General features: G+C 42.3%; 7 protein-coding genes and 1 long non-coding RNA gene across 17 annotated transcripts; 5 read left to right on the top strand and 3 right to left on the bottom strand.

Moving 5' to 3' along the window:
* Positions 1–42,721: 42,721 nt before the first annotated feature.
* Positions 42,722–57,434, bottom strand: LOC105016395 (sodium/potassium-transporting ATPase subunit alpha-1). 5 transcript variants are annotated; one of them, XM_020055042.2, is made up of 26 exons: positions 57,311–57,434; positions 57,094–57,217; positions 55,331–56,561; positions 54,817–54,986; positions 52,201–52,292; positions 51,858–52,026; positions 51,510–51,635; positions 49,331–49,390; positions 48,740–48,943; positions 48,514–48,627; positions 48,297–48,431; positions 48,090–48,207; positions 47,744–48,012; positions 47,200–47,643; positions 46,390–46,582; positions 46,110–46,285; positions 45,606–45,742; positions 45,284–45,434; positions 45,028–45,196; positions 44,783–44,937; positions 44,491–44,614; positions 44,186–44,331; positions 43,789–43,922; positions 43,510–43,611; positions 43,100–43,191; positions 42,722–42,922 (listed from the first exon to the last, which is right to left on the bottom strand). In XM_020055042.2, exons 6-26 carry the CDS (start codon positions 51,867–51,869, stop codon positions 42,894–42,896), a joined length of 3,090 nt encoding a protein of 1,029 aa, XP_019910601.1. In that variant the 5' UTR covers positions 51,870–52,026; positions 52,201–52,292; positions 54,817–54,986; positions 55,331–56,561; positions 57,094–57,217; positions 57,311–57,434; the 3' UTR covers positions 42,722–42,893. The 5 variants fall into 5 exon arrangements, with proteins under 5 accessions (XP_019910601.1, XP_019910602.1, XP_019910603.1 ...); XM_020055043.2 differs by having other exon boundaries at positions 55,331–55,490; XM_020055044.2 differs by having other exon boundaries at positions 55,331–55,411.
* Positions 57,435–91,932: 34,498 nt separating this feature from the next.
* On the top strand, positions 91,933–92,606 carry LOC105016394 (gamma-crystallin M3). The gene has a single exon (XM_010880200.3). The coding sequence runs from the start codon at positions 91,969–91,971 to the stop codon at positions 92,536–92,538; it is 570 nt and encodes a 189-aa protein (XP_010878502.1). The 5' UTR covers positions 91,933–91,968; the 3' UTR covers positions 92,539–92,606.
* A 46,037-nt stretch (positions 92,607–138,643) lies between these two features.
* On the top strand, positions 138,644–253,417 carry LOC105016393 (ephrin type-A receptor 6). 3 transcript variants are annotated; one of them, XM_020055093.2, is made up of 18 exons: positions 138,644–139,432; positions 148,682–148,746; positions 176,223–176,351; positions 178,907–179,125; positions 179,427–179,742; positions 207,473–207,628; positions 208,820–209,155; positions 235,358–235,645; positions 237,835–237,943; positions 242,287–242,357; positions 244,000–244,128; positions 245,257–245,442; positions 248,567–248,628; positions 248,718–248,927; positions 249,391–249,540; positions 250,403–250,596; positions 250,709–250,858; positions 250,994–253,417. In XM_020055093.2, the coding sequence occupies exons 1-18, from the start codon at positions 139,354–139,356 to the stop codon at positions 251,106–251,108; spliced, it is 2,964 nt and encodes a 987-aa protein (XP_019910652.2). In that variant the 5' UTR covers positions 138,644–139,353; the 3' UTR covers positions 251,109–253,417. The 3 variants fall into 3 exon arrangements, with proteins under 3 accessions (XP_019910652.2, XP_019910651.2, XP_034142786.1); XM_020055092.2 differs by having other exon boundaries at positions 235,343–235,645; XM_034286895.1 differs by lacking the exons at positions 248,567–248,628; positions 248,718–248,927; positions 249,391–249,540; ... (1 more) ...; positions 250,709–250,858; positions 250,994–253,417 and having other exon boundaries at positions 235,343–235,645; positions 245,257–246,484.
* Positions 253,418–253,733: 316 nt separating this feature from the next.
* On the top strand, positions 253,734–262,913 carry LOC105016391 (ADP-ribosylation factor-like protein 6). 2 transcript variants are annotated; one of them, XM_034297676.1, is made up of 9 exons: positions 253,734–254,201; positions 254,462–254,515; positions 261,016–261,077; positions 261,207–261,275; positions 261,429–261,523; positions 261,615–261,744; positions 261,867–261,922; positions 262,227–262,239; positions 262,445–262,913. In XM_034297676.1, the coding sequence occupies exons 1-9, from the start codon at positions 254,079–254,081 to the stop codon at positions 262,467–262,469; spliced, it is 627 nt and encodes a 208-aa protein (XP_034153567.1). In that variant the 5' UTR covers positions 253,734–254,078; the 3' UTR covers positions 262,470–262,913. The 2 variants fall into 2 exon arrangements, with proteins under 2 accessions (XP_034153567.1, XP_034153566.1); XM_034297675.1 differs by having other exon boundaries at positions 253,735–254,201; positions 262,538–262,913.
* A 277-nt stretch (positions 262,914–263,190) lies between these two features.
* LOC105016392 (F-box only protein 47) lies at positions 263,191–267,765 on the bottom strand. The gene is made up of 11 exons (XM_010880197.3): positions 267,577–267,765; positions 267,233–267,444; positions 266,892–267,068; positions 266,414–266,490; positions 266,162–266,239; positions 265,964–266,072; positions 265,716–265,889; positions 265,474–265,623; positions 265,257–265,399; positions 264,890–265,049; positions 263,191–263,723 (listed from the first exon to the last, which is right to left on the bottom strand). The coding sequence occupies exons 2-11, from the start codon at positions 267,399–267,401 to the stop codon at positions 263,620–263,622; spliced, it is 1,341 nt and encodes a 446-aa protein (XP_010878499.2). The 5' UTR covers positions 267,402–267,444; positions 267,577–267,765; the 3' UTR covers positions 263,191–263,619.
* Positions 267,766–268,311: 546 nt separating this feature from the next.
* LOC105016390 (claudin-14) lies at positions 268,312–273,383 on the top strand. Of its 2 annotated transcripts, none has more exons than XM_010880193.3 (4): positions 268,312–268,600; positions 270,541–271,235; positions 271,380–271,608; positions 271,927–273,383. In XM_010880193.3, exons 2-4 carry the CDS (start codon positions 271,002–271,004, stop codon positions 272,205–272,207), a joined length of 744 nt encoding a protein of 247 aa, XP_010878495.1. In that variant the 5' UTR covers positions 268,312–268,600; positions 270,541–271,001; the 3' UTR covers positions 272,208–273,383. The 2 variants fall into 2 exon arrangements, with proteins under 2 accessions (XP_010878495.1, XP_010878496.1); XM_010880194.3 differs by lacking the exon at positions 268,312–268,600 and adding an exon at positions 268,612–269,097.
* A 2,143-nt stretch (positions 273,384–275,526) lies between these two features.
* On the top strand, positions 275,527–288,045 carry LOC105016389 (high-affinity choline transporter 1). The gene is made up of 9 exons (XM_013137722.3): positions 275,527–275,784; positions 276,461–276,695; positions 277,836–277,949; positions 278,059–278,214; positions 278,316–278,464; positions 278,814–278,957; positions 279,501–279,654; positions 282,997–283,214; positions 285,060–288,045. The coding sequence occupies exons 2-9, from the start codon at positions 276,512–276,514 to the stop codon at positions 285,708–285,710; spliced, it is 1,770 nt and encodes a 589-aa protein (XP_012993176.1). The 5' UTR covers positions 275,527–275,784; positions 276,461–276,511; the 3' UTR covers positions 285,711–288,045.
* LOC105016388 lies at positions 279,563–282,675 on the bottom strand. Of its 2 annotated transcripts, XR_828461.5 has the most exons (4): positions 282,592–282,662; positions 282,076–282,137; positions 280,153–280,226; positions 279,563–279,646 (listed from the first exon to the last, which is right to left on the bottom strand). It is a non-coding gene; the product is annotated as an uncharacterized LOC105016388 (long non-coding RNA). The 2 variants fall into 2 exon arrangements; XR_828462.5 differs by lacking the exon at positions 282,076–282,137 and having other exon boundaries at positions 282,592–282,675.
* Positions 288,046–288,358: the final 313 nt, after the last annotated feature.

The raw sequence follows: 288,358 nt of genomic DNA, 5'->3' as shown, positions 1-288,358 counted from the left end.
ATTCCTGTAACTGACAGCATTTATAAGTCAAATTCTGTATGCTGTACAGAGGTCTTTCTGTGCAGAGGAATTTTCTCAAACACACCCAAGTGAAAGTGAGAAAGTGGTTAATTGTGACCGGAGCTTCCCCAGGAGTATAACTAACACCACTCTGTTCGTTTCAGGCCAATTTCATCCTGTAGTCTGGGTGTGATGAGGCTGATATATTCCCTGTAGATGATGTTGTGCAGCTATTACTGTAGTGGTGTATGCTAATCGGCAGGGTAACCCCGCCTCCCCTTAGATTATTCACTCAGCCCAGTCTGTACCTGCCAACATCATCATCCTTACGCAAAGCCAGGCAAAAACATTGCAGAAAGACCTGGGAGAGAGCAATACTGTGTGTGTGTGGGTTTGTGTGTTTGTGTGTGTGTGTGTGTGTGTGTGTGTGTGTGTGTGTGAGAGAGTGAGAGCGAGAGAGAGGGAGAGAGAATAGGGAAATAGAGAGAGAGTCTTTATTTGGTGAAAGGGATAGAGAAACTGTAGTAAGGTGTAAATGTTGTTCCTTAGAATGTTACTGAGTTGACAGGAAGGGGAATTAGTGTATATAACCTGTGTGATAATTTCATGTCTAATAATATGACTCCATATTGTTTGTAAATATATGTGGTCGCAAGTGACCATAAAATGCTGGTAGTAATAAGTAAAGTTAGCTACAACTTCGTCACAAGCCAAGCGTTAAAAGGTAATGTGTTTCTAAGCCTATATGAATCCACAATTCTTCTCTTCAGTCAAGTAGAGAAGTCAACTGATCATGTAGCAACCCGGAATCACAAACCATCCAGAAAATATTATGTTTTCGGCCTACGCAGAATGTTTAGAAACCCAGAAATCAGGGATGACATGTCTGGTTGCTTAGATTTCTTTATGTGTGAATAATTATCAGTAGCCCTACAAAAACAGTATGGTTACAGGTTCTTAATGACTCCACCAGAGTGACTGAAAATGAACAAGGAATGCCATCATAATATATATTTCAAAGTAATACAATTTGCTCCAATCAAGTAAGAAAGGTACAATACAAAACATAGTCACCTACCTGCAATATTCAGTGACCTCTTAAATCATATAAAAACCTACTAGGTATACCATAAAAATATAAAACACTACAGCACAAAGGTGTGCTAGGAGCATTTGTAGTTGATAGACTCCTAGAAATAAGTAAAGCTTCAGTATTCATCCCAACCAGACAGACTGAAACCCAACACCCACATTGTATTCATAAAAGGATCACCTCACCTTAGCTAAAATAAAGAAAACAAAGAAACCGGCATTCACACATTTCCATATATTCTATTAGCACCATCCAAAGCTAGACCTTTATTTTGCAGAATTCTTCATCCATTAAACATGTACGAGAGTTTGTAAAGTTTGTCTCTTTATGGGACACACATTAAAAGAACAAACATCAGTGCAGTTAATCCAGCGAATGTCATTTTTCTACTTTATTGATTTGTCCATCCACACACATGGTTGGTCTGAGCAGATGGGGCTACCTTGGCCCCAACCTTGTATCTCTGCTTCTTTCAGGAAGCAAATAGGCCCATTGGTGTCAGATTAGGATGTCCTACTGAGTTGAGACGCCAGACAACATGGCACCTTCAATAGAAATCTTCCAGAACACATCTTTCATTACATTACAAAACAAAAGAGAGGAGGAAAAAAGAAAGCTATCCTACCTCTGTCTCTCAGAGTTTGTCTTGGATGATGCCCTTCATTTCCTTTCCAAGGTCTCTCCCCTCTTCTCCCTCATCTCCTCCCCTCTCCCCTCACCCCCTTTCCTTTCCTCTACATCATAAATTGCTGAATATAAAGCCTTGTTTCCAGTCCGTTTCACGCGGCGGTGGGCGGTGGGCCTTCAGATCTCCTCGCACCTCAGGAGGCAGTTAGCTGGAAAAGTGTTCTTCTCTCTGCGTACCTCTGTACCTCCGCCTTGGATCTGTCTATGCATCATTCAGGCTGGAGTACAAGGTCAGCCGGTGGCATTACCATTTAGTGAGGGGGAACGCTTGGCCAGGAGACCACACATTAATAAATGGCTCCTTCCAAAGACAATATATATATTTCCTGACAATTTATCCTCTAATGATCCAATGTCCCGGAGGCCAAAGTACATCCTCCATGCACCAAGGGAAGTGGTTTGCGGACTCCAAAAATGTGCGCTGCATTGACAAAATATACCCTTGTATTTGCATTTATCTAGAGGGTTCTGTAGAGCATATCATTAGGTAAACTCTGCATTAAATAATTACATTGCTCAGACGGAAAAAAACAATTGTTTTAAAAAATTGGAAATTCAGACAGAAAACACCACATGTTAGTTTAACCATTAATTGGAGAACAACGCACAACAATATTTTTACTTGATCCCCGCAGAAAGAAAACACCGAACCAAACAGGTGAAGGAATAGATGGTGGATGTATCTGAACCTGTATGCCACTGTAGTTTAACCAGCGCACATCAGAACTGACTAAACAGATGATAAAACAGTCCGTTTGAAATCTGATATTGTGATAGGAGTGATCCCCGAAGCTGGAACTGTCATGACACCGATTTGAACTGGCCATGTTAATGTACACATCGTGTTCAGTATATTTACAGAAGTGTTTACAAAACATTTTAAAAAGTATCATGTTACAAGCTATTTGTCTTAAATGTTTCACATGCATATGAATATGTTTTCTGTACAGTAAATGGATAATTTGCCCAACAGCTAATTTTATTAGTTGCGTGAGTCACCCTCCCTGTTTAGTACAAAACAAATATAAACGGAAGCTCTGTTTTTGCCAAAGTCATAACAAATATTAAATATTACACATGGATATTTACAGTACATTTTCTCTAACGTCTCTCTTTCCTTCAACATCCAAAACATATAGCAATCAGATAATCAAAATTAGGGGCGTGGTCAGAAGCTATCTGCCCCCATGTCTTGGGGCGTCCCCATATTTCCCAACCTGCCCCACCAGAAAGGAGGCCATGGGGAGAAGGGCTGTGTGTCTTAGAGGGCCATCATATTGCAAGTTCAACACAGTTGGCTAACAGATTCAAATTCACAAGTTCATAATTGCATTTCTAGATGACTTTTAAGAGCTTTATAAAAACCAATTGCCTTCCAGTCCAAATTATTTCACCATGTAAGAAGCACAACCGGTTGAGCAAAGACCATAATAAACTTTATGATGAACTGCTGTTGACATTGCACCAAGTCCCTTTGTACTACCATGGCGGTACTTCCTTTAAGGTACAATAATAAAGCAATCAGATAACAAAAGTTGCAGGTGAGGTAATAAAGAGAGAAAGAGTGCCTTGGAGAAATGGGATTTGAATCTAAGAGAGCAAGTTCCACACAAGCATATTCATTCACAATCTAAGGTTCCGTATTATGTAAACATACATCCTACCTCATAACAATATTTTTTGAATGTATACATTAAGCAAAAAAATGTAAAAAAATTATGGGAACTTGGCCAGAACACATCAATTTGTTTTGGTTTTCCCATTGTTTGACAATGCATTCCCATGTAGTGGGCACGTGCAGTGGAACAGGGGGATGGACCCAAGAGAGAATGACACACTTTACAATAGAGTCTCTGTACTGCATGACCTCTGTGTCCGGGGAAGTTCTGTTCTGCTTGTTTCAGCACAGGCCACAGCAAATCTCTGATGAACAGTTTCTGCATCATTGCATCTGTGTACACAATAACAATCACCATCTCCATCAGACTGCAATGGCAAGACAAGCTGAGGTGGTACATATATAGTTTCAACTATATTGATATGAAACCACAAGACAATTCTAAAATACATATAGACATAATATATACATTTAAAGATGATTCACAGGTTAGAAGACTTACTTCCTAAGAGGTTTTCAGTTAGTTGATTGTTGGTTGACTGATTCAGTTCAATTAATGATTTATATTAATCACCGGAATATTGCTATGTAATTCAATAAATGCTTGCAATTGCAAACCAAATAATGTTACATTGTTTGTCCCCTCAACATTTTTAATACAATGATAAGGGCTTATAGGCTAGCTTACTAGTAGTTAGCATTGTTTGGTAAATTAAAGAGAGAGAGTATATTGTGTAAGGGAGAGTATATTTCCTCTTAAACACTTTATTATCTTTATATACAGTATGTTAGTGTGTGAGAGACAGTATATTGTGTAATTAGATATAATGTCTCTTACACAGTATTCATCAGAGTTTGGCTAGAGATTATTGTGTAATTAGAGTGGTGGGTAAGTGGCCCACCTCAGAGATATTGTTGTGCGTTGTTCTCCAATGTTTGTTTTATATTTAAACCGTTAAAAAACACATTTTTAAGAGTAAAACTCTCTATAGATAAACCTCACTAACGTAGCTAATGCATTTCTTTTATTTTGCTCGCAAACAAATCTTTAAATCAGGCGACCCAACATGCGTTAGTGAATCCCATTTTTGGAAATGCTTTTCAACGTAATTTCCAAATATTCTATAATGGTTTGGAAATAACTTGTAAAAAATTATGATAATAGAAAAGGTCATTTTATTCCTGGGGAGGTATATGAACAGAATTTTTTTACAGTTTAATGTTGATAAATATTGTCTGTATTATTTAAAACACTTCCTGTTTTTTACCTTTATTTTACCAGGCAAGTCAATCAAGAAGAAATTGTCATTCACAGCCTGGCAAATACACACTCACGGTTTTGGTATATACTTATAGTGGGTGTATGGTTAAGAGGCTGTTGGCATTGAAGAGCAATAGGAACACTGTCAGACAGTTAAAGTGGAAAAACCCGCTTCTGTAGAGTCACACGGTGCTATCTTTGACATGCAGAGTCAGTGTGATTGGACCACTTTGTCCTACTCTCTACTTATCCAAACAACAGAAAGAGAGTCAGAAAGTCAGAAAGATAGAAGGTAGCGAAGGAGAATATGGAGCATAAGTAATATTTTGCTTTTGGCTGGTTAGCTTCAATTGTTTTTAAGAGCCTTTCAAAGACATGTCTGATCTACTGGACACCTAATGAGAACAAACACACACACACACACACACACCCACACACACACACACCTGCAGATGGTCTATGTGTAATAAATGGAACTGTTTTAATTGGTCACCAAATGTGAGAATTGATCAAGATGGCAAGCTGTATTCATATCCAAGCCAAGCCATTCTGCTTTTTTCCCATAATGCCCTTCCATCTAAGAAATCATATTGGTCCATACGCATTTAGGCAAACTCACCAGACGACCTCAGCTACCGTCTCCCCCACTGCCCAAAGCTGGACAAAATGCATTGCCCATGGGGCTTCCTAGCCACTCGTCAGCTAGCAGCACAGTCAAGACCTGAACAAACAAAACCTTCAACTTAACCAGGCTGAATAAATGACTATCCCTAACCGTCAGCGTGCAGGAGCCACACTCAACTCCCATCCTTGTGCTGGGGTCATGTCGTAGGGTGGTGATGAACGTCCATGGGTGGCGTTTTCAGTTCTGGAGTGAAATTAAACGTCTGATCTCGATGTGAACTTGTGATACCTTGTTGATTTTAAGTCAATGCCATTAATCATTCCCAAGGACATTATCCTTTTGTATAGTCACCATAGCTGATGCTGTGTAGGTTAATACCCTGTTCAGAGCTTATTACAGTCATGTAGTTTACCCTTAATTGAATTACTGAACGGCAGTGAGTCTGTGTCACAGGATACAACAGAGGAACCTGCAACGATGAAACACCATGTTGAAGCTTCAGTTATGGCTCTTCGATTATACCTTATTACAGATAATGAGAACTACCTCACTTACAAGCGAGGATCAGCAGCATGCCACGACATTTCAGGCAAATAATTGCAGGCGCCGTCCCCGAGTCTGAAGCTCTGACTTTTTGTCTGTGGCTTTTTCTTCCCCACACTTCATTCTTTCCCTCTCTTCACTTCTTTTCCGGTTACTTCTCTTCCGCTCATTTCTGTGTGTAGACAGGTGTGTTATTTAATCTGGGAGAGCAGCTTTGATAACCCTGGATTTCCACCTCAGAGGAGCCTGGGTGGGGTGCTGACACTCAGATTAATAACACTCACTCTCAAGCGGATCTTCCTCCTCCCACCATCATTCCCTCCATCCCCTCCTCCATCCTCTACGCTCTCATTTTCCCTCAGTTGTCTTCTCCCTGCTTCTTGTGTGGCTCCCTGCTTCCCTCTGTCCTCTATACTCTCCTGTTCTATCCTCACTTACTCTCCCTCTCGGTTGGATGCGTCTGTACAGCTCCTGTCTGATTGGCCAACCGTATGAATAATAACTACATGGTGAGCTAATTCATTGTTTCTTTCGCCAGCATTTTTTTTTTTTCTGGAATTCATGCATATAGTCAAAGTGCTTTCATTCTGAGACGGGTCATTTCATAGCACCAGTGTGACCTGCGCTGGTTTCTGCCACTGTGCAGTTTGGCCCTGAAGTGATTGACTCTTGTGATTCCATAAGCCATGTGCACATTGGGAAACAACGAGGACTGTCCTCAGAAAAGTGGACGAACGTGTCTTTCGAAGTATTGCAGACGTCACAAACAGACACTGATATAATATGTTTTATGTCCATTGAACTGAGAGATGATTCCTGCCTCTGTCTTTAGCTCTCTCTGTAGTTGAAACATCTAGCAACAGGCTAACAGGAGAATTTTGACAATGGAGCATTTCCAACACACAAATTGCCACTAGTAATTTAAGCAAGTGTTTTAACTACAGCAATTTGCTACCACTGTGGGATAATTGCTTTGAGTTTTAAGACTGGACCTCGTATTATGCCCAGCACTTAGAGTGTGATAAACAACATTTTGCACTGGGACCATTCTCATAGAAGTACAGTGATGCTCGGATGAGATTTCATTTAACAGTCTCTGCACATTGTGAGGTAATGAGGGAGAGAGGACAGCAGAAGAGAGAATGGAGAGAGAAAAGAGAGGGCATTGAAGCTGTTAGATCTAATAGCTGTGTGTACGCTCTAAAACTAGGAGACAGTCGTAATGAAAATGGAGCCAGAGAGAAGAGGTCTCCGCTGTGAGCTCTGTATTTTTTGGAAACACAACGTAACTTGACTGGACCATGCGTACAGTACAAGCACTATGTCATCAAAGTTGGAAAACATGATCAGCAACACAGGTACATGGATATTTTTAACATGAAATAGAAAATAATGAGTTAAAATGAACAGAGGCAAAACAGATCCCGCTACTAATAGCAGGTTGAAAGCTATTTCGTTAACGTTTGAAGAGGTAGCTACCCAAGCTCAGAAGGAGCCCTGTGGTCTTCACTGTTCTTCTGCTCTCCTCTTGAAACAATCTGTTCTCCTTTGGAATGATCTCTACTGAGTGGCCATCGTCCAGTGGGTGGACTCTAACCACATAGGCCTCGAGAAGGGATCTCCAGAAAAATACCCAGGCATCAAGCGGACAAATATTACAAACCTGTTTCCAGAAAAGTTGAGACGCTGTGTAAAATGGGTAGAAAATAGAATGCAATGATATGCAAATCATTTAAACCCGAATGATACAAAGACAAGATGTCACAAGTTGAAACTGAGAAATTTAACTGTAACTGTTTTTGAAAAATAAATGCCAATTTTGAACACGTCTAAAAAAGGTTGGGACAGGGGCATGTTTATTATTGTGTTGCATCACCTTTTCTTTCAACAATACTCTGTAAGCATTTGGGAACAGAGGAGACCAATTGCTGTAGTTTTGAAAGTGAAATGTTTTCCCATTCTTGCTTGATATAGGATTTCAGCTGCTCAACAATTCAGGGTCTCCTTTGTTGTGTTTTTCGTTTCATAATGTGCCAAATGTTTTCAATAGGTGACAGGTCTGGAGTGCATTGTTCAGCATTAATGGGGACTTCACAGATGTGCAAGTCACCCATGCAATGTGCGCTAATGTACTTTACGAATGTTGGATTTTGAGCTGTGTGCTGATAACACCCCTTATGGTTCCTCTTCTTTTTAGCCCAGGGGACGTGGTGTCCATGAATACCAACATTTAAAATTTTGATTTGTCAGACCAGAGGACCAAATCAGCGCAGTCCATCCTTATTGAGCCATCCACCGTTTCTGGATGTTGTTTATTTACAGTATGGTTTCTTGTTTGCATGGCAGAGTTTTAACTTGCATTTGTGGATGCAGCGACGTACTGTGTTCACAGACAAGGGTTTTCGGAAGTGTTCCTGAGCCCATGCAATGATGTCCACTACAGAATCGTGTCTGTTTTAATGCAGTGCCGCCTGAGGGCCCGAAGATCACAGCCATCCAATATTGGTTTTCGGCCTTGTCCCTTGTGTACAGAGATTTCTCAGGATTCTCAGACGTTATATACAGTAGATGATGAGATTCCCAAACTCTGATTTTTTACGTTGTTGGCAATTAACCTAATTAGAAGTGAGATGTTCCACCAGGTACATTTTTGTATTACATAACTTTTCTAGTCTTAAGTTGACCATGTCCCGTTTTTTTTAAATTCAAAGTGGGCATATATTTTAAAATACAATAAAACATTTCTGTTTCAACATTTGATATGTTGTCTTTGTATTATTTTATATTGAATACACTGTAAGGTTTAAATAATTTGCACATCTTTACATTGTGTTTTTATTTTCATTTTACACTCTGTCCCAACCGTTTAGGAAACGGGGCTGTAAATGAATGGCCATGTCTTTCCAACACAACAAAACCTCCTTGGTAATAACATAATTTGGTATGTGAACATTTTTGCTTATGCATTATGTTGTACACTGCTAAGGTGGGCAGTTTTTGGTGTATTCTAACTTTTGGCGCAATCTAGTGAGCATTTTGGTTTTGTAAGTTTTCCACGTGGTTACATCTCAAATTCTGATTATAAAGTAAAGGGTAAGGAGGGATACTCATCTTTTTAATTACAACATTGTGTAATTTAAACATCACAGCTAATTAGCGAACTGCCTTGATGTCACACTGTAACAGCCTGCTTAATCAGAGCCATTGGTGGCAGGCTTTCCTGCCTGTCCATTGAGGGAACACCAGCTAAAGCTTCTATACTCTCTCAGTGTTGCATCATGTCCAATGGCAGCGTCTGAACTCAGTATTTCACTGTGGTTTCTCTGCCGACCGCTGAAATAATGAGAACCTTTTTTTTTGTTTTTTCTTCCTTTCATTGGTTTCTGGTGTAGCAGATAGAACGTCACATTGACATGATGCCGATGGCAACACGACGTTGAAGTGTCAGCTCACTAGGTTCCTCATCCCCGGCGCCCTCTAGATGAACTCTCTGTGTGTTTATCTCGGTAGCTGTAGCAATCCCCTCCCGGTGCTGCGGGCCTCCTGGTGACGGTTAACACTCACATTCTGACTACATTCAAAGGAACCATGAGGAGGCCATTTGCATAATCTGGAGTGCCGGGTGTGTTTTTAGGGAGAGGGGAGATTTATTCTCTCTTTTCCTAAATCTAATTATCCCTCTGGCCTGAGGACTGAGCTCACTCTACGATGGGGAGAATAGACACAGTCAAAGATGGAAATACAACACAAAAGCTGAGAGGATTCAGACAGACAGTGAGAGAGACAGACAAGACAGGCAGACAGAGCAAGATAGACAGGCAGAAATAGAGAAACAGACAGACAGAGAGGCAGACAAACAACGAGAGACTGGCAGACTGAGAGAGGCAGACAGGCAGAGAGGCAGCCACAGAGGCAGAGAGACAGACAGAGATGCGCAGAGTGTGAGAGGCAGAGAGAAAAATAAAAAAGTTTCACTTTTGTTTTCCTTTCGAAATGAGCTATGAGTTTCCTGACCCAGACTGGTACATAGTGATGTTTTGTGGCACTCTGTCAGAATAGAAGTTATTCTGAATGTAACATTGTTGTGTACTTTGTTCCTGACTCTTTCTGTGTGAATGACTTTGTGATTGAATTCCTGGGGGATATGGACTTTCAATAGTGCAGTCCAGTCTGTACTCCAACACATCCAATTTGAAATTACACTAAGAGGTCCAAACTCGTCTCTTTAAATTGATGGTATCTATGTCCATGAACCATTAACCATGTAGAAATTACAGCCCTTTTTATACACTACTCCTCAGACACAGATTTTAGGAGAATCAAAAGTATTTGGACAAATTAACATAATCTAAAACAAAGTCTTCCTATTTAGCACCTGGTTGCAAATACTCTGCATTTAAAGACTGCCAGAAGTCTGCGACCTAGAAACATAATGAGATGCTGGGTATTTTCCCTTGTTATGCTCTGCCAGGCCTGTACTGCATATTTGTTTCTGGCATTTATGCCTTCAGTCTTGTCTTCAGCAAGTGAAACACACTGAATTCAGGTTGACCATTTGACATGGCTGTTTAAGAATTAATCTGAAGTGTACAGCAATATCCGCTCTGATCTGACCAAATTCCTTAAAACACCTTGGACGGCATTTAACCTTGCATCAGAACAATGAGCACAGAGCCAAAAAGTCACATCATCAAATACAGGCCAGTGAGCCAGTTCAGTTGGCAGTTATATTTGCCCAAGCCATTAAATTACCTCCACTGTGTTTCAAAGATAAGGTGGTATTTATTGGGAATTAGTCAGTTTTCTTCTTTTTTCGCACATTCTTCTATCCTTCACTCTGATGATTTTGTTCCATAACTCCACAAATGTATGTACTTTTTATTAAACTGTAACATGGCCTTTATGAACATTTCAGAAAAAGAAGACCAAGATTCAGGCACACACACCTGTAGCTACCACTTTGTTTATTATAATAGGGGGGAGCTAACTAGCTCTGAATGTCTTTTTTGGGCCAGTCAGCCTAGTTTACAGAGGGCATTTGGATCAGGCCTCAAACATACAAGAGGCTGAGCTGAAGTCAATGCCACCAAAATGTCTTTAGATCGTTATGAGTCTTAGGTATGCAGCTCCTGTTGCCTCCCTCCACCCCCCCACTCCTCTCTCCTCTCTCCGTCCTCCCCTTTCCCCTCACCTCTCTCCGTCCTCCCCTTTCCCCTCTCCTCTCACCTCTCTCCGTCCTCCCCTTTCCCATCTCCTCTCTCCGTCCCCCCCTTTCCCCTCTACTCTCTCCTCTCTCCGTCCTCCCCTTTCCCCTCACCTCTCTCCGTCCTCCCCTTTCCCATCTCCTCTCTCCGTCCTCCCCTTTCCCCTCTCCTCTCTCCTCTCTCCGTCCTCCCCTTTCCCCTCACCTCTCTCCGTCCTCCCCTTTCCCCTCTCCTCTCTCCTCTCTCCATCCTCCCCTTTCCCCTCTCCTCTCTCCATGCCCCCCTTTCCCCTCTCCTCTCTCCTCTCTCCGTCCTCCTCTTTCCCCTCCCCTCTCATCGTACTCACCTTCTCTTCATTAAAACTCGTAATTGTCTCGTTCACACCTGCTTGTGTGCTGGTTCATTTGGGACGTCTTCCTCACCAGAGCAGCTTTTCTCATCAACGCCGATCTGGGTTCACATGAGAGGACTGTGTCCTTCACTCACCTACAGGAAAACCCACACCTGCCTCTGTGTGTGTTTGTGTAAATTTGTGTGTTCCTGTGTATGTGTGTGAGAGTGTGTGTATGTTTACGGAACTTCTCAATGACCTTGTCTGTAACCGTCACACGTGTGTCTTGAACAGGTTGTTTGAATAGAGCAGGGACACCTGTCTCTCCATTTGACCTGAGCTGGTTGCTGTGGAAGACTCGGATCTCATTGTCTTAGGATCCAACCTTGCTTGCATCAGGAGCCATCTACATCCTCATTCCTGTCCTCATCTCTGTTTTCAGTAGGACTGTTAAATTCCCCAACAAAAACACCTCCAGATGTACATGTTAATCTTGTTTTAAGCACGTTTGTTACTAAGCAGATGCTCTTTTCCAGAGTGACTTTTTTGCCAGGCGACCAAACAATTCTGCTGTAGTAAGTTCACTTTTCACTCAACAAAGCAGCTATCAGTGCTGGAAAACAAAATCCAAAAATACACTGGAGCAGTTGAGTGTCCACTCGTTAGCTGTTAGCCCCCTGCTGCCTCCTATGGTGGCCTGCAATAGATATAATTCACCGGAAAAAACATCGCAGCCTCCCCACCCTCACTTTCCCATTCATTTTCTCCCCTACTGTAGTGCCAGAGTGGGCCTACACTATATTTCTTTCTGTTTAGAGGCAGTCATAAGCGATGAGACATCTTAATGCTCTCTCATTTATTCTTGAAAACAAAATGATTTCATTTCTAGTTTATGTGCATATGTCAGTCTAGATCGTGAGTACGCAGAAGCAGAAATTATAGAGCAGTAACATTGATCGTGCCGTGATCTTTCGAGTCCTCTTTTACTAATTTGCAATTTGGCATTTTTCTATTAATTGGTCTTTAATAACCAGACTTTTCAGAGATGTTATGTATGGCGTTCAATAGTTTATTTGACAAACCCACGCCTGATTCAGTCTACAGAAGAAAAATGTGGTCTGAATGTAATAAAGAAAATCTGGATGCTTAGAAGCTCCTATTAATCATTGGCAGACAGGAGAATTATTGCAGAACATTAGTAAAGCCGATAAATTAGAGTAATTTGCCAATATGTATATTGATGGAGTGCTCTGTGAAAATAAGCCTTTAATGTTTTGCATTATTCAGCTAAATGTGCTCTACTTTGTTTTATTTATGTTTGCATATTGACTGCTCTGTGTTTGTGTGTGTGTGTGTGTGTGTGTGTGTGTGCGTGCGTGTGCGTTTGGGAGTGTGTACAATGTTTTCAACTTTCCCGACATAACATTTGCTGCTTTTGAAAAATCAAAGATTTCAACATTTTGGGTAAATATTAATAAAACCATACCAAGCCTCTGAAAGCAGCGCCGAGAGGACGATCAGATCTTCAGACGTGTGGATGGACACAAAGTGTGTGTTTGGATCCAAGGCCAGTCATTCGGTCCCTTCCTCTTACTGTGAGGTCTGTGAAGAAACCCTTTTCTTCTGATCTTCACTGTCATTTCCCTGTGTGACGCCTCTCTGCCCTCCCTGCGCTCTACACTTCACACCACTCTGAGATTAGTTCTCCCTGAGTGGCGTCCGCTATGGGGAAAGGCTCTCATTAACAAGGAGAGAAGCAGCGGAGAGGCCAATCTGCCTCTGTCTGCCATTAGACTGCACAAGCCCCTTAATCTGCCCAGTGCATGATGGACACTGGCGGGAGAATGGAAACCCTACACGCCAAAATAGGCTTTGTTATTATAACATAAAGAATGGTTATTAAAGTGTCTGTGGGACAGAGGTGTCTATCGTAATAAGCCGGAAGAACCCTGTCTCAGCCCCGCGGTTATGTGTGTGTGTGTGTGTGTGTGTGTTTGTGTGTGTATGTGCGTGTGTGTGTTTGTGTGTGTGTGTGTGTGTTTGTGTGTGTGTGGGTGTCTGCGTGTGTGGAGCCACATAAAGCCTATTTTACGACCTCTTCGCCCTTCCCTCCCGGAGTAAAAGACCCGATAAGCTATTTGGCATATTTGCTCCATTCTTCCTCATGTAGAGCCGGACACATTCATGTAATGAGCGTTGCGAATCAGAGTGTGAGAGGCTGTACCGATTGGAACTGTTCAAGGGGACACATTTATATTGCCGCTCCATTGTGAAGGAACGATATCAATGCCGGAATGGGACGGTCCATGTTTGAATAGGCATGCCTTTAAGTCCTCCGGACATCACACAATCACACACACGCGTCATGTGTAAGGCATCCCCGTATCCTTGGAAACAAGATGTCGTTACGCCGCGTGTCTCCAAGATCAATAGCATCGTTCATATTTCCTTCAGGATGGCTAGCTGCCGCACTTTATCTGCTAGTGGTTCATTTGATCCCATACGCACTATTGGGGTTTTCTATGGCTTAATTCATCAACACGTCTGGGCTTGTACACATTGCGTAATCACAAGATGATTGATGTCAGGATCACCCAGACTGTATAAGGAGCAGCATGTGTGACGAGGCAATATGAAAATATAGAGTTGGTTGAGGTTGTGTCGTCATAGGCGAGGGTGAGTGTTACACAAGCAGCGATTGTTTTTTGATCAGAATTTCATGGTGACTGATCAAAGATGAGTTATTGACCCTGTGGTATGGAACAGAGGCACGGGGAAACCATTGTAATTCATCACACAGCTTCTAGTCATGTATACGAATACCTTCATGACTTAAATGAACAAAGAGATTTTAACGTATTGTGGAAGAGGTTCGGGTGTGTGTACCAAATGTTTGTCAACATCGCTGTTTGTGCGTGATGTTAAATGCAGTACACTCAGAAAATATTAGGACACTGAAGCGTTGATTTCTTCTTTTGGTTCAATACTTCAAATGTTTACGTCTGAAATCGGAATATTTATGTACCTTGTGGTTTCACTATTTAGAAAAATTACCCCCTTTCGGGGGACTTCATTTATTGGGGAAATTGATTTGACAGGCATGCTTGGTTAGTCATTATTTATGTAGGTGTGAGAGTGCTGTCAATGTGTGGTGTTGATTCAAGCGAGGCTTTGCCTTTACCTTTGGAATCTGTGATGTGTCTGTCAACATGTGACCGTGAGGTGTCCGCGGGTCTCCACAAACCAAACATAACATTTTGGAACATTATTACAGGAAAGGAAAACTATGGAGAGCTCAACAATAGCAAACAGCCTGGTATCTCAAAGAACATCTCAAAAGTAGATGATCATAAAATGACCATGAAGTAAGAGAAAAAGGAAACATATCCTAAAAGAATCTGCCGAGCTCTGGAGGAAGGTATTGTTTTAAGACAGAACAAAGATTAACATGTACAAGAACAACAAATTACAGAGAAAAAAAGCAACAGCCCAATTCAAAAGCAAACCACCTAATCTGTGGAATAAGTGGGAGAGGTCTTATCGCTTTGGCATGTATGGCTGCCTCTGGAACTGGCTCACTTGTCTTCATTGATGATGTAATAGCTGATGGCTACAGAAACATGTTGTCTGCCCAAGTACAAGGTACAGTCTCTACCTCAGTGTACAGCACTTCACCATGCAGCGAGAAAAGGACTCTAAATACACTTCCACAGCATGAAGGGAGTTATTCAGTGCCAAAAAGCCTCATCAGTGTCCTAGTTGAAAGTCCAATTGAAAAAGCCTTTAAATTGCAGAAAGACACAACAAAATAAACCACAGCTGAAGATGGTGGATGTACAGACTTCGCAGAGCGTCATCAGGAAAGTAACTAATCATCCGCCAGGGTTATAATCATCAAGCAATTATTGCATGTAAAGGAAAGTACTAAAGATCAGTGTTTAAACTTGCTTTCAGTGTTTCATATGAATCTGTCCCAAAACCTGTGCGCTGAAAGACTGGGAATTATGTATGAAAAGGGTTGTCATTTCTAAATGATAAAACCAATATAATAATAATTTGATTCTTTTGGAGAATCTAGTTGGAGACGATGACCTTGAAAAGTTCTGAAGCCGATGCTGGTCCAAGATAAACTGGTCCAAGCTATTTCTGAAACTGGTCCAAGCTAGGTAATGAAAGCAACTACAGTACTATCCATCTGTGTTGATGTTTCTCTATCTTTAACTGGGTTATAATCTAAATTACTTTATCTCACTTTAGAGGTAAAGATTTGCATAACATTTCATGCACACACATACACCCCCCCCCCCCCCCCAGTCTTGGGTTACCCCCTCCCCCCCATACACACACACACACACACCCACAGAGCATCCTGCTGGAGTTTTTGCCATTGATTGACTGCGCCTGAGGTCAGATAAACACATTGTGCCGGGAGATTACATCCGTCAGCTCTCTCCAAAGGTGTGTGTGTGTGTGCATGCATGTTTCTGTGTGTGTGTGTGTGTGTGTGTATGTATGCATATGTCTGTGTGGTCGTGTGTTTGTGTGTTTGTGTGTTTGTGTGTGTGCCTGTGTTTCACAAGGTGAACCCACTCAATTAGGAAAACAAACAGCGGTGCGTATTGCTCGTTCTCAGAGAGGACAGGATCTGATCAATGCACCATCAACACACACACACACACACACTGCCTGTTGATCAATGTGTGTCTCTCTGTAGGCCGCACTATTAGCAGACAGCAAAGTGTAGTCTAATAACTGTTAACTGACCCTTTACTCAAATGTTTTATTTTCTGTCTTGGCCATGGAGCTCCGGCTCCACACCGCCAAGGAGAAAAGGTGTGCATTGTTTCAGCATTTTGGAAATAGAGATCGATCACTGTCTTCCACAGAGCGCTATCGTTTGTCAGGGCTGGACAGTAGGGGAAGCTGAGGTCCTTCAGAGGAGTGATTTATAGGCACAGTCAGCATACTTACACCACTGGGCAATTATTCATGGGAATTATTCCTCACCTCTATTCATTTTAGCGGTTCACCAAAAGACCGTCCTGTGAATCGCTGTGTACTCCGTCCTTGCGGCTCTGCGCCAACAGGTAAACCAACAGGTTGGAGCACGGTGAAACTCAGCTGAAGTACCGACGTTTCCACTGTGTCACGTCCAGTACTGGTGGGACGGAGGCGCGTCGCTTCATCATCCATGTTTATCAAACTGCCACTGGCCCCTCATCTCATCTACTCTACGGGGGTGCGCGGCGACAGCTGAGGACAGGAAGGCCCCCTTCTGCCTTGTCCCCTGCTGCGTCCACTCCTGTTACCACTCACCCACAGACAACATCCCGCTATCGTTTCCATCGCTCTGTCTTGCGGGGCTAAAGGGTTGACGTGGGAGCAGAAAAACACATTTATCTTGATGATAAATCGCCCAGCGTTCGGTGTCCTGGCAGCTGTTTGTGTACGTGACTTTGTGCGAGCGCGCGTGGGCGGGTGACCAGTGTGACCCGCGTCCGTCTGGATGTATACAGTACGTATCGCGGGCTGCAGCTGTTTCTCTAAGACAACACACTAGCAGGCCGCTCGCCTGTTTGTCTGGTTGGGAGAGTACAGGTTCCTGAGAAACAGCACTGTGTCCTAACGCTGCATGGCTCCATCTATTACGCATGACCTTGGCCTAGCTGAGAGGTGCCTCTTAAGTGCCGATTAATGAAGTGACCAGGATGGATTGAGTGAGGAAGAGATATGGAGCACGAGACACAGAAAGTGCGTGTGGGTGTGTGTATGGGTGTGTGTGTGTGTGGCTGCGTGTGGGTGTGTGTGGGTGTGTGCATGTGTGTGTGTGTGGGTGTGGGCGTGTGTGTGTGGGTGTGGGCGTTTGTGTGGGTGTGTGGGCGTGTGTGGGTGTGGGCGTGTGTGTGTGGGTGTGGGCGTGTGTGTGGGTGTGGGCGTGTGTGTGGGTGTGTGGGCGTGTGTGTGTTGGTGTGGGCGTGTGTGGGTGTGGGTGTGTGGGTGTGTGGGCGTGTGTGTGTGTGGGTGTGTGGGTGTGTGGGGTTGTGTGTCTGAGGACTACCCAGCTGAAGGCCAATGAACTGGGTATTAATGAGCAATGAGGTTTGGCAGGTCAGTCCCCAAACACGGACAGACTCCCAGTCCTTCACCACACTGACTGACAGGCTTTATAAACACACCTGGCCAAGCTACATGAATAGCATTATTCTCAGACCCATTCATGTGCTATCTGAACATACCTACTTCCCTGAATTAAACAAGCCCCCAGAATGCCTAGATCATTTTGTTCAACCGTTATGTATGAGCCTGTCCTGTAGATGGTACCGATGACTCTGTCTAGTCTGTCCCCAAAGGGCTCGTTGTCGTCCTCAAAAAGAGCACAACAAGCCTACCTGTGTCTAGTACAGAATAGTATCACCTGTAGAACACGTGGAGAGACATTGATCCAGAGGGGATAAACTAGATGTCCTTAATGTGCAGGTCTCGAAGGCCCAGGGTGATTTTAATCGCAGCTCATTAGGACTGGTTTAATGAAAGCCCTGCTGACTGCTTGGGATGTGAATCTGATGTTGACATTTCTTCTGTATCCCCAGAGCTCCCGCAGAGTCGCCCGCCATAATCTCACCATAATCTTTTCAGGACAGTCTGGAATACAGAACAGGCCCTTGAGAACCAACATGGAATCCGACCAAATTAGAAAGTCGCCCGGCCACAGGGGGGATCGCTAGGAGGTACAGACCTGCGGGGCTCGAAGCTTCCCTCTGACTGCGGCACGCTGCCATGCTGCTCTGCTGCCGTGTTCTGTTTGTCTTGGTAAATATGCTCATCATCAGAGCTTCCCTTGTACTCATGCTAACACATTATTGATTCTGGGAAGGTGACTAGAGTTCCACATGGGAAACCATATTGACTGGGGCTGCTCTTTGTGTTACTGCATTAAGGCAAACAGATGAGCGTGTCTAAGCTCTTTTGATGGATGACCGCTGGCTAGGCTTTAATTGTGTGTTGATGAGCACAATATCAGTGGACCGTGTGTGTGTGTGTGTGTGTGTGTCTGTGTGTACGGTACGTGGGTTTGTACGTGTGTGTGTGTGTCTGTGCGTGTGTGTGTGTGGTAACATGATAATCAATGAGGTAAATCAGGTTTTTTGTTACCTTTCTTTTTGGCTTGTCTGACTTGGTTTTATGAAACAGGCACTTCTTTGGGCTTTTTCCAGACTGAAGAAAAGATCAAAACGATTTAACTTCATACTGTAAATTTCTGAAAGTTCCAACTCACCATTTGACCTGTTAGAAGGGGAAGAGGTTTCTCGGTAAGAATGAACATTGAGTGTAGTTTTGCCTGATTGGACCTATTCTTCTGGGTGTGACAGAGGCTGCTTGGTGGTCTGTGCTTGGCTGGGGGATAAATGGAGTGTTAGATGAGCTGCTGAAAGGAGATATAGACATCCATATCACACTCAGTAATTACAAAGAATGATACATTACTAGTATCGAGCACACATAATGAGCTTATGATGGATATGAGGGTACTTTAAAAGCATGTGTGTGCGTGCGTGCTTGTGTGTGTGTGTGTGTGTGTGTACACGCGGGTGTCTATTTGCCAAGCCAATCAAAAATCAGTGAGCCAAGAGTTGATTTAGTTGATGGATGTTCCTAGATTCCAGCCGTCCATCATGTAAAACCTAATACATTTCTTTTTAATAAAATCATTTGGGTGAAATGAGTTCACTAGCAGGAGAAAGGGCTTTTCATAATACCTATTCTTCCATCAGCATGCCCTCCATCACACAAAGATTAACTTTTATCCCTTTAGTCCAAATCAGCATGAGGAGAATAGTACTAAAATACTTAAATTAATCCCACTTTCAGAACATAAATAACTGCTAGGTGAGATGTAATGTCCTTCTTTTGCATACAAACAAATGATTTTAAGGAAAATTGAGGATTCTTGTATATATATATCAAACATTTAAAATAATTAACTGCGATACATCTCATATTCTTCTGTAGTTAATCGTGAATCGCAATTTTTGAATGTGTTCAAATTACTACACAGTTTTCTGTTTAAAAAGCAGTGCATTATGTTTACGGTATGATGTGTTCAATTTTAAACTATGAATAGGGCTTGACCTTGGATTAAAGAAGTGCAGGAGTCTTTTCTGATTTTTCCATTAGACCAGGGCATCGTCCCCCCTCCAATGACCAAAATAACTGGCAGTGTCTTTTTGTAGCCCATGTAAATCTATATAGAAAGCGTGCTGGTCTCTGAACCCATATTTCTACCTGATCCAGGCACAAGGTATAATAAGTGCAATGTTAGGCTATTATAAGAAACACACTTTTGCCCCTCTGTCTGGAGTGTCGCTTGGTCATTTGATCTGACCCTGAATTACATCTAAGCTTTGGTCCTGTAAACAAAGTTTTAAGCTAAAATGCAAAACAATTGCTTTCTTGATGGATGGTAGGCCACGCTGAAAAACCGCTATCAGAATACGTTGTGTTGGAAACTTAACTGACGACAAAAATAATGTACAACATAGCCTAGCAAAAATATAAAGTAAGGATAACTTACATTCTACAAGCTAGATGTTAGAACTGATGTTGTTGCCTGTCATTCTATAATTGGCTGGGGTCCTACCTGACGCTAGCACGCTCTTTCTTTCTCCTAGTGTGTCCTGGCACCAAACATGTCAGTGGAGTCACACACACAGCGTCTGGGCACCGGTAGAAGAAGATGGTTGGAGGGGAGGTACCTCTGGGGAGACGGTGATGGGAGGGGTGGGTACTATCAATTTCTGTCTGACAAATTGGAACGGCACAGCCTGTGTTTTAATGTATGTGTGCTTACTCACTGTTAGGCAGGATTCACAGATATGTGTCGTGTTTTGACTCATATTGTTCCTTCCGAATAACAGTGTGAAGTCCTGAGAGGTCTGTTTATGCAGTTATTCTAGATTCAGTGTCTATATGTGGTGTTGACTGATTTTGATTTACATTTTCAAGACACAGGGGCTGGGAATATACTGCTGCAGTGCTGCTTCATAATCATTTCAACTCCAGTTGAACCTGTCATATGAATTCTTCTGAAATTTCCCAGCCTCGCCATGCAAGTTTAAATACACATACAATAGTCGCAGTCTTTCATGTGTATGACTGTATTCTATATCCATTGTCTGCATATGCACATTTCAAAAATAGACATACTTCATTTTTCTTCTTTTACATCCTTGTTTTCTTAAGTCATTTAAATATCACATTCCTTTCATATCTTATAAACACTCTCTTTCTCTTTCCATCTTGCTCTTTCTCTCGCAGTCTCACTCAGTCTCAGTTCCCCTCTCGTTCTCTCTGTCTATTGCAGTCTCAATCTCTCTCTTGTTGTCTGGGAGTCTCTCTCTTCTTTCTGTCTCTGCTTACATTAACACCTGGGCTTTGAGTTGATGAGGAGGCGTGGTAGCTCCTACGACAATATTGAGCTCCTGGTCTTTTCATCTCTCTTGCTTTAACTTAAATACTGACAGAAGAATGCTGCTAGCACATCCTATTCTGTTTGGTCTTTCACTCACACATTATAGTATCATCAAAAGTGAATCTTTAATGTCCACAAATGATAAGAGCATCGTCCTTACTTTCATGTGTGTGATTCCCTCTGGCTTGTAAGAAAAGCCCTGTCCTCTCTTTATATCGGCAGCTGTCTACTGGGTCGGTCAGTAAGTGATTGACTTGACTCACTCAGTGTATGTGTGTGCAAGTGTGTGTGTGTGTGTGTGTGTGTGTGGGCTGGTGAGTGATTGACCTGCCTGAAATCTCTGAGTCCATGTCCTCTGATTGATCATCTGGTAAATCGATCAACCCCCTCAGACAGCTGGACCCCAGACACAGGTCTCACCCCAGGCCTCTTCATACAGAAAACACTCTCTCCGTCCCTCTACCCCCCCTACACACTCTCTTTGTCCCTCTACCCGCCCCCCCCACACATTCTCTCGGTCCCTCTATCCCCCCCACACACTCTCTTTGTCCCTCTACCCGCCCCCCCCCACACATTCTCTCGGGGACTCTATCCCCCCCACACACTCTCTTTGTCGCTCTACCCGCCCCCCCACACATTCCTTCGGTCCCTCTATCCCCCCCCACACTTTCTGTGTCCCTCTATCCCCCCACACATTCTCTTTGTCCCTCTACCTGACCCCCCCCCACACATTCTCTCGGTCCCTCTATCCCCCCCCAGGCACTCTCTTTGTCCCTCTACCCGCCCCCCCCACACATTCTCTCGGTCCCTCTATCCCCCCCCACACACTCTCTTTGTCCCTCTACCACCCCCCCACACTTTCTGTGTCCATCTATCCCCCCACACATTGTCTTTGTCCCTCTACCCGCCCCCCCCACACTCTCTCTGTCCCTCTACCCCCACACACACTTTATCCGTCCCTCAGCGCCCCACCTTTCTTTTTTCTCTCTTGCTGTCGCTCTTTTTCTCACCCTCTCTCTCCTTTACTCCTCCATCCCTCGGGATGTGTCTCTCCTCTCTCACCCCTTCTCTCTTTCTCATTGTCTTTCTCTCTGTTGCTCTCGTTCTCACCCTCTCTCCCTCATGTTTCGCGTCTCCTTTTTGTGAGCTGCATATGACGTGATTTCATAAGAAATATCTCCCTGGATTATAGTGTGTGAGGTGAGTCTCAGTGGAGTCATTCATCACATTGAACGGTTGGCTAAGACACAAGCTACAGCCCACATGCACCTGCTATTCCCTCTCCTCAATCTCTTCATCTCACATTCCTCCTCAAACTGTAACGCCATCCTTCTCCCTCAGAGAGATAAAATTGGAGTATGCTGTTTGAATGTCAACCCCGATAGATGTTCATGGCTTCGTCACCAATCAACTGCATTACAGCAAAAGGAATGACTACCACCATTGATTTCTATATGCGAGCTAACAACTTAAACCTACCGAAGGCAGCATTTAGCTGTCACTTCTTAACCTGAAGAGGACTTCAAGGTGTTATGTATAAAAAAAACTGCAACATGTATTTAAATCAAACTTGAGTAACCGCGTTGAGGGCCTGTTACATCATGAAAGCTTGTGGCCACATCTGCATTCCATTTAATGGATTTTATCACATTCATGCTGCCTGGTTATGCAAAAATGTTCATGGTGAAACAGGTATCTAAGGATGCTATCTGTTCTGCCTCAAGCAATCAAATGTATTTTAATGTAATTCAAGTTGATTCAACAGAGCCCTCGGATTCATGTCAGACGTGTTGCTTGTACGTGCTGGTTTTACTTCCTGGTTTGCTCCCAGGTTCAACATGGTGAGGTTGTGCTGACAAGTCTTAACCCGGAAAAGGATGGTTTCAGACCCACGCTTCTTTCCCACTGCAGTGTGCTTGCGTCCAAGGAGAGTAAGTCTGTCTCTGTATCTAAAGCAGCAAAGCATTATGTCGGTGTTGCAGGGTTTTACAGAAATGTTGCCAGAGATTGACTGACGGATGTTAAACTAAATTCATTGTTATTCAGTGCCCCCTGTGCCCCCCCTCACCACAAACACACTTTTCAATGTGTGTATTTGCATTTCGTGTCCCGCTAACATGCTTCCAAAGAAAGTAACCGGTTCATACCAATGGTGTGTCTAGCTAAGATTAACAAGGCAGAATAGTTAATGGAAATTATTCTTGAGTTGTCTCTGTTACTTCCTGGTATGAGTTATTAAATGAAGTGTCTGCCAATCAGCTGCCCCCTGGGTCTTCCCCTCAGAGCTGCACTTGTTTTTAGAGTTGTGTGAGAAGACATTTTCTTTGAGGGCTCACTTCGAGGTATATTATATAAGTTCAGTGGAGTGGGGTGGGAGGGTATGATAGTCAAAATTAATAATAAAAATGTGCCTACAAATACTGCATATAGCAAGCAAAAAGTTCAAGTTTGATTAATAGGATCTTACATCAAAAGCCCAGCGGTAATCCGGCATTCATTTGAGCGTTATTGGTAACAGTCCTCTTCTCATACCACATGATATAGTGAGGTATTACCATTAGACACGTCTAAAAGTTGATTTGAATATTTAGGATTAATCAGTAACAGAGACAGAAATGACACAGTGGAGATATTTCAAGTTGTTATTAGACAAATTGCATTTTGCATTTTGGAATTAGAATTGACCATCATGGCTAGATGGTCACTTCTTAGTTGCAACCCTTCTTCGGGCAGAGATGTGTGTTTCATACATGAACAACTCCTCTGAGTTTCTAACCTGTGACAATATACAACCTTTACATTCTCCCATGACCTTTGACCTATTGATACACTCTTAGCATTTTTTCTTTTCTCTCATTTCTCCCATCTCCCTCCTTTCCCCTCCTTTCCCCTCCCCCCTCCCTGAGGTACAGTAGATGTAACAGATTGTCTGTATCCTCCAGCTCTTTTGATCCCGCTGAAGGCTGTGAACTCCTGGAGATCTCGGTCACCCCCCGCTCCCCTCCTGCTATCGATCCCTGCCTCCCTCAACCCCCCCCCCCCCACCCCTTCGCTCTATCTTCCCTTTCAGTTTGGCCATTTTTCTTCTCTCACCGTCTCAAACTATTGTTAGATTACTTGCTAGATGTCTGCCGTTTCCTTTCCTGATCCACTCTTTCCGTGAATTCCCTCCCACCTGCTTGTCTCATTCTCTCTCGTTAGCTGACTTAAGCTGTCCGATGTCTCCCTTGAGCGTGGCTTTAAACCTTTTCTTTAAGGCCTGTGTCAAGATAAAGGGTTTTCCTAAACAGGGGCGTCCAAGAATGTATTCCCGGAGTGAACTTTGTTTCAGGTTATAACCTCGGGCGGCGAGGTTACTGGTGTTCCAAACTCACTGAACACCCTCCAGGGATGTACTGAGAGACCTGCCTACTGTACTATAGAGGCTAGACAAACACAGGCATCAATCTACCGGGATCACAAAGAACCAAAACAAACAAAACCAACATATGGCAGACATTTGTCACACAACAGATGATGCTACAAAATAGATAAACAAAGTGCATGATCATCATCATCATTGTTATCCTCGTCCTATGACTAAGTGAGCCAATCATCAATAATAATTACCTCATGACTGGTCCATTTAGCCCAGGCAGTCAGAGCTTAATTTAATTGCTACATGTCTAATTAGTGCTATCCTTTTTAATTAGCATCAGACTCTAACCACAGAAATACTCGGCTCCTCTCTAGCCGGTACTCAGTCTCTCCATCAGTTTGGACTGGTTTCTCACTGACCATTCAAAATGGCTGAAATCGACAGGGTCTTCCTCTCGGAAACTGTGTTCCCTAGCTCCCTGGGCTTCTCGTGGATTCCTTTCACGTGGGACACGAGTACACGCATGCTCGCACTCACAACGGGGCTTGCAAAAGCTTTCCGCTCGTACACGCGCACACGTGCACGCGCACGTGCACACACACACACACACACACACTCCCAGAAGGAGCAGTCTTAGGGAGAACAAAGAGTTGTGGCCTGTCAGTAGAGAGGCTCTCGAGGTGCAGCTGTATTCCCCTCAGCCAATCAATTAGCCAGATCAGAGAACCTTCATCCTGCCCAGGGTACGAGGTGGAGGGGTGAGGAGAAGAGGAGAAGGTTGGATGTTGCAAGTACTGTTGGGGGTTGACAGAGTGAGAGAGCCAGGGCGCCCTGCTGACAAACACATTTTACCCAGTGGAAGAGAAGAAGGAGACTGATATAGGAAACGGAATGAGAATGAGAAAAGATTCCCAGGTCAACCGTCAGGAAGAATGTATGTGGCGTGCTGCTCAGCAGTCCTACATCCTGCGATTGAAACCGTCTGGGTTCAAAGCAGCGGTGGTGGTGCTTGCTCTTATGGTAGAACTGACACTCCAGATGTTGCTTCCCTCTTGGTGTTGTTGAGTGCCCTCAGATCGGATTGGAGCCTGCGCCGGTTGATTGCTGAATTCCCCGTCACCATGACCTCTAGGTGAACCCCTGTTCTTCATTTGCATATGATGCTGAACTGACAGCTCATCAGCTTCCAGGGTTCATATATTTGTACTCTTCTCTCTGTCTTCCTCATCCTCTCCTTTCAACAGCCTCTTTCTTCATCTACCTCTTTCTCCGTGACTCTCTCCCTGCTTTTCTCTCCCTTGTCCCTCTCCCTTCAACCCCATGGCCCCTCTCCTTGCTCTCGTGTCTGATGAGTTCCCATCTCTCCAGGGACTGCAGTGAGTGACAGCTGGGAATTAGCGATGTGTAAATACTCACGCATCCATTTGCATCCCATCAGCAGGCCGTCAGCCCTCACACGCTCCTCCTCTCCCTCTCTCTACACACCTTTTTTGCTGCTTCCTGCGCTTTTCTGTTTGTAGCATTTTCTGCTTTCAAAGAGAATGAGGGGGAGGAGGTGGAGCACTTCTAACTGGATGAGTTAAGGTCACCTTCAGAAAACTGTCATCAGCAACAGAAGGGGAGAGGAGGGGAGAGGAGGGGAGAGGAGGAGAGAGGAGGAGAGAGAAGGGGAGAGGAAACTATAAGAAATGGTAAATTGGATACGGAGGGAGAGTTTTGTAGTATCTGGTATGTTTTCATCGCTGCCCAGTGATGGTAGGTGACTTCAGTCAACAGCTTGTTATTGATCTGTAGAAGGAAAAAATCTGCAAAGTTCACACATATTGATTATCCTTCAGGAGACTCTCCGTATTATGCCTGGAATCTCCAAATCCATGTGGAGGTTTTGCCCTGGAAAGCACTCTCACCACAGGCAGAATATCTTACTACATAAGGCCTGCAGTTGAATGGTATTTCCTATCAAATATACTGTTCTCATAGTTTGAACATGACTGATGTGAGGGTTAACTATTTCAAAAGTGGAACAGTATCACTGTAAAATACAGTATAAATGTCCCTACAAACCTAATGAAAACATAACATTTGTCAGTGAAATTTCCAAATCTTAGAAATGTACTATATTTTTGTGTCTGTAATAATTTATTATTCAAGTTAAGCAAAATAATTGTATATGAAAATATTGAATTTATAACCGTCAAAACTAAGTCTCACAGTGACATATTATACGGTCCTCCCACTACGACACAGGAAAGTTTACAGTTTATGAGGCGACAAATTATATAAATGGTGATGAACTTTAAAGGGTCTTGATATTTCACCGCCTATGCTTCTTTCCAATTAATATTGACAGTCTTATTTTGGTGACATGATCAATGCTTTGCTGCCGTTTGACAAAACCTTTTGTCAAGATCATAACGAAGGCTATTCTACCCGCAGGGTAGCATTACTTGTTGGTTAGAATGCATGTGCCAAGAGTAGTTTCTATTTATATACTTTGTACGGTTATTGCTGCAGAATAGTGTTTCATTTAAAATGCAATGGAAACACATTGAACATCAGATGTTTTTTTCAGTTCCTAAAAAGGCATTATGTTTTTATATGCACTACATATCAGTGTGCTGGAAACACATTGCATGTGGGAAAATGAGGCTAATTTACGTAATGCTGATGTTGTATACAAATCTTTCACTAATAGCATGTAACCAAGCTATAATAAAAACAGTGAGTTTATTCTCAATGGCTAAATGCTGTAAACTTGAGAAGGCTAACAGGCTCGGCGACTTTTTCATGAAAAATCTAGTACAGAAGCAGTTATTGTGATTGGTTGATTTTATGTTGGCGGTGCTAATGTCCCCAAACTACACGTGAGGCGGAAATGTCTAAAAGTTAATAAGTTATGGTGAGAGTAAGGGTAGAGTTAAAGGCTTGGTTGCAGGGAAAGAACTGACCCTGGGGAAATTGTTTCTCAGAGCATGCAGCCCGTTTGATATGTATGCTCTGCCCTCAACACTGAGGCAACCGATCACATCATTTCTGCATTGGGGACAGATTTTTTTTCTTTTTTAAATCAACCAGTTTATAAGGCAAATCAACTCTTCAACGTGATTCGTTCCAACATGTAGGTCTTTATATCTCTGCAGACCTCAGCTCCCTGTGATCACACATCAAAGCGTCAACATCATGAATCACATCCATCCATTTTCAACCTGGGAGATTAAATCCCTAGCTTTAACTAACAGAGCAGTATAAAATATGCATGTCTAATTGTCCGGATGACTTCGGTTCTAATTTCTTTGTCCATTGTTCTTGTTTTGTTGTGTCTCTAAGAGCCACTTCATTGATGGGGCTGTAGCCATGCGTAAGAAGAGAACACACAGCGTTCTGCTTTATGGGGTCATTATCTTCTCTCTGGTAATAAGGAACAAACCATCGCTCTTCCCAGCCATGACATTATTGCCTAAACAAGCATTAATTAACAGACGCACATGCGCGCTCACACACTTCTAACATACCTCTCCTCTCTCTTCCTCCTCTCCCCAGCCTTTCTCCTTCTTTATGAGAAGATAAATATTTTCCATGAATTAATGGGGCCAGAATTAGAGGAGTCTTTGGGCCCTAAATATTTTGTCCGATTTTTTCCATCTCTTTCTAGCCACGTGTGAGGCAATAAAATGCACTGGAAATCATTGTTGTGTAAGTGACAGGAAATATGCGGCGATAGCCTGCTATTTTACTCAGCAGAAGATAACCATATTGCCTATATAAATTATAGCTTTAGCCTTTTAAAAATGCATTAAAATGGTCATTGAGCATTATTCATAAAACTGCATATTAATTAAAGCCTCGTTTCACACTGCAATGGAAGAACATTGTTTTATATTTTTTTATTTCCCTGATATCTCTGAAACACATTTAGCAATTATGACTGAATAGGGGCTGCGGCCACGCAGTCCTCTCCTGCTCTTTGTCAGGTTCTGAAATCCTTACTGTTGGCCATGAGCAGGAACACATGAAAGTCGGGTCCTGAAATCCATCATGAATCCAGCCACACCTCTGTCTATTTACCTGCAACATTGCACACATTCATACATACATAACCAAACACTGTGTCACATCAATGGCAGTGCGCACACACGCACTAACACACGCACACACGCACACACACACACACACACACACACAGGTCCACTGGAGCAGTTATCGGTCCAGGTAGTCTTGCCAGAGGTAACCAGCTCTGCATAGCATCTCTCTCACACAATTTGATCCTGTGATAAGATATTAGCACTACAGTGGCAGTCTCCGGGTAAACACTGCCACAACGCTACTGTCACACACTACCGACTCCACAGAGGTCAGCCCGTCACAGCTCAGCACTCATGTACACATGCTCAGACATCATCTGTCTCTGTAATTTGCAGAGATACGTCTCTCTCACTGACAGTCGATCAGACGGACCACAGCGAGACAGAACTCTCTGACAGCACTGTAGTCAAGTGGAGAGCTCTGCCCCGGTCTTGTGAGAGCGCGTGAAAAGTGGGAGGGCCCTTCCTAACTGAAGGAATTAACTGACTTTACTTTTAGCACATGGACTGCTGAGGGATGCTTCAGTGAATTGTGGGAGAAACAGACAGGAAATTGAACCCACGATGGACACTGTATAGGTTATTTATAATGGATGTCTGTCACCTCGTGTGCTGTAAAGGTTCATACTTCCAGGCAGAGGTTGTGGTCTTATACTAGTGGAGGCCCAGGGTGATGTTTCTCTCTGCTCAGATCAGTGCTCAACTCCATAGTTTCAGCTTGACATTTATCTCTTTGCTGTTCCTTCTAGCTCACTGCTTCCTGAAGGAAAACGCATGTGTTGCAATCTCTGTAATTGGCTTTTCACTATCTGCAAGATAACGACAAATCAATTGTGATGTAATTAGTACATCTATCAGACATTACCAAAACCACTGGTACATACTGTGCCTACTGTGTAGGGTGTGTGTGTGTTACTGGCTGTGTTTGTCAGTGTTTGGGTGACTGCGTGTGGGTGAGTGTGACTGCCTGTATAGAAATGGAATACATGCCAATATATATATGTAACTTATATGTCTTATATGAGCGTATATGTTGTAAACATGTATTTGGTTTGATCAACACATATGTACATATATACAATATTTGGTTGTTTTTACATGTGTCCGATTGAAATTTGTAATTAACATATATGATCATGTATTTTAAAATGCATGTTAAGTCTGAGTCTTTTAATGTATATGGCCACACATGGTCATATATTAGATTTCTGTATTGGTGGGAGTGTGTGTGTGTGACTGGGTGTGTTTGAATGTGTGTGTGTGTGTGTGTGTGCATGTGAAACTGGGTGTGATTGAGAGTGTGTGGGTGTGATCTTGGTTTTAAAATACATTGGTTAGGTTATGGTAAGATTTGGGCTTAGGATTGTGGTTGGGTTTAGGATAAGGCACTAGGGAAACTTTTCTGATTCCCCTAAAAGACCAAAAAATGCATGTGTTTGAATGTATACATGCAAAATAATTTCAGATGAGCATGTATATAAGATGTCAGTCCAGCTTAGGATAACATTTTAAGTATAAGCATAGATGGTAAAACTGACCACTGGGGGTTTGTTTTTAAACTACAGTAATTATACTGAATGTCCTGCTGTTTTTTACTTCAGCTTTACATTTTGTTTGACTTAAGTGTTTCCCTAACCTTAACCATCATTGTAACTATTTGATATTTATTACACTAACCTTTTTTAAAACCATTTTGAGGTTTTACTTCACCAATAGTGTAACTATACCTGAAAAAAAAAGTTGAATATTAACATAGGATGCTGTTCATATTGTGCATGCATGCATGCATTTTAATCTGTATTTTAGTCACATGACATATGCATATAAAGTGCATACTCTCTGGGCATATTGGTGTATTAATCAAGTTCTTACAACTGCATCCTGGAGAACTTTTATCTGTGTAAATGGGAGACAATGACTATACTTCCCTGTCATTTTAATGTTAATAGTGCTCCATTATAAACATGGTAAAGTGTGTAAAGCAGCTAGATTGGGGAAAGTGATTGCAGAGCAAAATCTTCTCATCTATTCTAAGCAATCTGAAGACCTCATCTCTTTCTCAACAGATGGCCCACAACAACTAGACCAAACACACACACCCACACCCACACACACAGAAATGGAATACCAATTTAGCATCTCCATCTGCTTTCTCTTCTCCTTCATACTTTCAATAACAGGCAAGCAAGCATGTGTGTTCATGTGTGTGCGTGCTTGTGTGTGCCCGCGCATGTGTGTGTGTCTGCAGGCCTTTGTGACAGCTTGTGGGAGAAAGTGCGAGTGTGGAGAATCTCCCATCTCCGAGCCGTTTCAATTTGCTTCTTTATTTCTCCAGTGAGCTGTGTTGCATTCACAGTGATTGCACAGCCTCCTGTGATTGCTTAACATTTGTTCTTTGTAATTCGGCATCCTGTTTATGTGTCTGTTGCGGTTGTTAGGTTAAGAGAGAGAGAGGTGTTTGAACAAGGTTGTTGGAGGACCTTCGCTTCCTCTCTGTGTTTGCAGATGCTACAGCCCTGATCTCTGTGTCTGTGTGTGTGCGTACACCTGTGTGTATTTATATGAGTTGGTGGGTGTGTGTGTGCCTCCCATGTACCTTTACAAAATGTTTTCTCCTTCATCCTAGCCTAGAAAAAAACACTCCCTCACCTTCTTATGGATGAGCTGGCCATGGACTACTCATCGTCTTTACCACATGACCTGTCTGTAACACTCGCTCGCTAACCTGCTAGGCATTCATTTATGCATTATGTAACATGTTATGTCTACATAATGGCTGAGGCCATATAGCAGAAAAACCTGGGCGGTAGTGTGTGCGTGTGTGTATGTGCAGTGGAGGCAGGGAGAGACGGGTTAGAGTGATGTTTTGTGTAACACACACAAACACACAGTTAGACGCATTCACACAGCTAAGCATAAAACAGCATGTTCTGAAGTGTATAGTATAGCAGGGTTATTGTGAAGCACTGCTGAATCCCACAACCACCCGGGTCAAGTGTCAAACTCAGACCTCATGAATTAGAGATCAGTCATTTGTCCTCCAGACAGGTCTATAAATACATAATAAATATATAAATCCTCCATGTGATGGAGCCTGTCAGTGACAGGGAGGCCACAGTTTCACCACATACTGTCTAGGACAGCTGTCTGCCATGGAGAATGTGACAATGTTGTCAGTCACTATAATGGAACAGAATGAATGCCTCTGCATAGTTTCAGGGAAATCAAACTTTTCAAGGGGGTAGGGAGGATATATGTTTTGAGGTAGGATGGATTCGACACTGTAGGGTTACAGAAAGGTCAGCCTCTCCATGATGGTGTCTTGTAGATTAATCAAATGAAATAAAATACAAATGTTCTAGGAAATGAGACACCAGAATCTTTGCAAATATTTCCATATTATTTAAACTCTACAGAAGGCCAGACATGTTAGGGTTATGATTTCCGGTTGCTTCAAAAAGCATCACAGTGTTAAATTCTTTGACTTGTGAAAGCCTTGTTTCTTATCCATCAATACATTGAACAGAGTATTAGTAATCTGTAGAATGCTGGGGAACTGGAGAAACAGTCTGACTAATGTTGCTATGCAGCATTCCAGTTCTGTGATAACATTACAACCAACAAGATAGATTGAGCTCCAAGAATCATCAATAAATTCCAAAAGTTCACATTTGAAATCAAATTTGTCTATGAGGTCATGGTAGAGATTATGATCAGTCATTATTAATGGTACTCGTGTACATATTGTTATCATTGTTTGGAATTTACACTGTTTATACAGAATCACCTTATGTCGAACATCTTGCAAATTCTGTGTGGCTAGGCTACCCTAAACTGCATGAAGACATTATCATGGATTAGCAAATGTATTGAGTGTGGGTCACAGAGGTGCTGATTTAATTCAGTTGTAATTTTTGAGGCTGTGCTTTAGGGGTACTGAGCAACAATTCTGTTAAATGTCCATCTATCCCTGTCGATCAGCTTCCTGTTGTGACCACTGTTCCTCTTTGTCGATGCAATTTGCCCATGTTCGACATATGCTGACTCTATTAACTGCCTCATGTTGCTTTGAAAACTAAAATAGTAAGGTGCTAATTGCTAGACCTCTTTTAATGGAATAATAATTGAAATTTGACCAAAAGACCCAGGGCTACCCCGGAAACCCTAAACAAAATCACTGCACACTGTTACACATTACAAAGGTGATTCCATCTGCGTGATTGCAACCCGATTCCTCTCCCCCAGATCAGTTCTATGCCCACTTCATGGAGGTCAACGTTGAGCCGATAAGGAAAGCGGCAACCAGTCCCTGTACCAGGCTTGCTCCTTGAATACCACCCTTGTGCTAGTGCCAAAGAAAGCACCATCGCCACCAGGGCCAGCTAGAGGCTAGTGTCTTCAGCCTTATTCTTCACTTCCTGTTCACCAGTGACTGCTTGGGTCTGCACGATACCAACTCTCAAGTTTGGCTCTGCAGAAAACCGAAAAGCAGACCATGTGTTGGGCAGGGGCACGCAAAGATTCTTTGTGCTCTCATCGAAAGAAGCCAAGTGTCAAACTTTACATCACATAAGATATAACAGGTATAGTAGCATTTCAAACTGCCAAATAAAGCAATGTTCTATAGAGATTTACTCAGCTATTTCACATTAAATCTTCTATAGTTATACATGTTGTTTTGACAGATGTAGAAAGTTACCCACTTAGCTGAAACATAATTTTACAAATTTTACAGTATTATGGTTAAGTGTAAATAGCGTGACTGTGTGCGTGGGTGCGTGTGCGTGTGTGTGTGTGTGTGTGTGTGTGTGGGTGTAATAGTATTGTCTGGAGACGATGACATGATTATATGTGTATTTAGCTTAACATTCATATAAGCATTATAATACCAACAAAACCCAAAAGCCTATGAAATCCACTCATCACATTATGCTTTATATACCAAATATACATATATACAGCAAAAATACCAGAAACAAACTACTGGTTATAAAGTGGCAGTGTTGTCCTTTAAAAAACAATAAGTCAGGCCAGGAATTAGTCTCCATCCCAGGCTACCCTGTTCACATAAACCACCAGACCGCTCATTTTGTAGTCTAACCCAATCTGCGAAAGAGTGAGAGTCGCGCCTGACTCTCCGTCAACTCATTCCTGCATGCTATGTTATCACTGCCGCTGGACAGGTTGACTGTCCACGGAAGGTCAAAACTACCCTCCGGCCACCGGGAAATGTCCCAATGGTCCCTACGGCCAGTCCACCAGAGATCACACGGCTGTATTGAGTCGGAGCCATGGCATCGTTTAGAGAACTGCAACATCATCATCCCCTGTTAATAGCCTTCAGCTGAGATAATCATCCCGTGTCAATAGCATGAAGCTCAAATCATCTCATGTCTAGAGCCTGGAGCAGATGTCTTCACAAAATGTTGTAATTGTTTAACAGACTAGGAGTGGATTAATTGACTATAATTTAAGTAGATTTTCCTATGTAATGGAAACGTTGTATTTTTTTTTTTTAATTGGCTGACACAAGGTTAGAGAGAAAGATAAATGTTTTTAGAGAGAAATTCTCTGTACACATTTCAAATTAAATTCATTTCTGTGAAAGAGATTGAGTGTAGAGCTAGTTTTAATGAGCAAAACTTGACACCTACCCTGAGCGCCATAAGTTGAAATCAGAGACACCAATTTTTTTAAGGAAATAGAAGAAACATTTCTGGACTTGCGCTTTGCTGTTTACAGTCTCTGATGTGTAATAGAGCAAATGAGTGCTAAACTGAAAATCCTTAGCTGAAGAAATCCTTTTTTGAGATTACATTTTGCCACAAAGTTTACATACCGATTTTGGCGGTCAGATGTGTCTTTTTGTGAAGCAGAGGTCTTGGATCAAAGCAGGTACAAAATATGACAAATCTTAAAGAAGCGGTACTCACTCAGCAAACGATGCGATATCCCTTAAACTGACAAAAAAGGGTTTAGGTTTTTTAAGGACCAGTATGTTAATTTAAGAGTCCTTTGGAGCAACATTTCAGTTAAAGAAATGTGTTTTTTTCTTGAATTACTGTCAGATGACGGTACGGGAATTGGAGTCTGGGTGCTCTGAGCCCTGGCATCATTTAGTGAACTGCAGTCTTCAGCATCTTCTACACAGGGTGAGGAGGTCATGGATGTGTACAAACTGGACTCCATGAGAGTTAACTGGAACTGAATAAAATGATTGGATTAGCTTTCATGTCAAAACATCTTTTCTGTCTGGAATTTAATAATGTTTGTATTAAGTAAAAGGTCATTTTCATGTCATAGTTCCATTCTAGCTAACTGTGCCACAAGCTAAAATTCTGCTGGCAAATGCCTAGAGCTCACTTGCTGTGTCAAGAGCTTGAAGCAACACCATCATCCCTTGTCAATAGACTGCAGCTGATAAGATCATTCTGTGTCAATAGCATGCAGCTCACATCATCTTGTGTCTAAAGCCTGGATTATATCAATTCAACTCGATATTATAGAACAGTACGAGCAATTTTTCTAATAAGCTGACATTTGAAGTTAGACTCTGTACACATTTTATATTCAATATTTTTTTTGATTGAGTGAAGAGCTAGTTTTCTTTAGTAAACCGGACACCCAACCTTAGCACCATCAGTCAAGATCAGAGACATACATTTTTTAAGGGAAAAAGGAGATGCTTCTGGGCCTTGCTGTATACAAACCCTGGAGAGTTATAGAGCAAGTGAGTACAGTATGTAACTAAAAAACATTGAGCTTTAGAGCAATTGGGGCCTTTCTTGAGATTTTGTTTTGCCACAAAGTGTACATACCTATTTTTTTGTGTCAGCTTTGTCTGAAATTTCATTTTTACTACCGAAAGTTACCACATATCTGGCAAGCATCTTGAATAATAAGAAAGGCAACACATTATAAATCCTTCTCAAAGAAGTCTGGATTTGTCAAACTGTCATGACCAATATGTGGTTTAAGGTCACTGAATACCAACCCCCTGCAGTGTGTTTTCGTTGTCCCCAATAACCAGTTGTACCCTGTTCACTTATAAGCTGAAATGGGAACATGTATAGAGAGAGACTTTGAGAAGGTTTCAAATTTGGATGTTAAGAAGGCAACACTCTGTCTTAACTCATCCTGTAATGTAATAAAGTTACGTCTTTGGAGGATAATGTGAAGCGGTTCCTGGCTCGTCAAACTGGTGCGATAATAAGCCTTAGATCACAAACACATTTGGACCATTTACTCACTCAGTGGAACAAACACGTACTGTGGGGGTGAAGACTGAGGAAGTGAAACAGGTGCGAAGAAGGATCCACCGTGCATGTTGCATGTGTAATGCAACATGTGTAGTGCGTAGTGCTTGGCATTTTTATGAGTTCTCCGATATGTTTTGCTAAACCTTATATCTCATGTATTGTTTTTTTTCTACAGGGAAATATCTGCCACAAAACTACTTCAAGAGAAACAAGACCGAATGTCTAGCTCCGCAGATGTGCTTATTGTTTTGAGGTATATGTGGGAGAGCCGGTCCTTTGTTTTATTGTCTTGATCAAGTTGATAAGCAGGCCATCACAATCGCCTCATGTCATGTACATTTGTTTAAAATTGCTGCTATTAGACTTTAGATCCCCTAAATTAATAGAGAAGTCATAAAACATTTAAGATTTCTTTGCACCTGGAAATTCAGGCTGCTCATTTGCCTGTGTGTCATAGCTACATAGTTCACATTAGATTAGACTACTGCATCTTTTGGTTTTGATTGATGAGTACTTTGTACGTAAAACCTGTTGATGAACTGTAGCTTTATTGCTTACCGCTAATCAATGGAATTACTTAGAAATTTAGAGATGGCATATTATGTATGGACATTCATTGATACAAATTATGGTGTCAGATTTATTCAGGTAGAATATTAGTTGTCAATAGTTTTACCCAATTACTGTTTGATCCCTGAGACTGAACATTTGTCACCACCATCAACAATTTTCCAGATTTACTGGATTGTTGAAACTTGTCAGATGGTTTTAGTTTTTCTTCTTGTCAAAACCGGTATTTCGTACACTTCATTCAGGCTTTTCGTACACTTCATTCAGGCTTTTCTTTAACACCTGCTACATTAAGCTACCTGACACCTGGTCTGATATAACACTCTCCAGGTACAGTAATTGATTTCTCTTTGAGTCTTTTGTCTTCAACTTTAAATTCAGACCAGTTTTGCTCCATCCTAAGTTGTGATGGAGAACAGAGGGCTTTGTTTGGGCTGCCGGTAGAAAAACAGAGGGTCATGAAGGGGTCAACCTCATGGAAGATCAAAGCCTGAGCTCTCTGTGTTTTCCGGCTTGCAGGAGAACTGAACCTTTCATCTCCAGGCTCTGGACAGGAGGGTGAAGTGCTGCTCACAGCCTCAATCTGTGTTTACTCTACTTCAAGGGCACCAAAGTTCTTTGAAACACAGAGAGGGGGAAAGACACAGAAGCTTGGTTTCCATTAACTTGTCTGATGATTAGTTGTCAATTTTAAGTTTGCATAGAGAGTAGATGCAACAATTGCCTGCCTTGGTGTGTTACCAATAAAATGTTTCAGTTAAATAAAAGCAGCTGGATCTAAGGATGTCACATTCAAAGACATAGAATGTGTGTATTAGGATTACTAACAGTTGACAATATTTAAAAATATGTCAAAAAGGAAAATTAAACCATTAATACGGAGCAGAGACCAAGCCGTTTGAACCATACATAACTAATTTATTCCCTTTTCTTCTGAAGTAATTTAGCAGACACTCTTCTGCAGAAAGATTTACAGTAGTGAGAGCATGCAGAAGTTTTTTTCCTAGCCACTGTGCTTCCATCTGTTGTTTTTGCTTTGTCTTTGTGGTTTTAGGTGGGTGACTCTATAAGCACATTAGGACGACTGCTGATGTAAATTTACATGTGATTGATTGCAATGCAATTCTTTTGATACAGTGCATTGCCACAGATGGACACAGCCAAATATCCCAAAGTATATATAATCTGAAGCATTGGCTTGTTGTTTCCAGTCCCACTGGAAGAGATAGCCCAGTGACCAGGGAGTGGAAGCCTATGAAGTGAGATGGAACTGGATCAGCATTCTGCTAATACTGAAAACATTGTCTTGGTTATTCCTACTATGCAATGACATTTTTGTCACCAGGAAAATATAATTTCATATTTAGTGTAAAATAGTGAAATGATATGTATTTTGAGAGCTTTTTTTCAGAGAACATAGGCAATGTCCCCAGGTGATATTAATCAACATCTATGAGAAATATAATAATAGTCTTTCTTCATTCTTCAAATCTCCCATAACAAAAGGTTTTTCCAATAAATACTGAATTTATTATTGTTACATTTTAACTTCTAAAATTACTTTCCACTCTGTTAGTTTAGTAATTCTCCTATAATAAAAAAAGCTCTTTCCACAATGACATTGCATTTGGGGAGTTATAATTTATGTAGGTGGGTAAACAACACTTCAAAGCCAAGTAGTTAATCTTTGTTCCAACAATTTTTCACTGGTTCATTATGTTACTCTGTTTCCCACACATACATTTCTACCCCGTCAGGCAAAATTATAGAGAAAATATATTAAGTTTCATAATAAAAAATAGAATTTTGAAAATATGACTGATCATGTGAAAAAACTGTCTTTTATTTAAAGATAGTGATTACATGAAGCCATTTATTATCATACAGTTGTTTGGCACCTTTTTAAATCATAATGATAACAGAAATCCCCCAAATAGCCCTGATCAAAAGTTTACATACCTTTGAATGTTTGGCCTTGTTACAGACACACAAGGTGAGATACACAAGGGAAAAGAGTAATGGTGAATTTCCCACACGTGGGGCTTTTTAAATTGCAATAAGTATCTGTGTATAAATAGTCAATGAGTTTGTTAGCTCTCACATGGATGCACTGAGCAGGATAGATACTGAGCCATGGGGAGCAGAAAAGAACTGTCAAAAGACCTGCGTAACAAGGTAATGGAACTTTATGAAGATGGAAAAGTATATATAAAGATATCAAAAGCCTTGCAAATCCCAGTCATTACTGTTCAATCTTATTAAAAAGTTAACAATTCAGGGATCAATCAATCAATCAAATGTATTTATAAAGCCCTTTTTACAACAGCAATTGTCACAAAGTGCTTTTACAGAGACACCCGGCCTTAAACCCCAAGGAGCAAAGTGTTGAATTTCAGTGGCTAGGAAAAACTCCCTAAGAAGGAAGAATTTTAGGAAGAAACCTAGAGAGGACCCAGGCTCAGAGGGGTGACCAGTCCTCTTCTGGCTGTGCCGGGTGAGATATTAAGAGTCCAATTGGAATAATTAATAAATGTGGGCTAAATCCAGTCTATTTAAATTTAGACTAGGTCAGAAGTATGACCAGATGAAGAGACCGGGAAAATTCATATCAACAACGATTTATAGTGGAGAAGGAGAACTTAGTGGGGAAGGAGAACTAACCCAATCCCCCAGCACAATAGAATAGCAGTGTAAGACCTTGGAACTGAGACGGGGGGGTCCAGCGACACTGTGGCCCTACCCGGGGGAGGCCCAGGACAGGGCCCAACAGGCAGGAAATCAATCCACCCACATTGCCAGGCATTAACCAAAGGGACACCCACCAACCACATCCACCCTGAATGAAGGCCGAGTATTGTCAGCAGAGTACAGCCCAATTGCATATGTGTGCAACAGAGAGACAACAACAAGCCAGTGACTCTTCCCCCGAAAGGCATTGGAGGGAGGGCATCCCAGTGGCGACGAGAGCCCACCTGGCAAGACAGCAAGGGTGGACAGTATCAAGCCTACTGGTCACCTTCATGCCCTCGGGCCAGGCTAAACCTAATTATAAAACGTGCTGTAGAGATTAGATTTTAGTAAACACATGAAAGTTTGCACTGAGTTTGCATTTCTAACCTTAATTGGCAGATCATTCCACAGTAGTGAAGCTCTATGAGAAAAGGCCCTGATTCCGGCTGTTTGTTTAGAAATTCTAGGTACAATTAAAAGGCCTGCATCTTGCGATCGTAAGTTACGTGGTATGGATCATTTCAGCAAGGTAAGTAAGAGCAAGTTCATGTATTGATTTATAGGTTAACAGTAAAACCTTAAAATCAGCCCTAACCCTAATAGGCAGCCAGTGTAAGGACGCTAGTACAGCAGTAATGTGTTCCAATTTTTTTGTTCTAGTAAGGATTCTAGCAGCCGTGTTCAGCACTAATTGAAGTTTATTTATTGATTTGTCAGGGTAACCGGAAAGAAGAGCATTGCAGTGATCTAGTCTAGACGTAACGAAAGCATGGATTCGTTTTTCTGCATCAGTTTTTGATAGAAAGTTTCGAAGATGAAAATAAGCAACTCTTGAGACATATTTTATATGTTCTTCAAAGGAGAGGTCAGAGTCAAGGGTAACGCAGAGGTTTCTTACAGTTTTTTTGGGATACGACCATGGAGCCATCACAGTGAGATCTGCTAACAACGCTCTTGGGTCCTAAAACAAGCATTTCTGTTTTTCTTGAGTTTAAGTGCAAGAAGTTCTCTGTCATCCACTTTCTAATATCTGAAACGCATGCTTCCAAAGTAGCTAATTTTGGGGCTTCTCCATGCTTCATTGAAATATATAACTATGTGTCATCAGCATATCAGTAAAAATGTTCATTGTGATTTCAGATTACAGCGCCCAGAGGCAGCATATATAGTGAGAACAATAATGGGCCCAGAACAGAGCCATGAGGAACACCAAAGCATACCTTTGACTTGTCAGAGGAAATGCCATCCACACTAACAAACTGATAACTTTCAGATAAATAAGATTTAAACCAGGCTAGAACGTCCACATAGCCCAATATGGGTTTCCAGTCTCTCTAAGAGAAGTGAGTGATCAGTAGTGTCAAAAGCAGCACTAAGATCAAGAAGCAACAGGACGGATGCGGAACCTTTGTCTGAGGACATTAGAAGGTCATTTGTTACCTTCACGAGTGCAGTCTCAGTACTATGATGGTATCTGAAACCGGACTGGAGCATTTCATAAATGTTATTTGTCTTCAGGGAGGCATTCAGTTGTTGGGAAACCCATTTTTTAAAGATTTTTGAGAGGAACAGGAGGTTCGATATTGGCCTATAATTGTTTAATAATATAATTGTTTAATATGTCAGGATCCAGATAAGAGGCTTAATTTCCGCTTTTTTTTGTGAGTTTGGTACACATCCGGAGGAAAGGGAGCAATTTATTATGTTCAACATTGGCTGACCTAGCACAGGAAATAGCTCCTTAAGTAATTTTGTTTGAATCGGGTTTAGCTGACAGTTTGTGGGTTTAAACAACACTACCTTGTTTAACTTTCCTCAGCCTGGAACGAGTCACAGTGGCAATAGGTAAAGCTGTACTAACTACTCTGGCTATGCTATCGATAGACTCCACTATGCTAGCAGGCTGGCTAACAGCCTGCGGCTTGACCTGCACCCTATCTCATGGTAAGGCTATAGGAGTGAGACTCCTGTCAATGTTCCTAGATAAAAGAAGAGCACCACTCCAGCTAGGATGGAGTCCATCACTCCTCAGCAGATCAGGCCTAGCTCTATTTCTGGGAGAGTCCCAAAAAGAGAGCCAGTTATCTACAAACTCAACCTCCTGCGACGGGCAGAACTCCGTTTTCAGCCAGCGATTGAGTTGTGCAAGTCTGCTGTAGAGCTCGTCACCATCCCTAGCTGGGAGGGGGCCAGAGACAATTATTTGATGCTGACACATCTTTCTAGCTAGTTTACACGCTGATGCTATGTTCTGCTTCGTAACCTCTGACTGTTTCATCCTAACATCGTTGGTGCCAACTTGAATAACAATATCTCTGTACTCTCTATACTTGCCAGTTTTAGACTTCGCTAGCACCAGCCCCAGATTTGCGGCTATGTCGGTGGCTCTGCCCCCCAGTAAACAGTGTACGATCGCCAGCTGATTCTTTAGTCTAATACTGCGGGTAATGGAATCGCCGATGACTAAAGTTTTGAGTTTTTCAAGGCAACCGGTAGAACATGCCTGCCGATCATTCCCCTCCTTGACTCCGACTCCAGTGGGGAAAACCTGTTGAAAGTCTCAGTTGGATTTAGCAACAATTCAGGTTTAACTTGTCGACGGCATTTCTTCCCAGTGACCAAGAGGAAGTTCTTGCCCGGCTGCAGGAGCTGTGCCGGGGGGCTAACAAGACTATTGTTTCTTCCTGGTGGCACTGACACAGTTTTTTCTATTTCTACAATAACATAATCCTTGCCTGACATTTGCGTCAGAAGCTGAGCCTCTCACTGTGCTATCTTTACCTGTAGACGATAGTTCTAGCTACAACAATTACAATGATAAGGCATTTTAATGATACTTAGTGTTGGGTGTTCAGGGGTGAGTAGTTCTGTTAATTATGTCCAAAAAGAGTCCCAGTGTAGTAAAGATGGGTAAGAGGTGGTAAAACTCTTAAAGTAGAATTTGACCAATTAGTTTATATAGAGTAAATTCGAAAACGTTTAGCAGATAGCCAGCTCTGATATGACCTACAGTTGAATGTGAATCCCATAAGAAATAAAAGACATATGTTTTGCCTGCTCACTCATGTTTTCTTTATAAATGGTACATATATTACCATTTCTCCAAGGGTATGCAAACATTTGTGACATTTTGAGGTCCACATGGTACTGCAGAGCAAATATAATCAATCCAATAACATTTTCTATTCCAAGAAATTGCGTTGTTAGGTGTGTATGGCAAATTATTGAGTTATATAAGTTTCCTAACAGAAACAGAATATACTAGAATACAGCAGTATTGCCTTTTAGGATGTCACAACTAATGCCTGGCTCTGATTCTGCACACCTCTTCTTCAAGGTTCTGCCCCCTAGGCTTCACTAGTCTTCGCTCTGAAAGAAATACACCTTTTTGCAATGTTGTCCTCTAATCTTTTAAGTTTTCTTTTTTTTTTGGAATCCTACAGGTCAATATGGATAACAGTAAACACCCAAGCCAAAAAAAAAGTATATAATTCCAAGACCCCAAAAGTTGCTAAATTAGAAAAAATGTGCTAATGAATATAATGCCAACTTCATTACAATTTTACTATCATGGTTTAAACTGTGACAAACTGACAATAAAAAAAGTGTTGTTTTCCAATTTACATACTTTCAAATCTAGTTGATATATTTAAATGCTAATAAAATTATTGAAACATTGATGGCAAATAAATTAAATGAATTACTCAAATTTATGTATTGATAATTGTAAGTATATTTACTTAAATGTACTGTACTTACATTAAGGGTACATACATTAAGCTACTAGAATCAAATGTGGTTAATCAAATAAGATGGAACGCAATCTTGACACGAAGCCCAACACATATTCTAAAAATTCTGATAACACAAAATGAATACAGGTTTTAAGCATCAGTGTAAAGAGATGTTTATTTCAAATAACATGAATTAAGACCTCCTTAATTAAGCTAATTTCATTATTTGTATAACTGTAACGGAAATGAAATGGCATGTAATGTTTTTGGTTGACAATGGGATGTAGCAGCAGAGTAACATTGAGTGATCCTGGGTTAGCATCTTCCTGTCAGTAGTAAGTCTCCTGGTCCACCCAACCTTAAATGGGAAAAAATTCATGTATATCATTTTTCATATTTTCCCATGTTGCAAATCTCCACGGTTATATAATGTGTCTCTCCCAATGCTAAATTTAATTGTCATGTCATTACACAATAATGCACTTTGTCTGTGTTAGCTTAACCAGTTTTTTTCCCGGAGTCTCTAAGCACTTACCTCCTGGGTACTTTCGGAGGATGTATTTTCTAACCTCATCATAGACGAAAATAAGCAGAGAGTATGGTAAGGCACAGAGCCACCAACAAGGCCTGAGGATGAGCAAAGGGAAAAGAACAGGAGAGACAAGTGGAAACAGGAAGATGAAATTGATTAAGTTTAAAGTAAAACAGGGAGCTAATGCACCCACAGGGGGCCTAAATGTCATTTTACGTTTTCTCTCTTGGTTGGGCAGTAAACCTCATTACACTTTGGTTAGCTATTGAACCCCAACTGATCCCATGAGACCAAGGTACTCTGTGCCCTTTGTAATATCAATGTTTTTTACCACTCATCTTTGAAAACAGGGGTGACCTTTGTTCCAAACTGATGTACAGAGGAGCTTAGGAGAATCTGAACTGTCTACTCACTTGAGGGGGTACATTCTGAGGGCAATATCCATTCCAGGACAATAGGACAGGAAGGCAGCTAGGGCAGTTTCTGCAAACAGTCCGAAGACAAGGACCCGATTCCTTAGGTGGGGGGACAAACAAAATCATACCTATGAATTCAAAACCAATTTGGTGGGTAATGAATTTGCTGCATGATATAAAGTCAAAGCCACAGCAATGAAGATCATGTCTAGGAAATAAAAAAACCTCTGGACCTGAACATATACCTAGACAACAAAGACGGATACGTATACTTACGACATCATTCCCTGCTGGGCAAGGGAGTTTTTCCTGGTCTTACAAATGATCAGATCTGCCCATTGTACAATGACAATACTGACGAAGAATGCTGTGTGGCAAGTGTACTCAACAATCTTTCTGCGCTCGTATGTCTGAAGGAATAATGACCGGAGAAAGACAAAGAGTGTATGTAGAGAGACATTTGGATAAAAAAACTGAATGATTAATACAATGTTTGATTTCAATCATTCAGACCATTGATATTTCCTTCATTTGCTATCAACCTACATTGGAAAAAGCTAAACAAAAAAAAGAGAGATTAAAAAATCTCTTATGAAGCAGTTATCCAAACAGTGCCAAGTAAGACTAATATGGTATAGCAATAAAACAAGCACACCGACTTTCTTGTACTAACCCACTGTTGGCCATAGCTGTCCTCCATGTCATTCAGATACTTGTTTTCCCAGTACATCCGGATGCCTAGCAGATCCAAAGGATAGAACCCATTCTCAGCCATGATTACCAAGTATGTAAAGAAACCAGCTGTGGCCTGCATCATACCTGGGAAGAGAACACAGGGACAATGTGTTTTGTCAGTGGATAGACAGAATGTGATCAGATTTTTTTAACAAGAATTGAAAAAGACTGGTCGACATGAAACTGAAAAATATTGGCGCTAAATGCAGGAAGAAAACAAGCAGGGCCAAATAAACACCTTACCAATTTGACCATAGGCCATGCTAATGAGTCTCTCGTTCACCAGTTTGTCTGTTTTGGCGTTTCGGGGCTGTCTTTTCATGATGTCATTCTCAGCTTCTTCGTAGGCCAGGGAGATTGCAGGGATCTTGAAAGAAGTTATGTGAAGATCACGCAAGTTAGAAACATATTGTTGATAACGGATGTCATGACTCTCTAAACGACCTTTGAAATAATCAGTGAAAGGAATCATCATAATGCGACAGAACACAGCATCACTTTATTCACAAAGGAGAAGTATTCGCATCAGCCCCACCATGTCAGTTCCCAGGTCAATACAGAGGATCGTGACGGTTCCCAGGGCCAGTGGAATGTTGGCAAGGATTAGGAGAAGGAAGGGAGACATCTCTGGAATTTTACTGGTTAGGGTGTAAGCAATGGACTTCTTCAAATTGTCAAAGATCAGACGGCCTGCGGGGGAATAGAGAATTATAAGAAAGGGTGATAAGAAAAGAGGGGACAATCCAACAGAATCAAGGAAGTTGATTAAGCTTCTCTCACCCTCTTCAACACCAGTAACGATAGAGGCGAAGTTGTCATCCAGAAGAATCATGTCGGCAGCCTGCTTGGAGACATCAGATCCAGCGATGCCCATAGCAACCCCAATGTCAGCTTTCTTCAGGGCAGGAGAATCATTCACACCGTCACCGGTCACAGCCACAATAGCACCCTATGGAGAAAAGAGGTGTTTACAGATCTTAGCAACAAAACATACAGTCGTCCTGGCTGATTAATGCATGAATTCAATAAAAACTACCTGACGCTGGCAACCCTCCACAATGATCAGCTTCTGCTGAGGGGACGTCCTGGCAAACACAATCTCAGTGTGATACTTCAGGATGTCATCCAACTGTTCAGCGGTCATGTCCTTAAGCAGCCCCCCATGGACAACACAAGCTTTGGCCTCTCTACAGTGAACGAAGACAAAACATACATTTATGAGCTGGTTATAACTGGCTTATCAGTCTGTTTTAATAATTCCACCCCCCCAAAAAACATAACAATTGGTTTCGGGCAGTCAGCTTTTATATTAAACAGTATGATAACACAGAAATGATCCTAAACAAGCTGCTACATACCTTGGGTTGACCTCAGAAACAGGGATTTTCAGACGAGATGCAATGTCCTCAACAGTCTCGTTACCCTCAGAGATGATACCCACACCCTTGGCAATGGCCTTTGCTGTGATTGGATGATCACCAGTCACCATAATAACCTAAGACAAGGAAGAGAGTTGTCTGATAACGGTAGTTGCCATGTGAAAAGTTATCTGTTGGCCTAGGGTTAGGCTAAATAAATAGTGTTCCTGACTCTGTTGCAGATTACAGAAATGTCCTACTGTATCTATCTACCCTTGAAAATTTGTTGGAAAAGAACCAGTTATCAAACACAGTCACAAGGCTGGCTGGTACTGGAGACACCATAGGTATATTCTAACTTGGGCAAAACTTGCATTTGAATATTATGCTCTACACACATGGAATGGAATTCAGAATTATCTTAATCAAGGCACTTAGCTCTAATAGAAATGTCTGTAAGTTGGTCTGGACAAGCATCTTGGGGTAAATAACATATTGCCGTACCTTGATACCAGCACACCTGCACTTGTTCACAGCATCTGGTACAGCAGCGCGGGGAGGGTCAATCAGGGATATCAGACCAACGAAGCAAAGACCTTCAGTAGGAAAGTTCACCTCTTCACAGTCAAACTCAAACCCTTCAGGAAAATGGTCATCTGGCAGCTGGAAATGGCAGAAACCTGCAAAGGACAGAGTCAGAGAAACACTGGAACGGATCTTAGAAATTCAAGACTGCACATTTGGACAAAAATCTGTTTCCTCATATTGGTGTGTTCTCTCTTACCCAGCACTCTCTCTCCAAGCCCCCCCAGTTCTTCGTAAGCATTCTGGAATGATTCCATCATCACTTCATCGAGAGGGTGTTCTTTTCCCTGGATCAGGATGGTGGAGCAGCGGTCCAGAATCCTCTCTGGGGCTCCTTTCATCACTAGCAAGTGCCTTGACTCTCCGGGCATGTTGTTTTTATGAATTGAGAGCTAGGGGGCGTGATTGATGGATTTTCAATATATAACGCCAGGAGCATTTCAACCATAGAAATGTTAGACGGTCAACATAATCATTAAAACATACAATCCATGTGATACCTGAGACAAGACCCTCAGCAGACCCCAGTATGTCCAGAACTCTGCTGCCAGGGTTCTAACCCACACAAAGCCCTGGCAGCATATTACTCCAATTTTCAAACAGCTCCTCTGGCTGCCAGTCAAGTCTTGCATCACCTATAAGATCCTCCTGCTCACCTAAAAATCTCTCCATGGACTCTCACCAAAATACCTTACAGAACTACTCCACCCCTACACACAGTCACGCTCCTTGCGGTCCTCTGACAAAGACCTACTGGACACCCCCCGTACCAGGTTGCGAACTTTTGGAGACAGGGCTTCCTCTGCCAATGCTCCAAAACTGTGGAACAGTCTACCACTCCACATCCACTCTGCCCCATCCTTGCCCATTTTCAAAAGCACCTTAAAACCTTTCTTTTTAATAAGTATTTTGATCCCTAACCCCCAAGTCCCCCCCCCCCCCTCATTTGTTAAGTGACCTTGGGTATTATGAAAGGTGCTATATAAGTATAAGTTATTATTATTATTACCTGGTATTTGTTGGTGGAGTTGAAGGGGATCTCAGCGATATTACTGTATTTTTCTCTCATGTCTTTGACAGAACCACAGCACAGCTCAATACACTTCAACAGGGCAGACTCAGAGGCATCCCCAGCAACAACTCTCTTGAGGATTGGTATGTTGTTCTGTTCCGCCAGGAAAACGGCTCTGTTGCACAGGCCAGCAATTTTAGCCAGGGCAGCCCAGGTTGCGGAGCTTTTATCGAAGGAAGTACCAGTCTGGTTCTCTGTGGTATCAGCATCATGGATATGGTTGTCAAACCACATGTGAGACACGGTCATTCTGTTTTGAGTCAAGGTTCCAGTCTTGTCAGAGCATATGGTAGATGTGGAGCCAAGGGTCTCTACAGCTTCAAGGTTTTTCACCAGACAGTTCTTTTTGGCCATTCTCTTGGCAGTCAGAGTCAGACACACCTAATTTGGAAAACCACAGAAGATGATGTCAAAAGCATGTTGTTGATTTTGTTAAAACTGCTAATGTTTTCATAAACTGTTACTTTTCATCAGCGCTCACAGTCACAGTAGCCAGGAGACCCTCGGGCACGTTAGCGACAATGATTCCAATGAGGAAGATGACGGATTCCAGCCAACCATATCCAAGAATGACAGAGAGGATCAGGAAAGTCACGCCCAGGAAGATGGCCACACCGGTAATGATGTGGATGAAGTGCTCGATTTCAATGGCAATAGGTGTCTTCCCGCCCTCCAGACTCATGGCCAGCGTAGCGATACGACCCATGATAGTGCGATCACCAGTGTTGATGACCACACCTCTGGCAGTACCTAAAAGGACCATGGTGAATTTGTTACAAAACAACTACGTCATACATTTCAATTTATTCGGACCATTTTGTATTTACCTTCAACACAGTTGGTAGAGAAGAAGGCAATATTCCTGGTTTCTAGGGGGTTCTCATGGGTGAAATCTGGACTGCGATGTTGGGGCTCAGATTCACCAGTGAGGGAGGAGTTGTCCACCTGAACAGGAAAAGAAGATTGCCTTAACACAACAATGAATTACATGTACTTGTGCCACGCCTGACGTAATGTATTCTTTCAATACCCACCTTGCAGTGGTTGGCGGAGATGATACGCAGATCCGCTGGGACCCTGTCTCCTCCTTTCACCTCCACTAGATCTCCAACCACCACGTCTTCAGTGTTGATGTTCATTTTCTCACCGTCACGGATAACCAGGGCTTGCTACAAGGCAAATGGCACGATTGTAATCTCTACACATACCAAAAGAATCAAGTTCTTCTCAGAGGTATTTGAGAAGTCTAACCTGTGGGACCAGGTTCTTGAACGAGTCCATGATATTGGAGGCTTTGGCTTCTTGGTAGTAGGAGAAAACACCAGTGATGATGACGACAACCGCAAGCACAATGCCCAGCCACAACTGACAAAAAGAAAATACAGAAAAAAACATATTAAGTAAGAAAAGTGCACTTTAGAGAGGCTTTATAGGTTTTCTTAAGTCTAAAATTGTCTCTGAATTCTATGACTCTCACATTATCACCCGCTGGCTCCTGCTCGGAGGAGACCTGGATTATGTAGGCAATGAAGCAGAGGAACGCTCCAATCCACAGCAGCATGCAGAACCCACCAAAGAGCTGCCTGCAGAACTTCACCCACTCAGGGGTAGTGGGGGGAGGGGTCAGGGCGTTGGGGCCATCACGAAGACGGATCTCCCTGGCCCGAGTCGAAGACAGACCCTGTATGATGGAGGCATAAGAGAGGGAGAGATAGAAAATGTTGAGTGAAGGCAGAAGGAGGAGGAAGGGATGGAAAGAGGAAAGAGGAAGAGGAAGTACTTTTGACCAATCCCAAGTTCATATGGTTCTCCATCTATCACACAGGCAGAACAATAAAGCACTCAGGTAAGGTTAATGGAATTCCATTTTGCAGGACTACTTTGACCAGGCATTCTGGATTTTTTTTTTGAGAGGCCTCCAGGGAGAACATCAATGACTTCACAGAATCTGTATTGAAGATGTTGCACACATTCTCGCACACAAACACACAGGTGCACACACACACACACAGACACAAACAGGTGGACACATAGGCAAATACACAAACACATACATTTATCCACTCACCCTCGTTAACTCTGTGCCATATTTCCTGTGAATTTCTTCCATGGTCAACTTATGGTCATCCTAAATCCAAGAGAGAGAGGTAGAGAGAAATGTATTGAAAAATAGAACAATTCTAGAACTTGTGAGTTCTTGGGTTTTTCCAAAAGCATATTTATACTCAGCAATCATGAAATACAGTCCTCAATAATTTGAAATAATTCTAGGCATCATAAGATCATGCTGCATAGATGTGATAGTGAATCATAATTATATGACGATGCATGATGTACTTAAGGAATCTGTTTCATGAGGTTCCTGACTGATTCACGGCTGACTTACTGAATGTCTACCCCCTTCCCTGGAAAACAGGGCACACATCTATTTTTATTCTGCTATGACAAAAAAGCAATTTCCAACCATCTCCGACGTTCAAGTTTAAGCTATTCTGCTGTTTGTTTTGTACGCTGCCCCCAAGACTCAGCACAGTAATGGCAAGTAAATTAAAATGCAAATGGATTCCCAAAGCGAATCTAGGAACAAAAGAGCTTGATTCACGCTGAATGTTGGGTGCTGCACGTTCTCTGGTCCACAGTGTATGTATTGTGAAGGGTTGGCCACGCATTTGTAAGTAACTTAAAAGCAGGAGGTACTGTATTTCTTATTGCAGTGTGGTTAAACATACCAATCACAGATGCACATACTGTATGATTAAATGATTTTCAGAATATCTCTGCATTTGTACCTGGATTGTATGTCAATTGTCATTAACAAACACAAAACACAAAATGTTTCATTGGCAAATCAATGAGATTCTTTCATTGGAAGGGAAGGCTCACGTGTGGTCACAGTTTCAATGATCAGTAAATACTGCTGCAAAAAAATTTAAACAACATCAGTGGTAACATCAGTAGTCAGGGACAATATAATGAAAATATAATGTGTTTTTATGCAACAGTCTGCAAATAAGAACGTTTGTTTGCTTTGCTTTTACAGTAATGTAACTTTGGGTTACTCCTGAGTCATCATCTATTGTTTTGTAACCTTCCATTACTGAGCTTTGCTTTGGTATAAGTTGAGGCCTATACATTCATATCAGTTGAGCTTCTCCACTGTTTTTAACGTATTTCTATTGCAGATGATGTACTTTCTTGCCAATGGATAGTCTACAGCCCTATGAGCTTGACGAGACTTTGTGTTAAATTTGGGAAAATGGACTGTGATGACGAAAATGAATACATTCTTTTTTTCTATTTGTTTTGTTGTGTATGAAATCATTAGGTGAAATATGCATACACAATTCAGCACCTTTTGATAGTAAGTAAAATTTGTATCATCATAACATACTGGCAGCAAATAAAATGACTGACAAACTTTTAAGACAGACTCACTTTCTTTTATCTGTTTAGACCCAAGAGATATGTGTGTTTGTGTTACTGTATCCGCATACAGTGGTGTTTATTTGATTCATGAGTCTGATGGTATAATATTGTTATGATGATTTATGTTTATGAAGACAATTTTGAAATGCATGTCATTGTTAGCATTCTGTGATTTAATGCAACATTTACATTAGAACATCAATGTTTTAAGAAATGTTTGTACGTTCCTGAGAAAAACTGTATTTCATAACAATTATTAGCAGAAACTCTGATGAAATACAATAGAATTGTATAGAATTAACTTGTGAAATAATGTAAATGCAGCTGTATCAAATACCGAACAAATACTGTCAAATACAATTTGGTCGAGTTATTGTTTTGTTTTTACAGATAACAATTTAAACAATCAAATAAAAAACATTTTTTTGGGCTGTGCATTTTAAATGTCTCAAATAATAATAACAAATTATAAAATAAGTTCAATAACAGATATCAATATATGTTTATATATAAGACAGTTTGAATATATATAATAGATGATGATATACATACATATATATATATATATATATATATATATATATATATATATCATCATGTAAATTACACTTTTCTTTTAAAGTGCACTGCACCTCTTTTCTTTTTTTTATCTAAGAACCTAGACAAGATTCAAACTGTCATTGAACGTCCCTAAATAATCTGTGGGACTAAGGAAGACAATTATCATCACAACAAGCTCCAATGTTTTGCATATCGATTACTATGCATTGTTCATGTGAACCAAATTAGACGACTATTCTAAATAAATATGTTTTCCTCACCAGCTCAACTTCTTTTTTCAGTTGCTCCAAATCCATCTTATCCTTGGCTTTCTTTGCCTGCTTTTTGCTTTTCTTCTTTCCATTGTCATCTGAGGTAGCTGCCAGCTTATAATCTTCTTTTCCTTTCTGTGCATCAAAAAGTATGTTAATGATCAGAAAGTATCCCCTTTGAGTTGGATTTTTAAGAAGTTCAATATAGAACACTCAAAAAATCCCTTTAAGAAACTCTAAAAGAAAACATTATTTCTTTACAACTATGAACTGCGAAACACATAATTGTTTTTAAACTGAAAGAACACAACATAGGTTAAACTAATCTTGATAATCAAAAGAGCAGTCTAGGCTTACCCCAAACCCCATCCTTGCACAACTGTCTCAGTCCAAGATAATATATTTCCTCCTTATCCTAAGATTCTCCACCTATTAGACGCCTACACCTGCCTCTATCCACGATTCCAGGCAGCTCAGAGCTCCCTGAATGGCTAATTCTGGTCCTAATATTTATATGGTTGACCTGCTGAAGGGGAGGTACACAGTAAGGATGAGGGAGGCAGGTGAGTCATTTGGTCAGGTCATTTTGATGACAAACCCCCATAAAGAAAGATTTCTTAACGGAAGTTTACAGTAATAACAGCGTGAAGTGATATGGAGAAGGACGAGGACAATAAACACACAACTGAAATAAACTTACCTATAGAATATTAGTAAATGAAGATATCTTGGTTGCATGTCTTCAAAGCCCAGAAAAACATTTGGTGAATGGACTGTTAGCAGACATTACAGCTGTGAAGAGTCCACCAAAACAAAGTAAAACTTCTTTAGGCAGGGCAACGTATCTATTGTTTCTGTCCAAATTTGTTTGGAAATGATTGATGTATCAGAATATTAAAATACAATTTCTGATTTTCAAGCTGATTTACATCAGAACTGTGACTCCCAAACACCTCTTGAAAAGTCTTTGACATGCATCATGTATACCCATACTGGGATTCTTGTTCCAGAATACACCACCAGGGGTTCACGCTTGGATGTTCTTTATGTAGGCCAAAAAATTATTGCTGTGTCTTTGCCATGTTCTTGCCATATTACTCACTAAGCATTTGCTGCTTGCAACCTCCCCACACACACACACACACACACACACCCCAGTCCCTTGACACTATCCTCTAACATTACAGAGAGTTGTTTTCAAATCATTTCTTTTTTTCCTGCTCCAGTGCATATGTAGATGTGCCAGATTAAAAGTTGTGAAATAATTTTAGCAATCAATGTTTGTTTTTTTTTATTCTGAAAATATTCCTTCCACTTTCTAAAATCACAGTAGATTGTGTAGATCAGTGTCAACATTTTTTATTTTGTTTTGCAAAGATGCAACATTTTCTTTGTCTTTGTAATACCTTATATAGTATATAGAGGTCAATATAGAGTGACATCATTAAAAGATTTTATGTTGGAAATGTGCAGTCCAACAAATTAATGACATGTACACATTTACTGTTGAAGTAGATACCCTTGAGACACGGCAAGAGAGGCTGTCCTTTGAAAGGTGGGGCCCTGTGGGAGTCTGTTTAGTAAACGTCTTGGCTGTTTGTCGTTGTCTATGTTCCCTCTGCCCTATGTTCCCTCAGCCCTAGGTTCCCTCAGCCCTAGGTTCCCTCAGCCCTAGGTTCCCTCAACCCTTCCACCCTATGTTACCTCAACACTATGCTTCATCTTTTAATCTTTTAAAAAGTTTTCAAGCAAAACGAGAGAAAGAAACATTTTTTAAAAAGGGGGTGTAGAAAAAGAATCAGTGAAAGGATGGATGGACTTAAAGGTTCAGATAATTTGTGAGTGGATGTATTGGTGTTATGTGACCTTTTCGTGTTTAGAGAAAACATGACCCGTGTATCGTACTCAAAGGAGATGATTCCCTGTATGTTGTATGATGAAGAAAATTGGACAAACATGGTCATTCACTGGCGTTACCTGTATGTCAGGGTCACTCCACTAGTGTTGGGGCTTTAGCTATTAGATTGATTGATTTCTCCATGGGATCCACATTAAATGGCGTTTGTTTTTACATCGAAAGGCTAAGTGAGTAATATAGACTGAAATTTTCTTTTGATTTGAAAGGATCTTCGACATGTTTAGTCATGCCTCCCTCCATCCTCGACTTTTCATAAATAAATCAATTTAACACAGATATTTTTTGAAATTTGATTTGAAATACCTACTTTTTACATTTTAAAGCTCTTAAAGCTCTGAAAAGTGTAATTTTTAAATCCCCTCTCCAAGAATGATCACTGTTTCACTGAAGAAACAGTTGCCTACAGTAATATCAAGTAATAAAAAATACTATTTAAAATATAAACTATATGTTTTTTTGTTTGTTTTTTGATACCCAAGACCTTCAAACAGATTATTTTTCCAGTTGCATATTTTTTAATACATTTATTTTAGGTTTGAAATTCTTAGTCAAATGTAGTCCTAATTGGCAGGAATGGGGGTCTATGAAAGCCTGAACCAAAAGGAATAAATGTCCAAGAACAACACTTGACATGCTTGAATCCAATTCATTATTTTCCCTTGTTGCTACTGTCAGCAAAAATAATTTTGAATGTCACGGAAGATACCTGATCTTCCAGAATAAAATCATACAAAACTGCCAGATCCTGTTTTGCTTTCTCCAGAAAGATTTAACAGTTTACAGGCGACCTGCAAACGATATTACAGCCTAAAGTTGGACTTCAAACACTTTGTGAGACTTGATAAAATCTTGTTTCTTTACACTGTCCCTTAACACAGAGGGCCCACATGGATTTCTGCTCAGTTCTCTCCAGTATTCCCAGTTCACCTAAAACTGTGTGGCAACACGTAACTTAAAGACCTTCATGAAGTTTGCTAATGACACCACAGTGTCACCACAGCCCTGATTACAGACAACGATTTGACTGCCGACGGGGAGGTCAGCAACCTGGCAGTGTGGTTGAAGGACAACAACTTCTTCATCAATGTCAAGAAGACAAAGCAGAGGTGAGGATGCCCCCATCCACATCGACAAGGCTTAAGTGGAGAGGATTGAAGAACAGCTAGTTCCTCGGCAGCTGTCCAAACAAGGAATTTACATGGTACACATGCACCCCCTCAATTGTGAAGAAGTCATTCGTTTTAATGTTTTATTGCACAGCATATGACTAGATATTGCAATTGCTCTTATTGCACTTGCTGGTTTTGATATGTTTGTAAAAGCATAGAAAAAAATACACATAATTGCTGAGAATATGAGCTAATACTTCATGTACTAATATTGCAGTTTTTTGCTTACATTGGGCTCCTTACAACCAGTCATGTGGGAGTGGGAGATGTATCCTTTTGTATTTTGTCAAGTGATGTTGTGCATGTTTCAGCCAGCAGAGGGAGCCACTAAATGTAGTGTTTGCTTCACGCGCTCCTCTCTATAGCAGCTATCAGCTGAGAGAGCCAACCAGGTAAATACTGAAAAAAAGCACATGATAAAATCTTGAAGGTGAGTAAGTTATGCAACATTGAATATAAAACAACTTCTGATGTATAAATATTTGTAGTTTACATTAAGAAATGTTTTAGCAATTTAATTTTGGGTTACATATAGAAAATCTTTAAAATTACTGTGAAATTAGACATTCCTGCTATTGTGCACAAAACCAAATTGTAAAAACTTTACATAATATGGCTAAAATATTTTTTTGCAGTGCATATTTTGTATCTATAACATACAGCATAACAAGACCAGACAAATCAATATTAAAACACTATGAATCATTGGGCTTTCATTTTTATAACAAGGGAACTTAGCTTACCTTTTAGTGAAGCTTATGTGTCTTAAAACACGTACTGAGTCCAAAGAAGGTATTCATGAGTGTCCCTCCAACTGTTAGAACCTAGAGTTCGATATCGTTTAAAGACATCTTCAGAAAACAGCAATCCGGTCATTCTGAATGAAGGCGTATGTAGCTCCGGCTGTAAAAGTCAGCATGTTCTCCTCTTTAACTTATTCGTTTGTAGCTGAAGCGGCAGGGGGACTTCAAACAAAATCATGACTTGTCTATCCTGAACTGTTTTTAATCTTGCACAACACAGCAAACACTACAATACCTGCAATGCAATACATTCTGTAAATGCATTAAATGTACTTAAGGGTAGAGTCAAACAGACACAGACAAAACTTTATACCAATTGGATGAAGTCATGCCGGGTCAACTTCAGAGAGTTGAAAAGGAATGTAAATATTCTATTTGCTGATGACAATTTAGTAATTTAAAAAATGTGCTGAAAAAAATTCAAGAAGCTAACATCCGTTATCTCCAATCAAGCTAGCCTCTTCTATTCAGGGCCACAGAGGACTTCAACAATTGTTCACAAAGTTTAAAGGGAACATTTACCCAATGTTTAAAGGGAAAATTGTAACATGTCGTAACTTGTCATTAGTGATACAAAATGATTAAGATAGGATTACTATCTTATGATTAAGATAGATTAATAGCTACTTACCTTCAAGTTTTTGTATGTTGGCAATATATAATCGTTTAAGAGTAGCTTTGGTCCATGCATATGAAAATTGTATGCAAGATATACAAAAAACATGTACCTTAACTTAAAACTCAGACTTCATTCTTCTCACCATACCCAATTCACATAGAACATTTTAGAATTAAGGTGAGGGTTCGGGAAATATTTAATGTCAAGGATGTGGTTTAAGGTTAGGGTTAAATAGTTAATTGAATTGCTACTGACTGTCTGTATGTTAAGCATCTACAGATTGACTAACCAAGTATTACCCAGCCTTGCGTGCACATTTTTAATTTTGAGTGTATGATATTATTTGATTGATTTACTGTGAAAAGGTCAACTCTACAGTAGCTGATGAGACTTGGTTAGCTAATGCTGCATTGTTTAGGATGACTTCTCGAGGTTGCCGCAAGGCTAGCAAACCTGCACTTCACAGGGCCTGGCCACAAGGGTGAGATTCATTTCGCCAGTCACACGGGAGCAGCAGACATGGAGATCGACAGCATCCCGCCATCTCAATCTCTGAGGCCGAGCATTCAAAAAAGCAAAGGTGATGGTTCTGGCCTTTTCAACTGTGGCTTTTTGCACATGTGACTTTTTTTTTGCAAGCGAACCTCTGCCAAAATTTGAATGGAGTGACCAAGTGCCTCATGTTGACAGGTACAGAAAGAAGGATCTGTATGATGGGAAGCGATTCCCCACAGACAGCTCCACTAAATCCACCTACACTTCCAGCTACGTAAGGCTAAGAGGTCCTGGAATAATCCTCTTACAACCAAGGTGCTTGCAAGTGGCTCCCAGACCTTTGATATGCATAACATGGATTTTCTTTAAGGCAGAACCAACTTGAGAACTCATTGCCCTTATCCCTTGCACTGTGTAGGGACCTTAAATGACTCCTCTCTATCAGACAAAATGAACACATTTACAAAAAAAATTCAGTCAGTGCGGTTTCTCGATGTGATCCCTCTGTTGATAGCTTATCTGGCTGAGCTGCAGGGATTCAGATACCCTGAACCTAGAGGACCAGGAAAACATCTACAACATTACACACCTGTCTCTTCATGCCTCCCACACTGCTGTCCAGAGCTGTGGTCGAGGGCCCTTTGGTTGGGCCTGTTCAACCTGAGAGACAAGGTGCACCTCTTGCACTCCCCTGTGACGTCCGAGAAGCCTGTCTGTGTACAAAAGAAACGTCGGTTGATGCAGATTTTAATAAGTTAAACGATAACATGATTTAATCAGAATCCCGATAACAAGAACAAACGTACTCCAAGTCCCATCCTTGCACCGCCCTTCTACATCCCAGGGGTTCATAAAGAGGACAGATTTCCTCCTCATCCTGATGAATCCCTGTCCCACATCCACACCGGTCTCTGTCCACATTTCAAGGCAGCCCAGACCTCCCTGGATTCCTGACTAAGGAGCTAATATTTATAAGGTTTACCTGCCCACGAGGGCGGAGCACTGTCAGGATGCCACAGGTGAGTCATTTAGTCATTTTGACAACAAGCAAAAATACCCGAAAAGATAGAATCCCTGCCTGAGGTTGACAGTAATAACAGTGTGAAATGAATTGGAAAAGGACAAGGACAATGAGATCCTTTTTAGCACAAACTAACAGATTATTTTAAAGAATATAAAAAATGTTTGAAGTAATAACTGCTGAAACACCGTTAGCAACAATAACAACTGTGAATACTTTTCAATAAGATTCATTCATCGTGAACAATGTCTAGAGCAACATATAGCCATTATTCTTCTAAAAAATTAACAAACTCAATCTCTTTGGTCGAAAATTACTGATGAAGAATAAGATGTTTAATATTGTATCTGATTTTCAAGCAAATTTAAATATGGAATGAAACTAGACCAGTTAGAAACAATTAACATCTCTAAAGCTGTTCTGAAATCAGTAATTTATGTAATTTCTTCCACTACATCACTGAAGTCCTTAACCAGACCCTGAATTCAGGCTAACATATTTATACTTATTATGTATATATATATTAGGCTATTAGGTGATTAGTAATATTAGGTGATTAGTGATTATTTTGATGGTCTACTGTAGATCTGGACAGCCAAATCTCATTCCTGGAGTGCCCTAACACTTCTAGTTTTCAACCTCTCCTTTTAATCTAGGGCTAATGCAGAGCTGGGAAACCAAGTGATTGCCATTCACTACCAGGTAAAAAACAAAAAACTGAATAATTTCAGCCCTCAGGAAATGAGATTGGGCTTCCCTGGTCTAGGTCTTTAGAGTTGGAAAATGTGGGACATTAGTGCCGTGTAGCTCTTTCTTTAATCCCACCATCCCATACATTTCCCCATAGGGATGTTTCCCTATTTCTAATATTGTCCAGATACAATAATACTGTAAGTTATCATTTATACCATTTATTAACATGCCATTAGAAGGCTTAGATTATGCTAATATCAGAATTTTCAGGTAAACATAACTTTGAGTTTATCGGAATTATCTGTATGTATAGATTTTAAAAGGAAACCCTAATACAGCTACAATTATTGTTAAAAAATTGTCTACATGTATATTTATTTAAAGATTAAGCCATAAAATTCCATGTTTTGGGTTCACAATGTGTTTATAGTGAGATTTGTCGAACAAATGATTTTGATGTTAAGAGATACTACTGTACATGCTCATAACATGTACCCATAGATTCTTGAAGTGGATACCTTTAAAAAAATGTCCAGGAGAGGTTGTCCTTTAGGAGGCAGGCAGCAAGGCCCTGGGTGTCTGTTTAGTAAACGTCTGGCTGTTTGTGGTTGTGGAACCACGTCTGTGTTACCTTGGCCTTGTGGTACCCTCTGACCAGGGCTTAAAGGCAGGTTAAAATGGCACTTTAGATTGGTTACATTGGTTGTGGTCAGATGAAAGGGAAGGAGTCCTGGGACCACACAAACCAGGTTTTAGTTTAGAAAGAAGGATGCCCGGGTGAGAAAAAAAAAAGATTGACAGTGAAATGCGGTGGTGAATCTTTCATTTCGTGGGACTGCTGTGTTTCCATAAGTCTTGGGGTTCTTGTTAAGGTCAACAGCATAGTGAACTCTACCAATACCAAGTCTTGTAGGCCAGTATGGTTGCCTGTGTGTGTAGGCTGAAATTGTTCACAATAACATCTTTACTGAACACAATGAACCCAAGCACACATTAAAATACACAAAGAAATGGTTATTAACCAAATAAACAGCATTTGTCAATGGATATTTTCGTCTCTTATACAACTAAATTGAATGGACAGATTCTGTATTGAGGAATGGTCTACAATTCCTCCCAAAGTGTTGTCATAAAACATTGATAGAAAAAGATTCAGTACCATTATACTTGAAAGCACAGGGTGCACAAAGTGCTGAAGCAAATCATTTTGTCACTCAATGCTTTTGGAATTACATGTATAATTTTATGAAAATGTTCCGAAATTACAATAGCTTCTAGGTTTAATTCTCTCCTGTGGGACCCCTGATTCACTAATCAGTCTTGATGATTAGCTGACAAGTCTAATCAGGTGTACTCTGGGATAGATCACATACATTAAATGACTGGGCATCCATGAGGATAGAGCTGAATACTTATGCAACATATCATTACTGTGTGTGTTTAAATTGCTTTAATCAAGGGTTACAGTGCTTTTGACAGAGACAGTATTCATTATTATCAATATTAAAAATATCAAAGCAGCAACCCCTTTGTGCGCCATGCTCTGACTGGACTAACAGCCATCTAACAGCCAGCCCCACCCTCCCCCCAGATAATCAACAGTAGTTAAGGAACTTCCGTACACGCTTTCCACGGTATTCCAAAGATTCCAAACCAGTTATATGTTGCAGATGGATATCTTTCCCTCGAGGAAGCATAATGTGATCACTATCAGCCTGCTGAAGTCATGTGATTCTACCAGGTTCTTTGCTGGACTGAGCTTGACGTATAAACGGCCGCTTTGATCAGTCACATGGAAAGAACACTGCATAGAGTGAATGTAAACACATAACTATTTTTTCTATTCACAATCACCAAAGGCTTATGCATATTTATATATACAGTATATACACGTGTTACTGTAGGTATACACATATATATACAGTGGATATAAAAAGTCTACACACCCCTGTTAAAATGCCAGGTTCTTGTGATGTAAAAGAATAAGACTAAGATAAATCATGTCAGAATGTTTTCCACCTTTCTCTAATAAAACATATAAACTAAAATATAATTTCTACTAAGGTTGTCTGACGTGTTCCACATGTGAAATATAGGGACAGGACCGAATAGAGAAGAATGTGACCAGCTTGTATAGAGAATTAGTGTCTAATCAGCCTGTATAGAGAAATATAGAACCAATCAATTGTGAATTGTGTAGCAAGGGAAGGAATAAACTCCATAATAAAACGTTAATATAAACAAATATCTTAACTGCACTGCAAAAAAAAATGCCAATGGATTCTTTTTGAGGAGATAATCTGCCAATGGAACAAGACAATTGATACGATATTCAAGGCATATTTTCTAAAAACAAGCGGTATATGTACCTTATTTTAAGGATGATTAGATTTTCTAACCTGAAAAATAGTTAAATATATTTGACAGATATTTTTTTGCAGTGTGTCTTCTATATAAGGAATTAATGTGCATTCTAGAAAGCAGTTTAAGCCAATCAGTGACAAGTATTGCAAAAGTTCTAGGTCACTCCACATGCTAACTTTATGTTTTAGAATATGCAATGAATAACATTGCATTAAACACAAAGACACATTAGTACAATAAAAACTACAAGAAATCTGCATTTTTGTGGCCTCAATTAGAATGCACAACTGAATAAGCAATTTGCTTTTCTAGATTGTTGTATAAGGTTTTCAAGTTTTCCTTCAGTAAATTTTTCTTGCAGGATTTACCATAACTCTTCTTTTGGCTTTCACCATATTTCTGTCTTCAACTTTCTGCCCAGTGTTCTCAAATTTCTTCAAACCATCTCATAAGACATTATTGTACATTTTAATTATGCATTTTTATGTTTATTCATTTTGTATTTATTCTAATGTTATATACTGTTTTTGCAAGCAAATAAACACCTAATGCCCAAGTATCTTTACACATATTCCTCAGGTGGGTTAAGACTTTTGCACAGCACTGTACTGAATACTACAAATGGACCAAAGACAAGGTCAAAGAGGACTACAAGACAGATGTTTTAGTCCTTTAAGCTTAACATGTCTATATAATAGAGGTCTTGCGGCTATGTCATAACAGATATTGTAAGATTTACCTTTTTTCAGGCCCGGCGCCGCGAGGGGGCAAGCGGGGGCTTTGCCTCCTCAGTTGAATTTCCTGCCCCCCCCAGTTTAAGTTTTAAATACTCAAGCTAAAAAAAAGGATTCACCGCCTGCCATTATTTTCACCCCTCAGTCACTTGGTCCTGGCACCAGGCCTGTCCTTTTGTAACATAACAGGGATTTGCTCTAATTTACCCACTGTGCTCAGTTATGTGTATACAGTACTGTGCATGGAAGTGCACAATATTCACAAAATCCTCAGTTTTGTGTACACAATATACCGTGCATTGAGATGCTTCTACAAATGTTCTTGGTGCTGGCAATAAGTTGGCAGATGTTTAAGAGATAGGAAACCAGTGAAAGCTACAGTACATTGTGTTTCCATGGTCAGTGCCAAGGGCGATGAAATATAAAAAAGCATTTGGTCTTGTCAACAACAATGCAACAAACAAATGTTTGTACTGGACTACCGCAACATCCGAAGGATGCCACAGCCTTCATCGTATGCAGTAGGCCTTGATGCTGTGATTTCAGTGATACCTCTTAACATTATAATATATGCTATGGTCATTAAATGTTTATATTTAAGTAACTTAGCAGGCAATCTTATCAAGAACAACTAACAATTGGTGCATTCATTTCAATATAGCTAGCTGTGACAACTACACAACAAAGTAGTAGAAAGTACACCTTATTTAGAGAAGTAGCTCTGAGAAGAGTTCCTGCAAGAAGTAAGAGAGAGAGATAATAATGAAAGAAATTGTAAACATTAGTTCAAGAAAACCACAAACGGGGGAGACGTATTTATCTCATTTCAACTTTCTGGTCAGTGTCTTTGGCCTTTATTACAGTATTTCCCTGTTGTAGGCAATACTGTCAAAGTCCTTGTGTGGCCTTCAGGGCAGGTCTCTAACAGCCTGTCACTTTAAAAGAAACATTTCTGCCTGTATCCTCGTTGGAGTTGTCAGTGGACCCAGTCCAGAAATGGACACGATTTGGTCAATTTCCCTTCGGAAGCCAGGAGACTGGCCACTTCAGTATGTCAGGATCTCTTTATGCCCCAAAAAGTTAAGAGTAAGGAAATTGTCTAGGCAATACATGAAATAACTGTCATGTTAATATGATGTATAAGTTCCTATTTTTTGTATTGAATATTGTGAATTATCAGATGAATTAAAAAAGAGTTCATTAATAATTATCTTTAACACGCGAAACACGCATGTGTACATTTTAACTAGATTATCAAAATAAATCCAACATCAAAGGGCATCATACAATCTCTTCTTAACATTGTTGTTTAGTGTTGAACAGCTGAATGTGTGTCTTGGAAACTGTCCAATTCATCACTAACCTCAAAGCCTGCCCCGTAAACATTTGCAACATGATTCAAAATGCTGTCCTTCTGCGGTATCAGGGAATGGAAAAGCTGCCAGCCAGACAATTGTATGTAGGTAGCTTCATGTTTATGTTCCCCATTTCACATGTACCATATCACTGTAAGCTGTAGTACAATGACCAACCAACTAACAGTCTTCCTTCAAGAAATTAAGCTTCCTTCCTCCAATACTCATCGATCAACAGGCCATCTTACTGTAGCAGAGATTGTTACAGGAGGAGAAGGGATAACTGAGCCAATTGGGAGCTAGGAAAGAATAGATGGCCATGATGATGAGAGTGCCAGAAGAGAGATTTAGCCAGGATACTGGGGTTAACACCTCTAGTCTTACGATAAATGCTAAGGGATTTTAGGGAGGAAAAATACATTCCATCCAATAGAAAACACTCGAATACTCAGGGCATTGTCCCATTCATTGCCCAGTAGTGTTGGGATTTTATCCTTAGATCGCTTCTTTTCCTGTACTATATTAGTATCACGCTTTACTTATTCAGGTCACCTTCAATACTCATAACAGGCTTTGTTTTAAGTGTAGTTTGACTAATTTAGCAGGGGCCCAGGGCATGTTCTGTAAAAAAAAAAAAAGGCTGTTGATGGCAGTGAAAAATATTAGACGGGATTATAATGATCTGCACAGAACATTCAGACCTTTACAATTTACAACAACTTTACAAACTTTACAGTACCTCTGGAAGTTAGCAATTTAGAGGACAATGGCAGGGATCAATCCATTGATCAATTAGATTCTTTGTGATCCTTGAGAACATAAAGAATACAAAGAATAACTCATTGATTAAAATACACACCCAATTGCCCAAAAAAACACTGACATTACATGAACAGTGTATTGAATATTTTATTTGTTCATATTTTTTATATTTTAACTTATAGGTGATGCTCTTCCCGATTGACTTACATTTATTGACTTACATTTTTTCACCTCTCTCCCAATAACATTTGATATAGGTCTCACACTTGAAATTACTAACATATCTTTCGCTATCACACGTTGGCTAGTACTCACATTTCATTAATCTAATCACAAAAAAACATATTCAAGTTACTATTTGTTACATGACTCACAACACCAAAATGTCATTAATATCATTTTTCAGTGTGTAATCCCATGCAACATGGTGTTTGTCTTTAAATAATGTGGGTTGAGCTATATAATACAGTTAACAGCATTAGAAAGCAAAAAAATAAAATAAAGTTGACACATAATCCATTTACATTATCAAAACAACATTTTGGTTGCCTTTCCAGTCTGATCCTGTTTAGGTTCAGAGGGGATTGTAAACCATTTTAAATGGTAAAATATTCATTTAGCAGTTTGCAATACAGGCAAAAACTGACATTTATTCTTCAATAAAAGCAGCTCATGGGTGGAACACATAATTCCCATCTTAATCAAGCAGTCCACTTTGAATTTGTGATAAAGCTGTCATGATTTGACAAATAATGTAACTTGTCTAAAGTTTTGATTATATTTTCCATCAGCTGTGTTCTGTATTTTATCAGCAGTCGTTTTTCATGCCAATTAATGAGCTCAGGTGCAGCACGTCCTTAGGTGAGAACCGTGAGCTACAGTGACCATTGGCACGGATTTTTACCCGGCAATACTCACATTATGAGTTACCAAGATATTCAATTGTTTCCTAGCAAAAGCTTTGTTATACAGCAGTTCATCTTTTTTCCCTATCAGCTGGGGTACACCAAAGTCACCTGGGGTACACCAAAGTCAGCTGGGGTACACCAAAGTCAGCTGTACTGTCCAATTAGGGTTTCAGCAGCCCACACCTCAAGACTACCAGGCCAGATAACTCCTAGCTGTCTCTATCCAAAGTCCTCCTGGTTGTGTTGCAGATGTAGTGGCTGCCTGAGGATTACTGCGGTCACTGCTCATTGCCCTGGTTTTCCCTGTTCATGTCCGTCTTGTTGTTCAGCTGATCCGGATTCTGCCTAAAGACTCTGGACACCTGCATTTATTCACCTGTTGGTCATCAGAACATGTGAACACTTTGATGAACAATTGATGTACTCTGATAATCTTCATATGGCACTGCCAGGTGGTCAACTCCTGTCTAGGTCTCTTTCTCGCATCCAACCCTATTAGGGATTTGTTGTTGTTGTTGCATTCTCTTTAAGACTTTAGGCAGGGTATCTGTATGATCACTTCATGACAACTGCTGATCGAAAAAGTGTTTTTTAACATCCAGGCATTTAATCACAAAACTACATGACTATATGTACAGGCTGAAAATACATTATATCCACATAACACATTAGAAAAAATAAATGGACAGACAGATGCTACAATACAAACCCATAACAATATAAACACATATAGATTAAGACAACTTGCTACTTTTAAGGCTGTTTGGAATTATTACAACACATAAACAGAACAAGTGTTGTCAAAAGAAAAGAGTAACGGTCATATGGGCTCGGAGACGTTAAGTAGAAGTTACTGGTCGGGCCAGCACGGGGGGAAACATCAACATGTCAAGTGATAACAAGGTGACGAGATGAAGACGTTGATGAAATCAGGCACCTGATCTGGCAAAATGCCTTCTATCCTTTTTATGTCATATCAAAAACAACGAACCCTCTTCTTGGAAAACTCTTGATTGTAATTTTTTTATATATATTTTTGTAGACAAAGACCACGCTGATTTATGGGGGCTTTATCTATGTTTTGTCTGCCGTACGTTTCCTCTGCTCTCGGTTCCCTCTGGCCTGTTTAGAATCAGACCTTCCCAGCCCCTAGGTTCTCTGCCATATGCTTCCTGTTCCCAAACAGGAACATAAATATATATTCTATCTTAGAAAACATACTACATTTGGGAAATATAATCGATTGTGACTCATGATATATACTCTTCAAGTGTTCAGTATGAATTAATTTTACCTTTTCATTCTGAGAGATCTGCCAAGCAACATGACTTACATTACATCAGGAAGCCTGCTTATCAAATCCCACTTGTGTCCAACAACACATAATGATTTCAGATATGAAAGTCTAATCACAAGCCTAGCATAGTATTTTAAAAGAAGTACCTCTGCTTACAAAAACTGTTGTAGCTTACTTACAGTAAGAGGTATTTCTATTCTGATCCTTGATTTTCAAACTTAACAGAATAAGAAACCACCAATATTCTAAAATTCTTTCTCTGTTATTTATAGAATGTTTTGTAAAAAGCAGTTATCTGGGGAGGTAGACTTTTTTATAACAAACATATTTTTACAAATGCTTGTGATTTACGTTGAGATAAAGTGTACATCATATCAAGGATAGGGCCGATTTACAAGTATTTATGCTGTTTTTCATAAATGTTTAGAGGGTCCACTGTAACTTGCTCTGTAAGAGCATGTTGTATGTAATTTTAGGGCTGCACTTCTTCTCCCACCAGCGGCCTGTATTGAGATGCATTCACTCACTAATGTAAATCCCTCTGGATACGATTGCTAAAGGACTTAAATGTAAATGTGTTGGCCAGTAATGCAGGAAAAAATTATGCTACTATTTGCACAGTTCATGGATTTAACAAAGTGGGTATTTGTCAAATCCATCATGATTTATTTATTATAACAGGCCCACAATATCGTTACTTAAAGCTGAAGTACTTCACTTTCAAGAAGAGGAAGTATTTCCACATCATTTTGGAAAGAATTTCCGCATCATTTGGAAAAAAATTCCCACAACCAGCTAATACCATACTGTAAGACAACCGACCCACAGACGTTTTGTAAGTGCGCAACACATTGACTTAAGTCAGACATGGATGCACACATACTATTGTGAAAGAAAGACAGGCCATCCCATCTGCGCCTATTTAATATAGCCTACATTTAACCAATTACAAAAAGCTTTTTTTAAGCTGGCAGTCTATGAGAACCCCTGTGTCCTGACACGAATCGTATCCAACGTCTCTGAACAGAAAGCGATACATAAAGCTTGCTCCTTATACATAATAAAAGTACTCAGGTAAGATATTCTATATTGTTGCTGAAATAAACACTAATTGGTAAATGTGGCACAACCCACCCAAAGGTCAATGCTTGTTGGCATGTATTAGCTCTACAATTGCCGCCATTAACCAAGTAACAATGGGGCGATCAAAGGAACCATAACTGATTTAATGAGCCATTCGCAGTTTCACTGTACCGGCGGTGTCTACTTACACTTGTATGGCTTAATCACTGTAACAAGCATATGCTGCTGGCAGGATCAACCAAGCACTGGGTCCTTGATGCAACCACTACATATACTTGTGTCAAATAGGAAGTGTTGCAAGTCTTAGTACACAAACACCATGTGAATGTGCCACAAAATGGTTCTCTTCCCTTTGTAACTGTCAACTACTAACAATTAGTTTCGTATTAATCCTTCTGGGCTGGTATTCAAACACTTGAAGCATGTATAGTTCTCAATAGTTCCGCACTGTTGGAACAACAAAGTAATGTCCTAGGCTTTTTAACAATAACCCTCAAAGTGGCTTCTTGTCCGCCATTATGCTGGGGTTTACTTGAATGAGGAGATTAACTTTATGCATGCAATTTTGCTTATAGACTGACAGTGTTGCAATTTCTAGAGAACATATTTGGGTGTTTTTGGAGCCATTGTTTATGTTTTTCTGTGTTCGCCATAATGTAGAATAAGCAATGGGGAAGTCTGAAAACTTTTAAAAAATTATAATAAAAGTGTCTGAAATTTTTCAAGTGTCAAAATAAAATATTATAATCCAAATATGACCTGTCATTGCCAAATGTTCAAGTAAACTAAAACAAATATTACATCCTCATGGCACAATCAACAAATAATCAACTTAATATCATAACGCCTCCAGATCGCCAGCACCAGGAACAGGTTTGAGTGGAAAGTACAGGTTCACATTTAGAAAAATCTTAAAAAGTTTTTACAATTCGTGATTGCTATAGCTAGTGCTATCAGGAATCAATATTGACCGCTGCATGACAACAGCTGCTGAATAATGAGCCACACTTTGTTTCTGTACCAGTAATGTCTTCAGTCCTGCATCAGTGCCACCCCCTCCTGGTGAGATTTTGTTCCTGTCGGTGAGGTCAGACAGTTTTTCTGAGATCTCCTCTTGTGGGGAAGGGTCCTCAGAGTGCCCTGGGAATTTGACGGGGGGGGGGGGGGGGGGGTGAAATCAGCCAAGAGCTAAAACGTATGACATGCATACTTGGTCCCAGGTCTGGTTTAACCTTTCAGTTCTGAGCTCCTCCACAGGGGAAACGGCAGCCTCTGCAATCACAGGCACAGTGACATGTTGGGTTGTGAGGGCCTGTGTAGGATTAGACAAAAGCCACGCAGCTGTGACTTGTGTGCCACTTTGTTTTATGACCAGCTAAGAGACTCGTTCTAGAACTGGTCCCGGAGTCTTCGTTAAGTTCAGTGGCGTCATTTCGTTCACCCAATACCACTATCACATTATCTGATTGGCCGGGAGTGGATCGTCCAGAAGACAGTCACCCCAAGCACATATGAATATCCTCAAAGATGGTTAAGCGATCCTGTCTTGTTAGGGCCATCTCAGTCTCTGCTCTGTGGTTTTAATTGAAGAGGACAGTCTACAAGTGTGACCGAGGATTCCAAGGATCTAAAAATATTCTATACATATCCCTCCTAATTTGATCTCCAATCTAATCAATCATTATAGAAAAATTATAGGAAATAGCTCCGTACCTTGAAAGGAGCTTATTGAAAACAGTCGTGCCAATCATTTTGAAAATCTTTTTTTTGCTATTCTTTCTTAATTGAAAACTTCTATCCTCTTTCACTCTGCCCTTGTGTGTCTTTGATGCAGAAATCTCAGTAAAGATGATGTCTTCGTTTCCTCACCACTGAGGATTTTTGCTGACAAATGCACCTCTAATATTTAATTTCAGGGGCTTTATGGGTCTCTTTCACAAGGTTGTAGATTGCTTTCTCTAACAACTTTAACCTATCATGTAATTTTCTGAAATAGTTTGTAGTGCAGTATAAGTGTTTAACTCCTGTGACCCGAATAAGACTATGCAAATGTATTAACAAAATCTGTCAGTACAGTGTCTAACTCCATGATTTAAAAGGAAGACAGGAACGGTAAAAGCACGTAAAATGAATCACTGAGCGACGGCGATAATGCAACTGAGAATGTATTCAGAGGCATTCATTTTAAATAATACAAGGCATACTGCTTATATTGTAAGATATTACTGACATCATTAGTCTAGGAAGAACAGAGACAGAAAGAGAGGTAGAGGTCATGGCCAACAGGCCACACTATAGACCTTCAGACCAGAGAGGACCTTCAGACCAGAGAGGACTGAAAAATCAAGACTGAAAGAAACGTTGTATACAGTACCTGGTAGTTCACCATGAACAGATGCAAATTAGCATGGAGAATGTACATTCATTTAAATGTACAGTCAGAGAGCAAGTTTCGGACAGAGACCCAACATCGGTATGATTTTGTTTCCTAACACTGTTCAATAGTCTTCTAGGTTGTGCAAGGGAATGAGACTGTCCGAAACAGCCGAGGCCTGAAAGGCCCTTGTCTTTTTCCATCTGCTACTTGGGAAGTAAAGGTAACTGAGAGCACACAAGTTGGAGCAAGGCCTACAAGTTTGAGAAAGGTAGTATAAGTAGAACTGCAATGATATAGAGTCTATTTGGTGAACATGACCATCTTTGTTTTCAGAGCTGATTTATGTGTTGTCATTGACATGAAATTGTGTTTGTCTGAGATTGATGTTCGGGGATGTGTACTAATTACCACATGAACAAAGCCATTTATCATGGTCCTATCCTCTTACATATGTTCACTTAAACAGCCATAAAACAGTTGCATGTGGAAGCGAGACAGCAGCGAGTGTAAGTGTGTGAGTGTGTGAGTGTGCGCCTGTGAGCACTCGTGTGTGGTTGTGTGCGCACGGTGGTGGGGAAATAGCATATGGTCTGAAAGAGACAGTTGTTTTTTGGACTACAATCATAGAGATCGAATTGTTTTACTATCCTTCATCAATTTATAAAGTCAGAAGACACTCTGTATTTCAGCTAACCCTACAGGACTTGACAAGACAGAGTTTGAGTGTGCATTAGCTGTGAGCTATGGGATATAGTTAAAAGCTCTCTGTACCTCCTTATAAAACCACTTTACCCTCTGCTGTCCTGCGTGCATCCTCTCTGAATTCACTTAACATTTGTTTTGCTTTTGCCAGCGAGAAGCCAACAACTGTGACATTTGAGGAGAGGCGAGAGAGAGAGAGACTAACCCCTCCTGATCCGTTCGAGGCTTGTTACATCACTCCTTGTCACGCAAGCCTTCCTCCTTATTTATTTATATCGCTTCTCGCCCTCTTTTTCTATCGCTCTTGCTGTCTCCATCGCTCTCTTTCCATCCCTCGCGCCTTCCATCTTTCTATTTCACTCTCATTATGTTGTAATATTACACGCTCTTTTTCTTCCTTCTGTCCACCGCTGTTTCTTCCATTTTCTCCACCTCTCTCTCTCACGCAGTTTATTGCCCTGGGAAACATTGGTTCACATTGCCAAAGCAAGTGGAAAATAATAAATATCTAGTCATTTAGAAAAGAGAAATGCAAGTCTCTACCACTGTTTCTCTTCGTCTGACTCCGCCTCTCCACTCCACCTCTGGCTTTCTCACCGTCCTTATTTCTCCCCATCTGCCTCAATCTTCTTGTCTTTCAGCCATACTTTTGTATGTAAATTCAAAATTTATAAGGTGAAAAAGTGTAGGTAATAAAGTGTTATGATCTCCTGTACCACTTCACGACTCACATCACTGATGACTGTAAGTGTCTAGTCGTCTCTCTTTCATCCCTTTGTGCCACTCAGATTCCACCATCCCATGCCCATCGTCTTTTCTCCCAACCCTCTCATTCTCCATCTGTCCCTTTATATTGTTTTGATGTTCCTGTCGACCTACAACCGTATTCAATCATTACCAGCCAAAACATACATTAGCCAGACTGGCAGTGTTCCCTCCCCCCTCGCCCACTTCTTTCCCCCGCACTGTTTCCAGTCAATCGAACCCATCAGCTCGGTGTGAATCACGCCAGGCACAGCCCCCCGTCTCCCCACCCCTCTAAGCATGTCGCCCGCTGGCTGAGGCACGCATAATTAAGGTTATTTACAGAGGTCAGCCGTGGAGAACCACAGGGGGTAACCACGGAGACGCCATTGTACCCTCACCTCCTATGTCAGCAGGGAAGGGGAAAGGGACAGGTATACTGGCAGAAGAGGAGTGGGAGATGGGGAGAGGAGGGGGAAAGAAAGGGGGAGGAGGAGCGGGGCAAGGAAAATCTCCCATCCAGCCTATACAACCCCCTAACACCTCCCCTGTTGATACCCCACTCACCACACCAGTGTGTGTGTGTGTGTGTGTGTGTGTGACCAGCCGTGCTGCAGTATTCAGCAGGCGTGCTGTCCTGTCCAGGGGCAGATCTACCCAGAGGAGCTTTCCTGCTGATGTGATGTCAGAGAGGCTTTTCTGTTGCAGTCTGTCTGCTTCTAACTGACCAGGGAAAGAGCGTTGAAAATCCCTGACCGCCACTCAGCAAGGCCTAGAACCTGTTCACACTCTCCACTCTCACCCCTGTCCCTCCCTCTCCCACCTCCCCCGTCTTCCCTCCCTCTCCCACTGACCGTTCCCTCTCCAACCTCCACCCTCCTTTTCCCACTGACCTCCCACTCTCCCTCCCCCATTCACATCCCCCTTTCTTCTCCCTTCCCTATCTCTCCTCTCTTCCTCTCCCACCCAACGCCCCCTCTGTTTGCTTCTCCCATCTAAAGGCTTTTTTTACATTACGAGAAAGAGAATAAAATGCTAGATAGACTTACTATCTTAGTTTGCATTAACATTTCCATAGCGTTTGAATTTACCCTGATATGTTCAAGATGTACCACACAGGATTGTATTTGTCAATTGTGGGAAAGTGAGCGATATGTGTACGCACTGTGCATAACCTTGGTACAGTTCTGATACAATTTGTTTCGCACTTGCAAAACTCTGGGGTGCTCGGATGGTGGTGTCTCTACCTATCGATATCTGCAAGTTCACGCAACAAAATAATCCAGCGTCCCGAATCTTCACTGACAGGTCTCGGAGAATGTAGAGCAACGTTAACAGGCCCTAAAACTCAGCTGGCCCTGCCCATCTGATCTGGAAACAGTCTCCATCGGGCAACTCTACTTGATTTATGGAACCTAATTACTTCATAACAACGCATCATATGAGCAGTGGATCTCTTCTTGTTTGGAAGCAGCAGTGTTTTCAGTAATACATCGTGTCATTCCACACAAGTTGTCACAACATAACGGTGATCCGTTTCTAGGCCTTTTGTGTCTGAAGTTTGTGTTTGGTATTGAAACAGCTGAGTAGGACAGCCAGCAAGAGAGACCAGTCACAGGGTGTCTTCTAGGTACGGCTTGTCTCCCTGGCCTACAGCACATGTGGAGGGTTGTCTTTGTGTTCATGTGTAATCCCGGGAGCCTGTCTGTGTTGGGGAGGTAATCCACTCCAGCTGTTGAATGTTTGGACTGTATAACTAACAGTCGCTGAGTAGGAGGGGCTGTCGACACTCATTACTCCAACTGTCACCGGCTAACACCTGTAACTCGACTGTGACCGTTACACACACACGCGCGCACACACGTGAACGCATGCACGCGGACCACACAAAAACAATTCTCTCGATCACCCACCACTGCAGTTAGACTAAGCTGTCAATTAGTGTGCAAATTAGTAGTGGGTGATTGTCTGAATAGATTTACTTGGATGTGAACAGTCTTTTAACTCTCAAGGAAAATGACAGCTTGTTTAAGTGTCAACAACAGGAGGTAGTCAACAGACTTAACACAGTCACATCTACCTCCAAACCCACACAGAGAAAACTCCCCAAGTACAGTATGTTCTGAGGCATTAAGGCAAATTGATGGATTAGTACAGACTGCTATGTAGCAATTTGAATGCCAATCTTACATGAGGCTTTCATTTGTCATGACAGAGCTGTTATTAATGTAAATTTCTTAAGTCCCAGTAGTGTAATTCATTATGAATCTAGATGAAAAATTTATTACAGAGACATTTTGTAATCACAATGAATACCCTCCAAAAAAAGACATATTTAGTTTTTGTATATTAATAAGTACATATCATAGTAATCTAGCTTTGCTCAAGAACATACCGTGGATATAAAAAGTCTACATACCCCTGTCAAAATGCTAGGTTCTTGTGATGTAAAAGAAGGAGACAAATATTAATCATGTCAGAACTTTTTCCACCTTTAATATGACCTATAACGTGAACAATTCAATTGAAAAACAAACTGAAATCTTTGAGGGTGGGAAAAAAAATCAAAACTCACAATAACCTGGTTGCATAAGTGTGCACACCCTTAAACTAATACTTTGATGAAGCACCTTTTGATTTTATTACAGCACTCAGTATTTTTGGGTAGGAGTCTATAAGCATGGCACATCTTGGCATGGCGATATTTGCCCACGCTTCTTTCCGAAAGTGCTCCAAAGCACCAGATTGCCAGGACATCTCCTGTGCACAGCCCTCTTCAGATCACCCCACAGATGTTCAATTGGATTCAGGTTTGGGCTCTGGCTGGGCCATTCCAAAACGTTAATCTTCTTCTGGTGAAGCCATACTTTTGTGGATTTGGATGTGTGCTTTGGGTCGTTGTCGTGCTGAAAGGTGAACTTCCTCTTCATCTTCAGCTTTCTAATGGACGCCTGAAGGTTTTGTGCCAAAATTGCTTGGTATTTGGAACTGTTCATAATTCCCTCCACCCTGACGAAGGCCCCGGTTCCAGCTGAAGAAAAACATGATGCTGCCCCCATCATGTTTCACTGTGGGTATGGTGTTCTTTGGGTGATGTGCAGTGTTGTTTTTGTGCCATACATTTTGGAATTATGGCCAAAAAGTTCAACATTGGTTTCATCACACCATAACACATTTTCCCACGTGGTTTTGGGGGACTTGCTGATGTTTGTTTTTGCAAACTTCAGCCGTGCTTGGATGTTTTTCTTTGCAAGAAAAGGCTTCCGTCTTGCCACCCTACCCCATAACCCATTCATATGAAGAATACGGGAGATTGTTGTCACATGTAGCACACAGCCAGTACTTGCCAGAAATTCCTGCAGTCCCTTTAATGTTGCGGTAGGCCTCTTGGAAGCCTCCCTGATCAGTTCTCTTCTCGTCTTTTCATCAATTTTGGAGGGACGTCCAGTTCTTGGTAATGTCTCAGTTTTGCCATATTTTCTCCACTTGATGATGACTGTCTTCCATGGTATATCTAATGCTTTGGAAATTCTTTTGTACCCTTCTCCTGACTTATATCGTTCAACAATGAGATCCTCTGATGCTTTGAAAGCTCTCTGCGGACCATGGCTTTTGCTCTGAGATGCAACAAAGAAAATGTCAGGAAAATCCTACAAGAACAGCTGAACTTTATTTGTGATTAATCAGAGTCACTTTAAAAGATGGCAGGTGTGTAAAGACTTCTATTTAACATGAGTTTGAATGTGCTTGGTTAATTTTTAACACAGCCACATCCCCAGTTATAAGAGGGTGTGCACACTTATGCAACCAGGTTATTGTAGGGTTTTTATTTTTCATTTATCCCCCTCAAAGATTTCAGTTTGTTTTTCAATTGAATTGTTCACATTATAGGTCACATTAAAAGTGGAAAAGGTTCTAACATGATTTATTTTTGGCACATTTTTTTACATCACAAACACCTGGCATTTTAACAGGGGTGTGTAGACTTTTTATATCCACTGTATGATCTAGAAATAATAACTTTTTTATACCATGATCAAGACTCATGGTTTGCCCTAAATGCTCAGAACATCAGTGTCATATTAAAAATAATTGTAATAAATTTTTCATATTTGTTCGAGTCTCATGCTCTTTGCTTTCTAATAATCAGCCTGTAATTGTTGCAGCCAAGCCAAGAAAAGAAAAGCTCTGTTCTAATGACGAAGAGCAGAGAAGAAAACCACTGAGCAGAAAGCCTACAATTATTATTTAATTCCTCTAGCAAGAGTTATTAAAATAGAAAAAAAAAAGGTCAAGACATAATTAGATTCTGATCCATCTTGCCAAATGAATTTCTTTATACCATATTTGTTGGCTTTTGTTTTTGCAAACCCCACGGAATCCATCTAAATATGCCATCTGAAGAACAATAGCTGCGTGTTTAATATTGTAAAACGGTTGTATCGCCATCGATATTAACATGCAGGACAAATGGGTCCAGTCACCCGGCTGTAGCCTGTTTGACTGTTAATACGGTGCACTTGCTGTGTCAACATGGGAATTTGACCTTAGTGAAGCTTGCAGGAGTTTTATCATCACCAAATCTAAATAGATACAGCATTCAGCAGCGTTACCACGTCGGGTTATTTGTCATTTAATATGCATGTAGCGGAATGTTGCAGAGTAATTGCTAACTGTGAAAAAGCAGTCTGCTCGGTGGTCTCATTTGTAATCTAACTGTAGTGTTGCCTGAATATCAATGGCCGAGCAGGAGAGCCAGCGTCACATCTGCATGTGCACACGGCGACGTTTACTGTAGGCTGTGCGACGTCAATTCCCAGGCAAAATGTTTATTCACCCTGTCAGTGTTCACGCACCACGACGCAGCGCACGCAGGCCTGGCATGAGAAACAGAGTAGGTCAGTGTCATGGTGACAATTGGCAAGCACCACTCAGGGAGTCAATGAAATATTAGGCGCCGACTTCAAACAAGTATGGCCGGCAAAACTGTCCGAGGAGGAATAAAGTAAAGCAGAATAGAGGAGAGTAGAGGAGATTCCAGGCTATGGATAGAGAGGCCTGAGGGTTATGGAGGAGTCTCCAGGAGGACAGACTGATAAGACCCAGACCAGACCACGGAGTCGGGGGGGGGGGGGCTGTGTGTGGGGCGGCATGAAGATAACAGCCCGCCGATAGGAAGCCCACACTCAGCTGGGACAGCGATAAGAAACAACAAATTATTTTGGCTACACTGCTACGCTGAGAAGTTGTGGTATAGTTAACAGTAAGTATACAGACATGTTGTTGTTGTTTTTTGGAACTGGATTCTGTCCATTCACAGCAAAATCGTTGGGGGGTATTAGATGCGGTGGCCCCAGTGTCAGGTCTCAGGCAAGGTTACCCAGTCCTCAGTGTACGGTTTCCTCAACCACCACCAAATCATCTGGCATGGTTATATAGCTGCATTTGGTTCAGTGGTAGAGCTGCTTATGCAATGTTTCTATCCATTCCTGATGTGATCTTGGGCTCTGCTCCCTTACCTTTCCAATCTGCTTCAGATTAGTCCGAACACAGGAGTCACAGCCCAGATGGAGCCCCAAGGACAAAAGAAATTAACTTGAAAATGTTTCATTTTGGAACAAATCTTCTGTTCTCTGTTCTGAGCCCATTATACATTCATGTCACTGGTCTCTCTCCTCCCACCAGCTCTCTCTTGTCTTTTGAAGTAAGCCCGGCCGGCGACCGTCTTGTTTGCCTAATAGTTTGAATATGCAATTTAGCAGTGATTTATCACCAGCCAGTTAAAAGCCTTCCTCAACACTTCGGGCTTTTAACTTTTCTCCTCATGGACCATCACAGAGGCTGTGTTAAGTTTGCTATAGATTGTTGTAGGTAATAGTCGTGCACTTACACACTTATCCACACATCTTTTAGGACAAATATAGCTTGTTACTGGGCGGTAGTGGAGAAAATAAGAAGTCCCAACTTATAAGTAGAGTGAAAATACTGTTGGTGTCTCAACCACACACTTTGTGAGAGTGTGTGTGTGTGTGTGTGTGTGCATTATGTATTATCTAAGTGGAATGAATAATGTAGTATAAAGATTCATTTTACAGGACAAGTTACATGTAGTGTAAAATGTACTGCTAGCTGAGGTCTTCAGGGAGCTGAGGCACGCTATGACCACATACACACACAGTCAGGACACAGACATGGCTCAGTGAACTCACTAAACCTCAAGACTCTCAATCGTGACACACACTCATTCAAATATCTGCATTGTTGCAGATTTGAATTAACATTTCTGATTATTATATAGCATTGGATAGTGTGGATACCATCATGTCATCTGAGCTACTATACATCGAACTCTTTTAGAATTTGATGACCTCCAAAAATTCAATGTATAACATTCACCCCTCTCTCTGTAAGACAATCTGTACGGACCTTCAGAATCCCACCATGGTCCAACCACATGTAATAAACAGGTGCTTTTGAAGAGGCCTTTCTCCTGCTCTCCTGCTATTCATCATCTCTGGATGCGCACACACACACACACACACACACACACACACACACTTTAACACTCCAGACAGTGCAGGGAGGAGAAAGCCTTGAACCAGTCTCCCTAATGGCTGTAGCCTGTGAGTAATGCTCAGACCGGCATTGTTTGTAACATGGGGCAGCACTTTGAGTGTATGTATGTAAGTGTTGACGCCTATGTGTTCAGCAGGTCTATGTTTTCCCAGCAATAATTAAGCTCCCCTTGCGAAGTGTGTGTGGTGATGTACAGTGCGAAGATGGTGTTTCCCTCTGTTCTTTCCCTCCACCCTGCTGTTTGTGCCCCTGTGAGCCACTAGAGGTTTGTGTGGAGAGGGGCTGAAAATTGATTTCAATAAGAATGTTCAACCAGAGAGATTGGAGAAACACTCCATTATTGGTGACACTGAGCTCCTCCATCAAGAGATTAGAGTATGCCAACTGATTGGTTTACGAAGTGTAATGATGATTTGATATGCAGTAATACAGTACCTCTTCCAGGAAGTAAATGTTATGCTTCAAAGCACGGTGACAGTTGACAGGCTGAAGAGAAATTCAAGTGTTCAAGGAATGTTTCGCAATTTCACAACTTTTGTTTAAATCCTTAAACTGATCCACTTCATCCCAGCATTCGATGTAGATTAGGTTTGAATAAAAAGACAAAATACACTGAATTGGCTTTATGTTTGACACCCCTGCTTTTAACAGCTGACATACTCAAATCCATTGATGGAGAACTTCAATCACTATAATAAATTAAGCTGCGTTTCTGAGAGATGTCAGGATCAACATCTTTGTGGAAATCAGTTCCTTGTCCCTGGTGAAGTTGCCATCTAGTGTTAGCACAACTGCAAACAATCGTTAATGCAAAGACTGAAAGACTATCAGCAGACTTGCAACTCCCTGAAGTCAGTTGTCTCACATGGGAGACTGGCACGACATCCCAACATTCTGTTACCCGTGATTCCCTTTGTGTTTGTGTTGGCAATATGGTGTTCTTCAGACTGCTGTGAATCGGCCTATATTAGGCATTTATGTATTGCATTTGAAGAATGTATGCTGTAGTCTGTCTGAGTGAAAAGTTCCAGAAACAACAGATCAGTCACAAAAAATGGCTGCAATACCCAAACCTTTTGAACGGGAAAAGCCTTGAAAGCTGCATTTTCGCTGCAACTTTTCCACCAGAGATACATCCGCATGATTTCAGTTTTCAGTGTTTTTTTTCTAAAACTGTTCTTGTCACATAAACGAACACAAAGTCCTAACGATAGGAGCTACAAACTCATAAATAGACTCTAGCTCAGAAGTCTCTGAAACAGGATCATTCTGTTTTTTTCTGTATGACGCCCACAAGCCTATCGATCAATCTAAAGTGGACTGTGTTGCTGTATTGATAGGGCCATCTTTAAACAATTCCCCATGTTAACTTAGTACAAATTGTCATTTAAAGAAAATAATGACATGCAACTGGAGATAGTATTGTCAAAAATCTATTCATATTATATTGGCCATACAGTTTTACAGTCTCTTCTAGACATACAAACAATCACTGAAACAAAAGCTAGATGAAATGGCAAAAAAAATTTAACATTTTCAGTTCTGTCTTCCAGACATTGAAAACCAAATGCTTTCAACTGGGCAAAATGAGTTCCACAACCCTGGTTAAAAACAAAGCAAACCAACTGACCAGTGTAATTTAAGATCAAGTTCAATTTAGCAGTCAAATTAAGCTGTATCCCATGGGTATTAATTAAAACCGCACAAACCTCTGTTAAGCTTAGCTTTAATGACAAGGGCAAACAGTATAACTTGTCCTGTAGTTAGTGTAGAACAGATCAGAAGCCTCCATCCTATATAATGATGTGATAATGGATAAAACTAATATATTTTCTTCAGAATAATCCAGTGCAGTAATGTAGTAAAGGATAATTGTGTGATATGTGTAGTGTCTTCATGGCGTCCTGTAAAATTATAATAGTGTACTATAGTGTTTTCATGGAATCACAGGAGACCTGCATAGGGGTGTAATCAAGAATAATAGTGTACTGTAGTTTTGTCTTCATAGAGTTGCGTGTCATGATATATTAAACGATAACACTGAAATGTCTTGTCTGCATAGAGTCCTGTACAGACATGTAATAAAACATGATAGTGTAATGTAGTTCTGTCTTCAAAGTTTCACATATAGTGATGTAAAAAAAATAAAAATAATTATGTAGTGTCTTCATAGAGTCCTGTATAGTGATATAATAAAGGATTATACTGTAGTGTGGTTTAGTCTTCACAGAATCAAGTATAATGATGTAATAAAAGATAAGAGTATTATGTGGTGTCTGCATAGAGTCCTGCATTGAGATGTAATAAAGGATAATAGGGTAATGTAGTTCTGTCTTTATGGAGTGCCAGCCAGTCTACTGGCGCCAGAGGAGAGACAATGCGATCCATCCTTATTACTGGGCAGACACCTCCCGGTGTGTTATCTTACAGCTATTACACTGCACTTAACCACTCTCCCCATTCCTTGCCCACTGGCTTCCTGTTTCTCAGAACCCCACTGTCTTCATCAAATGTTTCCCTGCCCTGGTCTTACTGTCTCGGAACCCATTTCTCTAACCCTCTTTCTTTGTCCTCTCTTTTCATAATTTCACTACATTCCTATCTCCACCCATTTACTTCTTCTGTCTCTCACATCTGTCTCCCTTCTCCTTTCTCTCCCTCCATCTTTCCAGAGTCACCTTCACTCCCTCTCTCCCTCTCTTTGTTTTATAGCTAAAAGCTGTTATTCCGCTCGGCTGCAGCCAGACTCCTCTCTGTAATATTTCATTCATCAGAACAATTAAAGCGGAACATTGGTTTCTGTGATGATAATTAGAGAGAGAGGATCTAACCTGAACAGCACCAGGACACGACAGCTTGATTACTCTCATTTACCGACCCCGCCTGGTCTATTCCAGCGCTATTATGCATTGTCTTGTCAAGCAAATAGAGGAAAGAACTGCCGTGAAATTGAGAGAGAAGGACAACTGTGGGAGTGTGTGTGTGTGTGTGTACGTGCGTGTGTGTATGTATGTGCATGCATGTGGGTGTGTCGGTGTGTGGAAGGAGGGAACAAAACAATTCTGGGGGGCCTCTTACAGATAGCATATGAACAAGTCATGGGCCATGGCCACATTTTTAGAATTACAGGGAATTAGCTTTAAAACGGCAAGGGGTACTCAAGTATGCAGTGTGTACGAGTGGTCTGTAATAGGAGCAGGTCGGTTGGAGGGTGAAACACCACATTAACTTTGTCTCCTACTGTGGCAAAATATTGCTCACAGCCCCTCTAACCAGGCCGTTTTCACTCCCCCTCTGCCCTCCTCCCCACCTTTGGGCCAAAACCCCTTTTTTGTTTTTATATCCTAATTAGATTTGAGTAATATGAGTAGAAGTACAGTACATCAAAGTATAGGGTACAGCTGGTATTCAATGTATTATTCTGTTAGGTAAAGCAGTTGATTGCCACATACATAATTTGAAGTAATTGCAATAGCCTAGAATGCGCTTTTTGTGCCTGGGTAAATGATTCAGAGACCGGTCAGTCAGAAGACTAGAATCGTTTTCAAGCAACATCTGTGAATGACCACTGCTGGCCAATTTCATTCCTAAGGATCTCATGTTGTAGCAATTATGCCAAAGTATGAGCCATTATTCCACATAATGAGCCATAGCATCGGCTAATCTGCCCCAGCGTGGCTGTGTCATGCCTTTCTTTCACTGAGTCAAACTGTGTACATGATTATCATATCCACTGGTACCACTGGTGTTAGAAAGTGTTTGTATTCCAATGCTTTTGTGAAAAATGTTATGTTCAATCAGCCCTTTACATTGATCACATGGCAGTGATGCATAGAGGTACTGTACAGTATGTCTGTGTGTGTGTGTGTGTGTGTGTGTGTGTGTGTGTGTGTGAGAGAGAGAGACAGAGAGTGAGAAAGAGAGAGCGAGAGAGTCAGCACTGTAAATCTAGGGCTAATTCCCATTGTTTACCTCCTCTGAAGAACCAGTCAATCAATCAATCCCACATTACCTATTCAAGGTTGTGACACAGGGGATAAACTAATAAAAGAGCCAATCGATCTTGACCTTCTTAAATTCAACCTGCTGTGTCTGTGAGTGGGCGTGCGTGCTGCCTCCATTACCGCTAAGCCATAACACAAACCAGACCTTTTCTGGATGTACCTTAAATACTGCTGAACCTCTACACTAGCTGAGTGAAGAATGGTATAATGGATGTGTGCTGTTTGGAGCTCTGACCTTACACGCCACTGAACACACTTTTACAGGGACAAGCTTCCGGCTTTAGATGCTGTGAAGTGACATCACAGGCCACTCTGCTTACATCTCAATAATCCTCTAGAAGCCGAGACGGTTCGTTTGGTTAACGACGGAAAACACTGAGGAGGCAGAGGAATCTACTGCTAATTCAATGCTTTAATGAGCCTAGTTATTAGAACTAAATGCTAATGATGTATTAAAGTGGTCCTCCGGCTTTCTACTCTTCACTGTTCAAGAGCAATAACCCAAGTAAAAACAGTACACACACTAAGCAAAAAATAAAAGTTTATACACAACTTCAAACTTCAACGAGTTGGGCATTCAAGGAGTGGGTGATGTCATCAGTCTCCACCGGCGCTTCTAGAACACATACTCATTAGAATGTCCCAGCAGTAAATCAACCTGAACCCATGGCAACGTAGGAGGGAACTACGTATATGTCACAACAAGGTCAGAGCTCTAGGGGCTGGACTCATCGAAGAGTAGGACTTTCCTGAACACTTGTTGGTAGCTAGTAATCAAATCTATCTTAACTTATCTTGTGTGCCTGCCTTGTGCGCATTAAACGTATGTGACTCAAATGCTGAAAACCCTCCCACCTGCTGGCCAACAGATTGTCTCCTAGAGTTTTTATTTTTACACTGTCTCTAAAATGTATTCGCCCCCTTGTACTTTTCCACATTTTATGCAGTACATGTATCTATAGCAATACATTTCAATGTGAATTTATTTGAATTTTGTCAACAGACAAGAAAAACATATTTAGGCAAATATTTGGTACTTATAAATCCTAAAAACTGTAATAATGTAGGGAATTTATAAAAAAAAAATGTTACATTGATTTAATAAAACCACAGTGATTAAATTGATTCTGAAACTTTCCAATCTGAGGTTCAATTCATTAGAAATTGGAAAGTGAGAAAAGTGCAATATTGGTTGAGATGTACTCAATTCGGTTGAGATCTACTCAAATCTTGGAACTATAAAACATTTGAATCATTGGGACAAGAGTGCTAGGAATGCTTAAATTACAAATGTATTGGAATCCTCCTTCATGAAAATTATTTGCATAAATATCCCAGTATATGTTTACTACAATTTGTATTTGGCTTTATCTTCAGCTAAAACCAAAAGAATAAAGAAATCACAGCTTTTACAGAGGAAAAATGTATGCTAAATCAAATTTTGCAATGAATAGGAAGTTAGGAAAGGTAACTATCACTAAAATGGCAGTATGTGGCCATTGCTGTGGGAAGTAGAGGTGCTGCAGCTACCCCGTCATAAGATCAGCATTCCCTGACATGTTTAGGAAAAACATTTAAATGTTGTTTGAGTCAAATCTGCACGTATGTCAGCAAAATGGATGGCACTAATGCCAAAGTGCACATGTAATTCGTCACTCCATCTGGTTGATGCATCAATATTGCAGATGGGCACAGTCGTAGTGGTTTACACTATTCAACGGAAAGACTACAAATTCAGGTAAACAAAAACAATCATGGGGCAACTGATTACAAGATGAAAGCCCTGAAAAGTTCATTTTAGCTTGACCCTTGTGTTGTCAGCGCATATCGGTGTCCAAATGTAATCATTGCATGTTAGGGCCGTACAATATCAATTGTGCAAAACCTACCACTGTGTCATTGTGGAGTTGGACTTTACATAGGACAGTTCAGTTTGCTCAACAGTGCCAGCGCTTGAAGGGTGGGTGTCAGACAGGGCTGTCTTGACTGGTTAAGCTCTTGCGGCTCCTTGTGTTTGGTCGAATACCTGTGAACGAAATCCTGGTTGTTGGCTGGGCAATTTACACATTATGAATTCATCAATAACAGTCATGGAAAATACGGGTATGGACAAAAAGTAGAAGAACAGATTCACAAAACCAGATTAACATGATGGGATTATTAGGGAATCAAGTCAAAGTCAAAATACATATAATCTGTAAAAATACCATCACATCGTCCATCTGCAGACCAAAAAAACCTCATCTTTAATTCAAGGTCAGAATATGCAAAGAAAGAAAAATGCATACATTTTTTGAATACGGTACATTGCATTTCACAATGCATGAGCAGGAATCACTTCCTTCAGCAGAAGAACCAATACAACACATTGACTCTGCATCATTCTACAATCACACAGGAATTCATCAACTGACACTGTATCAAAATAATTACAAACTGCTTTGGGCCTAATTCTTCAAAGCATTTGATCCAGACCTACATCTGACTAAGAGCGGATTTAGGGAAAGTAATGTAAGAATGTATGAGAAATAAAACAGGGAAACAAGTAAAGACAGAGAGAGCGAGAGAGACAAGGAGGAAAAGAACAAAAGTGAAAGAGAGAGGGGGCCAGCAAGGGAGAGAGAACATTTGAGGTAGACAGAGAAAGTATAGAAAGTGAGAGAGAGAAAGAATAAGAACTAAAGAGAGAGAGAGAGAAATGCAGTGAGACAGAAAAAGCAAGAGACAGGGTGTGAGAGAGAGGAACCGAGAGAGGAAGCCGCTAAGGGAGAGAGAGAGAGACAAAGAGAGAGAGTTCTCTGCAGCACTCTGTCTGTTCTGTGTTCACGGTGGCTGAGCAGAGTGGAGCCACAGCTGGCCCTACGGGAGCACTTGGCACGCGATCAGCCCTGCACTGGGCACGCTCACAATCTAGCCCCAACAACGATCACAACACACCAGTCACAACAATGCCAAACAAACACTGCGCTGCATGCACACACACTCACGGGCAGTCTAAACATACACAGTCCTCGGCACACTGATACACACTGAACCACACACAGTCTGTGTGCCTTTCAAGTGTCCCTCAGCCCAGCCCTGCTGCTCTGCCTTCCTAGAGTAGCGTTGACACTTGAACAACAGTAATACAGAATATTTACATACACATTCATTAGGAGCGGTGGCTTTGTTCTGTAAAAGCTACATTCAGTCATTTTGTTAATTATTTTGGTCTTCAAATGGTGCTTATAAGTGCCAATTTAATGTTGGTACTGTTCTGAGTTCAGGTAAAGTCACATTTACATTTGTGCACCAGTTTGAAGGTGTGTGTTTTAATGTCCAGAAGAGCAAATGTGTCTGCCTGTTTGTTTAAACAGTTTGTTTGTCATTGTCAATCTGCTCTCTGTCTCTGTCTCTCTCTCTCTCTCCTAATGAAGGCTAGTTGTCTCTGCGCCAGGAAAACAAAATAAAAGGAGGTATAAATGGCAGAACCATCTGGCTCCTGCCTTGCTGAGGAGAGGGGGAAGAGGAGGAAAGAGAAATGAGGAATCATTCTTAAGGAGAGGTGGATTGAGAGGAAGATTATGTCTTGATGAACAGAGGAGGCCAAATGAAATGCAAGGCAGAAGAGGGAAGAGGGGGATGATTCTAGTTTTATTTCAATCATCAGGTTTGTAACAGCCTCCACTCCAGCAGCTGCCCAAAGCAGGCTTCTGTGAGGACACCTAAACAGGCAGGAAGGAGGGCCCCAGGAACCTCTAGGTCCCCTAGGATTCTTGATGACAGAGTAAGTGGACTATTTATGCCTTAAGGTCCACTTGCTAAAAGACGCCCTGCTATTTCAGGGCCGACATCAGAAAGACACTTTCTGGGAAGAAACATCATACTACTAAGCGAAAAGTTGGCTGGTTGATGGAAAGAGACAGTCTCTACCACTGTAGTGCAGTGAAGTGTGTTGTGCCTTTAGATATAATGACTGAAGTGTGATCAATAGATGATGTCTGGGGATTCATTTAGAAGCACAATGAAGTTCTCTTGGTTGAATGTAAGATGACATCCTGTAGCCTCATATGGATCAACACCCGTTAGCAGTGATTATAATCACGGTTTCAGAGGGCCTCCCCTGCCTTGGTGCTCTAATAAACTACCATTAAATGAATGAGGCATTAAAGACATGAGGAAAATAACTTTTTCATGAGACTGAAAGCACTACTTAGGTGAGAAACTACAGCAGGAAAATATAAAGTTTGAGGTCTCATGAAAACTACTGACAAGCCGAATAGTTTACAGTGGGAATTGTTCACAGAAACTACAGTAGGTGCACCACACACTTTTGGGGAAGTTTTAAATTCATGGAAAACTTTTTAACTTTGAAACCTGAGAGCTAACCAGCAGCTTAAACGTCTTGTCTCTATAGCCTCTGTCTCTCAGGACACCAGCCTCACTCAACCGATCAATAATTAGTGACCTCAGAACGGGAATTTAACAATGCCGTGCTATAAATGTAATTAACTGTCAGTTCATCAGTAAGAGATTCCAGCCCTGAGATTTAAACACTTAACTTTCAGGTTGTCTCCACCCACACACGCACACGCACTCAGTGAATCTTTGGAGTAATTAGACAGGTGTATCCGTTAAGATTGCTTTCCATCAGATTAATTAGCTGGTCATAATTAGCTAGTGTTAAATTCATTAATCTGGCTCCTATAGCCACTCATTCTAGTGGGACAGTTTTCAAAATGTATTGATAGGATTAATGAAGTTGTGTAGGATTAAAGGGCATTATGTAGAATGTTTACATTGTAATATCCAAAAATGACCACAGTTTATCAGCAGTAAAAGTGAAAAGATATTGTTTCACAACTTTTATGCCAGAGGTTCTCATGGTCCTGTCACCTGGGGAAAAGTATTTTGCCATGGCCAACAATGTTCCTTCACATTTGGGTTACTGAGGATTTTTTGGGTTACTCAGCCCTCCTGAGTGGAGACTTTAAATTTGTCAGAATTCTATACAACTTCCAGCAAGCAATTACAGTAAAGTGGCTGTACCAGTTTCAGACTGCAGCCAATATGTTATTGTGGTTATTTGACCACAATTTAGGCATATAACGGTATCCTACAAAACATTTTTAATCTTATATAACCTAAAAACTGTTTAATCTTATATAACCTATTGTATTATATAAAGTATAGAAATATTGCTATATTTAAGGTATAAAATATTGTTATATTGGAGGTATTTTACAAATAGCTAATTTTCCATAATCTTAAATAAAATGCTTTAAATTGATCAAACTGTGCAGCCAGTTTTATATTCAAAACCTTATTTTTAGCATTCATTTTGTTTGGTGTCAGTATGCTCTATTATTTGTATCAATGTGTTTTTAGCTGTACCTCTTTCTTCAGACCCTGTTGCGTATTCTCTGAACAGTTGATTGATTTATGTTGTTTATGTTGTACACAATGTTTGTTTTGTGCACCCTGAAGAAGGTATGTGAGCTGCAACGTGTTGGTACTTTTTTATTGCCATGATATTCTAATAAAATGTAAAATGTAAAATGACTGAACATTACATGTATTTTCTTATTGGATACTGACAAGATCAAGGATGTATGTTTTTTGTTCAATCTAAAAACGGTTTAGATTGAAATGATGTAGCCATAGTAGCCTTTGTGTGGTGCAATGCTGGCCTACATTCCACTAAAGCATTAGAACTTGACATTCATGATTTTGTACTTGGACTGTTACACCATGGCCCACCACTTTAGTAAATAAAACACTCAAATGTATTATAATTACCAAACATAAAACTAAACAATTACTAAGTAAGAACTAAACAAATGTAGCCTACTTTCTGTCTAATGACTAATTTACATGAGCCTATATTGAGAAGCCTGTTAAGAATACATCACTGCCTCTAAAATGAAACTGCATTTTAAATACTTTACAGATATAAAACAAAGACAATAATAATATTTGTAAAATATCTCCAATTTAGCAATATTTTAAAGATAGCAATATGTCTATGCTTTATATAATCCAATAGGTTATATTTGACTAAACATTCCATGACAGCAAGGCATTCAGAATAGAGTGATGTAGTTCAAGAAATTATTAAAAGAATTCACCAACAAAATGCTGTTGTTAGATAAATAGCTATCAGATTTTAAAAGAGTGTTTGCTGCCTCAATCTTTAAGGATCATGCATTTCTTTGGATTAAACTGGTTAAGTAACTATCTAGAAAGCAGAATCACTTTACTACATAACGGCTTTATACTGAACTGAATATAATCCACTGTTACCATATCCTGTCAATCAAATGTATTGGTATGGTAAATGGGCGCCGCGTTCAGACAAGCAATTTCCCACACATACAGCGACCAGGTTCGTTTACTAGTGTAATTGAGGACCAGATTAAAAACCTGAGAGGATATATGTACTGTCCCAGCGTAAATTTTAGCTACTTGTTCGGGCCAGTTGATGGTCTTGCTTTCAGTTGATGTGCGCAGCTGAGGGAGAGCTTAGTAGGCTGCCTGTTCTTAGTTGTTCGATTAGGACTGGCATATTCCTGGTACGATTCCCGCGGTATTCACATATTTGCAGAAAAACATTCCAGCGAAATGTGTGGCTTTAACAAATGCTTTTTTAGCTAGTTACACGTATTCGTTTATGCCAAAAGACAGTTACTTAGATGGCCGGGGTATTCGATTTTGCATATAGTCCTACTGTAGGTCTGATTGGCTTTGTCGCACAGATCTGTGAAGGGTTCATGACACAGGTTTATCCTGCAAGGCTTACTGATGCGCATCTTGTGCTGCCTAAAACAACACATCACTCAACTTGTGAAAATGTGTTTATTATGACTTGTTGCATTTAAAAGGGTTCAAATACTATGTTGAAGATGACGTTTCCTTTAGTGCAAGTAACAGGGCAAATTCCATATAAAGTTCAATTATGTGGTTCTTTGCGGCCTTCATTGGATTGGATTCCAACTATAGGGTCACATACCAAAATGTGCACATTCACTGTTGCCACTGGATGAGAGGGTCTGCAATACATGTATAACAGCATTAGGCTATTGTATTAGCCAATAACATTTTTATTAATCAAAAAGTCCCCATTTGTCTTTATTTGGGAAACATTTCCTGTATAAAAGATGTATTTGTTACATACAGTAACAATAACTCAAATGGTCAACATCAGATTTGTAAAATGTTATTAAACTCGTAAAATACAAAACCTGATTTAAATACAGGTGGACAGTAAATGATTGCCATGCCCTTGAGCCTACTAAACTCCTTCAGGCTTGGATTCATCATGCCTAATGGTTTTTCCCCAGGTGCATGCTAATTGGAAGATCAAATATAAAATGGAAGACAAGCACATAGTGTGTAGGACTTTATTTGTTGGTATTATCACAATCAATTTTTATGTATTCAGCACAAAGGCTGGACCCCAATAGAAATAAGGTGAATACAGTGGCTTAACATAACTAATAGAAACAAATAGGCCTCTACCCACACCACATTAAAGCTCTGTAAAGGGTAATTGATGATAACGATGATGACTGATGACTGCTGTCATCTACAATAGTGTTATTGCTTCTCTAATGACAGATCAAGACCTGTCTGGAAAATTGGTCCCTTCTGTTCACAACATGAAATCCCCATTTCAGAAAGGCACAGTCACAGTAACAGGTTTTCCCCCAATCCTGTAGTATTTTCCCAGTATGTAGCGAATTATCCATAATCCTAAATAAAATTATTGAAAATGATTAAACTTTGCAGCCAGTTTTATATTGTTTGGTGTCAGTATGCTCTATTATTTGTATCAATGTGTTTTTAGCTGTACCTCTTTCTTCAGACCCTGTTGCGTATTCTCTGAACAGTTGATTGATTTATGTTGTTTATGTTGTACACAATGTCTGTTTTGTGCACCCTGAAGAAGGTATGTGAGCTGCAACGCGTTGGTACTTTTTATTGCCATGATATTCTAATAAAATGTAAAATGTAAAATGACTGAACATTACATGTATTTTCTTATTGGATACTGACAAGATCAATGATGTATGTTATGAACCTTTACACCCCCAAAAAAAAAAGAACCAAAATAAAAATGCTGTAAATTGCTTTGTCAGCTACAATGTAATGCGTAACATGCCATTTGCGTAACAAACACTGCATCCATAGGGACGACCCACATTTTCCATGACCCCAGTGGGAATCGATCCTACACCTCTGTTGTTGCTAATTCCAAACTCTGTAAAACACAGAACATGATTACAGTGAATGTATGAGTGTCATGAGCTGATTCCCCGACTTGGTAAAAGCTATTGCCCCAGATGCATGAACAATGAAGACATTTACTGCAGTGTCAAAGACTAATGCCACCATTGTTTTTCAGTACTTATATTTTTTCACCTGATTACAGTGCACTCATGTTCTAAATTATGAATTATTTATTGGCATCAATAATTGTGAAAGATGCCTTTGATGATCATGCCTTTTATTAAACAAGGGTCTAAAGGCCTGGTAATTCCCTATTCAGTAAATTTCAATGGGTCATGTTAGACATAAAGTGAAAGAACATCCTGCAATTTTTCATATTGTGGCATATTACATTTAAACAGTGATTTTGTATGGATTTGTCATGGTTTGCTGTTAGATTAACTGGTTTAAGAAAGAGCAGAATTGATATGATTTCATTGCATTAAAGTTTTGATGCTGATGGATTCATTCTGTTTCACAGTAAAGTTATCTTTTGAATCAATTGCAGTGTGGTAAGATGTCAATGATTTGAATGCACAGCACTATGCTAAAGTCTTAGGCATCTGAAAGTCAAACTAAAGCCATTTATTTTGGTAGTGAGTGTTTACTTGTAATATATATATACACAATATATATATATATATATACTATAAATATATATATATATATTTTTACAAATAAATACTCCCCAAAAAAGTGGCTTTAGTTTGACTTGCAGGTGCCTAAGATTTTTGCACCATGCCGTAAAACTGTCAGCCAAGTTGGATCCTTTTTGTCATTTATCTCAAAATTCTGAAATAATTTCATTAGTTGACTCAGTGATGAGAGGGGAGCTCATGTGCCAACTAGAATTTTTAAAGAGTTAGATTGAAGCAAATATTTGTATGATTTCTGACTTGGGGCAGATCTGCCTCCATAACAAGACACCGACATGCTGACCAAAAATGAGTTTTGTACTCAAGTTTTTAAAATGACAGTTTACAAAACAATTCATTTTAACAACACAATCACATGAAAAGTAAATAGAGCCTTTCTTTGCGAAAGGCAATTAAAATATAAGAGCATATATACTGCAAATGAAAAATGCATATATAAATAAAATAAATGATGATCTGTTGTGACGTTTGTGCTATGAATAGTGATAGTTATCACATATTTGAAAGCATTTGATAAGAAACAGAAAAGGTTAGTTATTCTCAGCCCTGACATTGGCTGAAACTACAACAGAAAATTATAGTTATTTATGATTAATACATATAAACTAAGTTGCAAGTAACTGGATAATAGCAGTTGTTGCGTGTTTTGGTTTTCCATATATCCTAGAGAAAGACAATTTAAGTGTTTGTTTTGTGGTGCATTCCATCTAGTCTATGCCTTAAAAATCATTGGTTTTATTATGCTGTCGTATTATTATGAAGGCTTACTTAGGAGCCAGAGAGTTAATGGAGCAATGAAGCTTTACCAAGAGGAGAGATGCTGACTCAGAGGGCCAACAGGACCTGACCTAATCAACTTCTAGATTCCTGTGAGTGGAGGGGGAGGAGGGGACAGGAGGGGACACTGGAATATACTTACAAGTTTTCTAAACATTAAATGTTTTGACTAAACTTATGACACTAAAAAGGTGACCACATGATATTGGATGTATCTGAACCCATCAGTCGCAAAGCAGCCAGACACCCAGGGACTGAACATTCAGTTAACAGATGCATTTACCGGCTTAGCAACCGCTTTCAATGTCATACTTCAATTCTGTGGAGTGGTTAGCTACACCAACGCATGAAACAGGTTAATTAATTGATCTTCACATACTTCAAAGGAGTAGAGTCTGATACAGCAACTTTTATAGTTACAACCAAAGTTATCTTAATGGAATTAAAGTAGGCTGTAAATTACTTCTAATATGGATACAGATGTGTGTGACTGATTTGTCTAGGTACCTGTAATTATATCATAATGTCCAGTGGTAAGCAATATGGAGTAACCACAACAATATGGTAAAGTGGTAACAATAACTGAGTAAAGATAATTCTGATAATTATTTTTGACCTTATTAATGTATTTCAACACCACCATTAACATGTGTGTATTATTGACTCACACAAAATGAAGTGCATATAACAAGGAAATGCCTTTTTCAAACACAATAAACTGTCATGTCAAATGTATCTGATTAAAGTACATTTTACAAATGTCAAAAACATAATTGGTTTACAAAGAAGTGCAGAGCAGAGTGCCAGGAATTGTTTAAAAAAAAACAACTGAACAAAGGACATAAACTGAAACTTGGAAAGGTATCGTGAGATAAACAATATGCCCACTTTACAATTCCAAGGCTGTAGCTCTTTATTGTTAACAATTACAAAAAGGCTTTGTGTTATTTTGTTCTGAGAGAAACATCCTTTTTAGGGTTTTTTGACGGACCCGGGTCCACGGAATGTTGAAAAACCTCAGTGCCCTATGGGCCTCAATGCCATGTTGCTGAGTGAGGGGTTTGTACAATGGGGCCACAGGTATAAAAAGAAAGGTTTAAAACCCACAGGATACTAGTTTCAGAGCAAGAGCGGCAGCGGCAGCAGCACTGAGATCCAGCCAAAATGACAAATCAGAACCTCAAAAGCAGGATCGTCTTCTTCGAAAACAGGAACTTCATGGGCCGTTCCTACGAGTGCAGCTCCGACTGTCCGGACTTGTTCGCCTTCCTGAGCCGCTGTCACTCCTGCAAGGTGGAGGCCGGCTGCTTCGTGCTGTACGACCGCACCAACTACACGGGCAACCAGCACTTCCTGAGGAAGGGGGAGCACTTCGACTACCAGACCATGAGAATGACCGACGGGCTGAGGTCCTGCCGCGTGGTCCCCCTGCACAAGGGGTCCTACAAGATGAAGATCTACGAGAGGGAGGGCTTGGGAGGCCAGGCGCACGAGATCTCGGAGGACTGCGACAACATCGCGGAGCGCTACCGAATGACCAGCTGCATGTCCTGCCACGTGACAGACGGCCACTGGCTCATGTACGAGCTGCCCCACTTCCGAGGCAGGATGATGTACCTGAGGCCCGGGGAGTACAGGCACTTCAGCTTGGGCATGGGCAGCATGGGGGGCGCGGGGGGCATGGGGGGCCTCAGGTTCACGAGCATGAGACGCATCGGCGAGTCTGGGTACTAGGCCCAGCGCTCGACGGGGCGCGCCGTAGACCACCAGCCACTGAATAAAGGAGAAAACATCTGAAATGAAAAAGTCCACGGTTCTTTTTTCCCCCCCCCTCCGAGGGCGAATCGGGTCGTGTTATTTGTGTCGTGCGACTTAACGCGTTTGATACAAGTGAGATCCCTGTCCGGCGCGAACGCGTGCAGCTCTGTGAATACAGAGCCATTCAACTGAATGTCAATACACCGACATTGATGGTTCTTCCTGATAATAACAGCCCATAATAACACCCCACACAGGCATATTCATTGTGGAAGCAAGGCGTTCACCTCTCCGTCTGGTTCAATCCTCTTTATCGGCTCCCCGAGGCAACAGGGTATTGACATTATAATGAGTTGACTGGCCTGGCGAGCGCAACTTTTGAACTAGAGGGAAAAAAGAGACAGTACTGTAAACAGTGGAGCTTGTACTCGGCCGAACCTTTGATGTGGCCCCATAGTATAGGGAGTGTGTTCATAGGGACGGCATTGTTCAGTGAGTGCGTGAGAGAGCTGTGAATGCCTGGTGCCCTTGGGAGGCCGTGTGACTCCGCTGTATCAGTCCTGATGCAGGATGGCAGTTTCTGGGCTCTGACCTGTGATTGGGTTGTCATTGGTTACCGCTTCATGAGTTGTGACTGTCCCTCTGTCCCCAGTGGCCAGCCTGGTATCAGCAGAAAAGAGTCAATCGGGTACGAATGTAGAAAAATCGATCACAAGACATGACACATAACTGAATAAATTGCATTAAATCGGGGGGGGGGGGGGGTTCTCGTCACAGTGATCGAGCATTGAAAAAGCTTAAGTGAGTACAAAAATGTTCAAGGGGGAAAGGTTTAGCCTTATGCAATTAATGCCTAGACTAGCCAGTTCTCTTATACCAACCTCTCTCTCGTCGATTCACCCCCTCTCCCCACCACTTCTTTACCTCCCCATGCCCCCTGCGCTTTATCACTCCCTCCGTTCTTTGCCCTCTAACTGGTCTCCCTCCTGTCTCACCTCACCCCTCTGCCCGAAATGTATTCACCTATGCATCACAACTTGTGACATGTTTCCTGTAGGATGATATTGTGTTGCGGCGGGACTGGGCCAAGCTGGGGTGGAGGGGTGTTTGTTGTGTGTGTGTTGTGTGTGTGTGGTGTGTGTGTGTGTTGGCTTATGCCTGGTACACATGTGAGCCCTGGCATGCCCTTGTACACAGCTTGGCATGGTTGGTTGAATCACACTGTGCTGGAATTAGTAGCATAATCACAAGGGAAGCTTGGGCAGGTGGCAGTCCTTTTGCAGGCCTTGTGTCAGAGCTGGGCTGAAATGAAAGCCTGCACACACATAAATGCACTCCTGGGTCCCGGAGGTGCTCATAAAGAGGTTGAACTCTGGCAGATGGACAGTCTGGTTCTCTACATCAGTGTGGTGGATAAGGCCCCAACTCATGTAATTGCGTTCAATCACCACTTTATTCATGGTTACGGTTAATGCCAGGGTTAAGCTTTCAGCCCACCTCGTTCGCATGTCGCACTTAACCATTTTTTTGGACAAACCGATTGAGCTGCGCGAACATACTTCCAATCTCCAACAAAAGGATAAGAGACTGAGAGAATGCAATTCAGTTATTTTATAACCACCTGGGAGTTATTTAATTCTAACTGAGGTGTTGACCAATCAAGTTAGCTTCAAATCAGATTACAGTATGCAATCTCAACATCCTCTCAGCTTCACAGGGGTGACAAAATGGGGGATGGCAAGAATTTGTGAGCCAACACCAAAGGATCATAGGATCCAGTGTTGAAAAGAGTCAGGGAGAGTGTTTCTTACATCCCTACATCAATTAAACATTATCGATTGCAGAATCAATGAATGTTAATTGACATAGCTGGCCATTCTGCGGATGTTGCTTACGACTTCAGTTCAGATAATAAATGGTCTATATCCTTACATTTAAACTGGCAAATTTCCAGTCATTTAATTTTATTGAGTCCCTCTGGATCTTCAAGGATATGGTAATTATTAACCCACTCAGTTTTTAATATTTTGGTTGTCAACGATTGGGCCCATTGCTGGAAAAGGAATGTCAATCTTATGGAAAGGCATACCTTGATCACTGCCAAAGAGGGCCATATAGATGTGAGAAATGATCGCCATGTGTTGTGTTTTCCCTAGGCATATTGTCTGTGTGACACTGATTTGTGAAGCAGTAGAGAAACATAAATGTAGCTGTTTTATGCTATCCAGGTTTAATTTAGAGTGAGGGGAGCTCATCTTAACCAACACAGGTACTAGGAGTGCCTAGAGACAGTTGGATCTCTTTCAAATTAAAATGGATGGCCCTCCTTTAAGTTAGGTTTAATTTCACGTGGCTTTCCCTGAAATCTTTGAAGGAGGGAATCAAACTACTCTCCAGAATTCACAAGACCATTTCTTCCTTTGCAGAACGTGAGGTGCTACAACAAAAGATGTGGCCTTTTATTAATGCATTTTATGCAATTTTATGTCATTTTACATAACTGGAGACTTTAAATACTATACAATAACCATTTTAATACCACAAAATGATTGAAATAACAGACTGCTTTAACACCGAATAACAGAGAAACCAAGATCAATAAAAATGTCCATGGCTTGAATCCATTAATAGCATAGGATGTGGTGTGTGGGGGGACATATTGCAGCCTACAATATGTGGAGGAAAATAAGGAATTGTGAACCCAGTGTTGGGACTGCACAGCTCAGTCACCAGCAACATAAAAAGCTTCTCTTTTTTGGTTTTATTTCCTGTTGAACCAAAAATTGTCCCGCAGAATTGTGTGATGTCATGTATGTATTGATATGTGCTACTGTACATCAAAACCACCCGTTTTCAGACTTGGATAATATTAGTAATATAATGATTCAATTTATGGATGATTGCACATATTATATCACCAGACAAAAATGGAGGGGAAAAATGTATTTGTAAAAGCCTTGAAATCTATCTGTAACATACCTATGATGTTTCTTAAATATTTTGGTAGCCTACAAACAAATTAAAGGCATTTTGTGGCCAATGTTTTACATTTTATCAGGAGTATCTCCAGCACCCTTCCAATATTCCCCTATAATTTCAACTTTGAATGAAGAAACTTTCCACATGCACAAAAGATTTTCAGAATTTGTTCAGCTATTTCTTTACATCTCTGATAGTTAGCATTTCTCCTTTTTCAACATCATCCATCCACCTGACAGGTGTTGCATTTAAAGAAGCCGATTAAACAGCATGATCCTACGCAGATGTACCTTATGCTGGGGACAATAAAAGGCTACCATACTGTACAGTCAAATTGGCAATTTTGTCATGCAACACAATGTCACAAAATAGGCATGGGCTAATTGCACTCTACCTCAAAACTTGAGACAGTGTGCAATTAGCCCATGCCTATTTTCACCAGCCACTGAATAAAAAAGTACCTATTTTCTAGGCATGTGACCAACAGATGCATATCTTTATTCTCAGTCATGTGAAATTCATAGATTAGTGCTTGCTGACTTAAACTGACAGATTTGTTGTAATTAAGTTTGCTCAGGAGTCCTTTTAACAACATCTGTTAGGGGACAACAGCAACTTATGGAATTCAGGTGAAATACAGAAAAATAGATAGAATGCTCACAATGTAAATTCCGGAAGCATAACTGATTGTTAGGTGAGACGTGTAATTTTTATGTGATATATTTGGGTGGTCACAAATGTACCTATTGTGCAACATAACAAAATAAAAAAAACACACCTGCAGTTTTGAAAACACATCAGACACATCATCCAAAACAACACACCTTTTATTATATTAAAAGTGTATTATTCTATTTTGGATGCTCACTTCACTGCATGTTCCACTCTCCTATCTATACATTATTACAAGCATACTTTCCCTCATGGGTCACTGAAAGACAAACAAAGGAGAGATTATTCAAAGATAACTCACTAAAAACTAATTAGGCGTCATCTATTATCTGTGGATTAACCTTTGGAGTAGAAAAACAAATGATTCCCCATGGCTTCATGTCAACATTCTTAAACATCCAACATTTAGGCTAAAAGCAGCAACGCAGTTATTTAACTAAAAGTGAAATTAGCTAGAAAAAGCATGCTTTCTAAATATCCATGAATGTTTGGCGTGTTTTGGTTCACCTTTGGATTTTGGTTCCTGGGTGTCATGACTACATCCGATGAGGAAAGACACACAGATGCATGCGTATGACTGGTATGACCTTCTGCAGCATCGCCCATTATACACTGATGGATATACACTGATGAGCCAAAACATTATGACCACTTACAGGTGAAGCGAATGACGTTGATCATCTCCTTACAAGGACACATGTCAAGGTCTGGGTAGAGAAGATGGTAAGCGAACAATCAGTTCTCACTGTCAATGTGTTGGAGGCATGAGAAATGTACTGGAGTAAAGACCTGAGTGAATTTATTACGGCCAGATGACTGGGTCAGACCATCGCTGAAACCGCAAGGCTTGTGGGATGCTCCCGGTCGGCAGTGGTGAGTACCTACTGACAGTGGTCAGAGGAGGGACAAACCACAAACAGGCAACAGGTTTGTGGGCGCCCAAGGCTCATGCGCAAGGGCAACGAAGGCTAACCTGCCTGGTCTGAACCAACTGGTCTACCGTGTCACAGAAAATGTTAATCGTGGTTACAGGAGGAATGTGTCTCAACACGCATTGCATCGCACCCTGCTGCTTATAGGGCTGCGTAGCCACAGAGCGGTCAGAGTGCCCATGATGACCCAAGTCCACCGACAGAAGCGCCTACAGTGGGCACGCGAGCGTCGGTTCTGCACGGTCGTACGGTCCAGTGTGTCCCATTATATTTCACATCAGGTGGACGGTCATGTACATGTGCAACGTTTACCTGGGGAAGTGATGGCACCAGGATGCACTGCGGGAAGACGACAAGCTGGTGGAGGGAGTGTGATGCTCTGGGTAATGTTCTGCTGGAAAACCCTTGGTCCGGGCATTCATATAGACGTCAATTTGCCCCATCCTCCTACCTAAACATCTTTGCAGACCAGGTACACCCCTTCTCGGCAGTGGTATTCCCTGAAGGCAGTGACCTCTTTCAGCAGGATAATGTGCCCTGCCATCCTGCGCACAACCATTCGGGAATGGTTTGAGGAACGTGATGAAGAGTTCAAGGTGTTGCCCTGGCCTCCGAATTCCCCAGGTCTCAATCCGACTGAGCATCTGTGGGGCGTGCCGGACCAACAAGTCCGATCCACCCCTAACTTAAAGGACATGAAGGATCTGCATTTTAAAGATGTATTTAATTAGTGCACACAACTCTTCCCACCCTTCCCGCTCGTAGCTCCTCTCTTCTGATAAAGAAGACAGGATTGGAGGGGGAGAACGAGAAGGGCCAAGGTGAGCTGTGTGCCCCAATGCCCTGTGGCGTAGTTTATATGGAGCATGTGAGTTATGCTGAGGTGGATGAGCATCAGTGACTCCTGTATTAAGACACATCATCATTTAGACTGTAGCTCAGATGTGTTCCACTATATTCTTTAGTTAATTTAAAGTTAATAACAGAGCCGTGCTCCTCCTAATCTTATTCACACAATGAGAGAGATAACATGAATATGTTTACTATTTTCATTAGACCTTTATTTAGTTTACGTCCAAGCTATTTGCTAATGATAGCATCGCTCCATCTATGGATCGCCTTGCAATGTTCTTATCAACTGGTGGAATAACTAAATTCTAATGAGTGGAGTTGTTTGGTTTCCTGATGCTTTTTGATAACCTTCATAATGGTGGATCATATGGATCACGAGCATTAAGAAATAAAAAAAAATCTTTACCACGTTAACATCCAGTACCATCCAAAAGTTTGGAGACACTTACCCATTCACCTGACTGGTTACTGTAAATCTGCTAGTCTGACAGGAGTGCGTCAGCGTATTACTGTAAATCAGCTAGTCTGACTGGAGTGTGTCAGCGTTATTACTGTAAATCAGCTAGTCTGACAGGAGTGTGTCAGCGTATTACTGTAAATTGGTTACTCCGACGGGAATATGTTTGTGTTTTACTGCGAATCAGTTAATCTGACAGAGGTAGGTTGACACATTACATATTGTTCAGTCACATCGCTCTTGCTAGCAATTTCACCACAGATAAAGTTGTAAGAGCAAATGGGCACACAGCAGTGAAGATGTTGTCTGTGGTCCTGAACCCACTGCTGCACTCTTTCTCTAAACACTGTTAATCAGGAAGCACTGAAAGCCTAATATATAATTGTATTAAATTGTATTTACTTCAGCCTTCTTGAAATGCGTAGGCTGATCTTGTGGGCGTTAGTAAAGACATTGGAGATTTACATACTGACCCCAGACTGGCTTGTGGGGTGGTCTAGATAACTCTCACTCAAGATGAATGGTCACTGTTCTTAAACCGAATCATCATTTAATTCAGAGGGTTTGGCAGGTTTTACAACATTAGAGCCTTCATACTAGAAATGTTAGGGATGTAATAATTCCCTCATAAATTACTGTCTGTAAGCGAGCAATACTGAGCAGCAAAACAGACATTTTTATTGATCAGCATGCAGGATATTGTGTATCCAGTCTGCAGTGTTTAGTTATGTCAACACATTTCATATCTGCTTACCCTGGACATTGTGGTTAAAGAAAACGATCAGCATGAAATGAAAAGGGTGAAAAAGATTAATCATATACACACATTTAGCATTTTCATGGATAAGGAGTTCATGTGTGAGTGAAATGTGCAATCTATCTGAAAGCAGGAAATCTCAGTGTTCGTTGCGTTTTAAACTGGTGAAGTGGTGAAATGAAATAGATCGCAATTACTTTGATCTCAAAGAGGTAGAGTGTAATTCACTTTATCCCCTGTATCTTCTTTTAGTACAGTAAATGCTTGTCTCTATTCCAGAAGGCTCACTAGTTCAATCCTGGCATTTTGTGGCAGATCAACAAGGATAAATTATGATTGTTCTGCATCAATAGTATTATACAATTCACAGACTTTTTACACAAAGCCTGGAATTGGAAAGAAAGACGTGTCCAATATCACGTTATAATCGCAATGTCATTCAAGACATTGACCAACAGACTAGCAAAATGCACAAACTCTGGTCATGGAAGGCTGAAACCCTCATGGTTTCTATTCTTTTCCTTCTGAGTGACATTATCAGGTACAAAAAAATTGTTAAATTGCCCTGTTACAGGTGCCATTTACTTTAAATACATATTTTTCTATTATTGTATTTGCTATGTTGTTTGTTTCCTGGATAATAATATTTAGAATGTTATATATATTTCTCTGTAGGTATGGGGTGTTTATGCCACCAGGTTAGTGGGTGGGGGGTTTGATCCCAAGAACTATCCTATATGTTTCTGTTATTTAAAAGATACTCGTATAAAATGCTCCCAGCGATGAAGGTACAATCCAAAATTATAAATCTACATCTGTCTATTATTGTGGGCATTAAATATATTTTCAAATGTTGGCCCTGTGTTCAGTTTGGTGGAACGTGGCAGTTGTAGCACCAGGGCAGTGGATTTAATCCCTGGCACCACCCATGTGTAGAAAGCATGCATGCGTAACTGTAGGTTTTTCTGCTGATTGGCATATATTATTATTTATATTGTACATATTTGTATGCAGTGAGTACTGTGAAGAAGCAAACACAGGGGGACTCAGTGTGAGATCTCATTATTTGCATTATTGTAATATGTAATGTCTCAGCTAATCTCGTTTGGGATGGGTCACCAACTAGCAATCTGACATGAAAATAAAACAGTCATTCATTAATTCATTCATCCCCACAGTACAGGTGGCGTGAATTATCTCTTGGTGGTGCAGAAAGTCCTCTCAGAAAGTCGAGGCAGAGACTCTATTGGACAAACACCTCTAACCACTTGACTTTGGTCTAATATAATCAGATCAAACTGTCATCCAGACCAAATGTTCCATCCCACTTCAAAACCCAATGGTTGACAATTCCAACCTCACGTAACGGTAATATCCTCAAACAAACAAGAAAACACTTTTTATAACCTTGAAATGTAAGTTATGTTAAAACTGTTACTGATTTATAACGCTGTGAATTGGAAGTGCAGAGAAATAAAGGTTTACAATTATTATCTGGCACACCACACTTACACACACAGTGTTGATGTATGGCGATATTTATTACACGCCATAAATCACTGGCTCCAGGCCTCTGGGACTCAGAGTATTGCTGGTTTTCATTCTAGCCATCTACTCAGGGGCTGATTTAGACCTGGGACACCAGGTGAATGTGAGTAACCACCAGGTAGAATAGAAAACCATCAGCACTGTAGGTCCCCAGGCTCACCTGGGAGCAGGTGCTGAAACGTCTCCACGCTGCACCCTTTCTAGCCAACACACGTTCACAAAGCATCAGCGGGATGTTATTAATAACATGATATTACACAGACACAAATGGAAGGCCTGCAGGGTCATATGTCACCTCTCATGTAGGCTTACAGATGTAACAAACGGAGAACGGGCAGCATGTAGTTTGGACAAATCACGATCTTTGGAATTTCACGTAGGAACTTTTCATTTGCGTATATGACTTGGACTTGAAATCCTTTTTTCTTTTTTTTTTCTTACAATATCCATCCTGTGGTCACTCACTCCTGATTCAGTGAAAACATATGAGGGTTGCCCTGGTAGTGTTATTTGAACATCAAAAGGAGCCACTGCAAAAAAACTGTTATGTAGGTTAGATTAATTTAAGCACGTTATAATTACTGCAGACGAATCCCCCCCCCCCCTGCACACACACCCAAACAGCCACACAACCTTGAAGATACAAAAGACCACACACACACACATAACCTTGACAACGCTGCACCTGAAACACAAGATAGGAGGATGACTCACACACTCTCTTTATATCACCAACCAGTGTGGCTCCAAATACACTGAAAGCTACATAATGACCTTTTCTAACAGTGGGGAGAACAAGTATTTGATACACTGACGATTTTGCAGGTTATCCCACTTACAAAGCATGTAGAAGCAAAATCCACTTACAAAGCACAATCCAGAAAATCACATTGTATCAAATATCACAAGTATTTGATACATCAGAAAAGCAGAACTTAATATTTGGTACAGAAACCTTTGTTTGAAATTACAGAGATCATACGTTTCCTATAGTTCTTGACCTGGTTTGCACACACTGCAGCAGGGATTTTGGCCTACTCCTCCATACAGTCCTTCTCCAGATCCTTCAGGTTTCGGGGCTATCGCTGGGCAAAACGGACCTTCAGCTCCCTCCAAAGATTTTCTATTGGGTTCAGGTCTGGAGACTGGCTAGGCCACTCCAGGACCTTGAGATGCTTCTTACAGAGCCACTCCTTAGTTGCCCTGGTTGTGTGTTTCGGGTCGTTGTCATCCTGTAAGACCCAGCCACGACCCATCTTCAATGCTCTTACTGAGGGAAGGAGGTTGTTGGCCAAGATCTCGCAATACATGGCCCCATCCATCCTCCCCTCAATACGGTGCAGTCATCCTGTCCCTTTTGCAGAAAAGCATTCCCAAAGAATGAGGTTTCCACCTCCATGCTTCACGGTTGGGATGGTGTTCTTGGAGTTGTACTCATCCTTCTTCTTCCTCTAAAAACGGCGAGTGGAGTTTAGACCAAAAAGCTCTATTTTTGTCTCATCAGACCACATGACCTTCTTCCATTCCTCCTCTGGATCATCCAGATGGTCATAGCCAAACTTCAGACGGGCCTGGACATGTGCTGGCTTGAGCAGGGGGACCTTGCGCGCGCTGCAGGATTTTAATCCATGACGGCGTAGTGTGTTACTAATGGTTTTCTTTGAGACTGTGGTCCCAGCTCTCTTCAGGTCATTGACCAGGTCCTGCCGTGTAGTTCTGGGCTGATCCCTCACCTTCCTCATGATCATTGATGCCCCATGAGGTGAGATCTTGCATGGAGCCCCAGACCGAGGAAGATTGACCGTCATCTTGAACTTCTTCCATTTTCTAATAATTGTGCCAACAGTTGTTGCCTTCTCACCAAGCTGCTTGCCTATTGTCCTGTAACCCTTCCCAGCCTTTCCAGGTCTACAATTTTATCCCTGATGTCCTTACACAGCTCTCTGGTCTTGGCCATTGTGGAGAGGTTGGAGTCTGTTTGATTGTGTGTGTGTCTTTTATACAGGTAACAAGTTCTAACAGGTGCAGTTAATACAGGTAATGAGTGGAGAACAGGAGGGCTTCTTAAAGAAAAACAGGTCTGTGAGAGCCGGAATTCTTACTGGTTGGATACTTATGTCATGTAATAAAATGCAAATTAATTATAACAAAATCATACAATGTGATTTTCTGGATTTTTGCTTTAGATTCCGTCTCTCACATTTGAAGTGTAGTTATGATAAAAATGACAGACCTCTGCATGCTTTGTAAGTAAGAAAACCTGCCAAATCGGCAGTGTATAAAACACTTGTTCTCCCCACTGTAATCGGTAATTGTTTGAGCGCGTGTGGACTGGTCTGTGCGTGTGCATGTGTGTGTCTGGGTCCATCATGAAAAAGTCCTTTGCATTCAGAGCAGCCTTGCCCGTGGCAAAGTTTACCATGCAGCGCATGATTATTCGTTGACAGAGTAAAGCGTTCTGACTTTAACTAATTCGCAATCAATAGAAGTTACAGCACGGGGATACAGACTCCGACGGCGTGGCGTGAAAGATAGAGACTCCGAGCCATTTCTCCTGACAGACTCAGAGGTGCTTTAACAAACCTTCATCTGGTAGATTACAATACTGGAGATATGGGATTTGAAGAATAAATCCTGTAAAAGCTGGGACCCAATTTAGGATGTTGTGTGTGGGCATGTCTCCTCTATGGGTAGGTGGTCAGAGACAGGATAAGGGGAGGACAGAGGGTACCAAGGAGAGAGACTGACGAAGCAGCAGTTTTAACAAAGAAGGGATAATGGCGTGTGAGGGTGTGACCAAGCTCAGAAGATGGGAAACTGTCTTTCATCATCACTAAAGTGTCCTCTCCGCGACCCTGCAGCGGAAATTAACATGCCGAGGATTCCAAGGAAAAATAGTTTCAATTTACTTCTAAGTGGAGTAACATTGATTCTTGGTTTAACAGTTGGGCCTGGAGGCTCTGAACACTCGTTTACTCTCTTTCTTTTCTCTCTTTCTCTCTCTCTCTCTCTCTCTCTCTGTCTTTGTCACTCTGTGTGTGCGTGTCTCTTTGTAGCTCAGTGTCTCTTATAGAATTGCAAGTCATTCATGTGGAATTGTTTCTGTGTTTGGCAAACTGCATTGTGGCCTAATTTATTTACATTGGTTTAATGTTGTTCATACAAGCATGTTGTTATTAAATCTGAATAGTTGACATTTAGTGACATTTTCTGTCATGTCCTATGGGAAATGGTCAAAAGAGTATGGATAACATGAATAGCAATATTAACATAGCATTATATATCCATGTCAGTGACTGTGTATATATATATATATATATATATATATATATATATATATATATATATATATATATATATATATATAAATGTGTGTGTGTGTGTGTGTGTGAGAGAGAACATGTTTTAATATGTAAATGTAACTGAGGTTAAATGATGAAAAATCCATATGTTGGTACATTTTCCCTGTTCCCATTTTGAAAAAAGGCAATGTTTAGACATTAATGTAGGGTTAGTAAAGATATGCTCCTTTCAGTGGGGATACATTTTGATGTCCCCATTTAGATATCTGAGTGTTTGTGTGTTAAATTCATCCCTATTAAAGCTCACTGTCTAGCACCAGCCACCTTACTTTGACTGCATTTGTTGTAATATTTCTTCCAGCTCTTGTCTCTATGGATTAGCGTGTTTAGTACACAGTGTGTTGCGTGTAACGTGTTAAGGTTGTTGTGATATTGGACACCTGGGACCGGAGGTGAGAAGGTAACAAACGTGCACGCACATTAAACTGACAATCATCACACTGGTCGGGCAGTCGTTTGGTGGCACAGCAGATTATGAAAGAAAGTTTCTCCAGAGCTTTCACATAATAGCATTAAGACATTTTGAAAGAAGTGCTGACAAGCCGCCCCAGGTGCCCAAAACTTTAGGCGACATGTTACAGTGTTGTTTTGTGCGATTTGTTGATTTGCTTAAGATCTCCGACACCTTTCTGAGATCCCATTGAGGCTGAGTAGTGACTGGAGGCTGAGCAGTGTTGATCAGGGTTTTCTTCACTTCTGAACAGAGAATGCCAATTAAATTGAAATTCTTCAATTCTGAAAGAAGTAAACTGAAATTGACTTGCATTTCTAATACGAATTAAGGGAAATGTGACTGAATTCAGTGTAATTCAAATATATATTCTATTCAGTATTGGGTGTCATCTATAATGGGTATGAACACCCATGAATATTTTCTCATTGGAATTGGTTTTGAACCAAGATAATCCAGAACACGTAAGGAGTATGAGATGGTCATTGCTAAAGGATACAACTCATGTTAGCTTACAGTACTCCTACATTACTAGCAACAGCTGCTACGCACTAACATAATGGCAATGTCAAATGTATTTTACACAGTGCATGTCATTACAAAGTGAATTATAAAGTCACTTTAAAAACAGTAGGGTTTGGGCATTGTCAAGTCTTGACCTACATGATGGTTTTCCAAAGCTGTCATAGTGTTATGGCAATTCTGACAGGAGGTACTGAAGAAGTGGAGGGGGTGTTAGTGGTTCATGGAGGGAGAAGCGTCAGTTAGACAGATAGGGCCGGAGATCTTCATCATATCATCATCCGCTGTTAATTTACTGAATTTTAAGCCACCATTAACCACTGAAAGTTGAGTATTTTTCAGCAGCTGTAAGCTATTCTCAGCGCCTGAAGAACCCCCACACACATGTGGTAATGGCTTGATTTTGTCTTTAGCTAACCATACTTGTGAATGTTAGCTTACTGAAATCCAGAAGTCTCCCCATCTTTGTTGTCTAGCGTATATAGTCCATCTGAAGCCAGTCTCAGCAAAACAATCACAAAAGGTTTTACAACTTATTATTGTCTTTCTGGCCATAGTACTGCACTTCAGACCAAATCTTTAATCTCGCACAGTCTAGACAGCTAGAAGGGAAACAGTTTATAACAAACTGCGATAACAAAGACACCAAAAACCTGTCTGCCAAATCTGTGGCTCGAGAGAGAGCAATCAGAATCATTCTGTTTGGATCAGTAGTTTGTTTCCACAAAATTGCAAAATCCATTTACAACCCAGTTGTTTTTTTTGCTTTGACAAAGTCATGGCTGAATTACAATATCCAATCTCATCTGGACAATCTCTTAAAATCAATGTTTAAGAAAATAAACTTTTAGGTGAATATAAATTATGTTTCAGTACTCAAGCATTTCTTCCAGTATGGGGAAAATAGTGCATACAAGTTGTCCCTGAGGCTGTCAAACTAATGAAATGATTGGTAGAAATATAATTACCTATTCTAACCACTAAGGTTGAAAAGTCATTGAGCATTGTATAGAGAGCAGTGATACATTCTTTGGTATCTGGAAGTGAAAGGTACCAGATTAAATTATTCTCTGTGGCTGAGGGGTATTTCTTTGAAAAGGCTTCAGTTTCATTATACATGCTGATGATCAATCCGAAATTCAAATGGCACATCCTGTGGGGTGTGGCAAAGTCTATTTCATCTTCACCTCCTGAGGCAAATGGTGGTCAATTACAGAAGTCTGAATTGACCACTACCCTGGTAGTGAGTGGGTTCTTTAGTGGGCCTGTATTTATTGATCAAAACATCCTTGGAATTATCTGCTATTTCCTGGATGGATGAAAGCAGCCACATGCATGCATACAGTGACACATATTGACATTGCCCAGGCTGGAGACAGTATTGATTTGGCAGTCAGAGATACAGACGCAAGCTCACCGACCAAAGGGCAATAAAACCCAGTCAGACCAGCAGAACACACAGTACCATCTCCAACAATCCCTCAGAAGAAATACAATGTATAAACCAAAAACATTAAAGAAAATGGCCCATGATGGAGCATTACTGAAAGAAACTCAATTTGATTCTGAAGATGTATCCATTTAATAGCTATCTGTTTAGCCGATAACGGGAGGAAAAGGCCTAAGTTGAGGTTTATAGATAGGTTGTTGTTTGGAAGCCGGGAGAGTTGGGAATGATCACCTCCGTGCTTTGTGACTATCTTCTGAGTGTGCTTGTGCGGCTAAGAGAAAAAGAGACGGAAAAAGAAACAGAGAAAGAGAAAGGGGTGGTGGTGGTGATGTGACTGTCATATCTGGAGATTTAGTGCTAACCTTGATCAGGTGGCCGGAGGTTAATAGTGCCAGTATCAGCTGTGAGTTGAAAAGCGTTTAGCCGTTGTAATTGATGATGCAATTACTGTCTGTGTAAGCTAATGCCCTGCTCCTCCACGTCCAGTACCATGGCTATACATCTCAGCACGACACACACACACACACACACACACACTTACACACACCCACCCAGACACACACACGCACCCATCCAGACACAAGCTGCCCTATCCCCTCTTCCTACCGCTTAGCCTCATCACTCCTCACCTGTCATCTCTTAGGGACCTCGGCTGGGATAAAGACTATTTCTCGCTGGCTGTTTTTACCACTGAGTGGGGAAAGTAGCAGAATATTCCTGAGGGTTGACTGTAGCTACATTCATTATTTTAAAAGACTATTGAGCAGAATTCTGAATTTATTTAATCCGTTCTCCTTTTTCTTAAAAATACTCATTACCCATTCTTGTGGACAAAAAAAGGCTCCTGACTGGCACACCGCTGATTCTTCTGGCAGATTCATTATCTCAGGGTCATTCCATCAGAATTTAGGTTATATTGACCTTTCTCTAAGACATTGAATCCATTGAGTCAGTTTGGGTACTGATAAACAAACAATTCATCTAATGAGAGACTGGCAACCACCTGGGTTACTCCCTGGTGATAAAACACACATGCACACGCACACACACACACCACCCCGTCTAGTTCATATTCCACAGCAGGAAGGGCTGTTACTGTTATTAGGGGGTCTGTTATGCAAACAGATGCTAAGTCAGCAGGTGGGCTCTGAGTGCACAACACACACACACACACACGTACACACGCGCACACACACACAGGAACCCTGGGGGCCTCAAGTAATGGGTTGGCATGGTAACCAAGTGATCTGACTGCTGCGTGATTGACACCCACATCATCATACACACAAACACAAGAAAAACACATTGCCTAGTTAGAGCAGAGTAAAAGCGGCCCCGAGTCATACTTAGAAAACTTCACACACATCACAGAGAGATATCAAACTGAGACAGTGTGCTGTGTAAAAGGGACTGCGTGCGCTCCAATCCACAGCAGCCTGACAGCACATTAAACCATGCCAGAGGAATCGTATGCAGTAGGAAAATACAGAAACAAAAGCATTTTGAGTTGCGATAATATGGCCCTGGTCGTCCGGCGGTACACACAGAATATATTTCAACTTTAAAGTTATGCTTATCCTGACACTAACAACAAACACAAGTCAATTCTATTCTACAAATTCCAATTTTCAAGTTATTTCCAATGCGTACGTATCCAAATGAGGCACCTCTCTGTGGGACATATGGAACCCTGGACAGAAAGACAGACAGGCTGACAGACGGGCAGACAGACAGACAGACAGACTGACAGACAGACGGACAGGCTGACAGGCAGACTGACTGACAGACAGACAGGAAGACTGACAGGCTGACAGACAGTCAGACAGGTGGACAGACAGACTGACAGACAGACAGGCCGACAGACAGACAGGTTGACCGACAGACTGACAGACAGACAGGTGGACAGACAGACAGGCAGACTGACAGTTAGACAGGCGACAGACAGACAGGCAGGAAGACAGACAGACAGTTAGACAGGTGGACAGACAGACAGACTGACAGGCTGACAGACAGACAGACAGACAGACAGACTGACAGATAGACAGGAGGACAGACAGACAGGCTGACAGACAGACAGACAGACTGACAGATAGACAGGTGGACAGATAGACAGGTGGACAGACAGAAAGACAGACTGACAGATAGACAGGTGGACAGACAGACATACTGACAGACAGTCAGGTGGACAGACAGACAGACAGACTGACAGACTGACAGACTGACAGATAGACAGGTGGACAGACAGACAGACAGACTGACAGATAGACAGGTGGACAGACAGACTGACAGACTGACAGATAGACAGGTGGACAGACAGACAGACAGACTGACAGATAGACAGGTGGACAGACAGACAGACAGACTGACAGATAGACAGGTGGACAGACAGACAGACTGACTGACAGACAGGCTGTATATTTCAGCACCATCAGGGCTCCCTCCTGTCCCTGTCTGTCATGACGTACAGGTATAGAGTAAAAGAAAATCCTGATGATAACCAACAGAACCAAGAAAGACTCCGGCGACCACATGGGGGACAGGAAGGGATGGAATCCCAGGAGGGGGGAACGTGTTCTGTGGGGGAAAAGTGTGTGGAGTGTGTGGAGTGTGTGGAGTGTGTGGAGTGTGTGGAGTGTGTGGAGTGTGTGGAGTGTGTGGAGTGTGTTGGAAAAGTCTTGCAAAGTCTGAAGCCTCACAAAACTTTCAACTAAATCCCCTTTTCAATATATTAATCTGATGATCACATCTGGTGAATTTAATCAGAGTTATCCCAGAACTAAAGTGTGGCGTTATTGGTCAGATGCTTGATTAAGTGCTCAAATGTGTTAAAATATCAGAACCGGAACAAAGATCTCCAACCACTCTCTTTCAAAAATAACTAGCGAGTCTATGGGCCAAAAATCCCCTTTCTAAAATTCTAAAGATGCAGAAACCTGCAAAAGCAAAGAAACTAACTGTTATCTTACTCACACCTTTGTTTCCTGACAGATTTATGTCACTGTTTAGGTTTCCGTTGTCTGTTCACAAGAGCTTAATCACATAAAGGTGTGAAATCCCCACCCCCAGTTTAAGCACTGCTCTCAGCCAATCCATATTAGTCAAAATAACCAGTTAAGATAAACCCAAGAAGTGGAACTAATACGGCTCATTATCTCAGTCATCCATAGCTTGTTGATAGATCTTCGCTCAGAATATTTAAATAGTATGTCCACAAGAGATGAATGTCCCATGCCAAAGTAGCTTGGAATCCATCATATTTGCTTTTCACCGTTGCAAGATAATGTGGTCGTTTGTTGATGCTTTAAACGGGCTCTGGAATAATCCAGTACATAAAAATGAATGTTTTAAATTGAGAACTGCAGAGTTTTTCAAATTGAAACTGTAGGGGAACCATAGCTGTTTTATTTCAGTGTAAATTTAGATCGTACAAAGGATAAATCTTAACTTAAACCCGCTGGAGATCATTTTGTAGGGCTCTGGCAGTGCTCCTCCTGTTCCTCCTCGTATAAAGGAGCAGATACCAGTCTTGCTGCTGGGTTGATGCCCTTCTACATCCCTGTCCAGCTGTCCTCATGTAACGGCCCGTCTCCTGGTATCTCCTCCATGCTCTTGAGGCTATACTAGGGGACATGGCAAACCTTCTTGCGACAGCACATATAGATGTGCCACCCTGGAGTAGCTAGTCTACCTGTGCAACATGAATGGGCTGCAGATACTGTCTCATGCTACCTGTAGTAAACTTAAATTGAGGACATCTTTCAATGATTGCTATTACATTTTTAAAAACATTGTTATAATAAATTAAGTTTAAACACTGCAGGTAATTCAAATAATTACCACTGTTACGGTCAATACCTTTTCTATAGTCATTTTATTTCTATTTTTCTTTTTCACTAAATGGAAAAGTAGGTTTTTCTGATGTTAAACGTGTGCTTTGTGTGATAGAATATTACACTTTGGTGAAATCTGAAGTATTTGGGACAAAGTTACAAAAGTTACTCAAAAGGCAGAGAATGTGTGGAACAACCGGTCTCATTCCCTGGCGCTTTTCTCCTCTGAGATCTCTAAAATAGACCCAGATTGTGGTTCCCCACCGTGACTGTTCTAATCTTGGATACTTCCCCTCAGGCTGGACCGCTGGCCACCCACCAGAACAACACAAACAAGCTGCAACCTGCGCAAAAACTGTGAACAACTCTCAACAACGCCAAACATACTGTAAACAGACTCGGAGGCAGGCATCAACTATATTTCATCATCAGTGGGTGTCACTGTGATACAGCTGTTTTCCGCTGAGACTTTCAATTTCGAGTCCACGGAACACCGCGGTTTTCCGTGTTCATTCCACCTTAAAGCCATCAAACCCAAAATACAGTGATTGTGTTTGAACAAGCTGGCAACATGGCTAACTAACTGCTATAAATGGGGCTTCATTTCTTCTCATGGAAGCAACAGGGGTTGATCTTATAGACAGCGACTGAGAATGGTGCCTGTCTCTCTGGATAAAGCAGCATGATGCCTCTTTTAACAGCAATTAGCTCTCACTCCATTTCTCACTCTCTCTCCCTCTCTGTCGATTGTACTTCTAAATAGTCTCTCATTCATATGCAATCATCGCCATTCAAAATGTATTTAAAGGACTGATCAGACACTGCGTTAAAGTAGGACTAAAGTATATGCAATTATCCATCTCTATCACACAGTCTGTGCGGTTATGCGTATGTGCGTGTGTTTGCGTGCATGTGTTTGTGTATGTATCCGTTTGGTGTGCACATATTGATGTCTCCAGCCTGGTGTGCCTCCTCTGGAGACAGAGCTGTCATGAACATAGCGAGAGTAGAGAGAAAGCCTGCTGTTGTCTTCACACCAAAAACGAGCAGCTCCAAACTTAACAGTTATAAATTTAAGAAACCTGAGCCACTTAATATAATATCTGCGCTGTTTCTTCAGACTCACCGAGGAGTAGACAGATTGTTATTATCCTGGAGAAACATGGACGGTGTGTAAATCATCGAGGCTGAGCCAATGCAGTTCACTAAGAGGCATCAGGGAGCCTTCCTTTTCTGATCCAGTCATCAGGGAGCCTTCCTTTTCTGATCCAGTCATCAGGGCTCCTACCTTTTCTGATCCAGTCATCAGGGAGCTTACCTTTTCTGATCCAGTCATCATGGAGCCTTCCTTTTCTGATCCAGTCATCAGGGAGCCTTCCTTTTCTGATCCAGTCATCATGGAGCCTTCCTTTTCTGATCCAGTCATCAGGGCTACTTCCTTTTCTGATCCAGTCATCAGGGCTCCTACCTTTTCTGATCCAGTCATCAGGGAGCCTACCTTTTCTGATCCAGTCATCAGGGAGCCTACCTTTTCTGATCCAGTCATCAGGGCTCCTTCCTCTTCAGATCCAGTTTGACAACATCACAGAGCTGGTGGATGTTAGAGACCTTGCTCTCCTCCACCTTCTGTTTGAGGATACCCCACAGATGCTCAATAGGGTTTAGGTTTTAGGAATTCTTGCTCTACATAAAGATGGCCTAGGCTATAAGAAGATTCCCCAGCCCCTGAAACTGAGCTTTGTCCAGGAGGAGTGGAAGAAGACTCCAGTGGATACCTGTGAAGCTCTAATGAACTCCATGCCCAAGAGGGTTAAGGCAGTGCTGGAAAATTATGGTGGCTACACAAAATATTGAAACTTTGGGCCTAATTTGGACATTTTCACTTAGGAGTGTACTCACTTTTGTGGCCAGCGGTTTACACATTAGTGGCTGTGTGTGGTGTTATTTTAAGGGGACAGTAAATTTATACTGTAATACAAGCTGTACACTCACTACTTTACATAGTAGCAAAGTGTAATTTCCTCAGTGTTGTCACATGAAAAGATATAATCAAATATTGACAAAAATGTGAGGGGTGTACTCCTTTTTGTGAGATACTGTATATATCCATTTCTCTATCTCTCTCTCTCTCTCCCTATACTTTTACTATACTCCAGACTGTAAGGAGTTATGTTGATGACTGTCTGACTCGTGTATGATTGGGGGTTAAATGGGGGGGGGGGGGGTAGTATTGTGTGGTAATAATAATAATAATAATGTATATTTATATGTAATAAAATACTTAGAGGAATCTAAAATATAAGACATGTTTTCAGTTATTTCACACTTTTTTGTTAAGTACATAAATCCATATGTGTTCATTCATAGTTTTGATGCCTTCAGTGAGAATCTACAATGTAAATAGTCATGAAAATAAAGAAAATGCATTGAATGAGAAGGTGTGTCCAAATTTTTGGCCTGTACTGTATATATATATTTGTGATACTACTTAGGCTATGCTTTTTATACTCCAACAATATATGCCTTAATCACAGTCTATTAAATTAACATGAGGTATAAAGCATCTGGTGTAAAAGGTTTTGAATAAAAGTTTTTCTTATCTTTGATTTGCATTCAGATTGTTAGGTAGAACACGATAATCAAGATGAATCGCCCCCCTTCTCAAATCAAAACATGTTCTCTCTCCCTTCTCTAATTCTGTTAACTTGCATCTCAATGAGACATCAAACCCTCACTGGTGAGAGGAGTAAATTAGCTTTGTGTAAGTGGAGCGGGAGATGGGAGGAGGCATGGAGAGGAGGCAGCACATTGTATGATAACATTCAAGGCATGTTTTAGTGACAAATGGGAAATGTTCAGTGACAGGAGGAAAATGTGTTTGTGGCATCCTAGCCTGGAACTGATTGGCCCGCAGTGAATCTGACTACTTATACCTCTGGTTAGAGCAAGACACAGGTTATTCATCATATTACCATGACGTCAACTAGGTTTACCTTTATTACTGACATTTATTACCTTTCTTGAACATCAGTCTCAGAAGTTTCTATTATACAGACATATAATGCTGTATATTGAATGAGTGTGCTTGCTGTATATCAACAGGTTTTAGGTGTCACAACTGTGACCAATTGGATAACACGTTAGCTCCAAATCAACAAATACAGTGGGGAGAACAAGTATTTGATACACTGCCGATTTTGCATGTTTTCCTACTTACAAAGCATGCAGAGGTCTGTAATTTTTATCATAGGTACACTTAAACTATGAGAGACAGAATCTAAAACAAAAATCCAGAAAATCACATTGTATGATTTTGTTATAATTAATTTGCATCACCTACCAACCAGTAAGAATTCCGGCTCTCACAGACCTGTTTTTCTTTAAGAAGCCCTCCTGTTCTCCACTCATTACCTGTATTAACTGCACCTGTTTGAACTTGTTACCTGTATAAAAGACACCTGTCCACACACTCAATCAAACAGACTCCAACCTCTCCACAATGGCCAAGACCAGAGAGCTGTTTAAGGACATCAGGGATAACATTTTAGACCTGCACAAGGCTGGGATGGGCTACAGGACAATTATTCGAAAATGGAAGAAGTTCAAGATGACGCTCAATCTCCCTTGGTCTGGGGCTCCATGCAAGATCTCACCTCGTGGGGCATCAATGATCATGAGGAAGGTGAGGGAACAGCCCAGAACTACACAGCAGGACCTGGTCAATGACCTGAAGAGAGCTGGGACCACAGTCTCAAAGAAAACCATTAGTAACACACTATGCCGTCATGGATTAAAATCCTGCAGCACACACAAGGTCCCCCTGCTCAAGCCAGCACATGTCCAGGCCCGTCTGAAGTTTGCCACTTACCATCTGGATTATCCAGAGGAGGAATGGGAGAAGGTCATGTGGTCTGATGAGACAAAAATAGAGCTTTTTGGTTTAAATTCCACTCGCCGTGATTGGAGGAAGAAGAAGGATCTTTGGAGGGAGCTGAAAGTCTGTATTGCCCAGCGACAGCCACGAAACCTGAAGGATCTGGAGAAGGTCTGTATGGAGGAGTGGGCCAAAATCCCTGCTGCAGTGTGTGCAAACCTGGTCAAGAACTATAGGAAATGTATGATCTCTGTAATTGCAAACAAAGATTTCTGTACCAAATATTAAGTTCTGCTTTTCTGGATTTTTGAATTACCGACTTCTACATGCTTTGTAAGTGGGAAATTACTTGTTTTCCCCACTGTATATTTAATCACAGCAGGCGATTTTTTTTCCAGTTGGGTTATGTAAATATCCATCTCACAGATTATTGAACCTTTACCAATAAGAATTTACATACAGTACATTTACATCATCGTCATATTTATTACGTACAAGGTAAACCCATATGAATTAGTATACCGTCTTTATACATGTTGACTAGGTCAATAGGTTTGTTTACTTCTTAACGGTAGACTTGATATATGCAAGTTTGAATAGCCACAGATGTTCAGACCTGGTAAAACTGGGTAATTGAGCTGAGGTATGCAGATGTGGATCTTTAAATTAGTATTGGGCCTCAGTCAAAAAAGCATACCTGGGCTGTAGTAGTACTGGAGCTGAGGTGCAGGGTAGACCAGAACAGGAGTAAGATATGCAAAAATACAGTGTTGGGTTATCCCGCAAATTGTAGGACATATGCTACTGTTGATGACTTGAGAAACGCAGGCCTATTGAAAGTGGGTAACAGTGCTGAGATACGTTCTGAGTAAGTAGTTGCCAATAGGGTATTAAGGGCTATGATATGGGTGTACCAGTCTTTGATTGTATCAATGTTAGGGGATTGGCATGTTAGTGTTAGGCTTAGGGCCTGGGGTAACAGGCTGGGGGTGTGAGTTATTGTGTTTTGGTTAGTAACTTACTAAGATCCCCATTAGAAGCAGATATATTAGAATCCCTATTACACTCTTCCTGTAGTCCAAATATAAACATTATGGGGCCAAGGAATACCGACAAATGTTAACGTATACAACGTGTCTGTGGAAAAAGTTGGGAACAAATGGGTTAAAATGTTCCTAAGATTGACATGCCACTTGGAGTGTGCCGGCTGTCATGTGCGTTTTACATTTCCTGGCTGTCACATGCCATCCGTCTAACCACCATCATCAAGACCTGATTGTTGGAGTGCTGCAGGGGTGGTTGTCCATCTGGAAGGTTCTTCCGTCTTTGTACAGAAACTCTGGAGCTCTGCTATAGTGACTTGGTTCATGGTTACTCCCCTGACCTTCTTCTCCAACGGTTCAGTTTGGCCAGGCGGCCAGCTCTAAGAGGAGTGTTGGTTGTTCCAAATGTCTTCAATTTAAGAACAATGGAGGCCACTCAATCAATCAATCAAAATGTATTTATAAAGCGCTTTTTACAACAGCAGTTGTCACAAAGTGCTTTACAGAGACACCCGGCCTTAAACCCCAAGGAGAAAACAACAGTAGTGTTGAATTTCAGTGGCTAGGAAAAACTCCCTAAGAAGGTCGAATTTTAGGAAGAAACCTAGAGAGGACCCAGGCTCAGAGGGGTGGCCAGTCCTCTTCTGGCTGTGCCGGGTGAGATATTAAGAGTCCAATTGGAATAATAAAGAAATTTCTCTTGGCTAAATCCAGAGTATATTTGATTTTAGACTAGGTCAGAAGTATGACCAGGTGGACAAGGACAGGAACAGCAACGGTCCCCCCAAACCAGGTAATCCGCAGGTGTGGACCAGGACCTCATCTCCTTCTAAAATTTAAAATTGGAGGAAACTGAGAAAAGTTAGTAGTACATCCCTCATGTCCCCCAGCACAATAATATAGCAGCGTAACACCTTGGAAACTGAGACGGGGGGGTCCGGTGACACTGTGGCCCTACCCGGGGGAGGCCCCGGACAGGGCCCAACAGGCAGGAAATCAATCCAACCACATTGCCAGGCATCAACCAAAGGGACACCCACCAACCGCAACCCCCCTGAATGAGGGCCGAGTATTGCTAGTAGCGTACAGCCCAACTGCACAAGTGCGCAATAGAGAGTCAACAACAAGCCAGTGACTCTTCCCCCGAAGGGCATTGGAGGGAGGGCATCCCAGTGGCGACGAGAGCCCACCTGGCAAGACAGCAAGGGTGGACAGTATCAAGCCTACTGGTCACCTTCACGCCCCCGGGCCAGGCTACACCTAATTATAAACCGTGCTGTAGAGATGAGTTTTTAGTAGACACTTGAAAGTTTGCACTGAGTTTGCATTTCTAACCTTAATTGGCAGATCATTCCACAGGAGTGGAGCTCTATGAGAAAAGGCCCTGCCGCCAATTGTTTGTTTAGAAATTCTAGGTACAATTAAAAGGCCTGCGTCTTGCGATCTAAGGTTACGTGTAGGTATATATGGCTGGATCATTTCAGCAAGGTAAGTAGGAGCAAGTCCATGTATTGATTTATAGGTTAAGAGTAAAACCTTAAAATCAGCCCTAACCCTAACAGGCAGCCAATGTAAGGATGCCAGGACAGGAGTAATGTGTTCAAATTTTTTTGTTCTAGTTAGGATTCTAGCAGCTGTGTGCAGCACTAATTGAAGTTTATTTATTAATTTGTCTGGATAACCAGAGATAAGAGCATTGCAGTAATCTAATCTAGAAGTAACGAAAGCATGGATTAATTTTTCTGCATCAGTTTTTGATAGGAAGTTTCTAATTTTTGCGATGTTTCGAAGATGAAAATAAGCAACTCTTGAGACATATTTTATATGTTCTTCAAAGGAGAGGTCAGGGTCAAGGGTAACGCCAAGGTTTTATACAGTTTTTTGGGATACGACCATGCAGCCGTCGAGGTTCACAGTGAGATCTGCTAACAACGCTCTTTGTTTTTTGGGTCCTAAAAGGAGCATTTCTGTTTTATTTGAGTTTAAGAGCAAGAAATTCTCTGTCATCCACTTCCTAATATCTGAAACGCATGCTTCCAAAATAGCTAATTTAGGGGCTTCTCCATGCTTCATTGAAATATATAACTGTGTGTCATCAGCATAACAGTGAAAGTTAATATTGTGATTTCGGATTACATCGCCCAGAGGGAGCATGTATAGTGAGAAAAGTAATGGGCCCAGAACCGAGCCTTGAGGAACTCCAAAGCATACCTTTGACTTGTCAGAGGATATGCCATCCACACTAACGAACTGATATCTTTCAGATAAATAAGATTTAAACCAGGCTAGAACATGTCCACGTAGCCCAATATTGGTTTCCAGTCTCTCTAAGAGAAGGGAGTGATCAATAGTGTCAAAAGCAGCACTAAGATCAAGAAGCAACAGGACGGATGCCACTGTGTTCTTGGGGACCTTCAAAGCTGCAGATATTTTTTGGTACCCCTTTCCCAGATATGTGCCACGACACAATCCTGTCTCTGAGTTCTACGGACAGTTCTTAAACCTCATGGCTTGTTTGCACTGTCAAATGTGGGAACTTATACAGATGTGTGTGCCTTTCTAAATCAGGTACAATCAAGGGAATCTACCAATGGGGTAAACTTGGAATAAGGCTGTAACGTAAAAAAAAAATATACCGAATGTATGGTATATTGCATTGCATAGGGCTTGTGCAACAAAGTCTTTGGTCAGAGTGAAAGGTTCCAGGAAAGACAGAAGTCATAAAAGCTTCTGTAGTGACCCCAACCACATTGAAGGGCAAATACTTTAGAAGATCAGTTGAGCAAACATTGTATTCTGGTTTGATTTGACTATTTTTGATAAATAATGAAATCAAAACTGTTTACACTTGTTGGAACCAAACTCTAAACACATTTCCAAGAACAGTTACGGGAGTGACTCAGAGTTTCATCAAATGTACCTTTCTCACCATGGCACAGCTTTGTTTCTTCGCCGTCAGTTTTGTCTCGTTCATTTCACAAAGGGCAGGCGGGGAGAGATTAAATTTCAAGCATAAATAAATATTGTTAAAAGGTCACCTTTCCATCTGTTATTTGTGCAACCTCTAAAAGTAATTACATCCTAGTTTCAGCGTGCTGCCTGTGTTGTGTGGTGTGTAGGGCTATGTGGCTGTTTGTGTGTTTCCACAGCCATGTCTTAACAAAATGGCTGCCCATCAGAGAGCAGGCCCAGCTCTACCAAACACCCTCAGAGGGTTGGGCAAAGTAAACAGCTACCGGGAACAACAGTAAACAAAGCACACGAATGCAGTGTTTATACACACATTAACACCTGCACACACACACACACACACACAAACCCAAATATACACACTTCTTTTGAAAGAACAAAAAAGTTATGACGTACAAAACTATTTTAGTTTTGCATTTGTGTTAGTATTCCTTCTTTAGAAAAACCTAGGGAAACCCTACCTACAGTGGATATAATGAGTCTACACACCCCTGTTAAAATGCCAGGTTCTTGTGATGTAAAAGAATGAGACAAAGATAAATCATGTCAGAACCTTTTCCACCTTTAATGTGACCCATAACGTGAACAATTCAATTGAAAAACATACTGAAATCTTTGAGGGGGACAAATAAAAAATAAAAAACTCACAATAACCTGGTTGCATAAGTCTGCACACCCCTTAAACTAATATTTTGTTGAAGCATCTTTTGATTTTATTACAGCAGGAGTCTATTAGCATGGCACATCTTTACATGGCAATATCTGCCCACTCTTCTTTGCAAAAGCGCTCCAAATCTGTCAGATTGCGAGGACATCTCCTGTGCACAGCCCTCTTCAGATCACCCCACAAATGTTCAATTGAATTCAGGTCTGGGCTCTGGCTGGGCCATTCCAAAATGTTAATCTTCTTCTAGTGAAGCCATCCTTTTGTGGATTTGGATGTGTGCTTTGGGTCGTTGTCATGCTGAAAGGTGAACTTTCTCTTCATCTTAAGCTTTCTAAAAGATGCCTGAAGGTTTTGTGCCAAAATTGTGTGGTTTTTGGAACTGTTCATAATTCCCTCTACCCTGGCCCTGGTTCCAGCTGAAGAAAAACAGCCCCAAATCATGATGCTGCCACCACCATGCTTCACTGTGGGTATGGTGTTCTTTGGGTGATGTGCAGTGTTGTTTTTGTGTCAAAAATACCTTTTGGATTAAAAAAGTTCAGCCTTGGTTTCATCAGACCATAGCACATTTTCCCACATGCTTTTGGAGGACTTGCTGATGTTTGTTTTTGCACTTGATGATGACTGTGTACCATTTTGTGAAGTTTAATATTACTACAAATATATATGCTTGTTACATCCATGTAAAATTTTATTTTATACTATCAGATTTGCGATTATATGGATGTTGAAGTGTTCCTACTTCCTGCCTGTCAGGATAGAAGTTGTAGAAAAACCTACGTGTGTAGATTAAAAGACCTTTTCATATATTTTCAGGGCCTTTCTGTGGAAGTACTCAATCAAATCTTACATTTTAAGTAAAGGGTTAATGTTTTTATGAATGTATATTACAATCTTAAGTGCATGTTTATAATTTGTCACCAACTTAAACTGTTATACATTGATTATTTATTTGGAAATAGCACTTTTATTCCATGTGAGCTAAAAGGGTACAGAAAATACTCTCCTGGGCAAAGTGTAAATGAAATCAAACAAATAATGTTCGACCTGGTCAATATAAATGTTGCATATAGTGTTGTTGTTTCCAGTTTATATTTATTGCCAATACATTTCATTTTAAAATAGCTTAGACAAAGAAAGAGATTCAGTCTTTTACTGAATAGCATTCCTCTTAATTCCACTTGGTTATTTTCTTTGAATCAGAGGGCTTACTGTATTGTTTGAAAGTGTTCAAAAAGTCTACCTTACACATAGATTATATTCTAATAAGAATACATAACTTTTAGATTTGATGCCTAAAATAAAATAAAAAAACAGTGTACTGTATTCAACTAATTGATCACATTGATAATAATAATAAATAAATATATTGCTATTGAATTATTATTTTTTTTAAACCTAAGTGAAAGATGGCAAAGGCTACACTGATGAAAAGTCATCCACAACTGAAGTTGTCTGAGATATAGGAACACTCCAAATAGAAGAAAGCTTTTCTGCAAAATGCAAGCTGACCTATTTCTGACAGGTCATTTGACTGAGATACAGGAGCATAAAAGCACATTGGAGCCATTATGACCGAGGATAAGCTCAGTCTAAAACGAGTGTGTCATTGTCTTCTTTTGTAGAGATCTTAATTTAGCCTAATGACATGAGTTGTGTTGTTCGAGTGAGAAATCGTTAATCTCGAATTCTTGGCGGAGTTGCGTATCAGTGAATGTTAGGACCATCAATCTGGTGGGCTACTTGTGCGTGTGGTGTTTGTTTACAGCCAAACAATGCCTGTTAGCTATGCATTCAGCATGTCACTGATGTATCATGGCTTTTCTGTCACAGTTGACGAAATCCCATATTTCACCAAAACCATTGTTCAATTGTTAATGTTTATCAATTTTGTATTAATGACATTAATTAATGATATTAATATTTTATATGTGGAAATGTCAAAGAGGAGTTCCTTTCAGTATTAGTTTAAGACGTTTCCACTGTTTCAACTGTATGTCTGTGCATTTTGCAGGAATACATTTTTGATTGGTTACAATAATTCAGGTATTTTGAATGTTAGCTCAAAAATGTATAGAATGTCAGCTTTCTTGTCAATAGAAGAACATTTACATTTATAAAACTAAATCTGGAGATGGGCTTATTTCAAACACCCATACCCCACAATGGTACATTTGGCTCCCATTAAGCCCATTTTTCACACAATTTATAAAAGATCTTTACCCAGCATGACAAAAGTAAATTAATACAATTTCAAATGAGAGATGAATCTTTAACTTTATCTCCACTGTTGGACAATCCTCTTCTGGAATAATAAAGAAACAATGCAATAATAATCCACCATTACTAACAGATGACACCTGTGGTCCTTTCTGCTCACTTTACAGTGACACCCCTTCTGTCCATTAACCCAACAACAATCATACACATTTTGAACACAATCCTTCCTATGTCCACATGACTGAAAAGCCAGAACAAAGGGGACAAGGTCGCAACCAATTTTTTTTTATTTGACTTAAAATCGATAATGTCCAGGCCAAAAATACATCGGCTGCGGTCTGACGATAACAGATTCCCCAATTCGTTATCTAAGTCTCTCAGAACAGCTTTTCACAGCTGTTACCAAATAACAGGCACCTTTCAAGCCATGCCATCCAGACGACCCAACAACTTCAATTAAATACAGAAATGAAAATGTTTCTCTCCAATGATGAGTTTGTTTTCTTAATGACTGTGTGAGGGTTTAAACTTTCCCCAAAGTAACTATTGCTTTCAGACAGGGTAAAGCTTGCTAGCATAACCAGTCAGGAAGTAGCCACAAATGTGTTGATACTAACCCATCTCTCAAGTGCTGTAGATGTGTGTGAAAAATCTTTTTTTTACTTACTCATGAAAGTTGATACGATATTCTGCCTTTGTAACTGACTGACTGAAAGAGTTCACAGCTAAACCAGCCTCTTCCCATGCTGAGTTATTTGGATCTTTTTCCATGTAAACCTCCACTGCCCATACATATAAATAAACCATTTTCTTAATTAACATCTGCATCTTAGACATTTCTCATGAATAGAAGGGAGCTTGCAAATGAAACAATTGATGACATTGAGATGAGTGAAATTACAGTATTGATTAGAAATATTTAAGTCAAATTGAATACATCTTAAAGTGTGTAAGGTACGTATGTTTGAAGTTCACAGAGGCTCTCGTTAAAAAACCTCTGGTGGTGCTCTATAGTTAATGTGTTAAGAGCATTAATAAATCCAGTAATTCATAATTTATTACTGCCATGATAAACCCAACCAAATTCCCCAAAGCCACTTTGTTTTGATAACACTATGCAGAATATATTAACTCCTACTGATGAGATGGGGCAGTCAGGCAGGCAGGAAGACTATCTACTACTGATGAGATGGGGCAGTCAGGCAGGCAGGAAGACTATCTACTACTGATGAGATGGGGCAGTCAGGCAGGCAGGAAGACTATCTACTACTGATGAGATGGGGCAGTCAGGCAGGCAGGAAGACTATCTACTACTGATGAGATGGGGCAGTCAGGCAGGCAGGAAGACTATCTCCTACTGATGAGATGGGGCAGTCAGGCAGGCAGGAAGACTATCTACTACTGATGAGATGGGGCAGTCAGGCAGGCAGGAAGACTATCTACTACTGATGAGATGGGGCAGTCAGGCAGGCAGGAAGACTATCTCCTATTGATGAGATGGGGCAGTCAGGCAGCCAGGAAGACTATCTCCTACTGATGAGATGGGGCAGTCAGGCAGGCAGAGAGACTATGGGGCAGTTAGGCAGCATAAACAGTGAGATGGTTCTACACTAGGGAGGCAGTCTAATTGCCTGCTAGTAGCCGCTGCCATTAAACTTTACAGTGTTGTTCTTGGTTGGAGTGGGTAGAAAACCGTCAGGTTTTTTATTGATCAGACTAAGTCTACTGCTATGAACAGTAAAACAACACAATGACAAATGCACTCTCTCTCTCCCTCTCTTTCAACACACACGGACGGGCAGACATAAGCATGTGAACACCAATAGACACAGCAGACAGTAAATCTGTGGACAGATTATATTTCAACATTAGTGAGGAGATGCAGTTATGTTCCTCTCAGACTCAAGAGCAGTCTGAGCTTCAGTTGGCCTTATGAGGCCTGATAATATCCAAACAGATCCACATTATACATAGACAGATGCGTGCAGATTGAGGTTGATTCTCAGCTCTCAAATTACTGTATTCACTGTAAATTAGCGTTTCTCTGTCTTTAAAGATGCTCTCCACAAACTTGGCTAGCATTTAGTAAAAACATTTTAAACCTTTCTTGGGACAGGATTTGTCAGTGTTTTTCATACGTTCAAGAACTATTCAGTTAGCCATAAAACCTCAGTTAGCCATAAAATCCTTTGTTTAAAGTCAAGTGAATCCAAAAACTGTTGCCACATTTTAAGTATCGCAAGCTTGAACCATGTAGCAAAAACATATCCAGAGTAACTGATTGTTAGTCCATACATTTCAAAATGTAGATAGAAATATACTCAAGTAAAAGACCAGTTACGTTCCTGACACCGAATACACCCATATTGTTCATAATACACTTACCGTACCTAAATATAATGTACAGCCCCTAGTCAGCACCTGTTTCATGCATTTAATATAATTACAAGTATTTTTTTACTTATCTATTTACATTGAATTCGTTTTTTTTATTATTACTGGGATATCAATGTGTGAAAACATTTCCTAATTGGATAAGTGTCCACCTTCCTCTACCTTCATATTTGACAGGTCCTCCTTTGACAGTAATTACTGCTTTGAGTCTGCTGGAAAAGGTCTCTAGCAACTTCACACACCCAGATTTGGCAATATTTACAAAACTGTTTAAGCTCTTTCAAGTTCCATTGGGAGCGTTGATAGACAGAAATTTGAAAGTCTTGCCAGAAACGTTCAACTGGATTTAGGTTGGGGCATGGACAGGGCCACTCAAGGACATTTACTCTTTAATTCCTAAGCTACTTATTTTAGCATTAGCTGTGTGCTTCAGGTCTATGCTGAAACCTGAACTTCTGTCATTGTTTCAGATTTTGTGCAGAGGATAGGAGGTTGCCAACAGGACTTTTCTATAAATTGCTTAAATAATTATTCCTATTCTTACAAGTACTCCAGTCCCTGACAATGAAAAGTATCCCCATCGCATGATGATGCCACCACTACGCTTCACAGAAGAGGTTGATGTGGAGAGTTAGGTTTGTATTTAGGCCTAAAAGTTGGACCTGTTACATTTTAGTTTTTCTCTGACTATTAAATATTTTACTACACGGCTGCAAAATCTCCTTTTCTAGCATACATCAAACGGGATTCAAAGCGGATTTTCTTGAGTAATGGCTTTCTTTTTGCTTGGGGGGTCTATAGTCTTGCAGCTCTGTCAAAGTTGCCATTGGCCTTTTGTTAGCCTTTCTGATCAGTCTCCTGATTCATCCAGCCTGGTCTAGACATAGTTTGGTTGTACCATACACCTTAGAATTCTTAAACATTTTCTTGATCATGCTTCAAGGGATATTTAAGGCTGTGTTAAATATTTTTATACCCATCCCCTGATCTCTGTTCTTCCACAACTTTATCCATTACTTCTTTTGAAAGCTCTTTGGTTCTCATGGTTGATTCATTACTCAAAAGTGAGGCTACAGAAATTGCTGAATGCAACCTGAAATCATGTGAGTCGATACAGTCTAACAGAAGTGGAGCGCAATGCACTTGGTGTGTGTGTGGTTTTACCTGAGGTCATTTGAGACCGCAAATAAAAGGAAGGTGATAACTTTAAATGCATGAACATCTTGAGACTTTAATATTGAGTATTGAAATAAAGAAAAGTAGTAAATTGATGGTTGATATACAAATACAGCAACGTACAGCAGTTTTGAATAATAAAAGAGATAGGAATAAATAAATAAATAACTATGACTAAGACAACAAAAAAGCATCCTTTCTTTTCATCCTTTGCATTTTACAGCAGACTGTTCCAAAGACCAGAACTACAGAACTGAAAGATGCCTCATCAAACATGGTGGTTCTGATGTTAGGACAACTAAACAGCTAGCTGCCAGATGACTTTAGAGCCCAACTAGGGACATATAAATAAAATGTTTCACATGTATTCAGGTGCAATGCCCTGTAATACTTAAAACATACATTTTTACAGCTAACAGGCAATGTAAGTGCTGTATGATATGTGCTGGGTGCTCTCCTTCTGCTCTTTACTGTACTAGCACTTGTGCATTTGAATGCTGAATTAATCGTAATATGTTAATTTCTTATTTAGGGAAGATCATTAAGGAAGGCATTGCGATAATCAAGCATACTAGTGTTAAAAGTGTGCATTAGCCTCTCAGCGTTGGCCTGGCAGACAAACAAATGCACTTTGGCAATGTTTCTTAAGTGATAAAAGGCTAGTTTTGTCACATTTCTGTAACATAGCCGCACTGCAGAGCTCTCCAACTGGAGCCCCAGCCTCCCCCTCTCCTCCTCCTCGCCTTTCCCACTGCTTGTCAGCTCTGGATTGTGTTTTGATGTTTCCTCAGACCTACAATTGAGCTCCATTCACGGCAGCCACAACACACATTTGTCGATTCATATGCATCAGGGCACTTTTCTCTCCCTCTCTTCCTCTGTCCTTTTTTTTCCTAGTGGTCTCTCTGCCCTGCAGTGCTGTAACATCTCTCCAGTTTGAGGTTAGGAGTGGCCGCTAGCCCCCCTGCTGTGCGCCATGTCACATCTGATTACCATTATTTATAAAACTCACTCAGGCTCCATGCACACAACACACACACACGCGCGCGCGCGCAACTACATACGCATGCCCACCCAGCCCCGTTCTCAGCCCTCAGTGCTATAGTCAATATTTGCACGCAATCCTGAGATGTTGAGAGTTTCCATGGTGGTGAGAGCCTCCATTACATGAAATATTCAGGGCGCAGGGAGTCTCCCAGGGGGCCAAGCGGCGGGTTTTTACTCCGATTTGATTATATGCCATGATTCTTTCATGAGCAATGACGGTCCTGTTGAATTACAGTCGAACAGGCCTCCGAGTGATAGTCACGGAATCTACGTTCACGCTCATTCCGTCCTGAGGAGGGAGGCTTCCCTTTCACATTCACCTTCGCTCTCTATCCCTCTTTCTCACACATGCACACTCTATCCCTCACTTCCTTTCATTCCGCCCTCTCCAGTCAGAGGCGTATATATATCTGAGTCAATGAACACAGCGAGAGTTGCAGAGACCTTTAAGAGCACAACCTCTGTAACATTCTATGACTCCGCGTAACATCTGGTCTGGGCTTCGCGTTCGGAAAGCTTTTGTTTCCTGAGTTAGTTGAATGACGGTGCATTTCTAGTATGGAAATAAAAGCCTACACAACCGGTAGTATTTACAGACCTCTGACTCTTGTCTCTGACTCTGTGACAACGGTTATCATTTGGTCCTAATACCATCACTTGTTGGAAACATGGACAGAAGTACACTTTTCCATTCCGTGTAAAGATATATGTCCACACTGTTTACAGCAGATAGCGGCAGGTGCTTTTCAGGATCAGTGAACTGAAATGTGAGAGTAACCTTAAGACATTTTTCAAATGAATTTAAACTTAGCTAGGTAGCCAGCTAGCTGCGAGTGACAGATCCCTTTAGTAGGGCTACTAACAAACTAACCTTCAAAGGAACTACCTACCGAAATAGTTACAGTATATCTACAAATATTTCAGGACAAGTTCTGAGGTAAATGTTATTGTCAAGTTATTATCATAATCTCTGATGAAACAAACCTGATAAAAAAACTATTTTCAGTTGGTTGTTTCAGTGTGAAATTCAAGCCATTAATTTGTCTAAAACAGCAGTTAATTAATATTTTCCAGTTACCATGTTTTAACAGCATATACATATGCAGAAAATGTTTTAGGAACCTAACAGATTTATTCCAGAAGACCCTGAAGAAAATTGATCCAAAGCGAATGCACAAATGCTTTTTGACCTCCCCTTAACTGATTATTACTTCTCAATATAACAATCTCAGTTCAGATCTGGTTCAGTCAATGGAAGCAGAATATTTTTTTTTTTAAAGGTCAAAACTAATTCAAATTCACACAGTTCATCATGATACATAGTTAAATATGGCAATAAGAGGATTGCCATTATATCACGTGAAATCCCAATTTTGCTCTCATGGTGAAATTAGTCACACTCTATCAATATAGTTGCCTATCGTTCCTCTTTATAAACCTTTCTCTGGCACCCATACAACACCAGCAGTAACAATAATGGTCTCCTGACCGCAGTGGCTTCCAAACATTAGCCGGGCACACCAGAATCTTTCTTCCCTGTTTTTTGTCTGACACAGTAATTTAAATGATTCAGGGTTGCACCAAAGACAGAAGAAAGCTAAGCTACAGTATCTGTCGTGACCTGATGTACATGTCCAACTGGGCCTGTGTCTACAGTACACCGACCAAGGTCATTCCTAACTCCTGTCTCTAGACCACCGCTTTCACATAATTGTCTCTTGATGCAGCCTGTATCCGCAACCCCGTGTCTCTTCACACCTCTGTCTGTCCGCCTGTCTGTTCCTAGAGAGAGGGTTGCACAGGATGAGTGGGGATGGAGCAGTGGATCTGACAGCTGAATGCTGGGTTTCCAAACACACTCCTGCTGATCGTCTGTGTGGCCCAGCATGAGCTCAGGCAACCCTCACTAAATGACTGGTGTGTGTGTGTGTGTGTGTGTGTGTGTGGGTCAGTCGTTGCAGGAGAATGTACACACACACACACACACACACACACAGGCACAACATCAAACCGGTGTAAACATAGGGACGAATTCAAAAACGTAGACACACACACACACACACATTCACAAAGACAAACACAGAGACACAAACACACATGTACGCACACAATGCTGATGATGAGGGAGCTAGCTGTAGGAATTGGCAGCCTGGTGTGTGAGGGACAGGGTGAGGGGGAATGCTCCAAAAACTGTGTTAATGACTTCCTCTGCCTAATGAGCATGTTAATTGCTTCTCTGAGCTCTCTGTCCAGGCTTCTGTCTGTGCATGTGTCTGTGCCCGGATGTAGTGTGTTTGTGTGTGTGTTTATATGTGTGGTGTGTGTATGGATGTGTAAAACGTGATATCATAGTCTAATCTCTGTGTTTGATGTTTGTTCAGGGGGAAAGTATATGTGTGAAGTGAATGAAAATGTCTATATGTCAATTAAAGGAAATATACAGGGAAGAATACCAGAAACGGGCATGATTAATGTTAGGTAATAATTCCAAATAGTTAAGGTCAGGGTTAGGTATCAAGTTTATGGGTTGGTATTAACTCCAAATGGCTGCTGATATGTGTGTGTGTGTGTGTGTGTGTGGTTCACAGATATGAGCAAAGACAGAGACAAACATGGTTTCTCTTCTGCAGTAAGCTGAAGGTCCCAGAAACAGCGTTATTTCTGCCCAACTGCTTATAACCTTTAAACTGTATAGATTATTTAATTGGGGAAACGGACAGGTTTTGGTCGGCTCTCACCGGTGTGATTACAACTGTGACTGAATACTCTCATCACACATCTAGCTCAGGGCCAAGGAACATACAGATTTCTCTTCTGTATTACAGTAGTTAGAGGTAAACGCCTCAGGCTTAGCAAGTGGCTATCCACCCAAGGAATATCTATGTATGATCTATTCTGAGACTTCAACAAGTTTTGAATTGATTCCGAGCACTGCAGCTATATTTACGTCAATGTGTGTGTGTGTGTGTGTGTGTGTGTGTGTGTTTGTGTACAGGACTAAGGTTTAGAATTAGGTTAAGACACAAGGTTTAGACTCAACGCAAAGTTTTTGGGGCTATGGTTAAGGTTAGGGATTTCAAACAATAGCATTTTGAATAGGAATAATGATTTGGGTCCCCGCAATAATATTAAAAAGTAAATGTGTGTGCCTTTGTGTTTACATGCTTTACAATCCTAATGAGGACCGAAATACCCAGCAAGGATGGTAAAACAAGAAAATGTTGACTCTGTGGGGACATTTGTGCATGTACAGAAAAAGGTCATTTCTATCCAAACTTAAGAATGCCGTCCTCACTATGTTTCAGACCACTAACAACTTTCTAATAAGCCAGTGCGTGTAGACGGAAGGTGAGACGGTTGACAGAGATGCAGTCACGGGCGAAAGAACAGAATAGGTCTTTAAGTGTCAGCGCTGTAACGTTCTGAACACCCTACTTTCCCCGCTCCCTCCATGAAAAGCACCAATTATCATGTCTGCTCGGAGAATGAGAACTTGGGAGAAAATAGCTCCCAATAATTATTCACTTTTTTTTTTGTTTAGACAGTATTTAGAGGGAGTGTTGTAAAGCAGGAAGGAGAGACAGGCAGAGCCCATGCCAAGGAAGAACTCAATAGAAGAGGAAAACAATCTGTCAGCTGAGTGAAACTCTTATTTAACACTTGACCTCTTTAAAATATCCACATCACAACCTAAGTATACACTACTGAGGGAGAGAATGGATATGTATTTAATGTGTTCTAGAAAGCAGATTCATTCCTGATATTGGGACAGTAGAATGAACATAAATACAGGACACCTGATTATGACGTAAAAGGCCACAAAACAACTATATTTAGAAATTGTTTATGGAGTCGTTTCTCTTGCTTACACTTCAGATGCCAACGAACAACAACATTAGCAAACATGTGGTAGAACAAACTGCATTCATATTTATATGCTTTATTAATAAATACAAGACTTTTCATATTTTGGTTGCTATAGACACAACCTGGACGTAACTTTAGAACAAATAGTCTTAACGACTGAGTTGTGTCTGTAGCAGCCAAAACATGAAAAACCAGAGATTCTGAAATAAAATGTGAAAATAAATGCAAACAGTAATTTATACAAGAACATGTTTGTTTATGTTGTTGTTTGTGTACGGAGCTATAAGTGTGATAAACACCTCTGTTCTGTACATTACCTTGGGAAAAGGCAATCCATTATTCCAAGGTAATTCACAGAACATTACATATACAGGATATTGCAAAATAGTCAAACTGTTTTCATAGTGTGATTATGACCACATCCTAACCTAACCGTTTACTGGCAGCTACTTTTTCATAGCAATTTCTGTTAACCCAGAAAGTAACTCAATCTCGCTTAAGTTGGTAAGCCGTGTAATTACGTACATTTTACAAATTGCGAGGTTCCGGTTTGTGTTGTCACCACCAAAGGTTCTCATAGCTGTCTCCAACCCCATTAAAGAAAGCTCTCTGCCAAAGCACCACTGCTAATTCCCTCACGAGCACAAACCAGTCAAGGTTTAAACAGCAACTTTGCCCAACCCCGAAACATCCAAATAACCAGTGATGAAAACTACGCCTGCTGCTCCCCATTAGCTACTGCCAAAAGCAGCATTTAATGGTTCATGCACAGAGTATTTCCAATATAGAATAAGAGTAGTCCTTGCTTATGAGATAAGGAAACGCATATCTGAACACATTATTTTGCTGAATCTTCTTACGTTTTAAGAATATGGATATATTAAAGGCCCAGGTAATGTATTGCCAAACAAAGCCATGTGTTGAAAGACAGAAACATTGTATGACTAATTGTGTCTAAAGTTGCTATATGATCTCATGTCATATTGTGACACAATGTCATGTTGGTAATATGTCGGTTATCCGATGCCCAAGTCAATAAATTTCATTCTGTTTGCCAGACCTTTTTCGTAGTTATCCTGACACAACTAGGAATTTGTCCGTCCATCCTATGTCTAATTCAATACATTTAATTCCGTTTGCCGGACATTTTCGTAGTTATTCTGATTAAACTAGGAATTTGTCCACTTGATTATATAGGCCTACGACATTATTTAACACATTTATTTATTACACATTTATTAACAATTTTTTCAGTGTCACATTTTTTATTAATGCATATTTTCTTTGTCATTCAAATGTATTGACTTATGTGTTCACGTATTTACGCGTAGGTAGTATGCATTTGCATGCATATGGGATGCAAATTTAAAAAGAATGCGCTGAAAACTCTGATTATGAAAAGAAAGCACTGAATAAGAAAGGATTTACTTTGGCCAAAACAATGAAACAGGAAAACTCTCACATAGTACTCAAATGCAAGGAACACAAAAATAACAGATCACATTTGTCTTTAAAAATAGCACCACCCAGGAGACAGTCCTAAACCACAAATCTGTCACGGTTATCCAGAACCTTCACACAGTGCTATAGCACACTGAAGCACTCAGTCCTTCATGGATTGACACCAGCATGTTTTATCTATACAACAGTTTGACGTCTCCCGGTCCAGTGTGGTTTCTGTCCCCACAATATGTACAAATCTATACAGTTGTGTACATTTTAAGGTAATCCAAGTAATCTCTATGAGACACTTTTAATCAGAAGATCAAAAGGAGATAACATTCGTAAACCCTGGCTGTTCAAGGGCTCACAGCAATGTACCGTCTTACCACCAGTTGTAATTATGTTTCTTATATAGAGTAATGGTCTAATGCTAATGGTTTCTATATTGATCCTATCTCAGCCTGTCCAACATGCATGTACCCTCTCATCATGCAATTACACATATTCGATTCAACAATAATGAGTAACATTTAAGATTTCATTTTCTATCAATATAACCCGAGGTTTAACCCCCAGGACTGTGTCCCACCTTCCAGTGATGAGAGGAGGGTAGGAATGGAAAGTGGGGAGAGAGGAGAAGAGGGGAGCAGAAGAGAAAAGGAGGGGAGAGGATGGGATGGGAGGGTAGAAAGGAGAGGAGATATGAAAGGGGAGGAGGGGAAGGGAGATAGGAGAGGATAGGAGAGTAGGGGAGAGAGGAGAAGTGGGGGAGGGAGATAAGAGGAGGAGAGAGTAAGGAAAAGAACAGGAGGACGGGGGAGATGGAAGAAAGAAAAGGAGGAGAGGGAAGAAGAGAAGCGGAGGGGAGAGAAGAGAGGAAAGGAGAGCATAGGAGTCGCAAGGAAAGAAGGGAAGAGGAGATGAAGGAGTGGAGATGATGAGAGAAAAGAGAAGAGGAGAGCAGAGGAGAGGAATGGAGGGGGAGAGGAGAAAAGAAGAGGTGAGGTAGAGGGGAGAGAGCAAAGAGAAAGGGAGGATAAGGGGGGAAAAGAAAGAAGAAAGAAGAGGAGAAAAAGGAAGAGAGGAGTGAGAAGAGGAGGAGAACGGAGGGGAAGAGACAGCACAAACACTTGTCAATAAATTATTCATCAGGCTGAAGTACTCGACCAACTATTGGTATGGCTCCCCTACACAAAGAAACACACATGCATGCTTGAACATGCACACACACACACACGCACGCACACCCACACAGTACAGACACCATGACAGATTGTGCCCAGTCATTGTTTGTGGCCCTGACACTGATGCCATTGATTTAATAGTTTTGGACATTGCCCCTGACCCTCTAGGCAGTGGAATCTCAGTCTGCTCTCGTATCCCTGCCAGCCCTTTAGGCTCTGAGATAAATATCACACCTACACTAGACAGATCCTAACACACAGAGTTTTCAACATATTTCTGTGCACATTAAGTTTGGTTTCCATCTTACTGCATTCATAAATTAAGCTAAAGTTTAATTAAACTGAAACCACTAGTAATTTATTATTATTTATTATTATCTCAAAACCCTAGTCTAGTTCTTGATGGTATAGTTTTAGACTAGGTTTTATCCGTGTCCTAAAAATCTGCCCCCAGTTTTTTAAATCTCATTATGATTAGAAAAGGCCAGGTAGATATAGAGACCACATAGCTGGATCCTGGAGGCCATCAGAACCTGGATTGGCTGAAAAACAGATGTCTGGCAACACAGTTCACTCTCTCTATCTCACGCTGTTTAGGACCATGATGGATGACTCATTTAATACACCATTTAATCCAGCCATCAGCCAATTACTAATGGACATTTTGGGGGGGAACTGTCATGTGGCTGAATGCCACATTGGATTGGTGTTGACTTGAATTAAAGAATCTGTCTCGAAAATGACCAGGTACCTATTTCATACCTCTCCATTTGTTACCTCACAGAAATTTAACATGTTTATCACTGACTATCATCAATAGTGTCAGTTAGTGTCCATTTCTGTGTGACAAAAAGGCCCTTGTATTTAATCACACACACAATGAACTTATTTACTGAGTCGTGTATTTCTGTTTGACTGGCACTGACTTTAAGCCATTCAGCTGATAAAACAAATGATTCCCTCGAGAAGAGACAATGGAATTAGAGCTGGAGATCGTCCTGAGAAAACTAGTCCCCAGACTCCTCTTGGAGACCCTTTGTAACACTAATTGAGAAGATACCGGGATTCAAACAGACTCTGTAATTAAGTGCGCATTGTTAGTCAAGGGTTTGTTACGTCTTTGTCCGAATGACTTCATGCCCAAACAGGAACAGCATAGCACACAGCTTGGATATTGCATTGTTCAAATGGTTTCCTCTCTTCCTCCGGTATGAATATACTGTCGGACCAGACAGTCTTCAGGGTAGCCCTCAATTCCCACACCCAATCAGGGCCTCTTATCTGCTTTTGACCGCTTGCTCTTCTCTCTTGCGCTCTCTCTCCCCCCGTCTTGCCCTTACCCCTCTATCTGTAGGCCTTCCCTTCCTGAGGGAAGGTTTAACTACCAAGCGCGCCAGCCTCTCAGGCCTGGTGGGGAGCTGTTGTATGTTTGCTCTGTTCCTCCTCCTCTGTATCTCCATGCAGCAGGGTAGAACCACGGACCATTAGGTAATGCTGGGAGGTGAGCCAGCAGTTGGAAAGGATTTCTGCACGTGTGCATGTTAAAGGTGTGTGTGTCTTTTTGTCTGTGTGAACCTGCCAGCGCGTTTTGTGTAACTGCCATCTTTCAGTGTCGCTTTTAACAACAATGCGGTAAAACCTTTTTTTGGGGAAAATCAAGTGCATGTTTATTCTAGGCGAGGTTGGCAACATTTAAAGGTTGTGCGATACATACACGTATTATCAGCCTCACAGATTCAGCTGCCTTTCAGAAGTGTGTTTCTCACCGGTGTAGACGTGTGCCAACACAGACACATCCACGACCTGTCGTGCCCCTTTCTTTGTTTCCGCCGGGAAGGCCTGTAGTTTATAACCAACGGCAGCATCAAAGGAAAGCAAATGAAAATTCACCACTTAAATGTACTTACAACAAAATGCAATACACTGTATACTGAAAATGTTTGGAGTTGTAGAATCGTGATTTATTTTTCACAGATTTGTTTCCAGGTTGCGTAGCCCTGGCCTTTACGAGACTTGCACACCGTGCACTCTTAGGCCGCCCGTCCATACGGTATATACAGAATATAAATTAAAATGAAGAAACATTTTATAAAGTGTGGCAGAGGTAAGAAACATGACAACTTGAATTTTCACTCAAGCTAGCTACGCAAGGAAAGGCTAACAGCAACACATCTAGTTGAAGGCTACCGCGCTAATATTCATAAAGACAACTTGGAAGTAGATCGAAATTTGCCATCATATTAAAGCTAATCTACATTTAGATTCGGTGGAACCGTTGAACAGGCACCTAGATGATAAAACTGAATCAGAGTACTCAGGTGTGTTTGAAGGACGTTGATTTCGTGGCATCTAGACAGAGTATTACAAATGGCAAGTGTTTAAAGACGGGCCCAAAATCATACATAATTAACCACTGGACAGTATCCTCGCAGCAATGCAAGGTAATAACTAATTATTCTGTTTAGAGTTTTAAAATATTAAAAGACAATAAGTGAAAAAAGTTTCCCCCGATTATCGGACTGGTTAATAAGGATCCTCTACAAAACAGTTTCTGTATAGGACTATCCAAAGACAGTTCTAGACCCTATGAAAAGGGTTTTACTTTGCACCTGGAAGTGTTAGCATATAGGGGGAAACAACATTTTGAGGTTCTACTAGGTACATTTTTTAAGTGGACTCTGTACAGTTTTTAGCTGTGCCCAAATGGAAACCTGAAGCTGAATAAAACTTTTAGGAACACTTTTCTACACATAATGAACATCGGTATAGCTTGCCAAGGACAGTTGGTATATATATTATTTATATAAAGGTCCATTTCGGTTTCATACACTAAACATCGGTTCATAAATTGCATGACTCCAGCCATATATTTTATTCTGCGCGTACTGTTAAAAATACTGTTGTCTTATAACCTCTAACACCAGTGTTTTAGTGAGGTATAAAGTCTCATTCCTGCAGTCAGTTGTGCTGATCCAGGCTTGTTTCTGTACTATCTACAGATCAGTCTGGCTTGGTAGAAAGGGTTCTGGTTCACAAATACACACTCTTGTACTTACATATGCATGCACACACACACATACACACACACAGTGTTCTCTGCTAAACCAGAGGAGATCCATGGATCACATTAGCTTCCCATACTAGTCTCACTTCATTTCCTGTTATTAAATTAGAGAACACCAGCTCTATACACTTAAAACAAAGCCTTTTCAAGTCTGGCATTTGTAAAAAAAGAAAAAAAAAAATAGGTACATATTTTCAGCATCATAATTTGTTGATTAGCAAGGAGGTAGCAGGACACAAGCACAGAGGTTAATAAAAATATATATATATTTTAACGACTCGAAAACCCAGGAATATGATAAGTCACATGGAAAAATTATGGACAAAGGACACCGGGGAAACTAAATAGGGAAGTGATAAGGGGCAAACGAGACACAAGTGGCAAGTCTAAAGAAGACACAGGTGAACTCAATCAACGTGAGGGCTTGAAACAAAACACAGAAACACACTGACTAGACCTAAACTACATGGAACATAGAGATACTGTATAACAGCGGGCATGGCCTGTCCATGCCGCTCATTTAGCAAAAAATATTAAATTTTTCCCCACTGTCTATATCCAATAAAGCATTAAAATGACAGAAAAAATACAACTTCAATATAATAATTTTTAACTATCACCAATTCCTCAACCTCCTAAGAGAACAATCTAATTTCTAATCATGAGCCGAATTGCTATGGCATTTTTTTTTTATTGGCTTCTTTTGTCCACGTCTTTTCACTATTTCCTTCTGTACTTTTCACAAATTTTTTCTGAGGAATTTTTTATGCTCTATTGGACAGTATAGTGGGGAGGAATTGAGGAGATACAACCTGCTGAAGGATCAGTGGGCCAGACTGGAACTGCTGCTGCAGAACACACACCAAACTGCTAGCCCAGACCACTGACATCCATTGGCATTAAAAGCACATTTTTAACTCTTTCTCAGAAAAGGATTGTTAGTCAAAGAGGAGTATAGAAAATATGATAAAAACATTCATTAAAATAAATTAAATAATTCAGTTTAGTTTTAGATTAATTGGATTTTCATGCCAATTCTGTTAATATCATGCAATTGTCAGGCTCTAAACATGATTCTCAATGTCAAAGTGCCATAACCATAGCCACAATTAATCTAAAGAGCAGGGGTTTCCAAACATTTTCCACTATGTCCCCCTATTTAACCTTTGAAAAATGAAGTTCATTTGCATTGAAGGGTAGTTTTGTAGAATTTCTGCATTGCAATATCAGAAAATGTCCATACTACCATATATATATAGGTAATGGTGAAATGATGTTTCACAAACATTTTTCCCCAATAATTATTTCAGTTGCATACAAAAGTGCATCCTAAAATGCAGAATTGTCATCAGCCAAATGGAAAAGCTGCCCCGTCTCCCCCACTGATGTCACTAAGACATGTGATCATCTCTCCGGGAGAGAACAACAGCAGACATGGGAAAACCAAATCCCTCTGTCATTTCCTGGTTGCTGACATTCCGTTCACTCAATTTCTTTTCAAGTGAGAAAACAAGCACTTAATACGCTAGGTAATCACTATACCATCTAAATACCATTTTTATATTTTGTAAAGATCAGAATATATTGTTTTCTAAAACTTTTGTAAGTTAAATTAAAAAGTGAGGACTGTTGCTTTGAATGTAAACTGGTATTGCTGTAATTCAGCTAACTCACAGAATATGGGAACAAATGAGGGAAATCTCCTTAAAATTGGCATTTTGAATCAGGGCTTTATTACAGGCCCTATTATATTAATAAGATCCTGACAACCCCTTGAAGTAGATAAAAGACAACATATATTTACATATAAAATATATATGACATGTATTTAATATGTGTATATATATATATATATATATATATATATATATATATTTAATACGTACATTTACTTAATATATATATTTAACACACATTTATATATTTATATATATATATATATATATATATATATATATATATATATATTTAATATAATACATGTATAATACCTTTTTTAACCCCTCAATCAGGGCCGGCTCCAGGCATAAGCGGTTGCTTAGGGCCCCTGACCACTACAGGGCATCCGACTGCTAGGGAGCCCTGGACCAATAGGGGAGAGGGGGCCCCAAATAAAATGTTGATTAGGGCCCCCAAAAGGTTAGAGCCGGCACAGCCCTCAAATCAGGTAAGGCCCAGAGCCCTGTCAGGAAGCTCCAGTTCCCCTTTCTGGGGGTGCATCCCTAAGGTTGGGAATCCCTTTATGGGGCATGGTTCTGTGTATTACTAAAGCAGGCGGAGAGCAGAGACAGAGAGGGCAAAGATACATCACTACCCTATCACTTACCTAAAGACATCTGTACTGTTACATTAATAGTTTATCCATACCCCACACAAAGACATTCTCCAGCCTGGATGCTCAGTTTCCCTGTTGCTAGCGTAAATTGACAACAGCAAACAATTAGCATTTTATAGTCACGCCACCTCCCTGAAAGATGTCGCCCTGGACCAACAAATGCCTTGGCTTGTATGGGTTAATTGTATCGGGGAGCTTTGTGCTGGACGTTCTGTTGTTGCAATGTGGGCTCAAATCCCAAGCACTGAGTGGATGGAAATAGGCTAGAACTGACAATGTTTCTGTCTGGTTTGAGCTAAGTGAATCTGACTGATATTGCTTCTGATTGGCTGAGAGTGTAGCGATTCAGAGTGACGTCCATTGGACTGACTGACCGGAGCTAGTGTTGCTTTATTTAACCTAACAAAGGAAGTAGCAGTTTGCTTTCTCTCTTCATAAGACGTCCTTCTGGACAGGAAGAGCACCTTTTGTAGTCTTGGCTGACATTGTCCACCACAATCAGCATTTGTAGTCTTGGCTGACATTGTCCACCACAATCAGCATGTCCACCACAGAGCAAAGCAGTAACCATTAAGACAAAAACAGTGTAAGTTGCAGTGTTTTCCAAATCAATAATAAACTTAAACTAACATTTACATTACTTTGACTGTAAATTAAATCTAGCAAATACTGGGAATATTTGCGCACTGGCCTTGCGGATACATTTTCCAAATGTAAAAAAGTTGTAGCCTAGGCCTAGCTAATCTTGTTTAAAATGGGGGCCGATATTCAATTTAGGCTACGCAGCACATTACATTGCATATTACATTTCCTTCCTTCCACACACACACACACACACACACACACACACACATTGCAATATGAGTCAACCTGGAAAAGCAGTAACAACACTGGCCATCAATAATCTGCAAAAATACTCACGACAAACTAGATGGAACACGCAAGCGCGCGCACACGTACACACAATCACATAAGCACACTCGCACACTTTGTTGGCTGCTATGCACATTGCACGCCGCTGTTGTGTTGTCTGCTAACACCCTCTAGCGCACAGATGCGCTCTGTCTCTCCGTTTTGCAGCTGTACTCCATCGTTAGCGGAAGATTTACCGTGCTCTGCTGCAGCAGTCAGTCCAGGCTGGCACCGAACGGGCTACAACCGCACTACGCGCGCTCACACCGACCGACCAACTTAACTGATACGGTGTCACTTGGAGTTTCGGAGCTGTCTGTGACGAACCACGTTCTGGACTGCGTTCATCTATTTCCCGCGTGGAGGAGTGACGCTTGGGTGAAACCAGTAAAAAAAGATAACGCACCGGGAGAAATGTTTGTTTAAATGTCTTGTCAAAACTGAAATAGGCCTAATACAGGTCTCCGGAGCAAAGTTTTCATGATCTACCAAGTCTTTTTTGCTTTTGGAATGTGGTCTTTGTTGGTACGTTTCTTCTTGATTTTAGTTTTTCCAACCGTGTGAACTTCAATCCTCTTCAGCTCTCCATCGGCTCATGCGATGGACCTCCTCCAGTACAACCGTCGTATGCCTGCTCTCTCCAACGGGGACTGGATGTGAGCAGGGTCCGGAGAGAGACATCAACGGTTCGGCTTGGAATCTAAAGGCGCGTTTTGACCGGTTTCGTCTCTTGGATAGTCTCCTGCTCGGCGCGGTGCTGGGCAGCCTGTGGATGGTACAGAAATGACTTCAGGAAAAAAATACTGCCTCGTTTTACTCTTTCTGCGGATTCTCTTCACTCCTTCCAGCCATGGCAATCAAGGTGAGATATTTTTATCTACAGCTGACTTTTCAGAGGACAATTAAGTTGAAACAGGTTATTAACTTAAATTAGTATTTGACATGCATAGAACTGGTCTTTTTTGGAAAGAATGCTGATATTTAGTTCACAGCGGCACACTGCCATTGGTGTCGCATATTCCCCTTTCCCACCTGCGCAAAAATGTTGTCATAATACAGTAAAACAACGACTGCACTTGACAATACCCTATTTATAGACAGGTAATGCAACTGTTGAAACTTAACAACAACATAAGTCAGTAAGACTGAACTACTCACATAATTAAACAGACCAAAACGTATGCTTCTCTAAATGTATGTATTCGTTTATAATAGGTTGAACATATTACGCAGTTAGATTTTGAAAAACCTGAACCGACGGCCAATCAACTCTATAATGTGATGGACAATTACTGGGTGGACAGAAACCTTGCGGTTTTTACCCTAACCCACACAGCCGCTGCAGCGCGAGACGGTCAAATGTTGAACCGGGTGACAAATCAATTGAAAAAAAAATTATATTCACTCAAAATAATCGCTGGTATGTCTTTTAAAGTAGTGACTATAATGAAAAGAATCAAGTTAAAATAATATTTATTCAAAACCATAGCCTATTATACCATCAAACCATTCCTTTATCCTGGCAGATTGATTTTCTCAGGTGAATTGAGCCCTCAGCAGGATTTTGGATCCCATTACTGTTCCATTCTGCTACATTGACCTGCTGCATCAAGGCAAACCCCATAGGAATGCCACCAGAGAATGAAATCAACCTTTTTTTTTTTTTACCTTTAGCAGTGAATCTATTTTCTTCCTCTATTGATATTACTGTATGTTGTTTTTTTTTGTCCCTGCATCTGAATGTGGTTATAGAAGCTCAGGTGTGTGTGTGTGTGTGTTTGTCTGGGTCTGTGTATACTGTGGTGTATGTGACATGTGTTTGTGTCTGTGTGTGCTATCACTCAGGTTTAAAATAGTCCTATTGATTCTACAGGGACACAGAGAGATGTGCCCCCTAGGTTATATTTTATTGTTGTCTGAGTTCAATAAACGTGATGCTACTCCCTCTTCTCCCTGGCGGGCGCTACATAGCAGCCCCAGTGTGTCTTTGTGCTGCTGTCACAGATTGAATGATGATTGAGTTGATGAGCAGTAAGTCAGCTTTCCAGTCAGCACTGGTGTCTTTCACGTTGACTTCTTAGGTGCCTCTGTGTGCCTCTGTGTTACGGTGCCACCAGTCTCTGTGGTTTCCCAAACAGGTTCTCTGCGGCGTGCACGTGAGCGTACTTAATCAAAAACAACTCCACAATGTTGTTTTTACTTTGTCAGACAAACAGCGCTTTGCTCTACAAACCCATGTGTCAAATGTTGTATATTGCTTTGAACCGGCGAAGCCGAGCGTTGTAGATTGGGGATTTCACAGGCAGAATTGGGCCTGATGTCAGCTGAGAGGAGAACAATGAAAACCAATCAGTCTTCTCTTCCCTGGCTGAGAGACGCTGAATGCGGCATGTCAGACAATCCCTCGCACAAACACTGGTGTTCTGCAGGGATGCAAAGAGTTATTAACTATGGCCTACTGCACAGACACTGCCAGGCTTCTGCTTTCTCCATAGCATTCACTGTTATTGGGATTTCTGTGGGACTTTTGTTGAAGCTTGTATTGTTTAGAAAAAATTGCTAGGCTGGCTGGTAAAACGAATGGAATTATAGATTGGACACATTCTACTTGGAGATATTGTGCGGAGACTTTATAAGTCCATTGTTGTCACATTGTTGCCCAGCGTCCCCTAACTAAAGTGTTGGTCTTTTTAAATGAGGCTGGATATTGCATGGCTCAGTTGCTTCTGCTTCGCTGCTAACCACAGACACCCTTCTAACCTCTCATTAAACCTAGGCAAATATCCCCAGGAGTACAATCTCATCTGATCCTACTTAAGCTGTTTTGTGCCCATGAGGACAGATCCCCATTCACCCACCACTAAATCCCATCCCTGATAAAACCATATGTTATAATCTGTATATGTATCGAAAGACTGTCTCAGTGATGCAATATGCCATATGCAATGTACATTTATACAGTCATATTTGTAGCCTCCTAAAGGTGGTTAGTAAAGGTATGTCCATAGACTGATCCTAGATTGGATAGAGAAATATGTATGACCATATTTCGTCTTCTGTCTCTGTCCTGTCTGTGTCATGCCTGTTGTCTAAATGTCCTACAGGGTTGTGCTACCAAACAATTGCATTCAGTACACAACCTATTCTGATTGTAGCCATCAGTTGTCCAATTAAAAATCATCCATATTTGACCCACTTATTTAATTTCAAACCTTGCTTCATTTTACTAGGGTAAGCTACTTGTCACATTGAATGATAACAGTAAAATGCCTGAGATAAGTGGTTGGTATGGTCAGGTCAGTTTCGATCATTTTCACTTTATCATCACTGCTGTACCCGTAGCTCCAATGCTGGTAAATTCTCATTCAGATCCCTTTACATATCGCATGGCTCGAATATCTGATCTAATTAGCTTCTAGCTCTGATTAGCTTGCCCACCGTTCTGACATTAAGATGTTAAATGCTGTTCTGATTCATCTTGAAGGAGTAGGAATGTGAGCAAAATGCCCCCTCCCACCATGCCTGTCAGCTTGTCTGTGCTGTAGATAGTGTTTAATTTCACACCACTTTTTATCATCTGAACAGAACACAGAGCTTTGTTTACTCCACAAAATGTCAATCTTTCTACCAAAACCATTTTCCTACCTCTCTCTTCATCTCTCAAATGGATGTTTTATCTTCTGCAACAGCTTCTGTTTGCTGCCCAAGTAAATGGTTAAGGTTAGGGTTAAAGGCGCATCATGTGGGACCTCCACAATTTCCGCACTGGACTTGCCAAAAGTGTGTGTAGTGTATCTGCAGTGACGGCATAGTTTCACAGGAAGTTCGTTTTCGCAGCTGTTTAAAACCGGTCAAATTATAGTGTCAGCGTTTAGAGCCGATGGGGGTCGATGTAATTCACCTGTCTTGTAATTCACAGATCTTGCGGTTCACCTGTCTTGCAATCCCATCGTCTTCCATGCAGGGGACCAGTCCAGTCTGTACAGGAGCACCCCTCACTGTTTAATGGTTGTGGTCAGGGTTAGGTTTGGCAAGTGGATCTCAGATGGAACCATTGAAGTTGATCCCCAGACCTGGTTTTAAAGACAGTAGCCAGCAGACGAGTCCCTGAGGGCCAGTTTCCATCTTCCTGTTGTCAAGCTAGAGAATATTCATCATAAGCAGGCCTTGTAATGTTCTATTAATACCTCAGTAGAAGTCCCCCTGGGCATGGTGCTGCGCTAGGTAGGTCCTACAGGTCTCACTGTCTACTGGGAATACACTACCCTGGACTGCGAAAGAGGCTGTTCTAGAGCACACACACATGCATGAAATACACACACACACATATTCACACAAATACACACGCAGATACACAAAAATACACACGCATATACAACTATGTAGACACACAGGTACACACATGCGGATACATACACAAATCAATGCACAGACACAGATGCTGATAAAGTACCAACTCACTCACATGCACGCACACACAAACACACACACACGCACACATGCACACATACAAACACACACACACGCACACACACACACACACACACACACATGTATTAACTTTTCAATGCATAACCGTCGAGTATAAATAAAAAATACAAAATTGTTATGAATAAATTACATCTTTAACTCCTAAGGTTTGTTATTTTCCAGCCTAGCCCTGCCATCTGCCCTGGTGGGGTACATGGCAGTCTCTGGATCGGCCCCGGGGGAGAGTCGTGTCGTTAGAAGGCATGGCTTCCAGGAGCTAGCAGCCAGACCAGGCTAAGCCCGGAGCAGTCTGTTAGTGGTTACACTGCAGTGGTGTTACCATCATTACAGGGTCGAGTTGCACACAGCCAGTGTGAAGAACAGGGCTAGTGGTGAAGTCTAGATTTACAGTGTGTGAGTGGTAGAATTTCTGTACACACACACACACACACACACACACACACACACACACACACACACACACACACACACACATACACCCACCACACACACTGCCAGTGGTCAGGAAGGTATGGATTGCCAGTGTGAGAGAGAGGTGGAGCCAGACAGTGTAATTAGTCCTGTCCCCAGGCCCTCTGTTGCTGACCACCCCTCTATAATAGTGTCCATTAACAGCACTGTGGAACTGTTGGACTCCTGCTGATACTGGCACCAATCCTCGCTCCTCTGGCCTGGAACACACACACACACACACACACACACACACAGAGTTGGGCAAGGGAGGGCTGCTGGTTGAAACATCTCAACTAGGATCTAGGGCTGATTTCCATGCCCTGAAGATGGCGGCATAGCAAGTGAAAGGACTTTAAAGTCTTCTATAGATTGATTAGGTGCCTGGCTACAGTGTTTTTGCTGGGAACTAATAAACAACTTCCTGTTAAAAAGTGTGAAGAAATAATGAGTTTTGCATTATTTAGTGTTTATATTTACATTTATATCGGGCTTTTCTCAAAGTGCTTTTCTCAAAGACTTTGCAGTGTGTTGCACTGTCAACCTAGTTCCGCTGAAGGCTGGAAGAAACGAGGTTTTAACCGAAGAAGTGGTGCTCAAGAGATTATGCATCTATGTTTCTTCTCTGTCTCTCAAACACTGTATTTTCTGTCTCTTTCTCAACTTCTTTCTCACTCTTTCTGTCTCTATCTACCTCTTTCACCCTCTCCCGCACCCTTTTCACTTGATCTTTTACTTTTGTCCCTTCACTCTCTTGTCTTCCTCTGTCTCTCTCTTTATCTCTGAGCTCCAGCAACATTGTAGTCCTCTCTGATATCAGTCTTGCTTACAATTTGAGTAACATTTCTCAAATGTTATGATATATAGAAAGAGTAGGAATAGAACAGGCATCTCCATTCACTGCCAGAGCTGAAGAGGCAACGTACATTCTTTTAATTATTTCTACATTATTTTAAAGGTCAGGAATGGAAGAGCTGTTTCCTCTTCCACTATTTCCATCTTTGGGCCACTGACACTTTGCTAACAGCTCTATGACTTGTTTTGACTAGGGTTTCAGTCATGTTTCATCAATGTCCTCCTCCTGGACAGCGACAGTACTGAATGTGCAGCGTTTTCTTTCCAACACTGTCTTAACATACCAAATAATACCTGATGAGTGACAGTGTCGGCTACCCAACAGCATATTGATTGGCTAAATAGGTGTGTTAAGTAGCCCCCCCCCACACAAAAAAACCACACAGTCCTTGTAGCAAAAAAAAAAAGAAATTAGCTGATTCCTCCTGATCTGTGGATTTGTGATCACATGACCAACAGGGTCAACGGGAGGAATTAGCCAGTAGATTTGTAATTTCCACTGTTTGAAGACATTAGTATTATGGGGGGTGACTTCAATGGCGATGTCCATACTGTAACACACTCCCAGTTATGTCCTGTTAGCATATTCATGGTTGACACACGTAGTGCATATAGGATGTCATTCATATAGGACAGTTTATCATCCGTGGGTACATAGGAACCTTCCCATTGACATGCTGGCCTCCTGGCGCTCTGGAGAGGACTAGGAGGCCAGCATTTCGTGTGTTTAATCACAATGTGCGTGGGAGTAATAATGCCAATGTTTGCCATGTCACTACAGTAGCCTGGTGCAGAAAGAGATGTTGAGTCGATGTGTGCGAGCGGCCAGCCAACTGCCTCAGAAAGATTTATGCATGGTTGGCAGAGAGAGGCGTGGATTGACCTGTTGGAACACGTCTCCGAATAAGTGACAGTACTGGACCATGCAGACACAAACGACGCTCTCAAAAGGGCTTTCTAAAAATGATCCTCTTATAGTTTATAGACTTTTTTTTTTGGTGCAAAAGTGTACTTTTTTTCAAACGCATAGAGCAAACAAGACTAGCCATACAGTGTATAGGACAATCAATAGACACACACACACAGTACACAGAGACACACACGCGCGCACACACACACACGCGAGCACACACAACTTATATCCTGGCCCAGAATTTTCCACTACCTGCTGGCTTGTTTAATAGATGCTGTTTCTTGGCCTGCAACACCATATTGTAGCAGCGAGGCTTAAAGTACCTCTAAATGCCTGGGTTCTTTGTAACTGGTTTTAATGCTTTCCTTGCCACTGTGCTTTTGTTGAAATGGATAAATTCATCATCCATACCCTGGTGATGTTTGTCCTGTAACGGGGGTGGTTACTCAGCGGCCCCTGGCTGATCCAGAGCAGATGGTGCATTGTCTGTCAGTGTGGTGTGGCTGCCCAGGCGCAGTGGCTGGCTGGCTGGCACACAGGGACACTGAGGTACAGCAGGACGCAGTGAAAAGAGCATTTAGCTTATTACGATGACTGATGACATGTTGGTGGCAGCGCACAGACATCTTACAGCATTCGCCACGCACACTTTAACCACACACACACACACACACAGATATCACACACCCACACACACACACACGCACGTGCACGCACACACTGACCACACTCAAACTCACACACAAACACAAACGTACAGGACATGTCATGAACAAGCTGGACAGTTTCTGTCAGAAATGCTCTGTCAAATACACTGGCTTGACACTCCCAATCACAAGCAAGGGAATTATACCTGTTCTGCTTTTATAGAGTAACGATGAAGATGGATCTCTTGGACCGTGTTTGGTTTCAGCAGCTTTTGTCTAGAAAGTAACCAAGTAACATGAAACAACAGAGCCTGAAAAAAAGTAGGGGGTTCATGTAAAAAACAGTAATCCACCTGAATGCTCTTGGCTTAGAAAAAAACCACATTGTTATTCTAGTTTTTATAGAAGTGAAGTTTTCCTAATGACATTCTGATCCTAAATTATTCAGTTTTCTGTCCTTGGGAGAGACAGAGAGATGGAAAGACACCCTAGAACTAGAATATTTTGACAGACTCAAGTTCACTGGATTGTCAGCCTGGAGGAGGTGAACTAGTAATATTGACAAAGTGAAAACCATTAATAGACTAACCCTGAAACGTCAACCCAAATTTTACCAGCTCTTTTAGTGATTTAGTATAAAAGATGGCATTCACAAAGTTACCACAATTTGTATTTATATTAGGAATACAGATTTTGATTTATCAGCAGTCTCAGGGACACATTTCTTTTTCAGAAGGGAAGTGGTCACTCAATCTCTATGCATATTTTGGTTTTCTTCAAGGCTTTTATTGACAGTAGGAATCAGAGACAGTCCGGTGAAGTGGAGACAGAGGTGGAGGCGGATATTGAACCCGGGTCTCCGGCGTGGAAACATGTTTGGAGCCGGGAGTGTTACCACTGAAACTTGGCTCGACGCGGACGTGACTTTCTGTTTTAGTCAAAGCTATCAACAGAATTAATCAGAATCCACACAAATGTGATTACAATTTACAGGCTGTATCTATTGTATACATAATCTACATGAATTATAGTGCCTTGTTCATGTTTAATAACTGGATATTACACTGAAATGGTTCTGGACTGAGGGACTGGTATTTGTAATCTTATCTGGTGCTGCGGTCCAACTAGGCACAGACAGGAAGCCCTTATTGTCTGAGTGAAATTGAAATAAAGCCTGTGAATGGGAGAGGATATAATAGAAGAGTTGACAGCAATCTGACGGCAATCTATCAAGGCCTAAATTGTGCTCCGAAATTACGCTTTACTGAATGGACCCACAAATATATCTCTGTTGGGACCCAAAATCTAAATGAGAACATTCATGAGTAATATTTCAATTACTGAGATGGAATAAGGGATATACTGCTAGGACATTATGTACAGAATATCAACATTATGTCAAGAGTTGAAAAATGGATCTATTTATAATATTTTATGTACATCAACGTCACGCAAATAATTCAAATATGGATCCGTCTACAGACGGGTGCCAAATTATATGAAAAAACTATATAAAGTGTCTAAGTAAGCTGTCGGGACACAAGCTGCCAGAACAGATGAAGTGCACTTTGGCATAGATTCTACGAGACCCTGGAACTCTACTGGACGGATGGAACACCTGTCTTCCAGAAGACATTCCCTCAATTGGTGTTTTGATGATGGTGCTGGTGAGCGCCGGCTAACACACCGGCACAAAATCTCCCATAGGTGTTGAATTGGGTTGAGACCTGGTGACAGTGATGGCCATGTGATTCACACCGTACTCTTCAAACCATTGAGTGACCAATATATAATAATAAATCCTCTTTCCAAGTCACCTAGATCCTTTCCTCTTGTCATCTTGATCCAAAATTGAGGTCAACCAGGCATGCTAGGCACTTGTGTATATGTCACAGGACATGATAGGATGTTAATTGCTTAATTGTATCATGCAGTACACCTGTATTGATGCATTTGTTTTCATTATGTTCCTCCACTTATTTATTCAGGTTTTTCCTTTTTGTCACCCATCTGTTTATTATGTATTTCAACACTATGCTAACTGTAGGAACAGGGATCGAGGTACATTATATTTATCAACACTATGCTAACTGTAGTAACAGGGATCGAGGTACATTATATTTATCAACACTATGCTAACTGTAGGAACAGGGATCAAGGTACATTATATTTATCAACACTATGCTAACTGTAGTAACAGGGATTGAGGTACATTATATTTATCAACACTATGCTAACTGTTGTAACAGGGATCGAGGTACATTATATTTATCAACACTATGCTAACTGTAGGAACAGGGATCGAGGTACATTATATTTATCAACACTATGCTAACTGTAGTAACAGGGATCGAGGTACATTATATTTATCAACACTATGCTAACTGTAGTAACAGGGATCGAGGTACATTATATTTATCAACACTATGCTAACTGTAGTAACAGGGATCGAGGTACATTATATTTATCAACACTATGCTAACTGTAGGAACAGGGATCGAGGTACATTATATTTATCAACACTATGCTAACTGTAGGAACAGGGATCGAGGTACATTATATTTATCAACACTATGCTAACTGTAGAAACAGGGATCGAGGTACATTATATTTATCAACACTATGCTAACTGTAGCAACAGGGATTGAGGTACATTATATTTATCAACACTATGCTAACTGTAGTAACAGGGATCGAGGCACATTATATTTATCAACATTATGCTAATGATGGTGTGTTTTCTCTACTGTTTCAGTGGTACTGCTGGACACTACGACTGTTCTGGGAGAGCTGGGATGGAAGACGTATCCTATCAATGGAGTAGGTATTTGTGTGCATGTTTGTGTGTGGATGTGTCTTGTATTGATCAATAACCAATTAATAATATTGATTTAATATCAGAAGATGTGATAATGATTACTATTGACCGGTTACAGTCCTCTGGCCTGTTGTATACCTACCGCAGAACTGAGTGAGATCATTAACATGCGTCTCTATGGAACAGGCCACGTTCAATCTAATTTCTATTCCCTCTGTCACTCAATACTAAAGGGGCATAGAAAGTTATAATTGACTCTTTCAATGGGTGTGAAAGGAAATGATCTAGACTTGTTTGCCATGGAACGTCTGGTACGAGGCACGGCAGGGTCTAATGTCATGTGACTGTCGCCTGCTGCTGAAGGGAGTGGACTCCTGTTCAGACTGGGTATATGATAAGAAGAACCTCACCCCTCAGGGTTCATACATCCATGCATTTGATTATCACATTCATATTTTGGGACGTTATGGCAAAATCATTTTTGCTTTATAAATCCTTCTATAGCCAGCTCATGTTTTAAAATCATGAGCTAATAAGTATTAAGAACCTTTATTACCATGCCTGATGTATAACTGTTGTCTCGTGACTCTCCTTTAGATAGTGAGCAGTATGTTTGGAATATAGAATAACATTTGTATACAACTGGGATACCGAAGAATTGCGATATATAATGTATTGTCATTTCAGTATAATGATAATACGTTATTATGAGGTCTCTGCAATTTCCCAACATAGAACCTCTGTAGTCACCTTCTTCATTGGGAATCCAATCTCTGATCGGATATGTTATCAGGTCCTTAAAGTGTTGTAACGATGTGGACAAAGTTAAATGACAAGATAAAATAAGAAGATAACAGTCCACTGGTAGCTCTTTTCTCATGGCAACAGGTCACAAGTCTTGCTGCTTACAGGTATAGGACAGATATAGGACACAAATTTTTTGTTTTCAAATTTGTTGTGAGTCTGTATTCTCGGGAATTATGTCTCTAATGTGCGCATGGCTTTACTTTGTAGTGTTTTAGTCAGATTGTTATTGGAAGGTGAAGTTGTGTGTTCTTTCTGATTTGTCAGGGTACGGCATTGAGGCGGGACGCAGGCACAGAGGTTTCAATAGCAAACGTGGTTTTATCCAAAGACCACGAGAAAACAGCCGTAGACATAAAACAATGACCAACGAGAAAACAGCCGTAGACATAAAACAATGACCAACGAGAAAACAGCCGTAGACATAAAACAATGACCAATGAGAAAACAACCGTAGACATAAAACAATGACCAATGAGAAAACTGCCGCAGACATAAAACAATGACCAACGAGAAAACTGCCGTAGACATAAAACAATGACCAACGAGAAAACTGCCATAGACATATAAAAGAGACCAACGAGAAAACTGCGGTAGACGTAAAACAATGACCAACGAGAAAACTGCCGTAGACATATAAAAGTGACCAACGAGAAAACTGCGGTAGACATAAAACAATGACCAACGAGAAAAGCTAGGGCAGGATAAACTAACCAAGGGGTTAACGAGATGGGTGAAAGCAATACCCAGACGAGTTTTAACTGAACAAAGAAACAGAAAAACTAGAACAGAACATAGAAATGTAACGACCGGCACGACGCAGGCCATGGCTGGCTGTTACTTTGATTGCATAGAAGGCCCTTGCATTGTCTCTCTGGTCATACACAGCCCAAACTAATGCTGATGACATGCCCATCACTTAAACCCTTTTACAGAAAAACACTGTTCACAAATACAAGATATTTCTGACAGATAGCTTTATTAAAGCTGTAAATAGCTTTTCAGTACCTCCCCAAACCCTCAAGTTGAGAACCATTAGCCTAGACTGATCGACTGTATCAGATCCACGGCATCCAAAAATCCACTGGTACAGGAAAATCATACAGGTTTCTCTGAAGAAAATATCTGTGTTTTCTAAATATCTGTCTCTTTCTGGCCGTGTCCACTCTCTCTTTTTTAACCTTTACTATAACCAAGTCCAATGAAAACCAATTCTCATTTTCAGTAACAACCTGGCCTAAATCATTCAATTGCAAGATAGGAAAATACATAGCACATAAGCCTGTCTGCCTCTCTCGGCCTGTCTGTCTCTCTTGACCTGTCTGTCACTCTCTGCCTGTCTCTTTGTGGCCCTGCATTTGTTTCTCAGCCTCAGTCTGCTCAGTCTGGCTCCATCTATCTCTCTGGCCCTGTCTGTCACTCTGGCCCTTTCTGTATCTCTGGCCCTGTCTGCTCCTTCTGGCTCTGTCTCTCTCTCTGAGCCTGTCTCTCTGCTATACCTGTCTGCTCTCTCTGGTCCTGACTGTCTCTTTGTGGCCCTGCATTTGTTTCTCAGCCCCAGTCTGCCCAGTCTGGCTCCATCTATCTCTCTGGCCCTGTCTGTCACTCTGGCCCTTTCTGTATCTCTGGCCCTGTCTGCTCCTTCTGGCTCTGTCTCTCTCTCTGAGCCTGTCTCTCTGCTATACCTGTCTGCTCTCTCTGGTCCTGTCTGTCTCTCTGGCCCTGTCTGCTGGGTGTCAGGAGAGGAGAGGTAATTACATCATGTAGGTGGCTGTGACAGACAGAGGCAGCAGAGAGGGAGAGAGAATACCTGTCCTGTCTGCAGCTCTGACTCCATGATTAAGCTGTCAGACCATCTCTCCTCTTCCTCTCCCTCCTCTCCTCCGCCGATTCCTCCTCTCCTTTCCTCTCCTCTCGTCTCCTCTCTCATCCTTTTCCTTGCCCGGGAAACCAGTTTGCCTATGAATATTTAACGCAGCGAGGTGAGAGGGGCAGACGGAGAGAGGGTGGAAGGTCTGGAGGGAGGTCTAAAGAGTCTGAATCCCTCGCTACCTGGTAGAAGAGAGTAGCCAATCCCCTGTCTATTAGACACAGTGGGATATCTGAGCAAGGCAGGTCGGCAGCAGCTAGCTTACACCTGCTATCAGACCAGGACATGAGAGAACATGGTAATGCATAGCTGTCAGAACTATATCTGTCTCTATGCTCAGGATGACCATAAGGGCTTTTTGAATGAGTTAGGCCAGGTGTATAGTGTTGTTATATCATGACATGGTTTTTACTCACTGCTACACACACTGTCTCATACTTGATGGGTTACTGGCGTATTGAATCAAAAGACAGCATTACCCTAAAGCCTAAGCCCTTTATTTTCTATTTCAACTAAGCTAACATATGGAATTGTTTTAAGATGGTTATACCTCTGGTCAGTTAGCAATTTACAGTAAATATAGCTATACCAACTAAATATTTTTCAATTTTGAACTAGTTTTTGTGTCTCCAATAGCCATGTTTGCCATTGTTACCTATAGTATTCTGAAGCTTGTGTGCATCATAGAGCAAAACCATGAGTGATGACATGTTCCTAAAAGGTCTGCTCAGTCTAGTTGTGTATCAGTAATATGCTCCAACTTATGTTCCGACTGTGAGTTTTGACTACACTTCAGAATATTATGTTACTTTGTCACAATATTCTTTCGTTTTTTGAGGTATTAAGAGAAGACTTAAAGGTATATTCCCAATTTACCAAAATTAACTGTAGGATCGATCAATGATCGACTTTAAATAGCTAGCCTTAAATGGTTGCTACATTTTACTTTAAGGATTTGTAATTCAAAACAGATAATAATACAATTAGGCTATATCTTTACATTAAGAAACAAAGTCTGTCAGATTTACAGACATTTCACTGAATTAAATAACCCTTGGTCTTCAAGAGTTTGGACAAATGGAGAAAATTTGTAAAAAAATCTGCACAAGCAAAACAATTCCCTTCATCTTCTGAAAATAAATCTGTTAATGACAGGCAGGGCCGGCTCCAGGCATAAGCAACATAAGTGCTCACTTGGGGCCCTCAACTGCAAGGGGGCCAATGACTGCTACAGAGCCCCTGACTTATAGTGGAGAGGGAGCCCCAAATTATATTTTGCTTAGGGCCCCCTAAAGGCAAGGGTCAGCACTGGTGATAGGTTTCAGAACCCAGCATCATAGAGGAGTTGAGAAGGGAAGGTACTCCTTTAAACCTCTGCTGGATTTTGTTGCAAGAGAGTGTTTTTCCTCGGGTTGCTAAAACAGTTAGATTGAATGCTAGGTTATATTACACTTCTTCACCCATTATTGTATTACATAGGCTACATCTACAACATCTGTGAACACCCATCAGTAAGAGAGGGATAGATTAGGGAGCAGCGGTGTGACTATCGTAGATTTTAATAGGTCAATTTATATGGTTAGCCTACCACCTGTACACTACCATGGTTCTCAAACCGTTTGCCCAAATGGCCGCAGCAATGTAGGGGTTCAAACCTTGTGAAACCCTGTGACATGCAGGCACACACGCAAATTGTCATGTCGAAGAACACAAAATAAAGACATTGATTCATACCTGAATTGATTTTTTTGGTTAAAATCCATTCATTAGAGTCCATGAAATGTGACATCATATGGCCTACATCTATGAAATACCGTTGAGGTTGCAGGAGTGGATGGAAAGCATATGGCCTTGCTCCACTGCGTGCTATCACACGTTGCCAACAGCCTGTTCCTCCAAAATTATTTCTTTACATTTTCTGTTTTACTTTTTAGTTTGAAAGGTACAATTTTGATCTGTTTTGATCAGTGGCGCAGAAAAGTGATTTGAATAGAGGGTGCTGCCGAGTGAAAAGTAAATATTTTATAGCCTACTATAAAATTGTTGCTTTGATTTTGATTGCGCAAATACAATCACTGATCACAAGCATAACTGGTTGTCAATTTCGAAGTACGTCCTGTCAAGAATAATGACTTGAATAATAGTTCTAGAACTGTCCTGGTAGTTTGTTGCTCTCCGGTTACACAGTAAAGCATTTATCTGTGTTTTGGTTAGCAGTGCAAGCATTCTTACTGATTCAATGTGCAAGCCAGACAGCTCGTGCTGCCCAGATTTTGCCCATTCACTTCTACAGTTAAACTTGACGATCTATTCCCTCCATTGTCTGCAGGTTTTTTTCAATTGAAGGGGGATCGCCACCTCCGGTGGTCAAAGCTGCTCTGTGTGAAGCCTGGTCTCCGCCATCTGAATCTCCTGTTCTTAATATTTTAGATTCTTTGGTGGAAATTTGTTTACGTGTTTCTGTGCCATTTTTGTGCGAGCGCTCCCAGTCACTGTACGAACTGCTACAATGCCGGACACAAGCATTTGTGATTGGTTGGGATTCGTAACATCTATTTTTCAAAAATGAACAAACCCTGTTTTCTCCCTTAAGACCAACAAAAACAACATTAACTTTACTGCTTTGTGTCATTCATTAATTTAATAATTTTTATTCATTTGTTTTAACAATATTGTTTTAATTTTGCGTCTGAAGTAGGGGTTGCTTTGCATCATCCACTAGCCGTCATGGGGAACTGCAGTTCCCTCAGCACTCCCCTTCCCCCTATCCAATGTTTTGGATAAATATTGTATAATGAAAAAAATCAAATACCACTAGTTTGCGTTTACGACAACATTGCTAAAGTAGGGTCATATTTAGTAGTAAGCAACATTGCCATCATTGTCATATAATAAAATGCACTTTGACAGATGTCCTTAGCTAGTATGGTCTGTCAAAAAAAAGTTAACATTGCTAATGGTAGCTAGCTGCAGTTCAGTGTGTTCCCCTCAACAATAACTAGCTAGTTTTATTAGCTAGCTAGTTAGATATCTTACATTTGATGACATCAAAAATATAGCAAAAAGGTTTAGCTTCTCAATATGTACTTTATTTCTAGATCTTTTTCTGTTGTATTTTCAAGCTGTAATGCATTTTAGACCAAATGTTGATCACCTCCCATTAAGGATTCATTGAATAGAATACTCAATTGGACATCAGTCCCAAAACAAATATTCCCAAAACAAAATAAATATAAACAGTATTTTGGCAAAATGAAAACGATGAGTCCCCATCAAATCCGGTCTAAAATATAAAAATTTGGACTCTTACTGATTACTGTTTTGGTGATTGATTATTCTGACAGTTATTATGAGTATTAATCAAATTATTCAGATAAAATTGACTATGCTCAGTGTGTTAGATAAAAGTAGAGAATCACATCTTTTTGATAGCAGATTCCCAGTGAAATCTAGACCAGGTTTTGAATCCTGCTTGTTAATTTGCCCAGGTTTCCTGGACAGGGCGGTGTAATTGTCAAGCGCAGTCCAGGTTTGGAGCGTTAGTAATCAAATCTGGTTGCCTTGCCTTATCGTACTCTAGCGACTCCTTGTGGTGGATTGGGTTCATGTGAGCTCAATTGATGTAGAAGGCCAGAGATATATTCCAGTGCTTAAGGATTCTGGTCTCCACATCCTGGTTGAGAAAGGAGCTTGATAAGAACGTGAATAGCATCAGATGCTTCGGAAGATACATATAATCACACTGTCTGTCCTGACTCCACTAGGAGTTCCTGTGATAAAGAAGGACCTCAAGAAGTGGTATATTTCTGTTACAGAAAAAACATGCGTAGCCAAGTATCCAGTATTTTATTTCCTTTAGAAACAGCTGAAAACACTATCCTGGGCCTATAGTGTTGGTTTACAATATGTGGTGGGAAGGCATGTGGGCTCAGCTGATTGCCCGTTATTGCTGCTTGTACTGTGTTGTTTCCTTTTCTATTCCGGTCCTGTGAAGGAGTATAACAGGGCTTTTCTCTGTTTGGGGTGCAGGCAGCATAGCAACCTGATTTTACTGTCAGTCCAATCACTGTGCACTCCGCAGTGTTGCTTAGATACTACCGGCTTGACAACATAAGCATGTAGCACGTTGGAAATGAGCCCAAAAGTGTGGCTAATTCACTGCTATGGGTGTGTTTGCCGTGATTATAGAGGCTACCTGGAAACATTTTTTAATTAAAGTGAAAATTAGTCTTAGGCTCAGCGTGAGACAGCTTCTATCAATTACTTGAACCTCAGCAGCCCCCATCACTGGATCACCCTGCCTAATGAACAGGTGTCACCCAGGCTTCATAAACACAAACACATCCAGCCTTCATAAACACAAACACACACTTACGTACAAAGTAACAAAAGCAGAAATATATTTACACCGTGTAGCCTTATTAGTTGCCATCCATCTGCAGTTATTACTGGCACTTAGATAATGAGCGGCTTTATTCTGCTTCAAATACAGAAAATAAAGGAATTATCCCAAAGGAGGTGGATATGTAGAAGATTAATGTATTTGTTCAACGAGCTTACAGAGTCTGGAAATAGATTCATAATTAGAAAAAGTACTAAAATTCACAAGTCAAGTTTTGGTCATTACCAAGAAAAGATCAGCAAGGCAGAAAAGGATGAAGAGGAGAGTGAATGAAGAGAGTATAGGTTGAAGAGAGGAGAGGATGAAGATAGGAGAGGAAGGTGTGTCTGATATGGTCTTGCAGCTCCACCACAGCCCTCTCAGACATGGAGACAGACATAAGGGCAGACAGACATAAGGGCAGACAGACCTAAGGGCAGACAGACCTAAGGGCAGACAGACATAAGGGCAGACAGACATAAGGGCAGAGAGACATAAGGGCAGAGAGACATTAGGGCAGAGAGACATTAGGGCAGACAGACATAAGGGCAGAGAGACATTAGGGCAGACAGACATAAGGGCAGACAGACATAAGGGCAGACAGACATAAGGGCAGACAGACATAAGGGCAGACAGACATAAGGGCAGAGAGACATAAGGGCAGACAGACATGAGGGCAGACAGACATAAGGGCAGACAGACATAAGGGCAAACAGACATAAGGGCAGACAGAAATAAGGGCAGACAGACATAAGGGCAGACAAACATAAGGGCAGACAGACATAAGGGCAGAGAGACATTAGGGCAGACAGACAGACACACCGCTGAAATATGCATGAGTCATTTCCCTGGAGTGGAGCTAGACACAGGCTCTGTTTATTTATTAAATTACAGAAAGCAGCTTTAAGGGATTAAAAAGCCTAATGTTTTCCTTTGATTCTCCTAAATGTTTTTCTAATACAGCTTTACACAGCCAGGTGGAACTCAAAGAAGGATGGCTGTCCCTCATAAAGAGGGGCACTAACCCCATTTACATCTGTTGTCAGGCCTAACTGGTAGCAGTGAGGTAGGGAGAACTACCAGTCAGGGAGAAAGTCCAGGTTACATAACTGACTTTACACAACACATACAGTATCCAACCCTGGTTGTCTTTGTGCTGTTTAACAGTAACACGCCACTATGCTAGTAGCCATTAACACAGTTTAACAGTAACAACCCACTATGCTGAGGCCTGTAGCCATTAACACAGTTTAAGAGTAACAACCCACTATGCTGAGGCCTGTAGCCATTAACACAGTTTAAGAGTAACAACCCACTATGCTGAGGCCTGTAGCCATTAACACAGTTTATGCTGAGACATAGTGGGTTGCAGAGAAGAAAACCTGCCAATCCCTGGCTTTGGAGATGTCTGCCTGCCTTCTATGGTGACAACCTTATTGTCCCACCTCCTGCGCGTTTTCGGTGGCCTTCTCTTTCCGCCGTCCCCAGCTGCAGTTCCCGGACAGGGTTACAGCTGTGCTGTGGTGCTGCCGCGTGGTCACCCAGCCAGACGTGTTTTTGTGTTAACACCGAGGCAGGCTAATCTGGATGGAGCCATGAAGGAATCACTGCGGCAGTCGGAACGGAGACACACACACAACAAATCCCTGTGTCAGTTTGGGAGTGTTTAGGGGATTTCTCTGCATGTGGAGACAGTCAGCTGACCTGTGACAGGGGGTTCACCTGATAGTGGGAGGATGATATTCCAGGCAAGAGAATCATCCGAGTACACACACACACACTCACACACACTCACACAGACAAAAAAAAAAAAAGCCTATGCCTTTGTAACTCCTCTCATGTCAGCGTCTTAAACTTCCTTTACAGTATTTAATAAAGGTAATACATTGCTAGTATTTTACCGGGGGGCTTGTCTTCCAGCTCTCTTCCCCTGCCATTAGCTGAAGAAGAGAGAGAATTGCACTGTATGTGTACCATCCTCTCCCTTAGATCAACATTCTGAGGCAGGACAGTATATCAGCTGCTGCCCCCTGTGGAGATGGAAGATAAAATACTAGAGATGATTTAGAGAGTTACTGGCTCCTGATTTCTGCCAGGCTTTGGGTTGGTCCTTGTGTTGCTATACATGGAAGTACCAAAAATACCAGCACAGAAGAATGATAAGGGATATGGTTAGGAGGTATTAAGGTTTGGGTTATAGTCTGGGGTTATGGTTAGGAGGTATTAAGGTTTGGGTTATAGTCTGGGGTTATGGTTAGGAGTTATTAAGGTTTGGGTTATAGTCTGGGGATATGGTTAGGAGTTATTAAGGTTTGGGTTATAGTCTGGGGTTATGGTTAGGAGTTATTAAGGTTTGGGTTATAGTCTGGGGATATGGTTAGGAGTTATTAAGGTTTGGGTTATAGTCTGGGGTTATGGTTAGGAGTTATTAAGGTTTGGGTTATAGTCTGGGGTTATGGTTAGGAGGTATTAAGGTTTGGGTTATAGTCTGGGGTTATGGTTAGGAGTTATTAAGGTTTGGGTTATAGTCTGGGGTTATGGTTAGGAGTTATTAAGGTTTGGGTTATAGTCTGGGGTTATGGTTAGGAGTTATTAAGGTTTGGGTTATAGTCTGGGGTTATGGTTAGGAGTTATTAAGGTTTGGGTTATAGTCTGGGGTTATGGTTAGGAGTTATTAAGGTTTGGGTTATAGTCTGGGGTTATGGTTAGGAGTTTTTAAGGTTGGTTAGTGAAATTGTTTTTGTTTTGGGTCCCCACATGGATTGTTAAACCTAAAATGTGAGTGTGTGTGAGAGAGAGAGAGAGAGACCTCTGCCATAAACAGCTCTAAGCTGAGCCGAGGGAAGACTTAATTGGCTCATTCCTTTAAGGGGTTCACCGGGCCAGCTCTTAATGCACTCCCTGTGTGTTTGCGTGCGTGTTTTTGTGTGTGTGTGTGTGTGTGTGTGTTTATGTGCGTATCAGGCAGCAGGTTCTGACAGCATTTTGGCAGAATCTCTCTGGTGTCAGTGAGAGGAATGTATAGGGAAGAAGGGACAGAAAAACTGAGAGAAGGAGGGAGGCATGTAAAAATGCAAATGGGAGTGGGAAAGAGACATTTCATTCAGAATGGTAGGAGAGGGTTCAGACGGAGGGAGGCTGTGACATTCTACTAAGTCAGGACAAGGCAGGGATGTCTCCTCATCCCTCCCTCATGCCAAATCTCTTTATCTCTCTATGTACCTGTTCTCCTCCCCCTGTCTACCCCTCTCTGCCCCCAACATCGACGTCAGCTCCGAGAGGAGATTGGAGGTTTATTAGTACTGGGTGTTCAAGTTCCCCGCCTTGGTGACAGATCCCTTAGCCTAGCGGGCACACGCCCACACACACACACACACACACACACACACACACACACACACACACACACACTCTAACACGCACGCACAGTGGTGGAGCATTCTGTTCTAAATGCATAGCCATCCAGGGTCACAGGCAGACAGAGATTGTGTGTGGATGTGTTTTGTGTGTGTGTGTGTGTGTGTGTGTCTGTGTGTGTGCGTTTGTGGGGGGGAGTCTGTCTGTCTGTGTGTGTCCTGCTGGAAAAAGGCTAATAGGGTGGCTGACTGCTGTCAGACTGGTAGCTAGGTTCTACACATACAGATATACACACACACACACACACACACAGCTCAGCTCTGAGGAGACAGTGCTAGCTCCTAGACAAACACCAAGGTCATGCTGCTGTAGGTCTACGAGTCAATGTTTTTACTCAGTCGCACTGTAGAGTCAAAACTAAAAGCCATTTAAAATGCCGGTTTTTCTAACGGAAAATAACACTGCAATAATTTTACGTGGAAAACAGTCTATTGCCTCATTATGAGGTGCTTATTGTGATCTTTTCACCGAGCCAGCGTGAGAGCATAACTCCTCCATCCTAAGTGGGTGACCTCTCCTCCCCTATTAGTTGATTATCATTCCTGTCCTCTCCATCTCTACGCCTCCATTTTCCATCTCCGCCCCCTCACAGCCTGACCTTCTGACAGCGTGACAACGGCCAGCCCGGCGTCATCCATTTATCTCCTCTGTCGCATGAATCTCCTCTGCATCTCATCCAACAATCAATCCTGGCACATTAGCATACTGTTCGTCGACTGAAGGGCATCTCAGACAGGAAGTAAAACACAGACATGATCAATATTCGCATGCAGTGACGTGTGGATGTAGCCGAGATCTGAAATGGTCCTCAGAAATTGTCCGCGTTGAATTCTGTGTATTTCCCCGGTTGGTGGAAGGGCCATTGCTCGCCGGAACAGAAAAATGCCTGGGGACATATGGAAAGCAGCTCACTATTCAGTCTGAATACAAGTTAGAGTTTTGTTCTGGTCCGGGCTGGATGGCTGCTGTTCGGCTCTTGCCACATGGCTAATGGGAAGGCATGAGGAGCAGATGGACAGTGGCTTCCACCCCTCTCTTACTCCCACTCTCACTCTCCCTGCCTCCCTCCCACTCTCCCAGGGTTAATGGCCCCTGAACGGATGTCTCCTCTGAACTCCTCTGACACATCCAGGTGTTTCTGGCGTTAGTCCCCCTCCGCGCCACACGCTGCCATTCTTCCGTCTCTCTCTCTTTACTTTTCTTTCCCTCTCAATCTCAGTCTCTTCCTCTCCCTTTCTCCCCATCTCTCTCTCCTCCCTCCTCCCACTCTATCTTCACTGTGAAATAAAGGCAGTGTTTCTGAGAAGAGATAGGTAGAGATCAGTGGGCTGTACATGATCTCTTTACCTCAACCATTTATTCTGCTCCACTAGAAGGAGAAGTGGGAAATTGGAGATTCTAGCTTGGGGCTTCATTTTGGCTTCACATCTGATTGATCTTCCTGGTGTTGAAGTAGGTGTCATTGTGTTGTGTCCTGCTGCATTTCCACCGAGGACAGAGTGAGCAGGGCAGACTGCAGTCAGATGGGCTCTGTGGGTTCTGCCCAGCTGAGGACATCAGAGCCAGGCTGGCACTGAGACTGGCAGAGACAGTGGTCTCCTGCCAGTCTCAGTGCCAGCCTGAGACTGAGACTGGCAGAGACAGTGGTCTGGGATAGAACGTGGTATGACAAAACAGACAGACAGGGGGAGGGGAAAGAAAGACAGAGATGGTGAGAGGAGACAAAGACAGATGGTGTGGGAAGACAAACAGTTTTGGAGGAGACCGGCAGGATGGGTAGAGACAGACAGGGTGGGAGGAGACTGACAGGGTGGGAGGAGACTGACAGGGTGGGAGGAGACTGACAGGGTGGGAGGAGATCGACAGGGTGGGAGGAGACAGAAAGGGTGGGAGGAGACAGACCGGTTCTCCCTCCTTGTCTCTTTCTTTGTACCTGTCATTCTCTCTTCCCTCTCATTCACTTCCATCCCACTCTCCTCCCTATCACTCTTTCTCTCTCCCTAACCCTCTGTCTCCCTTAACCTCTCTCTCCCTTACCCTCTGTCTCCCTAACCCTCTCTCTCCCTAACCCTCTGCCTCCCTAACCCTCTCTCTACCTTACCCTCTGTCTCCCTAACCTTCTCTCTCCCTTACCCTCTGTCTCCCTAACCCTCTCTCTCCCTTACCCTCTGTCTCCCTAACCCTCTCTCTCCCTTACCCTCTCTCTCCCTTACCCTCTGTCTCCCTAACCCTCTCTCTCCCTTACCCTCTGTCTCCCTAACCCTCTCTCTCCCTTACCCTCTCTCACCCTAACCCTCTGTCTCCCTAACCCTCTGTCTCCCTTACCCTCTGTCTCCCTAACCCTCTCTCTCCCTTACCCTCTGTCTCCCTAACCCTCTCTCTCCCTTACCCTCTCTCACCCTAACCCTCTGTCTCCCTAACCCTCTGTCTCCCTTACCCTCTGTCTCCCTAACCCTCTGTCTCCCTTACCCTCTGTCTCCCTTACCCTCTGTCTCCCTAACCCTCTGTCTCCCTTACCCTGTCTCCCTTACCCTCTGTCACCCTAACCCTCTCTCTCCCTTACCCTCTGTCTCCCTTACCCTCTGTCCCCCTAACCCTCTCTCTCCCTTACCCTCTGTCTCCCTAACCCTCTCTCTCCCTTACCGTCTGTCCCTAAACCTCTCTCTCCCTAACCCTCTCTCTCCTTTATCCTCTGCCTCTGTAAAACAGACATCCTCTTTTTGAGAACTCAGGGCAACCGACTGTGAAAGCGGCAGCATGTCTGTCTGTCTGTCTGTCCTGTCTGTCTGTCCTGTCCTGTCCTGTCTGTCTGTCTTTCTGTCTATCAGTGTATGTGTCTGTCTGAAGCAGCTCCGTGCCCTCTCAACAACATTGGTGTGTACATTATGATGTGCTGGTTCAGGAAATGACATATCTGATGAAAATAAGATCAGTGCTATTGATATTGACACTCACCTCACTGGGTGACATGATGTTATGTACACGCTCGGAAGCACCCTGAAGTCATAGGCGTTGCTGCCTGACACTTTTCAGTGTGTGTGTGTGTGTGTGTGTGTGTGCATGCTTGTGTTCTCTCTATGACAGCACCTCTGCATACAGCTGTCACTCTGATCCCACATCAGTCTGAGCTGACTGTATCACACACTGACATTCCATACTGCTGCTGCCTCCTCTTTTCTCCTCTCCCCTCTCATATAGTCTTTTCTCCTCTCTCCTTTCCTCTCCTCGCCTGTCCTCTCTCCTCAGCTAAAATAGATATGTAAAACACCAACCTCTTTCCCCCCCTTTTCCCACTCAGTTTGACTCCATGTGGGAAAAAAGGTCTCCACTGTCTCCTGAGATGAGATCTAGGGAAAAGGAGACGGTTTGGAGAAGAGAGGAAAGGAGGATGTTTTTTTCGCTCCTCAGCAAGAGATGGATGACAGGGTTCATGACCTTTAGCTCTGTCCCTGTAGGGGCTTCAGTTAAGGGGTTTCTTTTCATTATTCCAGATGGTTATTGATATAGCTTCTTCTGTGTCAAGTGGGAAGATTTAGCACAGTTGAGACTATTCCATTGGCTCCATTACCCTGGGGTAGCTAAATCAAGTAGAGCTAAAGTATTTGAAAGAAAACTAATACTTTTTGAACCCAAGTCTGTCAATGTCAAAGAACTCTGATGAGAGGGGATTTTTTGGTTGATGATTAATTTTCTGCATGGATATTTTCACTTATGAACAAATTGATAAAATCTCTAAGCGTAGCAGCAGACCGGTCACTAGCTGTCAGTTGCTCTTCCCCTCACACCTTCTCTCTCTCTTTCCATCTCGATGTCCCCCTCTCCCTCCATCTCTCTCTTTTCTTCTCTCCTTCCACCTCTCTCCCCCTCTCTCTTTCTCTCTCTTTCTCTCTCTTTCTGTGTTTTGTCAGTCTGAACTGTAGGTGGTATTTGTGCCTGGCCGCTCTCACAATGTTCCATTGCAGTTAATATGAACTAGATGAGTGTTGACTGTCTCTTCTCTACCCTAACATGTAACATTAGGATAGTGCAGGAGCGAGACCAAACAGAAGAACACCGATATGCTATGCTTTTCGTCTGACCTAAATCAGAGCATTCAGGCAAACAGAAAGGCTATTTAAGTGGGCACCGGCCAATAGGGCTTCTTTCTGAGAACCGGGAGCAGTGATTGATGACACCTGAGTCCCGCCCCTCTGCATCCATGTAGGTTGTGATAGATGTTGAAATGAAAGGCTCTTTAGATTCCGTTCACTCACAGCTGGCCACTGGCTCCTATCAATCTGCCAGGTGGGGGCTTGGGGTACAGGGGGTGGGTAGGTGAGGGGGTAGGTCCATTGTGTATTCCTTGTATTTGTTTCTACTGTGATGGATATCTCCCTACACAGCAGAGTAGACAGAGGTGTGTTTTTACAGTCTGATTAATGACAAGAACTAAAACAATAGGATTTTAAACAGGGGGCATGTAGCACACTGGGAGGACGTAATGCTTAAATGTCCATTTAGGAACAGAAACAGCCTTTCGCTGTCAGAGCCTTCTGAGGAGAGGAGTGCCGCCAGCATACCAAATATCCTCCTCAGGGAGCGCATCGACTGGACCCTGCTGTCTGACACACACTCTCTCACGCACACACACGCATACTCACACAAGCATGTACACACCAACCGACAGAGCAAAGTCTTCGTATTCTTGGCTTTGTCCTTTCTTTACATTGTCAAAGGTGACCTCAGGATCCCCAGTCTTCCAGTGTCCTCTCTCCCACCCTCTCATCCCGTTCACCTCCCCAACTTACCTCTCTTTCTTCCTCCCCCGTTTCCCCTCTCCCACTCATCCGTCCACATCCCCCATTTACCTCTCTTTTTAACTCCTCTTTCTTCCTCTCCCACATCTGTTGTGTTGTAGGTGTCTTAGGGCCTAGTAGCTCCATCCATCTTCCAGAGAGATCTGCTGGCACAGCTAGAATGGACCAGAAGTCTCTCTCTTCCTGTGACAAGAACAGATATTACCTAGCTGGATGGGACAGAGGGAACAGGGAAGTGTACAAGGGAACCAATAGCCAGAAAGAGAGAGCAACGCACAAAGCGAGCAGATAATGTTCAGTGTTGCTCAGGTTTCTGTTACCTCATTAAGACATACACACTCAGAGCACACCTGGTGGTGGGAAACTCCATTAGCTCAGTCTTGTTTACTGTGTTCAGTCTCGGCCAACAAAACAGTCAGGCCCAGTGGAGGTAATCGGTGTTCAATCGGTGTTTCGTCTCAGCCAACAAAACGTTGTCACGACGAGCAGAAGTAATCAGTGTTCAGTCTCGGCCAACAAAATAGTGTTCGACTCAGCGGAGGTAATCTGTGTTCAGGCTCGGCCAACAAAATAGTGTTCGACACAGTGGAGGTAATCTGTGTTCAGCTTCCGCCAACAAAACAGTGACAGAACCACTGTAGACATTGGAATGAATGTAAAGTAGCACTGTTTACTGAGAAAACATAAATTACAAGTGGCAAATATTGAGGACTTTGGGGATTTGATCTAGCAACTTTTCAGTTACTGGTCAGATGATCTCTACCGGCCATTAGTCAGTGATTAGAACCAGAGAGGTAGAGATAATCAATCAATTACAGGAGTGCTCACACACACACACACACAGACATCCCAGTCATTCTCAAGTATAAGGTTCAACTTTCTTTCAACTTCTTTCAGTCCTTTGCCAAACTGTGAAGGGCTGAGCCGACTCTCCTGTGACGGTTCCACAGTTTCTCAGCTCACGATGTCTTTGGAGGATCAAAGAAACCTAAAAGTAGCGGCTATGTCGTTTGAGGTGCCACTTTGGGCATGCGTGTATGTGCATGTGTGTGGGTGTGTGTGTGCATGCGTGCGTGTGTTCTTCGGTGTGTGTGTGTGTGTTTTCCTATAAATGGGGCAGCAGTGGACTAAAGACATAAAGGAAGAAATGCTGTCAGATGTGTATCCACTGTAATGCAGTGATCATGAATTCAGGAGACACTGCTAAGTCTTTACTTATTCCTTTAGTGTGATTCAGAGCAGTGTCTATAGAGAAGGGTTCCACCGCTGGCTTTATCTCTCAGGCACAAACATAATCCTTGACCATTTTAACTCTTAGGGCATAACCATCCACTTATTGCCTGATAGCAATGGGGCTTTACAAGTAAATGTGTACTGCAAGTTTATGAGCTTTGACAAAACTTGCCTGTGAATATTGTGTGTATTAGCACTCTCCGTCAGAGGAATATTGCAGAAAGATGGTTTAACAAATTTCGGGTTCCCTGGCTTCTGTTAACCAGATGAGGGAGTGCGGGATTTCCAGAACAGCTGTTTCTCGTTTAATCAGTTTGGCTTAGCAATGTGCAGATTGTTTGATTCGACAAATGGAGCAGGCACTTAATGATCAAAAAGGTGTTGATTACAGGAACAACAGTTGGAATGGAGTCAAAAGAAAGAGCTCAAAAAGTCACTAATCTAGAAAAGGACATAATACCAACATAAAACGGTACAAAATAAGACATGGTGGTCCAGAAGTCTAAGACGCTTCCACCAGAACACACGTGAAACTGCAGCCCAGGTTTACATCCGACCTACTTCTCTTTTAGCAAAAAAACCTTCTCTTCTATCTTTCCACCCTGTTGAGTAAAGCAAAAGACAAAGGTTCCGCGTCCCTCCTGTTGCTTCTTGATCTTAGAGCTGCTTTTGACACTATTGATCACACCCTTCTCTTAGAGAGGCTGGAAACCCATATTGGGCTACGTGGACATGTTCTAGCCTGGATTAAATCTTATTTATCTGAAAGATATCAGTTGTGTGGATGGCATGTCCTCTGACAAATCAAATGTATGTTTTGGTGTTCCTCAAGGCTCGGTTCTGGGCCCATCTCACTATATATGCTGCCTCTGGGTGATGTAATTCGGAATCACAGTGTAAATTTCCACTGTTATGCTGATGACACACAGTAAAATATTTCAATGAGGCATGGAGAAGCCCCAAAATTAGCTACTTTGGGAGCCTGCGTTTCAGATATTAGGAAGTGGACGACAGATAACTTGTTGCTTTTAAACTCAAGAAAAACAGAAATGCTCATTTTAGGACCCAAGAAACAAAGAGCTTTGTTGGCAGATCTCACTGTGAACCTCGACAGCTGCATGGTCGTATCTCAAAAAAACTGTAAGAAACCTCGGCGTTACCCCTTACTGTAATGCTCTTCTTTTTATTTACAACATTAGCAATGACTGCACAGCAAAGTATTTCTGATCAAGTTATATTAATGAACAAAAAATCTTTTTCTTTCGGAAACAAGGACATTTCTAAGTGACCCCAAACTTTTGAACGATGGTATATATTAACAAAATACAATCTGCAATACAGCCTCTGCAGAAAGCCATAGAGGGAACCTGACAGAAAATTGCAGGCAAAGTAAAATCCTAAGTGAAATGTCAAAATTTCAATAAATGAAAGGTCTGGCTTACACACACAAGGGTGGTTAGAAATAATGCTTCCCCTTTAAAAGAGCACTTTTAAAACATTGGTGTTATTACGTGTCAAGGCCGTTGCCAAGTTGTAGCTGCCTCTGTCCCAATTGCAGTGTTAGGCCCAATCACTCAGCTAAGGAATAATCATTTATTCAACTCAAATCTTTTCATGAACATGGGCAACAATGTGTTCTTTAGTTGTAACGCCATAGGGGGACAACATAACCAGGCAGCAGTTTTAAACGAAATACAAACAGGAAGCCATTAGTAGTTTAGGAAATGTCATGTTAATCAGATGGCTCCGTGGACATTCTCCCCAGCAGAGGAGGTGGTCCTAGACCACTAAAGGGACGTTAGGGAAGATCAGTAAGGGACGTTAGGGAGTTTCATTTCTCAATCTGAAAGTGATTTAGTTTGGTTAAAGTGGGCCTGTTGGCTATAGATATACTTTTATGCCGTGAATGCTGTGAAATCTTTTCTATTGATGTTGCCTCTTTTATTTTGTCCAGAGGGTCTTTCAGTGGGGATATCTGTACCAGATTATTGTCTGGGAAACCTGCCGGATGTTTTAGGCAATCTGTTATTTTTATTATGTTGCCTAGGCTTATTCATTTCAGATTACTAAAGCATCTCTGGAAGCCTGCTGTTCTGTAAGTCATCCTTGATTATATGGGCAGTTTGATGGCCAAAGAATGCAAAAATGACATAAAAAGATTGCTGAAATTCTAGGCAGCCCTCTTCTTACATATCAACATAGATTTTCCTTGCTAAATCACTCAGCATTGCATATCAATAAGTAAAATGTGTACAGCAGTCGAAGTAAAGCCACCTTGGGTTACAATCGCTATGAACGATTAAATTGACCGGACACAAAAATAAAATCTTCAAAATGATCTGAAGAACCTGTTCGAGGTCCATTTCTTCCCTGTAATGCACAGTGAACCATGCAGGCTCCGATGTCAATTGGATTTTCAACGAAGGGAAAGTCCATAGTGATGGAAATAATCTGTTTGGGCTTTTTTTATCAAGGCAGGCTAAGAAAAACTTGTAGCATGTTTCCTTTGAGACTAGTTTCCTATCATTTCTGATCAGTCCATACGTTAAACGCTCTTCCACAATTGACAAGTCTTGTCAATCTTCATTCATTGTGATTGGTTAGAGTCGAGAAATAGGGCAGAGCTTGTATTGTAAACAAGCTAGTGAGAACATTAGACCCTGTTGTTACTTTAAATCCTAATCATAAACCTTTCTTTTCAGCAATTCAAGTTGTTTATTTGTAAGCTCCAAATCCTCATATTTCACTCAACCCCATGCCTAACCTTAACATCTACCTAACCCTAATCTTAACCCTTATCCAACATTTCTTGCATTAGTTTCTGCATGTTTCTGCTGTGTGCATGTCGCAATGTTCTAATACGCAATTTGTGTCTGTTTCACAAAAATCTGTAATTCTGTGTTGGTTGTCCCAACTGCCTTTACAGCAGCCTGTATTCCTGTCAACTCAGCTGTTGGAGACTGTTTATGACTGGTCATGTTAACTGAACAAAGTTTACACCCTAAGACAGCCCGTTCAAACAACTACATAACATGAATGATAGCATGTTAATAGTTCTCAATAAATAAATTAGAAGCAAAACAGTTCCTCATTCTTTATTTTAGTTCCAAGTGCGGAGCCCACCCAAGAGAGTTGTAGTCCGGACAGTAGATGACGCGTGCCTGAATGTGAGTCACTTCCTGTGTGAAGAAAGGTAATATTTTATGGATGTTGTAAAGCATAGGGACTCCAGGGTCTGGGAACTTTGTAGAAAAACTAACATTTTCCTGTGAGTATGAACTGTTATGCATTAACTGTGACTTGAGGAGATGCTTATCATGTGTAAAACGCATCAAGACAGCGCTGAGACAGAAAAAACATTGGAAGAGGGGCAGTCATTCAGTTTATAATACAACTGCAAAAACAGTTTTAATATATTCATGATGAAATCATATATTTATAAAAATAAAAAAAAAGTAACTTTATTTCTATCTTGGAAAAAATCTTCAAAAAAAAAAGAGTCTCAGTGTTGGTTATGAACACGTATTTTGCTGACTTAGAATGTGTTACAAACCGTCGACATCTCCGCTTTCCAACTGTCTTTGATGCTCTAGAGGCAGTAAGATGTGCAGAAATCGCGATTGGTATCTTTGAAGCACATGGGACATAGTTTTGTGCTTTTAGGCCTGTAGAAATACTGTTAAATACTTTTACTAGTTTGATTATGTACTGTTTGGATTGTCACTCTTTAACGTTTACATTATACAGCTGTCGGTGTTAACTTACTGTAGGAGCACTAGTCTACATCCTGAGGTGCTTGGCTTTCCGCCGTGTGGCCTGTGCACTGCTGTATCCAACAGAAGGCCGGTTTCACCATCTGCTATAGCTGATACACATCCAGGAGGTTTGCACCTTATATTCTGAGCTCCCCACATCCAATATTTTCACGCTTAATCAAATTTAGGCGTGGGGAAGTGGATCACACCCGGGACGGCGATGGGTGAACCATTGTCAGGAAATTAGCTTATCAAGGTGTCCAGCTAATCGGGGAGCTTTTCAAGGGCATCCGTTTGGTGATATATGACAGCTATAGATTAAAGGAGACACACACACACACACACACACACACACACATATGTAGCAGATGCTACAGGAAGGACACACCGTGGATTAATTCCTCCCTGTAAGCATGTGCTTCTTTGTGTGTGTGTGTGTGTGTGTGTGTGTGTGAGAGAGAGAGAGAGAGGGAAAACAGTCCAATAACTAAGGAAAATACACACCTACACTTACACACACAAGCCTGCTCCAGTCATTCCAATAGCTCCTCTCGCAGGGAATGATAACCCCTTATCACCACTAGACAGGAGTTTTAACTTTTTAAATAGAAGATAAAACTTTACAACCCCTGCTCTGATGGGTTGGAATCTAAATGTTTAATTTGCCTTACCTGTGCCAGGGAATCGGGTGGTGAGGATATTTAAAAGCAGCCCCATTTAGTTCAAGTCAGACCTGTAGGATGTTTCATGGCAGTGGTTCACTCCTGGGGCAGTTGGGCAGAAGGAGGGGGCTTTAAAGGACTGTCTGTCTTTCATACGGGAGCTGGAATGGGCTTCATCTCACGGAGAAATCAATTCTCCAGTCTTCACCGCCTTTTTAAATTATGCATCAAGACTGGCTTTGGCAGCCACATCCGGGCTCAGAGGCTGTTTCAACTTTTTAGCTGCATTTTGGATTTTCTTTTAGATTTGTGTCCTTCAGCAGAATCATTAGGATCTTATTGCTAACCGACTAGGCAAACATGCACGCACGCACACATTTACAATCTATATTCTTGTTTTTGAAGAAATGCGGGATCCAAACAACTCATTTAAAAAGTTGAATAGACAAAAACAGTTTGCATATTGGAGAACGTTCTGACAGGAGGCTCGTCAGAATTATCTGACCTTCTCTAAGCAGCTAAACATTAATTACCTTCCCTTATCAGCCCGTCCTCTTAGAGTTTTCAGCCTTCTGTGGAACAGTGAATCAGGTGGGCAATCTAGTCCTGTTAACAGCCCTTGGGCTTTAAGTTAAATAATGTAAGGTACATTCAGGCAATTTAGCAGAAGCTCTTATCCAGACTTCAAAACATTGAATCTGTCAAGTGGTGGACAAGTAGTTAATTGTTAGTTTTAGCAGGGTTTCATTTTTTGCAACATTTCAATTTTGGTTTTGGTTTGCTGTGTACTCTATTCTTTTGCGTTATAGAAGTATATACATTATTCAAATCTATACACTCATCATATGTAACATTTTCAGTTAATCCACTTTTGTTTGCATGTTTTATCATTGTTTTCTCTTGCTTCCTGGGTGAACTCAACTCATTAGGCATTTCTATTGGTGAATTGGTCCTGAGGAGCGGACCTCTGGGCCAACCGGAACTGAGGATGTGGCCCATGTGGACCTATGACGTTAGTGCCAGGACTGTCCATTTGGTTTTTTTCACAGACAAAAATGTAAACAGAGAAGTATGAAAAGTAAAGGAAAGGGATGGAAGAGAGGAAGGGACGATTAGATGAGCCGAAACCCTCAACATTCTACACATCGCCAGACATCAGACTGAGCCAGCTGTCGGATCCCTGATGGGCAGCAGCATTTGAGGAGCTAGGCAAAAAACATCGCACACGGGGCCAGGAGGTCGGCACAAACCTACTACCCAGGCACAGTGCGAGTACCGTTTTGCTCAATTATACGTGTGGTGTAGAGGGCATTAGCGCCGGCTGTGGGGCCTAGGTATTCAGCTGTGTTCGGTGGTAAGTGGAGATAGTCTCATAGTTATGTAGAGTGGTTCTGCTTTGCTCAGGGCCATTTTTAGGTACTTTTAACAACGTCGTATCATACGGGAACAGTTTTGTCCGGTAGAGTTAACATTTAACAACCGCTTTACGTTTATTGGTTACACTCTGAGTGTTATTCAAAGCAAGTGACCGGATTGGCCCTGAGTCACTGTGAGGGGGAAGCAGTGTGCCGAGACCGGAAGAATTTTGGCGCCATCCTTGGACCGAGAGTGTTGTAATTTACTACCTTTTTAGACCTGTTTCCTCAAGAGGGTCTTCACCGGTTGGTGACGACTTTATGGACATTTTAAAGGGACATTTTTATATTGTATTCTTAATAAAATGTTAGTACTCTGCTGCTGCCTCCTTCTGGGTATTTTCTTTTCACTTCTCTCCCAGAAAACCAACAGACTGATAGCTTAAGTATTTTAATAAAATAGTTATATTGAGTTCCTAGGGCTCATAATATTACACCTTGGTGGCAATATATTGCAAAACTTTACCCTTTACCCATGGCGTGCAAATGCTTACATTTTCATACCTTTCGCCCCTTGACCCCCCATAGAAATGAAACCCACATCCCTGGAGATGCAAGTGCAATTCTTTAACCAACTGAGCTACTAGGGACCTGTTTTTGATACCAAGTTGTGCTATAGGGGTTAACCATCTGTTTTATATTATTGCCCGTGACCCCTGATATTAAAGAGACTACCTGGAGTATAATGTCAGCAATGCCCATGGCTGCTGGTGCTGTCGTAATTATATAAGCTGCTACGTATGGTGGTACAGATACAGGCTGTCCGCAGCCCAGAATGGTATCAAACTCCCAGTTAAATAGGCCGTCAAAAGCCCCATATTTATATTAGAATGCACTTCACGCACACACACACACACACGTACGCCCACACACACACCGACAAAGAACGATGCTATTGTTTTTGGGATTTAACGGAACTTGTATTTGTGACCTTATGGTACTGGGGCTCTTTATGGTCAAATTAAAATGAGTGGGTTTTAATTACAGGGATGTAGTCTGTGCACTTCAGGCTATAATTCAGATATTGTTAAAGCTGCCTGTACAGGATTTTCGTAAATTTCTAAAATTTTCTCATACCTCCTCAGAGAACCGTTGCACCATTGTATTGCTTCTTAAGATAGTTTTTATATATCTTTACAGAAATACATGAATTAATTTTAATTAGTTCAGTAGGGATTTTCCAGCTGGACATACATATCAGTTAAGTTAGTTTTCCAGCTGGACATACATATCAGTTAAGTTAGTTTTCCAGCTGAGCAAACATATCAGTTAAGTTAGTTTTCCAGCTGGACATACATATCAGTTAAGTTAGTTTTCCAGCTGGACATACACATCAGTTAAGTTAGTTTTCCAGCTGAGCAAACATATCGGTTAAGTTAGTGCCTGAGGGCCATGGGGATAGATTTGTCTATTGGGTGACATGCAGCCCAAAAAAAAGGAACTCAGTTGGGGACTTCTACCTAGATGCATCTTCCTCAAATCTGCCAAAGCACAATTTTTACTTTAGCAAAAATTAAAGATATTGGATCTAGGTCTTTTGATGTTTTTCATTTTTAACGATTTATCTTTTTGTATTTTTCAGGCTGTAGACACTTGACATTCTGAGCACTGAAATTCCTTCTAATCCTTTTTAAATGTGTGTAGCCAAGTTCAGAGAGTGTTCAGAGGGAGATTTGGAAAGCTATTTCCTTCTGCTCTTCTGTGTGGGTTGTTTGCTTACGGTTAGTCTTATTCTTCACACTGTTTCTCTCCTTGTTTCTTCCTCCCTGTTTCTCTCTCCCTGTCTCTCTCTCTTTCTGTCTCTGTCCCTGGTGTGTCTGATGCAAGGCCTTTCAGTCTCCTCCCTCACAGGTTACTGTGTCTGCAGGGGTCCTGTCTTTAGCGTTGTTGCCGTTTATCACACACACACACAAACACACACACACACACACCAGCAGTCTTCTGAATACCCACAGAGTTCTTAGATGTCTTTGATGGGATTTGACCTCCACCTCATGCCTCCCGGGCTAGCCGTCTACCTGCATTTTCTCTCCCTCTCTCCCTCGGTCCTCCCCCATTTTCCCTTGGCCCTCTGCCCCTTCCTCTTTCTTTCCCTCCTGCTCTTTCTCCTTCTCCGTTCGTCCCCCTGGCCCTCTGCCCCTCCCTCTCCATCAAACCCATCGGCCTTCCCCAGCCAGAGGACACATCCTGCTCGTTGGTTTAAGCCCGAGCGCCGGTTATTTCATGGGTCTAACAGGTATTGAATCAGCCTGTGTTTTGGTAACTAATTGGAACCATGTTGTAGTCTGTCTTCCTGAGTGTTACCCAACCCCTTACCTCTCACCTCAGTCTGAACACTATCACACAGTTACCCAGACCCACTTCCTGGAACTACACACGCTGCATTACAGATGCTTTTTTTTTTTTTTAGACAAGCAGATTTCCCTTCTTGGCTCAAAAGGGGCCCTCTGCAGTTCCAGCAGTCTGTACAGCTCCCTTGCCTGATGAGATCAGCTTCCATCAGCCAGAGACTGGAAATAAAAGCAGCGAGTTTGAAGCGAACGTTCCCCTCTGACTGGGTCCAGTGTTGAGAGGTACAGTCTCTGAGGTGTCAGGGTGGAGTGTGGAGAGCTGTGGCACCCAGAGGGGCTGTTCAGGGGCCACCGGGGGCCAGCTGTATCCTCCATCTCAGCTCCGTGGTCACTGTGGAATGTCAGCAGTGCCTTCCAGAGGACAGATGGCTTGGCAGGCACACACACGCACACACAGGCTCAACGTCATTCATTCCCCGTCCCCCTGTCCTCCATCCACACTCGCACACACGAATGGCTCCGCAGAGAGATGCATTCTAAGACCACCCCAGGGTTTCTCTGTCTAGCCTTACTAACTCTGTCAAGCTGCTTTAGTTTCTCTAAGCTGGAGAGCGAGAGAGAGAGAGAGTCTTTGAAGACGTACCTTTGGGGGATGGATGGGGAAGGTTTGTAAAGGAGGCTACTGATAAGGGATTACTCATAGCCAAAATACCTGTTCAGGTGTCATAGCGATCACAGTCTATACACTTGGCTTAGATATGAAGCATCATTTTCTTACCAAACTCTATTTTAAGCAGTGTAGGTAATGTAAACTGGAATGATCTTTACTGATTTTATGGTTAGCATCTGTAAATCCTTATCTGATTTCATAAGCATCGAAGTCGGTCCATTTATATCACTAATGAAAATCTTGTTGTTAAACAACATTTAGATTTTGACACTTGGCTGAAGCTTACCAACTGAGTTCTAAGGTGTCGGGATCCGATTAGAATTCACAGCAGCACAATACCACATGATGCATATTAGGCAATATAACACCTAATCAAAATCAATTTGTTTTAATTATGTTATGATTACTGGGACACCTTGAGGGAGAAACAGATTAAAACGTGTCGTCCTTTTGATTGAATTAAAACATGTCATTAAAAAGGATAATGAGTCTGTGACATCAAACGTTAGTACTTGACTGCGGTTGCCGTGTTGGGAGGTAGTGTTTAGATAAGTATAAAACTGCTTATTAACAGAGTCGGTTTACCACTGAAATAATTGTCTCAAATTAGTGTCCTCTCTCCCCAACTCTCTATAGTGTGTTTGCTAATAAAAAGCATATGTTCATCTCATATATTAATTGGACTGGATGGATCTGACAGAGGAGGAGCGAGGGAGGGGGGTGAGGGAGATTGGGTGACTAGTGGGTGAGTTGTATTTTCACGGTTTGGAATTTACTGGAGTTATGGATGAGACGCCAAGCCTGTGTTCATGATGTGAGAGGCCGGGAGAGACACAAGGCTACATCAGCTGTTCTGTTGCATGCAGATACCACTTATTATCACGCAGCAGTAAGATCCCCTGCCCAAGGAGACAGAGCAGGTGGAGGTCAAAGTGTGTAGAGATGTCCGGGGCCTAGGGCGGCCTGAGCTACAGCACGTGTGTGAGTGGGCATGGGTTTGAATCTGGCCCACTGACATTTGACCTGAAATGAAATACTACAAAAGGAGTGCCACGCTTGTTGTAAAATACCCCGGGAATTAAAATGATAAAAGAGTGCATCCTGAGGTCAAAGTCACGTCAGGCACATTGTTGATTGTCTAGACTGAAGGGCATCTGGGGTGTTGTTGTTGAGCTGATTAAAACCATTTTCCTCAACAGGTAATTTGATTCCAGCAGCTTGGTGTTAGGTAGTCCAGGGTCATTCTACAGCCGTCAGACACACACACACACCTGCCTGTGTGTATGTGTCAGTTTAATAGAGGGTAGAGCCGGAGGGTCGGGGCTAAACACCTCCATTACATTTCTATTCTAACAACACAGAGGCAGGTGGCCTGCTGACCTCATGAAGCTCTTACACTGCAGAGCTGTCACCCTTGTCACATGACTTAGGAGTCACTAATCTTGTTCAAAGAGCCTTCTGCCTAAATGCACAGAAATCGGGCGGATTGACGTTTGAAACTTGGCCTATGTTAGCGTATAGAAAGACAAGGAGGAACTCATCCTCAGCTAATCATCCCCAACAACACCTTCCCCTTTAATAATATGGAACACCTTCCCTTTAATAACATACAGCACCTTTCCTTTAATTACATAGAACCCCTTCCCTGCAATAACATACAACATGTTTTCTTTAAAAACATACAGCACCTTCAGTTTAATAACATATAACGCCCTCCCTTTAATAACATGCAGCACCTTCTCTTTAAAAACATATAGCACCTTCCCTTTAATAATATACAACTGGTTCCCTTTAATAACATACAATGCGTTCCCTTAACAAAGTACAACTCCTTCCCTTTAACAACATACAACCCCCTGATTTACTGCAGCACATTACCAGTTCGTCTGGGTCTAGCGTCTATGTGGAGTCCTGCCTGGCCGTTGTGTGATTCCTTAAAATTAAATGACACATACTTACTCAGTTAGGTCACTCCCATTAAATTCTATGGTCAATTCAACTAAGGCCAACTTTGAATGGTTGAATTGGGGTTACACAGATTTATGGGAGTTATAAACTCCTCAGTGGAGAGAGAAAGATTGCTGTGTTTAAGTTCCCTCTTTTTCTCCTCTCCTATCTCCTTACTCCTCTTCTCTCTCCTCTCCTTCCTTCTCCTCTTGTCTGTTTTCTTCTTCTCCTGTCCAGTGGGATGCTATAACAGAGATGGATGAACACAATCGTCCTATCCATACCTTCCAGGTGTGTAATGTAATGGAGCCTAACCAGAACAACTGGCTTCGCTCCAACTGGATCTTCCGTCAGGCTGCACAGAAGGTGGGTCGAGGTTCTGATGGCTCAGTAGGTTTGAGCACGGTTCTGGTAAAACCTGTGAAATGGGTTCATTTCCAGTAGGGGCCATGTACACATATTACCCTAACTAGGGTTGGGGGATGTCTAGAATGACATAGGTTCCCATCAGCCTTTCCCAGCATCAGCACCAGGTGCACATGGAGGCATCAGTTTAAGGAAACAGCGCAATGTAACAAACTATACTTAAGCCACAGAGTAACTAGAGTCCATATATTTTGTGAATCTTAATCATTCTCACTAATACAGTGGGGAGAACAAGTATTTGATACACTGCCGATTTTGCAGGTTTTCCTACTTACAAAGCATTTAGAGGTCTGTAATTTTTATCATAGGTACACTTCAACTGTGAGAGACGGAATCTAAAACAAAAATCCAGAAAATCACATTGTATGATTTTTTATAATTAATTTGCATTTTATTGCATGACATAAGTATTTGATCACCTACCAACCAGTAAGAATTCCGTCTCTCACAGACCTGTTATTTTTTCTTTAAGAAGCCCTCCTGTTCTCCACTCATTACCTGTATTAACTGCACCTGTTTGAACCTGTATAAAAGACACCTGTCCACACACTCAATCAAACAGACTCCAACCTCTCCACAATGACCAAGACCAGAGAGCTGTGTAAGGACATCAGGGATAAAATTGTAGACCTGCACAAGGCTAGGACGGGCTACAGGACAATAGGCAAGCAGCTTGGTGAGAAGGCAACAACTGTTGGCACAATTATTAGAAAATGGAAGAAGTTCAAGATGACGGCCAGTCTCCCTCGGTCTGGGGCTCCATGCAAGATCTCACCTCGTGGGGCATCATTGATCATGAGGAAGGTGAGGGATCAGCCCAGAACTACACGGCAGGACCTGGTCAATGACCTGAAGAGAGCTGGGACCACAGTCTTAAAGAAAACCATTAGTAACACACTACGCCGTCATGGATTAAAGTCCTGCAGCGCACGCAAGGTCCCCCTGCTCAAGCCAGCACATGTCCAGGCCAGCCTGAAGTTTGCAAATGACCATCTGGATAATCCAGAGGAGGAATGGGAGAAGGTCATGTGGTCTGATGAGACAAAAATAGAGCTTTTTGGTCTAAACTCCACTCGCCGTGTTTGGAGGAAGAAGAAGGATGAGTACAACCCCAAGAACACCATCCCTACCGTGAAGCATGGAGGTGGAAACCTCATTCTTTGGGGATGCTTTTCTGCAAAGGGGACAGGACGACTGCACCGTATTGAGGAGAGGATGGATGGGGCCATGTATTGCGAGATCTTGGCCAACAACCTCCTTCCCTCAGTAAGAGCATTGAAGATGGGTCATGACTGGGTCTTCCAGCATGACAACGACCCAAAACACACAGCCAGGGCAACTTAGGAGGCTCCGTACACAGCCAGGGCTCCGTAAGAAGCATCTCAAGGTCCTGGAGTGGCCTAGCCAGTCTCCAGACCTGAACCCAATAGAAAATCTTTGGAGGGAGCTGAAAGTCTGAATTGTCCAGCAACACCCCCGAAACCTGAAGGATCTGGAGAAAGTCTGTATGGAGGAGTTGGCCAAAATCCTTGCTGCAGTGTGTGCAAACCTGGTCAACTACAGGAAACGTATGATCACTGTAATTGCAAACAAAGGTTTCTGTACCAAATATTAAGTTCTGCTTTTCTGATGTATAAAATACTTGTGATATGTGATTTTCTGGATTATTTTTAGATTCCGTCACTCACAGTTGAAGAGTACCTATGATTAAAATAACAGACTTCTACATGCTTTGTAAGTGGGATAACCTGCAAAATCAGCAGTGTAGCAAATACTTGTTCTCCCCACTGTATAGGACATATTTCAATGGAATTGGCCTAATTAATATCTTAAGCGCATTCTTAGTGGCTACTTTACAATGGTTTTCCCTTTAGGGCGTAACCAAACTGGCATGTATGGATTTTATCTGTATGAATGATTTCCAATAATCTCTCAGTGGGATTAGTAGTTGGCAGCCAGTGGATTTCCACATAGAGACACAATGAAAATGCTTTTTGCATAAATCATAAAGAAAAGCCTGGCTTCAAAACTATAGCCAAAGAATAATGATTCCTGTTTGTTTTCATCCTTGACCAATGTTCATTTTTGTGTGTACAAAGAATGGTTTGCAAATTGGCACAGAAATACCATGTACAGAAATATACTAGGCTTAGTTGAACTTACTATTCCGCCTTCCTTGTGATTGTTTTTTCTCCCTGTCATTATTTGCTATTTATTACTAGGTTTTTACTTTGGCAATTCGTAAACAACGTCCTGAGATGGAACCCCATTAGGCATCGACCAACATATCCCAATCCAAAAACAATTAGCCATAGAACTAGGCTGTCTACTTAGACCGAGTCAATGATCCTTGATCATCTGACACTGGAGTGGAGAGGGGGGAGAAAACACCACAGGCCCATCGACGACGGCCGACCGCAATACGAACCTTTCTGATTTCTGTAGGTGGCTTTAAACTTCAGCTACTTGACTGTGTTGTTCCTCGTTCCTTCAAGGTGTACGTGGAGCTGCGCTTCACTCTGAGGGACTGTAACTCCATCCCCTGGGTGTCCGGGACCTGCAAGGAGACCTTCAACCTGTTCTATCACGAGACCGACGAGTCCCACGGTGGGGCGTTTAAACCCGCCCAGTACACCAAGATCGACACCATCGCAGCCGACGAGAGCTTCACTCAGATGGACCTAGGAGACCGCATCCTCAAGCTCAACACGGAGGTCTATTTGACTTCATTCAACAGCAGTATAATTTTAGTACTGTAATTTATAGCCTCGGTGCCAGTATGTTTTCTGCTTTCCAGCCAACTCAAAATGTTTGTTATTGTGGTTCCTGAAATTATCGTCAAAACAGCCGAAACAGAATAAATGCTACCTAATTTATCCCATGAGGGAAGTGAATGCTGGGGTCATGGTTGTTGTGAAATACATGCGAAAATCCATTTAATTAAGTTTAATTCAATTTGCTTTATTCACCCCCCAGTGGGCAAACACTGTAAAAATGTTATTGTTTGTTTTCAAGGTACGAGAAGTGGGTCCTGTTTCCAGGAAGGGCTTCTATCTGGCGTTTCAGGACATTGGGGCGTGCATCGCCTTGGTCTCCGTCAGGGTCTACTATAAGAAATGTCCCTTCACCCTGAGGAACCTGGCCTCGTTCCCTGACACCGTGCCTAGGGTCGACTCCTCCTCCTTGGTGGAGGTCAGGGGGGCGTGCGTAGACCACGCTGAGGAAAGAGACACGCCCAAGCTGTACTGCGGCGCCGACGGCGACTGGCTGGTGCCGTTGGGGAAGTGCGTCTGTAGCATGGGCTACGAGGAGATAGACGGGGCGTGTGCTGGTGAGTCATGTGACTTCTTGTCCGACTGGATCTGTCCACCGCTCCGTCCTCCTCTCACTGTCTTTCACTTCCTGTCTCTTTCTCCAACTGTACTTTCTCTACTCTAGGGTTGCACAGTTATTCAGATTCACTTGAGAAATTGTGCAATGTTGTCAGCGTTCCTATCACATGAGTATTGCAATATTTGTAATCACATCTCAGCTGTGTAATATGTCAGTTTTGTTTACTCCAGGTTTTTTCTCCTCTTGTCTGCACCAAGCCTCGCCGTCTGTCTGAGCCTGTTCTTTTTCTTTGCTGTTATTCAATATATGTTTGTATGTTGTTCTTTCTGTTATGTAAAATACAGTCAACGAATTGTTTCAAACAAGAACAAATCATCTTGACACTTGGCTCTTCAATAACTCATTCTGTTTCTGGGATTCCAACATTTCAAGTGTTTTGGCCAGAATCGCAGAATTTGGTAGAAAAATAGCACCTACTCTCTCTCTCTATGCCTCTTTCTTTCTCATTGTTTGTGTCTTCCACCATGATCTTATCCCAATCTCAGCAGCCCCTCACCCTGTATTTCCTGTCTCTCTCCAACCCCCTCTCGCCATGTACTTACAGTTATCATTGCATTCATCTGAATCGAGCTTCAATCTGAAGCGGTATGGTGTGAACACAGCCCAGAGGATGAGTTATGCTGATCTCGACTCTGATACATGGCTTTAGGTTATACTTGTAAACATGAGGTTTGATACACTATCCATATCTGTAGGCTAGATATGGCCAGTCCTGGCCGGCAGGAGGATTATGTATGGGCTAGATCAAGGTGTCTGATTGCACACAGTGAAGAGTGTCAGATGTTTAAACCACAGCTGCTTTATTCATTGACCTGGATCCAGATAAGTCCCCCTCGCCATCCCTCTCCTCCCACCAGTCTCCTTCACCTTTCTTACCTTCCTTGTTATCCCTCCTCATCTCATCATCCCTGGCCCTCCTTACCCCCCTCTCCCTCCTCCCTGCTCCCTTTGTCTGTCTGTCTCTCCCTCCTCCTCCCTGCTCCCTTTGTCTGTCTGTCTGTCTGTCTCTCCCTCCTCCTTCCTGCTCTCTTTGTCTCTCTCCGTATCTACTCCCTTTCACTGGCTGTCCCCCCCCCACCCTTGACTCCCTCTCCCGTCTTCCTCCTTCATCAACGCTTTCCCCCTTTCTGTCTATCTCTCTCTCTCTTTCCCTCATCCTCTTTCTCCACCAGTCTTTTTCACACCTCCCCCCTCTTTCTCTGTCTCCCCTCCCTCCCTCCCTTCCTCACCTCTCTCTCTGACCTGTCTTTCTCCCTTTCTTATCCTTCTCCGCCTGTCTCTTTGCCTTCATCCGTCTTTTTTATTTACCATCCAGCAATATCGGTGTGGTGCAGATAGGCAGAGACCTACACTGCTCACAAAGCCAGATGTGTCATCCCTCTATCATTTATTATCTATCTCCTGCCATCATTGCTTCATACCTTCTCTCTATAGTCACCTCCTCCCTCCATCTCTCCTCCTTTGTGCCAGCCTTCTCACTCCACGCCATTCAGATGAGTTTAAATGTGAGGGGCTCTGTCTGTGTTGGGCTGATTGTTTCTAATGCTGGAGCCTGGTCTATGGAGAGGAGAGACCCTGTATGACATGATGGAAGTATATCTGAATATGAATATGAAGGCATTATGGGAGGATATACACTCACCTAAAGGATTATTAGGAACACCATACTGATACTGTGTTTGACCCCTTTTCGCCTTCAGAACTGCCTTAATTCTACGTGGCATTAATTCAACAGGGTGCTGAAAGCATTCTTTAGAAATATTGGCCCATATTGATAGGATAGCATCTTGCAGTTGATGGAGATTTGTGGGATGCACATCAAGGGCACGAAGCTCCCGTTCCACCACATCCCAAAGATGCTCTATTGGGTTGAGATCTGGTGACTGTGGGGGCCATTTCAGTACAGTAAACTCATTGTCATGTTCAAGAAACCAATTTGAAATGATTCGAGCTTTGTGACATGGTGCATTATCCTGCTGGATGTAGCCATCAGAGGATGGGTACATGGTGGTCATAAAGGGATGGACATGGTCAGAAACAATGCTCAGGTAGGCCGTGGCATTTAAACGATGCCCAATTGGCACTAAGGGGCCTAAAGTGTGCCAAGAAAACATCCCCCACACCATTACACCACCACCACCAGCCTGCACAGTGGTAACAAGGCATGATGGATCCATGTTCTCATTCTGTTTACGCCAAATTCTGACTCTACCATCTGAATGTCTCAACAGAAATTGAGACTCATCAGACCAGGCAACATTCTTCCAGTCTTCAACTGTCCAATTTTGGTGAGCTCGTGCAAATTGTAGCCTCTTTTTCCTATTTGTAGTAGAGATGAGTGGTGCCCGGTGGGGTCTTCTGCTGTTGTAGCCCATCCGCCTCAAGGTTGTGCGTTTTGTGGCTTCACAAATGCTTTGCTGCATACCTCGGTTGTAACAAGTGGTTATTTCAGTCAAAGTTGCTCTTCTATCAGCTTGAATCAGTCAGCCCATTCTCCTCTGACCTCTAGCATCAACAAGGCATTTTCGCCCACAGGACTGCCGCATACTGGGTGTTTTTCCCTTTTCACACCATTCTTTGTAAACCCTAGAAATGGTTGTGCGTGAAAATCCCAGTAACTGAGCAGATTGTGAAATTCTCAGACCGGCCCGTCTGGCACCAACAACCATGCCACGCTCAAAATTGCTTAAATCACTGTTCTTTCCCATTCTGACATTCAGTTTGGAGTTCAGGAGATTGTCTTGACCAGGACCACACCCCTAAATGCATTGAAGCAACTGCCATGTGATTGATTGATTAGATAATTGCATTAATGAGAAATTGAACAGGTGTTCCTAATAATCCTTTAGGTGAGTGTATGTTATATGATGACATGATGGGAGGATATGGTGGGAGGATATATTTGATATGAGTACATGATGGGAGGATATATTTGATATGAGTACATAATGGGAAGCTATATGTGATGTTGAAGGCTGCATGTGATTTGAGAACATGTTGAAGGCTGTGTGTGATTTGAGGACATGTTGAAGGCTGTGTGTGATTTGAGGACATGTTGAAGGCTGTGTGTGATTTGTGGACATGTTGAAGGCTGTGTGTGATTTGAGGACATGTTGAAGGCTGTGTGTGATTTGTGGACATGTTGAAGGCTGTGTGTGATTTGTGGACATGTTGAAGGCTGTGTGTGATTTGTGGACATGTTGAAGGCTGTGTGTGATTTGTGGACATGTTGAAGGCTGTGTGTGATTTGAGGACATGTTGAAGGCTGTGTGTGATTTGAGGACATGTTGAAGGCTGTGTGTGATTTGAGGACATTTTGAAGGCTGTGTGTGATTTGAGGAAATTACGGGCGTAAAAAAGTGATATAAGGACATAAAATGATACCATAGGACATGGATATCTGTGAAATATCAAACGAAGTAGCTTTCTCGTGTAATTATGAGAAAATGTTGAATGTGAGCGGTGTTTGCAATGCGGTCGTTCTCAGCCTCATGGGAAAACATTTAGAATTGCAGGAAATTCCTAGTTCATGCCATACTTACCTGGTAAATTCATTTTATTTCTCTTTACGCAGCGCCAGAAAACCTAAACGCAATCCAAGCAATTGAACTGATGTGGGTTCAAATAGTTCCTCAATAATGGAAAAAGAGCTGCCATTTGGGTGAACGGTGTGGTTGCGTCTGCCGGCGGCTGGGTGTTACAGTGGGTCCTCTCTGGGAGGTGTCCTGACGGAGCAGGGTGCTACAGGGTGATGCCTCCGCTAACAGCTGTTTCGATTCGTGTCAGAAGAGAATCGGTTTTGAGTGTTGCATACACTAGGTGTGGTATTTACACACTTCAAGTCATTTTCCTTTGGTACTGTACCCACACTGCTCCGTCCACCTCTGGCTGTTTCTAACTCTGATGTAAAGGCCAATGAAGCACCCCACCCCGGTGATTGGGGTTAAAGGTCACTGTCATATGGCCAGACTTTGGACCTATCAGTGGGGGAAAGGTTAAGTCAGAGATGGAGCGAGAGAGCGAAGGAGAGGTCATTGCCACCTTGCGCTGAGGCAGAGGATGGGGGAACGAGGGGGAGAAGTACAGCGAGAAGTACAGCGGGTTGGCGCTGCTCAGAGCTGTCGGGGGGGGTTGGGAAGGTCAGTGTCATGTACCCTCTCAACTTCTCCCGTGTTCCCTGGTTGCAGGGTCCTGACTGGATAGTGCTAGCTCCATACACCCAGAGGTAAACATATGCACAAATGTTCTTTACACACACCAAGCTTCCAGAAAGCACGTGGGTACATCTCTCAGCCACTTTCTATTCAGATGTCCTCAGGCCATGCAGCTTTGGGTTGTCATTCAATGGTAGTTGATGATGATTCATCTATAGTGCAGGGCTGAGAGGTTCACAGCTGCACACGCAGCTGCTCAGCAATCAGCCACATCACATCCTACCACAGCTGGGATCAGAAATAGACTACAAACTGATTATTCTTCCAACTTTACCCAATTCTCATTTTGTCCATTGTAGCTTGAGTGCCAGAAAAGTTGGGAGAAAACTGCAGACACAAACAGCTTGTCTGGTGTAAGCAGGCACCCGGGACCAAATTGGAAAGTTCTGGTTTGTTTTTGTTTCTATTTCCTAACATCTGACCTGAAGAGGTTAATAATGCTGTAAAGTACCTTTACCATCTCTGCTGATGTTTACAGTGTATCCTTAAAAAGGTGTCTGTCTGGGTTTGCAGCGACTCTGGCATTTCAGGTTGAGCTTCTTGTCAGAACAATTACTGATTTCCCAGTTGGCTGCTACACTGAGCGACCCACAACTAAGAGTTTGCTGAGAGGAAGACAAGAAGACCCACAACTAAGAGTTTACTGAGAGGAAGATAAAAATACCTACAACTAAGAGTTTGCTGAGAGGAAGACAAGAAGACCTACAACTATGAGTTTTCTGAGAGGAAGACAAAAAGACCTACAACTAAGAGTTTACTGAGAGGAAGACAAAATGACCCACAACTAAGAGTTTACTGAGAGGAAGACAAAAAGACCTACAACTAAGAGTTTACTGAGAGGAAGACAAAAAGACCCACAAATAAGAGTTTACTAAGAGGAAGACAGAAAGACACACAACTAATGATGAATCCCAAATTGACCTTTCCCTCCGTCCTCGGTCTTCCATTTGCATGTTCATTACACTCCTCTGCCATTTTCACAAGTGTCCCAAAGCTAAGGGAGGGAAAATGACCATGGGTTCAGGGCTAATTAAACCGTCCAGTCGCCTCTTCCAGTGAAGGTGCTATGTTGTAGCCTCAATGAGCAACATGGAATTCCATGAGGTACTGTGTTATTGTTTAGTTTGCGCAGTTTCACACAAAAAATACAGAGAAGATACACCACATGTTTATGTTACATTTGCCTTAACTGAGTTTAAACTTTTCCCAAGTTAATCAATTTGTCTCTCTGGCTTTGTGTTCATTTTGGTTCCACCTAGAGCCCCTTGCCTCCCTCCTTTCTCCCTTTTGTCCCTCTCTTTATGGCACATTTCACAGTTGGGTTACACTAAGCCCTGTGGGCAAGGTGGTATGTGGCCATTATTATGCCGTGTCAGCCCTAAACTAGGCTGTGCTCGTTGTTCCAGCAGTCACACAGTAGTTAAACCTCCATGCTGTCTGGTTGGCCTCAGGGAGCCCAGTCCCACAGCATCTCACCCCAACACAGTTACACACACTCTTATTCACTGTAGCTACTGTAGCAAACGCTGAACACCGTGGTTGTGAGGATTTATTTGAGTAATTAGCTTAAAATCCCAATCTTAACTACACTAATCTGACTGGAGTTCATTGTCATGGCGTTTTTTTTTATAATGAATCCACCACAAGACCACAACAAGGCAAGTGGAGGCATAGACAGATGCTGAGAAATAACAGTCATGTTCTGGAAGCTTCAAGTGCCCTTAAGTAGGCCTGTTCCTGTCCGCGCGCTCTCTAAACCGGTAAGGACAAATGATTACTGTGCATTGCCATGACATTTAATTTCCCATTTATGTGAGGTTTTCAGCTCCCATTATACTGTGATCTTGTAGTTTTTCAGCACAGTTATCAGAGCAATCCTTAACTTTACGGAGTTGGTGCAAATTGTTATAAACCTCTGCTGTGGCTCGTTGGGAGAGAGCTGCCTGAGCTGCAGTAAGAGAGACATCATTTATTACAGCCATGTTTGTGTTTGTGTCTCTGCAACACAGAGATCATCTGATCTAAGTATGAATCTGATCAACACTGTTTGCTGTCAGAACTCAGAGACATTGCTGGGAGATGTTTCCCCCCCCCCCACATAACTTTCAACAAGTTCAGCAGAGGAAAAGTAAAGATGTCAACATAGATTTCACATATTTAAAGTATGACTACAAAGTATGTTATGATGGTGTTTTAGTTATTAGTGCTTTGATAGGCTTTTCTCTGTGTGTGGCCTGCCAGTGGAGGGCTGTGTGTGTGTGTGTGTGTTGTGTGTGTGTTTGAGTGTGTGTAAGGCAAGGCTGTAGTGATGGATTGGACCAATGTCCCACCACTGACCCTATATGACAACATCCCTCACACTACAGGAGAGTTGATGAACCCTGAGTTAATATCAACCATCAGTCCTGAAAAGTGCACACACACACACACATACAGACAAGGCTGCAAACTGAAGAGTCACATGGCAGAAGTTCTGTTGTGACATTTCAGAGAAGGATTGTTGTGGTGTAACAAAGCCTTGGCCTCTCACTTAATTGGTCCAGTCTTCAGAGGCCTTCGTGTGTTTAGGAACACACACCCACAGACAGGATACACACACAAATACATACACACATACATATACACACTCTCTCTTCTCTGGCTGATTCTAAAGGACACATCTCAGATCCCAAGGACAGACTGAAGGTGTATCAAAGGCAGGAGATTTGACTGTTCTTCATCATATATGCACATCTCTCTCTGACTGTCTCTTTCTATCTCAGACTGAATCCCTCTCTTTCTCGTTTTCTGTTTCTCTCTCACACACACACACCTCACAGGAAAGAGAATATTGGTGTTGGTTGCGGTTTTGAAGCCGATTTTTTAGAGTATTTGAATGTGCATGTGTGTGGGTTTGCACTCATGCATTAAGTGTGTATGATATGTATTAGAAGACATTCTGTCTTTGTTCGTGTCCTGAACAGACCATACAGTGTATCTCGACTGTATCTAGACTCTCTGCACATTTATTGAAGGTCTCTTTGAATGCTTACAGTATGCTAATGTCTCTGTCCCTTGAGTTGTAATTATTTTTACTGTCTCCAGTGGAAAAGGATTGAGCTCTTCAGTTTAACAGACTTACGTGAAGGGAATTCGAATTAGCTGACAGTTTACCCATGGTTCAATGTGACAGACATGTACACACACACACACCTAAAACCCTACAACGGCTCCAGTCCAATCCAGCTGGGTGTTTCTTCAAAATCTAACCGCACACACCATTCTTCAACCTCTATATCCTGCCTGCTTGTCTGTCATCCTCCGTCACCCTCCTCCTTTCATCGCCTCACTTCAAACCACTTACATCATCCAAAACAACCTATACAGCCATTTGTTCTGGCTCATGTTTCCTTCCTCTAAACTCTCTAAACTGTAATTAAGGACAAATGTAAAGTGTCTCATCCTGTTAATTAGGCCTGTGTGGGAGGGGTTTATCCAGCACCTAGAGATTCACCGGGTGTTATCTTCATCTGATAATCTGGAGAATATATTATGTAGATTACCTCAAGTGAGCAGTACGCCGCGCCAAGTTTGCGACGTGAACTCGCCGTGACTTCTGCCTCTTTTTCTATTTCCCAGTGTTACTTCAAAGACTACAGTGATCAAAGAGAGAGAGAGAGAGAGAGAGAGAGAAAATATTCCCCCAACGTACCACAGCGCTCGCAAACACAGCCGCTGTCACAAGGAGCCGCTCTGTGCCGCGCTGCGTTCGCTAAACAAAGGCAGAGCCTGTTCTGATGCATTTCATATTTCACCAACACAAGTCCTGTCAATCGTAGAAACATTTCAATAGATTTTTCAGAGGTTAAGTTTCTATTTTGGAATGTAAGCTGTGACGCTAAATAAGTCATTAAAGAATAAGCGTGTGTGTAAAGAAATGGTGTGTGTGTATGAAGAAGTCTGTGTGTGTGTGGCCTAGATAACACATATTGGAGGGCTGTATGAAAGAAGACAAAGGTTGTCATGAATGATGAGAATGCCTGGGGGATGAGAGTGAGAAAAACACAGACGTTTGTGTCACCAAATTTAAAATTGAACACAACATCGACCACACAGGGTCACAGTAGTGTCTTTATCCTCCTCGGTGAGAGGTTACAGTATATAGCTTGTTTTGTCCCTTAGCATTAGAAAAACACTGCCTACCATGGTAGGTTATTCAATGACATACAAACCCTAGATGAGAGGCGAGGGGGGGGCTATTGCGCAGCCATGTTTTGTACTCCCTTCATCACAGAAATGCATTTATTCATGCTGCTCAACCAACAAAATATTCAGTAGCTGCTTGTACAGTGGAACAGAGAAAAATGAGTTGAAATGTTTCTTATTGTCCAGCACGGTGCAGTAGGCAGATCTTGGGAGATGTGGGGTTTGTTGTCGCATTGAAGTGTTTTTAGTTTTAAATTGACACTGTCCTCTGAATTGAGCTTTAACACTTAAAGAGCAGTCATTGCCTTCGTCATTGGCATGATGTGCATCAAATGATATGGTGAACCAATTGCAAATTGCAGGATCTGCTCTTTTCATGTGTGTGTTGAGTAGGCGCTTCGAATTGATGGCGTTAATAAAGGAGCTGTGTTTTTCCTAGGTTTGTAGTGGGGTTGAGACTGCATCCTGTTCGTGTCTTTCACTAACACACCTGTTGCCATTGCGTTGAGATGTTCGTTAGCTGGGTCATTTTAATGAGATCGTCCAACTTAAAGATTGTGAGTGAAGTTTTTATGTCACTGCATGTTGTTGCTGCTAATATGAACCCTCATGTTCTCCCCCCTCCAAAACAGTTCTGAAACATAGTGAAATTCCCCTTTAAGCATCTCTCTCAACTCTTCAATGTCTACCCTCAGTAATTTGGCAGGACCCCATGTGTGCACACACACACACACACACACACACACCCCTCTGTCCACCATATGTCCTCTTCCTCTCTTCTTCAATCCCTCTTTCACAGAGGTCCTCTGGCTGACTGCTTGGTGAGCAGTGTGAGGGACAGTGACCAGGGGATGGAGTTTAACTAGCGGTCGGCGTCCCTCAATCTGACCGTCCAGTCCACTCTGCCTGCACAAGCCTGTTAGTAACGCTAGTGAGAGGCCTGAGACACACACACACACACACACGCACACACAGAGGGCACCCTGGTCTAATCCAACCACTAAGAACAGATAGCATTAAGTGGGTCAGTAAAAACAGAGGGTGTGTGGAGTCAGAAAGCTCTCCCCCACCGCGACGATTTACTGTGAACTCTGACTGACCCCTCTGAAGTTGCCATACACAACGGTTCCCAATCAGCTTGGCTGAAGCCGTGCGAATTGTGCTGACAGCTGTGTTTCCATGGGTCAGAGAGTGGTGAGGCTGTAGTTCTGGCTGTACTGGGCTGGCTGCGTCGGAAGACGTTGGAGAACACTGTCAGCTATAATGGGCTCGGGCAGGACAGGGCATTAGCCCCGAAAAGTGAGGCAGAGTTCATAATCATCAAGATGATACAACATGAGTCATCACCGTCTTTCTTTTCCGTTTCTCGAACGCGCCGCTGACACTACACATTTTAAGCCTGGGCCCAAGAGCAGCTTGCCGCACATTCTTCGCAGCAGACAAAAAATTCAACTCCGCGGTCACAGTCACTGGTCATACGCATCAGTCCTCCCAGGCTTTCAGGCTTCCAGGCTTTCAGGCCCACTACAGGGATGGAATGGTCCCGATAAGTGTTCAACAGGTTGAATATTCTCTGCCTCAATGTTTTCTAATTGTGAGCAGCAGTCTGAGCCAGAGCCTGACACACACTGACACTCACTGACACACACATGCACTGACACACGCTGACACTCACTGACACTCACTGACACACACATGCACTGACACACGCTGACACACACTGACACTCACTGACACACACATGCACTGACACACGCTGACACTCACTGACACTCACTGACACTCACTGACACACACATGCACTGACATGCACTAACACATTCACTAATACATGTACTGACACACACTGACACCCACATGCACTGACATGCACTAACACATTCACTGATACATGTACTGACACACACTGACACGCAGATGCACTGACATGCACTAACACGTTCACTAATACATGTACTGACACACACTGACACGCAGATGCACTGACACACACTGACTCCCACACTCACTGACCCACAATGACACCACACGCACTGACAAACACTGACACCCACATGCACTGACACACGCTGACACTCACTGACACACACTGACACTCACTGACACACACATGCACTGACATGCACTAACACGTTCACTGATACATGTACTGACACACACTGACATGCAGAAGCACTAACACACACTGACACATGCACTGTCACAAACTGACTCCCACATGCACTGACACACACTGACACATGCACTGACACACACTGACACATGCACTGACACACACTGACACCCACATGCACTGACACGCACTGACAAACACTGACACCCACATGCACTGACACACACTGACACACACATGCACTGACACACACTGACACATGTACTGACACACACTGACACCCACATGCACTGACACATACTGACACCCACATGCACTGACACGCACGTGCATTGATACACACTGATACAAACAGAACATGTCTGCTGGGCTAAAAGTCCCATTTTAAACCTGTTTATACCTCAAGGTCATTCTGCTAAATTAACAATCCTTATTGAGCACAGATTTGCATTTTGTGGCATTGGTCTTTGCCGGTGGTGTTGCCTATTTCTTTATTGTCTTTCAAAAAAAGATGATTGCAAAATCTTATAGTTGCCTACAGTTCATTTTCCAAATAACATGGGAATGATTTATTGCTACAACACCAAATAAGGTCTGATCAAACCTTTTGGTCACTGGTCATAAGCTCTAACTGCTAGGCTACCTGCCATCTCTTAATCACATAGAGCAGTGAGAGTTAAAAAGCAAGAATCATAGGCTTGGAGAGAAAAAATTCACAGCCAAACTAATCACAAAAATACTGAAATGTGATAAGTAGGGTTAATAGGCCTCTGTGTTGTAACTGTGAAGACATTCATGATACTACACCATCACAATAAGTTTATTAAGAATAGTATACTAATGACACAGAACGAGAGACACAGGGCTAATAGTTAAATTCACCATTGATCTGACGGATCTTCAAAGCTGTTTTGTGTCTTCATTCAGGGCTCTCATCTGGTGTCCCGTCTCACCCCCGGCTTTGGTACAGTCACCCTGTCAGAACCTGGTGTGGGTAATATAACCCTAAGGGACGTCATTAGCTTTACATGTGTGGACAGGGGGTCAAGGACCTGGTAGCGTCGAGCCCTGGCCTCACTTCCAGACAACCGTCTGTCTGCTGTCACACAAACACACGTACACACGCACACACACACGTACACACACGTACATACACACGTACACACACACACACACGTACATACACACACACACACACACACGTACCATGTCATGTTACGATTCTCTCACTGTCTTTGTCTAGATGTTTGTCTCTTTCTGTCGCTCTGTCTTTGTGTCTATCTCATGCATACATAAATAAATGCACACACACTCAGAGGCCTCTGATTAAATTAAAGGTTGATTTAAAGGGTTCGTTTGTGGGTTTTTGGCTAACCATTTCTAAACTTCCCAGTACATCGTAGAGGTCAATATCCCAAACCACCCCCACTCTTCACTGTCTTCTGTCTCTCAGTTTCCTTTTATTTCTGTCTCTCTCCTTTTTTTATCTCCCTCCTTGTTTAACAACATATTTTGAAAAAAGGAAAGGGAAGATCTTGCATACAGCCTACCAGTCTGTAGAGGACAGGGGAAGAGACGAGAAACGAAGGAATGGTATGGGAGACAAGGAGAAAGGATGGGAGGAGAACAGAGGGGAGTAGAGGGGTGACAGGATAGGGGAGGAGAGGGGAGGAGAGGAGAGTGGAGGAGATGGGAGGAGAGGAGAGTGGAGAAGGGGGGTTTTGAACAACATCCAGCCCCCAGCCTGTGTGATTCGTCTGTGTGATAGTGGTCTGATAGTGGTGTCAGAGGGAAGGGATGTTTAACAGAAGGAATCTATTACAGTATCGACCGGACAGGTTATTACGTGGCAATGAGAATTCCTCACCTCCCTCTGTCTCTCTTCTCCGGTTCTCCTGGATCCGGACAGAAAGATGATGCAGGCTGGGTGGACCAAGGCTAGAGGAATAGGACAGGAGTGTGATGGAGAGGATGGAGGAGGAACACACGCACACACTCACACACACATATATATATATATATATACACACACAACGCTGAGGGAGATGTGCTGGAGAACTATGGGAGGTTAGAGTATGATGCACTGTACAGTGGTGACATAGGAGAATAGACAGAATGGATTTATATAACACTGGTGGACACGTGTGTGTGTGTGTGTGTGTGTGTGTATGTTTGTGTATTAGTGCACGTGTTTTTCCCACCGTCGTTATGTGTTCCTCTCTTCTCTGGCAAGTCCCCGTCCGAGCCACACCTGCTAATTGGCTGGTCTGTCACAGGAACTTTGACGAGTCTATACAGTCCCCCTCATTTACTCTCCACTTCAGTCTGCTTAATTAAAAAGTTTATGGAACAACTTTATGTTTGGAGATAAGCCATTTTACACAAACTGCCTCCAATGTGAGAGTGTGTGTATGTTTGTGTTTCTCTGTCGCCTCTGATGTGTGAGTGTGTTTCCGTTCCAGTTTGGTTTTAAAGCTGTTTTCATCCATCATGTTGTGAACGTGGGAGCAACTACCAGCTACAGTCACAGAGACATCACAGACATCCCACAGAGGCATCGCAGACAACTCACAGATACACTCACCTAAAGGATTATTAGGAACACCATACTGATACTGTGTTTGACCCCCTTTCGCCTTCAGAACTGCCTTAATGATACGTGGCATTGATTCAACAAGGTGCTGAAAGCATTCTTTAGAAATGTTGGCCCATATTGATAGGATAGCATCTTGCAGTTGATGGAGATTTGTGGGATGCACATCCAGGGCACGAAGCTCCCGTTCCACCACATCCCAAAGATGCTCTTTTGGGTTGAGATCTGGTGACTGTAGGGGCCATTTAAGTACAGTGAACTCATTGTCATGTTCAAGAAACCAATTTGAAATGATTCGAGCTTTGTGACATGGTGCATTATCCTGCTGGAAGTAGCCATCAGAGGATGGGTACATGGTGGTCATAAAGGGATGGATATGGTCAGAAACAATGCTCAGGTAGGCTGTGGCATTTAAACAATGCCCAATTGGCACTAAGGGGCCTAAAGTGTGCCAAGAAAACATCCCCCACACCATTACACCACCACCACCAGCCTGCACAGTGGTAACAAGGCATGATGGATCCATGTTCTCATTCTGTTTATGCCAAATTCTGACTCTACCATCTGAATGTCTCAACAGAAATCGAGACTCATCAGACCAGGCAACATTCTTCCAGTCTTCAACTGTCCAATTTTGGTGAGCTCGTGCAAATTGTAGCCTCTTTTTCCTATTTGTAGTAGAGATGAGTGGTGCCCGGTGGGGTCTTCTGCTGTTGTAGCCCATCCGCCTCAAGGTTGTGCGTGTTGTGGCTTCACAAATGCTTTGCTGCATACCTCGGTTGTAACGAGTGGTTATTTCAGTCAAAGTTGCTCTTCTATCAGCTTGAATCAGTCTGCCCATTCTCCTCGGACCTCTAGCATCAACAAGGCATTTTCGCCCACAGGACTGCCGCATACTGGATGTTTTTCCCTTTTCACACCATTCTTTGTAAACCCAAGAAATGGTTGTGCGTGAAAATCCCAGTAACTGAGCAGATTGTGAAATACTCAGACCGGCCCGTCTGGCACCAACAACCATGCCACGCTCAAAATTGCTTAAATCACCTTTCTTTCCCATTCTGACATTCAGTTTGGAGTTCAGGAGATTGTCTTGACCAGGACCACACCCCTAAATGCATTGAAGCAACTACCATGTGATTGGTTGATTAGATAATTGCATTAATGAGAAATTGAACAGGTGTTCCTAATAATCCTTTAGGTGAGTGTATATCAGAGGCAACTCACAGAGACATTGTGGACAACTCACAGATTAATCACAGACAACTCACAGAGACATCAGAGGCAACTCACAGAGGCATCACAGACAAATCACAGACACATCACCGAGAACTTACAGACAATTCAAGGACACATTACATATACATCACGGACACATTACAGACACATTACAAACACATTACAGACACATCACAAACACATTACAGAAACATCACGGACACATTACAGACACATCACGGACACATTACAGACACATTACAGACACATCACAAACACATTACAGACACATCACAAACACATTACAGAAACATCAAATAACTTTCATAGATCTCACAAGAGTTTTAAAAAGATGTGTGAAAACAAGTTGAAGTCCCAATCTTTCTGTATCTTTTGACTACAGCACACTTTGTGAAGTTTTTCTGTTTGGCTATGTGATTCTGTGCAAGTTAAAAATGTAGTTTTGTTCTAGTTTGCTGTGTGATTCTATACTAATTAGCAGTGTTATTTCATCATTGATGGATGTGAGATTCTATGCTATATAGCCAAGTGATTCCATTCATGTTGACTGTGTGATTATATGCTTGTTTTTCCCCAGCTATCTCCACTAGTTTTGGAGAAGTACTAGCACTTGCTCTCCAAGCGGAGTGAATCTCATCCCAGCCCAGGTCCACTATCAACCATAGAGAACAGGAAAGAATCAGACAAGGAGCAGAGCAGGATTTGGAGAGGTCTTGGTGATCAGATCGCACCATGGCTTTATGTGTGTGTCCTATGGAGCCTTAGAAGGACCACACCAAGTCACCCAGTGGGCTGTCACTGGCGAAACAGAGTGAGTCAGGATAACCAGTGGAAGGTTTAATGAAACTGCCATCTAGCTAATTAACGACTTTCTCTGCTAAGTCATTAACAAACCTTTCTGAGGGGAGAGCAAGCAGGGAGGGTAAATTACCTCTGAGTTTTCATTTTGCTGTGTACGTGTATGTGTGTGTGTGTGTGTGTGTCTTTATATGTGTCTGTGTGTGTGTGTGTTCTGTCATTCTATCGTAATGACTTCAACCCCTATTACCACCTCTGTCTCCATCTCCTCCCCCTTATCTGTCTCTCATCTTCAAGGCCTTCTCTGCCATCCAGGCATGTCAAATCTCTGCTCTCATCTCTGCCATCTCTCCTCCCTCCCCCGTCTGTCCTGGTGTCTCATCCCACCTCATGTCTCCTTCTCCCCCTCCTCCCTCTATACTCTTCTCCTTCCTCCACCCAACTGTCTCTCTCATCCCTCTACCCGGTCTCTCCCCCCTCTCCTTCCACCATTCTCCTCCCTCGCTCCTCCCTCGCTCCCCCCTTTCTCCCCAGTCTACTCTCCCCCTTGTTTCTTCGGGGCTACGGAGTCTTCCTGTGACAGAGTATGATAGGCAGGCCTCTCACTGAGGGCCATTTAGTTGCGACGTGCCAAAATGCTCACCACACCGCTGTCCAGCTGTGTATGTATGTGTTTCCATTTGAGTGTGTGTGTGTGTGTGTGTCCAGCTGTGATTGTGACAGCTGTAATTTGGGAGCTGGCGGTCAACATGATTAAAGAGCCACATGAAGCATTCACGCACCCAGTTCAGCTGGCATGGACAGGACTGACAAACACACACACACACACATATGAACACACACACAATGCAGCTGCCCGTTTCTCGCAGAGACTGGAAGAAATAGCACTGACAGGATGTTGACAGACACACACACACACACACACACACATTCCTATTACGTTCAATCTGAATTAATTCCAACGGCACCATTTGCTGTTATCACATCCTATAAAAACAACGTATTAAAGCGGAATGAATATTATATTAAAGGATTTGGAAATGTAGCACCCATCAGCTCCTTTTCCCATAAGCGGTAATTGATATTTGAGGGCAGTTTTGCACCAAGCCTTTCTAAAATGAGCTTTACAGCGTAGTGAAAGAGCTGAGGCGGAGAAAATAGAATTGGCTGTGTGTTGGTGCATGAGAGAGTGGGATTACCACGACACGTAATGGACCAGTTATTAAACACTATTACACTCCATAGATCAGAGCTGCCTCTCAGACACACACACACACACACACACATGCCCTACTGTACTGCTGGTTGGCTGTGCGGTTGTGCATGTGTGTTTATGTCAGAAGCGGTGCTGAAGATACAGTAAACCAAGGCCATTTTGATGGAAAATTAGACACCCAATTGACATTAATGTAAATGAGCGTAGCCATAAACACGGCAATCACACGCACGATGCACAGCGATGTGCTCTCTCTTCATAACAAGACGTTTAAGAGGATGTTTCCATTTTAACAGCGTGTGTGCTACACCAGGCGTTACATGTTCTTTTTATCCCCGACAAATGTCTACATGTTTCCAGCCATATATTCTGGCTGTAATGCAAGACGGCTGGGCTAAGGAGGACCAGTCGACACGTTTGGGGGGGGGGGGGGGGGGGGGGCGTTTGCACGCCCTAACCCCTGGACGAGTGTGTCTGAGGAAGGGTCAACTGGGGTGTTAGGAAGACCGAGTGAGACGTTCAGTGTTCTCTGTGTGGTAGGATGAGCTGTCAGTGTGAGGGCTAGGGCAAAATGAGGGGGAGAAACGGGGGAGAAGGCTTGATTAGCTGCTCACCACAGTACATAACTGCTCTGTGTAGGGAAAGACCGGAAAACACAGACTGACTGACTGACTGGTTGGGTGTCTGGTTGGGAGAGTTTGTCTCCCACCCAGACACCCCAAAAAAAAAAAGAAACACATGCCTTGCATTATTTCACACACGATTGACCTGCACTGGGTCTTTTGTTGCCTTTTGTCTTCTGTGTTTACCGATCTCGATTTATTTATTTTTTTACTCTTTTTGAACACTTTGTGTTGCTCTTAGATGTGATAATTAGCTCTGGTGAGAATAGTCGAGTCGGTGTCTTTGACACACACACGGAGAGAAGAGCTGTAAACACTACATCTTGCCCTCTCTCCTTATCGTAAACACACACCTCCAGAGGGAAGTTGTGAACAAGCACACTGGGACCACAGAATAATTAACCTGAACATTTACCACATTCATATTCATGAGTGGTCTTAATTACTGACTTGCGCTCATCTATTTTCCCTTCCCTGTTTTTATGTGGAATTCCATCCGTCTCTCTCTATCCGAGGGAGTGGGTTTTGTAAGCATGCCCATGTTTCATAGGACCAGGGATCAGATAATGAGTGTGTGAATGACGGCGTGGTGACTGTTATCACGACAGACAGAATGGCTGGGTAGCTTTCTTCCTGAAACTATTTTCTGCGTATCCTGTCTGCCTGTCTATTCAGAACCTGTTTGTTTGTAATATCTGTCCGTCACAGGAATATGCCTTTTTCCAACTGCCCATCATTACTGCGGGTAAACCAGATTCAATAAAACTTATTACCATTTAATTGCTTGCATTCAGGATAAATGTGCAATTATAGCATTTGAATAGCAGGGGGAGGGAGCAGGGTTGTCACTTAAGCTAGTTGCTAATGACTGTGTTGCCTGAGAATGAAATGGTCTTGGCAGAGCGCGCGGGCAGGCGGGCTGCAGTACAAGCTGTTTGTGTACGGGCCCAGCCAAGGCCCGCTGTATAATTGCTTCAGCATGGTGTGATCTGGCACCAGGAAAGACCACTTCAGTTTACCTGGCCCACCACCCATTCATCTCAATGTGCTGCAGGCAGATGGGAATTCAAATGAAGCCTGCACGCGGTGGCTGGGACAGGGGCGGGTGGAGGTGGTGGGAGATTTTAATGAGGATTGGTTAGAACCTGAACTAATCCTAGCAGTTGTGTGTTTATGTTGGTTAATACTCTGGTGTCCTGTAATAGTCAAGCTTAACTGAGCAATGAGAAAATAACCATGTCTGTGTGGTAACTGAATATGAGTGCTGATGCTGTGCTAGCTGTGTCTCTCCTCAGATCAGAATATTAATAAAGAGATACTCTCATTCTCTTCTAATTACTACAGCATGCTGCTGCCTGCTGTCTGCTGGTCTTATAAAGCAGCATTTCATCATCCAACGTGATAGCAGTTGGAATAAACTTTCTCCCAGCTATTGCACTTTCGCTCACTTTGCTCTGAATAAATAATTCTGTGATCATTTTCAAATGATTAACAACCCCATTTGCGCCTGCAACCAGATTCCAATTTCTTGCGAATGTCTCTCCACTTTCGCAAGTTTATTAACATAACAAAACTTTGTTAAATAGAAATTACATTTGTCAAAACCAGTAGCTAATGTTTACTTTAAAGATGGTAGTTCTACTTTGAGAAAAGTATTGATGAATATGTAATCTTGTTTTCACAGAAGAAGCAGTCAAATGCACAGCTAGTTAGCATTAGCTTTTGTATAGCGTATGACTGATGTGGTTAGCTAGTTGTGGCCCAGCAAATTTCAATATCCCAATGTTATCTACATACAACATTAAGCCCCAGCATTTGTTCTCAGATATTCTGTGTCTATCAGCATTTTAAGTATTTACTTTTGATTGGAATGTAATTCAGTCTGAATGGATAAAGACCAGTTTAATATGCACACTAGCAATCCCCACCAGTGATTCTTTATACAACTGCTAATGCTAATGAGCGTCATATTCAGAATGCTTATACAAACAGAAAAAAAATACTACATTATTTTTAAATGTGATCGTATGACTTATTGACATATTGTTCAGTTTAAATGTGCATTTTCAAAAAAAAATTCACAAATGTCCATTATTCTTTCAATATTTATGAATAGCAAGTGGGAGGGAAATAGAATTTTCAAAACAGGGACCGAGTCCAGTGATATTCTTTTATACACCAACAAACTATTGACTGTAATGCTCTTAATACACTGAACAAAATTAGACAGCATGATTATTGCACAGGTGTGCCTTAGGCTGGCCCCAATAGAAGGCCACTTTAAAATGTGCAGTTTCACTGAATTGATCATGCTGTCTAATCATGCTGTCTGATCAGCATCTTGATATGCCACACCTGTGAGGTGAATGGATTATCTCGGCAAAGGAGAATTGCTCACTAACACAGATTTAGACAGATTTGTGAACAATATTTGAGAGAAATAGGCCTTTTGTGTACATAGAATCATTTATCATGAGTTTTGCCCCATGATAAATGGGGCAAAAACAAAAGTGTTGCGTTTATTATTTTGTGAAGTGTACTTCAAGTGATGTTATTGGCTTGTGTGAAACATGGCTAAAGCCTGATGAATTCACTGCCCTAAATGAGGCCTCTCCTCCTAGCTATACAAGTGATCATATCCCCCATGCATCCTGAAGAGGATCGGGTGTTGCTAATATTTATGAAAGTAAATATAAATTTACTCTCAAACACAACACTGATTTTCATTCTTTTGAAGTTTTGCTCATGAAAGTTAACCAGGCTGATAAATAATTTTACATAGCTACTATTTACAGCCCCCCACCTCCCCGGGCCATACACAATGTTCCTCAATGAGTTTCCAGAATTCTTGTCTAACCTTGTAGTCATGGCAAATAGTATTCAGATTTTTGGCGATTTCAATATTCATTCCAATGATCCTCTACAAAAACCCATTGAAGCCATAATTGACTTAGTGGGTTTTATCCAACAAGTCTCAGGTCCAACACATTGCCACAATCACACCTTAGATTTAGTCCTGTCATGAGAAATAGATATTGTAGATCTAATAATTTCCCCCCAAAATCCTGGATTATCGGATCACTGTCTTATTACATTTACCATTAAAACAAGAAATCCACTTGCTCCGCAAACAATGAGTTTCAAAAGCCTTACTATAAATTCTCGGACTACAAATAAAAGTTCGCTCATCAATGACAGAGTAAATAAATCCGCAAACCATCAAATCGAGGATCTGAACACAACACTGCAAAATACTTTAGATACGGTTGCGCCACTAAAAACAAAAGAAATACGCACCAAGAAACACACACTGACACTGGTACACAGACAATACTAGAGCACTCAAGCAAGCCTCCAGAAAATTGGAGCAAAAGTGGTGCTCCACCAAGTTGGAAGTATTCAGACTAGCCTGGATAGACAGTACACTACAATACCGAAAATCACTCACATTTGCTCAATCAGCTTATTTCTCCAACCTGATTGAGGCGAACAAAAACAATCCAAAAGTTCTCTTCGATACAGTTGCAAAGTTAACAAAAAAGCAACACTCAACAAGTGAAGTTGGTCTTAACTTTAGCTGTAATGAATACATGAACTACTTTGATGAAAAGATCATCACCATTAGAAAACAAATAACTGACTCCTCCTTAAATAGTGATAGTCCCCAAAATCCCAGTTGTCCTGAGAATGTCCTGAACCTCCCTGACCAGGTGTCAATGGGGACACCTGAATTAAATGCAAATGAATTATTAAAAAAACAATGTGATTTTCTGGATTTTTGTTTTAGATTCCGTCTCTCACAGTTGAAGTGTACCTATGATAAAACTTACAGACCTCTACATGGTTTGTAAGTAGGAAAACCTGCAAAATCGGCAGTGTATCAAATACTTGTTCTCCCCACTGTACCTACACGTAACCTACGTTCGTAAGATGCAGGCCTTTTAATTGTACCTAGAATCTCTAAAAAAAACTGCCGGAATCAGGGCCTTTTCTCATAGAGCTCCACTACTGTGGAATGATCTGCCAATTAAGGTTTGAAATGCCAACTCAGTCCAAACTTTCAAGTGTCTACTAAAAACTCATCTCTACAGCATGGTCTATGATTAGGTGTAGCCTGGCCCAGGGGCGTGAAGGTGACCAGAAAGGCTTGATACTGTCCACCCTTGCTATCTTGCCATGTGGGCTCTCATCGCCATTAGAATGCATCTCGGGGGCGGAGTCACTGGCTTGTTGTTGTCTCTCTGTTGCGCACTTGTGCAATTGGGCTGTACTCTGCTGGCAATACTCGGCCCTCATTCAGGGTGGTTGCGGTTGGTGGGTGTCCCTTTGGTTGATGCTTGGCAATGTGGTTGGATTGATTTCCTGCCTGTTGGGCCCTGTCCGGGGCCTCCCCCAGATAGGGCCACAGTGTCGCCGGACCCCCCAGTCTCAGTCCCAAGGTCTTACGCTGCTATATTATTGTGCTGGGGGATTAGGGTCAGTTCTCCTTCTCCAGTAAGTTCTCCTTCTCCACTATAAATCCTCGTTGATATGAGGAATGCATTTTTCCCAGTTTCCTCCCATTTTGAACTTGTTGCAGATCGAGACTATGCCTGACTTCCATCAGGTCATGCTTCCAACCTGGACGTTTAAATAGACACTGAAATTCAACACTACTGTTGTTTGCTCCTTGGGGTTTAAGGCCAGGTGTTGATGTAAAAAGGGCTTTATAAATACATTTGATTGATTGTTTGATTGAAGTGATATCTAGAATTTCTTTTTCGAAGGAAAGTAAATGTATACATGCAATGACCAAAGAAAGAAAATAAAATATAATGTCAAAGATTACAAAATGCAAATAGACAATTGTAATATCCATAGTAGTTCTATTGACAATAATCACACAGCAGTGTTTGAAATTGCCAATTTCTGTTTTAACACTGGGCAAAATCGCTTTAAAGGCAGCAGTGTGTCAGAGCCTGTCAGTTGAGAAACGTCAATGAAATAACATCAAACTGTCTGAGAAGCAAACATTCTCGCAGTAGCACACCGACACACTCACACACCACCACACACAAACACACCCAGCCCACGTTCTGGTCCACATATAGACTCTGTGGCTGGTCCTGAAAACGTCAGTCTGCTACAGCAACTCACATTTTTGTCAACTCTAATCATGAATTCCTTTTCTCTTAACTAAAACAAGGAATATATGAGTTACAAAGGGAACATAGCCAATGAGTGTCGACTAAATATCCCTGCCTGGCCGTGTATATATATAAATATATAAAACCACCTTTGAACAGGGTTTTTGAAGCTCTTAGAGATCGTCATGAAGGCTTTGTTGAAGCTTTGTTCCTCATTCTCTTATCATTCTCCCAAAAAAACTGAGCTCTTTTCTTTCTCTCTAATGGTCCTGTATGTCTCTTGGAAACATTTAAGAAAGGCCGGGTGTTACTTAGACCGCAGACTGCACACAGAAAAACTCTCTGCATTCACAATCACAAATGTTTTTCCATCTGCTGCCGAATGATGTGCTTGCAATATGGCAGTGTCAATACGTAGCTTGCATATTTATGGATCTGCTGCTTTTAGACATTCATTTAATTAGAGGCATCACTTATTCATGTGATGTGAGAGCTGAAGTAGAATGAAGTCGGGGGGAGCATTACAGTGTAAAGTTTGGTCGCGGACATGGTGATCCACTGGAACCGAGTCGGAGTCAGAGTGAGGGGTCGTCTCCAGTGTTGTTATTGACTCCTTTCATGTTTTCATTATCTCAACATTGTTTGTTGTGTTCTTCTGGCGTCGCTCAGACGTTGTTTATTTCAGAGAGAGAGAAAGTGTTTTTTATGCTAATGAGACCCCAAGCCGCAAGCGAACATCATTCAGTGTGATTTAACACAATACAAAAAGTGTGTGGGCATGTGTGTTTGTGTGTGTGTGTGTGTGTGTGTGTGTGTGTGTGTGCGTGTGTGTGATTTAAAAGGGTATTAAAGCTCTCAATGGGCATCTGTCATGTGGAAGGAAAGTTGGGTCGAGTCACAACAACAATCTTCATAACACCTTATTAAGTATTCATTAACTCTGTGCCATTAGGACACAACCCCCCCCCCCCTCCCCCTCGCTGCATCCCATCATTCCTCCTGGGAGGTAAATGAAATCCAGGCTTCGCATTAGATAATTAACCAGCAGATAAAGTAAGGGATGGGAGGGACTGCTGTGATCTGCTGCAGGTTGGGAAAGCGGGAGGAGAAGACTGCGGGAGGAGAAATCCAAAGTGTTGCTTGGGTTAGATTCTCATGGCTCCCTTCTCGGTCTGAGGTGTAGTTTGTCAGTCAGTGGGCCAGCTGGTGCCGTTGTGTCCCTGTGGCTGGCTGGTCAGTCCATAAACGCCCTGTTCCACTGTCAGTCACTGGCCTCATGGGCCTTGCCTAGTCTCAGAGGACAACTTACTGTGGGACTCCCTCCCCGTCAGTCTCTCTAGCCCTCCCTGCTTTCTTTCTTTTTCTCCCTCTCTCTATCTCTCCACTCTAAAGTGTCTAATGAAAGGTTTACTACTCTGTTAGTTCATTTGGCCAAAGACTCGAGAAACATTTCTGTAAAGGAGCAGCAAGCTGGGGTGAACTCTGAAAGGTCCATAAAACCCCAGTCTTGTCAGATCTCAGACTGCGATAATGTCACAAAGATTTTACTGATGGGACAGGCGGGGCTAACTGCCTAAACTGTGTTTGTCGGTTTTCCTCTCCTCTTTTTCTGCACCCAGCTGCTGATGTGACCAGCACATGTGCTCAATTTGTTATTATCGTATCAGTTTCCGGTATCTTAAAGCCTTTTCAAAGGCTGAATTCGGTAGCCTATACAAACAGTTTTTGGGATACAAATGCTTCATTCCTTCACTAGTAGCAAATTGAAATTTATAATCATGATCTGACATAATGTTTGATATTCTGGCGATACATTGGAGATCTGACATAATGTTTGATATTCTGGCGATACATTGGAGATCTGACATAATGTTTGATATTCTGGCGATACATTGGAGATCTGACATAATGTTTGATATTCTGGCGATACATTGGAGATCTGACATAATGTTTGATATTCTGGCGATACATTGGAGATCTGACATAATGTTTGATATTCTGGCGATACATTGGAGATCTGACATAATGTTTGATATTCTGGCGATACATTGGAGATCTGACATAATGTTTGATATTCTGGCGATACATTGGAGATCTGACATAATGTTTGATATTCCCGGCCTATACATTGGAGATCTGACATAATGTTTGATATTCTGGCGATACATTGGAGATCTGACATAATGTTTGATATTCTGGCGATACATTGGAGATCTGACATAATGTTTGATATTCTGGCAATACATTGGAGATCTGACATAATGTTTGATATTCTGGCGATACATTGGAGATCTGACATAATGGCTGATTTTCCGGCTTTACATTGGATTTGGATTTGACATTTCATTCCACGTCAACATTTCAGCAATTTGAACAAGGACGTTTTGGGAGAGATGGGGTGATTTCCTTTGTAAATCTGGCGTCCTCTACCTTGGATGGTAGCATGGAGAGAGAGAAATGGAATTCTGTGAGTTTATACGACAAAGTCATATAGTGTATACAGGATTCTTCTGTATGTTTCAGTAAAAATATATATCTGCTAAATTACGTCAGTTACAAATGTTACTTAAATGTTAATGACCATAAATATAACGAATCCTTGAATAATGTTAAAAAGGCCAATAAACTAAAGTAAGCATACAACTCACGTACAAACAGATAAACATACAGACACACACACACAAACAGACAAACATACACACACACACAGACTGACACGGTTGTGTGTTGTGCAACAGCAGGTCGTGTTGATGCTAAATGCCATGTAAAGATTAAGATCTGGGTTGTAATAGCTGAGATTAGATCAGGAACATCAAGGTGAAGTGGGAGGCTCTTGGGGGGGAAACACGGCTCAGAGAGAGATCGCTCAAATGTCAAGATGTAAACACCCCAGACAGACAGAGAGAGAGTAGCGTCAGGAGGAGATAGAGGGTGGGACAGAGGGGGGAGTGAGGCCAGGGAGGGGGACTCGTGATCCCAGCTGTCATCACTTACTCAAAACGGACGAACCATTCTGCTATCTTGATGAGGATCACGGGGGGGGGAGGGGGGGGGTGGAACCTTAAAGACCTATGCATCTGTAAGGTCTTGGTCATTGGTTAAATCAAGAAACACACATTTACGTGAGTAGCTGCTTTGTTGCTATTGTGATGTTAGTACAGTAAATTTGTCAGAATTCTCTTCTACGTCAAACCGGGGCTGCAGGCGACACTGTATAATCAGTATAGTTTCATCTATTAACCTATGACCTCTTCATATGTATCGGGGCCCTATGTGGACTCCATTTCCTGTGGGAGGTGATGGATGATGTTATCTATGTAGAGCAGGACGGGGACGGGCGGTGTTGTGTAGTTGTGTGGTAATAATATGAATGGTTGTGTACACTGAGCTCCAGACAGATAGTGGGACCAACCCCTGTTTACCCTGGTCCCAGAGAAAAGCAATATGGGCAAACACTGTTTCATCGGGGAGAGGAGATAAGCACTTTTTTGTGCAACATGATTGAAAAAGGCTCATTCTCCATATGCAACAGTTGCACATCTCAGCTGCACAATATCTCATCCTCATCCCCCCCCACACACACACACACACACGCACGCATACACACACGCACACACACACAGTGACTTGCTGATACATCCCACCTCTGCGATATCTCATCCCCTGCCTGCATCGCCTCACGCTTTTCTTGATTCCAAGAGCTGAACTATTCTGCAACATTTGTTGATGTGGTTCTGATAGTAAATGCTGCAGAATTGTGCTTCTCTTGGAATCGCTGCTCTTCGCCGTCACGAGAGAGAAGTCCACTGGAGGTCCTTCGTCCACTGAGAGCACAAAGAGATAAACACACACACACACACACACGGTCCCTACACGTCTCTGTTGAGCTATTCCAAGACTCTCATGCTGTTCTGCTCCTCTTTTCTGCGAGCCAGTTCTGGTGCGGTCGGTGGGAATCCCTGTCCGACTACTATCTGTCTGTGCGTTAGGGCCCGGAGCCCAGGCCAAGAGCTTTCTGAAGGTCCATCTGGGGTTGGGTGGTGGTCATGTGGTGGTTGGATGACATCCAGAGCTCGTTAACCTTGGGAAACAGGCCCAGATTTGGCCCAGCCTGCAGGCACCTACAGGTTAGGGTCTGATGGTCCTTCCTCCTTCCTGCCCAGCACACAAATACACACACTATTTCTCTCTCGGTCAGGGCTGGCGCAGAGTGTTTCGCCTTACTTTCTGGTCTGATATAATCACTGTTACCACATCAACAAGAACAGAGCCTATAGGAATAGTTTTTCCACAGTAGATCATCCATTATTCATACTATTTCACAAGCAGTCATTACTTTATGCTGATAGCTGTCTTGTAATGTATTTGTTCTATTTATACTAACAGGCAAGCCCTGTTGGAAACGTAATTTGAAAACTCACCACAGTCATTTTCAAATTAACAAGTAATTCACAAAGGTATCAAATGATTATGCGGTTAATCAAATACCTCTTGTATGCATTTAGCAGTCGTTTCATTTTCGCAGAGCTCATTCGAACGCAGCCAGCTGCAAGGTTTTAATATGTGTGTCCTTGGCGTGTTTTTTTTTTTTGTAACTGTGTGTTTTTGGTTGGCTTACTTTAGCAGGTGTGTGTGGGTTTTTGTGTGTGTGTGTGTAGGTGTGCGTACATGCATGTGTGTGTGTGGGATGCATCTATGCAGGGTCAGAGTACAGTGCTTTTCGGTTGACAGACTAAAACAGTAGAGCAAGAGGAATAGGTGACTGACAGTGTCTGACTCAGGGCCGTGTGTAAAGTCATGTATAAGAGGTTAATGACACAACCTTGTGCTGTTACAAAGGACGCTACTCATCATATTGATATAGCAGACGTGCGTGTTGGTGACATGGTAGATCGCTGTGTGTGTGTGTGTGTATTGGTCTGTCTGTCTGTCGGTCAGTCATTCCTAATTGCTTCCATTTGATCTGAGCAGGCTTGGTTTCAGGGCATCTTGCTCTCTTGTAGGTTCATTTATTAGAGGGAGAAACGGAGAGACTCTATCCATCCATCCAGGGACACACACACACACACACCCCAAGACCCTTAGTCCCTCAAGGTGAAGCCCTCCGATGGCTCTGCCTGTGTTGCCTTGTTAAATCGATGGCCACTCTGACAGACCCAAAAGTGGAATTCTCCTCTGTCTGCGTACTGCGAGATGGTGTGTGTGTGTGTGTGTGTGTGTGTGGTACCATCGGTTAAAGGCTGAGAGGGATTTAAAATGCCATTTGTCCCAGAGGCATACAGGCTTTAGAAGGAGACAGCAGGCAGGGAGAGGGAGGGCAGGAGCTAAGGATGGAGGATGTTTAGGATAAGAAATGGAGAGAAAAGAGAGATTTTTCTCTAGATTTACTCTATATTCTTCACTTTCTCATCTTTCTGGATATATGTCACCCTGTCATTTCTAATTCTATCTTTGTATGTTATCCTGTCACACCTCTATGTCTGATATCCTGCTATACAGACAAATATCTGTATGTATGCATGTTTGTTCCACATTGCAAAGTGTCCCTGTCTTTCTCTCTGCAGCATGTAAACCGGGATTTTACAAGGCGTTTGCGGGAAACATCAAGTGTTCTAAGTGTCCACCTCACAGTTACAGCTATGGAGAGGGGGCTATTCTCTGCCACTGTGAGAAGGGTTTCTACAGAGCTGAGAAAGACCCACCCACAATGGCCTGCACACGTGAGTAACATCAATCAGTTAATTAATCAGGCAATATCATAATTGTATTAACATCAGTCACTATGCTCCGGGAGACTGCAGTACAGCCCGGAAGGGATTAAATACTCAGCGGCAGAGACACTGACAGAAAGACAAAGAGAGATAGAGAGATGCCGATAGAGAGAGTGAGAAGAGGAGATGGATGGAGAGAGAGACAGGTAGGGATAGGATAAGAGAGACAGGTAGAGAGAGAAAGACACATTGTCAGGCAATGAGAGGGAAAGAAGAAAAGGAGAGTAGACCGCTGATAGAGATCTGCTGAGGGAGAATGGAGCTGATTGATAGGCACTGGGCCACAGCTTGCCTCTTGGACAGAGAGAAAAGAGAGAGAGGGGGTACAGAAAGAGGGGAGGAGAAGAATGGAGAGATACTGACAGAGGAGGAGGAGGTGCTCCCTTCATCTGTCTTGAGAGAGAAACACAAAGCAGGACTGACGAGAGCGAGAGAGTTTTATTTATGGAGAGGGGCTGGCTGGAGGGGAGGACAGTGAAGGAGGATAGAAGGGGGGTGAGGAGGCAGAGGGGGAAAGCAGGGGGAGGACAGGAGAGAGCGATGGAGTGGAGGTGGAGGGCAGGAAAGAGGGATTGGTAGCAGGGGAAGGCAGGAGAGAGGGATGGAGGGCAGGAGAGGGCTCCAGCCTTTTGTCCAGACAGACAGTGAGCTTGGCAGGACTAGAGAGTTTAAATCCCCCAGGCCTTTTAACACCGCCCCTTTGACAGCTGGCAGACTGTTGTGTACAGCACTATACACACACACACACACACACACACACACATACGCACACACACACACGCACATAATACCTGCCCACATCAGCTCAGTGGCTGCATGCACCCACACTCACAATAGCTGATGCTCTCCCAGAATAACTTCACACACAGCAGAGATGCACCACCTTGATGAAAAGCTCCCTGTTCTGGGTAGACGTTGGTGAAACTATTACACTTGACATTACAAGAGCAAGGTTTTGGTTGTTGTTGTTACTGCCTTGACTAAATAGGAAAACACACACCTTTTAACACAAGAGCAATTCTGTTTCAGTATGTGTCGTGCTTTGATATTCACAACACCCCAAACTGGAGAGATTCTGAGGGAGCAACACGATCAAGCATAACCCCCCCCCCCCCCATCCTCTCGGCTGTTGTTTCCCAGGCCCCCCCTCTCCTCCGCGTAACGTGCTCTTCCACCTGAACGACACGTGCCTGCTGTTGGAGTGGTCTCCCCCCAGTGACACGGGGGGCCGCCGGGACCTCACCTATAACGTCCTGTGTAAGCGCTGCGGCCCGCAGCCCGGCCAATGCCAGCTGTGCGGGGAGGAGCTCCGCTTCGTGCCGCGCCCACAGGGTCTGACGAACTCCACGGTGACGGTGATGGACTTCTCGGCTCGCGCGAACTACACTTTTGAAATCGAGTCGCTGAATGGCGTGTCGGAGATGAGCCACTTCCCCAGGCCGTTCACCGCCATCACCGTGTCCACCGACCAGGGTGGTGAGTGCACTTACGACTGACCTGTAACCCCTGACCCCAGAGCCCTAGATCGCTGAACCCTGTCACAATCGACCAGCTGTCCATGACATCACACCCTTAAAAGCCCAAGACCTGACCCACGGTCGTGGTTACAGAGTACGACCGGGGTGAGGAGGGCATACACACACACACACTATCACACACACACACACACACACACACACTGTAAACTGAGTGTAGGCTCTCTGTAAAGCATTTTGCTGAAAGGTAATATTTCCTCGGGGGATGTAGTCGAACGGTTATGCTTCTCATCTGTGATTTGCAAACCTTTTTTCCCCCTCACTCCCTGTCTCTGTGTCTATCTCTTTGTCTGGTTCTCTCGCTCTCTCTCTCTCTGTTTGGATTTCTCTCTCTCCTCCTCCCTCCCTCTCTTTCTCTGGCTCTGTAATCTATTATTGTATTACACATGGGACACAGTGGCGTCCACAGGCTGAGTTTCTCAAGTTATTTGCAAGTTAGGGTAATATCCCCCGTTCTCGCCAGACTTGGGCTGGCTGGCATGCAGACCACGGCAGCAGTTTGGTGTGTGTAGACGGGGTTACCTAAGACACTGTCATTCACGGTGACCGCACTCATCTCAGACATCTCCACTCCGATTGTTCATATCATTCTCATCTAAAACAGCTTCAGAATCGGGAGTCGTCTCAGTTTATTTGCATCCTTTGGGTGAATACTCTTCAGCTCTTTGTCTCTCTTTTCTGAGTCTGTCCCTCCCGCCCTATTTTTGTCTTTCTCTCTCACACATCCTCAATGTGTGGAGATGTATAAATCACAAGGATTAACAGTAGGGCTTCCTTGGCCCTGACTAAAGCCCCTCACATTTGGAGAAGAAGATGAGAATCTGGGGAAATTACATGTGGATTAACAGACTAGGCTGCAACCAGGAGCATGGCTCTGCCCCTATCTGCCTGATTTACTCTATTACTCTCACCCTTAACACACACACACACACACTCACCCTCAGACAAACAGAAATTGAAACGGAGAAGTGGAGAACGTGACAGCTCTTGTACCGTGGAGAATCCTGACATCACACAAAAAACCGTAAAGACGTTTTATTCTCCTTTTGCTTGACACATGGCACCTCCGCGGGAGACACGCAGCTTTGCGTCTGTGTTTTCTAGTGATGTGTTTTGAAGGAGAGACGTCTGGTTTCGATGAGACACATGCGCTCCCGCCCGGGCGCCGACACAGCCGACCTTCCCCAGCGAGCCGGTGAACAGGAGTTGCTGTGAACAGTTAACCTAGCGTGTCCTCCCTGAGCTCAGAGAGTGTGGACACCCGGCAGGTATCCCAGGAGGACATGCGTCGGGGGGATGGGAGCCCCCCCACCCCCACCCCCCAGCCAGGTGACTGGGTCATGCCTGGCGGAACACAGGAAGCCGCAGGGAGGAAGGGGCGGGGCTAGCTGTCAGTTGCCGCAGCAGCAGAGTGTGATTGATGTGTCGGGGGAGTTTTGGTGGAAAGGAAGTGGAAAGTTAATTGAATGTTGGGAGAAGTGAAGTGAGATACTAAACCCCGGAGAGAGAGGGAGGAGAGAGGGAGAGAGGGAGAGAGAGGGGAAGACAGACGGAGGGACAGTAGAGACAGGGCTAAAGGGAAAAGGCAGGAAATGAAAGGGTGTAGATGATGAGAAATATGGTGGAGAGGGGAAAGCAGGTGGATAGGAAGACTTGGGAAAGGATAAGACAGGTGGAGAAGTGAATTGAGGGCTGGAGGAAGGAGGAGGAGGAGGAGATGGCCTAGAAAGAGGGGAGTTTCTTTAATCAGGGGAAGCAGCTGGCTAATCGTGTGTGTCACCAAAGCAATCAGGGGGAGAGAGTGTGGGGGGGAGGGGGGTTTGCGGGGGAGAGAGGGAGTGGGGAGTGCTCTCACTGGCCTCTCCAGTAGGAATATGTGTAGATCCACGCTGCAAGAACTTTACTTTAATAATGTCCCCTTCCAGTTAAAGAGGAGATAAAGTGTGGTGAACCTGCTGGTTAATATCAAACATGGTACAAGGAAACCTTTCAGCAGCCGCCTGCCTACAGGACTGTTTATGACCGATACCTCTGGCTCTACCGCAGGCCAGTGGTCTCTGTCAGAAGATGTCACACTCCCCTCCTCCTCTCCCTCATAATTTGTCCTCTGTCTTCTTCTTCTCCCATCTCCCCTCCTCACCTCTCAACCCCTCTCCTGCGGCAGGAGTCCAAGCTCCAATACATATTACTAAGTGCATATTTGAGGCCATCCACAGCGTGGCAGGCCCCTGTAGAGTGTTACATAAAGATGAGGGATGTGTGTAAGTGATGTGTAGGGATATGGAGCTGTAGGGGTGGGGGGCCTGTAGGGATGTGGGTCTGTGGGAGTGTGGGGCTGTAAGGATGTGGGGCTGTAAGGATGTGGGGCTGTAGGAGTGTGGGGCTGTAGGGATGTGGGGCTGTAGGAGTGTGGGGCTGTAGGAGTGTGGGGCTGTAGGGATGTGGGGCTGTAGGAGTGTGGGGCTGTGGGGATGTGGGGCTGTAGGAGTGTGGGGCTGTAGGGATGTGGGGCTGTAGGAGTGTGGGGCTGTGGGGATGTGGGGCTGTAGGTATGAGGGGCTGTAGGGATGAGGGGCTGTAGGGATGTGGGGCTGTAAGAGTGTGGGGCTGTAGGGATGTGGGGCTGTAGGGATGAGGGGCTGTAGGGATGTGGGGCTGTAAGAGTGTGGGGCTGTAGGGATGTGGGGCTGTAGGGATGAGGGGGTGTAGGGATGTGGGGCTGTAGGGATGAGGGGCTGTAGGGATGTGGGGCTGTAAGAGTGTGGGGCTATAGGGATGTGGGGCTGTAGGGATGAGGGGCTATAGGGATGTGGGGCTGTAGGGATGTGGGGCTGTAAGAGTGTGGGGCTGTAGGGATGAGGGGCTGTAGGGATGTGGGGGTGTAGGGATGTGGGGCTGTAGGGATGAGGGGCTGTAGGGATGTGGGGCTGTAAGAGTCTGGGGCTGTAGGGATGTGGGGCTGTAGGAGTGTGGGGCTGTAGGGATGTGGGGCTGTAAGAGTGTGGGGCTGTAGGGATGAGGGGCTGTAGGGATGAGGGGCTGTAGGGATGTGGGGCTGTAGCGATGTGGGGCTGTAGGGATGAGGGGCTGTAGGGATGTGGGGCTGTAGGGATGTGGGGCTGTAGCGATGTGGGGCTGTTGGAGTGTGGGCCTGTAGGGTGGCCTTGCGGGGAGGGAGAGCGGTAGTAAATACAGGGCAAGTCAGCGCTGCCGTGTTATTAGCCTGTGATTTATTCTGCTGTGCCTTAGAAAGCGCCCTTGGCACCAGAGTCCCGGCTCAACCCTGGATCCACCTCTATTACAGGTGGCTGTCCGCATGTGTGTCCATCGCTGTATGTCTGTATCAGAGTGTGTGTGTGTGTCGGGAGTGTATATGTATATCTGTTTCACTGCGTGTCTGTAGAGGTTTGCTGGTTGTGGCTAGCTAGATAAGGTTCTCTGAAATGGGTCTTTTGGCAGTACGACCTTTCACGACCAGGGTCATCTCCATCATCACTGACACACACATACTGTATGTACGCACACATACACACACTCATCATCTTTATAGCCTCTGTACAGGGAGATATGATGTGACAATAGGATGGAATGAGTTAATTGGACAGCTCAGTCTTTCCTGTAGTGATTTATCAGAGTATTTATCTTATTAATGCCTTTAGGGTTTTTCTCCATCTCTTTCTGCTCTTTTTATTTTTTCCCTTTCCTGTTTCCTCCCTCCGTCCCTTCACCCAGTTCTCTCTCTTTCTGCTTTCTCTTTCTGGTTTCTCGCTTTCTTTGTCTTATTTTCTCTTTTTCTCTATCTCTGCTTTTGCTCTGTCTCTTATGCTGTCTCAGGACATATCACTGTTTTATTAGTGTGTGTTTATCGTAGTAGAGAGTGACAGTGCATTTCATTATATTTCAGATTCATATCATCCTTGTGTAGATTTATAGGGTCCGTTTTACACCAGATGAATAAAGAATGACATATCATCCATTTAAAAGACATTTATTGTATTTGGACTTCTGTGTATTTGCAAAGTTTGTTACTTTTTGTTCCAGAGCAGTAGAACATAGGGTATGCATATCTTTACAGTTCCCTGAGGGAGGGATAGAGGTACGAAACTAATGGGTTTTTGTAATGAAAACACAGTTATTTACCGAAACGCTTACATAATCACACCTTGATGTCAAAGCCGAGTGTAATGACAAGACCCCATAAGCCTTGCCTTCCAGCTGATTGAAGTGAATTCCACACCTGCTCCTCACTGTTTTATTCCATGTAACCTGGAGCCAGAAAGGCAAACGGAGCAGGTCGCACCACCGTAGCCCATGGGTCTGGCCCACACACATGCATAATGCCCCCCGCAGGGGCAGAAGCGGAATGACATTCTAGCATTATATAACCTTGCATCCTAATGCTTGCTTTCAAGCTGAACAGGGCTTGTCCTGGTCAGTCCCTGGATGGGAGACCAGATCCTGAAGGAAGTGGTGTTGGAGGTCCAAGATGTAAGAACTCCTGCTTCAGGTCCGGTGATCAAATTCAAACTCATAAAGGTGACGTTTTCCTGCTTAGGGTGCCGTCTTCCTGGTGGGATATGTGTTCTGCCTGTCTTTGGTCTCTAAAGATCCCAAGAGTAGGGTACTCAGACCCGTTGTCATGGCCAAATAAAAGACATTGACCCAATCTTCTAACATGGCCAAACCAAAACATGTCTGCCAAATCCTCTCCCGTTTCCCATTGGCTCATTCATCAAATCTGTTGTTCTGTCCTGTAAATTGCCACTGTTATTGGCGAGTACAAATTGAAGATTATACTTCTACAATGCCAATGGGTGTGTAAGTGGTGAATATATTCATGGAACATGGATGATTATCCCATTAGGTTTGTTATGAATAAAGACTGTACTTGGTGTTAAGTCTCAGAGGTAATCGAGAAGTTTTGCTGAGTTCCAGTCGTACCAGTCCTTGAGCAAGGCAGCTAAGCCTAATTTCTCCTGGAAGTGGCTCTGGATAAGTGGGTCTGCTAAATGACCGAAATGGAGGTGTTAGAGTCTTAATTTTAAAACTCCTAAGTGTTTGAAGTGTACATTGCTGTGCACGCATGAACACCTCCCCCATAACGCTCCCCCATAAGTGGGCCTGCTAAATGACCGAAATAGGGTTTTTAAATGAAGACTCTAACACCTCCAAGTGATTGAAGTGTACAGTGCTCTGTACACATGAACACCTCCCCCATAACGCTTGTGCTTCTATGGTAACAAGTGTTACCATAGAAGCACAAGGGGCACGACAGAAACACTCTGGATACCATCAGCCGGTTAGGCAGGCACCGAACCTCAATGAAGTGCCTAGGTGCAGCTGGGCTGTAACAAATAACACTGAGTCAGGACGCTTTACGAACCGGTTCGCCCTGAATCCCAGTGACTGAGTGTGACAAAGCAGCCATTCAGCGCTGTTGACTGCCCAGTCCCCTCGATTGTGCCACCAGGAGATAATTGTCCAAATATGCCAACACCCGGAGCCCTCTGCACCTCAAAGGTGCCAGGCCTGCCTACAGTTTGACATAACGCTCAAGGCAAGAAGGGAAACCTGAACCGAAGCTCATAGGCTACCATCTTGAAATGGAATCTCAGGAAGGTCTTGTGACAGTGTTTTGTCACATGAAAATGGGACATAGGGGGTGAGGGAAGAGGGGGCGGGTTGTGTTTTGCTGCTGCCTGTATGGGGGACTTGTGTATGACCATGTGTGACCGCTAGAGCAAAATGAAGCTACTTAATAGGCACTTTCGTGAGAGGCCGTCTGTTGTTTATTGGGCAATTGCTGCTACTGCCGTCGACATTTTGGATCTGGGAAGTGAGGGAAGAGACATAATTTAGAACCAGGAAGGTGGGGCTTCCTGGGGCCCGATGCTCCGCTTGTTCCCACTCAAAGGCTTCAGTGAGTTAAGGTGTTTGGGTATAAAACACACTAATGACGTAATGAGTCCCCTACACATGGTCGACCGTAAAAAAACAAACATATTTTTCCCTGTGACTATAAAACCTTTTTTACCACTATACAGTCTGAGTTCCTCTTGAAACGAATGGACAACATAATACCAGCACTTCATTCAGCACTTCAAGACATACAGCTCCGATCCATTGCTTGGCTGGATGAAGAAAAATAAAGTAATCCTGTTTTACCCGTGCCGCACCTACAGTACCCGAAGTTTTATCCAAATTAAAAAGAGCCTGGACATATCAATGCTGTTTGTTATTATGTGCAGTAGAGCAGCTGTGTAATAATGCCCTGTCAGCCAAATACCAGGGCTGGCGTAGTGTAGATTATGGATATTGCTGGAACGCTCCACAGCCCATCAGAATGAGCTATGATCAGATCTTGCCGTGTTGTAATGTGCTGTATTGCCTGTAATGTGTTAGAGTGGGGCTGTCTCCAGGTCTGTAATAATGTGCTCTCAGGTGGGGCTTCATCTGTGTCTGGCGCCGGGGCCTCTGTCTCTCTTGCTCTTTCTGTCTTTCTGCATCCAGGCAGTAAGGGTATTTATCTCACACATGCTCCCTTAAACAACCCCCCATCTCGCTCTCCCTCTCTGTCCCTCTCTCAACCTCCCTCTGTCTCCCTCTCCCTTTCTGTCCCTCTCTCAACCTCCCTCTCCCTTTCTGTCCCTCTCTCAACCTCCCTCTGTCTCCCTCTCTCCTTTCTCTTCCACTCTCAACATCCCTCTGTCTCTCTCCCTTTCTCTCCCTCTGTCAACCTCCCCCTGTCTCTCTCCCTCTCATATTTGCCCTACCACCAGCTGCACCCTCAATAACAGGACCAGCTGGAGAAGCCAGGAGGAGGAGGGATGGGGAGGACAAAGAGGGGTAAATTAAAGAGGAAAGGAAGAAAGATTCGATTATTTTTCAGCAATCTTCCTCTCTCGCTGTTCTCTTGCTCAGTCTCATAACTTGTTCAGTTTTAGAATTCTATTTTGTGTAATTTACTCCTAACTGAAAATGCAAAATGGACAATTTATCTGTTTTCGCTCAAGGTATTGGCCATTTATAAGTGTAGTAAGCCACTTTCTCTGTCTTCAGTTCTTTTTCCTCAGCCTGTTTGAGAAAATCTGAACAACTCCAACCCAGCGATAGTGTTTGCCAGCCGAAAGTCCTTTGCGGGTGTAACTCTCCGTCGATGTTATACCACTGATGCTTCCAGAAGTGAGTTGGGTCAGGGGTCAGGGGTTTGAAGGCAGGGGGCGTGCTGCAGGCGCTGTAGCCATCCTCATCCCTGGGCCCAGTGGAGAGAGGAGAGCAGGGCAGCTTTGAAGCCTCTGTGCTCTCTGGTCTGGGGGTTGTGATGTGACTGACCGGCCCGGCCCGACCCGTGTTCCTCCACAGTGTAATTACAACACCGGGCTTTGAAATGGAACACGGAGAGGCCCAGAGGCTGGGTGGGGGAGGGGGGGCGGAGACTGGGGGGAATGGTGGGAGAGAGGGGCGCTGGGTTGGTGAGGTTGTGTCTAGTAGGACAGAGGCACAGCAATATCGGTGTCTGAGGCGATTCGAGGGAACTATAGCAGACTTGCTTTGTGCTCATGTTTTGCATCTTTTTAGAGTGGATTGTTCGTTTTAGGGACCTTACCTTTGAAAGTTACATTATTTTAAAGAAACAAATGAAAAGGTTCATTTTATTTATGTGTTCAGAGCTGCATTCAAATGTGTATTTGTTACTTTTCTTGGCCCTGTTGCCTCCTTTGATGTTTGCAGTTTTCCACTGGCAGCCCACTGTTTTCCACTGGCAACCCACTGTTTTCCACTGGCAGCCCACTGTTTTCCACTGGCAACCCACTGTTTTCCACTGGCAGCCCACTGTTTTCCACTGGCAGCCCACTGTTTTCCACTGGCAACCCACTGTTTTCCACTGGCAGCCCACTGTTTTTCACTGGCAGCCCACTGTTTTCCACTGGCAGCCCAGCCTTCTGAAGTTGCTATTCTAATACATCTGAGTGGATTTCTCATTCTGAGAGGGAAAGGTGTGTTTGCCTGTGTGAGATGACAGGGCTTTGGTTTGGTGTGCATAATGTTGTTTTCTCCATTCTGAATTCTGGCTTTTAATAGTAAGTGAGAGCACCAAGGACAACCCAAGGTTAGAGTCAAGAGCTTTAGCAGAGATCTGGTTAAGTCTCCACAATGTCACATCCACGGTGCAATTGTGTGTGTGTGTGTGTGTGTGTGGGGGGGGGGGGGGGGGGGGGGGGGGCTACATGTGAACCTGTCTGTTTAAAGAACAGTAGAAAATCCTCAACATTTTAATGAACAGCGCCACACTCTTTCCTACCCCAGAGGAAACTAGGTTACTTGTACTAGAGGGTTCCCGTTTCCAAATTCATTTATTATGAAACTCAGAGTTCAGAGATCATGCAGAAAGTATTTGAGAATCTATACTGCTGTCCTGTTCCAAAAAAAAGTCTGCTGAAAGCAGGTGAGAGCAGGGTTCACACACTGAAGAAATACCTTCATTTTCAGGAGGACAGTTAGAAAGTACATTGTATATGAGGTTTAAAAAGGCTGCTTTTGAAGTTTATAATTTCCAAATTTACAATTATTTTATATATACAGTATATTTTTCCTTTTTATCTCCACAGTGTTCTGAAGTTTAATTCGGAGTAAGAATATCTGTTCTTACTCCGGTAGATTTTGGAGAGTCAAATTGGAGACTTGTCTTCCGGAGTATATCAGATGCCGTTCTGGATCTTAACACAATGCTCACTCAACCAGGAAGTGTAACGCAAAATCCCTACACACCGGAGGGCAACCTTTTCCTGCCACCAACCGTGATTGAGCTAACAACTAGCCAAACCCTTTTCATGTCATTCATTTATTCATAAATTGCTGATAACTTCAGAGTCGTTAACTTTTTGGTAGAACACTGATAACTTCCAAGTCATTTACTTAGAACGCTGATTCTTTCCCAATCATTCATTCATTGATAAACCAACTTCCCAAGCCCTTCCAGGGCAGTTTGTGATCTGTCTAGTCCCTCTTAGCTGTGTTTATCCAGCTAACGCTTCATTTGTAGATATATAAGTACACCTGAATGGCTGTCTCAGTCTGAGTAATTTGTGTATTGCGAGGAGAACACAGTCAAAATGTTGTTTGCACAAAAACACATACTTAACACAGTGGCACAACAAACACACACACACACATACACAGGGAAAGGCAGTTCATGCATTGCCTCGCGCCTGTAATAAAGTTATTATGCTGAGTATGAAAAAACACTGTTGTTGTCACAGACACACACACACACACACAGTTGTGTGGGATGATGGCAGCTCCATCATGGTACTGATGGCTGATAATGACCCTGACAGCCTTCTGATATAGAAGCCCCTAGACAGATCAGGGCCAGAGAAACAGGGAATTGAAGATGGACAGTTATGAAAGTTTGACAGACAGATAGATTTTGATAGATTTTATTTGCCTGCAAAAAAAAAAAGATATACTGTTAAAAATTTGACAGCTATATCATAAAAAGTCTAAGACTTATTTACATTATTGTCACTCCAATAATCTATTAATATCACTAGTGCATGATGCAATACAATAGTAAAATGTAAAGCAAAATGTAACAAAAACATGTAATTTAAAAAAATAGGCTACAGCAAGATTAAAATCCGATACATGAAGCCTCCAGCATATTGGAGACTAGACCTGGAAGTTCATAGCTTTAACGTTGTCTGAGGAAATTTATCTACATTGTCCCTTTTTGTCCCTCATCTACATTGTCCCTTTTCACTGACCTTTTATCTCCTTTAAATCATGTAGTAAAAAAACTATACATATAAATGCAGAACTGTGAATTATTATAATATAGGAGCTACAGAAGAGGAGGTTTCTGTGGTTTTTTATGAAACTAAGGTATAGAGGTCTAGGTGGTAGCAGAGGAGACAGCAATAATTAAAACTATTGTAGTGAACTGGCGTCAGGCCAATGAGAAGAACCAACTCCAAGGTCTAACGGACAGATGTTGAGTATATTGTTTTATTCAATACTTTTTATTCACTTTGATATTTTTCTTGTACAAATGTAATAAATAATTACTAGTACTAACAGTACTATAAAATGCAGTGAATCAGAGGCCACAGCTGAAGCACTGAGAGGCTGCAGAATTAAATAAAAGTGGACGAGAGAGGAAGCAAGAGACGAAGCAGGACAGAGTAGCGAGGAGTGTAGAAGAACAGGGAAGGAGATGAAAGCAAATGGGTTTAGGATGGACAGAATGATAGAAAAGGGGACGAGACAGTGAGAGGAGCGGTAGCAGGAAGTTATTTTCTAAACATACACATCTGTTACAGTGGATATAAAAAGTCTACACACCCCTGTTAAAATGCCAGGTTCTTGTGATGTAAAAGAATGAGACAAAGATAAATAATGTTAGAACTGTTTTCACCTTTAATGTGACCTATAACCTGAACAATTCAATTGAAAAACAAAAATCTTTGACGGGGAAAAATAAAAAACTCACAATAACCTGGTTGCATAAGTGTGCACACCCTTAAACTAATACTTTGTTGAAGCACCTTTTGATTTTATTACAGCACTCAGTCTTTTTGGGTAGGAATATATTCACATATATATCTAATGCTTTGGATATTCTTTTGTACCCTTCTCCTGACTGATATCATTCAAAAATGAGATCCCTCTGATGCTTTGGAAGCTCTCTGCGGACCATGGCTTTTGCTCTGAGATGCAACTGAACTTTATTTGTGATTATTCAGAGTCACTTTAAATGATGGCAGATGTGTATTGACTTCTATTTAACATGAGTTTAAATAGAAGTCAATACACAGCCACATCCCCAGTTATAAGAGGGTGTGCACACTTATGCAACCAGGTTATTGTAAGGTTTTATATTTTTCCCCCTCGAAGATTTCTCTTTTTTTTTTCAATTGAATTGTTCACATTATAGGTCACATTAAAAGAGAAAAAATTTCGGACATGATTTATCTTTGTCTCATTCTTTTACATCACAAAAACCTGGCATTTTAACAGGGGTGTGTAGACTTTTTATATCCACTGTATGTGTGTTATGTTGGTATTTTACCAGGATACCCATTAACCCCAGTCTGGGGTCCAAACTAAATAATCCAGTTCAGCCCTGCATATAAACAGCTTTTAGATTTGCTTTTTAGTTTCTAAACAAATGATTCAACTCTATCGTTTCTTCTGGCTCCCCTGGCATCGTGTGACTGTGTGTGTGTGTGTGTGTGTGTGTGTGTGTATAGAGCGTTAGGCCTTATGCATTATTGATGTTCACGCTATTAACACATAGAGAGGCAGTAGATCTCTCAGAGAGCGGCCGGAATGACGACACACAAACACGCACGCACATACACCCACACACACACACACAATGATCTGACTCAGACCCAGGACAGACAAGCGATGTTACCGACATATTGACTGTCCAAATGAGCCACACAACCGCTCACGCACAAAACACATCTATCAGCGTGTGCGTGTGTTTGTGTGTGTGATACGCCAAGCTCTGAAAGGGAAGGCCCATCTATCAGGCTGACTAGCACATGCTCTATGGCCCACGTTACGACCCTGACCTTTCTACCATCAGTCTCTCTGCATGTCCGTAGCACGATAGTCTGTGTGTGTGTGTGTGTGTGTCGAAGGTCCCAGTACCCATGGAGAGCTGAATCTCATTCCCCAGCCTGACGGATGAGTGCTGCTGAGAATATAGGACACACACACACACACTTTACCCTCACAAATGTGGTCTCACTTCATTTCCACCATCTCTGGAGGTGTGGTTGGTGAAAGTCTGCCTCTAGTTACACGCTCCAGTTTTAACACGAGTATGGTTTGGCTTGCTGGGGGACACGTCTGACTGGAGACTGATCTGTTAACACCTGCTGTCGCCTGCAGTCGTGTGATTTGAGGGCTGCGCTGCATTTCAGTTCCTCAATATAAATCACTAAGAGAGGTGTCGAATTACAACACTCCACCCAGGAGTTAAATGCCATGGGTAAAATGCATAGAGCAAAATAGATGGAAGAGATAGAGCAGAGATGGATAGAGAGATAGAGAGGGAGAGAGGATAGATAGATTGATTGATTTGGCAGACAGGTGGATGGAGAGATTGAGGGAATATTGGGATAGAAAGTGAGAGGGATAAAGAGATACAAGATGGAGAGAGAGAGAGAGAGAGAGAGAGAGAGGGAGGGATAGGAAGATGGAGGGACAAAGAGATAGAGGTGTGGTGGTGGTACAATGGGACAGATGCACCGAGTGGGAAAGATGGAGGGAGTAAGGGATGAATTGCTGTGTGTGTACGGTTGTGTGTGTACTTGTGTGTGTGTGTGTGTGTGGGTGTGGGTGTGTGATTGTGGTGCAGTGAAGCATAGCAGGCAGCAGGCCATGGAGTCATTGACAGGAGGTGAAGGGAACATGCTTCCAGTCAGACCTATCCTGCTGACCTCTGGGACAGAGTGTGTGTGTGTGTGTGTGTGTGTGTGTGTGTGAGCGAATGTGTATGTCTCTTCGCGGTCCCCACTTTGCCATGAGATATTGTTTTATCTGTTTTTTCTAATCCGATTTTACTGCTCGCTTGAATTACTCGGTGGTAAAGAATTCCGTGTTTTTCGTGGTTGTATATTTGCCGTCTGCAATACGAGGGATTTTTCGGGGGTCACACAAAGTTTTGGTTCAGAAATTACAAAATAATATTAATCATTTTTTATTTCACAAAAAGATTTAAGTCAGGAATTAAGCTAAAAATGATTTTAATTGAAGAAAATACAGTTCCGGATACAATTAAGAGACCAAAAAGTTGAAAAGGAAAGTTTTGAGTGAGGAACAAAAGCATTCAATCTGAAGTGGTCTCTTAATTCTAACCCTTCTGTTCCTCACTCACTTCCTTTTCAACTTTTTTGGAAAGGAAAGAAAAAGGTGCAGTGGTCTCTTAATTTTTTCCAGAGCTGAATGTTGTACTTAGCTGTGATTCATTAACTGTGTACTTCAAATGTTTTTAATCATTATCCCTGGTTACTGTTCTGGGCCTTGGGACGTTAGAGATCCATAGTTTTGCTCTGGGCCCTGGGGTTTCAGAGATCCCTGATTACTGTATTGGGCCTTGGGAAAATAGAGATCTCTGGTTGCTGTTCTGGGCTTAAATTTTTTTTTTTCAATAACTAATGTAGCCAGTCTATCCTCCATGCCCTTCGTACTAATCTTCCTCTTTTGAGCTATAGTTCTGTGTTTTTAAGGGCAAGACCTGCTGTTTCGGTTTGAGACAGATTCAGATATACTAAGCCCCTGTTCGTGTCACCTGACCGTCCTACTGGACAGTAGTCAACATGAGACAAAAAAAACAGCCTGAATGACCAGTACAGTTGGTTTTTGTTTCACAGAACATAATCAATAAAAAGTGTGTGTGTTTGCCTGTGTGAATGTGAGTAAGCCAGGGGATTTGGTCTTCTGTAAACAAACACAACCTGGGACTTACGAAGAATCAACAATGTCAGCAGAGAGAAAATCCCTCTTTATTCACATTCACGTCTGTCTCTTTTTCAGTCCCCCCATCTCAGCGTGTCCTCAATTCCCGAAAACTTTCTACCTCTTCACTTTTTCTTGCATCTCCTTTCTTGTCTTTCCTTCCAATACCTCCAGGTTTCCTCTCATGGCAGCTTCCTGCCAAGGACGTGTGGGACCTTTTAAAGGGTTCTGTACACCACCATTGGCTGAGCATCAAGACAGTGTGTCAACTACATTTTATGTTTGGGAGCTTCTGGTGGTGTAAGGCAATTATATTACTCTGACTCTATTCATCAAAACCTTTTTTTTGAAGGCTAATCTTCATGGTACTGTTGATTACCCCTGCTGTTGTTGTTGGCCCCACACTAGGGAGTGGTTAAAATTATAAGGTTTTAAACATGTGCATATTATTCTGGCAAGAAAGAAAACTGTTTCTTCTCACATTCAGAATCTTGACAGAGAGAGAGAGAGAGAGGAGTAGACAGATTAGAGAGAAAGAAGGAGAACATAGTGTGGTGATTAAGAAGGATAGAGCATTCATTACTCTGTTCCTGCCAGCTCCTTCACAAAGAGAAGAGACCTCCAGAGACACACCTGTCTCCACACACACACACACACACACTCACTCAGTCCTGTCGGAGATATAGCAGGCTAAACGGAGCAGGAAAGTGCCAGAGGGAAGCTGTAAAATATACTCCCTCACATCACATAATCACTCCATCCCTTCTTCCCTCTCTCTTCTTCTCTTTCTCTCACTTTCTGTCGCTCCCTGTCACCAAGCAAAGCGCTCAGTTGCCACGTTCTCTATCACTTCTAACTGTAAACTAGGAAAAACGACTCTGAATGCTTTATTCATCGTCCCAAAGAACCAAGTTATTTGTTAATGTGTTTGTATTTTCAGTCTTCTCATTGCTCAGTCTCAGGAAATGGTCACACGTGGGGGACTGTGTGTGAAATAGAAGGCAATCATTATGTGTGTCTTTAGTTTGCATGTGATCCGGCCTAGTGGGACCAAGCTGTGATATTATGTGGAGGAAATTGCTTTTTCACTTGCTGTTGAAATCAGAGTGCTAAATCACAGCTTATTGAATAGGGAGTTTGTGTGGCTTGTTGTGTGTTTATGTGTGGAATAATATCATAAATATGTTCAGTTTCTCTCTCCAGTCCTCTCCGGGACAGTATAACTGAGAGGAGCTTCTGTACGGTGTGCTGTGTTTCAAATGTACACTAAGAACCACTGATCCCAACTATTCTTCAGGGATTCCCCACTTACATTTTGTAAAGAGCTATCATTCCACTCTTTTTGTGGATTAATTATGGACATTTTGAGATAGTGGAATGAAGAATTCTACAACATGGCCCTTTAATGCAAACGCACTTAATTTCATCTCACTGGGATGTCATGACCGTCCAACACAACTAAACGTTACTGTCAGTTAACCGTTGCTTTCAAGCCAGCTAACTATTCCACTGAGAAAAATATGATAAAATATTCTGAAAAAAGATTGGGAACCTTTGTCGTAGATTACCTTGAAGTAAGCGTTTATGTTTTTTTCTTTTGGATGGAGGAGAGGCCGTGGTGGTTAGCAGTCAGACAGATAGCCAGATTGCGGTGGGCCAGATTTAAACTCATGCTGCAGCATCTTAGACCACTAGACCACCCTAGGACCCCCTGTGTTGGAGCTCTATGACCGCACAAAACCCACACTGGCCTCTGAGTTGTGACATGATGTGAGAACCTGATTGGTTCACCATCAGACTGCATCACTCATAGCTCATCACACCTGAAGCGAAATCACCTTTTCTGTCTCCTTACTTCTCTCCTCTCTCATGCCCTTTTCCTCTGGGGTGGTCAGCCAGACAGGTGGAGGGAAACGCACCGCCTCCACCGCAACCCGCTCGCTCAGAGATGGAGTGATGGAGCGATACACACTTGTGTGTGTGGAGGGGCGTGTGTGACAGGGCTGGCACCGGGTGATTGTCCATCAGAGATCCTGTCTGGATTATAAAACCAATCAGAGCACAGTGATTGCTGCAGGCGGTTAGTGATTGGATCACAGGCCACAGAGGGAGGGAGGGAGTATGAGGGAGGTGAGGGAGAGATGGCAAGAGATGAAGCACAAGAAGAGGATGTGTTCACTGTCCTCCGAATGATGCCTGTAGAATGTGATTTAGCTCAGGCAAGACACTCACGTCTACTTTGTGGAGCAGATTTCTTGTCTCGTTATGAACAGTTTGGTTTCTGATGAATTTGTTTCGATGGAATGTCTACCCACCAGAGAAATCTCTCTCTATCCACAGCCTGTACTGGGTTTATAAAGGGGTAGTTCACCCACTTCTACTTGTGGCCTTCTTTTTACAAGTTTTGTAGGTGATTCTCAGAAAGTTTTGAATGTTTCACTTTGTTACAAGGAAAATGTGCTGTCATGGCATTTGCAAAGGACCAATACACAATACATTATGAAAATGTTTTTCAGCATATTATAAAACACCCCATAAATCTTTTTGAATTATGCCGTTTACATCAATAAAAATGAATATGCAAATGATATACAATGTTTCATAAGACGGGAATGTTCGTAATCTGTAATGGGAATAAAGTGATCAAATATATTGTCAGCTGCATTAAGATAGCGGCTTAGATTAAATATATCTGTTGCTTTACAGTAAAGGGTGTTAATCCTGCCAACTGATATAGGGTACCATGACAAGACACATTGGCCCTCATTTATCAAAAGTGCGTACACCGAATTTCCAGCGTACACCCAAAACCACGGTGACTTTATCAATATGGACGTTGGCGTACGGCACTCTCAAATCCTCCGCCAGCTCAGGAGGTGGTGTACGCACGTTTTGAGTTAGTGCGAAAATGCGCAGAAAAAAATCCTAAAGCACTGACAAACTAAAATGTATGATATATTATGACTCACTGTCAAAAAAAACAACAACATAATAATTACAAACTTCAGTGTTTATTTTTGTGCAACATGGACTTCAATGTTTAATTTGTGTGAGTTTACCAAAGCATTTGATTTATATGTATTCCTTCAGATGCGAGCCTGTGCGCTTTACATTACGTTTCAGGGTTAGGCCCGGCAGTTGCGCACGGACTGGGTTCAGTAATCAAAGGCTTTTACTGACCAAAATATAATTCAGACTGACAAAATAATAAAGATCACATTATAGAAATAATAATAGAAATAATAATAATAACGACATTCTTCTTCTAAATAACAATAAACGTCATTAATAATAAATATCATAAAATAATAAGACGAATATTACAAATTGTCATGCAATTATTAATGTTAATGAATGGTACTCCACATCATATCATCATCTTTTATTCCTCTTTTTAAACTGCCAAATAAAAAAATTTCTTTCTTTCTACCTCCCTGGTGATCGTCTCAATCTCCACGTCAGAGAAGTTTCATTTTTTTGCCGTCTTCCGTGTGTCCATGGCGTAAAATGAGGGCGTGGGGGAAGCGGAGACTTGAATATATAGGGGCGTGTTATTCTAATGACGATCGTTTTCAGCGGCGGCATTAATCAAGGGCAGGTATTGCGTACACCTGGATTTTAAAGGTACGCACAGCTTCATAAATCAGGAGGTGAGAGGAGTGTAAGCAAAATCTTACGCCAACATATACGCCCGTTTCTACACAAGAATGATGAATGAGGGCCATTGTGTTTGTTACACAACACCTAGTAATTCTAGTCAGACATGAAATTATCATGTGATGTGATATTATCATGGTTACCTTAGTCTAGAGGGACGTCTACATATGATGTGATATAGTAAGTATATATTGTTATTCTAGTTAGAAGGGATATCGGCCAGACCCGTGTTGTAGAGTTTCTGGCTGTGTCAACAGGTTTTTGGTGTGTGTGTGTGTGTGTGTGTGTGTTTGTGTATGTGTGTGTGTGTGTGTGTGTGTGTTGTGTGTGTGTGTGGGACATAGATGGCAGGTTTTATCCTCTGCGGTCAGGAAGGGCAGGGGGGCCTGGGTTATGCAGGCATCTGGTGGTTCTGCCCTCCTGCGACCCCCCCTAACTGCTACTGCCTTGCCTTGGCAGATGTGGGTCAAAGGGTGGGGCCGTGCTTGACAGAGGTGAGGTTGGGGTTCCTGTGAGGTGAGGTTGGGGTTCCTGCGGAAGAAGAAAATGGCGGGAGGGCTGAGCAAGGTACCGCTAGATTGTGCAGTGTGTGTGTGTGTGTGTGTGGGGGGGGGGGGGTTGTTGCAGTGGACCCGTGTGTTTATTTGTATGCGGAATGCAGCGGGCACCTACAGTATTTACCTGCGCTGAATTAGCATGCATTGCAGCAGTCTGAGGGAGAATCTAATGAGCTGGGGACAAAGTCACACCTCTAATGGAAACAGTCTAAATGACAACAGGAGGAGAGAGGCCACAGCGAGGATGTTTGTACAGTGCTGTAATATATAATATGTATAGTCCTATTTTGACTGCATCACCGTTACCCATTTTAGATTTCCCCTTGGCATGGTCGTAGTAACAGCTCTCTGTTTAACTTCCAAACTGTATATTTTGACCGGCAGACACAGTGGTTATAATCCTGGAGCTGCTCTTCAATAACCCTCTTCTCATGTGTGCCGTGCTGAGCAGGTGGGAGTCAGGGAGAGAGGGAGGGAAGCTATTAGTAGTTTGTAGTGTTTGACATGATTAATGCTTGGCTCTTTATCGGCACCCTCTTCCTGCAGAGATCATTTCCCCCCACCTACCTAACGATGGGACTATTTTGGGCCAAGGCTCATTAATATCCAGTGATTAGATTCATTGTTCCAGGATTCTGATGGATGTCTCGCCGTTCCAAAAGTTTCTCTTTTGTAAGATTTGAATGATTGTCTCCTCTGAATTTGTGTCTCGTTGATGTTTGTTAATGAATTTGTGTGACACTGTTCATTCCTTCATTTCCATCTGAGATTCGCGGGGGCCCGTGAGAGCGGCCCCAGTTGCCTGCGTCTCACAGGACGGCGGTGCTATTGGTAGCCAGGGCTTTTATTTCTGTGGGTCCTGCAGTGGGTGATGCATGTGGTCTCAGTGCGATGTGGTCTGCTGAAGGAAGGTGAGGCAGAGCTATTTATACTGTTGAGACCAGGCTGCGGTAAAGTTGAGTGGAGATCCTACGGTTTCACTTGTTAAACAGACTGGCTATTTATACTGCTACCACTTCCTATTGTGCCCCGCTCTCCTGCTGTTAGGCTGTTCAGTTGAGGGAGTGGAAGAGAGGAGGGTCAGGGCACAAAGCAGAGGGTTTTCCCTTTATTCTCACTTTACTTCCTTGTGATTAGGAATCCTGTTGTGAATGGAAAAGCTACTACCTAATTAACATGATTTGTCTTTTAATTCGAAATGTAGCAGCTGACAGAATCACACCCTAATTCAACTCATTACACAGTGTTCTCTGTCTTTCCCTTTCTTTCGTTGAATTCAGTTGAACGGGGCTTTGTTGACGTGGGAAATCGGTGAAACACAAACAAATCTGCAAGGTACTACCAGTACATATCTGTTTATTTAATTAAGTGGTGTAACGCATTCTTTTTTTAGGACCACGCTGACCACCACAGTCAAGGTTTGAGCGTGAACTGTGCCCATAGCTGTCAAGGAACGGTGAAATAATCACTTCGGAAATTATATTTATTCGTTTTTCACTTTTTTTTCTGCTTTTCCTTCCCCAATTTCTTTATGTCAGATTGAGTTGTTGGCCCTGCAACAAGGCACCAGCTCCCAACCCGATTCAGTAGAGGAAGATCGCTGGCCAGTGCTGGCTAATTTGCATCACCTTGCAGCCTCCCTGTTCCTTGACAGCTATGGGCACAGTTCACGCTCAAACCTTGACTGTGGTGGTCAGCGTGGTCCTAAAAAAAGAATGCGTTACACCACTTAATTAAATAAACAGATATGTACTGGTAGTACCTTGCAGATTTGTTTGTGTTTCACTGATTGGCCTTTTTCGACCACTGTATTTGTATTTTGATATAAACTTGAAAGTTTATCAATGTCTGGATGGATTTTCAAACTCATTGTGGGTCTGTGATCTGTGGGAAATATGTGTCCCTAATTTGGAAATCAGGAAGTGCGGCTCCATTTCCACGTAACTTTATAGACAGGATGTCTGTTCTTCAGAGCCTGTTCTGCCAAGGTAGGCCACTCTTCATACGAGGCTATGCTCACAGAGTCTGTATTTTGGGTCAAGGATTTTGGGCCAGTCACATTGGTCAGGTTTTCTGCCTAATTTATATGTTTTGGTTTTTAATGTGTACACAAAGCATTTTTTTTTTTTTTAAGTGGACCCCAGGCATCACATCTCTGGAGGGCAGTGGGTTGCTTTCGTTGTGTCTCTTCACTGCAATCACAGCACCAAGTCAAGTCAGGGTGTGTCTGTTTGAGGGTTTTCTCTAATAAAGCTCTTAAGCAGCCATGGGATGGAGATGGGTCTAAGGACGGAGATAAATTGTCAGCAGAGAGATAGTTCTATTCTTCTCATTAATGACTAGAGAGAAAGAGAGGAGGACAAGAGGAAGATTGTGAAAGAGAACAGAGAAGGAGGAGGTAAATTAGTATTGATTGTAACAGGGTTGGTTCAGAGCTGGTTTAACTGTCCTTTATACAGATCATTGGCTTTCCAGATTACTATTAGAGATGAACAAGGGGATTGGAGTGTTGGGATGTCACTACGACCCCATTAAACACACACACGCACCCTCACACACCAGGAAGTTGCTATGACCCTATTATTGTCTGAGGCTTGTGGTGTCACCCAGGGCAGAGCTGGTCTACCATAACTGGAGCTGGACGATGTTAGAAGAGTAACAATCAGAGCAGTAGGGCAGGTCGGGGCTCCAGCTTAACTTTCACTCCAAAAAATAGTTTCTCCTTCCTTTCCATTTACTCCCTCCTTCCGATGGTTCGTGACTGATGTACTTAATTACCTGTTAACTGCGGCAGGCTGGCTCTCTGGGCTGAAACACATGATGGATGAACTGAAACTGGCATCTGCTTGGATACAGTGCCCATACTGTTGGGTACGGTCTACATACACTTATACACAGGAGACGTCATCATTAGTTTATGTACACTTAACTTTTTTGTCACTGTTAGGGAAAGAAAATTGCATCCATAGAAAAAATGTACTGTTAGAACACAGCCTCTCCTTTTGGCTGCAGTCTAGATGGGTTTCAACCCCTCCTTCATCTTGAAATGGTTTTGGGGTGTTGAGGACTGTTTTACTCTTCTTGGGAGGAAATAAGCAATTGTCCTTGTAGTAATGGGACGTGGAAGACAACCAAGAGAGAGATGCAGACAGTGAGGTTAGAACCATGAAAGGACGAGGACAATTGTGTGAGGAAAAAATAGAAGCATGGGAGAAAGAAATGACCAGTTCATAATAATGACTGTTCTCTAAAAGTGTTGAGGATTTTCACTGACTCCTTATGTGAGTTCACCTAGAGAACACACACACACGGCACGTAATCTCATAAAGATCCCCATGCTCCCCATGCTGTGTGTGGTAAAGTCAAAGCAGAGGTCAAAGCCTTTTGGACAAACACAATTAAGACATTAACCCTAGTTGATTGAGTTTAGCCAATCATAACCATGGCTAATTTCCTTTATAGAATCATGAACCCTACAATTAGCGCCAGGGTGTTTGGCCCAACAGGGACGTGACCTCCATTAAAACACAAGGGTGTCTTTGTTCAAGTCTTACACTGTCAGTGGACTAACATACCATGCATGCACTGTGGTTGAACCTGGCTGCTAATGTGGTTAGAACAGGGTGTGAATCTCATCCCATGGAGGGCCTAGTGTCTGCTGGTTTCTGTTTTCTTTTCCTTTCAATTGGTGCCCATTTAAGACCCAGACAACCGGAGGAGCTCTTAACTAATTAATAAACTTAAAGAATTGATCAAGTTCGAGGGTGGAGTAAACACCGGCAGACCCCTCGGACTTCCACGGACTGAGTTTGACACTTGTGGGTTAGAGGATCCAGGGATGGAAGATCTGGTTGGGCTTGGTTTTGAAGATTGGTGGTGGATGACCTTGCCTAAGGGAGACTCGCACACAAACACGTTGTATTCTGTACAGAGACACTCACACACACACGTCTGCGTGCTCTGAATGTTATTGATTAACTTAGGTCTCACTGGAACCCAGATCATGTATGAATAGAACAACTTTACACTCGCAGCTACCCAGAGCAACTCAGAATGGCTCGGGAGCAAATGTACTAAGGAAAGACAGAGATCAGTATTTTGTGAAGAAAGAAACCAATTTGAAATGATTCGAGCTTTGTGACATGGTGCATTATCCTGCTGGAAGTAGCCATCAGAGGATGGGTACATGGTGGTCCTATAGGGATGGACATGGTCAGAAACAATGCTCAGGTAGGCCGTGGCATTTAAACAATGCCCAATTGGCACTAAGGGTCCTAAAGTGTGCCAAGAAAACATCCCCCACACCATTACACCACCACCACCAGCCTGCACAGTGGTAACAAGGCATGATGGATCCATGTTCTCATTCTGTTTACGCCAAATTCTGACTCTACCATCTGAATGTCTCAATAGAAATCGAGACTCATCAGACCAGGCAACATTCTTCCAGTCTTCAACTGTCCAATTTTGGTGAGCTTGTGCAAATTGTAGCCTCTTTTTCCTATTTGTAGTGGAGATGAGTGGTACCCGGTGGGGTCTTCTGCTGTTGTAGTCCATCCGCCTGAAGGTTGTGCGTGTTGTGGCTTCACAAATGCTTTGCTGCATACCTCGGTTGTAACGAGGGGTTATTTCAGTCAAAGTTGCTCTTCTATCAGCTTGAATCAGTCGGCACATTCTCCTCTGACCTCTAGCATCAACAAGGCATTTTCGCCCACAGGACTGCCGCATACTGGATGTTTTTCCCTTTTCACACCATTCTTTGTAAACCCTAGAAATGGTTGTGCGTGAAAATCCCAGTAACTGAGCAGATTGTGAAATACTCAGACCGGCCCATCTGGCACCAACAGCCATGCCACGCTCAAAATTGCTTAAATCACCTTTCTTTCCCATTCTGACATTCAGTTTGGAGTTCAGGAGATTGTCTTGACCAGGACCACACCCCTAAATGCATTGAAGCAACTGCCATGTGATTGGTTGATTAGATAATTGCATTAATGAGAAATTGAACAGGTGTTCCTAATAATCCTTTAGGTGAGTGTATGTGACATCAGATTTGTCACCTTGTCGGCACAGGGATTCAAACCAGTGATTGTTTGCCTATCTACCGCCCCACCTGCCATTGTCTACAACTTGTGTCAAAACAAAACCATAAACCCCCCCTCAGTCTTCCTTACCCTAATCTCTCTCTCACTCTTGCTATCTTTCTATCTATCTTTCTCACAGCTTTCCTCTGCCTTATGTTACCAATGTCTTCACATGCCTTTACCGCTGTATAAAAGCATCAATACAGAAACCATTGATTTTCTAAACTGTTAATGGAGGCCTGGGGGCCAGGCAAGCTCATTAAAACCCTACACAGGTCAAGCTGCTGTAATGAGACTACATTAGTTTACTGGGAGCTTAACTACACCAGACTGGAAAATCCATCCATTGCTACCACTAATTGACCAGTGATTATAATGGGTTTCCAATCTTCGTCCGACTCATAGAGATAGAGCTGCGGGGTCTACTGTGTCCTGGCGTTTTAGTTTAAGTGCTATAGGCTATATTCCTTAGTAGGGTCGAGATGAGGGAAATGTCTCGCTCCAGGTTTACTTTCATGTGAAGCCTTGTTCAGAGCTAGCTTGCACAAGAATTTCAATGTTGTTAGAGTTGTTCAGTAGCCTCCACTATTTCATCCTCAAGGTCTCAGCATTTTGAGGGGGCATGTGTAGAAATGAGCAATTGGTCTCTATTTTGGTTTATATTAGAAATAATATAATGAGGACCACTCCTGCTCTATGTGGCCAGGATTCAAATGTGTTATTTGACAGTTGTTCTCCTAATGGTTGTGTCCTGGTGTGTCTGCCACAGTATCCTGCTATTTGAACACTGGCGTGTTCCAGCCTGACTTCCAAACAAATATGTCCTGCTTGTTTCATGGCGCTCTGCAGCAGTAGAAGTGTGATTGCGATTGTGCAGGCTGGGGACATAGTATTTATGCATTGTTTATTGTTCCCTATCAGAAGCGAATATGCTAGCAACAGATGCAGGGCCCTTTACTGATCTAGATGCTACAGCAGTTACATTCAGTGGCTGCACTCTGTGTGTGTGTGTGTGTGTGTGTGTGTGTGTGTGTGTGTGTGTGTGTGTGTGTGTGTGTGTGTGTGTGCCAACAGCAGAATTTTATTAAGATTCTCGATACCACATACCGAACAATACTATATAGAAATCTGCAAGTGCATAACACTGGTTTGTTTTGCAGTACATGTGATGGTGGTCACTGCAAATGGTCACTGCTTCAATGCAAATAACCACGATTAAGTCGTATAGGCATACTTTTATTTAAATGTGATCAAGGAAACCAGAAGTAACCAAATGATAGTAGAAAGTAATATGTTCTCTAATGGACAGTGTCATTTGCTGACTTGATTTCATTTGTTAAATAATCAGGCGGATCTGCTAGTATACCGTACGAGGGTTTCCAAAGACAATGACAGGCTCACACAAACACGCACACACATTTAAAATAAGCATGGAGTCATGTGAGACTAATCATATTTTGTAAAGTAATGTCTGTATGTGTTACCATGGGTTTTATAGAAGTGATGTACTTTTATATGCGAGGGAGAGAAAATGAAAGACGGAGAACAGCTATGCCCTTTCAGCTGACTCTTATTATGCTAAATAAATCAGATCAATTCAATCAGCCATGTTATTATGTTGTTGGTCCATTTTAGCTATTATTTGGAAAGCATTAGTCATTATTTTCAACAAACCAAGCATTAGATCAGGCAGACACAATTTGTTTAAGCTCGCTACACTGAATTGCCTGCTGGAATTGCAGCCTTGTCACCAGGGTGATATTACTGTAGGGAAGCGTCTACCACTCCACTTACTGATGAAGTAGAACTAAATATAGTGTTTATTTTACCATTACACACATTGGAATGGAGACAGGAGGCAGAAAGACCGGGAAGAAAGAGGGAAGGGGATGTATTTCAGTTGGCTTCTGCATTTAGCCCTGCACCTCGGAATTGGAGAGGTCCAGTGAGCTGCCAGGAACGGCTTGGGATGATGGAGGCTTCAGGCTGAGCTTTTCTTATCAGCCCCGTGGCAGTGCGTCTCCCAGCTCTGCCCTGCCTCACAAAGCTTTAGCCCTGCAAGCAACACACCAGCCCCTTGCAGGGCAGCGCCTGGAGCTCAGTCCGACCCGGCTCATCCCTGCAGGGCCCCCCGGGGCCCGGGCAGCGCCACCTTCACTTGACCTCCACTCAGCCTCCAGTCGAACCAGGGCTCAACCCATGCAGAGGATCATGGGAGAGAGATGGAAAGGGCTGCTCTCTCACTGAGGGGACCGACTGGATTTAGGATTAAGATCAAGGCTTTCTGTTGTGTTTGATAACTGTTTTTAGTACACAGTGGCTAGCCCAGGAGACAGCCGTGTGGCTTGACTCACAGGAGCATGGGTTATCGTAGGGGAGAGGCCCCATTCATTGTGAATAGGCTTTTTTGTCTTGGGAAGGATTTTTTAATTATTTGTCTTATTTTACTTTTTCTGATATTTGGGATGTTTTCACTTTTAGATGCAGCTTCTTTATTGATTTGTAGCACCGACATATTTAGGAAACAGTGGGGGATAAATGCAGTTTAGCTGACAGGCCCTGTGTGTGTGCAGTGTAAGGATGGTATTTTGCTAGCTCGGGCATCTGAACACAGAGAGGATTTCTATCATTTTTAACTTTTTGGAAGGGTTAAGGAGGGGAACAGACATGCATAGGTTTTGTTATGGGATGTCATGCCATGTGCTTTTTAAAGGTAGAAATTAGGACTGTAAAACAAAGGCATTATAAATCATTCAACTGAGGATTCAAAAGGTATTTCATAACATTTTCATTCCCAGCACCACCCATTGTTTTAGCTGTGTGTATTCCATCCTTTATAGAGCGCTGGTTTATGTCATATTCAAGCTAGTGAATTATGTCACATTTGAAATTGGTATTCATGTCACACTGTTATACCATGTTAATGAACCCTTTAGAGAATTATATTTGTTTTAAATGGTTTGTAAGACATTTATGTAGTGCATCTATGTAGGTATTACCATTACCATTTACAAGCTCATTGAACCTTTTGACATCCCCAGAAAGAAAGCTTTTCCTTTTTGTATTACCAGTATGTATGTTGAGATATCCAAGCCAGCTGTTTATTATGTTCACTTGATGAGATATTCATAAGTGAGAGGCTGATGTCATGTGCCAGTCGCTACAGTTCATCCCTGGGCAGATTTGTGTAGTACACAGCACTAATGGAATCAGCGCACTAACATGATGTATATCAGAACAGTGAACTTTAACCGGGCATCCCACATTTGCTTTACATTAAGGATCTATTGACTCTTGTATAAGAGTGAAGTATGAACTTCTTATTACATGAACCCCTCAGCCTCTAACCCTGTGTAGGATCTGCCCCCGCAGGTGCCTTCATGGTGGGTATGCTGAAGAAAGACTGGGCCTCTCAGAACAGCATTGCCCTGTCGTGGCTGGAGCCGGACCTGCCCTCACTCAATGTGGTCGACTATGAGATCAAGTACTACGAGAAGGAGCATGAGGAGTTGAGCTACTCCTCCACGAGGACCAAAGCCCCCAGTGTCATCATCACAGGCTTAAAACCCTCCACCTGCTACGTCTTCAGCCTGAGAACACGCACCTCTGCTGGACACAGTGCTTACAGCCCAAAATATGAGTATGAGACCACAGACGACAGTGAGTACCTCTCAGCTCCAAAATAGGTATTTGTCATGACCCCTAACGTTTAACCCTAATCAATGAAAAGATCAGTGGTTCCTAATGTGTTGGTGATGTTGGTTTTACTTCTATTGGCTTAATTTTTTTCCTCCCAGTAATCATGTTGAATATTAACATACACAGCCAGCCCCGTGATGCTAATTCATTTCCTGACCACTTGGCCAGTTGTCACTTAAATTTGACTTTACCTGGGTTTGTATTTTAGTGGCAGTATTCCTAGTTGACAGATCTCAAGCAGTAGGACTATAGAGCAGCAGTTTCTCTGTGCAGGGCAGCACAGATCTACTCCAATCCATTAAGCTGGCCTTTTCAGTCACACCCTTTTACATCTGGCAAAGGAGATTTGTGCTTTAACTGTCAGTATTTTTGCCGATTGACAGTGTGTAATTCTTTTTCTAAATGTCAAATTAAATGTATCCAACACATTAGCTTGCTAGTTTAGCTTATTCTTCACATTAAAACGGGATGCTCCTATCAAACCAGTTACACACTATGCTGAGTTCTGCTAGCTAACATTATTTAGTAAATTATTTGTTGATGGAAACAGCAGCAGCTAGGACAGGTGCCCCTCAAATCCAGCTGATTAATCCCAATGACACAATGTTGCAATCACATAGAGACATGCTTGCCCGAACTACAAAATTATATCTGATTACATACTTATTGTGTATCACCAAGTCCACGGGGCAAGTGTGCTATTCTGTAAAATAAATCTAGCTGGTTATCAAAGTAGCTAACTGTATGAGCTAGTTACAACAGGTTGGCTAAGCAGCCAACTCACTGCCAGCATTTAACTTTTTTCCTTAAATCTTTCACATTATTAAATCGGGCACTGAGTAATCATTTTACTGTCTAGTGCAGGGATTCTTGAGCCTTTAACACAGAGGTTCTGACATCTCACAATACAGAGGTTCTGACGTCTCCTGAACTAGCTCACCTTATTCAATGGCTTGATGACTAGTTGATTCAGAAGTGCTAGCTCTGGAATGTATCTAACACAAGGAACGGCTGGGTTTATCAAGGAGAGGTTTGCGAACCGCTGAATTCAGGCTATTCATAGAGAGTCAATGAGAGAGTTCAGGGATCCATTGTAAATAGAAACATTTTAGTTTTTTGAATGTTAGACGTTACTGAAACGTGAACATGAGTTCCACGTCTTATAAGATGTTTGAATTATGAACACTGTGGAGGATCTGACCATACAAAGACCTCTGTGGCCTCTCCTTCCCCGTCTCCTCTGACGGTTTGTGTGTGTGGTGTGACTATTGATGGACACCGCCTTCCTTTGCCTCCCTCCTTTCCCGTCCTTGTCCTCCCTGTCGCCCTTTCATTTCTTCATTTGCCCGCTGCTCCCTACCATCTAACCTCTTCCCTTCCTGCTTAGTCTGGACAGGCCTTTTAAATTCAACTCTTACACCTCTGTCACATTAGCTCAGGGTCAATCAGCCTTGCTCCTTAGTTAAGGTTTTGGAATGTGTGTAAAGTGTGTGGTCAGGAGATTGGTCCTGTGAACTAATCACAGCTTTGTTCCTCTCTTCAAGTCTGACTGGCAGTTACCTCCGTCCTGATCCTAGCTACTCACACGCATAGTCTCACACCCATGATCCCACCCTGAGAACACCCACACTTACAAACATTATTCTCTCCCAACCACATCCAACACTCACCAAGATCAATCATATCAGGCTCTGGGTTGGGGGCCACGCTTTCTGATCTCCAATTCATTTTAATTAAGTGTGAAATATTGTAAAAATACATTTGCTAATAGCAATCATCTTTCAATTATGTGGGATTTGCTAGCCCTGTGAAGAAACAGAGAAAAGGGGAAATTATGAATATCAAATGGAGCCAATTTAGGCAAATGATCAGAGACTAAATCACAATTTCATGAATGAATAATATTAATTAAATGGTACCAAGCATATGAATGATTCCCTGTAAAAGCATGGTTGTGTTTCAGACCAAGGGTTCAAAAATGTCTCTGTATTCATTTCAGATATAATTTATACTAACTATATTAATTATTACAGATATTTGTCCTTTATGATAAAGATGTTTTAATATATCTGACTTGATGATGTAAATGGTAAGAAAAAATACCCAAGAAAAAATAATAATCAATCAATTGATTTGTCCCTTTCCCATAGCATCGGACATGGCTTCAGACCAGGGTCAGGTGTTGGTGATTGTCACAGCAGCCGTGGGAGGCTTCACCCTCCTTATCATCCTCACCCTCTTCTTCCTCATCACTGGACGGTAAGACACACACACACACACACAAATATCTGAGGCCTGGGTCATTTCCTAATGGAGTAGATGGTCAGCAGAAAACTGTCAGCAACCCATAGGAAGGAATAAGAGTTCGGCCCAGTAAAAAGCACAAAAGGAAAGGCTTCAATAGCACTGACAGTTTTAGAATAGTTCAGCACCATGGACAACACCAAGAGTGTTTTCAGTAGAATTGACAGAGTTTTAGAATAGTTCAGCACCATGGACAGCACCAAGAGTGTTTTCAGTAGCATTGACAGAGTTTTAGAATAGTTCAGCACCATGGACAGCACCAAGAGTGTTTTCAGTAACATTGACAGTTTTAGAATAGTTCAGCGCCATGGACAGCACCAAGAGTGTTTTCAGTAGAATTGACAGAGTTTTAGAATAGGTCAGCACCTTGGACAGCACTAATAGTGTTTTCAGTAGCACTGACAGTTTTAGAATAGTTCACCACCATGGACAGCAGTGAACGTGTTTTCAGTATCACTGACAGAGCTGTAGTATACCTCAGCAATACGTTGTGGACATCTCCCGGTACTGAGAGGCATAGGACTGCATTACACACTGATTTTTAAAGAACAACAGTTAGAAAGGCACTCAAAGAACAGTTTTAAGTGGGACTTTTCGTGTGATGAAACCTTTGAGATGACTTTTCCATCTGTGTAGGTGTTACCCTCTCTCTCTCTAGGTCCTCTCTTTGTTCTAAAACGCTGAGGCTCGGTAAGCACTGTGAACTTAACAAAAGTTGTTTCAAAGAGTAACCGGTTAAAAGCAGGACACTACATGCATTTTCCTGTCCCTCCACCGTGATGTATATACCTGTGTGTATAGGAGTGTCGGCCTGTGTAGGAGTTGGGTCTATCTCTGCATGGTACAGCGTTTAGACAGCCTACTCTAAACCCACACCACTGCTCTCCACTTCAACTTCAGGGTTATCTTGCTATAGTTTCTCATCTCTCTCTGTTCCTGTTCTCCTTTTCTCCTCTCCTCCCTCTCGCCTCTGTTCCTCATCAACGGAAACAGAGGACTTGGGCCTGTAGTGATGACTCACTGTATATTAAGGGAGAGAAGAGGTTGATTTACATTGACTTTTAGATTAAAGCTGTGGGCAGGGTTTGATATTGAGAGGTGGGAGGGTGTGTCCGCATGAGTGTGATCCGTAATATATTTGTATAGCCTTTCAATCCTCTACGTCTCCTGTATACACCGCTGTAAAAAAAATCCTTTGAGAAAGAGTTCCTGTGTCGGTCTGTGTGTGAGTGTGAATTGAGCCTTAGTGTATTCAGCTTTGTGTGTCTGTGTGTAACTTCCTCTTTTGTGTGTCTGTTGCGTGTCTCTGTATGTGAACAGCCTTTGTGTTTTTCGTGTGTCTTCTATTCAGCAGTAGGACATGAAACCCAGAGAGTCAGTGATAGATTGGTGCTGGACAGGTCTGATAAAGGACAGGACTGTAGCTTTTATCAACACACTGACCCCATCACTGCTGGACCACTGTCACTACGCCGCCCCTACCCCACCCACCACCATCTCCCCCTGTTTGTTCTGTCTTTGTCCAGGCTTCAGTCCTCACACAACAGCATCCAAACCTGGCAACCCACAGATTTCCAGTTCTCTGATCTGGCAACATGGATCTTGTTAGAGCTGCCCTTTTAGAAAAACACTGTCAATCATAAACACACACAAACACCCTGACAAGCGGGCCCCCTTGTCCCTCAGTAATGAGTGTGCAGATTGATTTGGCCTCAGTTGAATTCCAATCTTCCAAGCGTAATATACCCTACTGTTCAAAAGTTTAGGGTCACTTAGAAATGTCCTTGTTTTTGTCCTCATATTTGTCCATTAAAATAAAATGTAATTGATCACAAATTCAGTTTAGATATTCTTAATGTGGTAAATGACAATTATCGATATTCCATTATATTATTTTTTATTCATAGGCATACAGAGGCCCGTTATCAGCAACCATCAGTCTTGTGTTCCAATGGCATATTGTGTTTGCTAATCAAAGCTTATCATTTTAAAAGGCTAATTGATCGTTAGAAAACCTTTTTGCTATTATGTTAGCACAGCTGAATACTGTTATGCTGATTAAAAAAGCAATGAAACTGTTCTTCTTTAGATGTGTTGAGTATCTGGTGCATCAGCACTTGTGGGTTTGATTACAGGCTCAAAGTGGCCAGAAACAAAGAACTGTCTTCTGAAACTCATCAGTTTATTCTGAGAAATGAAGGCTAATGAAGACCATGCCATACCCTGTGGACGGCACCTGATTGAAGTTAATTTCCTCCTACAACAGGACATTGACCCAGAGCACAGCTCCAAATTATGCAAGAACTATTTAGGAAAGAAGCAGTCAGCTGGTATTCTGTCTATAATGGAGTGGCCAGCACAGTCAGCGGATCTCAACCCTGTTGAGCTGTTCTGGGAGCAGTTTGGCCATATGGCTAAGTCAATCCAACTTGTGGGAGGAGCTTCAGGAAGCACAGGGTGAAATCTCTTCAGATTATCTCAACAAATTGACAACTAGAATGCCAAAGGCCTGCAAGGATGTAATATCTGCAAATGGAAGATGTTTTGGCAAAAGCAAAGTTTGAAAGACGCAATTATTATTTCAATTAAAAATCATAATTTCTAACCTTGTCAATGACTATATTTCCTATTATGTTTTCACGAAAAACAAGGAAATTTCTAAGTCACCACAAACTTTTGAAAGGTAGTGTAAACCATAATAATGTCAAACTGGTGGTGAAGAATGAAGAACGTTCACTTCTCAGCCCTGACCCCATCATCTCAGACCTCTGTCTGTTTCTAAAGCCTGGGGTCTCTGGCCTTATCATCTCAGACTTCTGTCTGTTTCTAAACACTTGAGTCTCTGGCCCTATCATCTCAGACCTCTGTCTGTTTCTAAAGACTGGAGTCTCTGGTCGTCATCTGTGTGGACAGTCTACCTTATCACCGAACAATCTCCATTGGCCTGAAGTCAACTACCACTCCTAAAAGTGCCTTAATGTTTTACTGAGCCATCTGTGAATCGCCCACTCAAACAAAACTCTGGCCTTGGCGCCCACTTCTATACAGACTTTCTTTCACATAATCCGAGTACCAATCTGTATGTACTTTCACCTGCTTTGATTGTTAATTGAGAATGTTTGTATTGTATTTTTTTTAGTGTATTGTTGAGTTAGAATTTCTGTGAGGAAAATAGCTTTACGAAATGTATTATTCTTTTTAGGCTGTATAATTTGTTGTTCAAACTCTCCTTTTCTTTCCTCCTCCCTTTCTCCCCTTCTCTTTCTCCTCCCTTTCTCCCCTTTTTCTCTGTGCCTCTCCCCCTTCCTCTCTCTTTCCGGTACATCTGTAGACTAGATGTTAACTGCTTCCAGTTTCTTCAGCATGATAAACCTAATAAAGTTGACTGGCTAGAGTGTGAACCTGTGATCCTATGTGTGTGTGTGTGTGTGTATGAGAGAGAGAGAGAGAGAGAGAGAGAGAGGATGGGCTGTTGTAGAGAGCAGTATTTAAGAGTGTGTTGAGAGGGGGCTATGAATAGCTCAGCCCATCTGGCAGAGTGGAAGTGTGTGAAGAGCGGTGATTAGCCAATGGACACCCATTCAGACTCACACAAGGCTGCGCTGTTAAATCAAAAGTGCAAACATAAATGTGTTGATCCAAATTTCTCCTGTGAACACATTCTCAAAACACTCCTCTAAGCATTTTTGGCAAACACATACTAGATAGAAGACAAAGTTTGAATGTGTCATTCTGTCCCTCTGAATGTGTCATTCTGTCACTCTGAATGTGTCATTCTGTCCCTGTGAATACGTCATTCTGTCCCTCTGAATGTGTCATTCTGTCCTTCTGAATGTGTCATTCTGTCACTCTGAATGTGTCATTCTGTCACTCTGAATGTGTCATTCTGTCCTTCTGAATGTGTCATTCTGTCTTTCTGAATGTGTCATTCTGTCACTCTGAATGTGTCATTTTGTCCTTCTGAATGTGTCATTCTGTACTTCTGAATGTGGCATTCTGTCACTCTGAATGTGTCATTCTGTCCCTCTGAATGTGTCATTCTGTCCTTCTGAATGTGTCATCCTGTCCTTCTGAATGTGTCATTCTGTCCTTCTGAATGTGTCATTCTGTCACTCTGAATGTGTCATTCTGTCACTCTGAATGTGTCATACTGTCTCTCTGAATGTGTCATTCTGTCTCTCTGAATGTGTCATTCTGTCACTCTGAATGTGTCATTTTGTCCTTCTGAATGTGTCATTCTGTCCTTCTGAATGTGTCATTCTGTCCTGAATGTGTCATTCTGTCCTTGTGTTTCCCAGGTGTCAGTGGTACATCAAATCCAAGATGAGCTCTGAGGACAAGAGGAGGACAAACTATCAGAATGGACATGGTGGGTCTCCCTTTCTTTCTTTTTATCTCTGTCTGTAGCTACCTGTCTCTGTTGGTCTTTATCTCTCACTGTCTCAGTCTCTGTCTGTCTCTGTTGGTCTCTACCTCTGCATCGCTGTCTGTTAGTCTCCATCTATTATGGTCTCTGTGTATGTGTGTGTCTCTCTCTGTCTCTCTGTCAGTGATTCTGGTCAATCTCTCTGTCTCTGTCTATCTCTGTCTGTCTCTGTTTATCTCTGTGTGTCTCTGTTTATCTCTGTGTGTCTCTGTTTATCTCTGTCTGTCTCTGTTTATCTCTGTGTGTCTCTGTTTATCTCTGTCTGTCTCTGTTTATCTCTGTGTGTCTATCTCTTTCTGTGTTTGTTGTTCTTTCTGGTCTCGTTTTGTCTATTGTTGTCTATGTGTCTTTCTGTCTCTCTTTCTGTGAAACACTCAGATGTCTGGCGATGGACTCGTCACTTCACACTCACTTTTGGCAATACAAAGTGTACGAATCAATTCAGTTAGATTTGTTCCGCCCGTGTAAATGGCTAAACTGTGGTGAGACTTAAATCTTAAAAAGAAATGTTCCACACAAACAATTTACCTTATTAAATGTCTCTGACCATTTCATGCTAAAGAGAACACCCTTGGAGAGGAACGTGTGGACAATTTTCACACAATCAATTTTAACCGTGTCTGCAATGCTCAATCCTCTATATAAGGTTAGATGTGAATGTAGGGATGTCAATACGAGTGTTGTATTGCCAGCTTTAAAAAATAGTCCACAGAACTAAATGCTGTATAACACCTGAAAAGGATCTGTTCCCCTCGCCCGTCTCTCTTTTTATCTATATCTCTCTCTGTCTGCTTGTTCTGTCACTTCCTTCCTCTTTAGAATCCGCGTGTCCAGTATTTCTTACCTTTTGGCTGATTTCAGTTCCATCTCCGCCCCTCATATTATTCTCCCTCTTTCTTCCTCCACCTCCACTGTGTTTATTCCTTAGGGGGGTGAGAGGGAATGGGTCGGAATGGGCTCATGCAGGAGTGGAGAGGAATGTGTAGATGGGGAAATGTCTGAGAATGAGAGGGAGATGGATGGAGGAGTTCTGTCCGAGTCCAGTGGTAGGCAGACAGCGAGCAGGATGAGCTCTGAGACTGAAAACACACCCAGAAGAGATGGGCTGACAGAGCCTCTTAACGCCATGTTTGTGTTTCTCGCTTCATTCTTTCTGAATCTGTCTGTCTCTCTGGTTTGTCTGTCTTTCCGATTGCCCGTCTCTCCCCGTCTGTCTGCGTTGACAGCTAGACAGTGTCTCACAGCTATCATTGTTCCCTCTCTCTCCTTCTCTCTCTTTCTTCCTCTCCAGTGATATATTGATGTGTCTCTTCAACCTTGAGTTGTGTTTCATCCAGAAGGGTGTTTTCCAGGTTGATTGTGTCTTCAGGTTACGGCTGGAGCACTGTTTTGCATGACCATTGATTGTTCTGTTTGGAGAAGAAGAGAGGGAGGCTGATCTCATGCAGGTAGAGGTTGTTTACAAAGACAGGAGAGGAGGCAGGCTGTCGACAAACTTCTGTCTCCAGATACAGTCCTCTCTTGATTTCTGATCCTGACCGTCACTGTCTTTTCTCTCGGCGTGTCCTGTCTTCTGTATTGTCAGCTCTCCCGTACCCAGGGGTGAAGACCTATGTAGATCCAGACACCTATGAGGATCCAGCTCAGGCCGTCCATGAGTTTGCTAAAGAGATTGACCCAACGCGGATCCGGATTGAAAGAGTAATCGGAGCAGGTGGGCCGGCTGTCCGTACTCTTCTCTTAATCATCATTTCACATTAACAGGGCTTCATTAACATGTACAGAACAAATGACAGTGGCGATGTACTGTGTTGTTTGTATTATATTCTATATAATAGCTACACAGTAATGTGTATTCTCTGTCATGACAGAAGCTCATTTAGTTTGGCACAGTGTGCTATATCTAGACTAGTGCAGAGTTTTATGAACTAGGGGTTGCCACCTGACTGGATCTGGGTAATAAATCCAGAGAAACTAAAGAAAATGTGCTCTGCGCATAAAAAAAACATGTAATGCTGGTAACCACAATATGCAATGCTGGCTTGATCTGTGCAATAATATCATTTCAATTCCAGATGGATAGGACTCTCAGAAACATATTTGTATCGGTTCTGGTTTCCTTAGAACGCCCTAGAACATAGTGGACAGGAACAGTCTAAATCAGACTGGGGAGGGAATCATCAATGATCATGTTCTTCTCTTTTTTTACCCAAACTGAGATGGCTCAAATTACAAAGTAAACATGGGTCATTAAATAGAACACATTTATTCATGATGGTATCTCAATTGTTTGTTTTTCAAATATCAAATGACTGTCATGGGCCAAACTGGTTTGAGAAGCCTTCCTCCAGGATGTGTGAGTTGGTGTGACGGGTAGTGTAATATGCCATATGAAGCAATTTGTTTTCATTTGCCAGATAGGGAGATAATCATATCTCTACTATACAGTGGAGTTTTTGCCTCTCTGTGTTCTGCTAAACACACTAACACACATGCTTGTACACACACGCATGCACACACACATATGCACACACACACACACACACACACACGTATGCACACACACGCACGCACACACGCACACACCCACGCACACTCACACACATACATGCACACACACATACATACACACACACGCACACACACATCTTGACCAATGGGGATATTAAAGTTGTCAGAGCTTTTGAGAAGACAAACAGAAGAGAAAATATATACATTGCATGATGATTCTATAGAAGGTGCCAAGAGACATTATGAGAGTTGAGTAATTGAGAATGGGAGGTGTTTCTGTACTGCAACACTGCCCTCCAGTGGTTCCATATGGTGGCTGTGTGTGATCCAGGTGAGTTCGGCGAGGTGTGTAGCGGTCGTCTGCGCACGCCAGGGAAGAGGGAGACTGCTGTGGCAATAAAGACCCTGAAGGGCGGCTATGTTGAGCGACAGAGGCGGGACTTCCTCAGGGAGGCGAGCATCATGGGACAGTTTGACCATCCGAATATCATCAGGCTGGAGGGCGTGGTCACCAAAAGTAAGGAGCTTCATGGGAAGTTTCGCACTGTTCATCATCATGCGTGAGACACACCTAAATGCCACACTGCCATTCACGCTCAAAGTCAGTTGGAAGCGGAGTCCTCGCTGGTCCTCAGCTTCATCCACCCCACATCAGCTCTCATTCCACGGCCCTGCTGTTAGCGACCACCAGACAGACGGACGGACCCACGGTGTTTATGTGGGACAGCTGCCTCTGACACGGCATGTGCATCATCAAAACAGTGTGTTTCCCATGGCTGCATATGCTTCACACACACGCACGCACGCACACACAAACACACGCACGCTACAGCACAATGCGTAGTAGTCACTGCACGTTGGTCTGCTGTTCTGAGAAACACCTGTGTTCTCCACACACTCTGTCACTTGGCTCTTTCCCTTTCTCTCTCCCTCCATATGCATCGCTCCCTTTTTACTCGCTCCCTCTTTTCCTCGTCATCCCACAGTCTTTCTCTCTTCTCCCCCTTTGTCTCCCCCGCTTCCTCACTTTTTCTCTCTTCTTTCTGTCTCCCTGTCAGTCTCTCTCCATCTGTTGTTGTCTTGAGGGGCTCATTAAAAGTGAGAGGTGTCAGGGTGTGACTGTGTTTTACCTGCACAGGAACACCAGGTAACGCTCCACACTCACCAGTACTTTACAGCCCTCCTTTCTGTGGATGGGGTTTGCAGATGGAGGCGTGGAGAGAGAGAGCGAAATGTGTAGAAGGGGATGGAAGGAGACGTTTACATGGAGATGGCAGGCCCGTTCCATTACTATGTAATCTGATCAGCAACATGGACAGACGGCACCAGATCTGTACTGCCAGGCTTTTGCTTCATGCCTGTTACAGCTTCCATTCAAGGCTGACTGCCTGGTTGACTGTCTGTTTCAGGTCCTGCTTGCCTGGCTGCCCCCCCCCCAGATCCCTCTGAACCTACCGTGTCCAAAAGGCATTTCACCTCTCTGAAACGTCAACCTAGAAGCATGACTGAAGAAAGGGCTACTAGTTAACTAAAACTGAGTCCTCCAGAAAGTGCAATGCATTAATCAATCAAATTTATCAATCAAATGTATTTATAAAGCCCTTTTTACAACAGCAGTTGTCACAAAGTGCTTTACAGAGACACCCGGCCTTAAACCCCAAGGAGCAAACAACAGTAGTGTTGAATTTCATTAGAGATAATGAAATATGAGCATGGTCCCTGACTGAGGCCTGCTTCTGATTCAGCAGGGTCACTTTTTAACCTCGCGTCTGTTTTTTGTTTTTTTATCATCTCTGATTTAATATTCAGATATTAAAGAGCCACAGCGGGCCCGTGGTTGTGCCAGTCTGCTGGGCCAATTACCCCAATCCACAGGGCACTGTAGAGAGTAAACACCACGTCACGTCGGCCAGGTTAATCAAGCCATACATGGAACCAACAACCTGCAGTATGTGGATCAGGACAGTGTGCTGAGAAACGTCTAAACGTCTGATGGGTTTGAGCAGTTGCTTCCCTGTAGTATTCACTGATACTCATTAACATTGAGCCAGTAAACACGCTCTGTGTCTCTGATGGGCTACAGAACAGCCAAGCAACAGAACCGCAAATACAAATCAGTGGGCTGTGAACAACATTGTTTGATTGTTAATGTGTACGATCTCTACTGACAGACATCTGTCTGTTGTTTTTAATAGCCATTATTATCATATATTAAAGTGTCTGCCGCAGTTGTTTTTCCACAGGGTGGTGTGTAATCCTTTAGTCAGTGCTTACAGTAGCCCACTGGAGGATTACGCAGAGGAGATGGGTGACACCATGGGAGACCGGGGGAGATAAATGTCCCTTTGTCCACCACCCCTCATCTCCTCCTTTCTGCTGTTCTGACTCCTCCCTACTGCTCTCTCTCCCTTCCTGGCCCCTCAACCCCTTCCACTCCCTTGACCTCCCCCCTGCTCTTTCTCCTCCCCCTGCTGTGACTAAAGAGTAATAACAGTGGCCGATAATTAGCGCGTGTTGTTAATCAGACAGGTGTTAATTAATCCACAAATGGATTACAGTCCACTCTCCACAGGCCCATTGACCATCATATAGACCATCACATAGAACAGCCTGCTAATGCTAAAGGCTAAAGTTAATCTCGCCCCAGGCCCAGCAACTCTGACAGGGAACATGCTGCTAATGCTAAAAGCTAACAGTAATCTCTCCCTAGGCCCAAAGACTCTGACAGGGGACATCATGCTAATGCTAAAAACTAACACTTATCTCTCCCCAGACCCAAAGACTCTGACAGGGGAACATCATGTTAATGCAAATAGGAGGCGCAGTTATAGCCTGAAGGCTACAGAGAGACTTTAGGTGGGAATAATGACGGATATCAACGATTGGTCTTTTCAGAAATCGCTTGAAATTATTTTTGGACCGTCTCTCGGCCATGTAGAATTGGGCCCAACTAGCAGAAGTACAGCGTCAGAGGTAACAATGTTACCTTTTCTCACCTGTCCTCCATGGACGACTCATGGGGCTTACTGCACAATCTCTTTGGAGTAGATGCTAGAATAAATCTTAGATATTCTTTGTTTTTCCCGTTTAAGGCACGTAAAAACTATTTTATTTCAGTGTTAATATTACACACTTTTTTAGAACCTAATATAAGCCTTTTAAATCAGAAAATGATCAGACATAGACAGAACCATTGACATCTTAGAGTCTACTATATATATATATATATATATATATATATATATATATATATATATATATATATATATATTTATATATACACACACAGTATATATCATTTATAAAATAGGCCTATATAGATACGTATATATATTATTTTTTTCCTAAAGTTTCTTTTCTCTGTGTAAACTCACCTCTTGAGTCCTTCAGCTAACAGAGATTAATGAAACACAGAGGAGCATGAGCCTTGTTTATTTGTATCTCTTGATTACTCACTGCTGCAAATATTGACACAGTGATGATACACCGACAGTATGGAAGACGGCTTCTCCATGTGACAGTGGCATTACTATAGGTTCTCCAACCCCAGGCCATAACATCACTGGGAACTACTTTTATTCCAGCCATGTCTCTAACACCTCTTCGTGACCTGACCTGGGGTGTCTGGTGTGTGATTTCAGGCAGGCCTGTGATGATAGTGGTGGAGTACATGGAGAACGGCTCTCTGGACTCTTTTCTTAGGGTGAGAAACAATTGCTCCCTTTCTTTGAATTTCTCGTGTCCATTGGCATCGCAAAAGTAAAATGTCTCCGGTGTCCCTCGCTTCACCAGAACCACGACGGTCACTTCACGGTGATCCAGCTGGTGGGCATGCTGCGTGGCATCGCGTCGGGCATGAAGTACCTGTCTGACATGGGCTACGTCCACAGAGACCTGGCCGCTCGCAACATCCTGGTCAACAGCAACCTGGTGTGTAAGGTGTCTGACTTCGGCCTGTCCAGAGTCCTGGAGGACGACCCCGAGGCTGCCTACACCACCACGGTAACATGACCTCTCTCTGACCGCGTCTGTGGTGCCACTTTCCCGGCAACGCCAATCTGGCTCTCCGGTCATTCATCTGCTGTGACATTGTACTGTGTTGGTTCTTTATTGTCTTCATATAGCGTTCCTGTTCCATCTAGTGTTTCCATTCTGTTTAGCCGTTGTTGTGTGTAGTGTTTCTGTTCTGTATCGTTTTTATTTTGTGTGTAGTGTTTCTGTTGTGTACTGCCACTCAGTGCTTGTTCTTTCACACAGTTTCAAACTGTGAACATGTTTGTGCACACATTGAGTGACTTCAGAGTAGTGCATTCACACTGTGAGGCTGTGTAGCATATGGTATGTAAAGTGTGCACGCCCCCTCTAAGCATGAATTGTCAATTAGCAGATGTTGACTGTGTATTGTGTTCTCAGTGATTGAAACCTCACAAGTGTGCATGTGTTGGGGTTGTCTGTGTGTGTACAGGGGGGTAAGATACCCATCAGGTGGACAGCCCCCGAGGCCATCTCCTACAGGAAGTTCTCATCGGCCAGCGATGCCTGGAGCTACGGGATCGTCATGTGGGAAGTGATGTCATACGGGGAGCGGCCTTACTGGGAGATGTCCAATCAGGACGTGAGTTGTGGAAGAGGCCTTAAGCTAGGGCCTGATGGGGATTCAGAATAGGGAAAGACCTTTGTTTGGGATCATTCTGTGTGATGTCTAAAGCTTAGAGATTGCACTGTAGAAAAGAAAGAAGAAGACTGGGGGACAGAAAGTCAGAGAGGTAAAGAAAGAGGGCTTCTTGGTAATCCTCCTCTGCCCTTCGTAAAACACATAAACACACACACACACATAAACACACACAGTGGGAGAGAGCCAATAGCTTCAATGGGATTTGTGCTGCTGGTGAAATGCTTAGAAGTGCTTTCCAAGACAAAAGCCTCGCCAAGCCCCAAATGTTGCAGCCTCTGCCTGAGCCCCATCTTCCCTCACCTGTCAGGGCTCAGAGAGGACATGAAGGCTACCAGCCAGCTGAAGAGGCTGTTATATTCACAGCCCTCCTAACACATCGTAGAGCAGGGTCGACAACGGCCATTTTGGATAAACAAAACAAACTAAAATAGAAAATGTTGGGGGCAGTGGGTTTGGTGAAAAGAAAAGTACTCAAAAACTGACAGGAATTCATTACAAATTATTTTTATTTTGTATATAGTTGATAAACTACAATAGGATACATTACTATGTGATCATGTTTCAATTTGTGACCTCGTTTCTCAAACAAAATATCTGCTTAGTTGTGGTCACTTTGCAGTGTACAGATACAAATATTCATTAAAATCTTATTCTGGCCCCCGAATCATCAATTCGGACGTAATCCATAGTGCTCCTTCCTAGGCCATAGACTCCCAGTAGCTCTGATATAGTGTTTGCGATACCATAGCAGACTGGTGCTGAAATGACTGGACGATACGAAGTCTGTCTAACTCTCTCCCAGGTCATCCTGTCCATCGAGGAGGGCTATCGTCTACCTGCCCCCATGGGCTGCCCGGTTGCACTTCATCAGCTGATGCTCCACTGCTGGCAGAAGGAGAGGAGCCAGAGGCCCAAGTTCATTGATATGGTCTCCTTCCTGGACAAGCTGATCAGGAACCCCAGTAGTCTGCTGGCACTGGTGGAAGATATGCAGTGGTACTCTTCCATTTCATGTATTTAATGTACACTTCAATCCAGAGCTACTTAGGAAACCGCTTTTACTTGCAAGCTAGAGGTTTTAAGCCGTGTTATATTCCCTTTTTGCCAGTCTACCAGATTCCCCAGGAGAGGTGGTGGATTACCCCATGTTCATCTCCATCGGGGATTGGCTGGATTCCATTAAGATGAGCCAATACAAGAATAGCTTTGTGGCAGCAGGATTCAGCACACTGGACTCTGTGGCTCAGATGACCATTGAGTGAGTAGATGGACTGTTCACTATTCCAAACGTAACCGTAACATTATTCTACCTGTTTAATAAAAGTTACTAAACCTGACAAAAGTGTGTGTGTGTGTGCGTGCGCGTGCGCGCGCGTCCTCCCTCTCCCACTAGAGACGTGCGGAGAATCGGGGTGGTCTTGATTGGACACCAGAGGAGGATCGTCAGCAGTATACAGACCCTCCGACTGCAGCTACTGCACGAACAGGAGAAGGGCTTCCACGTATGAGACCTTAGAACGAACGGACAGACGGAGGGAGAGAGATGGACAGAGAGACAGTCGGACAGCCCCGGCCTGTGCCGCAGTCTTCACCCTTTCAAGCAGACACGCGGACGGGCCGTCTCACCCTGAAGGCCTCTCTCTCCGGCAGACTATCACACACTTGGACCTCAGTGCAGAAACTCCATAAAGACAGACTGTTTTATACACACCAACCTGCTTTAGCCAGAAACAGGACAACAGAGACAGGGCTCTGAGATAATCTGTGCTAGCTGTCTCTGGTCGTCCCCGGGGAATGTATGCCTTGTCGCAGCAACAGTACTTCTCGTCTATGTGGAGCAACGTCATTATACAGTAGAGCTGTAGATTTGGGAACTTAACCTATGACATTTTTTTCCCCCATGTTTTTGTGACCATGATGTAGCTGCTAACAGATGAGCAATCAGAGGATTGTCTTTAAATAATATGATATGAATTATTTTAGAGTTTGATAAGTAAGCGTCATCATAAGGTATTCTTGTTACATTATTTAACCCCCAGAGTACCTGGGTATGCTAATACTTGAAGAAAGGAGAGGAGATCGTTTTTGAAGTGCAGAGGATTTATGAATGTTTTACGTGTGTAGAAATCTATAATGATTATAATCCTAAACTAATATTTATATCTGTGGAGTCCTGTATGTGAGCGCCCTAGTAAATTTGGATCTTATCTCTTCATTTAATTACCTTTTTATCAAAGTCAGCAACATATGCAGTCGTCTCAGTAACTAAGATAAGAGAAATAAACGAATGATACTCTCTTATGGACCTATACACCTTGACGGCAGAGTGTCAACAAATCTCAGCAGACACCCCTACATGCTAACCTGCAAGCTCTACGGGCCAGTCGTGCAATGCTACAGACTCATGGCAGCTGTTGGAACACAATGTACATAGCCAAGTAAGCCAGTGCGTTGGGTGTACCTTATTGCTGGCGTCAGGACACTGCGCTGATATGTGCTGTCAGGACCCACATGCACCCCATAGCAGACTGGAGTCTGACGTGCTCAGTAACAAACACACAGAGAGACTATGTAGTGCCAGGGTCGATACGTACCTCTTTATTCCCGGTGGACCTCCATAACCCGAGGCACCATCAGCCTCCAGATCCACAGGTAGTCCAGGTGGTTCAGTAAATCACCCAAAAACAATGCCTGAAACCCAGAGGCTGGCATTAGCTCCCCCGAGCCGCGTGGCTTATGCTTTCGCTCAGCAGGCTAACGCAGTCTTGCGAAGCCCAGTTGATCACATTTGTCCAGGAGCAGGGGTCTCTCTGGGGGGCCTTGAGTTGCGCCCAGACACACTGATCTAGGGTCAGTTTAATCCTATTGGACCCACTCATGTGTGTGCTAAGGATTGAGGTAGGCCAGGCTGATCCTAGATCTGTGGTTTTGGATAACTAGTACCTGGGCTGATCCTAGATCTGTGGTTTTGGACAACTAGTAACTGGAGTTCACCTGTCCAGCAGCTGCTCGGAGTCAGACAAGTCGGGTGTCCTTCACAGGGGAGGACATCCAACACTCTTTCTCCTCTTGGAAGGAGAAACCAGATGAGTTTGCTTAGCATGTCCTTCTGCTGAGCAACAGGAGAATGCTTTTTTGTACAAAGTACAAGTATACTTATAATTCTTGTATTTTATTTTTCTATAATTTCCAAAGAGACGTTGTAGATCTTGCACACTGTATAAGGCAGATTAAAGAAAATATTTATTTGAAGAATAAAGGTGAACAGTTCTGGTGGTTAGATGTTATCATGTTTTTACTGTTTCATTCTTGGGAAGACATCCTGATTTTAAGAATCGTGCAATGATACTGGACCATCATTTCAAGCCTCCCCCAACACCTTTTCATCAAATGACTGCTTATGGGAGTTTTCTTACTCAAACATTTAGTGGAGACAGATCTACCCTGAAGGAAGAAATTAATTAGATTTAATTACGTTATTGCCTAAACGTGCTATAACGGCTTGTATAGGCAGTTCAGTGCCTGCAATCTCAACCGTGGCGGTTTGCTGAAAAAGCACTCTGTTCTGCTCAATATCAAAGTGCTCACACAACCAGTCTGGCAAGATGGAAATCGGAGGACCAATGTCTCAATATTTGACTCTCCCTGGTCCGCTGGGAGTTGCTGCTACCAGGCAAGCCCATTATTTTGAATTAAGCTAAAAAAAATACTTTGGGAAGGGGTGAAAGAGGGAGGTGCCAGAAATGCATATAATGTCATTAGTTTCAGTAATGCTGAAAACAACAGTAGACAATATTTGAGCAGCACATTTATAGCACAGTGAGTAACCCAAGTGTTTGAATAAAGCAGTTTATTTCAAATGGTCTTTTTAATATTGTTCAGCAGAGGGTGCTATTTTACTGGGTTTTTAGTGCTTTGATCAACAGGTTGTTTGACTCCCTGTGTGTTATTTATCAACTAGGCCTACATATTAAGATTCTGCAGTTGTCATTAAATATGTTAATCTATTAATATTAAACAGTGTATGCTTATAGTCACAATTCCACACTGGACATAATAGTAACAACCTGGTTTTTAAGAAGACTAATTCCAAAAGGATGAAGATTTTAGCGCACTGACAAGACAATAATGATTGGAATGTACAGTTAGGTTACTTTATGTAGGATAAATGTAATCAGCCTTTTCTCAGTAATGTTACATTATCTGATGTCCATCTGAGAATCACCCCATTGGCTGCTGTAGTTAGCCAGGAGGTTCGAAGCATAATTCAATCTAATTGGCTTATTCAAAGCCCAGACCGCCAACCTTTTTCTGTAGTAACCTATTTAGTCCTCATATCCACAATGACATTCTATTTTATCATTTTAGACTGAAAGGCTTCAAGAAATGGCTGAAACTTTAGATTATACATTCAGTGGGTAAGTAGGCTATAACGGACATTTGTTAAGCTCAGGATTAGATGTTTTAAGCTGGGACAAATGGGCCTGTTAGATAAACTAACGGTATGGCTGGGGCTGAAGAAGAAAGAAGTGAACGTTTTGTGTTTGGGACTAGACAATAGCGGGAAAACCACCATCATCAACCAACTCAAACCCAGTAATGTAAGTCCACCTACATGGCCCAACTACTAATGTGCTGTAGCTCATTCACTGATTATGTCATTCATTGTGCTCTAAACTGTGACCTGTTGATGTGACATGCTACTGTGCCTGTCAATGGAAATTGTTATGTGTCTTGGTTAAGTTAGCTGAGCTGTGTAGATTGTGGTTGTACTGTATAATAAGTGCATATTAGGAGCTGTGCGAGTTTTTCACATGTTTTGCACTTGCAATCATCTTGATTGCTGATTGCTTGTTTTCAGCAAAGCTTATTTGGCCCACTCTCAGACGACTGGAAACATATTAGTCAGGTTAAGGTCAGTACAGTCTATTTCACCATAAAATTGAAAGGTTCCTGAAGGACCCTTCTGTGGGAATTCATGTTGAAGCTAGAACCGCCAAATGCCTTGAGTTTGTGATTAAAATAGAACTGCCATTTTGAAAGTTACTCCCTCCTCCTTCTGTGACTTTTCCTAAATAGGCCTTTATTACATTGTTCCGTAGTCAGAATTCTAAACTCACAAACAGAAAATAATTTAGAAACCATTTACCTGTTTTTTTTTTACCCCTTTCCCAACTTAATCTGCCAAAAGCGCACTCCACTTAGCATTGGTACCCAGGCAGCTGCTAATCGTACCCAAGCGCTAATCACCCCTCACTGAATGCATGGAGTCAAGTGATGAATGCGCGATACTCCCAGATGAAAGATGAATGATCAGAGTGTTTGTTGAATTTGAATGAACTTATAAATACAAGAGTTCCACGATCATTCAACGAGGCTATTATTGAAACATAATACAAATGTATGTGCTGCCCCCGCGACCCGATACAGGATAAGCGGGATGAAGATGAGAAGAAGATGAGAGATGAATACAAACGATATAGGCTACTCGACAATTCAACATATGTATCACTCGTTACCAGTTTTCAATAGGTGATTCAGCTTCTTGTGTAGGCTAATTCATCAAATGTTAATCTAAATACTTATTCACGAAAGGAAATATCAACAATATTCTTTACCAATCACCAGTTACCAATTCAAAAGAAGAATCAGAAAGAGTTTTATTGTGAAGTAAATTTGACAAAAAACTAGGATTTGTCCTGGTCTGTTAGGGTGTGTGTGTATGTGGGAAGGGGTTATAGATGTGTCCAGTTGAGGATTGTGTGTATGTGGGAAGGGGTTATAGATGTGTCCAGTTGAGGATTGTGTGTATGTGGGGAGCGGCCTATAGCAAGCAAGTTTATTTATATAGCACAAATCATATATAGAAGCAATTCAATGTGCTTTACAGTGAAAAGAAAAATATTTTATATTCCTCTGAAAACGGCAGCAGAATGTGCATTACAGAAAAATAATTTGATGATTGGTAAAGCATAGGAAAATAGAAATAGAATGAAACCAAAATAAAAACATAGAAGCAATTCAATGCGCTTTACAAAGAAAAAGTGAAATATAAAAATACAATAAAACATAATAAAAATAAAACATCAAATAATAAAGTAGAAATAGAATAAAAACAAAATTGTGGTTAAGTTTAAGCGCTCAGTCATAGGCGCATGAACAGAGACGTTTTTTTAACCTGGATTTAAAAATGCATACGTTTGGGATCTTCTGGTAGTTTACTCTGGTTGTGTGCAGCATAACTCATAAATGCACCATGTTTAGTTTGTACTCTGGGCTCTACTAGCTGACCTGAGTTCATGGATCTAAGAACCCTGATCAGTTTATACTCTTCAAACATATCAGAAATGTATTCTGGTCCTAAACCATTCAGTGATTTATAGACTAAAGGTACTACTTTAAAATCTATTCTGTAACTAACTGGAAGCCAGTGCAAAGATTTAAGACCCAGAGTCGGAGAACTGATCCCTGGATGGGGTGACACCATCAGACCCTGCTGCTTTTCGGGGGCTCTGTTTCTTGAATAGTCTGTTAATGTCCCCCTCCAGGATTGAAAGTTCCATTGTAGTGGCAGGGGTGGGGATGATTGGGATGGGTGATTGTGAGTGGGCCCCGATGGTGGGGGGGTTGGTATTGATGGCTGGACACACAGGGAGAAGGAGTGTTGTCAGGACTTCCCTTTTGTCTTTCAAATCTGCAGTAGAACCCATTCAGGTTGTTGGAAAGTTACAGGTCATTAATGCAGTGGGGGGGGATTTAGGCTTGTAGTTGTTAATCTGTTGAAGGCCTCTCCAAACAGAAGCAGAGTCATTGGTCAAGAACTGTTGGTCTCCTGTAATATGTTCGAGAACAAACATATTACACATTACTGTTTTTATTAGGAGAGAAAGAAAAACAAAATATCACACATCCTATCAGCTGTCTTTGAATTGTCTTTTCTTATTTTGCTGAAGACTCAGGTTCTACAAATGTGCTACACTAAAAAATTATTCACCAAACTAAATATCAATGATATTCTTTAACAATTCAACAAACGCAGAGGTGCAACTGCACATTTTGCTGAGGGGTAAGAATGCCATCCTGAAGACCCACCCTAACAGAAGTATATAATCCTATAATTGTAGCATACTCTGTTTTTTCCACACAATTGTATTTAGTGCATGTAAGTGAAAAGTAGTAAATATAATATTTAATCAATAATACCTGGCCCAAACACACAGGTATTTGTGGTTTATGAGGACTCTCCATAATATATTGTATACTGCACAAACTATACAGTGGCAAGAAAAAGTTTGTGAACACTTTGGAATTAGTTGTTTTCCTGCAATAATTTGACATAAAATGTAATCTGATGTAAACAAACACAATGTGCTTCAGCTAACAACACAAACCATTATAATTGTTCATGTCTTTATTGGACACATCCCATTGAACATTCAATTAATTCAGAAAACCAATTCATTCCAAAGGGTTCACATACTTTTTCTTTCCAATGCATATTCTATCGATTAATGCTAACCCTCAAAGAAAACTCGCGGCATTCTTCATTTAGTATGTTTTTTCAAAGCTTTTTGTTTTATGAGGACATTTAAGTGTCTGTTTATAGCATAATTATATGTGTATAATATAGAATAAGCCTAGTGAATAGTCTCTGTAAACTATTTATACCTTAACACACAAACATTAAATACAAAAAAAAAAGTTATATGGCCTTTGGAGTCATTCCAACTATAGTATAAAATAGTGTGTGAACAAAAATGCTTAATTGTTACAAATGATTGGTTCTAAGCAACCTCTCCATCACAAACAAGTCAACGACTTAGCCTCTGGAATTATTAAATTACATCTGGATGAGGTAATTTATTCACACCACATCCAATGGTTTCTGATATAGTTTGACTGCGCGCTGCAAGAAATAACGTGCTTGTTTGGATTAACAGAGGCGAAAAGCGAAATAACTATGTGGTGTTAAGTGGGGAGGCTCAATTTTAACAATCTCCTCAGTTTCTCTGGAATATTTTTTTTTGAGTGCCGGAGATACTCGGAAATGAACTGATGTTATCGTAGATCACTTTGTCCTCGATATCAGGCAAAAACGTTAACTGTTGATTAACTTTAAGATTTACAGTGATAAAAAATGTTAGGTTAATCTTATCAATCTCTGTTAATCCACTTGGACATTGCTGTCCTCATCTTGATGCAATGTTATTCATTTCCCCCTTTTCTGTCCTGCGCCCCAAAACGCTTCCCTCCTGATCCATTTTTGTCATGTGACTGTGTCTGTGACAGATTTAGAGTAATGTGGGAGGGTGAGTGGTTAACATACATTTTTATGATTTTGGCACAATGGCGTGCGGAGCCCGTATGTACTGCATATACAGCATACCCATTTTTTGCGCACCTGAACAAACGTATTACACGTTATTGTTTTTCATCAGTACACGTAGGCTACTGTAAATTATTCATTGAAATTGTATACATGTTCTTTACATTATTTTTCAGTTGTTACATGTACATGTCTACCTCGGCAACCTCAGTGCTGGTATCCCTGCATTTTGGCTGCACCTTCAATTTGCACATTTATACATCCCACTTATATCATTAATTGTTCTTAATTGTTTCACTTGTACATTTTTGTACCCTTCTATTTGCACTTCTGCTTAGATACTAACTGCATTTCGTTATACTGTACTTGTAATTGTTCAGTGACAATAAAGTTGAATCGAATCTAATGAATAACAATGACGTCAATGGATGAATGGGCCATAACCCCCAGATCAACCCAGACACACGTATGCATGTGGTTGAAGTGTAATGGTGAAGAATGAGGATGTAAATTGTATATAATCTGAATTCGGTGAGCAGCTCAGACACAACTCAGACACAATTTACAGCGTTTAGTTCACAATGGCATACCAAACTCGGCGAGTCAAAGCCATGCTGCAAAATGTAGATGAGATGGAGTCAGATGGAGGATCAGAAATAGATCCCGAAATCTACGTGTCGGATGAATGGTCTTCATCAGATTCCGATAACGAGCCGCCACCTCCAATGCCAGAGCTGCCTCCCCAAAAAAAAAGAAACAAACCAACGGCGACCCCAAACGCCTCGGCGAGAGAGGATTCTGGGAGGGACGGCACGATTTGGGTAGAAAAGAGCAATGGGAGCACCCCAGGAAGACGACCAACGCAGAATATCTTCACCGAGAGTGCAGGCCCAACAACCCAAGCCAGAAAACACATTGGCAGTGTACTCGACAGTTTTCTTTGTTTGGTTGACTTGCAGATGCTGCAGCACATCAGAAATTGTACTGTTACTCGTGCTCACAGAGAAGGAGAGAGCGCGTGGGACATGTCTGTTGATGAACTCAAAGCATTCATTGCGCTCTTGTATGTCCGCGGCGCTTACGATGGAAAGAGCATGGATATGGAGTCATTTTGGTCTGATCGAGTTGGAGTTAACTTTTTCCGAGACACCATGCCACGCAACCGCTTCGGAGAGATTATGGGACGCCTACGTTTTGACGACAAGGAGACAAGAGGACAACGCTTGAAAACGGACAAGTTTGCTGCAATCTCAGATACCTGGAAAAGTTTTGTGAAGAACTGCATTGCTTGTTACAAGCCAGGAGAGAACATAACAGTTGATGAGCAATTGTTCCCAACAAAAGCGCGATGCGGTTTTACCCAGTACATGTCCAACAAACCCGATAAGTTTGGGATAAAATTTTGGTTAGCTGCTGATGTCAACACGAAGTACATGCTCAATGGCTTTCCATACCTGGGGAAGGATGAAACCAAGCCAACGGATGAGCGACTTTCGGATTCTGTGGTTTTGAGACTGACAGAGCCTTTCACAGGCAAAGGCAGAATTGTGACCACGGGCAACTTTTTTACCTCACTTTCCCTGGCGACAAAATTGATGGCGAAGAAAACAAACCTTCTGGGATCCATGAACAAACAGAGATGGGAGCTGCCACCCTGCGTGCAAAACAACACACCAGCGGAACTCTACTCCACAACAGTGATGGAGAATGGGAAAGCTACACTTACAGTCTACAGATGTGAGAAGAACAAGAGTTTTTGCCTTCTCAGCACCGTGCATCCAACCATCGCCATTTGCAGCGGACCCAAGAAAAAACCAGAGACAGTGAAACACTACAATCGCTCAAAGGTATGTCTGTCAAATAGCTTTAGCTTTTATCTACCTCGCAACAAATGATATCCTATTATTTTATTATTGCCATCATTACTGGTGTTATGCTTCCATATAATCTTAACCGTGTTTTTTATTAAATAGGTGGGCGTGGATACCCTCGACCAGATGGCAAGGCTGTACTCTGTAAAAGGAGGTACTAGTCGCTGGCCTGTTGCGGTGTTCTACAACCTTTTAGACATGGCTGCTATCAACGCACACGTGCTGTACAAACAATGTCTCGACAAGACAATCGGCAGAAGACAATTCATAATGGATCTGGCATGTGAGCTTCGTGAAAACTACATGAACGCCAAGACAGCCAACAAGGAAGTCGCCAAGGAGGCAGCAGGTCGCACTCTTCCCAAGCCTCCACCCGGCAAGAAGAAACAGTGTCAAGTCGGCAAGTGCACAAGGAACAAGACCAATGAGAACTGTGTGCAATGCAACCGTTTTGTTTGCAGGTCTTGTACACAAAAACACCCGACGGTGTGTGCTGACTGTGTGGCAGAAGTTTAAAGTACGCAGGAGATACATGCATGGCTTTTTTTTAGCCCACATTGCCGTTTCTATATTTGATCAAATAGTTTATTTCGTTATTCATATAGGCTACTGTAAATCATCCCATTAACTTACTAATCGAATGAAAACCAAATTGTAATGGATTTATCTTTGAATAATTTATGTGTTGTGTAATTTTCATTTGTGTACATTTGTAGGGCCGAATAAACCAACGAGAATACAATATCCTGTATTCATACAATCGTTCTGTCTTTTTTTTCTTATAAGACCTTCAATACATACACATTCTTGTATTCTTCAAATTCATCAACCATTTAAAACAAACATTCTGTAATTCATTATTTTTTAGACTATTCTATATAGTTTGACCCAGTAGATGAACTGATGCTCTGGCTGGCTGGTGAAGCTGCAGAGGAGAGTGTGTAGCTATTCTAATAGGGAAGATTCTTATGCTAATGACATGAAACAGGGTTCGGTTCTGGCAGATACTGGGGGTCTGAAAGGCCTGGCGGTTCGAGTTTAAAGGGTTTCTTAGCGAAGCATAGGGTTTATAGTTTCAATCTGAGGATCCTCCAGGAACCTTTTCTTTTTAGAGTGTATTTTACCGTCTTTGACACACCAGTTATTGCTTGTTGTCTGTGTTTTTGTTATTGTGTGTGTGCTCGCGCATATTTGTTTTTGCGTGTGAACGTATTACAGACCCAGACACAAGACATTGTCCCAACTATTGGCTTCAACATAGAAAAGTTCAAGAGTTCAAGGTATTGATTCACTTGTATTGTAAAATATATTTAACTTTGTGACCCGGTTGAAAGTAAAAAGGACTTTCATTCTTACAACAGTGGGTATGTTGCCGTGTAACCTGCATGTATTTCTTTTTCTCTACAAAGTTTGTCCTTCACAGTCTTTGACATGTCTGGCCAGAGCAGGTACAGGAACCTATGGGAACATTACTACAAGTAAGACTTGACACAAGAAGTGCGTGATACGGGTGAAAACACGTAAACCCAATGGGGGTCTAACACCGTTCATAGAGTAGCAACCCGAACCTCATTCCCAACTCATGGTTAACCATAGAGACCGAGTAAGTGTTGTTCATTTCATTTTCACAGAGAGAGTCACGCCATTATATTTGTCATTGATAGCGGAGACAAGTTACGAATGGTTGTTGCCAAGGAGGAGTTGGATACTCTTCTCAATCACCAAGGTTAGAGAATAAGAAATTAAGAATGAAAGAGACAGACAGATGACACAGCTAACTATTTCTTCACTTGGCTCTTCTGTGTCTTTCTCTCAAGACATCCGCAGTAGGAGGATGCCGGTGCTGTTCTTTGCTAATAAGAGTGACCTGAGAGAGTCCATGTCTTCGGTCAAAGTCTCTCAGCTGCTCTGTCTTGAGAACATCAAGGACAAACCTTGGCACATCTGGTAGGACAAACCACTCCTTCCACCACAAACACAGACCTGTACACACACACACACACACACACACACACACACATAAACGTGTTCAGGTACTCAGGTTACTAACATTGTTCCTGCTGTTTTAGTTCCAGTGATGCTGTAAAGGGAGATGGTCTACAGGAGGGAGTGGACTGGCTACAAGGTACAATACTGTGTGTGTGTGTGTGTGTGCGCACGTCCCCACAAGGACACTTAATTTTTGGTTTAGCAGTCAAACTTACAGTTGAAGTAAGTATTTAAATGGTACTACTTTTAGGTTGAGATAATATTAAGATTTGGCATTAGGGCTAGTTTAGGTTTAGGTATCAATGTTAGGTTATTGAGGTAATGATTAGGGTAAGGATTTAGGGTCTCTGTAAGGATAGAAATGTGTTTGTAAATTACTATTCCTAATAAATGATGGCACCAATAATGAATCATTCTGTTGTATCCCACCTTATCCATAGAGCAAATTGCACAGTAAGTATAACCTCCTGTATCATCATATTAGTTTACATTACTGTGGTCAATTTTGTGAAGAACAACTAGTGAATGTTGTTGATGGGTTAAGAACAGGGGAGAACTGTTGCAGACACTATGCAGCCACAACAGATTGGCATAATGTTGACATTTGAAGATGAATAAACTCCCCAATTGTTAACCATCTACTGCCCTGTGGTTCTAGGTGTTTTGAGGAACTTCATACCTAGGTGTGTCGCGGAACGTCAGACGTTCTGTTGTCGTAACTGAAATGAAACGTGTGTATGTCAATACACAGATCGTATCAAAGCGACGAAGACTTGATGAAATGAGTAGGGTGAACGGCTTACGGTGAAGGATTGGGACGGACAGAGGAACCTCAGCAGCTACAGCCCCCCACCCCGGGTGTCATTGGTCATGTGATGTCACTTCCACAGGATGTGACACAAGGGACTCACCTGTAGTTTTCCCATCTGTCACTCTGTCACGATGCGTCCTGAACATGGTTGTAATGTGCCGATGAACAGCGTGATGTAACGTAGAAACCACTCTTCAAGACGGAGGTTATTTACTGGTACAGCTTGCTGAGACCGCCACCCTCTAAAATGGTTTTGAACTGTTATTCCCTGTTACACCACCTGCTGTGTAACTATAAAACAAAAATTGGAAAGGTACTGTTTCTGTTTTTTTGCTGTGAGCTAACATTTTTACCCAGCACATTGCTGAACTGATGCTTTTCATACCGTTTGACGTGAATGTTTTTGAACATAATACAAAAATCTGGGATAAATATATTTCTATGAATTGGGACGCTTTAATTAAAACAATAAAATGCTTATTTGCCTAATTGCCAATAGTCTTTTGTCTTGAACAATTGTAATGTTTTCTTCCTATTCACTGGAACTCAAATAATGGAGATAATAGTGAATGGAGATAATAGTGAATCAATAATAAAGAATAAACATTTAATTTTTCCAAATGTATTCAAAAACAGATTAGTTACAGTTTCCATCAGCTCATTAGCAGTAAATAGTACAATGAATCCATTAAAATCATAATACTGTACAAGCCAAACACCTTAATGAAATTGTAAGAAATAGTTCCGAACAGATACAAAATGATTATATACATACTCCTTTAAAGGATACCAAGATTTTAAACCATTTAATTTACAAAAGTATAAATAAGCTGTATAACAAACATACAAAACTATGCATTGATGTAAATACAATTCACTGAGATAAGGTCTTGGGCAGCCTATCCAACTAAATCCCTTTCTCTCTTCATATTCAAGTTTGCCATGGCCCGGACACCGCACATTTCTCCTGTCCCCTTTCATTTGATTTCTTCAGCCCTTCACTTCTATTCTTTTATCTGTCGTCAGTCCTTAAGGAACATGTAGACCACCTCGGTGTGAAAGTGAGCGCTGGCATTAAGGACACTACAGAGGCTCCCAAATGTCTCCATGTCTTCATGATGGTTACCTGAAAGAGAGATAAGAGACGTACAGAGAGTGTAGGATCAGGGGCACATAGGGAGTGTAGGATCAGGGGCACATAGGGAGTGTAGGATCAGGGGCACATAGGGAGTGTAGGATCAGGGGCACATAGGGAGTGTAGGATCAGGGGCACATAGGGAGTGTAGGATCAGGGGCACATAGGGGCACGTAGGATCAGGGGCACATAGAGGCATGTAGGATCAGGGGCACATAGAGAGTGTAGGATCAGGGGCACATAGAGAGTGTAGGATCAGGGGCACATAGAGAGTGTAGGATCAGGGGCACATAGGGAGTGTAGGATCAGGGGCACATAGGGAGTGTAGGATCAGGGGCACATAGGGAGTGTAGGATCAGGGGCACATAGAGAGTGTAGGATCAGGGGCACATAGGGAGTGTAGGATCAGGGGCACATAGGGAGTGTAGGATCAGGGGCACATAGGGAGTGTAGGATCAGGGGCACATAGGGAGTGTAGGATCAGGGGCACATAGGGAGTGTAGGATCAGGGGCACATAGGGAGTGTAGGATCAGGGGCACATAGGGAGTGTAGGATCAGGGGCACATAGGGGCACGTAGGATCAGGGGCACATAGAGGCATGTAGGATCAGGGGCACATAGAGAGTGTAGGATCAGGGGAACATAGAGAGTGTAGGATCAGGGGCACATAGAGAGTGTAGGATCAGGGGCACATAGGGAGTGTAGGATCAGGGGCACATAGGGAGTGTAGGATCAGGGGCACATAGGGAGTGTAGGATCAGGGGCACATAGGGAGTGTAGGATCAGGGGCACATAGGGAGTGTAGGATCAGGGGCACATAGGGAGTGTAGGATCAGGGGCACATAGGGAGTGTAGGATCAGGGGCACATAGGGAGTGTAGGATCAGGGGCACATAGAGAGTGTAGGATCAGGGGCACATAGGGAGTGTAGGATCAGGGGCACATAGGGAGTGTAGGATCAGGGGCACAGGGAGTGTAGGATCAGGGGCACATAGAGAGTGTAGGATCAGGGGCACATAGAGAGTGTAGGATCAGGGGCACATAGAGAGTGTAGGATCAGGGGCACAGAGAGTGTAGGATCAGGGGCACAGAGAGTGTAGGATCAGAGAAGGTACATAATGTTTAGGATAAAAGAGACAGGTCCACCCCTGTTCTCACCGGCCATGACAACCTCGTACATCTCCATGGTAACCTCAGAGAACATGTTCTCAATGCTCTGGATGAAAGACCACCTGTCGGCCGGCGACGAGAACACCTGGCACACCTGCTGCACCATCCTCACCGACCAGTTCATACAGTAGCCTTCCTTCTCACACACCTGCAAACATACACACACACAACTATATGGTATGCAACCCATAATACAACACCCACGGACCAGTTCAGGTAACAGGCACCCTTCTCACATAAAGGTGTGCAGTCCCGGGAATAGAAGGAAACCAACAGGCTTCTCCCATTCCGCCATGGCTGTACTGAACCGACGCAGCCATTCCATTCATTCTCACAGTGGGTAGGGGATACTAACCAATACGAGATAGACGAGCAGTTGGGAGATTTCAAAGAGACGTCCATTGAGAGCCTTGCTAGCGAGAATGCTGTAACACAGCGTGTTCCCACACAGGACCAGCAGCCTGGCCACACTCTCCACATGCCAAGCCCGGGGCAGCACTGGGGAGACCGGAGATGTGACGGCGTGAGTCAGTGTGAGTCAGAATGTATGTGTTGAGCTGCGGTCCGTGTACCTGTAAGCTCCTCCAGTATGCCCATTACGGTGTCCGTGGTCCAGTCTGTAGCCTCCAGGTTGCTGTGTAGCAGGATCAGAGCCTTGGCCAGGTCCCAGAGAGAACACTGGGGTACTCCTGCCCCTAGCAACTCCTGCCAGCCCAGAGAACCTGGAGAACATCACACAAACACAACCATTGGGCATGATGGGAGAACGTACCCACACAGGCGCGCACACAAGCACACAGAAATGTGGACTAACCATCAGGCAGCAGTGGTCCATACAGGATAAACAGTAGCCTGGCCTGAGACACCATAGGCCAGGGCTGGAGGATCCTAGTGAGCCAGAACAGAGTGTCCCTATGGCTGCTCCACGGCTCCAACAGAACCTGCCGACAGAACCCGCGGATCTGCAGCTCCAACCTCTGACACACCCCTGCCGCGGAGACAGGAAAGATCAGACACTCCTCCTCACATCCTATCTCCAGGAAGAAAAGGACCCACACGCACCTGGCTTTCCAGTGACCACCGACTTGATCTTTTGGGGAAGATTTGTGAAGTCACAGAGGAAGACGAAAACCCGATGGCACTCAAGCTCATCCCAGCCCGCAATCAGCGTCTGCGAGTGAAACAGAAAATGATTGGTCACATTTGTTTTGTCTGAAGGGATTTTTTTTTTTTTTTAAATCTTCTACTTTGGGGTCTTACCTGCAGGAAGGCTCCATAGCTGGAGAAGAAAGGGCAGTCTGTGGAGGCAGTGCACTCGAGCATCATGAAGCAGGGGACCTGGGAAGGAGGAAGTGACAGGGAGCCTACGTCAGCCTACGGACGTCTTGCTAAAACCTTGCCACCTGTGTGATTAATTGCCTGGATTCCTTTTTTGATGCCAGAAATGTGTAACCATCAAAGCTGTACTATATCCGCGTCTATGTCTCTGTCACCCCTCTCTCTCGCTCTTACCTGGGAGAACGTGCTATATATGAACTTTAACCTGTCCTTTGTGGGTAGCAACAGGGTACACCTCTTGTACAACAACCCTGAGCAGAAGAACATCAAGGTAAACACAACGCCATGACTACATCTTCTGCCCATGTCTGAATTAAGTAGGACAGAACGTTTACGTGACTTAACACTAGTTCCTGACAATGCAACACTTATTTGGAGAGGCTCTACAGACCATCTACAGACAATCAGTAACATCAACATTATATACTACCCCTCATCCTAACCTTAAGCAGTTGTTAATCAACAGATTGTTGAAGGTTTGTTGATAATATAAAGCTGTAGGCAACTACACTGTTATTTAACCTCACAACACTTCAGCTCCATAAACAGTAGCAGATTGACTTTAGAGAAGAGCAAAGTTGTGAAGGCAGGACATACGTGGCAGAGACTGAAATGTGCACACTGAGGCCTAAAGGCTGGACATTTGACCTACCCAGCGCTTTGTAGTGGCTCAGCGTGTCAGTGTCATTTTTGGAAGGAGGATAGGACGATTGATGGGGCTGGAGCTTCTGTAGGATCTTTCTGTTCCTCCAAGCCTGAGTAGAGACGTGGTTCATAACGTAGCGACTGATGGCCTTGGATACCATGCTGAACACACTGATCTCCAGAACTGCGGTAACGAGTCAAATCACACACAAACAATGGTAACACGATTGAAGAGATGGTGGTTACGTAGCTTACCACGTATCGACGATGGACAATAACGCAGGCAAGCCAGTTTTTCAGTCTACCTTAATAGCATTGTATTTCCTTAAACCGGTTAATTACACCTACCAGAGAGTCTGTCCAGGACCATGTCGAAGACCTCTGCGGGTAACCTTTCAAAGAAACAGCCACTTCCCCTGTCCTGACTCCGGGTAGTGATGGTTCTTACCGGGTAGGGCTCGCGGCACCGCCGGCGGTGAAACCTCTGAGATATACATTTCCTGGGTAAAGTCGCCATCGCCACACAACACTGTCTGGCCGCTTATCGCCCCGGAGACACACTGCAAATGGAAAGAAAAAAGTAATTTTGCAGGGAGAATGAATAGCTACATCTCCAAAGAGAACAAGCAACATCAGAGACAGCTGCCAGATTGAAATGCTAATTAGCTGTCATTTGCCTAGTTTTGTGTTACCTGACAATAGCTAGCTCGTTCGATAGCCGGCTCTCTCAGCTTTTGGCTGCGAAAAGGAATTCAACAATATCTTACACTAGGTAAACATGTTAACTGTCCTCTGCCTTTCCTTTCTTGTATCACAGTAGCTAGTTATAGATGAAGTAAATAATTAGGTAATTATCAAGTGCCCAGAAGAAACAACCCCAGAAACCGATAGATCTACAGAGTTTCTTGTTTTTGTCTCCCCCTCGCGGCGCGAGAACTGTTCTCGCGCCAAATAAAATATAAGATTGAAATGATTTTGTTCTGAATCAGAGCATGAATTTGTAATGTCATGTAAACATGAGATTATTTATCTGATTCATTATAACTTTGCCTTTAATTCCCATTATGTTGTCTAGCTTGTGACTGTGGTTTAAAATTAGTATAAAATGACATAACCTTTTCACTTAGCTCTGGCTATTTTTAGTCTACTAAAAGCAGAATAACCAGTGTATAAATGGATAAAAATGCCAAATCATATGCCATATTTGCATTCGAGAGGTGTACATTTTTTTAGTTCAAATCGAAGTCTCCTCTTCTTGTTGAAGATGTATATTATATACACCTTGTTACAGACACAGGTCCTGTAGTTCCTGCTTTCCTTGAATTGTTGTGCCCCAGCTCCCTAATACGTGGAGGATTACAGGGTTTCCTCTAAGACTATTAACTACAGCATTAACATGGCGTCTCTCTCTCTGGAGGGAGGTACACAAAACACATAAGCCTATAAGGTAGTCTGACAAACACTGGCCAGCATGGGCTGCACTGCAGGCTGCTAGGGCAACAGTTTTGTAGGCTGTAGTGTAGGCTACTATACGGAGGAGTCACAGCCGGACTGGGAATGCTGTTTCCTGAAGCCTCGCTGTCTGTCTTTTATAGACTCAGAGGACACACTGGAATAAAAATAAAGTGGGAGACTGTTTACCACTGACCAGATCAAGATCAACAAGCAGACTTTGATGAGTTCACACCATCTACCATCTCCTGCCGAGTACAGCAGGTACTGAACACTGTTTATGTTGTCCTGTGATGACAGCTAAGGCCTGAACATTAATAGTAAGCTACTTGTTACCCACTATAGTCTTCCTGAAATACTGAAAATCCACTATGTTTTCTTGGTTTTATCTTTGCGGGTGAGGACATGAAGGGCCAAGTGATTCCTTCTCTATTATCCTGGGGTAGAAACTATGTTCACATCAAACCCTGACAAGTCAAAGAGTTAAAAAAAAAAAGAATTACACCAAGCCACGGCGCGTCACATCGCTGACAGGAAAGAAAGAGCACACATCCATACACTGCCCTCACTTGGACAGTGGAGCAGAGGCATCACTGGTGATAGGAGGAAACTGAGATTTAGAGAAAGCTGGACTTTTTTTTTTTTACTATAGAGAGGTCTTTATAAGCACCATTAAGACTGACTGTGAGTCTGCATAGAACACACCTTCCTCTACCCACCTGCAGGAGTGGATGGCAGCAGGGTCAATATACATGTTACAGGTAAAAAGGGGGAGATGAGGGGTGTTGGATGTAACACTAAATGTAGTGTTTCTTTTATTCTCATCTGTTTACTTTGTATTATATGTGGTCTGTGGATGGAGAAGCAATGCGTTTTGCAAATAACATGTTTATCAGTGTGCTATTGTTCGAGGTTGTCGTCTCCCTTACAGAATCAATCATTTGAACAAAGAGCATTCTGTTCCCAGTTTCTCCTACGGAACAGAAACAGCTGTGCTTTGATAGAGTAGAAAACGATGAACGATTAATGTTTCGTTTTGTGGTGGCTGGTAGATGAAAAGGTTATAGATTGTTGATAAATGAAATCTGGAATGTGGATTGTAGTTATATTGATATCATGTCAACTTTATTCTCTCTGAATGAGGCACGGGATCCATGTTATAGTGCCTTGTAAATCATAATGAAATGTGAAGCATCCTGTTTATAACAGCGACAAGACAATAAAAACGCCATTGCGGCCTCTGAGGTGTTCTGATTTGATTGGGATAAGCCGTGCTTGGAGCCCAGAGGCTTCCGGTCTGTCATTACCCAGAGTGTGTCACATTGGCAGGAGTGGCATCATATCTTAAGTCTGATCTTAGATGGCTGGAGCCTCCACAAATTAGCTGAGATTGCTCCCCCCTGCCCCTCCCCCACATCTCCCCTCCTTCCTTTTTTCTTAATTTATAATGAATTACAAAATCAACACAGCGCTGGAATTTGCTAATACATCCAGTTAACCGTGAAAGCGGGTGCGGCGGCGTATGTTTTATTGTTCACTACATCCACAGCCTCTACTTGTCTGCACTCCTCAAGTCACACTATGAGTTGTTTTCAAAAGTTGGTTACAAGAGGTGAGAAGAAAACCATGTAGATGAAAGTCAGTGCTTCACTGCCCTTGACTTCCTAACACTTAAACTTCTAAACGTTTGGCACCTCAGAGCACCCCTCCAAAATGTTCAATGTATTGAAAATTCAGAGTATTATTTATACTTACGGGCACGTTTATATAATTGTGTCCTCGCTCAGATGAAATTGAGTGTAAAATGAGCTACGGCTTTGTGTTCTGTAAGTGCTCTATTCAAATGATAGGTCATGTTTTTGATGCAGCTGGTGACTGAATTACAAGTCTGTCTGTGAATCAACAACAGAGATAAAACATTTACTGTGTTGAATTGAAAACTGCATGTTACATGTTATTCGTGAGACTCTAAATTAGCTAATTTAAATAGTATGACTGAAATAAAAGGAGTATTAAACATGGAGAAATTGAATTGAATTACAGGACATCTTGAATGCTCTGGTTATGTCGTTTCTGTGTTTCTATACACCAAATACCTCCAGGAGTTATGAAACAGGCTCTCATTTAGAAGTTAGTGGTTTGTAACGACCAACTCAGCTGGGTGTTGCTTTCTGTAAATGTTTAATCATGTGTGTTCTCTGCAGGGGCAGTGGGACAGTCACGGTCTTAGGGAGACTAGCTGGCTGAGCTCAGAGGACCACGCTGAACAGGTGGAGCTGTATGAGGAACAAGTTATTAGTCACACACTCAGCCAGCGTGGCCAGGGACAGAAGCCTCGGCAGAAGCAGCCATTGGAGAGCTCTGAAAAACAAACAGAACCAGAGTCCAATTGTTCAAAACAGCTCCAAAGAGACAGCAACTGAAGCCTTGCCCAGGGACCACAATCCACAGAGCTCCGGGAGACCACTCTGAAGCAACGATACAGGACCGTGACTGACTTTTCGACACACAGGAGTTTCAACCGTAGACCTGGGAAAATACCTCAAAGGGATTCATGTTCGGTTGTGTGTCAACGGGTGTGTGGTTCCGTGAGTCCTGTTTTGTGTAGTGTGCACTAGTGTTGTGTAGTTCTGTGTGCGTGCGTGGTTCTCTGTTCTTTCCAGACATGGCCAGCATGGCGGTCCAGCTGCTGGGCTTCTTCCTGGGTCTGCTGGGTCTGGTGTGCAGTGTGGTGGCTACTGTGCTTCCCCATTGGCGGCGGACAGCCTATGTGGGTACCAACATCATCACAGCTACTGCCTACATGAAGGGCTTGTGGATGGAGTGTGCGTGGCACAGCACAGGCATCTACCAGTGTGAAATACACCGCTCAATGCTGTCTCTGCCCCCCGACCTGCAGGTAGCACTGCTTTACCAACGTATTTATCTACTTTTTCCAATTCAGTTTACCTGAGGCCAGGGAAGCGGCGGCTGTCGCTGAAGTAGCGAATGTCATTTTAAAAAAACTAAACGATATTACAGTGCTGATGACCTCATCCCCTAGGTGGCGCGAGCGCTGATGGTGCTGTCCTGCCTAACCTCCACCCTGGCAGCCTTAGTGTCCTCTGTAGGGATGAAATGTACCCGCTGTGCCCGTGGCTCACCCACCAAGCATGCCCTGGCTGTCAGCGGAGGGGTCTGCTTTCTGTCTGCGGGCGCGCTCTGCCTCATCACCGTCTGCTGGACCACTAATGACGTCATCCTGGACTTCTACAATCCCATTCTACCCGAAGGTACGGCTCAGTGACAACATTACGTAAGGTCTTTTACCGCCGGCACAAATACAGGGCACAAACGACCAGAAGACGTCTGCAGTTAATCATTTAAGTTCATGTTTAAGATTTTCTTTGTCAACGTAATTGTTTCCACGCGCCTGAGACATTCGCTGAGGGAAGCCGAGGAGATGATGAGGAGGTGTTTCAATTCAACAGTAACCTAAACGTCATACACAGAGCGCCGGTTTAATATGTTATTTTATGACAACTTCCTGCGTATGCACCGCACTTGTCGTTTCCAGTTAATAACAAGAGATGTCACCATGTGTTGTGCAGGTGTGAAGTACGAGATTGGCTTGGCGGTGTATCTGGGCTACGTCTCGGCCTGTCTGAGTCTGACGGGAGGAGGAATCCTCTGTTTGAAATGCAACGGCCGGTCCGGGAACGCCCTTCCTCTCCATGTCCCCCGTCACGGCCACCCTCCTTCTCCCCCTGTCTTCAGTGCTGTGGACACCCCGGCGCCCCCGCACCGTCCCCCCACCGTCCTGAGAGGAAACCACAGCCCCTCCTGCACCTCCGCGTCCAGCAGTGGTTACAGGCTCAACGACTATGTCTGAGGCGTGGAGGGCATGAACATGGATTTCTTCCCGGCGTGGACGTTGACACGGTTAAAGGCTGTGTCTGGGTGTAGAGACTGGTAGACCTGGTACAGACTGGTCAACCTGGTCTGAAGAAGGCTTACAGTGACCGCAGAATAAAGACTTTAAGTTACTTCTGAGGATGAACGCACTCAGTTGCTGTCCAGCAGGGCTCCGGGGAGCGAGGATGAGATGTGGTTTTAGTCCTAGCCCTCCAGGATTCCGTTGAGATAAAGCCGACAAGCTGCTCCTTATCCTGTCGACTTTGGTTGGCTACAATGAGTGCGGTGAAACACAGATTTATACAATAACAGCCTTATTGCTTGATACTAAACAATCCCTTATTTCTGAAGGCCTTTAGAATAATGTCTGGGACAGCATGTTATGATAAGAAACCAAATAGTGTTCCTTCACATCATTTTATTTGTTCCACTTTCATAGCTCATAAGCAGTCTTCTGGAATAAGGAACTACATGTACTGTAGTTGACCTTATAAATCAACTACATTTTGCAGTAATTAAATTAATGTGGTAGTTTAATTAATTTCAAATATGAGATTAATATGTTCTCAGTTGTCGATAATTTTTGTGCAGTGTAGCGGTTTATTTTAGCGGTTACAACTGGAATTACACAATAGCTTTTTGCTAGAAGACAGGCAACAATTTACTTAATTTCTATCACAGAATAGTTTGGTTATAGTGTACTACTTTTTGAGTAGTTTCTAAGTTTCGTTAGTTAAGTAAACAATTTACATTTAAGGATTCCTTTACAATACTGTATCTTTGATGACGAGTAATTTATGAATAAATTGGTGGCTTGGTTTCTTACTGTCCATTTACCTTTCCAAACACTGTCCATAACTTGATGGCTCATCAAAAAATAAGTAGACGTAGATTTTTAACTGCATCAGCTGTTGTAAACCACATTACTACTGTAAGTTCGACGTTGAGCTTGCTGGCATGATACTCCCTTCGAGCTTAAACGGTCTGTGCAAGCCAAGGCCTACAATGGCCACACGGTGGCGCCACTAGCCAGTCTACTGGGTGAGTGTCATTCTGTTGCATTGTTCAAGATCATTTTTAGCTTGAACATCTATTTTATGTGAACATTGACTATATAAAATGTTTCCTTTAAACTATTTCCAATCACCGTCTAGATACGTATCTATCTACATATAAATGTTTTTTAAAATGAAATGACTCTTGTATCTCATTTTTGCTGTCATTTTCAGTTAAGGTTGGTATTTAGGATTTTTAAACAGTCTGAATAATTTTTTATGATGATTTGTTGGCCGGAAGATCAAATTGGGGACAGGACTTTAGTTTGGTCTCTGTCCATCCGTAAATGTGTATGTATGTGCGTCACATGAAAGTAATCCTTTTGATTAGTATTTGAAAAAGAATTGCTGCTACTGACAAATAAAAATGATTGGGTGTGTAGTTGGGCACATATACTCATATTAATCAGTTAAGGGTGTTATTGCAACCAAATTTGGCACACGTTGCATTTTGACCACAATGTGGAGCTATAACTAACAAGTCTTTATATCTCTGGATCTGTTTCACTCAGCGTGAATAAAATCTGGTGCACATGCTCAGGGACAAGGGTCTCAGTGACCTACCTGACATCTCAGACACCAACTTTTAACCTTGGTGAATGAGGAGTCTTGTCATGATCCAGCATTTGTGTCACGGATTGGACCAGTGGAGCGGTGCGTCATTAGAGGGGGACAACATATTTACTGTTGCAAGCTTTACACACCAAGAAAATAGGGGTTCTTAAGGGTTCTTTGGGAGGTGTGAGGATTTTATATGGAAACACAATGACTCAAAGGACACTTTGAGGCCTTCAGTTGTTCATAGCAGTTTAGAAAATGGTTTCATTTTGGTGATAAAATGTAGAAACAGCAGCACATTTAAATAATATATAGTTAGCTCAGAGGTCTTTTAGAGCAAGCAAGCGTAAGGGAGAGTTTTATCGTTCTTGTTGATCTAAGTTGTTGTTCTACGTTATTAAAAGTTGGTTATGACGACCTCTTCAAACACGTGCACGCTTAAACCAGTTGCATTCTATCCAGAAGCCAAATGCGTTCTTCAACATATCCCTCCACAAGGACAGCTATAACCCAATTTAAAATGTGACTTCCCCCTTCACAAGGACATAAGGTGCTTTATAGAAACATTATGCATAAAACAATTACAATAATAACAATAAAAACATTTTTTATTAACTTTCAAAGTGTTAATTTATAACCTCAAATCGTGTTAACATACTGGGTGACTTGGTTGATGCTCTTAATAACGTGTTTAATGGTTCTATAGGAAAGGGGTTTTCATGATGCCATACAGGCTCCATTTACAACCTTCTGAAAATGATGGCAAAGGGAGCCAAAATAACCCTTATTTCTGGACATACGTGGTTTCAGAGGTGGTTTATGTATTCTGACGCTATCCAATTATTATTAGATGTCCATTGTTTCTAGCAGCCTGTCAACATGTAACACTGTAAATTAGACTGAGCTTTGGGCAAAACTGAGAAGTCAGCAGTCCAGGGGCCTTTTTAAAAAACAAGTTCAGTCTTAATATATAAACGAGATTATGTGTGAATGAATATTATTACTCTCTTTTTTTCTTGTTCCATCTCATTGAATATTACATGGAACGCAAAACGGTTACGTTTTGGAATAAGTTCATTGCAAAGACAGAAAACTGAAAGGTCGGTGTTTCAATATGTTGGACAGCAAGAACAATCGGACCATAGTGACTTTTTTGTCCTAATAGTTTTTGAGGCTTGTCTAGCAGTCCAAACGCACACACCCCATACAGAGCTTGTTTCCCTATTCAGAATGCAGATTTAAGGACTTTGTACGTTTGAATACGATACAACTTCCAGTTAGGTCAATGTGGCTAATATTTCCAGGTGATTTTATCCTGAATACAATCGCTTATATCTTTCCTTATAAATAGATAAACCAATGCAGGATATAACACTATCAATACAACCAAAGGACATTCTAGCGGACATTATCTGAATTTCTTCAACTGTAAAAAAAAAAAACGCCGTGCTACAATTTCCACAATGTGTTAATCTAGAGGACCCCAGTCAATCACGCTTAAGTGCAACTGGTGAGTTTAGTGGGTCCATTCAAACTGAACGTTTATAGAATATCTCTCTCCTGGGAGTACGTCATGCCGTTCCCAATTAGTTTCTATTTCTGTCTTTTCCTGGAAGACCTTCACTGGATGCCTCCCCTCATCACACAACCTGCCAACCTTATTGATAAACTAAAAACCCACCCCTCCCTTCCACTCGCTCTGACGCCAATGCACACCCTCCTCCCGACCCCTCAACCCCACATTCCTATTCTCTGTCTCACAGCCACTACAGCCCTTCTGACGAACATGGTTCTCTGTATATACCAGACCAGGGAAATTACGCACGGGTTGCGTGGATTACGTTGAGTTGTAAAACATATCTAGGACTATTATTCTCTGGAAATCCAGTTGGTTGCCGTTTGGGAACCACTGTCCAACGTCCATTGAAGTGCCAACTAAAGGTAAGAGGAATCCACCTACACGAATGTTTTGGTCCCTCGTTTTGAAAAGAAAATCTATATTTAGTTTCAACACGTTTGTTAATTAGTCTAACTTTAGATGTCGACTCAGATGTCAGTACCTATACGCGTGAGCTGATGTGAGGGTGTGTGTCGAGGCGGGTGTCGATATTGCTGCTTTACCAACTCATGAAAATCCCCCAGTCAGGAGGAATTAAACCTGCAAAGAGCTTCTTAGATTTGTTTGATGTGCCAAGAAAAACGCATCCGTCAGAATTTCAGGAATCCCAGCAATTCATTTTATTGTCAGGGCACGCGCTCCGGAATGCGTAAAGCCCCCTTTACGCACATGAAATAAGTACAGAAGTTAGTCAGCATCCTCCGATGAAACATGTTAACTACTGTAATTCCTGTGTAGTCCTCAAACAATTAGCATGTTTGGATTATTATGTACACGTTTTGGCTTTTAATTGAAAATTAACCAGTCACAACAAGAGATTTTGAAATAGTCTTATAGCCTAAACAATCTCAAATGATTATTCAACAACTAATCAAGCAATGGCACAACGCTTATTTTGTTAAGAAGACAGGTCAACACCACTGATTATGCTTCTGCTGACCACTACACTGCGAGATGCTGAGTGGCTTCTGTTTTTCACCTCTCCATACCCTGGCGCAGGTCTCAATGAAACGCAGTTCCTCAAGCGGAGATTGATCACGGCGGAAAAGGATGGCCGTCCACGCCGAAGGGATCGTGGCTATAGTGCTCTTCTACTTGCTCATTCTGGCCGTGGGAATATGGGCTGCGTGGAAGAACAAGAACTCGGGGGTGTCGGAAGGCCAAGATCGCAGTGAAACCATCATGGTAGGAGGAAGGGACATCGGGTTATTCGTCGGTGGATTCACCATGACGGGTGAGTTGTGACCCGTTTCAACAGTCTGGAGACCGCAAGTAGGGTTGTTATTGTGGAGTGCTGAGTCGGTTTGGGAACCGGTATGGGGCATGGAGCCAACTCAATTTTGAATTCAGTAAATAACGATTAAAATAATGAACTGAAAACTATTTTTGCTACATGACTCAAATAAAAACTGAATTGACCTCAGCCCAGTGACTTGAGCAAGCAATCTGTTTGTTCAAACATTCCCGCTGTCAATTAATACAACAGGGACTTCAATCAATTATTTGAGAGAATATAGTAAAACGGATTAGTGCGTGAAACCTAACCTGTTTCACGCACATTCCCAAAAAATATTATATATGGGACAAGCACTACTGAAAATCAATTGTGGCTGGGATAAAGGCAAACTCAGCATGTTTCCGAAAGAAGTGTATTTTATTTAAAGTAGGCCTACTAATCACGTAACAAGACACTTCACAAAGTGAAAGATTTAGGTTTAAAGTAACCCAACCAATACAATTCGCAAGTGGATTTGACGTCCATGCATGGGGAAACAGTTAAATGCAGCCATTTGTTTTTGCTTTAACTGAACGGAAGGTGTGTGAATGCTGTATTCATCGAACTAAAGAATACAAATACGCCCAGCTTCATTGGAAGAGCTAAAGCCTTGTTTTAGTGAAAGCAACATTAACGTGTGCGTTCATGTAAGACCCAGAGCATTTCCAAAATTACGTCTTTGATACTACTCTATTTTATTAAAACAAACCCCGGAGGTACAGGCGTTTATAGACTGAAATCAATTATTTATTTTCTGCAAGTTACATTAATGCTCAAGAAAATAATTGATCTAAGCTACGTGAACAGTCTATGTATCACGCAGCATTCCCGACATTGCCGATTCCATCTGTTAGCGTGGTACTGCAACTACAGCTAATTGCTTATAGTATACCTACACATTTACACAATAGGCTTACTATGTTATCAATATATTTGGTAAAACCTATTAATTGTGGGATTTATTTGTAGTGTGGCTCTATAGCAGTCAGTGAAATACAAAAACAAAACCATAATGCTTTAGGCGTCTTTGTGTGATAGATATAATGAATGTGTGAATATAAATTTTTCTCGACTTGAACTAATGAACTCCTCCTTTAGCTACGTGGGTGGGCGGCGGATACATCAACGGAACCGCGGAGTATGTCTACCTGCCTGACTACGGTCTGGCCTGGGCACAGGCTCCCTTCGGATACGCGCTCAGTCTGGTCGTAGGTAAATTATAGGAACATCATCTAATTCAATTTGTATTCATTCATCAACGTCAATGTACATATTGTATGTACCTCTCTGTGTAATTTTGTTCTGTCTATCGTGGTTTTAGGTGGCCTGTTTTTCGCCAAGCCTATGCGCTCCCGAGGTTACGTCACCATGCTGGACCCGTTTCAGCAGATATACGGGAAACGCATGGGAGGCCTGCTATTCATTCCCGCGCTCATGGGGGAGATCTTCTGGTCGGCAGCCATCTTGTCAGCCCTTGGTAGGCCTTATGCATATAGTCAATAGAAACCTATTTTCATATACATTTTAAGCATACTCAGCACATTTTACTGTCTTTGTCGGTATGTCTTCTTTTCCTAGGGGCTACTCTGAGTGTGATCGTGGACATTGACATCAACATGTCAGTTGTGATCTCAGCACTGATCGCTATCTTCTACACCCTGGTGGGAGGGCTCTACTCTGTGGCCTACACTGATGTGGTGCAGCTCTTCTGTATCTTCCTGGGACTGGTGAGTCCAACAGTGTAGGAAATGTAGGGTAGAAAATATTTACCTCCTTGGACAAACTCCAGAAACCGGAAAGAAAACCATTCACCATTATTTCAGCTGACTCTCTCTCTCACTAACCCTCTCACCCTCAATGGGAGAGAGGGATGCACACATACAAGTTTCAAAAAGATGAAGATATGTCACATGTACATTATAAATTCTGTACAGTTATGTTGTATTATAAATTATGTACATTGTAACAATGTCTAAATACAATGTAAACATTTACATATTGGTCATGTCTCTCTTCTCTCTCATACTCTTGTTCTGTTTCTTTCACTTCATCACATATTTTCTCTGTCTCTGTCAGTGGGTCAGCGTGCCGTTTGCCCTGTCCAACCCAGCTGTGTCCAGTATCAGTGTGACAGCTAAAGAGGAAGTGTACCAGACACCCTGGCTGGGCAAGATCGACTCAGCAGATACATGGATGTGGATCGACAACTTCTGTCTTCTGGTAAATCATCAGTCACTATCATCTTCATTAAATCATACTAGATGTTCAATAACTCTCTGTGGATTCTTCTTTGCTTCCCAAACCATCTTACTCACTGTGTGATAGTGTCTTCCACATGGCAGGTTTGCCACTTCTTCACTAGCTTTACATGAGTGTCGCCTAATTATTATACCCCAGTGAAACAGGAAGCCATGGAAGACCTCAATACATCCCCTTAAGCGAGTGTTAATGCAGATACAATTTTGTTTGTGTTCATTTACATGAGTCCTTAGATGTACCCATTCTTTTGACACCCATCTTTTTGAGAAATACATGAATTGCTTGTTGAATATAAAAAAAACTATCTGAGTAACTGTATTGATAAAAAAAATATATATATATTTGAAAACAAAACAATTCTAATTACTTGAGCTTTTTTATATTTATTAATGGGTGCCACATATTTTGAAAGTGACTATATCTTGCTATAATTACAGTTTTCAGTATGTATTTACAATAAAGCTTTGTGTTGGTTAGTACTGACTATGATGTTTCTTCCTCTAGATGTTGGGGGGGATTCCATGGCAAGTGTATTTTCAACGGGTTCTCTCTGCATCTTCAGCTACCTACGCCCAGGTTCTATCCTTCATTGCTGCTGCAGGCTGCCTGGTCATGGCTGTTCCCTCTGTCCTCATAGGAGCAATAGGAGCCTCCACAGGTACACACACACACACACACACACACACACACATTTGTAGATACAAACCAAGGCAAACAAACACACACATACACACACACACACAGAGTATTTAAAAAAAACATTTACATTGTTAATGAAACATTATAAATATATATTTTTTTATATCCATGAATACTCTCACATTATTTAATAATGAAAAGCATATTAGTAAATTCTGGATTGAGTGATTTGCTTTGTAATGACACAAAGTTGATATTGTTGTAATAGAAAAATCACTCATCTTCACTGGACTTGAGATAAGAACTTCTTAAAAAAGTACTTTTTGCATATTTGTTTTTTAAAGCTTTCCAATTAAGATATTTTTCTGCCTCATAGTGTTTTTAATTTACAAAAAAACTGGAATAGGTTTTAAAATAATTAATTCATTATTATTCCTCAAGGTCTTCTCAGTTTTCTTGTTTTGCACCTTTATCTCTGATAAAATGAGCATTAGGAAACAAATGTGAAGGTGTTTACCTACAAATCCACAAGTAGCTGATTGAATGCTCCTAATTGTGACATCACAGGGTAAGTCAAAATGTCCATCCCATCTAAATGGGAAGAATAGTTCAAGTTATAATATAAAAAAGTAAATAGTGAAATAAAGTTTTTTATTTAATGTTTAAAAAAATTGATTTCCCAAAGTGCAGTACATCAAAAATCCATTCAGCATCTCATGACAAAGAATAATACTTTGAGTTAATATCAAGCTGATATTCAAACTAATATCTGATGTAATATAAGTATTGTTTTTTATTTATTAGACTATCATGTCTCACGCCTCATGTGAATTAGTTTGAATAAATTATAATCAAACTAAATGAAAATATAGATTCCTGTGGTCAATGGCCAATGGAATTAAAAACAATTATGCCTCAGTGTGTATTTTATGAAATCATCTATACAGTAACTACTAAGGCTTTTGAAAAGAAATAACTAGCTTTTCATAGCTTCACTTTCTTATTCCGTACTTTAAGACTGCTAGTAAGTCTTTCTGGCTTGCAAGTGTTCATGTCATCCTTGGCTAGTCAGACAGGACCATCAGATTTAGTATCATATTTCAATTTTTTCTCAATAAAAAAAAATTATATTGCAAAATCAAGAAACCTTTCTCCATTGAAAGCAATACAACCAAGCCTGATTTCAAGCAATAATAGGCAGTGTTTCATCTATTAATTATCGTTTATGTCATATTTGGTGTGCTTTGGTATACCCATCAATACACAGCACCTTTTTCTTAAATCCTATTCGTAAAACAATTATGTAGACATGTGAACGTTTTACTGTGTTGACTTTTCAATACATGTTGTCATCAGTGTAATGTGATTAGTATATTTAAAGGACAAACACAAAAAAAACGTTATATACGTTCTGTTGATCAAGTGAAGAGGGATGATGACGCAGATTTTGCGGGAGTCTGGGAATCTAACCAAATTCTTCTTCAGCCATTTAATGATACATGTTGTTTTAAATGAGCCTTAACTCCACCAGCCACAGAGCAGATTAGACCCAGACACATTACCACAGAACTGAACCTGGCTATAACATGAACCACATCCATGTGCCCGTTTATCCCAGGTTTGAACTCAAAAGTAACCTTGCAAAACAGCTCACATCGTAGTACATCCATCAGACATATAAACAAACAGGCTGGACCCAGTGCTGCGTAAACAACCCCAGATGGCTCCTGTCACACACCAAAAAAGGGGGTTCTTTAAAAGTGATTTCTCGTGAATATTACATCAGAAGGAAGACTAATTAATTTGGTTGATCTGACGATTCATCATCAAAGGCCCTGTTAATCAGCAGCTGTTTGTTGAGGTCCAGAGGAGAGAGTGAAGGGGCTGTGAAAGAGAGGGAGACTGTCTATGGGCCTGACTGACAGTAGACATCATGGTCGAGTGAGGAGATGGAGGAATCCTTGTGGAAGAATGTAGGGGAAAATACAGATATGATCCAATGGAGTGATGATTTATTGGTCTGCTGAGTGGCATCTCTCCAGTTCAGAGACATACTGTCCCTCGCTCTCATCATTCTTGGAATGAGATTTTTCTGAATTGTGTTGAAATATGCCATCTGAACTACAGATAGCAACTGCCAGGAACAATTTGCTGTAGATATGTTTGTGTATATCTGCACATGCAAGGGTGTAAATCTGATTTAACAGTGGGGGGGGACAATAAACATAACATTTCCGAAGAGCAATTTTTGAAGGGGACACAAATAATACAGCCACAATTATACTTGTAGAGGACGTGTACACAGAGGAAAGCCTTAATACTATCATGTGGGCTAGCATGGTGTGGGCTAGCATGGTACCATCATCCTTCTTTTCAGTGTTTCTCTTGATTCAATGAAAAAGCTGACTAAATTGACCATATGACGACTTACTGTACTTACTTTGCGTTTTGGTGTACTGAAAAAGGATCTTATGTCCGTTTTTCTCTTCTCCGTCATTTTATCTGGGCAGCAACACAAATCTTTAACGTCAGATGTCTAAGTATAGGCCTACATTAGGTTCACCACGCGGTCATATTATAATTATAAAATGATCTTGCTTCAACCACATAAATATTAGGTTTCGTCTGGGACAGAGGATATATATTTAACAGCAGCAAACCCACTGATCAGCCATACTTAACATCATATTGAGCAGAACACAACCTGTAGATCTTCAATATTAACCCTAATATCAGTTCACAGATAACGTGGTAACGTTAGTTGCAGTGGCCAGGTGCATTTCTATCCAACAAGCTATTAAACAAGCTAGGTAACGTTACATAATATTACACTAAACATAGCGAACTTTTATGTCATGACTAATTTATTAATTACTCAGCATAATTTCTATTTGAGAAAAGAAAACCTTCATCCGATGTTTAATGTGAATAAATTAGCTTTGAACCGCCTACTTACTACATTCCACAACCAGCGTTACTGTAGCGAATCCTACTACCAGTGTGTTGTTCTCTCGTCCACGCTCTCGCTGGACGGGTAAGGCAGGATTTGGACCAAACCACTGTGAGGCACGGGAGGGGGGACTCAGAATGTTTCTAAACTTAAAAAGCATAATTTGGGGTTTGTATCGTTTTAATACTTATGGACATATAAATATATTTAAGTATATATGATTATGTTATTTACAATACACAGCATTGTTTTTAAGGATATTTTTAGGGGGGGACAACCCTTAGATGGGGGGGGGGTCCTGACCCCCCCGACCCCCCTGGGATTTCCGCCCTTGTGCACATGTATTAAGTCATAACACATTTTGTAACTGAAATAGGTAAACTACACCTGTGTGTCTGTTGTCACACCCAGACTGGAACCAGACTACGTACGGAGCCATTCCTCCAAAAGAAAAGGACCAATCGGATATGATTCTGCCCATCGTGCTACAGCACCTTTGCCCATCCTGGATCTCTTTCTTTGGTCTGGGGGCGGTGTCCGCTGCTGTGATGTCATCAGCTGACTCCTCCATCCTGTCAGCCAGTTCCATGTTTGCCAGAAACATCTACCAGCTGGCCTTCAGACAGTCAGTAAGTTCATAGACACACACCTGCACACACACAAACACACATATATGCACACATACAGGTGCTGGTCATATAATTAGAATATCATCAAAAAGTTGATTTATGTCAGTAATTCCATTCAAAAAGTGAAACTTGTGTATTATATTCATTCATTGCACACAGACTGATATATTTCAAATGTTTATTTCTTTTAATTGTGATGATTATAACTGACAACTAATGAAAATCCCAAATTCAGTATCTCTGTAAATTAGAATATTACTTAAGACCAATACAAAAAAAATATTTTTAGAAATGTTGGCCAACTGAAAAGTATGAACATGAAAAGTATGAGCATGTACAGCACTCAATACTAGGTTGGGGCTCCTTTTGCCTGAATTACTGCAGCAATGCGGCGTGGCATGGAGTCCATCAGTCTGTGTCACTGCTCAGGGGTTATGAGAGCCCAGGTTGCTCTGGTAGTGGCCATCAGCTCTTCTGCATTGTTGGGTCTGGCGTATCGCATTTTCCTCTTCACAATACCCCATAGATTTTCTATAGGGTTAAGGTCAGGCGAGTTTGCTGGCCAATAGACTCTGTGCCAGCAAATATGCCGATATCTGGCTAAAGCGGAAGTTCGTCCATACGCTTGTGCACAGAGCCTATTAAGAACAGGGATACCATGGTCCTTAAACCAGGTACTGGTTGCTTTGGCACTGTGTGCAGGTGCCAAGTCCTGTTGGAAAATGAAATCTGCATCTCCATAAAGTTGGTCAGCAGCAGGAAGCATGAAGTGCTCTAAAACTACTTGGTAAACGACTGCGTTGATCTTGGACCTCAGAAAACACAGTGGACCAACACCAGCAGATGACATGGCACCCCAAACCATCACTGACTGTGGCAATTTTACACTGGACTTCAAGCAACGTGGATTATGTGCCTCTCCTCTCTTCCTCCAGACTCTGGGACCTTGATTTGCAAAGGAAATGCTAAATTTACTTTCATCAAAGAACATATCTTTGGACCACTCAGCAGCAGTCCAGTCCTTTTTGTCTTTAGCCCAGGCAAGACGCTTCTGACGCTGTGTCTTGTTCAAGAGTGGCTTGACACAAGGAATGCGACAGCTGAAACCCATGTTTTGCATACGTCTGTGCGTGGTGGTTCTTGAAGCACTTTGTGAATCTCCCCCAACTTTTTGAATGGGTTTTGTTTCACAGTCCTCTCCAGGGTGTGGTTATCCCTATTGCTTGTACACTTTTTTCTACCACATCTTTTCCTTTCCTTCGCCTCTCTATTAATGTGCTTGGACACAGAGCTCTGTGAACAGCCAGCCTTTTTAGCAATGACCTTTTGTGTCTTGCCCTCCTTGTGCAAGGTGTCAATGGTCGTCTTTTGGACAGCTGTCAAGTCAGCACTCTTCCCCATGATTGTGTGGCCTACAGAACTAGACTGAGAGACCATTTAAAGGCCTTCGCAGGTGTTTTGAGTTAATTAGCTGATTAGAGTGTTGAACCTTTTCACAATATTCAAATTTTCTGAGATACTGATTTTGGGGTTTTCATTAGTTGTCAGTTATAATCATCAAAATGAAAAGAAATAAACACTTGAAATATATCAGTCTGTGTGGAATGAAGGTATACATTATACAAGTTTCACTTTTTGAATGGAATTACTGATAGAAATCAACTTTTTGATTATATTCTAATTATATGACCAGCACCTGTACAAACATTAATTCACTCCTATATGTTTATTATTGTCCCGTCAGTCATCTTACCTGGTGAAATAAGGTTATGAAAAAAGAAAAGCCACCACATCCTGTCCCTCCTCACCCTTCCCTCCCCCTTCCCTTCTCCTCACCCCATACAGGCGACGGACCGAGAGATTGTGTGGGTGATGCGTATCTCCATCTTTGTGTTCGGCGCTCTTGCCACCGCCATGGCGTTGCTAACCGGGACGGTGTACGGCCTGTGGTACCTGAGCTCGGACCTGGTCTATGTCATCATCTTCCCCCAGTTGCTCAGTGTGCTGTTCATCAAGGGGACCAACACCTACGGCTCAGTGGCCGGCTACGTCTTTGGTCTGCTGTTGCGTGTCGGGGGAGGGGAGCCCTACCTCAAGCTGCCTCCCTTTATCTACTACCCCGGCTGGGTGCAGCAGGAGAAGATCCATCACCTGACTGGAGACGTGGAGTACTTCATACAGCAGCGCTTCCCCTTCAAAACGGTCTCCATGCTGGCCTCGTTCATGGGCAACGTGGTCTTCTCCTACCTGCTGAAGTACCTGTTTGAGTCTGGGACTCTGTCTCACAAATATGACTTCATGGATGCCGTGGTGTCTAAACACAGTAAGGAGATCATGGACAAGACCACGCTGGTTAGTGACGACATCATCCTGTCAGAGATGGCGCCGGTCAAAGCGCACCTCAACGCCTCGCTGGCGGGCACATTCACAAACACAGAGGCTCTAAGTGACGACGAGGTGTCCAGCCCCGGGTCCTTGAACAATCACCGTGAATAGAGGGCCGGCCGAGGACCCAGAACCAGAGCTCTCCTCCTGGGGAGCAAACTAACCTCCTGTACATCTCTCCAGTCCTGCTCTAACATACCTGATGCTATCACTCGGCAACTCATTAGGATCACGAATAGCTATCTCAGGTGTGTTACAGCACGGCCGGAGGAGAAGCCTGCGTAGCCAATAGCTCTCCAGCAGAAGGGTCGGCCAAACTTGATGTAGAGCCTTGAACCCAGCTGGTCTGTACCGTCATCCGGCAGTGTTGTGTTGCTGTATCAGCCACTGACTGATCCTCTTTGCATCAAACTCCAGCTCCATTTTAGTTTTCCTTTCTTAGTACTGGTACAGCAAATGGAGCCTTTGTGAAAGTGATGTAGAGGATCAAATGGGTGTCTGTAGGGCAGTCTGTCTGTCTCACTAGGGAGTTCTAACACAGACGCCAGCCCAGAGAGTGATAAGAATAGTGCAATATGTAATTATATGTGTGTCTGTATGTGCGTGTCGGTATGTCTGTGTGTTTGCGCAAATGCGTATACATTAGCTGTGTGTGTCTGAAATCAGCTTTTGATTATTCCCTCATTTGCATTGAAATAATTTACTTATAGAGCAATAATATTTCCAAGGTTTACAGGTTTGACTGTAGTTGGCTGAGAGGTAATAGTGTCTGGTAAGTAACAAACAGGTCACCAGTTAGACCCCCGATCAATGTGCCCTTGAGCAAGGTACCCCAATGGTCCCCCATTTTCTCCATAATTGACCCTGGCTGTGACCCTATTGTCTGTGGAGTGGGGATATGCCAAAAACACAAAAATCACATGCATTGTTAATACACACTTCTTCATGTGCGAAATAGGAAAAATATAAGCACCAATCAAATTATTATCAGTATTACTGTAGACAGATCTCTAATTATCAGTCATTCCAAAACTAATTATCAGTCATTTTTTTTAAATGTTGTTGAGTTTTGAAGAAAACCCCCTAATTCTTTTCATAGTCCCAAACGAGATTATGTGGGCCAGTTTTTTACTGAGAAACAACAGTATGTGTCAGCAATACAGAATAGGGGAAGAAGCCTTATACATTCTCTGCTAATGGGTACACCTGCTGAATGTGACAGGACCAGAACCACGTCGATTATGGACTTGGGTGCTTCGGAATCCTGGATTCTCATTGAGTGGTAGTCGTAGTGTATGACATCATATCACTTCTCGCTGCTCTGATTGCGTTGGTAGACCGGGCATTTGGGGGTTTGTGGTGTATTGCCAATATACCACGACTAAGTGCTGCATCCAGGTACTTGGCGTTGCTTTGTGAGAACAGCTCTTAGCCGTGGAATATTGGCCATAAATCACACCCCCTCAAAGTGTATTGCGTAAGTGTACACTACCTAGGGAATAGGGAGCCAGTCGCGTTGGGCCCCTGTGATCATTTGTTTCCCCCCAAACAGTTATTGACTGCCGTGGCAGAAAGGCTGTTGAGGGATGGCCGAGGCTGAGTCTTGATTGCTCTTCCAGGGATGGTATCAATAACCTGTGTGCACGATCGATTCACTTCTGACCCGTACGTTTGTCCCAAGGACATTTGATTGGTGTTCTCAGCCGGTTTTACGCCCAGACAGGAAGAAAACCCCCCTGGTGGTTTTGGGGTCTAGCAAAGCTGAACTGGTCCAGTGATTTGAGTGAATGAGCAAATCCAATCCGTGATGTCTGTAACTACAGTTTGATGGGTGATGCTGAGAAAGATATTTGGACTGAATGTTTTTTTTCTTTCAGAAAACAAAACTCCCCAGTGATAACATTCACATCCTAGATGGTCTTGGGGAATGCAGCTGTTGTTTAATGTTTCGTAATCTTGTCCTCTAGATGACACGCCTCATTCTGAATTACAGCCTTAATTTTGGTAGGGTTGGGGAGCTGGTCCGATGCTATTTAAAGTGTCAGTGTCTGTCAGTGCTGTTTCATTTGTTTAGAATGGAATGTGAATGTAAAGTCCTTTCTCCGTCACCCAGGAGACATGGTTGTGTCCTGTATTATGTTTAATCAGCGAAAAATGAATAACTGTATCAACTAAGTAAGTAAAAAAATACATAATCATGTCAGTTGACTGACTGGCTATAATAAATGTGATTCTATGTTGTAAATTGGCAATGTATATTTTTGTGTGATACATTTATATACAAACAAAGTCAGCATATGGATAAATAGAATATATGTTTTATTGCAACAAAATGATTTGTGATTTATAGGATTATTTATAGAAATACATTTATTTGTTTGTTGAGGTAAAATTAAAGCTATGTAAGAATTTATTTATTTATGCCGTGTAAAATTCTGATGATGAGTTTGTGAGGTAAATAAATTATATTATTTAGCTCAATGATCATTTGTTGTTCATTATTTCTGTCCTTTACACATGCTGCCTTTAAATTGAATTATTTTGGAATTCCTATTTGAAAATGCTAGACTTGATTTCCCCTACTGGCAATTTTTTTTAAGCCCTGAATTTCAAATTTCCAGGTAATTAAAATTTGAGTTATTTAGACACTTCCATCCAGAGTGACATAATTCATTTTCTAACTGTAGAAAACTGGTTGTAAATTAAGTACAAATTAAGGTACTCATTCTTGTTATTGTTGTTCATGTGTGGCCCTAGCA

This window comes from Esox lucius, chromosome 16 (genome assembly GCF_011004845.1).
Source record: "Esox lucius isolate fEsoLuc1 chromosome 16, fEsoLuc1.pri, whole genome shotgun sequence".
Lineage (NCBI taxonomy): Eukaryota > Metazoa > Chordata > Actinopteri > Esociformes > Esocidae > Esox > Esox lucius.
Note: the sequence above shows the minus strand (reverse complement) of the source record. Positions and strands in the feature narration are given on the sequence as shown.

Excerpts from the sequence above, each read along its gene's own strand:
- LOC105016395 (XM_020055041.2), bottom strand. Across the intron at positions 48,432-48,513 it reads TCAAGAACCTGGTCCCACAG|CAAGCCCTGGTTATCCGTGA; the intron begins GTTAGACTTCTC and ends TTTGCCTTGTAG. Across the intron at positions 46,583-47,199 it reads ACTCCACCAACAAATACCAG|CTCTCAATTCATAAAAACAA; the intron begins GTAATAATAATA and ends CACGCCCCCTAG.
- LOC105016394 (XM_010880200.3), top strand. The coding sequence starts at position 91,969 with ATGACAAATCAGAACCTCAAAAGCAGGATCGTCTTCTTCGAAAACAGG.
- LOC105016393 (XM_020055092.2), top strand. The coding sequence starts at position 139,354 with ATGACTTCAGGAAAAAAATACTGCCTCGTTTTACTCTTTCTGCGGATT. Across the intron at positions 139,433-148,681 it reads TTCCAGCCATGGCAATCAAG|TGGTACTGCTGGACACTACG; the intron begins GTGAGATATTTT and ends CTACTGTTTCAG. Across the intron at positions 248,928-249,390 it reads AGGCTGCCTACACCACCACG|GGGGGTAAGATACCCATCAG; the intron begins GTAACATGACCT and ends GTGTGTGTACAG.
- LOC105016391 (XM_034297675.1), top strand. The coding sequence starts at position 254,079 with ATGGGCCTGTTAGATAAACTAACGGTATGGCTGGGGCTGAAGAAGAAA. Across the intron at positions 261,276-261,428 it reads CTATGGGAACATTACTACAA|AGAGAGTCACGCCATTATAT; the intron begins GTAAGACTTGAC and ends TCATTTTCACAG. Across the intron at positions 261,524-261,614 it reads TACTCTTCTCAATCACCAAG|ACATCCGCAGTAGGAGGATG; the intron begins GTTAGAGAATAA and ends CTTTCTCTCAAG.
- LOC105016392 (XM_010880197.3), bottom strand. The coding sequence starts at position 267,401 with ATGGCGACTTTACCCAGGAAATGTATATCTCAGAGGTTTCACCGCCGG. Across the intron at positions 265,050-265,256 it reads TGCTCGTCTATCTCGTATTG|GTGTGTGAGAAGGAAGGCTA; the intron begins GTTAGTATCCCC and ends GTATGTTTGCAG. Across the intron at positions 263,724-264,889 it reads GTACGAGGTTGTCATGGCCG|GTAACCATCATGAAGACATG; the intron begins GTGAGAACAGGG and ends TCTCTCTTTCAG.
- LOC105016390 (XM_010880193.3), top strand. The coding sequence starts at position 271,002 with ATGGCCAGCATGGCGGTCCAGCTGCTGGGCTTCTTCCTGGGTCTGCTG. Across the intron at positions 271,236-271,379 it reads CTCTGCCCCCCGACCTGCAG|GTGGCGCGAGCGCTGATGGT; the intron begins GTAGCACTGCTT and ends CTCATCCCCTAG. Across the intron at positions 271,609-271,926 it reads CAATCCCATTCTACCCGAAG|GTGTGAAGTACGAGATTGGC; the intron begins GTACGGCTCAGT and ends TGTGTTGTGCAG.
- LOC105016389 (XM_013137722.3), top strand. The coding sequence starts at position 276,512 with ATGGCCGTCCACGCCGAAGGGATCGTGGCTATAGTGCTCTTCTACTTG. Across the intron at positions 278,465-278,813 it reads TCTGTATCTTCCTGGGACTG|TGGGTCAGCGTGCCGTTTGC; the intron begins GTGAGTCCAACA and ends TGTCTCTGTCAG. Across the intron at positions 279,655-282,996 it reads AGCAATAGGAGCCTCCACAG|ACTGGAACCAGACTACGTAC; the intron begins GTACACACACAC and ends TGTCACACCCAG.